This window comes from Schistocerca serialis, chromosome 6 (genome assembly GCF_023864345.2).
Source record: "Schistocerca serialis cubense isolate TAMUIC-IGC-003099 chromosome 6, iqSchSeri2.2, whole genome shotgun sequence".
NCBI lineage: Eukaryota > Metazoa > Arthropoda > Insecta > Orthoptera > Acrididae > Schistocerca > Schistocerca serialis.
This window is the reverse complement of record NC_064643.1, coordinates 525,661,499-525,949,856: the sequence shown is the minus strand read 5'-3', so window position 1 is coordinate 525,949,856 and position 288,358 is coordinate 525,661,499. Positions and strand designations below refer to the sequence as shown.

The 288,358-nt window shown below is 40.0% G+C and overlaps 3 protein-coding genes across 11 annotated transcripts in view; 1 reads left to right on the top strand and 2 right to left on the bottom strand.

The window, feature by feature from the left end:
• LOC126483953 (kelch-like protein diablo) overlaps positions 1 to 11,569 on the bottom strand; it is an 81,440-nt gene extending 69,871 nt beyond the window's left edge. For both annotated transcript variants that reach the window (XR_007587793.1, XM_050107242.1), the window contains exons 1-2: positions 11,340 to 11,569; positions 10,478 to 10,719 (exon numbers count right to left, since the gene is read on the bottom strand). Coding sequence is in view for 1 of the 2 variants with exons in the window: in XM_050107242.1 (XP_049963199.1) it covers positions 10,478 to 10,644 (167 nt within the window). In the remaining variant the exon portion in view is untranslated. The remainder of the gene's footprint in view (positions 1 to 10,477; positions 10,720 to 11,339) is intronic.
• Positions 11,570 to 11,893: 324 nt separating this feature from the next.
• LOC126483955 (calcium channel flower) lies at positions 11,894 to 80,935 on the top strand. Of its 3 annotated transcripts, none has more exons than XM_050107250.1 (7): positions 11,894 to 12,173; positions 12,257 to 12,377; positions 12,466 to 12,547; positions 42,627 to 42,752; positions 60,887 to 60,994; positions 71,277 to 71,387; positions 80,204 to 80,343. In XM_050107250.1, exons 1-6 carry the CDS (start codon positions 12,171 to 12,173, stop codon positions 71,383 to 71,385), a joined length of 549 nt encoding a protein of 182 aa, XP_049963207.1. In that variant the 5' UTR covers positions 11,894 to 12,170; the 3' UTR covers positions 71,386 to 71,387; positions 80,204 to 80,343. The 3 variants fall into 3 exon arrangements, with proteins under 3 accessions (XP_049963207.1, XP_049963206.1, XP_049963205.1); XM_050107249.1 differs by having other exon boundaries at positions 11,895 to 12,173; positions 71,277 to 71,412; positions 80,204 to 80,342; XM_050107248.1 differs by lacking the exon at positions 71,277 to 71,387 and having other exon boundaries at positions 11,900 to 12,173; positions 80,204 to 80,935.
• A 20,137-nt stretch (positions 80,936 to 101,072) lies between these two features.
• Positions 101,073 to 272,364, bottom strand: LOC126483954 (2',5'-phosphodiesterase 12-like). 6 transcript variants are annotated; one of them, XM_050107243.1, is made up of 9 exons: positions 271,266 to 272,364; positions 228,896 to 229,035; positions 213,430 to 213,589; positions 195,263 to 195,395; positions 172,899 to 173,054; positions 156,540 to 156,660; positions 148,864 to 149,015; positions 110,845 to 110,974; positions 101,104 to 102,232 (listed from the first exon to the last, which is right to left on the bottom strand). In XM_050107243.1, the coding sequence occupies exons 1-8, from the start codon at positions 271,970 to 271,972 to the stop codon at positions 110,867 to 110,869; spliced, it is 1,677 nt and encodes a 558-aa protein (XP_049963200.1). In that variant the 5' UTR covers positions 271,973 to 272,364; the 3' UTR covers positions 101,104 to 102,232; positions 110,845 to 110,866. The 6 variants fall into 6 exon arrangements, 5 of the variants coding, with proteins under 5 accessions (XP_049963201.1, XP_049963200.1, XP_049963202.1 ...); XM_050107245.1 differs by lacking the exon at positions 271,266 to 272,364 and adding an exon at positions 233,019 to 233,172 and having other exon boundaries at positions 101,112 to 102,232; XM_050107246.1 differs by having other exon boundaries at positions 101,120 to 102,232; positions 271,993 to 272,364.
• Positions 272,365 to 288,358: the final 15,994 nt, after the last annotated feature.

Sequence of the window (288,358 nt, the reverse complement as noted above, 5' to 3'; positions counted from 1 at the left end):
GATAGAAAAAAACTGTATGCAGTTTTGCATCAAAAGATTGTGTGTTGCAATGTTGTGAGGCACGTCCAAAACACTGCAACTAGAGGCTTTTCTTGAAGAAACAATGGAATACAAGCAATTGAGCCATACTGACAGACACACATTGGAGACACGTCAGAAGATTTAATGGAGGGACTGATTTTGAAAACTACCTTAGCAGCTGAAAGGAAATCTTGTATAAAATGAATTAATTATATAGATATTATATATAAAAACAAAGATGAGGTGACTTACCGAACAAAAGCGCTGGCAGGTCGATAGACACACAAACAAACACAAACATACACACAAAATTCAAGCTTTCGCAACAAACTGTTGCCTCATCAGGAAAGAGGGAAGGAGAGGGGAAGACGAAAGGAAGTGGGTTTTAAGGGAGAGGGTAAGGAGTCATTCCAATCCCGGGAGCGGAAAGACTTACCTTAGGGGGAAAAAAGGACAGGTATACACTCGCACACACGCACATATCCATCCACACATACAGACACAAGCAGACGAGGTCTTTAAATATGTCTGCTTGTGTCTGTATGTGTGGATGGATATGTGCGTGTGTGCGAGTGTATACCTGTCCTTTTTTCCCCCTAAGGTAAGTCTTTCCGCTCCCGGGATTGGAATGACTCCTTACCCTCTCCCTTAAAACCCACTTCCTTTCGTCTTCCCCTCTCCTTCCCTCTTTCCTGATGAGGCAACAGTTTGTTGCGAAAGCTTGAATTTTGTGTGTATGTTTGTGTTTGTTTGTGTGTCTATCGACCTGCCAGCGCTTTTGTTCGGTAAGTCACCTCATCTTTGTTTTTATATATAATTTTTCCCACGTGGAATGTTTCCTTCCATTATATTAATTATATAGATAGATATTGCTGAGAATTATTCATTTGATGTTCAAGATGCTGTGCAAGGATTTCATTGGGAGAATAGCTAGACCACACTACATCCATTTGTTGTCTATTTTGGTGGCAAAGAGTATCGAAGTATCACGATTAGTATAAGCAGCAACTGTCTCTGTCGTAATGCCATTGCTGTCCGTGCCTTTCAAATAACGTTAATAGCATATTTAAAGACAAAGACTGAAAACATTAAGAGCATTTATTTCTTTAGTGACAGTTTAGCAGCTCATTATAAGAATTTCAAAACTTTCATCAATACAAAAAGGATTTTGCCATCACTGCCAAATGGATTTTTTTTTTAACAAGCCATGGTAAATTGCCTTGTGAGGGCATTGTGGGAACAGCAAAAAGACTAGTATCTCATGCTAGTTTATGGGGGCCGTCAGATAACCAAATATTGACTCCATATGATTTGTTCAAATTCTGTGTGATAGTATTCCAGCCATAGTTTTTTATGTGCCAAAAGAAGAAATTGAAAAAATTTAGCCTGGCCAAGATACAAAGTTGCCAGGAGAGAGACAATTGCTGGAACAAGAGAAAATCATAAATTTTAGCCAATTAATTGTAATCAGACCAAAGTAAGCAGAGTTTCCAATGATGTCACAGCATTCACATTTATTGCCGTTGAAGCAGATGAAGAAATTCCAGCTGTATCAATTGCTAGTTTACAACCAAGATAGTAAGTTGCATATATGTATGACAATTTTTGGTGGGTTGGAAACGCATATGAAGTTTTACATGAACAACAAGATTTCATCAGCTTTATGCACCTAAATGGTTCTGCTTGTTCCTTATACTGGCCAACTGCTAGACACCAGCTGGATTCCTGAGCAACATATGTTCATGACTTTACACACACCATCACAATCTGTCTTTGACAAAACTGTAGAACTGTTTAATCAAAATTGGAACTGGCTTTTTAGTGTTTTTATCTTGCAAATTTGCTGCATTGGGTATTATACTTATTTTAATGGCATGTGTTACATTGATATTGGAAATTGATTTATATAGCTAATCGAATAAAAAGAGTAATTACAAGTAGTGTTGTGAGATTTAATGAGCAACATATTTAACTTTTCAATGTTCTCAAAATTCTAAAATAATAACTTTTGAAAGGTATTCTTACTCATCAAAATGCAAGATTCAGAAATTAAACAATATACTTTTGAAAGCTAATATGTTCTTTCCAGCTGTGGCAAATAAAAATAAAAAATTTATTAAAAAAAAAAAGGAGTAGGCACCCAATGTTAATTAAATTTGATACATATATAGACATTATGGGTGGGAATAACACTATGACGTTTTGGTGTGATTGGTTTATACGAAAACTAGCAGTGGTCGGTCAAACCTTGACTCTCAGAATTGCACGATGAATTTCTAGGCACTTTTGAGGCTTGCATTTATATTAGGTGTGGCTAAATCCCTACTTTTTGCCTTTATGTGATTCAGCATACAAAGTTATATATATATATTAAAGCAAATGACCAAATGTTTGCCAGAAATTTTAAAAAAATTAGTAAACTTGGCACATTTGCACCCTCATATGTGATGAGGAGGTGAGTAGCCTCTCTTTAAAAGCCCCTAAAAATTCAACCACTGAAGGTACTGAACTGAACTTTGGTACTTATACCCATCAAAGGTCATACAGATCCTTCACACCAAATTTCATTAAATCTGGATATGGTCGTTTGGGGACCTATGAATTTATACTTTGGGGAAAGGGCTATTCGAATCTTGTCACTTAGGCTAGGGCTAACTGCAAGCCCCAATTTAAAAAGTTTGTGTTCACTTACTGTACCCTCCTTGTACATACACGAAAGTGGGTTGATTACGAGAGCTCGACTTGGTGACCTGCTAACCAACTCTGCTTACTGAATACTCTAACTGCATGACCCTCCATACAAAATGAATTAGAACAACCCTAACTGAAAGACTTATGAATTACTTTGGTGCCATTCGTTATAATGCACTGCCAACATACATAAAGATGTTGCAAATGGAAAGTTCCTTTAAATCAGAGTTAAAATCATTTCTTCTCAAGAAATGTTTCTACAATGTAAGTGAATATGTTAGCCTACAGGATTACCAGGCCCTCATTCACTGTTAGATTCTTTTAATTCTGTTAACTGATGTCGAGGGGCACGAAAGGAAAGCAGCAGTTGAGAAGGGAGTGAGACAGGGTTGTAGCCTATCCCTGATGTTATTCAATCAGTAAAGGAAACAAAAGAAAAATTTGGAATATGAATTAAAATCCATAAAGAAGAAATAAAAACTTTGCAGTTTGCCAATGACATTGTAATTCTGTCAGAGACAGAAAAGGACCTGGAAGAGCAGTTGAATAGAATGGACAGTGTCTTGAAAGGAGGATAATGAGATGAACATTGTTGTTGTTGTTGTTGTTGTTGTTGTTATTGTGGTCTTCAGTCCTGAGACTGGTTTGATGCAGCTCTCCATGCTACTCTATCCTGGGCAAGCTTCTTCATCTCCCAGTACATACTGCAGCCTACATCCCTATGAATCTGCTTAGTGTATTCATCTCTTGGTCTCCCTCTATGACTTTTACCCTCCACTACTAAATTTGTGATCCCTTGATGCCTCAGAACATGTCCTGCCAACCGATCCCTTCTTCTAGTCAAGTTGTGCCACAAACTCCTCTTCTCCCCAATCCTGCTCAGTACCTCCTCATTAGTTATGTGATCCACCCATCTAATCTTCAGCATTCTTCTGTAGCACCACATTTCGAAAGCTTCTATTCTCTTCTTGTCCAAACTACTTATCATCCATGTTCCACTTCCATACATGGCTACACTCCATACAAATACTTTCAGAAACGACTTCCTGACACTTAAATCTATACTCGATGTTAACAAATTTCTCTTCTTCAGAAACGATTTCCTTGCCATTGCCAGTCTACGTTTTATATCCTCTCTATTTCGACCATCATCAGTTATTTTACTCCCTAAATAGCGAAACTCCTTTACTACTTTAAGTGTCTCATTTCCTAATCTAATCCCCTCAGCATCACTCGATTTAATTTGACTACATTCCATTATCCTCGTTTTGCTCTTGTTGATGTTCATCTTATATCCTCCTTTCAAGACACTGTCCATTCCGTTCAACTGCTCTTCCAAGTCCTTTGCTGTCTCTGACAGAATTACAATGTCATCGGTGAACCTCAAAGGTTTAATTTCTTCTCCATGGATTTTAATACCTACTCCGCATTTTTCTTTTGTTTCCATTACTGCTTGCTCAATATACAGATTAAACAACATCGGGGAGAGGCTACAACCCTGTCTTACTCCCTTCCCAACCACTGCTTCCCTTTCATGTCCCTCAACTCTTATAACTGCCATCTGGTTTCTGTACGAATTGTAAATAGCCTTTCGCTCCCTGTATTTTAGTCCTGCCACCTTTAGAATTTGAAAGAGAGTATTCCAGTCAACATTGTCAAAAGCTTTCTCTAAGTCTACAAATGCTAGAAACGTAGTTTTGCCTTTTCTTAATCTAGCTTCTAAAATAAGTCGTAGGGTCAGTATTGCCTCACGTGTTCCCATATTTCTAGGGAATCCAAACTGATCTTCCCCAAGGTCGGCTTCTACCAATTCTTCCATTCGTCTGTAAAGAATTCGCGTTAGTATTTTGCAGCCGTGACTTATTAAACTGATAGTTTGGTAATTTTCACATCTGTCAACGCCTGCTTTCTTTGGGATTGGAATTATTATATTCTTCTTGAAGTCTGGGGGTATTTCGCCTGTCTCATACATCTTGCTCACCAGATGGTAGAGTTTTGTCAGGACTGGCTCTCCCAAGGCTGTCAGTAGTTCTAATGGAATGTTGTCTACTCCCGGGGCCTTGCTTCGACTCAGGTCTTTCAGTGCTCTGTCGAACTCTTCACGCAGTATCGTATCTTCCATTTCATCTTCATCTACATCCTCTTCCATTTCCATAATATAGTCCTCAAGTACATCACCCTTTTATAGACCCTCTATATACTACTTCCACCTTTCTGCTTTCCATTCTTTGCTTAGAACTGGGTTTCCATCTGAGCTCTTGATATTCATACAAGTCGTTCTCTTTTCTCCAAACGTCTCTTTCATTTTCCTGTAGGCAGTATCTATCTTATCTCTAGTGAGATAAGCCTGTACATCCTTACATTTGTCCTCTAGCCATGCCTGCTTAGCCATTTTGCACTTCCTGTCGACCTCATTTTTGAGATGTTTTTATTCCTTTTTGCCTGCTTCATTTACTGCATTTTTGTATTTTCTCCTTTCGTAAGTTAAATTCAATATTTCTTCTGTCACCCAAGGATTTCTATTAGCCCTCGTCTTTTTACCTACTTGATCCTCTGCTGCTTTCACTACTTCATCCTGCAAAGCTACCCATTCTTCTTCTACTGTATTTCTTTCCCCCATTCTTGTCAATTGTTCCCCTATGCTCTCCCTGAAACTCTGTACAATCTCTGGCTTAGTCAGTTTATCCAGGTCCCATCTCCTTAAATTCCCACCTTTTTGCAGTTTCTTCAGTTTTAATCTACAGTTCATAACCAATAGATTGTGGTCAGAGTCCACATCTGCTCCTGGAAATGTCTTACAATTTAAAACCTGGTTCCAAAATCTCTGTCTTACTATTATATAATCTATCTGAAACCTGTCAGTATCTCCAGGCTTCTTCCATGTATACAACCTTCTTTTGTGATTCTTGAACCAAGTGTTAGCTATGATTAAGTTGTGCTCTGTGCAAAATTCCACCAAGCGGCTTCCTCTTTCATTTCTTACCCCCAATCCATATTCACCTACTACGTTTCCTTCTCTCCCTTTTCCTACTACCGAATTCCAGTCAGCCATGACTATTAAATTTTCGTCTCCCTTCAGTATCTGAATAATTTCTTTTATCTCATCACACATTTCTTCAATTTCTTCGTCATCTGCAGAGCTAGTTGGCAAATAGACTTGTACTACTGTCGTAGGCGTGGGCTTCGTGTCTGTCTTGGCCACAACAATGCGTTCGTTGTGCTGTTTGTAGTAGCTTACCCGCATTCCTATTGTTTTATTCATTATTAAACCTACTCCTGCAGGAGATGAACATCAACAAGAGCAAAATGAGTATAATGGAATGTAGTCAAATTAAATCAGATGATGCTGAGGGAATTAGTTTAGGAAATGAGACATTTAAGTAGTAAATGAGTTTTGTTATTTGAGTGCAAAACAACTGAAGATGGTTGAAGTTGAGAGGATATTAAATGTAGACTGGCAATGGCAAGGAAAGTGTTTCTGAAGAAGAGGAACTTGTTAACATTCATTACAGATTTAAATGTCACGAAGTCATTTCTGAAAGTATTTGTGTGCAGTGTAGCCATGTATGGAAGCGAAACATGGGTGATAAATAGTTTAGACAAGAAGAGAATAGAAGCTTTCGAAATGTGGTGCTACAGAAGAATGCTGAAGATTAGATGGGTAGATCACATAACTAATGAGGAGATAATAGAATTTGGGAGAAGAGGAATGTGTGGCACAACTTGTCTAGAAGATGGGATCGGTTGGTAGGAAATGTTCTGAGGCATCAAGGGATCACCAATTTAGTATTGGAGGGTAGCATGGAGGGTAAAAACAATAGAGGGAGACCAAGAGATGAATACACTAAGCAAATTCAGAAGGATGTAGGTTGCAGTAGGTACTTGGAGATGAAGAAGCTCGCACAGTATAGAGTAGCATGGAGGGCTGCATCAAACCAGTCTCTGGACTGGGACAACAACAGCAACTGATGTACCACTGGTGCTATGTTTCTCTTTGCAAAGAATGTTTCGGCTGTTGGTTTTCTGTTTCCTCTGTTTCAGATGCATTGTGATACACTTCCACTGAGAAGGGATTTGCTGCTAGCCTAACTGTGATGGTTATAGTGTCTCTAGGTTTTCATGTGCTCATGCTTTACACTTTAGCAGTGCTACATAATTTGCTCATAAGTTTTATTTTTCAATGGATGTTTTAAATTAAAGTTTCATGATTTACCTACATCACTGTTAACTTATTGCACATTTTGTAATTTTCTACAGCATTATGTAGTTTGTTCAAGTGTTTTCACTTTTTCAGTTTATTTACTTAGTGTGCACACTGCACTGACAATGCAGATGATGTATTTTGTGATTCAATTTCCAATCATCTACTGAGCAAGGTGGATACCACAATCTTAATGTACTGGACTCACATTTAGGAGAACTGGGGTTTATTTCTTGCCTGGCCAGTCTGACTTGGGTTTTCCATGGCTCCCCCTTGTTGCTAAGGTAAATGCTGGATGTTTCCTTCAATTAGGTCATAGCGATTTCCTGTCTTATCCTATTTTGTTAGTGTTAAGTTTCTAACATGTCTGACACTGCTGTACTACCATGATCTACGGACAACTAAATAAATACCTAAAATAAATCAAGAAAATGACCATTCACTTCATGACTGTTATCTATGTTTTCTGCAGGATATTATGACACTGCTTGAAACTGATGTTAGAGAACTGGAAAATGGGTAAGTTACATCTGTTGAACTGGGAAGAATAATAAAGGACCGTAAGTGCAAGCTAGAGAGTGGGAACCAAGACATGTTCTTAGGAAAGAAAATTCATGAAATTCTGGAAGTAACAGCGAAATCAAAGAGGCTGAGTTTTGAAAATATTGCACAATGTTTTTTGGCATGTTGCTTTGATTATTTGTGCCGAAACTATGGGTTTTCTGAGAACAATGTGTTCAATGAACAAGAAGTTTTTCACCTGCATTAGCAGTATGTTTCTTTACCAATAAATTGAATCTCAGGCTGGATGAAGGTCAGCTATATAATGAATTCTGTGATTTGCAGAGTGCGTATGCTAGACTTGATAGAAGTAAAGCAGATGACCAGAACTAAATAGATTTCATTACGCTTGGACCCCCTCTCCTATTTCCAACTGCTTAGGCTTAAATGATACATATTTTCAATTCCTATTAGTAAATCATTTGCTGAAAGAATCTTCAGTATGATGATGAACTAGCAGGCAGAAGAAAGAAATGTGATGTCCTTGGTCTTTGTGAAAAGAGAAGTTCAATTAAATGTATTTTTTCTCATTGTACGTAACTATTGTATTTTCCGAAAGAGAGGGGCACAGTGAAGGACTACTGAAAGTAGTAAAGAGCAACACAAAACAGGCAAACAAAAACACAAGACAGTGATCATGTCACTGTTGAACATTTTATTCATGATTCTCTCTCTCCCTCTCTCTCTCTCTCTTTTATCTGAACTTTGAACTGATTATTGCTTGTAAATATACATTATAAATTCAGTTCAAGTTTAAATAGCAAATCCATACATTACAAATAAGAATGAAGAAGAGGAGACTTTCTTTTTTATTATTGTGTTAACATAATATTAAAACTAAATTCCGGTATGTTTCGAAATTAAGGGTACAACAAATTGATTACATTAATGATAAATCTTGTAGTAAACTGCCTTCATTCCACACGACTGAAAAGTTGTTTAAGCCCATGGTTTCTTCCAAGACGGCATCCCTAAGCACACATACTGAGGAAAGTATAAGCATCAAGAATCTACTGGGTGGCACTAACGTCATAGAAAGAGTTGCATATGAGGGGTGGTTAAATTTTTAATTACCATCTGAAAAAATAAAGTACATAAACAATTTTTTGCTTGTTTGCAGGTGCCAGCCTGCAGTCCTGATACACATTTAAATCTTGCACTACTGTGCCATCTATCATACGTAGGTGCCACCCATTGGGTTCCGTAACTGTGAAAACCCATTCAAAAAGCCTACTAGATCAAGGCAGCACCTGTGTCAAGCCAATCCAGACTTTCATAACTGCGTAATCATCATGAGTGTGTGTGTGGTATATCGCTACAACCCCAAGAAAAGGAGTATAGCAACCAGTGGAAATGTGTGACTATCACTGCAAAAAAAAGCAGACCCAACCATCATCGGGTAATTTTCCTCATAGTGGGAGCCAGAGCTAAAAATTTAATAAAACATGGTGTCATTTCCACTTCTGCTGTATTTTTTCATTGTTTCACAACTTGTTTAGCTGCTTTTCATGCCATTATAAAGTGATTTTATGCAGCACAAAAATGGTGCTTTCTGTATTATCATGTCTCTAAATTTGTGTGGTCTATTCACTTTGGTTTACATATGCTTTCCTGTTGGTTTGACAGCTGCCATTTCATCACATATGGCCCATTTTTCTAATGCCAACATTTGAGAATGGCCCAGAAGGCAGAAACTAATTGTCAAGCAATAAAATAAGTAGAGTAAAAGTGAAACATGCCGTCTTCTTTTAATCATCAGGAAAGGAATTGCTGACTCTTTTTTGGTGGTGGTGGTGGGGGGGGGGGGGGGGGGGGGGGGGGTGTACTGACACGGTGCGTTGCTAACACACTATGCTTTTCAGTGGCAAACTGCCACAGGAGCATATTATTGAAATATCCTGTTGAGGTAATCGGAGGTTGTCAAAACAAAGTAGTGTCAGAAGTTGTCCAAGCAGGCATTTCCACTATATCTCAATGCCCCTGCTCATTCTGCACAGGACACATTCACACACGCTGATTCTTTGGACTATCAAATTTTTCCTCCCCATCCTCTGTATTTACCCAAAATGGCATCCACTGACCTCTTCCTCTTTCCACAGAAGAAAAAAATCATTGTGTAGCAGGCATTTATGGGGCAGTGATGCGATTTTTGATGTGAAACATTTCCTGAATAATCACAACGGAGGCATCAACAATCAGGGTATCTGATGAATCAATCACCACTGGCAAAGTCTGTCATAGTGACGGCTGAATATGTAGAAAAGGACTAACACACTTGTCAAGTTTCATGGTTGCTTTGTATTTTTTCAGGTGATAATTAAAACTTCAGACTACCCCTTGTAATATAGTATGAGGATACGACATAAATAATTGGTTCTCCCACCTCACTAGAAAACAGCAATAATAACTGTCAAAATTTTATGGAATAGCCTGATTCCGTTTAAATACATTAACCAAAGCCACTTTTCTTGTTGTGGTACGGTGTATTGAAAAAAACTGTTTCTCAGTTACAGTCCCCAAAATTGAATAATTTATCATCATCCTATTTCTTTTACCATTTGGATGTCAACATCAGCCTAGGCTTCGCTTCCAGCCAATTTATTACTACAACCCAATTTTCTGCTTTCACATTTCTTGGCTTCGTTAACTCATGACCAAATTGTCACCTTAAACCTAACCTAGACCTCAATATGTGCTACAAATCAGTCTGTCACTACAACCAAGATTGAGGGGGGATCCAATATGTAAGTTTACCCTACCATTCTCAAACCATTAATTCCTCCACAAACTAATAAAACAGACAAATGCTGCTTCTTTGAATTTGTAATCCTGTATGTCACTTAGAAAACTGGAACTTTCCCTGCTATTGCCCGGAGAACAACATATAATAAATTAATGAGGAAACAGTCCATCATTACCTTCCTAGCAAGACATGAAGCATCAAAGAATTAACTGTTTTAGTAAGAAATAACATTTTCAACCTTACTGTAAAGTACTACTAACCTGTGAGCAAAGATCTTTCGGGTGCCAACATTGAGAACCACATCACAGAGTTCACGGTGCCTTCGCAGTACATTTAACTCCGTCAGAGTAACTCTTGGATGTTTTTCCGAAGTATGTGCTAAGCGAGCAGGAGATGGTGGCCGTTCTCCTATCACCATTTCACCCATCCTGCTGCTGCGAGCTTGTTGGGCTAGATGGAGGCGCAAGGGCGGCTGGGCAGCCCAATCCCACGCAGAGTCAATCTACAACACCAACACACACAGATTTTTGGTGGTGTCAACATTCAATAAGGCAAATTTAATTTGCCCTTAAATACAACCCTAAACAAAACGTCAATTCAAAGTAATTACATTAATTACTTAATACTACATTGGCATTATTCACTTTATTATAGAAATAACTAGGGCCTGCACATGTGGTTTGATTTTGTGATTCTGTCATGTGCTTATATTACTGTTGCTACCAATACGAGAATCTATTGACAACCAACTTACCGTTACTGTTTCAAAAGTCTAATCGTTTCCTAGTACTGGCAACTGACAACAGTTGCACATGATCATTGCAAATGAAAAGTTTTCTCTCTGTTTCAGTGTTTAGCTTGACAAAGGGTGAATAAAAAGATGAATCTGTAGTCATTGCGACCATAGTTACCGTCAATGTGTTGTCAACAAAAATATAACAATAAAAATAAGTGACATAGTTACCGGATGTTGATTCCAGTCTAACATTTACAGTCTGACAAGACTCTCCAGTAATATCTTATGACCATTTGCAAACAATTCGGAGGTGCCAATTACATTAATCGTTATATTTAAAAGGAAGAATCACATCTGTTGATTCAGTTGGGGATAATTTAACTCACCTTTGATACGTGAGTTTTTACTGTTTCTCAAAATTATGCTCCACCACTGAAATATAACAAGCACTATCGCTTGTTACAGGGACTACAAGATTTGTGATGCCGTGCATTTTAATAACTGGTTACGTGACATATTAATTTATTTTCGTCTCAATCCAAATAAACTAGCACCAGTACCACCTCTGATTTGTTGACCCTTTCGTACGAATCTTGCACATATTCTATTATCTTTGCTATTTCGATATGCATATCCCAAAGACGTAATTCCTCCCAAAAAATAATTTCAACTAGTGAAAAGAGACTAATTCTGTATCATATTAGACCCTTCCTTCTTCTCTCCTATGTAATACCTTTCCTAAGATTCTGTTGTTGATTATCTGTCCTCGAGACCAAAATATACTTCATTTTTATTAAACTCTTGTAATCGTCCTAGCCGGTGCTTAGGCGGAATAAAATAAGCCTATTGTTATATTAGCTACTTTGTTTTTCGTCTTGCTTGTCGTTGCGTATCAGAAGATCTCGTGATATTGACTTGCCTATGCGGGGTTTGAAGTACGTGTGATAAGGCGTGATCTTTGATTTGCGAGTTGTGTCATATGACAGATTGTATAGTATTTGTCATATATTTTTAAAATACCGTCAATTGACAGCCTTTTTCTGACTCATTGAAATATTAAACACTGAAGCAAGTAATATCAAGTACAAGCTTGTTATATGGAAACGTCAACTGAGGAGTAATACGTGTCTAAGCCTCTGTATTTCGCTTCGTCGCTTGGCAATTGTTTGACCGTATCATCTGCTCCGCTGTAACTGACTACATTACAGCGCTGAGAGATGGTCCGTGTGATGTATTATATTCGGTTTTTAGAGAGAACGTGATTACTTGGCAGACCTTTCAGTAATTCTTATCCTTCTTTCAGTCTTTTGCAGAAAAAATTGGTGCCCTAATGCAGAGACCAGGTCAAGATCCTGTAGCTAAAGATGACATCCCGTGGTGGATGAAATATGCAGGCCGTGGATTAGGAACCGTGGGCAGTTTAGGTACTATTGTTATACTATATAGAAGCACATTGGCGGAAGTACGGCGTACCAAATATAACAAGTTTTTTGTGTGTAATTTTCTTTACAGTTGCCATTGGGCTGGGTGTCTGGAACTGTGTTGGCATTGTAATTGGCCAAGTTGACTGCCTTATTGGTGGAATGTGGCAAATGTAAGTCAGCAGTACTTTTCTTCAGCTTGTAGTTAATAGTCATACACCGTATTGTAACTATAAATTGTAGTTCATGTAGGCATAGTTGATTATTTTGTGAAAAACATCATGTTTGCCTTTGCCAAGGATGTCTTTTACGAAATTTTACATTACCGTGTATCTCATCTACAAGAAGTTAATCAGAGGTGACTGGTTTTCTGGTCTCGTCATTTGTTTGTGGGAGTTTAGTTCAGACATATTTTTATATGATAATTTTATGCTACCATTCAGATTTCATGTTGTTTTAAACATAATGCCTATTGAAAACTTAATGTGATTAGATTGAAATTAATATAAAATGGATAACAGCAGTTCCTGCAATAATACCAACAGAGAAATTTCACGGGATTCATACGTTTCATAGTATTTCCCAAGACACAAAATGAACATCTCAACTGTTTTGTTGCGTTGCTGTAGCGCCCAAGTGGGGTTCTAATATAAGTAACAAATATTTTAAATAAAGTCCACGCCACTTTTAGTTATTTGTTACTCTAGATCTGAGGGCTGGAAAACTCTTTGCATTGTCGTCGTACATAGCCCGATTTCATACTGTTTGTCACTGTAGCAGCTTTTCTGCTAGCAGCAAAATTTGTTCCTTGTAGCATAGAAGAATAGAGTATAGAAGATATTTTTGACAATCATTATTGCCTTTACAGTCATCAGTGGTATTTTCTGACTGCTGCTTTTCTCAAATGTGTGTTCTGACGGTAGATGTCCAGGTCTCTACAGGTCCCAATAAGTGTGCGCCACGTATTCTTCCCTTTGTGTCACATGTTACATTGTTCTTGTGCAACTCATTTATGAAGTTTGGTAGGAATGAGTGCATAAATGCCTGTGTGATCTGTAATTAGACTAATCTTGTCTACATGGTCTCTGCAGGAGCAATTTATTGGGAGGGGGGAGTGAGTTGTTGTATATTTCTAAATTCCTCACTTCATACTGGTTCTCAAAATTATAAATAGGCATTTGTAGGATAGTTGGCCTTTGTCTTAAAGTGTCAGGCAATTCAGGTTTTGCAGAGTTTCCATGATGTTCTTCCGTGAGTCAAACCAGAGATCATCTGCATTAACATTGAGAGAGAGAGAGAGAGAGAGAGAGAGAGAGAGAGAGAGAGAGAGAGAGTGTGTGTGTGTGTGTGTGTGTGTGTGTGTGTGTGTGTGTGTGTGTTGTCCATCTGTTGGAGGATTTTGTCCAATAGCTGAATAATATTTAACAGTGTAGCTTTAAATGTGCTGGTCTGCTGCTCAGTGCTGCCTGCTGTGTGGTGAGCACTAATCTATCATAATTCATATTGTTATTTCATTCCAGATTTTTGTTGTTCTCTTTTGATTATTTTATTTTAATGCAGCACAACATAAACTCAACATGCCCAGGGAATTAAGCTTTGTGGATTTAGTCAGTAAGTAACTGCTTCACATAGCAAGACTACATTACACATGTGCTCTCTCACATATAAGTTACAGAAATACACCATGAAGACTAAGTACTGTACTCCTGAAGATTTAATATATATTTCTGGTTCCTTCTTTCCTTACCCATTGGTGTAGGCTACTTTTATTTCGTAAATATATGTTTCGCACCTGTGCCAACAATCTTACTATGCTGATTGCAATATTTTAAGTGACTTTGCACCTGTTATTGCAGTTTAACACTAGTGAACCTCTCTGACCTAACTTAGATGAGTCACCAAAATAAGGACATACAGCTGGTGTTTGTCTGAAATCAGTCAGTTTGGTTGCTCTGACAAAAGTAATCTGTAGTGCAGTTAAAGTTTCAATGATATTGAAATGTGATAATTTGGATGTGAGATAGTGAAGCCAACAAATGTAAATGCCAAATAAAGGTTTTTTGGTAACAAATTGACCTGTATTGTTCAAGTGGTGAAGCAACATCACATGACCCAAACACCGTTGTATGTCTGCATTTTAGTCTCTCATCTTTTCTGTACGTAACAAAATTTAATAAAAATCTAAATCCACTCTGCTGGAAACTTGTTCATAAATTGCCCATGCATATGTGAAGGAACCTGATCTCACTGTAAGATAAATATTGTGAGCTTCTTTACCAAAGACTTTTTTAATCATGAATACCCAACTGGAAATTATTAAAACCTTGGCGAAGAGTTCTAGGGCTTCCAGCCGGGTGGCGGTGTCTTCAAACAGCGACGTTTCGACGAGTGACATACTCATCATCTTCTGGCGAAGTGCCAGCACTTCGCCAGAAGATGATGAGTATGTCACTCGTCGAAACGTCGCTGTTTGAAGACACCGCCACCCGGCTGGAAGCCCTAGAACTCTTCGCCAGCTGTATACGCCGGGAAAGCATACACTCACATTTATTAAAACCTTGTTTTATTTAAAGCCACAAAAATGAATATTCAAACTTTGCTTTTCTCTTTTTAATCAAATCAGATATTTATTAGTGGCCGAAGTAATCTCTCTTCTTTAATATTTTGTGCTATATTTTTTTCGAACTTGTAATAATATAAAATTGTTTCTTTTACTGCATAAATTTGTGCTGCCACATCAGGTATGCCATTTCTGTCCTAGTCACTTAAGAGTACATAATTATACATCTATTATTCAGCTCAGAAGCTAACCACAATAATTCAGGATGGATTAAGTGTTGTATTCCTGATGTACATTACCACAAACTACTATACAAACACAACTCTCCCCGACTCTATCTCTCCTTTAAACATATGAGAAGACTATAGACCAAGAGAATAAACACAGACCAACTCTCACATATTCAATGCATAAAATGAAACAACAGTTTGGTTCCCTAACAACAGTGTACTTCATTGTAAACTATAGGCATTGTGTTGGTTTGTTTTCATGTCACTGCCAGATACCACCACCTCCACAACCCACCAAGAGGTGGTGATTCACATCACAGACATGAGATGTGTCTCCAAATAATCAATTAACATATTACAACAAATAAATTAAGTTATTATATCAAAAACAATATTCAATCTCCTCATGTACCTTACATCTTCATCTGCATGACTACTCTGCAGTTCACACTTAACTGCCAGGCAGAGGGTTCAGCGAAGCACTTTCGCACTATTTCTCTACTGTTCCACACTTGAACATCACTGGGAAAAGACAAACACTTACATTTTTCTGTGCAAGCTCTGATTACTCTTATTTTAATACGATTTGGATCACTAGAGGGGTTCAAGTATCTTATGAAAGGGAAATGTATCTTTTGGCAAGAACAAGAAGGAATTCCTGCAGTACTTGTGCACAAAAAATACTCAAAAGTACTGAGAAAGGTTATTTAAAAAAATCAAAGAATATGCACATAATGTCAGAAATCAGTACTTCTGAAAACGGACTTAAGGCAGTATGGATTGTAGTGAAACAAGACACATGACAACCAGTCACAGAACAATGCAATGGCACTAGTGAACTGAATGGAAAGGCTATAATGAGTCACATGTGGCAATTGCATTTAATAAGCATTTCTTAAATAAAGCACAAAGCATAGGGACAAACAGTTAAAGAACAAAATAACAGCAGTATGTTGAAAATCTGACTTTAATAAAATTTAATCATATGAATGTATTACAATCTTCTTTTGAAATGAAGAAAATTATACATTTTCTCAGAAATAGCTCATCTAGTTTTGCTGTTTCCAATAGAGTACTAAAAATTCGTTCCCATGAAATAAGCCCGGTCTTACCTGAAATATATAATACATCACTAACTCAAGACACTTTTCCAGAGAGGCTGCTCTTTAAGAAAAAGGTGATAAGATGCCAATAATTATCAACTTGTTTCTCTGCTGACATCATTCTCCAAAATTTTTGAGAAGGTTATGTGTTCTAGAGTAATCTCTCACCTTAGCAACAATAGTATTCTTAGCAAATCACAGATTGGGTTTCAGAAGGATTGCTGTACTGAGAAAGCTTCTTACAGGTTCACTCACCAGATTTTACAAACATTAAACAAACTAGCACCAGTTGGTATTTTATGCGATCTCTCCAAGTCATTTGACAGTGTGAATCACAGTATTCTCCTAGATAAATTAACATTTTATGTGGTCGATGGTGTAGCCAACCAATGGATAATGTCCTATCTAACGAAAAGAATGCAGAAAGTTGTTCTTAGTAATTCAAGCAATATAGTCCAGGGACATAATTCTGACTGGGGATAAATCACGTATGAGGTTCCCCAAGGTTCAAGCTTAGATCCACTACTGTTCCTCATATATGTAAATGATTTTCTGTGTAGTATACAACAAGCAGAATTAGTTCTTTTTGCAGATGACACTATTGTTGTAGTCAGTCCAAGCATGCATAAAGAAACAGAATAAATGATAAAGTTCTTAAAAGTATCATTGACAGGTTTTCTGCAAATGGTCACCCTCAATTTTAAAAAGGACCAACATATTCAGTTCTGCACATCTAGGGATACAACACATATGATAAGTGCAACAAATGGTGAGGAAATAGTAAAAAGGGTTGAAACTTCAAAATTTTTGGTGGTCCATATTTATGAGAATTTAAATTGGAAGAATCACATTTTGGACCTCGAAAAACAACTTAGTGCTGCCACATTTGGACTTAATCATTGCAAATTTTGGGGAGAGACAAATCAGTAAGTTGGCACATTTTGCATATTTTCATTCAATAATGTCATGTGGAGTAATGTTCTGGGGTGACTCATCTCTAAGAAACAGTCTTGATTGCACAAAAACGTGCTGCAAGAATAATATGTGGTGCCCACCCACGATAATCTTTTAGACATCTGTTTAGCGATTTGGGCACTCTGACTGCTTCACAGTATATTTGTTTCCTCATGAAGTTTGTTGTAAATAATTCACTACAGTTCAACAGGAACAATGAGGTATACATTAAGGTTGTCTTTAGCACGAAAAGGGGTGCATAATGCTGCAATACAAAATGTATAATGCTTTGACCCTTTACCCAATGATATAAGATGCCTGACAGGCAGCAAAGTAAAATTTGATAACAAACTCAGAATACTTCTCGTTGACAACTCTCTCTCTGTTCTGTACAAAAATTTCTATTATTCTAATGTGTAAAAAATGGTTGGTAGGAATTAATAACCCACATCTGCATGTCTTGTTGGAGATGCCTTTGTTTTAATGATTGCCTATCGCATCCGTGACACGCTCTCCCCTATTTCATGATAATTGAAATGCCCTTCTTTGATGTCTTCTGTCAGTCCTATCCATGTAGAAATATTACAGAAGAGGATGGACAAACATAGTGTAGGCAGTCTCTTTAGTAGACCTGTTGCATCTTCTAAGTGTTTTGCAAATGAAACAGTCTTTTGTTTGCCTTCACCACTATTTATATGTGATCATTCCAATGTAAGTTATTTGTAATTGTAATTCCTTGGTATTTAGGTGAATTGACAGCCTTTAGATTAAATAATGGAAAATTCAGGGTGAAATAATGACAATATTATGAAAAGGATAGATTGCTGCTCACCATATAGTGCATATGTTGAGGCACAACAAAAAAAGACTGCTAACAAGTGAGCTTTCAGTCAAAAGGCCTTATTCTGAAGTAGGTGGCCTGGGCACCCAGAGATGGCGGTCATGTGTGAGAGAGTTGTGCTTTTTTTTTTTTTTTTTTTTTTTTTTTTTTTTTTTTTTTGCGCGTGCATGAGTGCACTTGTGTGCTTTAGAGGAAGACCTTTTTTGGCTGAAAGCTCCCTTGTTAGCAGTTGATTTGTTGTGCCTGTCTGCAACTTAACATCTCCACTGCATGGTGGATGACAATCTCTCCATTTTGTAATACTGCCAGCCTTTAGATTTGTGTGATTTATCATGTAACCAAATTTAATGGATTCCTTTTAGTGTTCTTGTAGACAACCTCACACTTTTCATTATTTAGAGTCAGTGGCGACTTTTTGCGCCATCCAGATATCTTGTGTAAATCGTTTTGCAATTGGTTTGATCTTCTGATGACTTTACTAGAGGGTAAATGACAGCATCATCTGCAAACAAACTAATATAGCTGCTCGGAGTGTCTCGTAAATAATTTATATAGATTAGAATAGCAGAGGACCTATAACACTTCCTTAGGGAACACCAGATATTACTTCTGTTTTACCAGTTACTTTCCATCAGTTACTATTTACTGTGACCTTCTTGATAGGAAATCAGAAATCCAGTCGCACAATTGACAGACTCAGTGCGCAAGCAATTTGGTTAAAAACTGCTTGTGAGAGACAGTATCAACAGCTCTTTGGAAATTTAGAAATATGGAATCAATTTGTGATACTGTGCTGATAGCACCCTTACCTTGTGAGAATAAAAAGCTAGTTATATTTCACAAGAACGATATTTTCTGAATACGTGCTAATTGTGTCAACAGATAATTTTCCTTGAAGTAACTCATAATGTTAGAGTCTAGTATGTGTTCCAAAATTCTACTGCAATTAGACACCAGTGATATAGATCTGTATAATTCATTGGACTACTCCTTTCTTTCTTAACCATTGGTGTGACCTGTGCAACTTTCCATTCTTTGTGGTACGGATCTTTCATTGAGCGAGCAGTTGCATGCGATACAGTACAGAGCTATTATATCACTGTACTCTATACAGTCTGAACCAGAGAACTTGTCTTTATTAAGTGATTAAAGTTTCTTTGCTACACAGATGATACTTACTTTGAAGCTACTTATGTTCGCAGCAGTTCTTCAGTTCTTGATTTGAATTCTGGAATATTTACTTTGTCTTCATTAGTGAAGGAATTTCGGAAAACTATATTTAGTAACTCTGCTGTAGTGGCACACTCGTCAATAACAGTAGCCATCACTATCGCGCAATGAAGGCATAGATTGTGTCTTTGTGCTAATATCCTTCACATTTGATCAGCATCTGGCATTGAAGTTTGCGCAAAATTTCGACCTTATGTTCTGCAACAGTGTTCTAATCTGTTTTGTGCGCCATGGGTGGTCAGTTCTGTCTATTATTAATTAATTTGTTATAAATGTCTCCATTGCTTTCAACACTATTTCTCTTCATTTAAACCACGTCTGATCTATGCTTACATAGTAAGTGCAGAAGGAATGGAGACTGTCTCTTAGTGAGGTGCCAAGCAGAATTTTTATCTTCTTTTTTAAATAATTGTATTTTGTGTTTATTTTTTGGTAGGTTTGGAGGTTATGGTATCATGTCTCGCTACAATGATCATGTGATCACTGATCCCTGCATCCGGCATAATGCTTCCTGTTTGCTTGGGGTTATTTGTTCCTAAGGGGTTGAGTATGTTTTCGAAACCATTTACAATTTGAGTAACGAATTGTTCAAAATGAGTTTTGAAGAAAGCGTTTAGTATGACTTTGGACAACTTTTATGGTTAACACTGACTGTAAACATGTAGTTTCACTAACACATCGAGGGTAGATTGACATCACCACCAAGTATAATCGTATGAGTGTAGTACCGATTTGAGAGGACTCAATTCTTCTTTCGACTGTTCAGCAACTGTATCAGCCAACTTGGAGGTCGGTAAAAGAAGCAAGTTATTAATTTATTCTGATTGTCAAGGATAATCGTACACGTGATGCCTGTTGTGTGTCCAACTTTTTGCACATGCATAAATTTCCAGCAACACAACTATGCATGCACATTTAAGCATTCATAATTTCTCTGAAATGGAGAATGTGTGTAAAGTGCATTACTGCCCACCTTTGGCGGGAATCCTTACGCTTTCTAGCAGACGACAGGCAGCTGGGACCCATGTGTGGTTGATTTTGTACTTTGTTGAGGTGATGCTGGGAAGAGATTTATGTGCAATAATGTCTGTTGACTACAGAGGAAGAATGCATTAATTTGTAGATTATTGCAGACAAAAAAAAAAGGTCATATGGAAAGCAGCTTCTAAAACTTATTTGAGCAAAGCCTGAGATGTGCTGTCCTGACAAAGTATTAAATAAAAATTCTATAGCCATATTACTGTAAAGAATAAGATACCACAAGTTTCAAACTAGGAAAACAGAGAAGAGTAAGGTAGAAATTTGTGAAAAGTATGTATGGAAACTGTTAATGAATATTCATGGTATGGTGACTTAATACCACATCATCTGAGGAACCTGATATCTGAACAAAAGAAATGATGAAGGTATGTGCAACTCCTGTACAAACTACTAGAAATAGAAATGAAGGACATTGATGATGCAAAAAGTACAAAATTGAAAAACACAACCTCTTCTGTTTTAAAGGATTCTGGTGTCTATGAAATTCTCAAATCTGTAGAGCGAGAGTATGTTAATCTGCATATTATCTTTTATGATTAAAGTTGTGTAAACAGATGATGCATTGAAAATTAATTAACATTTGCATAATGACTAAGAACCTCCCTTAAGTATTCTTCAGTTTCAGAATAATCACTGAAACACTTAGTTTGGAAATCTGGAATAAATAGTTCAGACTGGTATATAAGTTGCTGGTTGCTAGCTAATGAAATTTTATTGCCAGTCTTATAACTAATTACCCAAGCATAAAATCTGAAATCTCTGTGACCTCCTGAAATTTGCAAACAAAATGTTGTCACTTTGTACCGCTGTTATTTAGCTACTTCTTTATCTACAGTTGCTTTTGCGTGTCTGTGGTTTTTTCATCTCAGTAAACACAACACAAGCTCTCAGGCAAACAAAAGAATCCATGTAGACTGCTTGCGCAATCAGGTAATGTGTGGACATGAGAACGTTGTTGTGTACATGCATTCTTTCCCCAAATTTTGTGCATGGCTTTTTATTCTTGTGCATCTGTGACTGCACAAGACAAAAGAGGCCTCATGTGGACATCCCCTAAAAGCAACAAATGAGCGGTCACTAACTGTATTTAATCTTTCCTTTCTTATCATGAGGCACTTTGTAAAAAATTTGGCTGAGTTTATCACGGGATTTAACCAGCTTTCAGTAATGATTCGTACTTCAGTGTTTTCTTTTAATTCCTGGAGCTCTGTTTCTTGCCTGAAACAGCTTCAATTTACTTAGTCAACCCTGTACCCTTTGAGACTAAACCATTTTTGTACTTTCCTGATATTCTGTAATCTAAAAAACTGCCCAGTCCATTCCACACAGCCTCTGCTATCCATGTAGCTGCCTCCTGTGTGGGCCCGACCTATTAATTGGAATCTGATACCGTACCATCCTTTGGTGCAAATTGAGCAGTCTGCAGCCTAAAAGGTTGCAGAACTGCCTGACCCTCTGATTCAGACCCTCCATTGGCTCTGTACCAAAGTTTTGCAATCGGTCTTTCCAACAATAGATCAGATGATGAGCTTTGCCTCCATCTCGGAAACAAGACTGGCAGTCTTTATTGATTCTGATAACAACTGGAAACAAGGGCAAGTCTCTTCCGATCCGAAGCAGCACACATTACTTGTACTAACATGAGACAACCACCTGCAGTTGGTTGCACCCTGTGCTCTTGATGCCACCTGGAAGGACTTGTTTCACATGTGGCATGACGCCCCTCTCCCCCCCCCCCCCCCCCCTCCCCTGTGGTATACACACATAGTGCACACTGGACTTCTTCCCCTATTTGGTAGCCATATCCCTAAACAACCCCATTACACACACAACAATGCAGCTCCCAACTATCAGTAGTCCCATTCCCTGTGACTCTCAGATCCTGTAGGCTGAGAGGATTCCTCAAAAGCTCTTAAACCTGTTTCTCCCATGAACTGGGGAGGCCTGTGAATCTTCTGTCTCCCACCACCCGCTCCACCCTTCACCTCCATAACCCATCCTCTTGCCCAAACCAGGAAGTCTTTCGCTACCCGTAACCTTAGGACATCCTCCCAATCGCCCTTGGGTAATGGGTCAACCTCGGTGCAAGCAGTACCTGGGGCAGCCACAGTAACACATGGCACATGCTGGATGTCCCTCAAATCCAAACGTCTGCCACCTGTGGTGATGCCCATTGGCAACAGCCTGGAGCTGTGTGACTGAAGCCAGTGCAGCCTGGAGCTGTGAGCAAAGGATCAACAACTTGGCCTTTGTCCAAAAACAGCAGTCACAGTCCCTTCTCGTACTAAAGACAGCGGTACTCTACACTACTCTGTTGTTAAAATGTTACACTGTGCATAGTAAGCACACAAATGCAAAATAAGTTGCTCCTGTTTGGAGCTTGTAAAACAATTTGCAAACAAACACTATACTCACCTGTGCTATTGCAGGTACAGAAACAGCCACCTTGCTCAGTGCGTACGTCTCGTAGTGTAAATAGCTGAGAGCATAGTATTTTCTCCCCAGAAAAATGCTCTAAACAAATGATACATTACATTTTACCAATATTATTTTTAAGTGGATATCAGCTGCTTGGCCAAATAATTCAGTCCCATAGTTAAGAATGCATTTAACTATTCCATGAGATCCTATTGTTAATGTTTGACTAGTAACTGTCTTGGCAGACTGGCTAAGAAGGTACGAGTTTACCACATGCAAAATTAATGTGGTTTATCCACTGCTCAGATTTTGATTCACATACACATTAGAAACTTACAGATACCACATCATACTGCCGAGGTATCGCATGCACTATTTACATTGGTGTGGCGAGAACTGCCTGTTTTAAGTGCCAGTAATTTAGATCTGGTAACATCCACCTTGAGGCCTTGATTGTTACAGTATCTAGTTAATTCTTTTCTGCCATTAGTAGCAGAAGATTCTAGATCTTTACCCTCCCTACACTAGAATAAAATTGAGGTTCATCTACATAGCTTATAATATGGGAGTTAATGGGTTGTGCACTGTTGTTAATATATAGGGTACAGGACGTTCCAGCAGGAATGACCAATATCAGGGATATTTGAAGCAAAAAAACTTCGTATGGACACATGCCCTATTCCAAATGGTTTCAGAAATAGAAAATATTTAATGTACATATTATTTATTTTCAATATTATTCAATACACTGTGGGGTTTACACACATAAAACAGTTTAGTGAACATTACATCACACGTTTTACAAAGTTTCAGTTGTAAAATATGTATTTTTAACATATATCATTCTAAGAATTATTGTATACGTCACATTACAGCTGTTGTATAGTTCACAATAATGCTCAGACATCCTATCAACAACTTCAGTGCATTTGTATACTTTTGGGAGAGCATGTGTTGCGTGTCAGAGCGCCTCTGCACAATTCCTAGTGAGGGCAGCAGCATCCATGATGTTATATTGCATCTTGCATGTTCGCCTTTTGTTTGTACAGCTCGGACTTCATTCAGTACTGTAAACTAAAATTTAATAGTGTAAGGTCTGTTGACCTTGGTGACAGTGAATTGTACCACCATGACTAATCAAACGTTGGATGAGTGAGACTCATACATATACACCACTAGCCCAGATGCAAATGTGCATTAAATGTTTATGAAATAGGGCACGATATGTACACCGAAGGTAGCACAGGAAAAATACTATAGTGGTCAGGAGAGAGATCATGTGAATTGTTCAGAGCTGATGCAGTTATGCTAATGCATGTTTAGCCACACCTGAAATTGTATATCCAGAAACACATGCAAGTTTGGATGTGTGCAGGTTAAGAAACATTGTGGCAGTTCTGGAACATTGATTCAAGATTAATTCCTTATAGTTTTGTGTACAGTTTGATATTTACCTCATCTCCCCAACAATGTACAACAATGCCAGCGTGGCTGCATTGGCTACTCTCTCTTCTTGTTGACTTCTTCTCTGAAGAGGTCCATTTAAAAATGCAAGTCCTCAGTGCATCAGGATGTGGAGCTTAGGAGAATGCTTGACTTCCACATAGAATAACTTTTAACTAACACAATTCTGGGAGAGTGCAAGTACATATGTCTTCGTCACACCAACTCAAAAGACTGACACACACAGATTGGTGAAAAAACAAATTGAGGTACATAAAAAAATTAATAGTATACCGGTAGGTTTAAATTTTCTGTTAGCTTACTCAGATATAATCATACTTCCCTACAATATCTTTGCAACAAGGGAACGGTGTGAACAAGAATCATTACAAATATTTATTTATATATGTAGGCCATTTAAAGAATCTACACAACACCTAGGTATAAAATGAATATTGTAACACACACAAATTTTTTCCAATGACAAGTATTTTGGAACACAATAATTTAAAATGAGTCACTTCATGAATAATGAAAGAACAATAACAATATCTGAAGGCTTATGGCCTTTAAAAGTCACAGTAAATTGAAAGATTCAAAATCCAATGTCTGTGGACTAAGTGTGCTGCAATCAAAGTCCAAAAGGGATGTGAAAAAAGTTACTCCTGAGAGGATGAAAATAAGTTAAAGTCCCACAGGGACACACCAAAGTTTAAGTCTGGCATATTGCCAATGAAAAACAAAGACAGACATTACAAAGTTGGCAACCCAGTCTTTTTGGTGTAAAGGCCGTGAATGATTGTAGGTCCGTAGCTGGATGCTCCTGGAGCTTAAAGTCAATGTGGACGACATCGTCGTTTTAGGAGTGGCTCATGAGTGAGATCCTGATTGTGTGTGTGCTTTTGCAATCACCACGTGGCCCAGGAAACATGCTCGGAGCAAACTGCCAGAGCCTAGCCTGGGTGCCATGATACTGCATTTACTACTTTGTGATGTGGCCTATGGAGAAGGAAAGATTCACAGGGCCAGTAATCACTTCAGTGGTGCTTGGGTTACCCCTGCTGGTTGGGCAGAGTGTGGACGACCCTTGTCTATTATCTAAAGAGCTGTCCACTGTGAGGTATGTGCCCGCATAACTCTTCTGTGTTATGTTGGCTGATTAGGCACAACAGTTTGACACAGCTGGGTATGATGTATCTTGCTTAAAATGCATGTTACTGTTGTATCCCAGAATACTGAGCATTCCTCTTGGGGCACCTTACATGAGGAAGAGGATGGGGCCAAGGACTGAGCCCTGAAGTACATCTTGTATTACTGTTTCATTGGCGAATTTGTGTAAATAAACAATCACTCAGCCAAGTTTCATATGTGCTCCCTCAAGTGTTGGTGATTAGTTATATGATTTATTGTTCAAATATTTATACATTACTTTTATTGAGAAAAGAAAAGCAGTTATTATACATGAAATTAGCATTGATATTCATTTGTGGGTATTTGTTTCACCTATGTGAATTGCTGGCCCCCATAAGAGAGTAATTTCACTGTGGACAAGTATTTTCAAAGTTCCATGGGGAATGATTTTGTCATGGATGGTATGCATAAACTGTCAGCAGTGAGATCTAGCACATCCAGCAAGAGATCTAGATTTAGGGATTGTTCTCAAGTGTAAAACAATCAATGAACACAGTGCAATGAGTAAATCTGGCAGCATACGAAATGCAGTCATTTGCGTCAGGTATCATTGCTATGCCATGAAGTGGCATCAAACCAGACATAACATTAGCGTTCCCAGTGTACTCATCCATGCTTGATCATACATACAAGTTGGGCTTTCTGCCCACCAACTTGTGTGGTTCTTCGATGCACCGATTGCAATTGCGGCCCTGTCATTTACGTCTGCACAACCTGCAACATGTTTTGTTATTCAGGAGACATTTTTGCATGTTTCAGATCAGGAACAGTTGACATTAGCAATCAGCAACCAGAACCTGTGACTGATCACTTTTGTTTTGGACATTATTTTGCTTTCACATCAGCAGTGAACCTTCTTTGCTCCCAAATAGCTTTAGTTGCTTGTTACACCACACTGCCTGACTAAAAGCTTAAACAAGGTAATGTGCCATGAAAAATGTGGCGACAGAAACCCATCGGAGTTTTGTACACATTTATGTACTATCGTTGGCACTACTATGGTTACTGAAAATTCATTATTACAGATCGGGTAACAGCTGCCTTCGCCAGTGCAGCCAGCTCTGATAATGCAGAAAGTGCTAAATTTATAAAAGTTATTACAAGCTACCAATACGATAATGCAATGCTGGATTCAACTACTGTACTGACTGCGGCGTTAACAGCTACCAACGTCCTAGCCGAATACAACAGACAAATGCAGAGCTCACCCGAATACATGATGCGTCAGCGTGCTACCACCTTATACCAACATTCACTGATCATAGACGAAGAAATCGGTAGTCTGCGCACCATAATTGAGCCGAAGACCAAGCAGTTTCAGGCATTACAGCTATGATTGACCCTAACGAAAGTTCATGTTAATAACATTCTTCTGTTGCCCAATCTCATGATCACAGCCAATACCAAGCTGGCTCTACTAACATCTACTAGTATTATAGACATTTTGGATTTCAAGCTGTGAAGGTCGCGAAGCCATGCAGCTACCCAAACAACAATGGTGATCTGGATTATGTGCGAAAGATTGTCACACCTACAAACAGTGCCACCAGCAAAAGTAGCAGTACAGCACTTGCTCAGGTGACTGTCACTATGACCTCTGGTGTAAACTACAGCACCATGGTGGTTCCATATTTCTCACAAAATTTTTAGTTTGGTTTTCTTGACCGACTCTGGCTCAGAGGCCAGCACACTCCCTGCCTCGTGCAGCTGATGTGTAAAGAGTCTCTACATTCAGTGGCTCTAAACAACTCTGTTACCATCACTCATGGCTACAAAAATCTGATGACCATTACGGATTTTGCTTTCCAATGTGAGGGTACTTAAGTGATTGCTGACACCACTCAGCCCATCTTAAGTGTCAATTTCCTTTCATTTTGCCTTTTCTGTGGACCTGACAATTGCATGTGTAGTAAATGGGATTGACAGTCATGAAGTGATTTGAACTGAGTGTCCTTCTGCAGTTGCCACACTGGTAAGAGTCGACAATATAAGTACACAATTCTCTCAGGCACTAACATTTTGCATACTGGAGAGTTTTTGTCAGAGCCACAGAGCTGATGAAACACTGTGTTGTTAGTCACAATACCATGAACAACATACATAAGGCACCAGGACGAACTGTTTCACAGCACATCTGCAGGCTCACACTGGATTGCCTATTGACTAAAGCAACCTTTGAGGAAATGATAAGTCAGTAGTTGTACTTCATTCAGACAGTCCATGGACATCTCTTCTAAACTGTTCCATTAGTGTGGCAGCAGATGGGACCCTTGCAGATGGGATCACTGTGAATTGAATGCTAGAACTGTCCCAGACAGGAATCTCATACCTAATAACCAAGACTTCACATGTGCTTTGGCACTTGAAAATGTTTTCAACATTCTGGACTAATGCAAGACTAATAATTAAATTCTGGGCCTTTATGATATACCAAAAACAGTAGTGAATATGCCTTTTTGAATTCTTGTTCATGCCATTTCAGCCTCAAAACACTGCTCAAACTCAGCAGTGTTTCATTGCCAAAATTTTGCAGTGACTGACATTTTGTTGTGTATATTGGGTCAATATTCTGGTATTCTCATTCAACGCTCAGTTAAGAGATGAAAGTTCATGAAATATGACAGACTAAATAGCCATGGTGTTAAATAAACATAAATTTGCCACGGGCAAAAGTGAAGTGACCTTCCTCAGCCGTAGGGTCTTGGCTCACAATATCTACTTTTTAACAGGGAAATTATCTATTTTACATAACCTTTGAATGCCTAAGGACTTCAAACAGTATAGACGTTTCCTGGGCAGTGTAAATTTTTATCAGTCTTCTCCCCCCCCTGCGGGTTCGGGGGTAAGAATAGGCCCGCGGTATTCCTGCCTGTCGTAAGAGGCGACTAAAAGGAGTCTCAAACGTTTCGGCCTTCTGTGATGGTCCCCTCTTGGGTTTGACCCCCCTTTTTTTTCCAAATTTCCGTTGTTAGTGCGTGCCATTTGGGGAAGGACACCTTACGTGGTGTTTTTCTATTGGTCCCTCATGCTCCACCATCTTGCATGTTACCTATTGTTGTGTGGGGGGGGGGACTACGCCCAACATCTTCTGGGTTGTCTCCTTCTCGCCTTGTGCGCACTCTTCTTCTTCGCGCCTACAACATCTGTGGACCCTTTCAACACCTAAAATCCAGCACGGTAGCCAGTCCGTTGTGGTGGGGTCGTCATATACCCTCTTGGTGGTAGCCCCCTGACCACGCAGGGATCGCACTATGGATGCCAGAGCTGTTTCCTCCCCATGCATGCCAAGGAGTATGTGCCCATCTTGTCTGGGGCACGGGGACTCCGGGCAATGGGATATCGGCCAGGTACCCGTTGCTTTGGCTGGGTGGCGCCCTTGGGGAGAGCCCTCGTTCGGAGTAGGTGGCATCTGGGCGGATGTGGCGCAATGAAGCGCAATAAATCACACCAAGCTGGTGGTTGCTCGGCCACCAGCGTCTCTAAGCGTGGTAGAGTAGACTTTGATGCTGCACAATATGACCCTCAGTCGTTCCCCTCGTTGGCTGCGCCATGGGAAGGACGCCGATCTAGTGCCAAGCGGGAGCCTTACGTACCGCAATACCTTGTCTGCAGCAGGACTGATGGTGACTCCTTTCTTATGACGAAGCCTCTGTTTTTTGTGGAACACCTGGAGGATAAGTTTGGGGAAGTGGCGGGGTTGTCTAAAATGAGGAATGGGTCCATCCTCCTCAAGACGTCTTCCCCAGCCCAGTCACGAGCGTTGCTCTTGTGCGATAAGCTGGGTGACGTCCCTGTTACCGTCACTCCCCACAGTAGCTTAAATATGGTCCAGGGGATTATTTACCATCGTGACCTCTTGTTACAATCCGATGACGAGCTGAGAGCCGACTTGAACGACGTGGTGTACATTTTGTCCGTCGTGTACATAGAGGGCCCAAGGCTAACAGGGTGGCCACCGGTGCCTTTATCTTGGCCTTCAAGGGTGATGTCTTGCCCGAGAAGGTCAAGCTGATGGTTTACCGTTGCGACGTGAAGCCATACGTCCCTCCCCCGATGCGGTGCTTCCAGTGCTGGAAGTTTGGGCATATGTCCTCCTGTTGCCCATCCAGTGCTACATGTCGAGATTGCGGACGCCCCTCTCATCCCGATTCTCCATGTGCGCCTCCGCCTGTATGTGTCAACTGTGGGGAGCACCACTCTCCATGCTCGCCGGATTGCCCCGTTCTTCATAAGGAGCGGAAGATCATGGAATTTAAGACCCTGGACCGGCTTACTTATCGAGAGGCAAAACTGAAATATGAAAGGTTGTATCCTGCTTCCATTCGAACCTCTTATGCTGCAGCCACGTTATCGTCGCCCACGCGAGCGACGGTTGTCGCCTCATCTGTGCCTCCTTCAGTGGGCCCTTGGGGCCGTGTATCTCTGTCTGCCCCCCTCGTGTCTGGGGGCAGGCCTTCCTCTGTTGCCCCCTTAGCTGTTGGGGGCAAACCCTCTTCTGTCGCTCCCCCCACGCTTACTTCGGGAGTGACATCTGCTCCACAACCGGGAGGCTCGATTCCTCCCCCTCCTTCTCCGCCGGCGTTGCCTCCGCCAGTTCCTCTCTCGCGGAAGGGGTCCCTCCCTCGGGGCTCTCCCTTCCTCCATTTCTTCTCCTTCCCAGCCAGATGTCAGCCAGTGGCTGAAGGTTCTGCCACCTGATGGTCGTAGGGCTTCTGCGTCGTCGTCAGCCTCCGACGCTCCTTCAGAGAAGCTCTCCCAGCCCTCTCACCCTAAGGGCCGACGTGAGAAGAAGGAACGGCATGTGTCCAAGAAGAAGGACGTTCCGGCGGTTTCAGCACCACCTGCTGTACATAGTCCTGGCTCCAGGGATGAGGTGGAGATCCTCGCCTCTGCCGCGGATCTCGCCCTCACGGAACCCTTGGGGGCCTCTCCTATGGACTCAGCTGACTCTCCCCCGGTGGCGGCAGTTGGCTCTGAAGCGCTGTCTGCCTCTTAGTCGCATTCACGCCCTCCCAGTCCCTTCCTGCTTCCATTCTCCAATGGAACTGCGGCGGTTATTTCCGCCACCTGCCTGAGCTCCGGATGCTTCTGAGTGATTCCCCTGTTCTCTGCATTGCTCTGCAGGAAACTTGGTTTCCTGCACTGCGGACCCCCGCCCTTCGCGGTTATCGGGGATACTATAAGAACCGTGCTGCCTGTCAACGAGCGTCAGGTGGGGTTTGCCTCTTTGTTCACCACTCTGTCTGTAGCTCGCCAGTACCCCTTCAGACGCCTTTAGAGGCAGTTGCTGCCAGGGTTGAGCTCTCGCCGGCTATTACTGTTTGCTCTGTTTACATTCCTCCGGATGGGGAGCTCCCCCGCCATGTCTTGGCTGCGCTGCTGGCTCAACTCCCGCCACCATTCCTGCTTCTGGGCGATTTCAATGCCCACAACCCTCTATGGGGTGGGACTGTCTCTGATGACCGCGTTCGGGCAGAGGAGCATTTGTTGGCTCAGCTCGACCTTAGCCTCTTGAACACCGGTGCTCCCACGCATTTCAGTGTTGCCCATGGCTCGTTCTCGGCCATCGATCTCTCTCTTTGCAGCCCCGGACTTGTCCCATCCCTCCACTGGAGGGTGCACCCTGACCTGTGCGGTAGTGACCATTTTCCCATCTATTTGTCACTACCCCAGTGTCGTTCTTCTGGGCGCCTGCCCCGCTGGGCTCTCCACAGGGCAGACTGGCCGGCTTTTACTTCTGCTGCAGCCATTGAGTCTCCCCCACAGGGTGACATTGACGAGGTGGTCCGTGTTTTAACCACGTCCATCATTTCAGCGGCCGAGGCTGCCATCCCCCGATCTTCTGGCCTCCCTCGGAGGAAGGCTGTACCCTGGTGGTCGCCGGAGATTGCTGCGGCTATTCGCGACCGTCGGCGGGCTCTCCAGCGTCATAGGCGGCACCCGTCTCTCGAGACCCTCATCGCCTTTAAGAGGCTCCGTGCCTTGGCCCGTCGTCTTATTGCACGGCGTAAGCAGGAGTGCTGGGAGAGGTATGTCTCATCCTTGGGCTCCCATGTCTCCCCCTCACTCGTGTAGTCCCGGATCCGGCGGATTTATGGATACCAGACCTCTATGGGTGTCCCTGGGCTCTCCTTGGACAGCGCTGTCTGCACGGACGCTGCCGCCATTGCTGAACGGCTTACCGCGCACTTTGCTCAGAGCTCTGCGACTGCATCTTATCCCCCCGCCTTTCGCTCTCTAAAGGAGCGAGCCGAGCGGATGCCGTTCTCATTCCACACGCGTCGTTCTGAAACATAAAATGCACCTTTCAGCGAGAGGGAATTCCTCGCTGCCCTCGCCGATTCCCTGATACAGCACCAGGCCCAGACTGCTTCCACGCGCAGATGCTGAAGCATCTCTCCAGGGACTGCCAGAGACACATTCTTGCGATATTTAATCGCATTTGGAGCGAAGGCGTGTTCCCGTCGCAATGGCGAGAGGGTGTTATTGTCCCCATCTTGAAGCCCGGTGCGGACCCACTGGCGGTGGACAGCTATCGTCCCATTACCCTCACCAACGTTTTGTGCAAATTGCTCGAACGTATGGTGGGGCGGCGTTTGTGTTGGGTCCTTGAGTCGCGCGGTCTCCTCGCTCCATCCCAGGGTGGCTTCCGTCGGGGCCGGTCTGCAGTGGACAATTTGGTGCGGCTGGAATCTGCTGTCCGTACGGCCTTTGCCCGACGTCAGCATCTCGTTGCTGTATTTTTCGATCTGCGGAAGGCGTATGACACCACATGGAGGCATCACATCCTCGCCACGTTGCATGAGTGGGGTCTTCGTGGTCGGCTCCTTGCTTTTCTTCAAAGCTTTTTATTGCGCCGCTCTTTCCGGGTGCAAGTCGGTGCCACCTCTAGTTCATCTTCTATACAGGAAAATGGGGTCCCGCAGGGCTCAGTGTTGAGCGTCTCCTTATTTCTAGTGGCCATTAATGGTCTGGCTGCAGCAGTGGGGTCGTCGGTGTCTCCTTCTTTGTATGCCGACGACTTCTGCATCTCATTTAGCTCCACGACTACGGGAGTCGCCGACCGCAGGCTGCAAGTCGCCGTTCGCAAGGCAGCATCATGGGCTCTGACTCATGGTTTTCAGTTCTCTGCACCCAAGACTCGAGTTATGCACTTCTGCAGGCGTCGGGCGGTCCACCCTCATCCTGAACTTTACCTCGACAGCCACCTGCTTGAAGTGGTGGACACTTGCCGCTTCTTGGGACTCGTGTTTGATGCCCGGCTCACATGGGTTCCTCATGTTACTCAGCTGAAGCAAAAATGCTGGCGGCACCTCAACGCCCTCCGCTGCCTTAGCCACACGTCTTGGGGTGCAGATCGCTGCACGCTGCTGCGTTTGTACAGAGCCCTTGTGCAGTCCCGGCTTGATTATGGGAGCCTGGCCTATGGGTCTGCGTCACCCTCAGTGTTGAAGTTGTTAGACCCCATACACCACTGTGGGGTTCGGCTTGCCACTGGCGCTTTTCGCACTAGCCCCGTGGATAGTTTACTGGTGGAGGCCGGGGTTCCCCCACTGCGGATTCGCCACCATCGTCTGCTCGCCGACTATGCTGTCCACGTGCATTGCTCGCCAGGCCATCCCAATCGTCGCCTGCTTTTCCCTGCCATGGTCCTCCATCTGCCCGAACGGTGACCTAGGTCTGGGCTTTCCGTAGCTGTCCGCGTCCGGTCCCTGCTGTCGGAACTGGGGTCATTCCCTCTTCTGCCTCCCTTCCAGGTCCGTACACCTACGCCTCCCTGGTGTTTGTCCCGGCCGTCTGTCCGTCTGGATTTGGCACAGGGACCTAAGGACTCGGTTCTGCCTGTGGCCCTCCGTCGCCGTTTTCTTGCGCTCCTCGAATCATTTCCGGGCTGTGAGCCTGTCTACACTGATGGTTCCCTGGTTGATGGTCGCACTGCCTACGCTTTTGCTCACGCTGCCCATGTTGAGCAACACTCCTTGCCGGTTGGCTGCAGTATTTTTACTGCAGAGCTGGTGGCCATCTTGCGCGCTCTTGAGCAAATGCGTTTCTGCTCAGGTAGGTCCATCGTCATCTGCAGTGACTCCCTGAGCAGCCTTCAGGCCATCGACCGCTGCTATCCCTCTTCTCCTCTGGTGTCCTCTATTCAGGAGTCTGTTTCCGCCATTGCCCGTTCTGGTCGTTCGGTGGTCTTGGTTTGGACGCCAGGTCATGTTGGCATCCCGGGGAACGAACGTGTTGACAGGCTGGCCAAAGGGGCGATCGACGCCCCAGCTTTGGAGATCGGCCTCACAGCTCGCGACCTGCAGCTGGTGTTGCGCCGTAAGGTGCTTGGGGTGTGGTCTGTTGAGTGGCGTGGCATGACAGCCCCGAATAAACTGCGGGCTGTCAAGGAGACGACCGATGTGTGGCGCTCCTCCCTACGGTCTTCTCGCAGGGAGCCTGTTATCCTGTGTCGGCTCCGCATCGGCCATACATACCTGACGCACGGCCATCTTTTGCGTCAGGAGGATCCCCCCCTGTGTCGGTGTGGGTCCCGGCTGACGGTCGCCCACATTTTATTGGAGTGTCCCCGACTGCGCACCCTCCGGCAGTCTTTTAATCTCCCGGGCACTTTGCCTTTGGTTTTAAGCGACAGTGCCTCCGTGGCTGATGACGTTTTAAATTTTATCCGTGGTAGTCCTTTTTATTGTTCCATTTAGGGAGGTCCTGCTCCTTTCCCTTTGTGTGTCTCTTGTCCTCGAGTCTCTCGTATTTGGTTGCAGATTTTAGTGTGTAGTCGGTTGGTTGACTCTTTCCCTTTTTTGTTGTCGTGGTCAGTCAACCAGTCTCTGGTTATCTTCTTTTGTTCTGTTTCCTTTTGTCTGGTGTCTTCATGTCTGTAGTGTTCGTTACCACATTTGTGTTCTTTTAGGGCCTGGGGGGGAGTCTCCTTCCCCTTGGGGTTTTACCTGTTTCGTGCATTTCTGTCTCGCCTTTTTTTTTTGGAATGGGGGACTGATGACCTTAGCTGTTTAGTCCCCCTTAAACACCCCAACAACCAACCAACCAACCACAGTCTTCTCCCGGCAGCGACTTCTGTTCAAAAATGTGCAATGAACGCAATTTTTGGTCACAACACAAAAGGCAATCAAGTATTCGGGTGGAATCTGCAGAAATGGCTAAAGCTTTACATAATCTATAGCAGTGCTGCTCTCTCCCTCCCTGTACCATCTACACCAAAAAGTCAACAATCATTGGGAGCCATTAAGTTCCGATCCATCCCATCCCTGCCCAAGGGAGGGGGGAGGCGGGAGGAGGAGGAGGAGAGATACAATGTAGAAATAAATGCTCAGTCAATCAGCTTTGATGTGTGTTCCAAGAAACTTTTGGTTATCAATTGTTTGATTTATTATTTGGATGTTTATACATTGCTATTGTTTGCTCATTAAAAGTAATAATCAATATACGCAAAATTAGCAGTGATGTTTACATGTGGGTATTAAATTCACCCACAAACTGATAGTTTATCTTACCATGTAATTTGCAAATCAGTTTAACGCATCATTTATGATTCAACAGCTGTTTGACTAGAAGATGTATTGTTGGATCCCTGATAAGATATGATTCAGCTATTTTAGAAGTAACTTATGGTTCATTGAATTGAAAGCTTTTTTCAAGTCTAAAAATATCTATGCAGCCTGCATCCTCTGATCTTGTGCAGAGACTTAGCATTGTAACATTGTTTGTTGCTGTGTAACTATTAGTGGTTGTCACATGGTAGCTTTGCCAAGTGTGAACATTCTGTCTCATAATACCATTAAAGTCAATAGCGACACAAAGAAGTGCATAAAAAGCTAGCAGTAACTTATATTTGGTTTCTTTATCAAGACCAAATTGACAAAGCTACTCCAGTAAAATAATATTGCAAAATGAGTCACACCAACACAGTTCACAAATGTTTTAAAAGTATATAACTGTCTACAGCATTATCTTCCGCTTCACTTTCGGCTTGTCATGAATGTGGGGCTTCTCATAGTTAATCTGTTGCTGCAGCTCATTAGCCCTGTAGGATTCCACAAATTTACTCTACTTTTGATATTTGTTCTGGTATGTTTGATTGCAAACACGACTCTGCAAACTATCACTGTGTATTTACTGCTCAGGATTTCACAGATTTACTCCACTTTTGATATCACACGTATACTGGTATGTGTTATTACGTACACCGCGATATTCTGTAGCAGGCATCCATTCACAGTAATGTAAGCTAGTTTGCAGGAATTCCATAGCTGACAAGCAGCACAGGCACTGGCACTCAAGGAAATCTTTCCTTATGCTGCTGCTGCTGCCACCAGTATTTTTGGCCTGTATGTTTTTGGCCTGTATGTTTTTGGCCTGTATGTTTTTGGCCTGTATGTTTTTGGCCTGTATGTTTTTGGCCTGTATGTTTTTGGCCTGTATGTTTTTGGCCTGTATGTTTTTGGCCTGTATGTTTTTGGCCTGTATGTTTTTGGCCTGTATGTTTTTGGCCCTTACATCGTAACATACACTGAAGAGGCAAAGATACTGGTAGACCTGCTTAATATTGTGTAGGGCCCTCTCGAGCATGCAGAAGTGCCGCAATATGACGTGGCATGGACTCAACTATGTCCGAGGTAGTGCTGGAGGGAATTTACGCCACAAATCCTACAGGGCTGTCCATAAAACCATAAGAGTATGAGGGGGTGGAGATCTCTTCTGAACAGCATGCTGCAAGGCATCCTAGATAGGCCCAGTAATGTTAATGTCTGGGGAGTGTGGAGGCCAGCAGATGTGTTTAAACTCAGAAGAGTGTTCCAGGAGCCACTCTGTAGCAATTCTGGATGTGTGAGGTATCGCATCGTCCTGCTGGAATTGCAAGTCCGTTGGAATGCACAATGGACATGAATGGATGCAGGTGATCAGACAGGATGCTTATGTACGTGTCTCCTGTCAGTTGTATCTAGACTTATCAGGGGTCCTATATCACTACAGCTGCACATGCCCCACATCATTACAGAGTCTCCACTAGCTTGAACAGTCCCCTGCTGATGTGCATGGTCCATGGATTCATGTGGTCGTCTCGATACCCATACAGGTCCATCCTCTCAATACAATCTGAAACAAGACTCATCCGACCAGGCAACATGTTTCCAGTCATCAACAGCTCAATGTCAGTGTTGATGGAGCCCAGGCAAGGCATTATTAAGCTTTGTGTTACGCAGTCATCAAGGGTACATGAGTGGGCCTTCGGCTCTGAAAGCCCATATCATTGATATTTTGTTGAATGCTTCACACACCGACACTTGTTGATGGTCCTACATTGAAATCTGCAGCAGTTTGCAGGAGAGTTGCAATTCTGTCATATTGAATGACACTCTTCAGTCGTCGTTGGTCCTGTTTTGCAGGATCTTTTTCCAGCCGCAGCGATGTCTGAGATTTGATGTTTTACCGGATTCCTGATATTCACGGTACACTCGTGGAGTGGTTGTACGGGAAAATCCCCACCTCATTGCTAAATCTGAGACGCTGTGTCCCATTGCTCGTGCAATGACTATAACATGTTCAAACTCACTTAAATCTTGATAACCTGTCATTGTAGCAGCAGTAACTGATCTAACTGCGCCAGACACTTGTCATATAGGTTGCCAACTGCAGCACCTTATTCTGCCTGTTTACATCTCTCTGTGTTTGAATACGCATGCCTATACCAGTTTCTTTGGTGCTTCAGTGTATTTTCTTGTCGGACCACAATTGACTACCATTATTCCAAAAAACTGTACATGCCAATGCACCAAGTGCTTAAGAGTTGTTGCCAATCAGATTTGTCAGTCTCAAGCTTTTGACAACTTCCTCTGTCATCATGAGCTACAACAGACAAAATAGGTAGTCCTGGGCAGACATGGTATTCAATCTATTCTCCAATTACCCAAGAAAATTAAGGAGATTCTGTTCCCAGTAGAAGACAGCCTTGGTCTGAGTGTTCCTAGAATTTATGAAATACCTTTTGAATGTGGTAGCAGTTAACATTGGTCAGACAATATCAACAATTTCAGGACGCTGCACAGAACACCCGCATCACATCAAATATTGAGACTTGAACAGATCTCCTGTTGCTGATTACAACGTAATGAGCAAACATATAAGGGGTGTTCAAAAAGAAACGAGCCGGAGGCATAATTACAGAAACCAGTACCTGTATGTTAAAGTACTGACCTTGGCTGTTGAGAGACTTGTCCCACTGTGACACAAGGCAGTGAATGGCTGTCTCATAAAATTCCCGAGGCTGCAACGTTAACCAGTTCTGCACGTACAGCTGGACGTTGTCAGAGATGAATCGTTTGCCCCCTCAGAATCTTTTTTAAGGGGACAAAAAATGGTTTAATTACAGGGAGAGAAGTCCGGACTGTATGAAGGGTGGCCGAGAACCTCCCATTCGAATTTCTGCAGGAGGGCCATGACTGTTTTGGCCATATGAGGCTTTGCATTGTCGTGGAGCAGAATGACTCCACAGGTGAGATTGCCTGGTCGTTTTGACTTGATTGCTTGGTGAAGGGTGGTCAGGGTTTGCGAGTAATGCTGGGCATTCACTGTTGTCTCATGCTGCAGGAAGTGAATCAGAAGGGGGCCATCTTGGTCAAAGAACAACATCAGCATAACCTTTCCTGCATTCGTGTGGATGGCCTTGGCTTTTTTTTGTGGTGGTGACCGTGGATCCTTCCACTGGAGACTTTGTCAGTTTGATTCTGGTTCGAAGTGATGACACCATGACTCATCTCCAGCCACCACTTGTACGAGGAATGCATTCCCTTCCTGAGCACAGCGCTGCAGATGAGCAAGACAGTGGGCCATTTGAAATGCTTCCTGGTGTAATTGAGCACTTTGGCGCAACCTTTGGGCACACACTTTGCACATGTGCAGTGGTTCCTTCATGATGGTGTGAACACTTCAGACGCTCAATCCAACCACAGTGGCTATGGCTTTCACTGTCACTTGGCGGTCCTCGGCAGTGAGTGCATCCCCCAGCTGGATGATGTAATCGGTAATGCAGTGTGGTGCTCCAGACTGTGCATCTTCGGCTAATGACACCCGTGCTTCCCTGAAGCACTTGTGCCATGCCTTGACTCTTGCAAGGGACTTGCAGTGTTCACCGTACGCTTAAGACATTTGTCGATGAATGTCCATTCCTCCTACTCCTTCCGCTGTCAGAAAATAACACCTCTTTGCTCTTCTTTTGTCGCCGCCATGTCACCGCAATGCAACTGGCAGCGTTGGATGGTTGATGCCTGCTGCTGCTAGCAGCTCTGTATAGTCACATGAAATGGACGCATGCCTTCTAGCGACGGGCTGTGAACTTCCATGCTCTGCTTGGAACCACACCTCGTTACAAACGCCATGATATTACCCTCCTGTCACTGGTTTCCGCATTCCAGAGTCCGGCTCGTTCCTTTTTGAATGCTCCTTAATTGTTTGATGACAAAGACAGTTTATCCCATGCATCTAACTTCTGAGAATCTGACACCAAAAAAGCTGTGGAAATTGGAATGTGTAACAACTACTTTAACAGGAACAGTGGCTACACCCTTAGTGGTGCAGGAAAATGAACATGTGACACATAAAGGTGACCGCCTGACAAAATCAACATTGCTGCTACCAGTGTTCTTCACTTGCACATTGACATAATCTGTGGTAGCATATGAAAGTTCCATGATGTTTCAATGATATAATTCAACCAACTTGCTTAACTAATGGCTTACTATCTCCTGATAAGAACAGTGGAGGGGTGGGGGTGGAGTTGGAGAGCTAGCTGCAGCTCCAGGTGAAGCCACGCCCATGTGGACAAGCAGAAGCTAAACTAAGTCAAAACAGACATTAGGGCAGCTACGCAAGAAGTGTTCAGTGAATTCGAAAAGATCTTACTGTTGAGTTGTCAATCTCCTAAACAGTTTTTGGTCATACATGAAAACACTCTATGGAATGAAGCTGTATGACCAAACGTTCTCAATCTTTTACACCAGAATGGGAGTGACAAAATGAATTCCAAATGACTATACTCAGTCTTTTGAAAGTGCTTCACCAAATATGATAACACAGTTCCTACGTTAGACTTTCACAAAGGTGTGAAATTGCTAGATATAGAAATAGGTTAGATGGGATGTTCATTAGATTTTGTATTGAAAATGCAGAGAAGGTGGCCTATCATCTAGCATCAGTGCCATGTCACTGAAATAATGAAGCATGACTTGTAACTTTAAAAAGGTGCAAGTCATTCCAGTCAGTAAGGAGATTCCTAAAATGGATATGCTGTATTATAAACAGTTATCATTGACTTTGATTTCTTGGAGAATTATGTAACACATATTGTGGTTGTTTTGATAACTGAACAACTACTATGTAAGAATCATCATGGAATGCACTGGCTGTGTGAAACTCGGCCTGCTCTGTTTGTTCATGAGATCCAGAAAGCAGTAGGCCTTGGAGCTCAGCTTGGTGCTGTTTTTCATGACTCCCAGAAAGTCTCTATGGGATTGGCTCAAAGAATTACTGGTGGATGGAACTCACAATGTTGCTTATAAATGTTGCAAGCCTCATTGGAAGCAAATGTAGCTTCAGTAAGTAAGTTTACAATCTCGGCCGGCTGTTGGCACAACACAGCAGTGAGGTGGATTTTTGTAAGTATGGCCAGTGCTGAGCATTTAGCTAGCTAGCTGCAGGTAGAGGATGGGATTTTCTGATTGAGTTACGGTGCTCACTGTAGTCCCAGATTTGTGGCTATCTGTCAAAGGTGTTGGTTTGCAGTTGCAGAATATTACTCACAAGTATTAAATCCAAAAATACTAAAATTGGAGCCAATGGACATACATCTACATCTAAACTCTGCAAGCTGCCTTTCAGTGTGTGGTGGAGGGTACATTATGTACTGCTGTCACTTCCCCATTTTCTTGTCCCAGTTGGGTACTAAATTGTGCGTCTCGTCATTTGAGTTCAGTGCAGTGTTTGATATTTTACTCACTCTAGATTTTAACTGACATAGATTTTTATACACAGTCATCAAAAAAATGCTTCAGATTATACTAGTGGTAAGCAAATACTGTCATATTCATAAATAATGTGTCAAGGTGGAGATGGACTGAACACTGAAAACATTTCAACAGTTTTCATTTTGATTAATAGTAAAGCAAATTGATCAGAAATGAATGTACTCCACAGTCACATGAATCATGATATCAGTGTGTGTGTGTGTGTGTGTGTGTGTGTGTGTGTGTGTGTTACGCTGTGCCTATGTCCTTGTTATAAATGTATTTGTGTATAGGTATGTAAGATATTTCTGTGTCAAATTGAGTTGCAGGGAGTTTGATTGAGACTGATAACCAGTTAAATTGGCCATAATTCAAATTTTGCACCTGCTGCTACATAAAAACAAAATAAGAGGACAATGTAAACTCAGTAAATTGTCCTCTAGTTTAATATGACACACTTGTAGGTATACAGTGTATATTTTACATTTATTTTCATGTTGTGAATGATGCCACCATATTGTGGTTGTAGTAACAGATTTTGTGTAGTAGGAAAGTGACCAGTATTGGGGGTGCACTCACTTCAATATGTTTGGTTGTAAGTAGAATGATATATTACCAGTGATGATAATAAAAAAATGTAATCTCATGTAAAGTTGTAAAAGTGATGCTGAGGTATTAAGTACACGACACTACTGCACCTGGTGGATGTTTTTTTTCCCCAGTCTGCTGCAAGCAGGCAGTCTATTCACATGACAATGGTTAGCAAGTCTAGGTAGTTTTCAGCAGAACTTGAACGTAGTTTCTTGGCGGCAGTCCAGCTGTACTGTTTTGATAGTTCAAAATTTTATGAGCAATAGAATTTGAGCAGCCCTTGGGAACTTAGGTGATTCCAGGCTGCTTTAAAGTGATGGATGCACTCATAACTGGAGAACTTAATGTGGCATGTGTGTGTGTTCATTTAGTGATTAACTTTAATAGACAGTGGCTTGTGGAGTACAAATGAAGAGGTAGTGTAGCTTAATGAATATATTAGAACGTGAGCAGTATAGCGCAGTAGCATTGATGGTGGATGAGCATGCGATGTCGCTGAAGTAATTAGACTAGGCCAGTGCAATGTTGCAATGCGGGTTGGCTTGCTGAAACAGTGTAGCACTCTGCAGTGCTGCACCACCTAGTACAACAAGGGGCAACACAGGTTTCTACATTAACAATGGCAGTTGTTTCATTATACATGACTAGTACTCGTGCATGTGCACAAAAAGCGCGCTGAAGCTGACTACAAGTACTGGTCAGTTTTGTAATGGAATTATCGTGAATCCTGCAGCCCAACCATAGTGACACAGCTAGACACCACATGCACATGCCACCAGAGGTCACTGGCCCAAGGTCATGGCAGGACAACAGCTCTGTACCCACATTCCCCCTCCAGGTTTAGTGCCACGGCATGGCTGGCCACACAATCATCTCAAACAGCATAGCTGACTTCTGCCCAGTGGTGCAGAGAGTCGTTTCCTGTGCACACCAGCCACCGCCTACCACTGCCGGCTGGGCATCTCGGTCACAGCAGCACCTAATTTGCACACTTGGTGGGGCCCGTGCAGCTGGCTTACATGAGACCGCCAGTGTAATGTTGAACTGTGTCGGCAACACAGGGTGTGTGGGTAGCCAGCTCAGTGGAATTTTTAGTTGCCAGCTGGTCACTGATCCAGTGTATCAAGCAGTGTAGATGCATCCATCAAAGAACTTGTTACATTTGCAGCTGTCTTTCTCTGGAGCCACATGTGGTGCTTCCTCGCCTCCACTACTCACTTGCACCATCCTGGCTCGTAGCCATCCCATCGTGCACATGGGGGGTTGCTATAGTAGATAGTTTAATCTCTGTTAGTTATAAAGTTTGAGTAACATTGTGATTACATTTGTTTGTTGATATCTACTCACCTTTTGTCCTTTTTGTGGGTATCAGAGTGAGAATGAAGGCAACTGGACAAGTTCACAGTTTATTTGTCCAGAATGTGTTGTGAACTTTGAATGCTTTCATTTCATTTTTTGGCTATTACATAGGTTCATTTGACACTGGTAGCAGTCAGTATGTAATTTACAATGTACATATGCCTCTTTCCTCTATTCTTCATGTAATTTTCAATGTACACATAGTGAACGTAGATGGATTTATACACTAGGCATATATAAATGAACTGTTTTATTTGAACCTTTGTTCCAGGTTAGCTGGTTTCCTGGTTATTGTAGTTGAGGCTCCCTGTTGCTGCATGTTTCTGGATTTTGTTCAAAATATCAGTGACTGGGTAGAAAAGAGGCCATATTGGAATAGAGGAGCATTCTATTGCATGTGAGTATTATAGAATTATAGATAGTGCTAGTTCAACACATGTGGAAATGGAGAGGAGTCTCTCTCTCTCTCTCTCTCTCTCTCTCTCTCTCTCTCTCTCTCTCTCTCTGAGCTGGTACAGTCATCATAACAAATGCTGCACTGCATGAATACATCTGTGAATTTAAAACTGTTCATACTATGTATTTGTGGGCAGAAAAAGGAACAATGAATTGCAAAACAAAAGGTAGCATACTGCTGCTCAAAATGCAGTTGATAAAAACATCAAATTAACTAAGATCCATACTATTGGATAAAAAGTATCAAGACAGTTATTAGTGGACATTAATATGGAAATTGTTTACCCTTTGCTTTTGTGATGTCCAGAACATTGCTGGAGACATTTTCAACGAGGTGCGGGAATGGCAGCCCATTTTTCCCCAGAGAGCCGAAACCAGGGAAGGTTGTGATGATGGACACTGGGGTTTGATGTGAAATCAACTTTCTAACTTGCCAAAAGTGTTCCATTTGGTTCAGGCCAGGATCTTGGACAGTCAGTCCATTTCAGGAATGTTATTGTTCAATGTTAATGTTCAAACCCACATCCTGCCCCACAAATGCTGCACTCTGACAATGTGAATTGTCATACTGATACATAACAATCAATATCTCCAGACTGTTCTTCTACTGTATACAACACTGTAAAGTGTATTCATATCCTTCCACAGTCAGCATTTCCGTAGGCACCCTTACTGTAATACCACCTGCTCTGTACTTCACTGTTGGCACTACACTTAATAGCATGTAACATTCTCCAGGCATTTACCAAACCCAAACCCATCTATCAGATTGCCACAGGGTATAACTTGATTCCTCACTCCAAATCACTCAATTCTAATCACCCACTGTTGGCATTAATCTTTACACCACGTCAGTCATCACCTAGCATTGACTGCAGAAGTGTATGTCTTACAAGATGCTGCTCTTGACCATTGTACACTATTTGTTTCCACTCCCTGAGCACAGTCACTGTGCTAGCTGGACTGCTAGTAGCATTTTGGAACTTGAGTGAATCCTACTGCTGAAAATTAATATGATTTATTTATTTATTTAAACAATCGCCCTCCTCATTGCCCAATGTGCCCATCTGTACATGAGGTTTGTTTAGTCTTGGTTTCATTGTGGTTGTTCCTTCATGTGTCCAGTTCATAATCATGTCAACAACAGTCAGCCTTGGCAGCTTTGAAAAGGTGGGATTTGTTACTACTACCGAGTGAGGTCGCACAGTGATTGGCACACTGGACTTGCACTCAGGAGGACGATGGTTCAAATCCACGTCCTGCCATTCAGATTTAGATATCTCATGATCCCTAAATCACTCCAGGCAAATGCCAGGATGGCTCCTTCGGTGGGGTGTGGCCAATTTCCTTCCCCTTTCTTGACACATTTTGACCATGTGCTCAGTCTCTAGTGACCTCTGTGTGGATGGGACATTAAACCCAATCTTCCTTGATTTGTTACTAGTCCACGTCCAAAACTGCTCAGCTCTCTTGACTTATTGTGCTGTTATTGCTTCTATATTGACAACACACTGCTCCTTCCCTCCTTTTATATTGACAAGTCTTCCTTTTGTGACATCTAGTAATAAATTCCATGTTACATAGGGATAACTGAAAACATTTGATCAGTAGTGTAAATGTGAAGTTGGATGAAAGCCTCTCTTGCATATTGGAATAAAATAAAACTATATGAAAGGGAGCTGATTGTTGTATTTCTTGAAGTAATTCAATCTAGACATGGATCTCAACCATCGTTAACATGGATAAAGTAACATTATCACACTGCCTAACACAAAGATTTTCATGTAGTTGGCAGGGGACTGAGTTATTCATTTGACTGGTTTTCTGCTCTGTGTGAATGTCATTGCTGCTTCATTTCCTAGTGGGCCATTTCTTCATTTGTCAGTCCTCTGTACCTCGACCTTTCTTCAGATCAGTTTGGAGCTTATCTTTCCTGCTTCTCTGCTTCTCTCTTCTACTTCACATGTTCTTGAACAATGACATTTTTGAGCCCATCACTATATGCCCACTCCATTTTTCTGTGTTGCTTTTATTACTGTCAGTACTTGCTTGGATTATCTCATTCTTCTTAGCAATTTTATTTCTCACTTACGTATTTTTTCCATTCTTTGCCACATTCATATTAATCCTACCAGATTGTATGACACATTCTCAGGGAGGAAAATCAGGAGAACGATGGTTCAAACCCACATCCTGCCATTCAGATTTAGGTTTCCCATGATCACTAAATCGTTGGTTGGGGGAGGTTATAAAGGAGGGGCAGATCACTCCTACCCGATATTGTGTACAGAATTATTTTAAGATTGAAACTTCAATGGGATCATGTGGAGGCATTGTCCCAGAGTCCAACTCAGGCCCTCCTGCTGACCTTGGAGAGCTAATGATGAATACAGACATTCCACCACTTGTATACCTCAATGCTATTGACAACTTTGACCCTTTCAGACCCTCTGGTTACAATTGTGTACATTAACCTTTACTGTATCTTAGCTGCAACAGAAGTAGTTTTTCCCAATGGAAATCTGAGGTACACATTTATGACTGTTAACCTTTTCACCATGTGCAAATGCTGCCTACTGTTGGGTATCACTATGAAAATATAAGCAAGTCAGTGTAGCAGTGCATAGAGAGCTCATGACCACCAGAATGCATGAATGTGGTTGGTTCACTATATTCCACTGTGTAATTGAATATTGTTATTTTGCATGGGTCAAAATCATCTATTCACTCACTCAGTGACCGTACTGGCACCAAAATGGAATATAACAGAGAGAAGGCCGAAATACTGAATTCAATCTTCAGAAACTATTTCACCACTTAAGATCAAAACATGGTCCCCCTCTTTCAATCGTCGTATGAACATCTAAATGGCAGATACTGAGATAACCAATTGCAGACTAGAAAACCAACTACAATTGCTTAGTAGTGGAAAGATGTCAGGTCCAAATGAGATACCTGTAAGATTCTATAAAGATCGTAAGAAAGAACTTGCTCCCCTTCTGGCAGTAATTTAACAGAGATCGCTTGAGCAATGGAAGAAAGCGCAGGTCATTCCCATTTTTAAGAAGGGCCATAGGACAGACGCACACAATATTAGACGTGTATAGTTAATGTCAATCTGTTGTAGAATTATGGAACGTGTTTTATGCTCAAGAATTATGATGTTCTGGAGAATGAAAATCTCCTCTATAAAAATCAACATGGATTCCACAGTGAGATCCACAGTGCTGTAGACAACGGCACTCAGGTTGATGCTGCATTCTTTTACTTCAGGAAAGCATTTGAGACTATCCTGCACAGCCGTTTGATGAAGAAAATACAACTATCGGAGCAGATTTGTGACTAGATTCAAAACTTCCTTGCAGATAGAACTCAGCACATCGCTCTTAACTGAACAAAATCTACAGATGTAAAGGTAATTTCTGGAGAACCCCAAGGAAGTAAGGAAGTGTGATAGGACCGTTACTGTTTAAAGTATATATAAATCATGTAGATCAACTGGGAGAGTATCAGGGAGGCTTCAGGAAGACCCGATTCTGTGCTGAACAGCTCCTCAATCTTAAAACTGTGCTGGCACATTCCAAGATGAGAAACTGCAAGGTGGTTGTCACCTTTGTTGATTTCAGCTAGGCCTATGACTCCTTTGATACAGAAAGACTTAACAAAATACTCCAGGAACTAGGACTAGACAACAAAACCCGCAGACTTGTTCTAGAAACCTTGATAATCACCCATTCCAAGATCGAATTGAGAGGTGAGCTCTCAGAAAGCTTCAAGATAAAAACTGGAGTGAGGCAAAGGGATAGACTCTCCCCAACTTCTTTTTAACTGTGTCCTTGAAAAGATTGTGAGAGAATGGTACAAGGAAGTGACCAATGTGGGTGTTCAGAGTAGTGTCTACATGGGCTGTAAGAACAAAGGACTGATTGTAGATTGCCTGGCTTTTGCGGATGACATGGCACTGATTGCTGATTCTCTCAAAACGGCAACAATGCAGGTAAGTTGTCTCAGAAAACAGGCAGGCAGAGTGGGTTTTCAGGTGTCACTGGAGAAAACAGAATTCTTCACCAACATCAAAGAAGCTAACAGAGATGTTGCTAGACCAGGGAAGCATCAAAAGAACTGAGAAGTTTAAGCATCTCAGTGAATGGATTGAACACAAGTTATCAGAAAAAACTTCTTATCCATAAGAATCAACAAGTTGGAACTAGCCTATTGACTGACTATGAACAACTACAACAAAAAATGCCTGTCACGCAACCTGAAACTTAAGCACTACACATCATACATACGACCAGAAGCCCTGTACGCCATGGAATGTCTTTCTATGAGCTGGAGAGGTCTGATGGAGAAATTGGAAGTCATTGAGAGGAGAATCCTCAGGAAGTTCGTAGGCATGGTAGAAGAAGATAGGGAATTCAGAAAGCAACATAACTTGGAGCTCTACAAACATATCGAGAGGCTCTCTGATAGTGCAAGAAAAAGAAGGGTAGCTTTCTATAGCCATGTTGCAAGATTGCCTCCAAACAGATTGACCAACCATCTGTTCACCTTCTGGCAAAACAAGAAGGTTCGCACCACTTGGATGACAGAAACTGAAAAGGACATTAAAGAACTGGGAATAACTGATCCCCAGAAAAATCAGTCTGTGAGACGTACCCTGAAAGAAGCCCAAGGATTTCAGGAAAAGCCCCGAAGGAAAGGAACCCCCTGGACAGAAGAAAGGAAGGAGTTACATTGGCAGCGGATGCGACAATACTGGGCAAAGAGCAGACCCCAACAGTTCAACAAGTGTGGTCCAAAGTAGGCCCATTCAAAACGAGGAGGAGGAGAAGAAATGATGTAGTAGAAAGTGTCGGATGTTCTTTAAGGCTGTTCACAGATGATGCAGTTGTCTATAATAAAATAGCTATGCCAGAGGATAGTAATGATTTGCAGAATGTTCTCCAAAGAATTGATGAATGACTCAGACTCTGACAGTTGACACTGAGTGTAAATAAATGTAACATTGCGCATACAATGGAAAAGAAATCCACTACTTTCAGCTACGCTATTGATGGCAAACTGCGGAAAACAGTATCTGCCGTAAAATACACACATAAAAAAGTTTCGCATCACTCCAGTTCCCAGAACTCCTGAAGATAGACTTTGACTGTGGATATTGTATCACAGGCACAGTCTCTTTGAATGTTCAGAGATATCACTAAACCTTCCAAAGATGTAAACAACCATGCATGAACAGTGCCTATTAGATGGAGGGGGTCCAACAACCAATCAGTTCCAGTCATTCCAACAGGAAGGAGGTACACGGCTCATGTTGTTCGTAGTTCAACCATGCCTAGACGGTCAATACCACGATTCGATCGCATCCACATTGTTACTTTGTGCCAGGATTGGCTCTCAACAAAGCAAGTGTCCAGGTGTCTCGGAGTGAACCAAAATGATGTTCAGACATGGAGGAGAGACTCAACGATAGGAACTGTCGATGACATGCTTCGCTCAGGCCGTCCAAGGGCTACTACTGCAGTGGATGACAGCTACCTATGGATTATGGCTCAGAGGAACCCTGATGACAACAACGCCACCATGTTGAATGATGCTTTTCGTGCAGCCAAAGGACGTCGTATTAAGACTCAAACTGTGTGCAATAGGCTGCATGATGTGCAACTTCACTCCCCAACATCCACAGTGAGGTCCATCTTCGCAACCACGACACCATGCAGCATGGTACACATGGGCCCAACAACATGTCGAATGGACTGCTCAGGATTTGCATCACATTCTTTTCACCAATGAATGTTGCATATGCCTTCAGCCAGACAATCATTGGAGATTTGTTTGGAGGCAATCCGGTCAGGCTGAATGCCTTAGACACACTGTCCAGCGAGTGCAGCAAGGTGGAGGTTCCCAGATGTTTTGGGGTGTCATTATGTGGGGCCGACATCCGCCACAGGTGGTTATGGAAGGCATCGTAACGGCTGTATGATACATTCCTCCGACTGATGGTGCAACCATATTGGCAGCATATTGGCGAGACATTCATCTTGATGGACAACAATTCGCACCCCCATCATGCACATCTTGTGAATGACCTCCTACAGGATAACGACATCGCTTGACTACAGTGGCCAGTATGTTCTCCAGACATGAACCCTATTGCACATGCCTGGGACAGATTGAAAAGGGCTGTTTATGGACGACATGACCTACCAACCACTCTGAGGGATCTATGCCAAACCGCTGTTGAGGAGTGGAACAATTTGGATTGACAGTCCCTTGATGAACTTGTGGATAGTATGCCATGATGAATACAGGCATACATCAGTGCAAGAGGACATGCTACTGAGTATTAGAGGTACTGATGTGTACAGCAATCTGGACCACAAAGGTCTTGCTGTATGGTGGTACAACATGCAGTGTGTGGTTTTCACGAACAATAAAAAGGGCAGAAATTTTCTGTACAGGTTCCAGAACACTCAGAACCGAGGTGATTCAAAACATTTTTTTGGTGTGTGTGTGTGTGTGTGTGTGTGTGTGTGTGTGTGGGGGGGGGGGGGGGGGGTGGGGGGGAGTAACTATCCAGACCATATAAAATAGGTAGTGGGAAAAGCAGATGTCAGACTCAAATTCATAGGAAGACTCTTAAGGAAATGTAGCTCATCCATGAAAGAAGTGGCATATAAGGTACTTGTTTGACTGATTGAGTGTTGTTCATCTGTCTGGGATCCCTACCAGGTAGGGCTGATAGAAGAGACAAACAAGAGCCAACAAAGAGCGGCGTATTTTGTCACAGGATCGTTTAGCCAGTGTGAAAACACTACGGAGATGCTCAACAAACTCCATTGGCAAATGTTACAAGAGAAGTGTTGTGCGTTACGGAGACATTTACTACTGGAATTTTGAAAGCACTTCCCAGGAAGAGTCGGACAACATATTACTTCCCCCCCCCCCCCCCCCCCCCCTGCTCCCCCCCTTCCCACATACATCTTGCATAATGACCACAAGGAGAAAATTTGCGAAATTAGAGCCATTACAGAGGCTTACCGGCAGTCATTCTTCCCACATTCTATTTGTGAGTGGAACAGCATTGCATAGTTCAGTTTTTGATATAAAAAGTACCCTCTGCCACACACCATGAGTTAGCTTCAATGATAAATTTACTATTTATTACTATAGAGAATATATCATATTTAGGAAATTTAGTTCATAAAATGAAACCAAGTGTACAAATTATGTTTAGTAAACAAGTACATATCTTTGTAAAAAATCACGTAAGAGCATTACCACATAAATAAAAATTTTTTCTTTTCTCCAGAAAAGAATTCAGGTCTGAAAGGGTTAAGCATGCACCAGGGTTTCCATCCCATATTTTGGTAACTTTACTTTTCTGGTCACTAAGTTGTGAACAGGTATTTTGTCTGTTGTGATCTCATTCAGCTGCATCTGTCGTCACTCTATGGCTTCCTGTTCATGAAGACTGGTGTCAGTGTATTATTCCATGTCAGTTCAACCAGGGGCTCCCGATCATAGTCTCAGATTTAACTAAAATTCAGTACACTAATTCTACCGTGTGTGGAACACTCGTGTACAAATTATTAGTTTCCCCTGCCAATTAGCTCCAGAATTATGACTTTTGAAAGAAGTTGACGTGACCCGGAAATTGCAACCCGTATCTGGCAATCTATCTTCAGACCCAACTTCAGGTCTTAATAACTTTGAAACTATTCCAAACAGTCCAGTGAAATTTTTACAACCCAGTAACATCCATTTAGAGAACACACTCCATGAATCAAAATACCAACAACATATTTCTGAGGGAAAATAAAAAATTCCAAAATGTGATTAAATAAAGTAATACGTTAAAAAGTACATATTGTAGGTACCCTTTATGCCTAATACAATTCACTCAAAAAGGGTGTAAATTTTTTTGTGGTAAGCTTAATGTGGCCTAAACACACAGAACTCATCATGCCCATGTGTCACACAGTTACATGCACACGAAAATACAAAAATTTGAAAAATTACCTGAAAAACATAGATTTTCGAAGTATGGTAGCACAAAAGGGACAAGTGATATCCAAGCCAAATTTCAAACACTGCATAAGAAGACCTTAATATAATATGTGGCAAAATTTCAACTTGTTATTGCAAGGAATTTGTGTACAATAAAAGTTGACAGAGATGTATTGGTTACGTTCCTTTTAACACAATTTAGCAAGTAATAGTGATGATGCAGACAGCTTGTTTCAGATAAAGCTGCAGCAATTGTTCTGCCGGTTACAAATAATCCCATCCAGTACTAATTGCGAAATTTTTTTAGAGGGCCAGGATGTTAACCCGGCCGACTGGGAGCAGGAGAGGCACCACAAGAGATTTTAATTTCCACTGGCCTGAATATAGTTTGATGGAACCCATTACACCCATTACAATTAAAAATGTGAATTCCACAAAGTGAAATACAGAGACATATGATGGAAGAATGCTGTGTAAAGAGGCGTGGCACTGCACTTTGGCACACTGAAGACCAAATAACACATTCCCTTGAACATATGTGTTTTATGTATCAGACTCTTCAGAAAGATGTGCGCTACAAATGAAGAAAGTCGATTTTTTTAAATTTTTGGCGTCCTACCTCAAATGCTCTAGAGAGGGGGAGCGCCACTATCTGATGTGACCCGTGTTTGCTTTAAGTGATTTTGCTGTTTCCTCGTAGTTTGTTGCACGTCAAATGAAAACGAAACGGATTTCTGTGGCCGGGAGCCATCAAGTGAATTGAAATACATTCACACGATTACGGAAGGGGGTCTCGCATCGTCCCCTACGCTCCTCGGAGTAGGGGACCTCATCTTAGTCATCATCAAAATATGTTACTAGTTTCAGATTTTATTTTTTTCCACATTTCTGCCAGTCAAGCACTAATTGCCTTGCAGAACAATGAAGTTATTTTTGTCCATTTTTTAAAAGAAAATTGACTTTTATTAATTTTTTCTACTGAATCAGTCAATTTATTTGAAACAAAGTGTTTAATTCCGCACTATTGCTAGTTTCAACTGTTCATGTATTTCAAGTTCACAGTTTCATCTTCTAGCACGTATGGCATTATGCCATAATAAAGAACCAAACTTGAGATAATACAGTACTGGTACTCCAAGAAAATTTGCATCTGAATCTGGACATACAAATTTGCACTTTTAAGCTGAATTATGCATTTTAGTATGGTCCACAAAATTCCCGTGCTCTTGGAGTATCCTCTGATGTCTTGTTTCTTTTATGACATAATGTAAGATCTTTTAATGTTTTACACGTACGAACACACGGGCTTCATGCGCCATCGTAGCTGCGCAAGTGTGGTGACGCCTGTTATCTGGCGCTCTCTGGCAAGTACTGAAACAAATCTATTTCTAACAGGTTGCGGGAAAATATTCTGAATGGTTGTTTGAAAAGCTTTACTTTAAAAGTAAATTTCCTTTTATGCAAGATGAACTGTGTGCATGAATGTCCAATGAATTACGTAAGTCACAGAGCGTTTGACTCTCATTCAAAAATCATATCTTTGATGACGACCATTTAGAATATTTTCGAGCCCAGATCAGACATTTATGTCATTGTTAAAAATTTTACAGGCACATTTGTGTGATGTATCTTAAAGTGTAACACGTGCATAAAAGATCAACATTGTGTGTAAAAGCTTAGCTTCTCTTGCAGCTTATTAATCTTAGAGACCAGTATTACACATGAAAGATTTTCTTTTCTTGTAACGACACTATGTATTTTAATTTAAACCAATGCCTTTTCCTATTTGTGTGTTCGCACTACTTAACACTGATGTTGCTATTGGCTGACTACATCATGTGTCCTATGCTCTGAATATCCACTGTCATCGGCTGGTGAGATCACTTGACATGAGATACAACTGGCTTACAAAAGCGCATCACAGTCTCGATTTCAATCATTTGGAAAGTAACATGTGGTGTTCGGTGGAATTCGAATTTATATTTTCGTAATACGAAAATATGCAGTGTACATGTTGCTGCACATCAGATATCTTTACTCTGAGTTTTGTTTTCTAAAGTGCACAAAATTCTACACCGGTGTATAAAACCACAACCGTTGAAAGGATTGATAAGTTTTACAGTTCCGAGGAAAAGTATACTGTTACTTAACATGGAAAAGTGTATTTTCATCCAGGAGAAAGTGTGTGTGTGTGTGTGTGTGTGTGTGTGTGTGTGTGTGTTTATTTTTTTTATTTTTTACCGTGTATACACCCTGGTATTGCTTCATAGCTACTTCACTTCTCATGGTTAGTATGGAAAAAAAGCTGGTCGTGAGATGTTCTTCTGAACGCTTCAGTTTTCAGTGAAATTCTCTCTAGAGAGAGTCTTACATTTCTTTAGATAAGGTTACATTTCAGCGCAAACTCTCCCATTATGAGAGGAAACTGGGTTACACACTTTGGAGAAAAGTGGTGACATATTGGGAACACTTGTCAAAACTATATCGTTTATGGTTTTCATCCTTCACGCAATGAAAGAGCATAATCTGCATGCCACCACAAAGTAAGTGACGATAGTGATCTAAAAATATCTGCTGCTTAAGTAAAACCAAATTTGTTTGTTTAGTAAAGCGATGCACACATGTGGTACAGTAGGTATTATGAATGTGTACATATGAAGGAACGCTGAACTACTGATGGATATTGAAAGGGACATGTAACTGTTGGAAGAAATTATCAAAATTGGATCGGAAACTATTGAAGGAAAAGCTGTCTTAACATCTATGCAGATTTGTGGCAGCCATGAATTTGTAGAGAAGCTTCAAAGCCAAAAGGCCGCATGGAAAACAGTTCATTCATTGTCTTAATATGGAAACAAAGCAATTTATCTGGCATCCAAAAAGGGCATGAGTATTGGCTTTTGGGCCAAGCATAGAAGATTGTAAACTGTTTTCCTGCCGCCATGGTTAAAGTATACCATGTGTGGCAAAATGGTGCCATCCAAAATCGACAACTGTGGTGCACCATAGCCTGTAGATAAAAGGTGTGAATGAAGGATGCAGAGGCATCTGTGGGTGAATAGATGTGCAACTGTTGAGCAGCTGACCACCCAAAGGACTGAAGGAGCTAAAAACAATGTCTCCTCCATGATTGTTCAGTGAATGTTGCTGCATATGGGCTTCCGCAGCAGGCATCTGATTCCTGCACGCATACTGACTGTTGTTCTTCAGTGACAAAGGATGGAATTTGCATGCCAGTACTGCAAAGGGACATTATCTGAGTGACGACACATGACCTTTTCAGATGAATTACATTTTAAGATAGCTGTTAGTATGTACAGTGTAAAATGTCTGAAAGCAAGTTTTCTGAAGGTTCAAGGCCAGAAGAGGGAGTGTTATGCTCTGGGTAATGGTTTTTAGTGTTCCCTGGGTGATCATGCCATCCAGAAAGGCACAATGAATCAACAGAAGTATGCATCTATCCTTGGGGACCACGTCCATCCCTACATTGTTTCTTCCTTGGCACACTGGCACCTACCAGCAGGACAATGCAACATGCCACATAGCTTGCAGTGTACATGCAAAAGTATGAGTTTATCATACTCTCCTGGCTAGCAAACTCCCTAAATTTAAACTCGACCGAGAATCTGTGGAACCACCTCGATCGAGCTGTTTGTGCCATGGATCCTCGGCCAAAAAACATAGGGCAGCTGATCACAACACTGGAGTTGGCATGGCTCCACATCCCTGTCAGCACCTTCTGCAACTTACTGACTCTCTTCTTGCACCTCACAGTGCTACAATGAAAAAGGTTGTTACGAGGTGGCGGCTGTCCACTGGTTAGCATTCAGGCTCTGTAATTAATGGATCCCAGGATCTAGTCTCCCTAATCCTTTTTTTAGTTATATTTTTTCTGACAGTGGTCTTATTGTTTCATACATATGACATTTGAAAAGCAATATTATGAAAAAAAAGGTGTGTTGGCCTGAACTGTTATTGTTCCGTGTCATTTGGCTGTTTACTAATTTTAATTATTACAATAAATATTATTTTTAGCTGTAGACAAGCAAATGACCAAATACATAAACGTTCCATGAACATGCATATCTGTCATGATTTGCGAAATCCATTATACCTGCAGTCTGGTAAGGCACCCAGAACTGCTTAGTATCTGGATTCTTCAACTTACAATTCATTTGGCGTGAGATTTGCTTGCTGACTTTTCATCAGGGCTCTGATGACCATGATGTCGAGCACACCTTCAGCCCTCAGAGGAAAACGAAATCTTAAGACAGTCACCAGAACAAGCACAAATAGAACATGAAGTGACACACATGTTAGATATAGAAGAAAAATTTCAGCTAACATATATAGAATACAAAGACACAAATACAGACATAAGACCATTCTTGCATAGACCACCAAATAACCCACAAGTCGAAACAACAATAAAAATTATCAACACAATCATACACAACAAAATAAATGAAAATACAACTGTGGAAGAGTTACAACTGCTGATTTATATAGGAGCACTCACTACACTAAATATACACACTAGGCAGAGATCAGAACCAACCAACACACAGAAGAAACCCACAAAACCAACATGGCAACACAGGCTACAGATCAGAATAGAAAAACTGAGAAGAGACATCGGACAGCTAACACAATTTATAAGAAATGAAATATCAGACAAAAAACGAAAAAGGTTAGGTAAAATCTCACAACAAGAAGCAATAGAGCAATTAGATGAAAAGAAGCAGAAATTACAAGCATTGGCCAAACGACTTAGAAGATACAAAAAAAAGTGAAAATAGAAGGAAACAAAACCAAACATTCAACGCAAACCAAAAGAAATTTTACCAGACAATACACACACACATTAAAATAGACAATCCACCAAACATAACAGACTTGGAAAACTTCTGGAGCAACATATGGTCAAACCCGGTACAACATAACAGACACACACGGTGGATACAAGCAGAAACAGACTCATACAAGATGATACGACAAATGCCCGAAGTGATAATTTTGCAACATGAAGTCACCCGAGCAATTAATTCTACGCACAATTGGAAAGCCCCTGGAAGAGATAAAATAGCAAATTTCTGGCTAAAGAAGTTCACCTCAACACATTCACATCTAACTAAATTATTTAACAGTTACATTGCAGACTCGTACACCTTCCCTGATACACTTACACGTGGAATAACTTATCTGAAACCTAAAGATCAAGCAGACACAGCAAACCCAGCTAAATATCGCCCCATAACATGCCTACCAACAATATACAAAATATTAACCTCAGTCATTACACAAAAATTAATGACACATACAACACAGAACAAAATTATAAATGTAGAACAAAAAGGCTGTTGCAAAGGAGCACGAGGATGTAAAGAGCAACTGATAATAGATGTAGAGGTGACATACCAAGCTAAAACTAAACAAAGGTCGCTACACTACGCATACATTGATTACCAAAAAGCTTTTGATAGTGTACCCCACTCATAGTTACTACAAATATTGGAAATATACAAAGTAGATCCTAAATTGATACAGTTCCTAAACATAGTAATAAAAAACTGGAAAACCACACTTAATATCCAAACAAATTCAAATAATGTCACATCACAGCCAATACAGATTAAGCGTGGAATATACCAAGGAGACTCATTAAGTCCTTTCTGGTTCTGCCTTGCTCTGAACCCACTATCCAACATGCTAAATAATACAAATTATGGATACAATATTACTGGAACATACCAACACAAAATCACACATTTGCTATACATGGATGATCTAAAACTACTGGCAGCAACAAATCAACAACTCAACCAATTACTAAAGATAACAGAAGTATTCAGCAATGATATAAATATGGCTTTTGGAACAGACAAATGTAAGAAAAATTGCATAGTCAAGGGAAAACACACTAAACAAGAAGATTACATATTGGATAACCACAGCGACTGCATAGAAGCGATGGAAAAAAAGATGCCTACAAATATCTAGGATACAGACAAAAAATAGGAATAGATAATACAAATATTAAAGAAGAACTAAAAGAAAAATATAGACAAAAACTAACAAAAATACTGAAAAAAGAATTGACAGCAAGAAACAAGACAAAAGCTATAAACACTTACGCTATATCAATATTGACCTACTCGTTTGGAGTAGTGAAATGGAGTAACACAGACCTTGAAGCACTCAGTACACTTACACGATCACAATGCCACAAATACACAATACATCACATACATTCAGCAACAGAAAGAATCACATTAAGCAGAAAGAAAGGAGGAAGGGGATTTATCGACATAAAAAACCTACATTATGTACAGGTAGATAATTTAAGAAAATTCTTTCTAGAACGAGCAGAAACTAGCAAAATACACAAAGCAATCACTCATATGAATACATCGGCTACATCACTGCAATTTAATAACCACTTCTACAACCCTTTAGATCACATAACATCAACAGATACAAAGAAAGTAAATTGGAAAAAGAAAACACTACATGGCAAGCACCCGTATCATCTAACACAGCCACACATTGATCAAGACTCATCCAACACATGGCTAAGAAAAGGCAATATATACAGTGAGATAAAAGGATTCATGATTGCAATACAGGATCAAACAATAAACACCAGATATTACAGCAAGCATATTATTAAAGATCCCAATACCACAACAGGTAAATGCAGACTTTGCAAACAACAAATAGAAACAGTAGATCACATCACAAGCGGATGTTCAATACTAGCAAATACAGAATACCCCAGAAGACACGACAATGTAGCAAAAATAATACAACAACTTGCCATACAACATAAACTAATAAAACAACACATTCCCACATACAAGTATGCACCACAATGTACTGGATAATGATGAATACAAATTATACTGGAACAGAACCATTATAACAGATAAAACACCACCACATAACAAACCTGACATCATACTCACCAATAAAAAGAAGAAATTAACACAACTAATCAAAATATCCATACCCAATACAACAAATACACAGAAGAAAACAGGAGAAAAATTGAAAAATACATCCGACTGGCTGAGGAAGTCAAGGACATGTGGCATCAGGATAAAGTTGACATTGTATCAATTATACTATCAACTACAGGAGTCATGCCACACAATATCCACCAGTACATCAACGCAATACAGCTACATCCAAACATATATATACAACTACAGAAATCTGTAATTATTGATACATGTTCAATTACCCAAAAGTTCCTAAATGCAATGTAACATGTACCATACAGTTGAAAGGAAGTCACACTTGATCAAGGTCCGCGTCACTTTCCATTTTTGACCAGACATAACGTCTGAGAAAAGAAAGAATGAATAGTGTATGTGTGAATTTTTTGAAAATCACCATCACACAATCACCAGTGTTGAAAAAAAATATACATTTAAAATCCAAACAAAAGAGAGTGAAACTTGATCTAACAATTAGCCAATTATGGAGCTTGAACGCTAAACACCTGACTGTCGCCACCACAAGGTCAGTGTTGCAACACACAGATATTCGTGAGTGTTTCTCAAAATTGCCTAAGTAGTATGTCTTACTACTTGCACATTATGCTGTCCTAATAACTTCGAAAAGTGCACCAAGCTTGGAATAAATCTGTGACCCAAACTCCATCACTGGATGTACCTGCAAAATTATCATTGTACAGCACATAATTCAGGAAATATGATATTATAAACATTACCGTATTTACTCGATTCTAAGCCGCACTCGAATCTAAGCTGCACCTGAAAAATGAGACTCGAAATCAAGGGAAAAAAATGTTCCCGAATCTAAGCCGCACCTGAAATTTGAGACTCAAAATTCAAGGGTCGAGAAAAGTTTCAGACCGCACCTCCAAATCGAAGCAAAGTTGGTCCATTGTAGCATGAGACACAATTTAGGTCGAAAGGATGAAGATACAGCTACAGTAGTTTGGTTCGAGTCGTAAGCTTAACAGTTAAGATTTTACCAAGTAGCTGTTGCTATGTGTCAGGCGCTCCATCCTTATTTATACGGGTACCCTTCCTTTTTCACGTGCTTTGTCTGGTTTGAATCGATTGCTTATTTTGCTTTGATCTGATAAGTGCTGTTCTCGTTGTTATAGGTGTTTACGTCACTCTAAGCTGAAAATGTATTACTGCACTGTGTCATGCATTGTTTGTCGCATTCTGATAATGAGTGTTTACGACCTGTAGCCGCCCGCGGCATGGCTCGCTTTTGTGCGCGCTACTGCCGCTTACAATAAGAAAGAGAGGAATGTTCTCATAAGCGAAACAAAAGCAATAGACTGCTATTTGTTGTTACTTACTCTGCTGCTTTCTTTGATAATGATCAACAAGAACCAAATGATAGACTGCGTATGATAGATGATGTTCTGAACGAGAGTTTAGCGAACATTTTTGTCCGTTTGAAAATCTTTGCAGACGCCTCTTTAGTATGTTACATTTAGCACAGAAATTACACACATTTTAGATTTAAAAATCTAGTCAGTTGCCGTGCTTCATTTCAGACTGTATCACTATTCAGCATAAGAATAATATGAATATAAACATGACATGATATATATATTCTTCCACGTTCGCTGTTGTCTCACTCTAGTTTCGTAGTTTATTAGGCAGACAGGATTTAAATGAGATAGCAGCAAACACGAAAGAATACACGGCATAATGTTTACATTCTTCTACCTTTTCTTTCAATTTATTTGCTAATGCAGAAGTTTTGGTGCCAGTATTTATCTTCGTGCCTGCAAAGCATCCTTGTGTAGCGCTACATATATTTGACGGCAGAAGTTAGTTGTGGCGGCACCTACCAACATTTTTCAGAGGTTCCTCTTACTTTGCACTCGATTCTAAGCTGCAGGCTGTTTTTTGGATTACAAAAACCAGAAAAAAGTGTGGCTTAGATTCGAGTAAATACGGTAAGCCGAACGAAAATGAATCTACAGAGCAAAACTTGCTAGACGTATAGACGAAATATGTGAGCAAAATATGTGAAACATGTTAAATATGTGTGAAATATATTTGAATGTGCATATGTGAACAAAGCCATGGGGAAAAAAACTCATCCTAAACTCCTGGAATGATTTCAGTCAAAATTGGTACACATATTAACTACAGACTGGACAGAAGTACTGCAGGGGTAAGAACCAACAGCCCTCCTGTTGGTGTGAGTGTGATAACATGAACAGAGATGGGAGGGCAAAGAGGTGGACAGACAATGAGGAGGAAGGAGGAGAATGGTGGACAGACAGTGAGGAGGAGGATAGACACAGGGAGAGGAGGAGGTGGATAGAGACAAGAGGAGGGGGAGGAGGGCAGAGAGAGAGGGGGGAGGAGGAGATTTACTACTAAAAACTGGAATAAATACTTACCTGGGCAATGCTGGGTACTTGGCTAGTAATCTATATAATGAGCCAGACATTGTCAGCTACATTAAGATCAAAAGGTTGGAATGGGCAAGACATATATTCAAAGCTAACGGCAGACTGATTAGCAAGATACTCAGCACAGTGAGGTGGTGGTGGTGGTGGTGGTGGTGGTGGTGGTGGTGGTGGTGGTGGTGCCTATTTAAGTATCAAGGTCTTTTATACTACACATAAGTGATTGTTAAGTTCTCTTGTCAGAATTTGACTTAGATGCAACCTTAATGTTAGTTATACAACAGTAACAAGTTGAATCCTAAAAGTATTCGCAAGAGCAGTCTGGTTAAACCTGGGAATGGAACTGAAGACAAGACCTTTAGGCTGCAATTACAGGGGAAAGCTGTTGAAGGAAATGTTGACAACTTTTTTGTGCTAGTTGCTGCCGTATATCAGGTTGTCTGTAGGTTTGAGAAATAGTGGTCATGACTGTGAAAAGTGGGTCAAACTGGGAGTGTGTGCAAGAAGTGGAGCCTGAATTAGTTTTGTGAACAGCTATGTTACTGAGCAATACACACATTTCTCAGAAAGAAATTGTGAGTGATTGCTGAGTACCTTGAACTTAAAAAAATTATTTAAAGTTTTTTTATTTTCCATTTCTGTGCTTGCAGCATAGCATTGCCTGCAATCTTCTTGTGTCCTGGCTTGGGCAGCATCTTTGGCAGTGGACTAATATTCACGACGGGTGTGATATATGGCCTGATGGCACTAGGGAGAAAGTAAGTATCATGATTAGAATATTCTCTCTCTCTCTCTCTCTCTCTCTCTCTCTCTCTCTCTCTCTCTCTCTGTGCGTGTCTTCCATTGGGCTATGAGTAACAAAATTAAAGCGTGTTATTTCTTAGTTCACTGCACAATTATTTTTTATGTTAGAAAGGGTTGATTAATGTGTATCTGAGTGTTGGGAAAAAGTTTGTCTGAACATTGAGGGTTTGTTTATACTAACTGTGCGTGATCAGCTTACATAATTTATTTGTATCAGAAGCATCAGATTGTGAATTAAAATAAAATAGGAAGATTATGAGAATGGAAGTGACAAATATTTATAGCAATATTTACAAAACAAAGCGGATTAGAGAAACTAATTTAGCCCAGAAGCAAGTGACATCAGTTGGAATAACTCGGCTTCATTGGATGCAACATTAAAGACAGGCATGAATGCATTTTTTTTTTTTTTTCTGGGTGTCACCACAACAACACAGGTTACACAATACTGTTTCTTCCTCTTCTAGAAGATTTGCTTTGGATCTTGTTGTTCCTGTCAAGAGTCTAGAAATGCCTAAACAGACTGCACAGTTTTCATGATAGCCAAGGGCCACTCAGTGATGGTCTTTGAAGTTGATCACAATTCCACTTCAGGCTGAATTTCTGAGGAACCAATTTGTTGATTTTAGCCAATTGGTGCCATATAGTTGGTTCCGTCCAGATGTGGAGGACTTCATTCTGTGTTGGTAGACAGTTCTCTCCTGCTCCTGGACTGAGTCCAGCCAGGTGTTAGATTGTATCTGTGGGAGTAGGTTTCAGTCGGTGAAGAGTTTGTAGTTTTTGTTGAGTATAACATAAACTTGCTTAATGCATGTTAATGAGACACAGAAGCACATTCACCAAAGGTATAACAAAACTGCCAGTGGTGGTGTTTTTGCAACTGTGGTATATCGCCAATTTAAGCCTGTAATTTTTTGGAGGTTATTGTTTCTGCCCCTGACCATTTTAGTGTTGGTACAATTCTGCCTAGATATTGGACTCCAGTCCAAAGTAACACCAAAGTATTTCAGGTAGGGTTGGTGCTCTAGAAATGTACCTGGAGTCTTCTGGATGCATGTCTGTTGTAGAGCCAAAAGGTGTGAACATTGGTTTTTGTGGTGTTGGGCTTCAGTTTTTTCCAAACATAGTGTTGTTTGAGCCTCTCTAGGTCTTGATTGGTGCTCACTCCATCCTTCTCAAATGCAATGCCCTGGATGGCCATACCTCAATCTTCAGTGTAGATGAAGTTTGTGATGTCATTCAGTAGTGGATGGCCCTTGGTTTAAGTATTAAGACTTTTTAACATCAGTAGACTGCCTTTTTGTAAACGATTTTTCTGTCCCTGCCAGTTGCTTCTTCCCTCCTTCAATTGAAAACAACAGATCTAATTTATAATGCTACAAACCACATACCATGCAGCAGTGGAGTGGTTTGAGTGCCTCACTGATATAGAATACCTTATCATAGGTGCAACCACATTGGAGGGCTATTTGTGAAGAGGCAAGACTAACATATAGTTCTGTAGAGGATCCGCAGCATTTTCAGTAGTTGCAAAGACAAATGAATCATCCAGTTTGTCACCTTTGCCACGTTAGCCAACATGGCCTTGCTACGTTTTGCTACAAACAAGTGAAAACAACCATTATTTTTTGTGAGGACATGCAGCTCTACTGTATGGCTTAATAATGATAACTTCTTCAGTACGCTACTCAGGACGTACAATAGACCTGCAATCAAAACTTTGAGTAGAGACTACTCAGGAGGATATTGTCATCAAGAAAAGCAAAACTGGCATTCTGTGACTCAGTGTGGGATGTTACATTCCTTAATTGATTTAGTATGTTAGAGAATTTAAGAAGAGAATTGATATGTTGAAGTTAGACATAGTCGGAATTGAAACTTCCGTGAAAGGCAAAGGTCCCGAGTTCGAGTCTCGGTCGGGCACACAGTTTTAATCTGCCAGGAAGTTTCATATCAGCGCACACTCCGCTGCAGAGTGAAAATCTCATTCTGGATAGTGGGAATTATTGAAGTGTGGAGGCAGGAAGAACTCATGTGATCACGTGAGTACAGATTTATCAACACAAAATGAAATAGTGTTAATGCAGATGTAGTTCTAACAATGAATAAGAAAATAGGAATGCCGGAAAGCTACTATGACCAGCATACTGATAGTCAAGATAGTAGAAGTTTATACACCTGCTAGCTCCACATATGATAAAGAGACTGAAAGAATGTATGATGAGATGAAAGCAATTATTCAGATTGTTAAGGAGGAGAAAATTTTAATTTTGATGTGAGACTGGATTTCAAATGGAAGAGAAGAAAGGTGTGAAAGGAGAAGCCACTTGGTGCAGTTTTCAACAGAGCACAATTTAATCACAGCTGTAGCTTGGTATAAGAATTGTGAAAGAAAATGATAAATGTGCAAGAGATGTGCCGACACCAGAAGGTTTCAGATAGACTGCGTAATGATAACTGTTACTGAAACCAGATTTGGAACTGAAAGACATTTCCAGTGGTGGATGAGGGCTCTGATCATTTTATTTAGTGCATGGCTAATGTACAAGATTGTCAAAAGATACAGCAGATAAAAACAAATGAGAAACAAGGCAACTGACAAGGTTTAATGTATTTCACCACTGAATGTCCAATTCTTCAACCCAGTCAAACAGCATAGCACGAATTTTTCTTAACTGCTCTGATGTGCCTGAACCTGACAGTTCACTGACAATGTTATGTATAGTCTGATGTGAAGCTCGGAGTACTTGACCGCGAAAGGCAAAGGTCCCGAGTTCGAGTCTCGGTCCGGCACACAGTTTTAATCTGCCAGCAAGTTTCAGCTTTTTCCTCTTGTGGACTGCATCTTTGCACCTGTCTTGGACTGTTCATAGCACCTGAGATCATGATATGTAGGTGCACAGCTGTTATTGTTTCCCACTAACATTTCCATTCTTCAAGAGGCTTAAAATTTCTGGCAATCATATCAGAAGCATCACGCAGAGTAGGATGCCATTATTGTAGACTTTAAGATTTTAAAATGGCAGGTCCCTATGTGTGGGTAGATTGGGATTCCCAGACATCTAGTTGAATTATCTTGTAAGAGCAGTAGATCTACACAAATTAGATGGCATAATACTTGTTAACAGCAGGCATGAAGGAACTGAGGTAGATCTGATAATGCCATATACTATGCACAGTATTCAGTTGGTAGTCTACAAGCTCTGTATGGTGACTGGTCATTGAGAAAGATGCACGATATTCAGCACTTAAGTACACCACATCCTAGGCTGAAGAAGGCAGGTCAGTTGCTGAGGGACTGCCAGATGACTCACATAACTTACGGAGGATGTTGTTATGAGTCTTCAGTGACTGAGTTAGATTAGGAAGGTGGTGTCTGCAGGACAGTTTTTGGTCCAAGATGACACATGGATATTTTGGGTTCGAAATCTGATGGACTCTCCCTCTGAAACTTACATTCAGTTCTGCATTTGCCAGATAATTGTTCAAATGGAAACAGGATACCGCTGTTTTGTTCACACTGGGTTGGAGTCTCCAGATTATGAAAAAAGTCTCCAGCATAGACTAGTCCCTTGTCGGCATCTTTTCTTTCTATGTTGGTTCCTTATGTTCTGCAGCAAGTGGCAGGTCATTGACATAGCAAAATTTTCAGGTTGAAGTGGTAGGAAGATCAGATAAATATAGGTTGAAACAATAATTTGTGTTAAGACAATCCGTTGTTGAGCTTTCCCCTCTTTGATTATCTTGCTTCCAGTGATTATATGGAACTTCTGATCACTTAGCATGCTGTGTTAACAAATTGCTCCATCGTTTTGCAGTGTATAATTTGAAGTGGTTCATAGATTAGGCCTTCCATCGACTCAGTACTGGAGGCAGCAGTGAGAGCTTCATTTGGGATCCATCCTCTATGAAGAATGCAAGAGATAACTTGTGGTTGCAATACCTGTGGCCTAATCTGAAGCTTACCTAATAAATTGGAACACGATCTACGACAGCACTTTTTTTCTGTTACAGACCTACTTTTCACAGAGCTTGGAGCAGCAGCAACAGCAGCTTAGAAGGGCTATGGGGCAAAATTCTATCTTGTTGCTGGGTGTAACAGATTTAAAAATAGAAATTATCTTTGCCTCCTTAAACAGTAGGTAACCAGTCGGCATGATTAAAACTGAACAAATTGCAAAAAAGTTGTGCATTAAGGAGAGGGACATGGATAAACTGAAAGAACCAGAAATTGTTGAGTTTCAAAGACAGGTCTTGGTGACAATTGACTCATACTGGGGGAAAGTAATACAATAGGAATGTGTGGGTGGCTTCAAGAGATGAAGTTGTGAAGACATCATAGGATCAAATTGGCAAAAAGATAAAGCCTAGTAGAAATGTCTGAATAGAATAAGAGGTATTGTATTTAATTGACAAAATAGGAAAATATAAAATGCAGAAAATGAAATGAGAAAAAGGGGATGCAGACAAAAAAAAATCTGAGGTTGACAGCGCATGCAGAATGGTAAATTGGGAATGGCGAGAGGAGAAATGCAAAGCTGCAGAAGCATTCATGATCTTGAGAAAGATAGATGCCATCTACAGGAAAGTTGTAGACTTTTTGAAGAAAACAGAAGAATCTGTATGAGTTCATATGGCAAGCAATGAAGCAAAGCCTGCAAGATGGAAGAAAAATCTGAAGCTGCTATACAAAGGGAATGAACTCAAAGATAATGTGAACATGAGACTGGAATAAAGCACTGTGAGAAGAATTCGTCAGAGCTGTGAAAGGCCCAAGTATAAACAAGGCACTTACTGTAGGCAACATTGTCTGAAAATTGAGATCCCTGAGAGAATCAGCCATGACGAAGCTTCTCCACCTGGTGTAAATGATGTACAAGATATGCAGAATATCCTCAGACTTAATGAAGAGTATAATAATCCCAATTCCAAAGAAGGCAAGTTCTGACAGTTGTAAATGTTACTGAGCAATGAGTTCAGTAAGTTAGGGTTGCAAAATTCTGACATGAATTGTTTATGGAAGAATGGAAAGATTGATTAAAGCCAACCTGAGGGAATTTCAGTTTGGGTACTGGAGAAGAGTAGGTGCACATGAATTGGTATTGATCCTACAACTTATCTTAAAATATTTATTAAAGGAAGGCAAACCTATGTTCATGGCACTTGTAGATATAGAGAAAGGTTTTGACAATGTTGACAGGATTATACTCTTTGAAATTCTGAAGAAGACACGAGGAATAAAAAAAGGGAGTGAAAATTAATCTGCAACTTGTACAGAAACCAGACTACAGTTAGATTTGAAGAGAATAAAAAGAAAACTGTAGTTAAAAGAGTGAGACAGGGTTGTAGCCTATCCCCAATATTATTCAATTTGTACGCTGAGCAAGATGTGAAGGAAAGAGGAGAAATTTAAATAGGGAATTGGTACAAGCAGAAGAAATAAAAATATCCAGGTTTTCCAAGGACATTGTTATTCTGGCGGACTTGGAAGAAAAGTTAAAAATTTAATATTGTCTTGGAAAATATGTTATAGACTGATTATCAGTGAAAGTAAAACAAAGCTAACTGAATGTAGTCAAATTAAATCAGGTGATGTTGAAAGAATCTGATTAGAAAATGAGACCCTAAAAGTAATAGGACGACTTCTGCTTTTCGAGCAGCAAAAAAGAAAAAAAATTGAAAAATTGACAATAGCCAAATACAAACAGGCAGTAGCAAGGAAACCATAATTGAAAAAGAGAAATTTGTTGACGTTAAGTGTAAGTCTATATGTTACAAAGTCTTTCCTGAACTGGAGTGTAGCCTTGTGTGGGTGTGAAAGATGGATGACAAACAGTTCAGAAAGGAAGAGGATAAAGCTTTCAAAATGTTGTGCTACAGTAGAGTGCTGAAGATTAGGTAGATAGACTGAATATCTAATGAGGAGGATATGAATCAAAATGGCGATATAAGGAATTTGTGGCACAACTTGATCAAAAGAAGGGATCAGTTGATACTACACATCTAGAGACATCGGGGAATTATCAGTTTATGGAAGGAAGTGTGTGAGTAGTAAAAATTGTAGAGGAAGATGAAGGATTGGCTACAGTAACCAGGTTCAGTGTACGTTGCAGCGGCTATCCAGAGATGGCTAGGTTTGCACAGGAGTGTGGAGAGCTGCATCATACCATCTTTGGACTGAAGACCACAAAAACTTTAACAATTAATTAACTAATTAATTAATTACTGTTGTCCAAGAGGTATCTGATATCAAGGCCAGTGTCTAGCCTTTTGTTATGGTGTTAACACTGTTGGTCTGAGTTCAGTTGAAACAGATCATAGGAGGCAGAGAGACCTAAGAGGCCCTGAACACAGGTTTACAGATTTTCAAAACCATTCTTGATCAGTTGTGCGACATTTATTATTTGTGAAGTCGTACTTTTTCCCAAATAGGAACTGGCTGTTGAAAGAATAAGGAGCAGCTTTGTAGTGTGTATGGAGAGATACAGCTTCCAGGATCATCAGGTAACTTTCTTGGTTTGATGACCGTTATAACCTTGCTTTTCTCCAAGAGATTAGAGCACTTGGCAGTTGTCGAGTAGGTCTAGTATCCGTTATTTTACAAGAATGCATTCTGAACTGAAGTGGTCACAGGCATCAGTATTTTTTTCTTCTTGATTGTTAGTTGTTTGGGTGTCTAGTTTGGAAGATTTCTGCTCAGACACTACAGTCTGGAACCATGCGACCGCTACAGTCGCAGGTTCGAACCCTGCCTCGGGCATAGATGTGTGTGATGTCCTTAGGTTGGTTAGGTTTAATTAGTTCTAAGTTCTAGATGACTGATGATCTCAGAAGTTAAGTCCCATAGTGCTCAGAGCCATTTCTGCTCAGATGTGATTTCTCTCTGTGTGATAGCTGGTTATTTGATTGGTAGTGATAGGAACATACTCCAGAGTGTCAAAATTAACAGGCATAATGTCACAACATTGGTGACCCTAGCATTCATACTCCTGCTGCAGGTACCATCAGATGTAATGTATAATTTGACTATCTTTCATTCACTGGAGTGTTATGGCATATATTTAATGTTTTCTTACACAAGACTTTGATTCTTGTTGTTATGTTTTTATTTTGTGTGAGGTAGGGAGCGCCATGGCTGCGTGTTACAAACTGGCCATGGTTCCAACTGTTGTGTAGGCCAAAGGTGTTAAAGAGGATGAGCTTCATAGGTACTGCTCTCTTTTTTAACAGTGACATATTATTAATATTTTTTGTAATGGTTTGGAGAAGCTGACCCCAAAATAATGTCTTAAATTCACTCCACTAGGCATAATTTAATATAGAGGGAGAAGTATATTGTACATCAGTAGGAATAACTGGACCGCATTTTACACCATAGTAATGAAAAAGATAATTAAATTTTTGCCGAGTGAACTGCCTTTTTCTTGCATTGAGCCCACTCTTTAAAAGAAAATCTTTAGAAAGAGAACCATTATACAGAGTAAGGGTGAAAATCATGCGTGTCAGAAATATTGCCTATTGCATGGGGCTATTTTACAAAAAGTGAAAAAGACACAATTGATGGGCTGAATAGTTCCTGACAAATGTTTGTTCCAGTATGAAATTGCTACCCGTAGTTTAAACAAATTCACTGTTGTTTGCCATGCTTATTGTAAAAGGCTGCACAAATTACTGTAACAGCTCTGTGCTACTTACAATGACAAGAGAATGTCTGCATTCCCATAATTCAGTGTAGGCTATTCTAAGTGGAAAGGGTTTGGTGCCTTGTTCTTCACTGAAAACTAGGATGGAAAAAGTTTGAACAGACAGTGTATAAAAGTGTGCACAATAAATAGGAGACACAAATCACCTGATATTGCACCAACATACAAGTGGCAACTTTTGTTTGTGTGTCGACAGGGAGGGGGAGATTGGATTGCTGTGTGTGTGTGTGTGTGTGTGTGTGTGTGTGAGAGAGAGAGAGAGAGAGAGAGAGAGAGAGAGAGAGAGAGAGAGAGAGAGAGAGAGAGAGAGATGTAGATTGATGTTTCAGATTTAATTTGTGTCTTTAACTTTTTATGGATGTCAAGTAAAATACACAAATAACAGTAAACACATACTTAATTAATGTTTCCATAACACATCTTGCAGAATTAGTCACAGTTTCTACAGATAATATGGGGATTGTGCTACATTTTGCAACTATAGAGTCTTATTTGTTTCAAATGCATTTAACTTAATTTAAAAGTGTCATCAACGGTCACTGTAACAGTCGTGGTTTTGTTTAATAAGGTCACAAACATTTCTTATGTTTAAAATTCCTTTTGTCTCTTTACAAAACTATCAACCAGATTTATTTAAAATTAATATAAGACAGGCAATTTGTGTGTGACACTTATCCACCCAACCAGAGAACCAGATCATAAATTGCAAGGTCCGGAATTCAATTATCAGTTGCCCTAAGATATTTTTCTGTCACTTACCACTTCTTTCATCTGTGGCAGTCTTTGTTAATGTGAAAAATGTCAAATTGCACTGTGGTTCAGGGTCATTGTTGAAGTGTAGCCCCCTCCCTATCTCCCCATAACTCGCTGGGTCCATCAGTTCAAAGGTTAGAGGATAGGAAAGGCATAATAATGCCTCCAGGAGGACAATGCCACATAAATTATTGTGATGTGAAAACAAGCTTTACCTTTTAGTAATTCTGTGCATATGCTTTTTCTCTGCAACCTGTGGCATAGTCTGGAAGCAAAATTACTTTAGTACATGAATCAATAATGGTAAAAGCAGGCAGTGCTTTAATTGCATAGAAAGCAATATGAGGTTTCAATTGTCAGGGGATGATGTCTTAATCACTCCATTTTACATTAGCTGGCATTTGCACCAAAGATAAGAGGTAACAAATGCTAAGATTTTATAATAAAGGGTGCTTCTTAGTTGGTGAATTTTGTTTAACAGTTAAAAATTAATACAGTTATAGAAAGCCCTTGTAGACGGTAATTCATTTAGGAGTGAAAACAATTATCTGAAAAGTTCAGGCCTGCTCGTTCCTCAGACCTTAATCTCCTAGACTTAAAGTTGTGGGGGACACTTAAAGGAATTAGTCTACACCATGTCAATCAACAATGTGTGGACACTACAGGGTTGTCTTCAATGGGTACTAGCCGGTAAAACAGCAACTGGGTATACTTCAAAGGGTGCATCATTCCTTATGCCAGAGGGCAGAGGGGTGTATTGTCATGATTGGACAGCAAGTTGAACACCACCTGTAAACACATGTTTATCACAGAAAGTATGCATTTCTGGACCGATGTTGATTGGACGTTTTTCCTCAATCAGTACTACCGCCTCTGAGTATTAGTCACTTTTTTGAACACCCTGTATATTGTTAATTGTTTGGTCAATGAGGAGAGAGACCTGGTTCATTTGGAAAGGAATGGGAAATAAATTCACTTTGGCTTTACGAAATGACCTTTCCTCTCATTTGCCTTACCTGAAAGACAAATGCTGGATTATCCCTTTGAGAAAACAATGATCCATACACTGTGTTATCCTTGTTTCTAATTTGTCTTTATATGCTGCTGCCATCTTGTTAAATCGGGGTTGGTGGATGGGGATTTCAACCTTGCTCATCTCAAGTAGAGACCTGTACCATCGTGCATGGTCTTAACATGGAGTGATCATGCTCATCATTATGAATTCACTGTTGATCATGATTGCTGCAAAATGAGATAGAAGATAAAGCAGTCAGCATGGAAGCTGTTTTGAGAAACAATAGTTCTTCATTAGACATAGTCCTATTAAAAGTGGTAATATCTACCCTTGCCTTCCTCAGAGATGTGAACAGACTTATCCAACCAGTTTACATGGACTTCAAACCAAGGTGCAACTTGGAATTTTTCACATTAACAAATTGATAAGTGAAAGATAAAAATCCTGTCTGACTATTGATCAAGCCCCATATCTGTAGCTCAGTAGTTTGCACTTAACCACTAAGCCACGAAAATATGAAATATAGTGAACATTTTTCTTAGTTTTTAAAATATTCTTTGCATGCTTCTTTAGCTTAACATTATAAAATATCGCGTGTCACATGAAATAGGAAATATTTATATGTAAGACAGTTTTTGTGTTTAAAGTTGAGAAATAATCACAGTTCTTCTGTTTAACAAAGTTTGTATGTACACAATAACTCCAGAAGACCTATTTTGATTTTTTGGGGATATCAACTTAATATTCATGATATTACGTTGACAGAGGTTCTCGGCAAGACATGGCGGCAATGGCATCACCTCCAGCTTCAACTCCCCAAGTTGACCATAACACAACACTAATGGAAGATCCTGACATATGGCGCCCAACCTAGGCGTAATAACTCAGTTTCTTTATCACTGTAATGAACATCATTAATCTTTTTTGCATGTGCCCTGCATGTTACATTATTTTGGATCAGAAATCAAAATGCAAAAATATCTTCATTCTTCTTAGTATTCTCATGGCTAGTAATGCATTTCCTTTACAGCTGAACACCGCATGTTGATATCCTACAAAGTTAGATAGTACTAGAAAGTTGGTGAAATGCATAGTAGTCTTACCAATAAATATTATTGTAATGAATTTAGCACACTTTTGCATTTTATTCTTTCTAGATGCTGCACTGATGCAACAAAAGAATTTTTTAGTAAATTTAGAAATTGGTTTCATTTATAGTGTAAAATATTAATTTACAGATCAGTTATTAAAATGAAGTGGATTTTTTTATATGAATTGAATAATGATGGTTCTGAGACATATTTTGTAAGCTTCAAATTGCCATCACTGTTACATGCCATAGGGCCACACTTAGTTTCCAATTTAGATAGTATGCATAAGGAGTTAAGGGAGTAACAGTGTGAGTTAAGAGAAAAATTGATACTCAGTTCAATTTAATTGAAGACTAGTGTGATTTTGGGGAGTGTGCAAAACTTTCCTTTTACATGCGGGCAGTATTTTGTTAAAGACAGCCGTAAAGCTTAAGAATTTAAGGTAAAAGTGGTTTTCCATGCATTAGCTTACATTTCTCCCCTTCTTGGAGTGGTCAAGGATGATTTGCGACTGGAAATGGATTTTATAAAAGATACATTGTCATTTGGAATAGCTTATCAGTCAGCGCAGCCCACAATGAACTTTTCCACTGAACATCAGTGTTTCACTTGCCTTTTGACACCCTCAGATTCTAGTATTGCCAAATATTGTAACTCTGCTGGACATACAAAGAAATGCAATAGAACAGTTTTCCCCATGTCAACATAATTTTTGGATTCTGATAATAGCCCAAGGCAATAGTAAAGACTGCAAGAATCATTTACTATTTACTCATAGTGAATACAGCAGTGTGTGTAGCCATTATGTGTGGCAGTACATCAGACACAAAGCTTTCCTCTGTTAGAAATTGCCCAGAAGGAACATTCCAACCATTTGATGTGTAGTGATCTATCCTTGACACACATTATAGGCATTTTTATATTATTTACATCTATGCCATAAGTCATCTTACAGCATTTGGCAGAGGGTGTTTATTGTTTTACTACACTCCTTTTACATTTGTGAGATGTGCGGGATAAAAACTGAGTAGCCTCTGTGAGATTGAATATCAATAATATTTCTGCCATAGTCATTTTTTGAGATGTGTGTGGGAGGATTGTAGAATTTTAACAATAAATCTTTCCATGATGCACAACACATTTTCTGTAGTGTTTGTCAGTAGCCTGCTGATAAGCTTCATGGTACTCTCATTCTTAGTAAATGAACTAAGTTAAAAGGTTGCCATTTATTGTTAAAACTTGAAAAATATTTTTATTTGAAATGTGTACTGACAAATGTGTGGTGCACTATAGCAGCATACAATAAGTGTATTCATCCAGACATGCAGTAAGTACAGCTTCTGCAGGGATGCAGAAAAGTGTATAACCCCTTTTAGTGCTGTAAATTAATGCAAATGTTCATTCATCAAAGCAAAATGACAAACAACTTTGTTACTACATGGCTGTCTGCCAAGTAGGTAACACAAGGTATGAAAACATCAGAATCACCTGATGACATGACCGCTGAAACATACAGTGATGTTTAAAATAAGTGACTGAAACAACAAATAATGATTTTTGCCATCTAATCTCCCTCCATGACAAACAGACCATTATGAACAAAGTATTTGTCTTCTCTAAATCTCATGTGATTAGTGTCAGAGATTGATGTAGAATACTGAACAATTGGTCAAACAATATTAGTAGATAAGTGATCAGAGGTTTTGCTTGTACCATTATTAGCCCCTTTCTGAGCCATAGATAAATTTAATGGAGAGTAATGAAAGTAATTTTTCCTTCCAGTATTGTAATAATGGACACCAATTTTAAACTAATGGATAATTTACAACAAATAACATCGGTCATTTTAAAGAGAGTTTCACATTATGTATGAGGTTTGTCCTTTATTCAGGTATTACAATATGGTCTCCTTCAAAGTACTCGCCCTGAGAAGTGATACACTTCTGCCAACACCATTTCCACTGTTGATAATATTGCTGAAAGTCTTCAGTTGTGCATTTCGGGAACATGAAGAAGTCACACGGGGCTAAGTCGGGGGAATAAGGCGGGTGGTCTGTCACGGTGATTGTGCTTCAGGCCAAAAACTCGCGCACAATGAGCGACGTGTGAGTGGGCGGATTGTCGTGATGAGGGATCGACCTGCCCCCTTTTGCCAACTCCGGTCGAACTCGGGGCCACACGAGCTCTGAGACGTGTCAGAACTTCAACGTAAAAATTTCTGTTCACTCTCTGGCCGGGAGGGAAAAATTGCTTGTGAACAATGCCCCTAGAATCAAAGAAAACAATCAGTATTGTTTTCACATTGGACCTTGATTTTCGCGACCTTTTTGTTCTCAGTTCTCCTACTGTTTTCCATTCCTTGCTTTGAGATTTGAGCTCCACATCAAATTCATAAAACCAGGACTCGTCTCCAGTGATGACTCGGTTGAGAAAGTCCCCTTGTTCCTCTGCTTCCAACCAATCCTCACAGCACTCAACCCTCTTTGCTTCTGTTCTGACGTCAAGAGCTTCGGTATGATTTTCGCACACAATTTCTTCATTTCAAGTTTTTGTGTCAGGATTTCGTGAATGATTGTTTTGGGGATTGACAGCTCGTCAGCAATCATTCTGACTGTCAATCTATGGTCTGTAAGAACACAAGCCTGAATTCGTTCAACATTTGCATCAGAACTCAATTTCGATGGGCGTCCTGTGCAAGGGTCATCGTTCACTTCTTCTCGGCCATCCCGGAACCTTTTTAACCACTTTTTCACGGTTGGTTCCTTCAGAGAATTGTCTCCGTAAACCTGTTTCAAACACTCAAAAATCTCACGGCCATTCTTGCCTAGCTTTGCAAGAAACTTGATGTTGACACGCTGTTCCTCAATCAGAGATAGCTCCATGCCGACGGCAGGTGAAAAAGGGTAACGGTCAACAAGCTGCCGCATACTCCCACCTTCACGCAGAGTGCTCTGACTAGAACTGAGCATTGATGGGTTTGATTACAGCAGTAGTCCCACCTGGCGGTGACTGCAACTTGTAACATAAAGACATTATTCAACTTTTATACGTATTTTCCGGACAAACTTTGTAACTTGCTAAGTCAGTGTATTATTCATTATGATTCAGTTGTATAAGCTGTTTCTTGAAGACTCAACCCAGACGTATAATTCAGAGGGACTTTATTGAACGAAAACACACAGGAAGGCATGTAGGCCTCAGATCAAATTCACCTTGCAGATTAACACTGGGTCTGAGGCGGCAGCCAGCCTGGACATGGTTTTAGGCTGTCTTCTATATTCACAAAGATAGTCGGGGCTGGTTGCCACGTCCCACCCCAGACGCACATTGTGCATGCACTTTGAAAAATGATGTAACATTTAACCATGCAATTACACTAGATTCAGACAGAAGGGGTACATGGATTTCTCCTCATGGGGAGATGGCAGTTGCTTTAAAATGAGCTGGTGAGTAGTGATTCAATTGTAATAATAGTAGCTTATATTCAGGTGTGGTTGGTTCTCTGCAGAATTGGAAAAGTACCATACTAGTCCACATCTAACATTGGCTGAATAAAGAACATTGGAAAGAAAGAATTATCGAATGAAAATATGGAAAACACACTGCCTGTTGAACTTTGCTACTCACAAAATTCTGTAGTATGTTTTGTTCTTATAAGTAATCTCCTCACTTTTCAACAGTTATTATTCTGCAATACCAACTTGCAATTTGTGGTATAGTAATGTAACTTTTGTCTGGGATGGCGTCAGCAGCTCTCCCATCTAACACCTGTTGTGTGACAAAGATATGAATACCATTCTGGAGGCAGTTTCAGCATATCTTCTCTGTAAATGTGTGGTGTACTGTAGTATGAGCAAAAACAGATTAAATATATCTTTTGCCTTCTTAAATCATCTATGCTAAATGAAGAGCCTCTAGTGTGGAAAGAGTTCAGCATAGAAACATGCCCTGGACCAGAGCCCATAAAACAGAAATCGCCAAGGATTTTAACAGCAGCCTTGAAAGCTTGCATTCCTTTGCCTACAGGACTAAGCATGCTCTTTAAACATAACCAAGTTCCTGCAGTTTACATCTCTCAGGTAACACACAATCTAAATGTAACACCACTGACTACCAAACTGGCTGCTTCAATTCTCTTTATTGGCCTCCACTGTTATTAGACCTCACCTCGTTAGATTTTTGCCTGTAGAGATGGATAAAAAGAAGCTCTCTGAGAAGAAATAAACAAGAAGCTGGTTGCATTATGAATTGTACTACCATTTCAAAGTATGGATAGATTTTTAGTGAAGTGGTACATGTATTTTGGAGAATGCCAAAAAGTATATTGAAATCTATTGGATGGTGTTCAGAAAACTTAATGTATCGTAAATGTTTGTGTTTTTTGCATCACAGCTCGATCCATTGGAGATCTGAGGTTTCCAACTAAAAATATCCTGTCACTGGCTTTTGAAATATTATTTTCAACGTAGTTTTTTTGCTACAGTTTACTGATCACCATCTCGAAACTTTGAAGTTTTCCTAAATGAAATGGAGTTATTGCTAAATAAAGTAAACAAAATGGATTGAGAGTTGATAATCTGAGGCAACTTCACATATAGTAGAAAACAGAGGCCCTTTTGAACCGTGCAACATCCTATAATTTACTGGCTGAAGTAAAAGCTGCTACAGGAGTAACAGTAGCTTGCGAAACAGCTTTAGATCAATTTCTGCTCAAGAAAAGTTTACACAACACTTCACTAAAAAATTTCAGTGCAGGTTTTAGTGACCATCTTGCTAAAATATTAAGCTTAAAAATGAAAGGCATTATTATTAACATGTCTTAAAGAACTACAAGTAGAAGGTATAATAAGGATAATGTAAACTGCAACAGCTTATTACAGAAAGAAAAATGGTCACAAGTTTACAAAATTAATGGTATCAAAGAAAAATTCAACTCTTTCATAGATACATTAACCCATTTCTTTCAAATTGCCTTCCCACTGAGAATTGTAACCGTAAGGGTGAATTCTAGAGCAAAAAGCTGGATCACGAGGGGAATAAGGGTTCCATGCTGTAAGATAAGACTACTTTGTAATATGCGCAAACCAAAAATTCCTCATTTGAAATACACAAATACCATAAAAAGTACTCAAGAATTCTAAGAAAAGTAGTGAGAGGAGCAAAAAAATGCATAATGACAAATACATTTACAATTCAGCTAATAAACAGAAGGCTGTTGTTGTGTTATAAAAAAGAATCTGTTGAACACAGGCCATCCTGCAAAAATATAACACTGTCACAAAAAGTATAAGAGTGATAAACCCCTTAAAAATAGCAAACACTTTTAACAGTTTTTTTTAACAGGTGTTGCTGATAATATGATACTATCAAACTTGCATAAGAGCACCCAAGCCAATGAATACAAAATAAGTGCTTGTAGAGGATCAATGTACATAAGTTCTATCTGACAAGATGTAGTAGTTAATGTAATAAAAGAACCAAAAAATTCCACCTTTTCAGGCACTGATGGTGTCCCTGTAACAGTCTCATAGAGAGGAGTGCATCAAGTCTAATTGAAATACTTACACATTTACGTGACTGCTTACTTCACTTCAGGAAGTCACTTTCCCTGCTGTATTGAAAAGTCATTCCAGTACATAAAAAGGTGGAAAAGATAATATAAATAACTACAGACTCATCACAATTTCTTCCTGCATTTCAGAAGTATTAGAAAATGTTATGCATGACAAACTTATGAAATTTATAAATAAAAAAAATATCCTATGCAATGAAAAACATGGTTTCAGAAATAAGAAGTCAATGACAACTGCTATTTATGAGAGCATAAATTCCATATTAAGCCTAATAGAAAAGAAACAGGACTCAATAAGGGTATTCATTGACATGTCAAAAGCTTTTGACATGGTGGACCATAAGATTCTGCTGTCAGAGCTTGAAAAATGTTATTTGAGGTCTGTCCAAAATGGGATCAGTTCCTTCCTGAGCAATCATAATCAGGCAGTGTGCATCAAGCACACAAATATCCATCTAAACACTGTATCTGAACACTTGTCAGCCCATAAACAAATTACTTGGCAGCTGGGCACAGAATAATCAGCTAAAAACAAAAACAAACAAAAAAAACAAAAACAAAAAAAGTCCACAATGCTCCAAACAAGGACATGTTTATCCCATTGGCCTCTATCAACGATGAACTACTTAGTAACAGTATTGAAACCAAATTCCTTGGACTTAAGCTGCACAGTAATGTAAAGTGGAATAAGCACATTGAATACCTGAGCAAGACATGTTATCTTCTTTTCTCGCCAAAAATATGCTGTAGTCAGAAAACAGTAATGAATGCATATCATGGCTACTTCCATTTTTGTCCTAAATGTGGAGTCACTTTCTGGAGAAACTCTAAAATGGCTTATAGCACTTTCAAACTACAAAAAAAAAAGGGCTGCTTGGATGCAAACCTAGAGACTCTTGCAAACCTCTGTTTAAGATATGTGGTATTCCTCCATTACCGTGTGTACATTATTTGTCCTAGTCTAGTAGAAAGACAATAAAGGGCAGCCACTCAAGAAAAATGTCAATATCTGGCCTTAACTGCACAATATTTTCCTATAATACTTGAAGAAACTTGTTTTGAAAGCTTACAGGTGCCTCAAGTGTGCCAGTTTGTTGACAAACGCTGTACTGATCTGCTTGTCATATGAAAAGCAGTGTTTGTCCCATTCATGGCAGTGTGGAGACAAGCTCATTTCTTATGTAATCAGCAACATTGATACAATACCATGAATGAAGGGAGATGCACATACCCTTCATAGACAATTCTTGTTGTGGTTTACAGAATGATTTTTAGTGCACATTTGTTTGGAAGATGACTTGTAGGTAGAAAAATTGCAAAAATGTGAGGTGACATTAGGTGGACATACAAAACCTAAAATTCTTTGCTAGCGCATGGAGCAATACTGTTAATGTTCAGAAGTACCAAAATTATATCCAGCAACCACATGTGTGACATCTGAAACCCAAATAAATCTATATTTCTTATTACTAGGAAACTTCAATTGTTTTTAAGTGGGAAGTCTAAAAGACTCATTGTGACTGAAGCGGTTTCATTTCCCATGCTGTTAGTAACCTCTCTATTAGCAAGTTTGTCTTGGGAAGCTTTTCTGCTTGCAAGGAAAGCTTTCTACAGAAGGAGTTGATGACCGACGAAACATCTTGAAAAATCAAAACTATGTGGGAGACACACACACTTGATCTTGTCCTTACTGCTTTTAGTCAGTATTGTCTTTCCCCATTATAGTATGACTATGTATTTATGGTTATTCTTACGGCTTCAGTGTACTCTAACCTGAGTCACATTTCCCACCCATATGCAGTGATCCCAGGGAGGAATCTTATGACAAAGCTACCCTCCATTGAATTTTTTGAAATGTTTCTCAAATGAGTCTTTCATACTGCAGGAGTGTGAACACTGGAATGAAACTTCTTTACAGATAACAATTATGTTTCATACCATGATTTTAATCTTAAACAGGAATAAACCGATCTCTATTGTATCCTTTTTCTCAGTAGAGTTAGTGAAAGATTAGCAGTAGAGTATATGTGTGGTTTAAATAGCAGAAGAAGAGAGGTCCTAGCAAATCAAAGATGTGAGATGGGGCCTGACAGTTCGGTCACTAAAAGTAAATCTTGTGTCTGCAGATGATTGGACTGATTTGTTTTCATGTACCACGTTGTGCAAAATTGTTCGGGTTTTCACAGCCTTGTTTGCTTCTGTCTCAGGATTTTCAGCTGACATTAAACAAGTTTCCTGATGTTTCAGCAGCACAAGTGGGTGGCATCAGTAAAGCTTCACCCTCTACTGCTGGGTGAATCTTTGACTACACCAGCCACTCACATTATTGGAACATAAGGAAAATCGTTAAACAGATGTCAGCGGAAGATTCCAAAATAGAAACAAACAGGCAATACTTCACTTTGTACTTTCCTTGCTGTATACTTTCTGAAACAAATGTTGCCAAATTTCAAATTGTCTGTAAGTAACTAATGCACTATTTTACCAGCACATCAAAATGGTGCACTCCCTTGATTAATGCGGATACTTCAACATCTTAGAATCTCTTTACATAGCTAGCAAGAGAAATATTGTTTGACTGTGAGGAAGTCCTTTGCATGTATGTATCACTGACAACTGAACTTGTAAATGATAAACCTATTCCTAATACTGTTCTTCTCTTTGCTTTACTGTACATTTTTTCATTTCAGTTAAATTGAATCAATCAGTTATAGAATGTTATATTTTTGGTTGATTGCAATTTTTGTCACAATGCATGGCTACAGCTAAGTGAGTGCACTTTCTGCTTGCAGTAGAATATAAGGGTAATTTCTGATTTGCTGCCTTGGAAAAAATATGTATTAAAACATTGGTAAACTGTTGAGTCAGTTGCTTGGATCAGTCATTTTTAGCAGTATGCTGATCTCTGTATTATCAGCGACATAGTGCTTCTTTTTGAAGGGTTTTTACTTTGAAAATATAAAATGTTCTGAAGTATTTTCAGTGCAGTTGTGAAAAGGATCTCAAATGCCCTCTGAAAATTTTTTCAGGGCAACGGCAGAGGAGATGCGTAGTAATGCTGCCCAGCCAGACGGACTTCCAACGGGAACCCATTCCAACCTTGTTGATCATGCTCAGCCTACAGCTGTCAGCGATCCCCCAAAATCCTCATTAGTTGGCGTAGTATGACATATTGGTTCACTATTACCAATTCTTTTGCTGTGGAAACTACCTGTGTGAACTGAAAACATTGGTGACTGCCATTTATGTGATTGTGCTGGCTTAGTCAATTTACAGTGTTATGCCATTTTGGTCCCCTCAATGTACCAAAAATCATTTTAGTCATTTATGTGCTTTTGCATTTATTAGCATATTGTTTATAGCTAAAACTCGGTAGATCAGTGATAAAGAAAGAGTATGTTGCATTTGTTAAGATTTAGGCAAAATATGGACTAAGAAATCTTGATCACATTGTGTTTTGTTTGTGCTATTCTTGTATACACTGTCACTGTGATAATTTTTGGACTTGTGTGTGTGTGTGTGTGTATTGTTGAATATTATTAGCATTATTACATTTAGAAATGTTGTAATATTTCAGTGTGGTAGGGTTTTGAGTGTGATCAACAAGTGACCAGCGTAGTAAATAAACAAATGTTCTTAAGTTATACTCTTTTTAATCTTAGACTGAGAATTGTCACTGCACTTCATGCGGTGTTATCCACCAGATAAACCGAAATTAGGGTAAGTATTTATTTGCAATGGAAATGCCCATGTCCTCTTTTTTTTTTTTTAAAAAAAAAAGGGAAAATAAAATAAAAAGGGCAAGATTTCATTCCAATAGGACTTCCTTTAACTGCTATTATATGATTAAGTGCTATATTTTGTATTAATTAATATTTAGTGTGAATGTCATTTTTGTATTCATTTGTTTTTGTCTTTGACTCACTTTTTTCCTTTGTAAGACTGATGGACTACATGTTTTAATGATGATGTGCATTCGTGATTGCATTTTTGTTATTTTACTTGTAACAAACTTGTCATTTGGTGTACCCGCTCTTTGTAGAAGGTATCATTGTAAATCAGTAATCATAGTTGAAAAGGGTTAAGATACATAATCCATTTGCATTGAGTAACAAATATGGGAGTGATTTGGAGATGCTGATGTTACGCAATTATGGGTGTAGATAATTAGGCAGTGTGTGTATGTACCAGAATGTAATGTAAATAACTGTATGGCAGCTCCTGAGTTCTTCTTGGTTGTGTAAGTAATGTAAGAAAAAGTTTGATCAGAAGAGAATAAGAATATAAATAAATTCAGGAAATGGTGGTTTTGTTGTAAAATTTTAATTAGGAATGTTATTTATACTGTAATAAATTCATTGAATGAATGTAAGTATATATATGATAAATGTTATTCATGTGTTCCTTCAGCACATTTTTAAATGTACAGTTCTACCTAATAATGTCAGTTCAAATTTAGGCATTGAGATTGTCCTTTTTCCAACTACCAAAGCATTTTCTTCCTCTCTTTTGTTTTCAAACTAGGATTTGTTCAGAGACTGATCTGAAACTAAATCAAGGTCTAAGTTAGGATGGAAGATGATAGATTGGTTCTCAGTTGGCACAGCCCATGAAAGTGTATCATAAAAGTAGAGATTATCAATTTTGGCAGTACATTGTGTGCCACAAAATTATTTTTGTCATTATGGAAAAAATCTTGAACTTTTGTGGTTACATTCAGATCAGCATTGTGTACAATTACTTGAACTGTTACTACGGAACACCTCATCTGACAGTTGCTTTCTCACTGGTTACTTACAGCCCTTTTCTGAGGTTTAATGAGAATACATCATCTTGCAAGAAATATAACAGTATTGTGCCTATCTAGTATTTTACCAGAGGAGTGTCTTGAGTTCAGTTGCATTGCTTCATTGAGTAACATATTAAGGCAGGAAAATTTTGCCTTTGCCATTGCCATCTTTTTATAATGTTCCCTCGGTACTTATTTGTGCATTTTAATACAGTTCCTAGTTCTTTGCACAGCTACTAATCGCTCCCATGAGGTCTTTCATGTTCTGTCAGTGTCAGAAACATACATTAATATTTGGAAATACATTACAGTATGTTCTTGCTTGCATAATAATGAACAGTAATTTAATTATTTTATCCAACTATAAATCTTGCACAATGGTATGACAAATTTGAGAATTTCATGTTCATAAAGAATACTGACAATTTTTCTTCCCACACCACCATATGTTAATGGAACAAAAAGGGACAAAATGATACGGACACAGTGTGCATCCTCTACCACACACAGTATGACACCATGTGGGCTGCATATGTAGACAAATTAATTAATTAGTGTTAGTCATTGCAGTGGATGATATTTGTGTATGAATGAAGCATTAAAGAAAGTTACAGGACATATGCAGAAGTATTGTGGACAAACTTACTAACTTTGCTTTTGGCACAATGGGTTACCATTTAGGGCAATGATACACTGAGACGGCGAAGACCAAAGTTGTGGCTATTTAGGTTCAGCCAGTCATTTTAGACAGGCAGTGTGTAGTGAGCCATAGACATGCTTCCAACTGTGCTGAATTTCTATACAAATCATTTGTTTGTTGACATGGATGCTGATAAAGAGAAATATATACTAAAAATCTGGGAGAGACCTGGTTTGTGGCACTCCTCATCTGAAGTATACACCAAGAAAAATCACAGCACCACAGATAGTTTACAAAATGATAGTGAAAGATGATAAAAGTGTTGTAAAGCAGCTCAATTGTAGTCTAAATTTTCTGACCATATCATCTTCCGATGTATGCTTCACACTGTATATTCATAAATCTTCACAATCATGCAGATACTGCATGCAACATTACCTTGAAATTACTCCCATCTTCCTGGCCAGTAGGAAGCTATGAGAAATATGCAGCCCCTTGCAGTCAGTCTTCTAGGTAAGGCAATCAACTGTTGAAGGGATTACTGGTGATAATGCTACTGCGCTACTCGCTCTCTTCTATGAAATTATGGATATTGCATAATGTGCTGACAATAACTCTTGACAAAGATTCTCTTTAATGATGCTTACTTCAACTAGTACTCTTCATCTCCTATCCCTGTCCAATTTTCTGCAAAAGTTTTGATAAACTTTTCAGACATTCCAACAAAATTGAGAAATTTTCATGAAGTTCATAAAAGGGTGACAAAAATGCCATTCGTAGAATGGGATTGTAATGTATGATATACCCAATACACTTTTTTTTTTCTTTTTCATCTACAGTAATAGATATCAAACAATTGAGGCGTGGCCTATTGATTGCAGAGTGCATCATTAGCCACTACCATGACCAAGGCCAGCCACGGTACTCGTGTGGTGTGGGTGATTTTCTAGGAACTCATGATAACAGTTTTGTGATGAGCCTCATGTGTTTTGACGTTCTCTCTGTCATTAAATAGTGCTGTATTGAATCTTTCCATAAGGTTGTGGCACAAATCTATATGTAGACTGCCTATGTTACGCTGTAATTTTTCTGTTGGTATATGATTCCTCAGTTTGTGGGTCAATTGAGACTTCAGCATCAGTATCAATATCCAGAGAATTCAAGACAATTTGAAATCTGCTTGCAGCTTACTGGGGAATGAGGTACAAGCATTAATGAATGAAATTTTCGTGTACTTTTAACATGCTCCTCAAATATAATAAAACCAAACATTTCAATGTCAATGCATTGCAGTGCTGTGTATTCATGATCTGAGAGAGAGAACATAAAACAACTGCAAAAAAAGGTATCTGAATAGATTTGCATACAATATGTGTGCGGGCCAAGACTTTTGCAAATAACTTGACACTAATATCTTTTAACTTTGATTTATTTAACATATGTGCAAGCCGAAGTCAGCCAGTTTGTTAAATCAGTCTCCACAGAAACTTGATAGATATATCAATGTGTTAATGCAAAATTGATTTACATTGGAAAAAGTTCACAATTTGGCCACCAGGTGTAAATCTGGCACTGTGCACTGTTTGTAAGATAGTATGACATTTGACAAGCCATACATGAGTGAACAGTAAGGCTATTGACTAGAGACCATGTGCTTTCAGTGGAACTTGTTTTATGTGAACAGCTGCAATTAGAGTTGTGAATTGAGAGAGTATCCCCCATTGAAGGGTTTGAGGAGAGAGATGGTGGTGTTAAATGGTTTAAAGATGTTGTTGTTGTTGTTGTTGTTGTGGTCTTTAGTCCTGAGACTGGTTTGATGCAATTCTCCATGCTACTCTGTCCTGTGCAAGCTTCTTCATTAACCATACAGTAAAGCTGCATGCCCTTGGGAAAAATTACGGCTGTAGTTACCCCTTGCTTTCAACTGTTAGCAGTACCAGCACGGCAAGGCCGTTTTGGTTAGTGTTACAAGGCCAGATCAGTCAATCATCCAGACTGTTGCCCCTGCAACTACTGAAAAGGCTGCTGCCCCTCTTCAGGAACCACACGTTTGTCTGGCCTCCCAACAGATACCCCTCTGTGGCTGCACCTACGGTACGGCTATCTGTATCGTTGAGGCACGCAAGCCTCCCCACCAACGGCAAGGTCCATGGTTCATGGGGGGGTTTAAAGATGATGATAATGAAATTAAAAATAATTGGTTAGCTTGGTGTTGCACCTGGAAGAGGAATGTAGCCAATCCCTGTGTGATGAGGTGCTGTTGCTGTAAGTGATTATACAGCACATACCCTGGGTAGTATTAGTTGTCTTGCGTTGTTACAGGAATTGTCAATCCTATGGTCAACAATAAGGGAAGTTTTGTGGTCTATTTTATACTGGAGCCCATGCAACATCCAGATGGTGCAGCAACTGAAACTTCACGATCAGTGGCAACACTCTGAATTTGCTCTTTGGTTTCTGGGATGGATCAAAGTTGACATGAGGCCAGGCAGTGTTCTAGGGAGTCAATTTTATACTAAAGAGTGCAGTGAATACCCAGAACTGCCAAATTTGGGGTACTGTTAAATGTGTTTACACACAGAGCTATTGCACTCACTGTATGGACTGTGGTGCGGCTTCACAAGCACCTTTATTCTCAGTCTGTTCTTCTTTCAAGAGAATACAACCAGAGGGCCTGTCAGGTGTACCGTGATGGCTGCACGTTAATCAAGAAGACCTTGTACATGTGGTTCCTGCTTTGGAAGAGCACAACTGTATGGAAACGACCGTTTTCATGCAAGATACGGCAACACCTCATGTTACATGCCCAGTGAAAGATCTGCTTAAATGTGTATGGCCTGCAAGGTCACCTAATCCGAATCCATGTGACTTTTGGCTCTGGTGGTACATAAAAGAACAATTTTACCAAGGACATGTTTGGTCCCTGCCTGATCTGAAGATCAGTAAGCAGGAACATTTGCTCAGATTCCATCAGAACTGCTTCAAGCAACTGTTGCTCACATTATTTTTGGATGCAGCATCTTGTTGACGTCTCTGGTGCTCATACTGAACAAAATTGTGTAAGCAGCAGTTAATAATAAAACCAACAGTATGTCTTTATCACTTGTTTGGCCTTTTCTGCCCGCATCCGATTTCTAATCCATTACATATGGAAACATTTCTACACATCTTTCTTGTATTCACAGGACCTGACAATGCACCTGGCAATCAAAACTGGAATAAATTCTTTTCCCCTGTTAATCAGATCCGCATTAATGCATCAGCATTTCTAGCAAGTTTTGCAGCCCACACTGGATCTATGTGAATAGCTACATATTGAAGATAACCACCTAGTATTGTTACAATGTTCATCACTAATAAGTTCACTACTTCACAACAATTTTGCAATATTTATGACAGTACAAGTTGTTTAGTTTTTCTTTCATTGTAAAAACAAACTTTATTTCTGTTACAAACTGGTATTAGTACCACTTAAAATTTATATTTCTACATTTACTACAACTAACAATTTTATATTTGATTTTGCTTGACTAGTATTAGGATTCAACACTCACCCGCATGTTTTAGTCAGTACCTCATTAGAGTCCATCATGTAAAGTTTTAGCTTTCTTTGAATAGTTTTTATTTTATATATAAATTGAAAAGTTATATTATCTAAACAATGAAATACCAGCATGTTTTTACTTTGCATTATTCATTTTCATATTCATGGAAAACAATTTCAAAACAAAGCAAAAACTGCTCATTAGTATCCAGAGTTGTTAACCCTGAACATGACCATACATAAAATTATCAAAATTAGTGATGCATCCATGAGCATTCCACCAAGTGTTCCTGAGCCATTGTCAAGAGGTAAAAAATGGTTTGTTATGTGGTTGCTGGCCTTGCCTTTATATAGCTATAGTAGAGGCTTTTATGTGTCTGGTGCTCAGTCTGTTACTATATAAGGCAGTGTCTACAGCATCGGCTTTAACTTCATATTGTCCAGGTTTCACACTGTATTATGTTGCAAGCCATGAAGTCTGTGGAGAGTGTTATTAGACATTAGGTATTCTAATCTTTAGCTTATTTTATCATCCTATCACAGCCCTTTTGATGAGACAGGGATTTTCAAATGCAGTTTTTGATTTCTGTGGATAGTGTAGTCACAGGCACCGCTTTCCTTCAATCCAGCATTGTTCAGTCAGGTATGACATGATAGTGGCCACATCAGGAGTTCTGAGGCCCACATTATCTATTGCAGGTCTTGTGAGTTGACATATATTAGTTGGATCCCTCAAGACTGACTTGTTATATCTATTCAAGAGCCAGCAAATTTTTCCTCATCACTGAACCACAGAATGGCAAAAATGCAAGCTTTTTTCTCTTCTCCTCAGTGATGTTCTGCTTGTGGACACCTACTCAAATTGCTGGATATACTGTTGGTAGTTGTAGTTATTCTCATGGAAATCTATTTGTAAGTGGTTCAGTGTTCATGGCAAGTTTTTGGCATCAAAGAATGCTTGATCAACCAGTGTTTTTAGAACTGTGTGCTTTTTGTTGTGGGTGATATTTAGATATTCCAAGAACTCTCCCAGCTTCTCTCATTTGTGTGAACAGACAATGAATGGGTTGTTAAAATAGAGGGCAGGGCACCCTCCTCATCATTGTTGATGCTCCCTCTACACTTAACACCCGAAGGCTATGGGCACATGCTATTAAACACTACCTTTCCTGATGCCCGACTGACTCCAGAACTACAACCTCCTTCCTGGTCACCAAGCCCAAATATATTCTCAATGGACCTCACATGACAGCATCCTATGTTATCCTGTTCATGGGCCATCTAGAGAAACCTCTCCAAATCCCAAACTCCTCACCTGGTTCAGATTCATTGATGACATTCTGCATGATATCTGGATTGAGGGTGAGGACACCCTAGCCACATTCCTCCAGATATTTAACATTTTTTGCCCCATTCACTTCATCTTGTCCTCGTCAGCCTAACAAGTTATCTTCCTCACTGTCAACATACACTTCAGCTGACTGTGGTACGCATACAAGGGATTTTTAGATTACGCGATTCTCCATCCAGTCCAGATAATAGTTGCAGCAGACCCAGAAGTATCAGTGTAAGATCCAAAAAATGCCACACATAGGCGAGAGTGTTAAAATCCTCGTGGATAACTGCCAAAGCACTCACAACGAAGTGCCGGAGTTTGAAGCACTCCTAAAAAGCAGCAAAGCTCACGTAATACTAGGCTCAGAAAGTTAGTTAAAAACCCAAAGTTGATGCAGTGAGGATTTTGCAAAAATTTTAAGTATGTATCAAAAGGATGGGCTACTAGGAAATGGAATATTTGTTGCAGTAGAAAAGAAACTCAAATCCACTGAGATACAAATTAAATCTACATGCAAGATTCTTTGGGCAAGATTCAGTATCAGGTGTGGGCATAAAATTGTAATTGAACCCTGCCATATGTAGCCGAAAACTTGAAAAGAAAACCTCTGTTCCCTATCATATTGTAATTACCGGAAGATAATCATCCCACAATCAAATGGGATAAATTACGGTTTTATTAATTGTGGGCATGGCAAGACATCCTAAATGCCTGCTCTAAAAACTACCTAGAACACTACTTGTGATGGAAATACACGCGATCTAACGGCAACAAATGGACGTGATCTCTTTGAGCATGTCTGCATTGAAACTGCTATCTGTGACCACAAGACAGTTGTAGCAACAATGACTATCAAAGTACAAAGCGCAATTAAAATACTATTTACACATCCAGTAAAATAGATAAAGTAGCAATAGTGGCATACCTCAATGAGGAACACGCAGAGGAACTATGGCTCAATAAAATGAACAGTTGGCCATGCAGTAGATAGATACTGAGATATAACACATCATTTTAGGGAAAATGGGGTCACACTCTGTTCTTTTCAATAATGAAAGAGAACTGTGACATTTAAGAAACATTTTTGTTAGTAGTTAAGTTTCAGACAGCATATTGTTGGGAAAATGATTTATTATTATGTGCAGGTAATGCAAGGTACACAGGTGCTGTGAATCTGCAAGATGAGTCAATGAGTTTAGCATGTCCACCTGCTTGTTCTAAGATGTTGTGCCTTGGAGATGTGTTCCAACCATGGAAGAACAGCACTCACAATAACAAGAATAATAGTGGCACTGCAGAAGAAGAACAAATGAAGTTTTAAAACTGTCATTCTGTCATACATTCTCAGTCAGTTGCACTTGTCAAAATGTAATCTCATTACAGAAGATATCTGTATTTAAATAGTGATGGTACGACTTAACTCAATGTATAAAGAAGCTTAAGTAGAATGGTGTTGAAAGAAGAAATAGTGTTGGTCAATACATACAAACAGCTCTCTTCCAGCCTCTAGCATTGAAGACAATGCAAGGAAGAAGTCTGTTAGCATGAAAAGAACCATGCCTATCCAGATCTTACCAGCCAGTCCATTGACTTTATAAAACAGGTGACCATGGAGAATATATTATGCAACTAGTCTCTCTTGCATTTGTACATATCAAGAAAGTGTATGATTCCACTGACAGAAGATTCCTCATCAATGTGGTGAAAGAATTCGGCTTTGATCAACAAACTACAAACCTCAACCACGATCATGGACAAATACGAAGTCAGGTTGTGTGGAGAATTCTCCTAAAACTTTGAGGTAAAAACAGGAGTCAGGCACGAGGATGGACTATCATCTATGCTTTGGAGAAAGTGATTAGAGTGTAGAGAAAAACTGACACAAAAGGCATCAAACTGGGAAACCACAAAGATAACAACTATGTGAACAGCATGGAATTTGCAGATGACATTGCCTTGGCAACAGACACAGCAGAAAATGCTAAAATCCAAATAGAAATCCTAACTGTGCAAGCAGGAAAAATTAGTTTACTAATTTCTTTCCCAAAGACAGAATTTAAAACGAATATTAAAAATTGTCCGCAGAAAATAACCAACTTGGAAAGGACAGTGTAGAGATAAGAGCAAATAAGATGACCATTACATTACGGTCAAACCATAAATTAATGTCACTGGGGTCTAGTAAAAAGATTTGTTACTTTGATTGACACATATTGTCATGCAGTGCATTGCTTAGCTTAGTCAATCCCCACCACCACACACACGCACAAAAACCACACACTGGGGGAGTGTGCTGCTGGTGACTGGACTGCTGCTCAGCAGCCAGTCTCATTCTTTTACAGACAAACTCTGTATAAGAAGAAGGCATTAATACGGGACCAAAATTACACATTATAATACAATAGCGAGTCCTGAGGTTCTGTATGGTGCTGAAACACTAAAACTAGTGTGGAAATGTGGCATAGAAGAAAAAAATCAGGAAAATAGATAGAAGACTAGTTAGAAGCATATTTGGCCCAAGGACAACAGAAATAGTATGTAACACGCCACAACCAATAAAAATATCTATGTATATGTAGAGAAAATAAAAATACCGTGCACAAAAGAATGTTGTTCTTTGGACATGCAGCTAGAATGGATGTTGTGAGACTGACTAGGCAATTATAAATAATTTAATTATTATTATATTATATATTTATTATTATTATTTATTATATATTATTACAAAATTATAATGCTGAAAGGACAACCAACATGGATTACACAGACACTAAATGACTTCAAACAAGCAAACATCTGCATAATGAACACATGTAACAGGGAGTCTCCCTGTTCTGCATTCATAGGCAGCACACCGCACCCGGTACATGCGGCGCTCGGGGAACACAGCACAGCTATGACACCTGAAGACAGGTTTGTAACAGTCCGAAACTGGTCACGTGAAAATAAAGAAATTTACAACTGAAGCGGTATTTCAACCCCTCCCATAAATAAAATTATTTTACAAAAATACATTTTTAGTAATAGTGTGCACAATATGTGATCAAGCTCATTAAATCCTGTTTCATATGGACAACACTACCTTAATGATTAGTATGAAAAAAGTTTCAGCATTAGAATTTGGCCAGTAAGAAGAAAAGAAAGCGGAATGAGGCATGACAAGAACTTTACACCACTCCACCTAACATCCTCAGTTAAAATCCGAATATAACTGCAGTGGTGGCATTACATCACTGATGCTATGTCTGGTAACTGATGTTAATTTAGACAACTTCCTTGGTATGAGATTTTCACTCTGCAGTGGAGTGTGCGCTGATATGAAACTTCCTGGCAGATTAAAACTGTTTGCCGCACCGAGACGAACTCAGGACCTTTGCCTTTCGCGGGCAAGTCTTCTGCCATCTGAGCTACCCAAGCATGACCCAAGCCCCATCCTCACAGCTTTACTTCTGCCAGTACCTCATCTCCTACTTTCCAAACTTCACAGAAGCTCTCCTGCGAACCTTGCAGAACTAGCACTCCTGGAAGAAAGGATATTGCGGAGACATGGCTTAGCCACAGCCTGGGGGATGTTTCCAGAATGAAGTTTTCACTCTGCAGCAGTGTGTGCACTGATATGAAACTTCCTGGCAGATTAAAACTGTGTGCTGGACCGAGGCTCAAACTCTGGACCTTTGCCTTTCGTGGGCAAGTGCTCTGCCATCTGAGCTACCCAAGCAGGACTCTGTGAAGTTTGGAAAGTAGGAGACGAGGTACTGGTGGAAGTAAAGCTGTGAGGACGGGGCGTGGAATCAGTATATATGCTAAAGACTGCAGAGAGATTTGAAACTTGGGCAAAGTGCTTAGCAGAGTGGTATTCAGATAAGAGCAGAGTCAGTTATTAACATAATAAAGCATTTGGTGGCATTTGCCAACAGAATTAGAATGATTTCCTGTCAACTTACAAAAGGATGCAACATGTAATGAAGTACTCTTACAAGGGAACCTCCTCATCGCACCCCCCTCAGATTTAGTTATAATTTGGCACAGTGGATAGGCCTTGAAAAACTGAACACAGATCAATCGAGAAAACAGGAAGAAGTTGTGTGGAAGTATGAAAAAATAAGCAAAATATACAAACTGAGTAGTACATAGGCAACATCAACGATGATATGGGTGCAGGAGCGCCGTGGTTAGCGTGAGGAGGTGCGGAGCGAGAGGTCCTTGGTTCAAGTCTTCCCTCGAGCGAAAAATTTACATACTCTATTTTTGCAAAGTTATGATCTGTTCGTTCATTCATTGACGTCTCTGTTCACTGTAATAAGTTTAGTGTATGTGTTTTGCGACCGCACCACAAAACCGTGTGATTAGCAGGCGAAAGGACATGCCTCTCCAATGGGAACCGAAAACATTTGATCCAGGAAAATACGTCTGATATATTCTATATGACACTGGTGACGGCATGTGCGTCACATGACAGGAATATGTTGTCGACCCACCTAACTTGCACACTTGGCGAATAGGTAAAAAGATTCTTCTACCTTGCCCGATTTAGGTTTTCTTGTGGATGTGATAGTCACTCCCAAAAAAGTGATGAAAACATAAGAGTGTTTCACATAAACTGCAACAAATGAATGCAACAGTTTCACAGTCGCACAGTTTTCTCTGTGCTCTGTCAAAACATATGTTTTTAACGTTTTCAAATTTTTCCATATGTAGACCGTCATATGTCCAAGCAAATCCGAACATGTCCTGGAATTTTAGAGAGCGAAGTTGATTATGTGTGAGTGCCTGAACTCTGATAATTCTAAAAATAAAACTTTAAACTTTTCACTCAAGGGAAGATTTGAACCAAGGACCTCTTGTTCCGCAGCTCCTCACGCTAACCACAGGTCCATGGCGCTCCTGTGCTCATATCATCCTTGATGTGGCCTGTGTTGCCCATGGACTACTCAGTTTGTATATTTTGCTTATTTTTTCATAGTTCCACACAACTTCTTCCTGTTTTCTCGATTGATCTGTGTTCAGTTTTTCAAGGCCTATCCACTGTGCCAACTTATAACAAAATCTGAGGGGGGTGCGATGGGGAGGTTCCCTTGTTAGAAGAAGCTGAAGCATGGGTAGTAGACTTCTTTATTTGCAATATCAACCCTCAAATTGGTAGCTACACCATCCTCCTTTCACAAATTCATCCTCTTAGCAATATTGCATGAAGAAGTAGAACAATGTGTTCCGATGTGATCAGACAGTAATGACTCACGCCACATATCTACAAATAAGTTAAGCTGTGGGAGGTGCAAACGGACAGGACATGCAGCTGATATCTGTAATGCTCCCTGTTACAATCACTGTAAAGAGATTGGTCACACGAATGTTGACTGTCACAGTGGAGGATTCCAAAGCTGATAAAGAGTCCCCAGTAATATCCTGGACCTTGCAGTTGGCAAGATAGAGTTTAGCAACCATAGAGTGTCTGAGACGGTCATGGCATTTTCTCCCATCATTTTCATGTCATGATCCATCCTATCTCCTTTTTATCTTTCATATCGACTCCTGACCATGCTCCTGACGGAAGTAGTATTTGCCTCATAGGTGCCCTGTTGAAGAGATGTGGGGGTTTACCGCTTGATTCTCCTTCTTTACTGCTACAGCACATCTGCATGTTATTGAAACCGTCTAGTTGCACTTTAAACTACGGTGAGTGGGAGTGAGATATGTAGAAGGTACACCGATCAATGAGATAAGCATGATGAAAGTAGATGACGACATAACACAGAGATGATTACTGTGATTATGAAGTGCACTTACATTGGTGTTACTGTTGGTGAACGAACCCTTTTTCTTTTGTTGTAATATTGTGAAAGCACATTCTCACTGCCTTACGTAGCAAGTTACCAGTACAAAAAATGAGCAATGTAGAATGCCTGACCTGGCACACACCTGCCATCTTGTGGCAAGCCAGTAATATGGCAACGTGTCACATATTAGCCATTTCCTAACCCACTTTCCAGGCCTTGTGGTGTCTCCCGGTCCTTTTTCTTCCCTTCCAATGGAATCTGTGTCTTACTACAGTAAGTTCACCTTCCTGGCCATCATCATAAAATGTCCGTCCATCACAGCCCGCTACCTCTTTTATCACACACTTGGTCATTGTTGATACATGCCTCTAAATGCCTTCTGGCAGTTCCTGGCAGCATGCAACTTTTCACTCTGTGACGTGTCACATTTTGAATGAAACATTGTACTTTACACTTTGTGCATTGCTTGTAAGCTGCCTCCTCTTCTACTCTGAAGATATTTGATGACTTTGTGATGGTAATTGTGGTTTTGTAGCACTTATTCTTTTTTACAATGGATAATAAACTCTGCCATATACATATGGGTCCCTACTGCGAAGTTCAAAAGACTGTGAGATAATTGTGCCAGCTGGGCACACTGCATGCCTCATGTCTCAAGACTCTTGTCTCATGCCTCAACACAGTGATTAGGATTATACTATGGATTGCTTGGAACTGATGCCTTTAGGTGTTATGAAGCTTCCTATTGAAAACTTTGTATTTATTAAGTAAGATTTGATTCAAGTGTTATGAAGGTACTGTACGGAAGGTGGTGATCTAGAAATCTTTCATGCACATGTTTTGGAAAAGAATTATTCCCTTTTTTCATAGAATCTGTGAGAATAATATTTATGTTAAGTTTTGCAAGTGACATAATGCTACTTAGCTGTTATTGCATTGTGCACCTTTATTTTAAGGCAATTGAAGACAGCACATCTGTTGACATGATGAGCACTTCTGTATACTGCAATGAATATCAGTGTGTAATGGCAAGCCACCTTCCTTATGAGGTAACCCTCTCCTGCCCTATCCAGGCACCCAGTCTGTTATGCCTGCACTGAACTTCTACCTGTACTAATTTTCTGGCATGCTGTTCCATGTCTTCATTCTAGCTTACTTAAACATGTATTTTGTGTTCTTTCAAGCTCAGTAACCTTTTCTCTTTCCCTTTTCCTGTTCCTGACAGAGATCCACAGTTACAATATTTTCCTTTTCTTGGACTTCTCTGGACTCTATTTAAACAATTTGATTTCTAGCACAGTTAATTCTTCTTTAAGCTCCTCCTTTAACTTGCTTGTGGTTTCTTTTTGACTTTCCTCTAATTCATTCATAATTTTCTCTTGATTTTCCATTGTGATTTCTTTTATCACAGTGAGCAGTGCCATGATACCCAACTGACTGATACCTCAAGGCTGCTGGTGCCCAGTTTTACTGTTAAGTGAAGTCACTTCTATGTCTTTCCATTTGATTTTTGTATTGTTATTCAGGGTTTAGTCACATGCAGTTTCATTGTAATTCCATGTCTTTTGATTCCTCCTTACTCACATCCTCATAAACAGAATCTCTGAATCCTACACCATCATATTCCCCCTCTTTATAGAGCGGAACTCCCACAACATTATCTAGTGATTTCGATCTTTTACCGATGACTTCTTTATGACTGAAAATCGAAAGTACGAAACACAAGCCTAACTGTCTTCCTCTACACAGATTATTTTCACACACCAGATGGTCCAAAAGTTTCAACTACAGCAGCAAAGTCAAACTATGTGCTATAACAAGAATACATTCTTCGGTAATACGTGATTTAATTATCCGTGTACCTAACATTCCTTATTTAACATGAAAAGACATTGATTCTGAAGAATAATGTTAATAGAAAGAATTCAGCCAGTTACAACCTCTACATCTACATCTAAAAACATACTCCACAAGCCATCACACGTTCCACATCATTACGAAGTTTCGTATTCATGATCTATGGAACAAGTACTAATCTAATCTAATCTCTGCATAGTGGAGGGTACTCCGTACCACTACTACTAGTCATTTCCTCTCTGTTCCACTCACAAATAGAGTGAGGGAAAAGTGACTGTCTATATGGCTTTGTATGAGCCCAAATCTTTCTAACTTTATCTTCAAGGTCTGTACGCAAAATGTACACTGGCAGCAGTAGAATCATTCTGCAGTCAGTATCAAAGGATGATTCTCTAAATTTCCTCAACACTGCTCCTTGAAAAAAATGTTGCCTTCTCTCTAGTGATTCCCGTTCGAGTTCCCAAAGCATCTCCATAATACTTATGTGTTGTTCAAACCTACTGGAAACAAATCTAGCAGCCAGCCTATGAATTCCTTTGATGTCTTCCTTTAATCTGACCCAGTAATGATTCCGAGCACTCTAACAGTACTCAAAAATGGGTTGTGCTGGTGTCTTACATGTGGCCTCCTATACAGCCCTTCCCAACCACTGCTTCCCTTTGATGTCCCTCGACTCTTATAACTGCCATCTGGCTTCTATACAAATTGTAAATAGCCTTTCGCTCCCTGTATTTTACCCCTGCCACCTTTAGAATTTGAAAGAGAGTATTTCAGTCAACATTGTCAAAAGCTTTCTCTAAGTCTACAAATGCTAGAAACGTAGGTTTGCCTTTCCTTAATCTTTCTTTTAAGATAAGTCGTAAGGTCAGTATTGCCTCACGTGTTCCAACATTTCTACGGAATCCAAACTGATCTTCCCCGAGGTTGGCTTCTACCAGTTTTTCCATTCGTCTGTAAATAATTCATGTTAGTATTTTGCAGCAGTGACTTATTAAACTGATAGTTCGGTAATTTTCACATCTGCCAACACCTGCTTTCTTTGGGATTGGAATTATTATATTCTTCTTGAAGTCTGAGGGTATTTCGCCTGCCTCGTACATCCTGCTCACCAGATGGTAGAGTTTTGTCAGGACTGGCTCTCCCAAGGATGTCAGTAGTTCTAATGGAATGTTGTCTACTCCCGGGGCCTTGTTTCGACTCAGGTCTTTCAGTGCTCTGTCAAACTCTTCACGCAGTATTGTATCTCCCATTTCATCTTCATCTACATCCTCTTCCATTTCCATAATATTGTCCTCAAGTACATTGCCCTTGTATAGACCCTCTATATACTCCTTCCACCTTTCTGCTTTCCTCTCTTTGCTTAGAACTGGGTTTCCATCTGAGCTCTTGATATTCATACAAGTGGCTCTCTTTTCTCCAAAGGTCTCTTTCATTTTCCTGTAGGCTGTATCTATCTTACTCCTAGTGAGATAAGCCTCCACGTCCTTACATTTGTCCTCTAGCCATGCCTGCTTAGCCATATTGCACTTCCTATCGATATCATTTTTGAGATGTTTGTATTCCTTTTTGCCTGCTTCATTTACTGCATTTTTATATTTTCTCCTTTCATCAATTAAATTCAATATTTCTTCTGTTACCCAAGGATTTCTACTAGCCCTCGTCTTTTTACCTACTTGATCCTCTGCTGCCTTCACTACTTTATCCCTCAGAGCTACCCATTCGTATTCTACTGTATTTCTTTCCCCCATTCCTGTCAATTGTTCCCTTATGCTCTCCCTGAAACTCTGTACAACCTCTGGTTTAGTCAGTTTATCCAGGTCCCATCTCCTTAAATTCCCACCTTTTTGCAATTTCTTCAGTTTTAATCTACAGTTCATAACCAATAGACTGTGGTCAGAGTCCACATCTGCCCCTGGAAATGTCCTACAGTTTAAAACCTGGTTTCTAAATCTCTGTCTTACCATTATGTAATCTATCTGATACCTTCTAGTATCTCCAGGATTCTTCCATGTATACAACCTTCTTTTATGATTCTTGAACCAAGTGTTAGCTATGATTAAGTTATGCTCTGCGCAAAATTCTAACAGATGGCTTCCTCTTTCATTTCTTAGCCCCAATCCATATTCACCTACTATGTTTCCTTCTCTCCCTTTTCCTACTGTCGAATTCCAGTCACCCATGACTATTAAATTTTCGTCACCCTTCACTACCTGAATAATTTCTTTTATCTCATCATACATTTCACCAATTTCTTCGTCATCTGCAGAGCTAGTTGGCATATAAACTTGTACTACTGTAGTAGGCATGGGCTTTGTGTCTATCTTGGCCACAATAATGCGTTCACTATGCTGTTTGTAGTAGCTAACCCGCACTCCTATTTTTTTATTCATTATTAAACTTACTCCTGCATTACCCCTATTTGATTTTGTATTTATAACCCTGTATTCACCTGACCAGAAGTCTTGTTCCTCCTGCCACCGAACTTCACTAATTCCCACTATATCTAACTTTAACCTATCGATTTCCCTTTTTAAATTTTCTAACCTACCTACCCGATTAAGGGATCTGACATTCAACGCTCCGATCCGTAGAATGCCAGTTTTCTTTCTCCTGATAACGAAGTCCTCTTGAGTAGTCCCCGCCCGGAGATCCGAATGGGGGACTATTTTACCTCCGGAATATTTTACCCAAGAGGACGCCATCATCATTTAACCATACAGTAAAGCTGCACGCCCTCGGGAAAAGTTACAGCTGTAGTTTCCCCTTGCTTTCAGCCGTTCGCAGTACCACAACAGCAAGGCCGTTTTGGTTAATGTTACAAGGCCAGATCAGTCAATCATCCAGACTGTTGCCCCTGCAACTACTGAAAAGGCTGCTGCCCCTCTTCAGGAACCATACGTAGCAACATCACAGTAGCTAGTTTTATTTCTGTGTAGGCAATTGTAATAGCATGAAATTTGGATTGCAGAATGGTTTATTAAGGTTCCCGGCGCATAAGAGAGTGAAGGTGCTGTTTGTTAATGACTACACTGAAACTGAAATTATGTAATAATTACAAGTGTAGGAAGGCTAAAGTGGGACAAAAATTTACAAACACAAAGTCTGAATGCGAAAGAAATGCATAACAAAATTATTTTAAGTTAATTAGGAAAGCACTAAAATTACTTGCAACTAATGAAACCTAATAACGATTATTTACAGCAACACATCACATGAGATGTACTAACAGATGTCACTGTAATGCTGTCTGCCATCCAGTTTTGCGAAGTAAATATCCACAACTAATAATTGTTTTGTAACAAGAGGAACTTCAGAAAAGTTTTTAATAGTTTGATTAGCAAATGACAAACACCTTTGCAATGCCAATGTTATGAAAGTCATAAACAAATGAAATAATTGCAAACACACAAAATTATTGTAAAAGTTACTTTAGTCAAAACTGAGTATTCACTTTACTTTGCCACTATTTAGAATTACTTTTACTTTACACTGGCTGCATGCAGTAGGAGCGTTACAATGTACAAAGAAATTTAACTACCTATATATCTAGTTTCACGAAGTACTTGATTCAAGTTAACTGTAAATGTAATTAATTTTCTTCCACTGAAATAACTGTATAACTTTCATTGATGATTGTCTCGGTAATAATGATGAAAAGTTAGGACTCTACTCATGGTTAATGAACTGGAATAATCAGTAGCACTCTCAATATTTATAGTTCAACTGAAAAACACTGTATGTTCAAAGTACTGGAACTACTATGCCGGCAATCTGTGTACATAACTAAAAAGATAACTGGCTTTATCTTACAATGTGGTCAGTTGCATATGGTGTGACATAATACATTTTATAATGAGCATTATTGGCAATACGTTCTTCTATAACAACATGCAACTTTTAATCATTTTGGTCACAAACTATTCTTCTTCAATTACCAATTCTTGTTATACATTTTGTACTGTGCAAAGATATGTACTCGACTGACCATTTACAATGCATTTCCTTGCTTAAAACACCATTTTGAAAACACTCTCCATTACACATGTGAGCACCACCACTTTGTGTCCATACGTCTCCACAGAGAACTAGCGATGCACTCTATGCTACTGACTCTGCTTGCACTCATGTCCAATAACATTATAGTCAACTTTGAAAAAGATCTTTGAATTCTATATTACATGAACTTACCTGAGTTTGCCAGCATTCATACAACAAAGTTTTTACAATATTATTTTCCAATAGTTTCTCCATAATTATATTAGAGTTTTTAAGTAAAGAACATTGATGTATTTAAAACAGTACATACATACACTAGAAATTACTTTAAAGTTACAGAATTAGTTGACTGAGAAATTACGAGGCTTTGTATTAATATCTTACAGTGCAATTGGCATTTTTGTGACACATTTCTTTCTGCAACTGTTGGCTTGTACGCATTGATGGTGTGCTGAAACTGCGTAACTGCCTGTGTGTTGTAGTGTTGATTGACTCAAACTGCTGTAATCTATGATTCTGTCTATGACCTTCTCACACAAGACTTATTTTCTTGGTGAAGGCCCACTTTTTTAACCTCTCTGCACATGGACTCATCACACTACTGTTCACAACTGTTCTTCATTATTGCATTTCAAAGTTCACAGTTTTGACTCTTCTTCACCAAAACACAATCCTTTCATGGTAAACCAACTGTAAACTCCTGCTTACCTCCTTTTACAATAACTTACAGAGACTGGACATGGCTGGAGGATGATTAACAGAAAGAATACACTTTGTTGCATAATAAATTTCAGTATGTTGCCTAACATGAAAGTGTGTCTCTTTACTTTATAAACATAATGTTCCTCAAAATTTTAGGTGGAAAAATGTTGCTTTGAAAGGATAACAGTAAAGATCATTTCACTTCATTTACTGTCTTTTAGCAAGTAACCCACTTCCTAGCAAAGCCTAGACCCTAACATGCTTCTGTTAATCATCCACTGATTTCATAGGTAATTATGCACACCTTCTACAAATAAACTGAATCATTACTCACTATCACCCCACCAATCGATATAGTACTTCCATACTCATAATTTGTCACCTCAACAAACCATTAAAATAACTTTAGTGCTACACAACTACATGCAACCTCTTCACACTAAACCCAAATGATGATTCTCCCCTCATGTTCTGGCGCCAGACTGGAAGCACTTGCACATTGCTGAATGTAACAGCAAAACAATGCCCCTCCCAAAAAGAGGTGCTGCCCACTCTGAACATTCCAAATAACCAGCAATATGTTAGGGGTATGATTTGCAACATCTTACCCCTATCGATAACAAAAGCTCTGCATTCAGGCCCAGACCGGCTATTTGGAACTGACTACCTGCTGTGTCATTATCTATCAGCGTCACCATTTGATGCAGTATGGAGGGGCCTGGGGTCAGCAAACCACTCTTCCAGCCATTGTAGACTTTCTAGACCGTGGAACTGTTATGCTCTTTCAAGTAACTCCTCAGTTAGCATCACGAGGCTGAGTACAAACCATTACAGCCCTCTCACCAAGGAAAAATTCCTACCAGCTCCAGGAATCAAACCTGGGTTTTTTTGCACAGCAGCCACACACACTGACCACTGTGCTATGAAGATGGACAGAGGTAGACATTGCTTACAGCATGTACATTTAAATACTGGACTAAAGTATATGTGACTGCATTGTTTTTGTGAGTAAAAAAGTATGAAAATAACCTCTGATAATTTTTATTCAATGATGAATAATTTTTTGAAGCAAGCAACTGCTCCTGTTATTTATTCAATTACTTGAAAAAGAGTTGTCACTCATCTTCAAACTGCCAATAGGAGCCTGCAGTCTTTAGATGAAAAATAAAACAAAATGTTGAAAATGTGTGAAAGGAGGACAAATTTATTTGTTATATTTCTGTTAGAATCTCAGTGATTTATTTTCTTTGGTTGTCACAACTTTTTGCTCTGTGTATTTTCTTTGCGGTTCAGTATCTTTTTATTGTTATTGTACGTATCCATTCTCCCCATTATGTTGTGTGTATAACTGTGCATTAAATAAATATCCAAGTTCATCACATTCGATATATTATTTGTTATCTCATAAATAAGTAGTTCCAACACAAAATAATAAAATAAAGGCAATTATGCTACTGAATGAAATAAAATTTATTTAAAATACAGCTTGTTTGGTCTGACTTTAGACACCATGGTTTTACACTGGGAATTGTAGAGTGCCAGTTGTATGTATGAATGTAATTTCAAAGTATTTTATGTAATATACAGTCATAAAAACATTTAGACAAATACACAATTTTAAAGTTGTTATGAGATAAAAATGGAGCCAATAAAAAAGTAAACAGAACTAAAACAGTCCAATTATTACTCAGTTTAAAAATTACATGCCATCTGAACAATGTAGTAAAGGTTTTAAAAATCTGGTGTACAGCAGACACAAATGACCGAAATGTGATTAATTTGTTAGTTTTTGCAAATATTTCTGCATCCAGCAGGAAAGACAATGGTATAAAATCACTATCTTTACAGTGAGTGTGAACCTTTTCACGACAAAGGAAATATCAAATATTAAATGTTAGTAATACCCAAAATCGTAAATTAAGGATAAATTTCTCTCTTATACTGGGTTACTTTTCATCCTCTTGAACAGAACTGTTCTCTCCAATTCTTTGTCGGATGAAACTTCTGTTTGTTTCACATTTTGTTCATGTTTGTGTCTGTTGCGTATCTTTAGGGAATGCTAGTATTTATGGGAGATACTTTTCTTTATCAAAACAATGTGAACAACCTTTCTAATCTAACATTCATCTACCTCAGTATCATACCAGCCAGGCATTTGGTACCTGCCTGTTAATATGATTCTCTAGTACAAGGAAAGCACTACACATTATATCTTAAAAATAATATAAAATAAAATAAATTTCCATTTGCAACAAAAATACATAGCAAGAACAACATATGATTATTATTTTTTAAATTGCAAAAATTGTCTTAATACCGAGTGTTCCTTTGGTTTTGTTGATACAGGTACAACAAGTGAGCTTTATTGTTGTTGATCAGTCTTTGGATCCAAATTCTGAAGGTGGAACTACCATCAGCTGCCAAAAAGAAACATCATATAAGTCTCTTAATTCTCTACAGAGGTGAGTGTAAACAAATTAACAAAATTATCACAAAATGGTGTTTTTGTATGGCAGACACAAAATGTTAAGACTGAATAAAGAAAATCTGGAAAAATGAACATCCCTCTTCATCCTGCTAGGCACAAGAAATACAAAAATTCAAAAGGCCAGTAATTATGAGCTAATTTTTATCTGTGAGTCTGCTGGACATCACTTCATCTTCAAGGTAAGTGGCAGTTTGTCCACTAAAATCATCATTTATTTTCTGTCTAGTTCTTCCAATTACAGTAATACACCAACAGTTATGAAAAGAAGGATGCACATGATTTTTTGATAGATTTTATACTACATGTTCAGAACACTAAACTATACTCATGATTACAGAACTGCACACAATATCTGACAGTGACATATTAGTATAGTGAGAAGATCCTATATGCTAAACTTAGTCTCCCCACATCATGGCATTGTATTACAGATTGTCTTGGTACATTCTTCAGTAATTTCCATCAACATAGTTTGTGAATGTTTCCACAAAGCATCAGCACTAGTTGCTGGACGACAGTGGCCTAAAAAGTTGTTCCTGGCAAACTACGTCTGAGGTATGATATTCAATAGGTGACACATGAGGCAAACTAGCAGTCTAGGAAAGGCAATGGGACCATCATACTTTGAAAAATATTTATGCTTTCCTCACTACACACTGGCTGGATGTTACCCTGTTGGAATATGGCATATGAAGTTGATGAAGTAGAGGAAGTAACTTGGGCAATAAAATTACCGAAATGAGCTAACTACTCTTTAGGTTGCTCTCGATATGTAGGAACTGAGATGACATATAGTAGTCAGTGACACCCAAAATTGTCATATCTGACATGTATCACCCTACACAACAATGCAGGCCTGCAGGTTGTGGTCACCAATGTAGTATCCAATGCTTATGCAACCTTCATTGTAGGACATTATAAAGGGGGCTTATCTACAAACAGTACCTTTTTTAATTCAGTTAGGCAATGATGTTTTCCCACAGTAGTCTTCTGTACAACTTAAGCTGACAAAAGCATGCATGAGATGTTCAGCCACAAGCTCCAGCCTTGAGACAACAGTCGATAATACCATAAATCCATTGTGGACAAGATGATAAAGTCAAGATATAACAATACCAAAACACATTTTAAGGAGACTGGTCATTTTGTCTCAATCAAATCCATTCACTTGTAGAAATCATGCTTCTTACTTCAGAAAGGTATACTGGCACTTCTGCTTCACTACCTGGATTTAGTGAAACACTGATGTCTAGCCACATAAGAGAAGGATCTACATGTATAGCATATGTCTGTTGCATAATCAATTATTTCTGATATACAGTTCTATGCATTCTCCAAGTCTGGATTTATTTGGAGCACTCTTTCTGGCTGCTGTAATTTTTTTTATCCCTGGCAGTTATTATTTATCAATACTGCCCCATCTAGCACTGTTGCCAAATCTAGGAAAAATTATACGCTTAATAGTTTTGATTGGTTGGTAGCCATCATGCAAGGCAAATTTAAATACTATTAAAATTATATGTAGGTTTTTTTATAATCTAAAAAGTTAATGACATTTCCATTACAGATTATTCTTGAAGATTTAATAAACCCTCATGTTTTTCATTGATTGAAATAATTGTTTATACAGTAACTAGTTTCAAATCTCTGTATGTCAGTTACCAGTTAATGTATGGTATCCGGGAGCCATATCCCTTGAAAATTCAGCTGTACCAAAACACATTCAGCCTGTCAAGCAGTGACTCTTATCTTCTTATTATTTATGTTTTATGTTCAGTGAAATAATAAAACACATCAATAAGTGTGTTGCTCCCTTTTCAGTTGTTGACATAAAACAATGATATCGAAACATAAAACTGTAATGTGGACTTTGAGCTTACACCACACATAACGTTGTTACAGAAATATGATTTACAAAAGCTTGTGATGATGGAGCAGAGTCAAGAACCAACCAAATGTTGATTGGCTGCAGTTTCATCCAGAATTATCTTTAATGTAATCACACCTATAGTATTTAAACACATCCATAATGGTCAAGATAAACTGAATGTTCATGCAGGCTTAGACAACATATAGTGTTTTTCATTGTTTCTGTATATCTTACTGGGTTATGCATCAATCTACGCTGAATATGGGGGATAAGGAATGAAGAATTTGTTATTAATTGTTATACAGTCAGGATAGTTTTCAGCAAGCAGTGGAGTACTAGAGGATGATCAGTAGTTACAATGCAAATGGCATATTTTCTGAATATTCAATTTCATTGTGAACCATATGGTAAAATCTTCACTGTTATAGCAAAATCTGACATTGCACTACAAAAATTGCAATGGGAACTACATTAGTATGCTATATGAGAAAGAACTAGTATTTATTTAATTGGATAGATGATAAAATCTACTCACCAAGCAGCGGCAGAGTACACACATAAAAGACGGTTGTAAATGGCAAGCTTTCAGAGCCAGAAGGGTTGAAGAGGAAGGAAAAAAGGTGAAGGAAAAGGACTGTAGACTTCTAGGAAAAGGGGTAGATTTTGTGAAAGTCATCCAGAACCATGGGTTGGGGAGACTTACCATGCAGGATGAGAAGGAAAGACAGTTTGCTGGGGGTCTGCATTGGATGAGATTTGAAAACCTGAGAGCTTAACACTAGAACGGCGGAGTTTCTGACATTCCTAAAATGGCGGAAAGGGGTCATTTTGACCCCACATAAAATATTTTCATATTTGACTTAAACAAGTACTTAATCTATCTTAATCTATATTTTATTTCTAGTAATCACAACAATTCTTTACAATTACAAATAATAATTACTAATTTATTTGAACAACAATAATCATACAAATTTATTGTTGCTACTGCTAACAAGTTTCTTAACTATAGATTTTAATTTATTAACTATTCATACAACCTTCTAGACACATTTAGTATATTCAGTTCATTTTACTCTCACACGTGTTTTACAAACAGCTCTGTGTTACTTTTCACTCAAATGATGCACTTAGCACATGTGATTTCCATTTTATCTGCACACTTTCCACACATGGCTTTGTGACACTTTACACAGTTTTTGCTGGTCTTGTTGCCTTTGCAGAGGCTGATTTGGCACTTCCTCTGCTTTTTAAGTGATTTCACTCCCATATCCTCTTCCTTTGCCTGATGTTCTTGCTCTTTCGTTCCCTTGAGTTCATTTGCCAGTTGAAGTATGAATTTCTTCCTTTCCATTTTCTTGTTTGTTACTATGTTATAGATGACCCATGCATTTATTGCCACCATGTCCAGTATGTTGTAGAAGACATGCATTGGCCATCTCCTACATGCAACCTTCGTAGTATGTTTACAGGTAATTTGATCAACCACGTCCACCCCACACTTTGTTGCACTGTAGAACGTTATGGTTTCATGTTTTTTCTTTCCTTCCTTGCTTACTGCTATTTCAGCATGCAGCATACTCAGAAGAATGATATTTTTATTCTTCTTCCCTTGCTACACAGCCAAGGTGCAGTCTGTGTTGCCACTATTGTGCGGTACTGTGGTGGAGTGGACTTCAGCATTTTGCTTCCCTACTTCATCGGGGATTTCACGGTGTTCATTGCACCAACTAATCAAGTTTTCTTTTCTTTGAGTTTTTTAGCAAGTTGATGAGATGTAAAGAAGCTGTCTATGGTCACATTTCTTCCTTGATTTACAAATGGTTCCATGAGACGCAGAATGATGTATTCTCCAAGTGGTTGTTTCTTTCTATGTGTGTCCTCTTTGCTGAGGTATGGGAAAGCATTACATACATAATTCATCGTTACATCAACAGTCAACCAGAATTTGAGATCATATTTGTCTGGTTTGCTGGACATGAATTGAGTAAACCTGCATCTTGCATTGCTTGGTAACAGTTGCTCATCAATGGTTATATTTTCTCCAAGGTGGTAAGTGCAAATACTGTTTTCAATGAACTTTCCCCAAATTTCTGATACAAGAGCAAATTTTTTGGCTGCCAGGTGTTCAGCATGGTTTGATTTTTCATCAGAATGAAGAAATCTGAGAAGCTCCTGAAATCTGTCCTTGATGAAAGCAGGCCCCCAAGAGTGTGACCAGAGATCATCCACAGACATACCTTTAGTGCACAATACACCCCAAACATACATTATGGCTATCAGCTTCTCCAGTTCCTCAAGTGACACAGTCCAGTTGTTGTTTTTTCATACTTTTTGAGTATTTGTTTCTATGCATTTCTTCACGAGACGTAGCACTGCTTCATCATAAATAAGACGGAAGGCACTGATGACAGAGCTGTCTACTCGTTGGCAAGCATAAGCCATGGGACCTCCTCTCTCCTTCAGAAAATTCACAGCTGATTGCCTTACAGAAGATGAATAATTTCCAATCTCCCACATGGTTTCATCCCTTGCAATCATCATTGTAAACACTTCCAACTGTACCTGCTGTGGTGAAAGAGGTGATGATTTGACAAATATCAGCAACGGAATCCTCTTCCACTAACCGTCCCTCATTCACAGTGTCTTCATCTGAACTTGTGTCAGGTACATAATCATCATCTTCATCAGTGACATCAATTTCCAATGCAACTTTGGTATTCTCTAAGAGATGTAACACTTCTTCATCAGAAAGTCCATGCTAGCAATATGTGTTCGAAAATGTGTTTCACAGACAGAAACTGCCCAAGTGACACAACATAAGCTGTGGTGGACTAGAATGTGCACGAGCCAACTTGCAACAATGAGGAGCAACTGCTCTGCATTATTTCTCACTGTTGCGATTGTATCGTTGGATAATTTACTTATATTCAGAAGAAAAATTACAGTGGGGTCAAATTGACACCTTCCGCCATTGCAGGTATACTGAATAAAATGGCGATGAAAATTAAAATATATTGTAAATACTAAAATATCTTCAGAAAGAGGAGAAAAAATTAGAAAAAGTCATATAATTTCATTAAAGAAGTAAATAAACTGGATAGGACAATGAACAAAAAATGTATGACAGGGGTCATTTTTACTCCTTCCCCTGTTCTAGTGTTAAAGGTGGAAGACAGGGTAATATGCAGACAGAGATTACGGTTTAAACATCATGAATAAGTTAATAAGAGTAAAAAGTGCATTGTATGCAACAGAGATGGGAAGGGGATGGTGAAAAATAGACAGGAAAGACAATGAAAGATGTAGAAAACTAAAACGGAGTGAAGCAAAGAGTAGTTACGGTGAGGAAATGCTGAGACAGAAGAAATCAACCTAAATTTAGATCAGGGGGGTTGCGAGAACCTAGGACTTGTTGTGAGGTAAGTTCCCACCTGTGGAGTTTTGAGAAACTCATGTCTGGGGGAAAAATCCAGATGGCGCTTGTGGTGAAATAAGTGCTGAGGTCACAAATGTCATGTTGTAGAGCGTGCTCTGCAACAGGATATCACGAGCTGCCAGTATACACCCCCTGCCTATGCCCATTCATCCTAATTGATAATTTGGTGGTAGTCATGCCGATGTAGAATGCCAGACAGTGTCTCCATAATAGCTAATATATGACACGTGTTGTTTCACATGTGTTGTTAAGCTACTAGCACTGCTATCTATGCAGGATACCGACGAAGCAGTTACCCTTGTCAGTTCTACAAAATTTAGAATAAAACCATGTGTGGACATGAGCTCCTTCATCTTACAGGCAAATTTGTCATTTTTTCTCACATATATATTAAAATCAGATCAAACAACTTTTTTTTTTACATACCTTTTCAGTTTTGGGTAGGTGGAGTAAATTTTCAAGTTTGACCAGAAAATTGCAGGAGATTGAGTAACAGGGGTATGATATATGCTGAATATAAGCATGTTATAGTCCTTAAGTTCTATGCAGCAACTCTCAAATGTGCATTCTTCAATTAAATTATTGAAATTTTGCTTAATTTGGTATTTTACTGATGAATGAACCAGAATATATGAACCACCATACCCACTGTCTCTACAGAAGCTAGCTGCTACTTCATAATCTGGAAGTTTGTTCAATAAATTTATATTTTCATCTCTAAGTCAATGTTCACTTAAGCAAATAACCTTTACAGATCATTTTCAGGACAGCATCCCTACAGTAACAGTGTAACAAATTCCTCCAGTAGCAACAATTTGTTTGATCAAAAAACATTAATTATATATGAAAACCAGCACTTGCAGACATATATGAACTCCTACTGCCATGGATTATTGATTCATTAATGAAATAAACATAACCCTTAGCAAAAATGTGCAGCTTTAGAGGAAAAAGTCTCTGAAGTAATTCCACAATCACATGATCAGGACAGCAAAACCTCTTTTGAAATGAGACCCACTAATGCAGTAAACTGTAAAAAAAATAGACTTGGGTTTCTGATTTATGGTACATATTACTTTCTAGAGCCAATGTAAGATACAGTGAAGTATACGTTGTGTGTGGCACTGAACACAGTGAATGGACAAGAATAATACAAGTTACAGAACAGGCTAAGCACTCATTTATAATTGCTTAAATAATGCTGTTTCTTTGGTAGGGCACCAGGGGGCCAACCCAGGTGGCCTTTATAAGCATCCCTGTGGAATGTATGGATGACCGATCTCTGCCTGAATTTGAATGCTTCATGAGTGACATCACTCCTCCCTTCTAGGGATGGGAGAACCTCATACATATATACAGACATAAAACACTAGGCATGGAAAAACACATGGCAAATAAAAATTGAAGGGTACAGAAAAAATTCAGCACATGAAAAAAAATGCAGGGTACCGAAAAAATGATGGGTACGAAAAAAAGCACTGGTACCAAATTAAAAAGAGCTGGTACTGTGAAAAAAAAGCACTGATCTCACAAGGCACAGAGATTACTAGTCACAGAAAACACCAATGATGGCACTGACGCCCATTTCATTGCTCCACGATGGCGGCTGCTGCAGCATGCAGTGGGCAGGCATGGTCGTGTAGGGGTAGAAGTGATGAGGAGGCAGTGTGGCATGCTGTCCCCCCTCTTTTGAGACATTGCGGTTATGTAAACACTGTTTGGCCATCAACATCGGCATGCTTACTGCCAAATTATCAATTAGGATGAATGGGCATAGGCAGAGGGTGTTTACTGGCAACTCACAATATCCTGTTGCAGAGGATGCTGAACAACATGACATTCGTGTCCTCGGCACCTGTTTTACCACACGCGCCATCTGGATTCTTCCCCCAGACACTAGTTTTGAGAAACTCCGTAGTTGGGAACTAGCCCTACAACAAGTCCTTGGTTCTTGCCACCCACCTGGCCTTAATTTACATTAATTTCTTCCATCTCAGCAGTTCTTCACTGTAACTAATCTTTACTTCACTACATTTTAGTTTTCTGCATCTTTCATTGTCTTTCCTGTCTATTTTTCACCACCCCTTCCCACCTCTGTTACATACAATGCACTTAGCTTTTCACTCTTTTTAACTCATTCATGATGTTTAAGCAGTAATCTCTGTCTGCATATTACCCTGTCTTTCACCTTCAAGCTCTCAGGTTTTCACATCTCTTCTGATCCAGTGCCCAACAATCAATCTTTCCTTCTTATGGTATAGTAAGTCTCCCCTGACCCATGGTTCTGGCTAACTGTCCTGAAATCTATCCTTTTTCCTAGACCTCTACAGTCCTTTTCCTTCACCCTTCTTCCTTCCCCTTCAACCCTTCTGCCTGAAGAAGGAGCCACTGGCTCCGAAAGCTTGCCAATTACAACCAGCTTTTATGTGTGTACTCTGCCGCCACTTGGTCAGTGGATTTTTTTTATCTACCCAATTAAATAATTTTGTCAATAATTGTTTTTGTCATTTAGAACTAGTATTTAAGCATACAAGACTAACGCTGCTTACCATCATACTATTTACAGGTGCGGAACGAGTATATACTTGTTTTGGGACTACAGGATATATACACCATTTTATTACGAATCAAGTCAGAGTACTGAAACTGAAACAAACTGTTATATAAGGTCAGTACTCCATAAAACCCAAAACCATAATGGCAGACCACACAGGAAAATGACTCCAAGTCAATGGGAAAAAGTGTTCAAAGTACCGAAATGTATCCAAATTAGCAGCAAGGATACTGTGAAGTTCACACAAATCCTCTACAAAAGGATAACAACACACACATATATGCATTCAGCAGAAACAAAAGAAATGATGTCCCAGACACACAATGCAGTCCAACACTTCCAGCAACAGACAGTAGCAGCAGTAGGTACAAAGATTAAATGTGTCTCAGGGTACAGCAGTAGTCAGTGACAGAGCAACAACAGTATTAAAAAAACAGTACCTGCTTGTACGTAATAACAACAAGAAGTTGTTTTGGGTACAAACTGCAATTTACAGTGAATATACGATCACTGAAACTGGAATAGCCCATGAAAGTAATAAGGATTTGCAGCAAAAAGAGGATATGGGTACTAATTTTAAGAATGTAGCATAAGATTACATTCTCACTAGATACTTCCTTTTCAGAACCACAAATAATACAGTACTAATCACATATAAAATATAATAATATTACTTACTGTAAACATGATAAAGAACATTTCAAATCCAGCAGATATCAGCTATTAATGCTAAATGATCAGATGGAAAAACTACACTTGGTATTGCTTCATGTTCCTTGACTTCTTCTTCATGAGGTAAAGGCACAATCTACAAACAAAGAGGACTACATAACACATTTTGTATTCAGCTCTGATGAAACTAGCTGTACATGTAAGACTGGTTTAAAATAAAACATAATGACTTTTGTAAGGGAAAATACATGAACAGTGAAGGGTAGGATCAGTCTGATGAGCAAGGCCAGCTAAAAAAGAAGAAAAAATTGTAATATTTTACACAACATTTGTAATTTATACTTTTAATTTAATACAATTTAAAAAATAGCATTTAAGAGAAAACAGCAACAAAATGAGAGAGAATACATATGAATGATATCATAATATGCAACATTTTGTAAAGAAACAATATGGTCAAAACCAAAACTCTTGATCAACTGTGCCAAAAAAAGGGTTACAAGAATTTGGAACTCATGGTTTGATGACAAAAGAATAAAGCCAACTTTCTAATTAAATTGCCTGCTTTTGCTGAAGAAGGCCCAGAGGACCATCAACCTCCAGAAAGCCAACCAAAGGTCATAACATTGGTATAAGAGATGAAATTCTTGATAAAACTGAGCAAAATTCCTTGAAATGGAGACAGGATATATGAAAATGTCAAGAAGTTTAAGTACCTTTTTGGGGAACATTAAAAGAAATGGATTATAATAAGCTGCTCTTGGAGAATGAATCTCAAGATGAAATCAAACAATGAAAAGTCCAGGATGGAATAACAACAATATGGAAAGGATAGATTGTTACTCACCACATAGGGGGAGGTACTGAGTTGCAGACAGGCACAATGCAAAAGAATCCTAGAAATATTTTAGCTTCTTGACAAAGTCCTTCTTCAGAAGTACAAAATTCTTACACTTTCACACGAGAATAACTCACACACATGTCCTTTTGAAGAAGGGCTTCGTCCTAAAATGTTTATAATAAATAAATAAATAAATCACTCTGCCTGTTTGTGATTCAGCGCCTCTTCTGTGTGGTGAGTAGCAGTCTATCCTTTCTACATTGTTAAATATTATGTAAAGGATAGACTGCTGCTCACCATATAGTGGAGATGTTGAGTCACACAAAAAAGAGACGTTAAACAAGTAAGCTTTTCGGCAAAAAGCCTTCTCCTGAAAAAGGCAGAATACACACACACAAACGCGCGCGCTCGCGCGCGCACACACACACACACACACACACACACACACACACACACACACACACACACACACACACATATGACCACTACCTCTGACTGTCATGGCCAGACTGTGAGCAACTGCACATGATGGGAAAAGCAATCTGGGTGGTGGGGATAAGGAGGAGGCTAGGGCAGTGAGGGGGAGTAATAGCAGGAAAGAGTACAGTACTGTTTGTGGTTGCATACGGCAGGGATGAGGTAGGTTAGGGCCAGGAGGGTTACAAGAACATAGGATATATCGCAGGGAGGGTTCCCACCTTTGCAATTCAGAAAATCTGGTATTGTCAAGAAGAAACCAGATGGCACAGGCTGTGAAGCAGTCACCAAAATGAAGAATGTTGTGTTGGGCAGTGTGCTCAGCAACTGGGCAGTCCTGCTGCTTCATGGTCTTAGATGTCTGGGACAGGTCTTGCATATTACAGGGATATAAGCCATGAGGCGAGGGGTTAGGAGTAGGCGTTGGGCAGGATTGGACGAGGAAATTGTGTAGGTTCAGTGGGCAGTCGAATACCACTGTGGGAGGGGTGGGAAAGATAGAGGACAGGACATTCCTATTTCAGGGCACGATGAGAGGTAGTCAGAAACCTAGCAGGGAATGTGATTCAGTTGCTCCGATACTGGGTCATGAGGGAAATGTTCCTCTGTGGCTGGACAGCTAACTTTGGGAAGTTGTGTGTCACTGGAGAGATAAGGTATGGGAGATCTGTTCCTGTATAAGGTTGGGAGGGTAATTATGGTTTGGAAGGCCTCAGTGAGACCCTTGGTTATTTTTAGAGGGACTGCTTGTAACTACAAATGCAATGGCCATGGGTGGCTAGGTTGTACGGAATGGATTTCTTGGTATGTAATAGGTGGCTGCTGTTGAAGTTGGGGTATTGCTGGTGGTTCTTAAAAATGAAAAATATATGTATATATACAGGGATTGACAAAAAAAATCCACAGTAAGAAGCACATGATCTGGAATGCTCAAATAAGACACTGCAACACTAGGGTCAAAACAAGAGTGCTGCTTCTATGTCCGTGAATGCCTTTTCATGAACTGTTGTTTGAAAATACTACACCTAGAGGAAAATAACTGTAAGGAAAATCATTGCAAGTGCAGTCAGTAATGAAGATAGATGAAAACTTTGAAAAAGATAAGTCTTGAAGAATGTGAAGAGAATTTTGCTGGAGTTCATGGGGACAAAGAGGCAGATATTTCTCCACCACCAACACAGAATGAACAAAAAACCAGTTATTCAACTTCTTTCAAAAAAGAATGAGATGACTAAAGATTAAAGAAGGTCTAGAAAGATCAAGAAAAATCTACCAACCCTGACTCCCAAATGTTACAAAGATGTTCATTTAGGAACTGAAAACAAAATTTAGAAGGATTTCAAGCTAAATAATGTAATAAGCTGGGACACAAGAATAAAGGAAGCAGGCCAACAAACTCATAAAGGAGTACTGGAGACAGAGAAATCTCCAGTAAATGTAGTTTCAACAATGGTCCAAACAGTGAGAGAAAAATAAATTTGTGGGAAAGTTGGTGTTCTCATAAAATTAAGACTAAAAGAAACATGTAAGAAAATTTTTTATTTAAGCTACCTGACTCATTCACACACTATGTTCCATAAATCTCAACATGAGGAAGAAGGTTACAAAGAAAAGACAGGTCACCTAGATTCCAGGATGAGAGGGACCTGGGGAAGGAACTATTAATTCTTAAAGCTTGGATTATGTCTCTAGATAGGATTGTGTCTGTACTTTTGTGTGTGTCAACTGGCAGAACTAGCATTTTTCCTGAATGTAGGTACTGATCAGAGATTATGTTCTATAATTGTAAAATATAGACACTGGAGTAATGAAATTCACATGTCAGGTTCCAAATATTCTGATAAATTATGGAAGGAGCAGCTAATGAGGAACTCATTTTCTTTTTGAATATCTGGGGATTATCAAATTTCTGCCTGAAGTCTGCTGGTAACCTGTTAAAGCTTTTGGCATTATAATAGAAAATTCCATTTTCACCTCTAGATGGGAATGCATTGCCTCTATGGAAACTATTTTTACTTCTAGTGTTTGGATTGTGAACTGCATTATTAATCCTAAATTCACTCATATTATTAATCTCAAACACTATATGGGAGTGTAGATACTGGCATGTATGTGTAATAATCTTTAGATCTCTGAAGATACTTCAGCAAGGTGTTCTGTCATCAATTTTTACTTTTTTGTCGTTTCCTGTATTGCCCCAGATTATTGCAAAATCATGAGTGAAAGTACACAAAATGTGCTAGCAATCCCATCTGCAGATTGAAACAATGAGAGAGATTTCTAAGTCCAAATCAGGCAGAACCAAACTTTTGCTTAAATTACCCACATGCTAATGTCATCTCTGTTTGTTATTGTGGTAAACCAGCAGTTACCACACCCTTTCGCCATGCACCAGACTGCAGATCTGTATGCTGTGCCAGGTGCCTGAGAAACTCAGCACACTGCGTAAGTTATTTATATGCTGAACTAAGGCTCAGTAGCTGCAAATGTGGGGACCAACACCAGGGGCTCCACCATCAGCCTCCACTGCATCTACAATACCAGCTACAACTACCTATATGTAGGACAATGTTAGCCTCACAGGATCAGTCCAAGCCATGCTGTTAACTGTTAGCTATGTGCAGCTTTCGAGATCTGGACACTTTGTCATGCTACAGACTTTGTATTACCTCCGTGTGTAGTTCCATGTTACTGTACATTGTGCCATTGTGTGTGGTACTCAGTAAACCAATTCAAAATCCAATGTTCATTTGTGTTTTGTGCCACAATAGTTATCAATCTGAATGTCTAAGAACTTCACATGTTTAGTCTCATCCAGTATGTGCCTACTGATCTCTACTTATAATACCTAAAAGTAATTCTCTTGTGCGATTACATTGTAAGTGTCTTTGTAAGATTAAGGGTTAAGTTGTTGACCATAAGCCAGTTGTAAGCCCATTCTAGTATTCTCCTTCCTGTGTCTGGTAGAGATGTGTTAGGCCATCTATCAGTATATTATTACCAGTAAACATCACAGATTTTGAAGAATCCTCCAATGTCCCAGGTGAATCATTTATGAAAGCCAAGAACAGGAGCAGGCCAAGGACTGAACATTATGGAATACCATATTTGTTTTCCCAGATCAAATTTGCTACATAATTTTTAAAGATATGACTCCATCCAAGCAAGGGGAATGCCCTTAACAGCATACCATTTGAGTTCCCTAACATAAGTTTATGATCTACACAATCAAAGGCTTTAGAGAGATAGCACAGTAATTTTTTTGTTTAGTTTTACCAGAACCGAGTTCACAAAATCCTATATTACTTTCTTATTACAGGATGCTTTATGGAAGACATATGGAGCTGCTGTTTAAATATTATTAATGGAAAGATATTTCAATATTCTGTTGTAAGCTAACTTCCCCCCAACCCCCATCCCCTCATTTAAAAAAAAAAAAAGGGGGGGGGGGAGCAGATGGGTTTATAATTAGAGATTTCTTGCTTGTCTCCATTTGCATAAATGGGCATTACTTTTGCATGCATCTGTATTTCATGAAACTGATTACAACTAGGTATCTCAATGGAAGCACTATTAACTCGGCACAAGAATGTAGTACTTTGGTGAAAATGTTATCACAGCCAAAGGAGTTACTGCTTTTCAGTGACATAATGAATTTTGTGATCTCTCTAATGCATGATTTGGCAAAAATTACATTTGGTGACGGAATAGAAAATTAATTCCTTCTTCTGGAATGATCTAACAAAAATTACTTTATGAGTTTTACTGTACAATTATAATTAAAGTCATGAGAACAACAAGATATTTGCACTTAAAAATTTTGCAACTAGATAGAAGTTAGGAACATAGCAGAAGAGGCAGAAAAGGTTAGGACTCTCTTAATAACTTCTTTCGGATGGCAAAATATAATTTATGTTCAGAAAGCTCCAAAATACACAACCTGTAAGTTCTAAGGATACTACTAAACCACCACTTCACTGTCAGCATTCTCAGAAATTTTTGAGGTTATATATACAAGATGTATGAGTAAAGTAATGAGAACGATTTTTTGTCTACCAGAGTCTTTATTTTTTTCAAACAACAACACAGTCTCCTTCATAACAGTTCCCTTCAGCAACTATACACCAGCAGAGTCATTGTTCCCAGTCACTGTAGAAGCATTGAATGGCTTCAACTTGTAGGGCCTTTTAACATGTCAGTCACATTCTTTTGAATGTTCTCCAGAGTGCCAAAATGATGTCCTTTTAAGACATTTTTCAATTTCAAGAAAAGAAAAAAGTCACAAGGACTTCTATCAAGTGAATAGGGGGGCTGCAGAACAACAGGAATGCCTTTTGAGATCAAAAATTCCATGAGGGAAGTGCCTGTGTGACATTGGACGTTATCACAATGCTGCATACACTTGTCTGCAAAGTCCGGCCTCACTCGATTCACTCTTTTTCCTGAGCCTTTCAAGGACATCTTTGTAAAACACTTTGGTGACATTTTGTCCTGGAAGAACAAATTCTTTATTTAGCAAGCACATGTTTGATGTTTTCATTGGTTTTTGAAGTTGAAGGTCTCTCAGAGCGAGGTTCATCTTCAACGTGTTTTTGGCCTTCCAAAAATGATTTGTGCCAGTGACAAACTTATGCTCTTGATAAGAAATGTTCCTCAAAGGTCTGTTTCAACTTTTCAAAGATATGTTCATGGATTCCCCAAGCTTAACATTAAACTTGATGGCACCATATTACTGGAAGTTCTGTTGTTCCATTTCCCTAGTGCATAACAAAAAACATAACTTCAACTTCACTAATGGTGCTCTCAAAAGTCACCTGATAGCTGAACATCTGGAGGAGATGAACATATGGGTCTACATAAGTAGAACAACACAGTGTTGCCAGATTGCTTGCAGTGTTCTCAGTCTCATTACTTTTCTCACACATCTTGTTGGAGAGTATATACACATGTAGCATTGCATACAATATTAATAGTTTTCTATTATGACATATTTAGCAAAGGTTGAATCTGTATTTTGTAGTCTCCAGCTTTTCTCATATTCAAACAATGTAACTGCAACAGTTCTGCAGGACAGATATATACAATTTACCATCGAATTTACAGATGATCCTGTACATGCCATTATGTGACAAAGATTTGAATGTATCTTTACAGCTGAATAATATCCTAGTTAAGTTATTGCTACTCTAAAATGCAAGTGACAGTTTAGAGTAGAAAAAAACTGTTTTATTTATTTATTTTTTTTTCAAAATTATTAACAGAGTAGCGTTCTTTTTTACTACTGACTGATTCTTGCTGATCAGCATATAGAAAGGGTACAATTCTAAATAGCGTACATTTCATGTTGCTTTATTCTCTCTCTTTGTTTCATGTTACTTGATGAAAATCAGTTGCCATCTAACAATGGTCTAAGAAGCCAAAATTTTCATTATGTTCTGTAAGGTAACCAGAGAAGATTCAATAAATGTAACCAGATAACAGTGGACAAAAGGAGCGAAGTGTAAGTAATGTTTTGGCACCTTTGGATGCTGAAAGAACTGGATTTGACTGGGGGAGCCTGTTTATCACTGGGAATGTGATACAGAACATAAAAACTGAACATTGCTCTGGCTATGTAGGCACATGAGATGTATCAGTTTTTTGCTATAATTATTCACAAGTGCACAAACCAAATACTATGCACTATTTGAGCACTGAGCTAATGGTAGACTCATCTTTACATGCAATAATCATTAGGAGGGACAGATTTGGGTCAATTTACTTTATACTCCATTTGAGTAACAATGACAATTATGTACACAGGGGGCAACCAAACCACAATCTTTTGGCCAAAATTTAGCCTTTTTATGATAATGAAGAACACGAGCAGTTTTTCTTCTGATGAGAATGTGACATCTGATGAAAGTTTGTGTTCTTTTAGGGGAGAATTTGATTTAGAGTATATATCAAGAACAAGCCAAACAGGTATGGTAAAAAGTTTTTCATTCTTAGTGATTCTGCAATAGGCAATGTTTTGAACTGTGAACTAGTACAGGGGGGAAAAGGCTGACAATCCAGAAGTCATTCATTTGTGCAATATTTATCTACATAAGGGTCATACCCCCCCATGAACCATGGACCTTGCCGTTGGTGGGGAGGCTTGCGTGCCTCAGCGATACAGATGGCCGTACCGTAGGTGCAACCACAATGGAGGGGTATCTGTTGAGAGGCCTGACAAACACGTGGTTCCTGAAGAGGGGCAGCAGCCTTTTCAGTAGTTGCAGGGGCAACAGTCTGGATGATTGACTGATCTGGCCTTGTAACATTAACCAAAACAGCCTTGCTGTGCTGGTACTGCGAACGGCTGAAAGCAAGGGGAAACTACAACCGTAATTTTACCCAAGGACATGCAGCTTTACTGTATGATTAAATGATGATGGCGTCCTCTTGGGTAAAATATTCCGGAGGTAAAATAGTCCCCCATTCGGATCTCCGGGCGGGGACTACTCAAGAGGACGTCGTTATCAGGAGGAAGAAAATTGATATTCTACGGATCGGAGCGTTGAATGTCAGATCCCTTAATCATGCAGGTAGGTTAGAAAATTTAAACAGGGAAATGGATAAGTTAAAGTTAGATATAGTGGGAATTAGTCAAGTTCGGTGGCAGGAGGAACAAGACTTTTGGTCAGGTGATTACAGGGTTATAAATACAAAATCAAATAAGGGTAATGCAGGAGTAGGTTTAATAATGAATAAAAAAATAGGAGTGCGGGTTAGCTACTACAAACAGCATAGTGAACACATTATTGTGGCCAAGATAGACACAAAGCCCATGCCTACTACAGTAGTACAAGTTTATATGCCAACTAGCTCTGCAGATGATGAAGAAATTGATGAAATGTATGACAAGATAAAAGAAATTATTCAGGTAGTGAAGGGAGACGAAAATTTAATAGTCATGGGTGACTGGAATTCGACAGTAGGAAAAGGGAGAGAAGGAAACATAGTAGGTGAATATGGATTGGGGGGAAGAAATGAAAGAGGAAGCCGCCTTGTAGAATTTTGCACAGAGCATAACTTAATCATAGCTAACACTTGGTTCAAGAATTATGAAAGAAGGTTGTATACCTGGAAGAATCCTGGAGATACTAAAAGGTATCAGATAGATTACATAATGGTAAGACAGAGATTTAGGAACCAGGTTTTAAATTGTAAGACATTTCCAGGGGCAGATGTGGATTCTGACCACAATCTATTGGTTATGAACTGCAGATTGAAACTGAAGAAACTGCAAAAAGGCGGGAATTTAAGGAGATGGGACTTGGATAAACTGAAAGAACCAGAGGTTGTAGAGAGTTTCAGGGAGAGCATAAGGGAACAATTGACAGGAATGGGGGAAAGAAATACAGTAGAAGAAGAATGGGTAGCTCTGAGGGATGAAGTAGTGAAGGCAGCAGAGGATCAAGTAGGTAAAAAGACGAGGGCTAATAGAAATCCTTGGGCAACAGAAGAAATATTGAATTTAATTGATGAAAGGAGAAAATATAAAAATGCAGTAAATGAAGCAGGCAAAAAGGAATACAAACGTCTCAAAAATGAGATTGACAGGAAGTGCAAAATGGCTAAGCAGGGATGGCTAGAGTACAAATGTAAGGATGTAGAGGCTTGTCTCACTAGGGGTACGATAGATACTGCCTACAGGAAAATTAAAGAGACCTTTGGAGAGAAGAGAACCACTTGTATGAATATCAAGAGCTCAGATGGCAACCCAGTTCTAAACAAAGAAAGGAAGGCAGAAAGGTGGAAGGAGTATATAGAGGGTTTATACAAGGGCGATGTACTTGAGGACAATATTACGGAAATGGAAGAGGATGTAGATGAAGATGAAATGGGAGATAAGACACTGCGTGAAGAGTTTGACAGAGCACTGAAAGACCTGAGTCGAAACAAGGCCCCGGGAGTAGACAACATTCCATTAGAACTACTGATGACCTTGGGAGAGCCAGTCATGACAAAACTCTACCATCTGGTGAGCAAGATCTATGAGACAGGCGAAATACCCACAGACTTCAAGAAGAATATAATAATTCCAATCCCAAAAAAAGCAGGTGTTGACAGATGTGAAAATTACAGAACTATCAGTTTAATAAGTCACAGCTGCAAAATACTAACGCGAATTCTTTACAGACAAATGGAAAAACTGGTACAAGCGGACCTCGGGGAGGATCAGTTTGGATTCCGTAGAAATGTTGGAACACGTGAGGCAATACTAACCTTACGACTTATCTTAGAAGAAAGATTAAGAAAAGGCAAACCTATGTTTCTAGCTTTTGTAGACTTAGAGAAAGCTTTTGACAACGTTAACTGGAATACTCTCTTTCAAATTCTGAAGGTGGCAGGGATAAAATACAGGGAGCGAAAGGCTATTTACAATTTGTACAGAAACCAGATGGCAGTTATAAGAGTCGAGGGGCATGAAAGGGAAGCAGTGGTTGGGAAAGGAGTGAGACAGGGTTGTAGCCTCTCCCCGATGTTATTCAATCTGTATATTGAGCAAGCAGTAAAGGAAACAAAAGAAAAATTCGGAGTAGGTATTAAAATTCATGGAGAAGAAGTGAAACTTTGAGGTTTGCCAATGACATTGTAATTCTGTCAGAGACAGCAAAGGACTTGGAAGAGAAGTTGAATGGAATGGACAGTGTCTTGAAAGGAGGATATAAGATGAACATCAACAAAAGCAAAACGAGGATAATGGAATGTAGTCAAATTAAATTGGGTGATGCTAAGGGGATTAGATTAGGAAATGAGACACTTAAAGTAGTAAAGGAGTTTTGCTATTTAGGGAGTAAAATAACTGATGATGGTCGAAGTAGAGAGGATATAAAATGTAGATTGGCAATGGCAAGGAAATCGTTTCTGAAGAAGAGAAATTTGTTAACATCGAGTATAGATTTAAGAATCAGGAAGTCGTTTCTGAAAGTATTCGTATGGAGTGTAGCCATGTATGGAAGTGAAACATGGACGATAACCAGTTTGGACAAGAAGAGAATAGAAGCTTTCGAAATGTGGTGCTACAGAAGAATGCTGAAGATAAGGTGGGTAGATCACGTAACTAATGAGGAGGTATTGAATAGGATTGGGGAGAAGAGAAGTTTGTGGCACAACGTGACTAGAAGAAGGGATCGGTTGGTAGGACATGTTTTGAGGCATCATGGGATCACAAATTTAGCATTGGAGGGCAGCGTGGAGGGTAAAAATCGTAGAGGGAGACCAAGAGATCAATACACTAAGCAGATTCAGAAGGATGTAGGTTGCAGTAGGTACTGGGAGATGAAGAAGCTTGCACAGGATAGAGTAGCATGGAGAGCTGCATCAAACCAGTCTCAGGACTGAAGACCAGAACAACAACAAGGGTCATACAATATACATGGACTGGTTATATACTAGCATAAGTTCATTTGAAAGGTTGTTTGATGAGGGCACATGCTCTGTGATAGCACTTCACTGGAAAGCTACTACGGGTGTTTTCGTCCTGCACAAAACACAGCATGACAAGAAGTGTCATCAACACAATCCAAGGCTCATGTGGTAGAAAATCTGAAGCCTGATCTCGTACCGATTATAAAAGAAATAAAGTTGGTGTTGATTATGGAGATCAATTGGTAACCTCCTATTATTTTCAATGACGAACAATGAAATGATGGAAGACAGTATTTCTTATGTGTTTATGATATTTCTAGCCATTTCCCACATTCTCTGCAAGAAATTTAGGCATTTGTTTCACAAACAAACCAACCTATTTATATTTATGAATAACCTGGGAAAACAAATTCAAGAAAGCATATACAGATTTTATTGAAAATGAAAAACAGTGTTCTGCAGCAAACAGGCTAACTGCAAGGCATTTCCCCACTTGTGCCCCATCGATAACAAGCAAGCACTGTTTGTTCTTTGAGAGACGCATTCATTACTTGTAAACAAGTGAGAAAAGAGACCTGATGGTTGTGTGAAGAATGTACAGCAGGGTTGTGACTACCTAACTGTTTCAAGAAATATCATATAAAGGTAATTTTTGCTCAGTCAAAACAGTTACATAAATTCAATGAACTAGTTTTGTACATTTATTTTGTAATAAATTTTTATGTATTGGACTTACAAACTTTTTTCCCGTCCAAATCTCATAATTTTCAAAATCTAATTGTTCTGTAAATATGAGTTAACTCTAAAAGCACCTAAATAAATGTGGAGGTAAAGGATGATGGTATATATTTCAATAAAAAATTTTTGCTTTTCTCCTTCATAGTCTAAGCAGGAGCCATACAAAGAAGTTGGAAAATGCTGTCATTTACTGTCTAGAAAAGTCATCAGAAGATCAAAACCCATTGCAAAATGACAGGCATGATATATGAATGGCGCACAAACTGGCAATTCTCTATCAATAAGGAAAAGTGTGAGGTCATCCACATGAGCACAAAAAGAAATCCATTAAATTTCAATTACACAATAAATCACAAAAATTTAAAGGCTCTCAACTCAATTAAATATCTAGGAATTTCAATTACAAACTACTTGTTATGACCACATAGATAATATTGTGGGGAAGGCAAACCAAAGGCTACATTTTATTGGCAAAACACTTAGAAAATGCAATAGGTCTATTAAAGATACAGCATACAGTACACCTGTTCATCCAGTGCTGCTGTTGTGTATGGTATCTTACCAGACAGGATTGATGGAGGACATTGAGAAAGTTCAATGAAGGGCAGCTCACTTTATATTATCATGAAATGGGAGAGTGTGTCACAGATGTGATAAGTGAGATGGGATGGCAATCATTAAAACAAATGCATTTTTTTGTTATGGCGAAATCTTTTCAAAAAATTTCAATCATCAACTTCCTCCACATATTACTGCCACCAACCTACGTAGTGAGAAATGATCAGCATTCAAAAAATTTCAATCATCAACTTCCTCCACATATTACTGCCACCAACCTACATAGTGAGAAATGATCAGCAGAGTAAAATAAGAGAGATCAGAAATCACACAGAAAAATTTAAGTATTAATTTTTCCTGTGCACCGTTAGAGACTAGAACTGTAGAGAAATAGTCTGAATGTAATTTGATGAACCCTCTGCCAGGCATTTAAGTGTGAACTGCAGAGCAGTCATGTAGATGAAGATGTAGATGCAGAAAAGTGTATGACTTCCACGGGACTGCAGCAGTCACTGTGACCTAACCAGAATGCAATGTTACATCAGCACAAATTACAGAGAATGTAAAAGAAAAATCAAAATTTCAATCATTGCGCAAGTGGATGCACAAGTGAAAAGTTTCATGTCAAAAGGGAAAATGTTGGATCCTGTAAATACAACATTCTTCAGGTTATAGTTAAACATCTGTGATTCTGCCATCAAGTTGCTGAGATTTTATCACCAATACAAGCAAGCATCTCCAAATGCCAACAACATTAACATATGGCATCAGCAGTTTAAAGAAACAAAAGCTTTGTGCAAAAGAATAAGTATCAGCCAGTCAAGTGTATCAGCAAGAAATTTTGAAAGACTTCATCTTTATTTTCGACATAGTCCACTGAAATCAGTGTATAATGCCTGTATAAAGCCATAAATGCAACAAACAATGATCTGGCATGTTCTCAAAATTACCTGAAAATTAAACTGTGTGCATATGGATGAGAATATTAATTGGAAAATTCATATTTTGGATCTTCTGAAGCAACTAGGTTCAGCAGCTTTTGCAACCAGAATAATTGCCAATTTTGAGGATATAGAAATTAGTAAGCTAACATTTTTTGCATACTTTCACTCTCTAATGTCATACAGAATAATATTTTGGGGTAACTCAACACTTAGACAAAAAATATTCACTGCTCAAAAGAAAGTGGTTAGAATAATGTGTGGGGTTCATAGTTGCACATCTTGTAGGCATCTTTTTAAAAAATTGGGAATTCTTACAACAGCCTCACAGTACATTTACTCACTAATGAAATTTGCTCTCAACGACATGGACCAGCTTAAAAACAACAGTGACATTCATGATTATAATACCAGAAAAACGAAAGAGTTACACTATCCTTTACTCAACCTATCTTTGCCACAGAATGGGATAAAATATGCTGTTCTAAAATTTTTTGACAAATTACCAGATAAAATAAAAAGTCTGACAGATAGCAGTAATAGCTTCAAAAATAAATAAATCTATTATATAGTATATGCATGTTGTGCCATTTAAGGGAATGAGGTAAATAATAGAAATGAAGATTCTGTAACTTACCAAACGAAAGCGTTGGTACATTGATAGAAACAATAACAAACACAAGCACACACACAAATTTCAAGCTTTCGCAACTCACGATTGCTTCATCAGGAAAGAGGGAAGGAAAGGGAAAGACAAAAGGATGTGGGTTTTAAGGGAGAGGGTAAGGAAACATTCCAATCCCGGGAGCGGAAAGACTTACCTTGGGGGGAAAAAGGGACAGGTATACACTCGCACACACACACATATCCATCCGCACATAAAAGACACAAGCAGACCTAATACGTCTGTCTATCAACGTACCAACGCTTTCGTTCGGTAAGTTACAGAATCTTTGTTTTTATATATATATAATAGAGGGAAACATTCCACGTGGGAAAAATATATCCAAAAACAAAGATGATGTAACTTACCAAATGAAAGCGTTGGTATATGGATAGGGACACTAACAAACACAAACAAAATTCAAGCTTTCGCAACCCACGGTTGCTTCATCAGGAAAGAGGGAAGGAGAGGGAAAAACAAAAGGATGTGGGTTTTGAGGGAGAGGGTAAGGAGTCATTCCAATCCCGGGAGCGGAAAGACTTACCTCAGGGGGGAAAAGGGACAGGTATACACTCGCGCACACACACACACACACACACACACACACACACACACACACATATCCATCGCACATACACAGACACAAGCAGACATTTGTAAAGGCAAAGAGTTTGGGCAGAGATGTCAGTCGGGGCGGAAGTACAGAGGCAAAGATGTTGTTGAAAGACAGGTGAGGTATGAGCGGCGGCAACTTGAAATTAGCAGAGGTTGAGGCCTGGCGAATAACGAGAAGAGAGGATATACTGAAGGGCAAGTTCCTATCTCCGGAGTTCTGACAGGTTGGTGTTAGTGGGAAGTATCCAGATAATCCGGACGGTGTAACACTGTGCCAAGATGGGCTGGCCGTGCACCAAGGCATGTTTAGCCACAGGGTGATCCTCATTACCAACAAACACTGTCTGCCTGTGTCCATTCATGCGAATGGACAGTTTGTTGCTGGTCATTCCCAGATAGAAAGCTTCACAGTGTAGGCAGGTCAGTTGGTAAATCACGTGGGTACTTTCACACGTGGCTCTGCCTTTGATTGTGTACGCCTTCCGGATTACAGGACTGGAGTAGGTGGTGGTGGGAGGGTGCATGGGACAGGTTTTACACTGGGGGCAGTTACAAGGGTAGGAGCCAGAGGGTAGGGAAAGTAGTTTGGGGATTTCATAGGGATGAACTAAGAGGTTACGAAGGTTAGGTGGACGGCGGTAAGACACTCTTGGTGGAGTGGGGAGGATTTCATGAACGATGGATCTCATTTCAGGGCAGGATTTGAGGAATTCGTACCCCTGCTGGAGAGCCACATTCAGAGTCTCATCCAGTCCCGGAAAGTATCCTCTCACAAGTGGGGCACTTTTGTGGTTCTTCTGTGGGAGGTTCTGGGTTTGAGGGGATGAGGAAGTGGCTCTGGTTATTTGCTTCCGTACCAGGTCGGGAGGGTAGTTGCGGGATGTGAAAGCTGCTTTCAGGTTGTTGGTGTAATGGTTCAGGGATTCCGGACTGTAGCAGATTCGTTTGCCACGAAGACCTAGTCTGTAGGGAAGGGACCGTTTGATGTGGAATGGGTGGCAGCTGTCATAATGGAGGTACTGTTGCTTGTTTGGTGGGTTTGATGTGGATGGACGTGTGAAGCTGGCCATTGGACAGATGGAGGTCAACGTCAAGGAAAGTGGCATGGGATTTGGAGTAGGACCAGGTGAATCTGATGGAACCAATGGAGTTGAGGTTGGAGAGGAAATTCTAGAGTTCTTCTTCACTGTGAGTCCAGATCATGAAGATGTCATCAATAAATCTGTACCAAACTTTGGGTTGGCAGGCCTGGGTAACCAAGAAGGCTTCCTCTAAGCGACCCATGAATAGGTTGGCGTATGAGGGGGCCATCCTGGTACCCATGGCTGTTCCCTTTAATTGTTGGTATGTCTGGCCTTCAAAAGTGGCGAAGATGTGGGTCAGGATTAAGCTGGCTAAGATAATGAGGAAAGAGGTTTTAGGTAGGGTGGCAGGTGATCGGCGTGAAAGGAAGTGCTCCATCGCAGCAAGGCCCTGGACGTGCGGAATATTTGTGTATAAGGAAGTGGCATCAATGGTTACAAGGATGGTTTCCGGGGGTAACAGATTGGGTAAGGATTCCAGGCGTTCGAGAATGTGGTTGATGTCTTTGATGAAGGATGGGAGACTGCATGTAATGGGTTGAAGGTGTTGATCTACGTAGGCAGAGATACGTTCTGTGGGGGCTTGGTAACCAGCTACAATGGGGCGGCCGGGATGATTGGGTTTGTGAATTTTAGGAAGAAGGTAGAAGGTAGGGGTGCAGGGTGTCGGTGGTGTCAAGAGGTTGGTGAAGTCAGGTGAAAGGTTTTGTAGGGGGCCTAAGGTTCTGAGGATTCCTTGAAGCTCCGCCTGGATATTAGGAATGGGATTACCTTGGCAAACTTTGTAAGTGGTGTTGTCTGAATGCTGACGCAGTCCCTCAGCCACATACTCCCGATGATCATGTACCACGGTTGTGGAACCCTTGTCCGCCGGAAGAATGACGATGGATCGGTCAGCCTTCAGATCACGGATAGCTTGGGCTTCAGCAGTGGTGATGTTGAGAGTAGGATTAAGGTTTTTTAAGAAGGATTGAGAGGCAAAGCTGGAAGTCAGAAATTCCTGGATGGTTTGGAGAGGGTGATTTTGAGGAAGAGGAGGTGGGTCCCGCTGTGACAGAGGACGGAACTGTTCCAGGCAGGGTTCAATTTGGATAGTGTCTTGGGAAGTTGGATCATTAGCAGTAGGATTAGGATCATTTTTCTTCGTGGCAAAGTGATATATCCGGCAGAGAGTATGAGTGTAGGACAGCAAATCTTTGACGAGGGCTGTTTGGTTGAATCTGGGAGTGGGGCTGAAGGTGAGGCCTTTGGATAGGACAGAGGTTTCGGATTGGGAGAGAGGTTTGGAGGAAAGGTTAACTACTGAATTAGGGTGTTGTGGTTCCAGATTGTGTTGATTGGAATTTTGAGGTTTTGGAGGGAGTGGAGCTGGAAGTGGGAGATTGAGTAGATGGGAGAGATTGCGTTTGTGTGCAATGAGAGGAGGTTAAGGTTTGCTGGAAAGGTTGTGAAAGGTGAGTGAGTTGCCTTTCCGGAGGTGGGAAACCAGGAGATTGGATAGTTTTTTGAGGTGGAGGGTGGCATGAATTTGCGGTTGGCCTGTAGGAGGATGCTCTGAACAGCCGGTGTGGATGTGGGAGAGGAAAGATTGAGGACTTTTATTAAGGATAGGAGTTGACGGGTGTGTTCATTGGCTGAGTTGATGTGTAGGTGAAGGATTAGGTGGGTGAGGGCAATGGATTGTTCAGTTTGGAACTGGTATAGGGACTGATGGAAAGAAAGGTTGCAGCCAGAGATGGGAACTTTGAGTGTGAGGCCTTTGGGGGTAATGCCAAATGTCAGACAAGCCTGAGAAAATAAAATATGGGAGCATAATCTGGCTAGGACGAAGGCATGTTTGTGGAGGGAATGTAAATAAAACTTAATGGGGTCATTGTGGGGTTGTTGTGAGGGTGACATGGTATTAGAAGGTGGAAAGTGTATAACATGAGGCTGAAATGAAAATGAAAATAAAACTATATGGGGAGAGATAAAGGTGAACTAGAAAGCAACTGGAGATCTGGTGTGAAAAAAAGGCGAAAAAGTGTTGGTTAAAGCTGGGCTATGTTGATCCTGTGGTGAACTTGGGTTGGTAGACAACGATGTGCACAAAGGTTATGTGGTTTTGTCGCCGCCGAAACACGTTAAAGGGTGGAGAAATTCGGGAAAATTTCGAAAAACCTGCGTGTAAATGTATTAAAAGGAGTGGTTTTGTGGTGGCAGATTATGAAAATGAGGCTAACAATTATCTGACAAAGAAATAATGATGTTAAAACCTGTGGGAAGCGGCTAAAAATGATCAGTGATGTGGGAACAACGGAAATGGAAATAAAGCGAAAGTTATTAGAACTAGCCGAAATGGTTGTTTAATAGGTGAAAGGAACTGTTTCCGAACTAGAAACGGTGGATTTTATAGCAGCGGTAGTGTTGAAAGCGGAAAAAATTTTTTTGGTTATGGTTTGGAAGTGGGTTACGTATTATTGAGTATATATAGGCGGGATAAAATTGTATAGTAGATTACAGTAAAAAGGAGAAGGTGAATACAAAGTGAAACTACTGGCAAAAACAGAAAGAGAAAATAAGATGACAGAAAAGATTTCGCAATGCAACAGTGACAATAACAAACGTAATTGTTGGGTTCACATTAATGATATGGATATAATAGAGGGAAACATTCCACGTGGGAAAAATATATCTAAAAACAAAGATGATGTGACTTACCAAATGAAAGCGCTGGCAGGTCGATAGACACACAAACAAACACAAACATACACACAAAATTGAAGCTTTCGCAATCAACGGTTGCTTCATCAGGAAAGAGGGAAGGAGAGGGAAAGACAAAAGGATGTGGGTTTTAAGGGAGAGGGTAAGGAGTCATTCCAATCCCGGGAGCGGAAAGACTTACCTTAGGGGGAAAAAAGGACAGGTATACACACGCACACACACACACACACAGATATATCCATCCGCACATACACAGACACAAGCAGACATTTGTAAAGGCAAAGAGTTTGGGCAGAGATGTCAGTCGAGGCGGAAGTACAGAGGCAAATATGTTGTTGAAAGACAGGTGAGGCACGAGCAGCGGCAACTTGAAATTAGCGGAGGTTGAGGCCTGGCGGATAACGAGAAGAGAGGATATACTGAAGGGCAAGTTCCCATCTCCAGAGTTCTGACAGGTTGGTGTTAGTGGGAAGTATCCAGATAACCCGGACGGTGTAACACTGTGCCAAGATGTGCTGGCTGTGCACCAAGGCATGTTTAGCCATAGGGTGATCCTCATTACCAACAAACACTGTCTGCCTGTGTCCATTCATGCGAATGGACAGTTTGTTGCTGGTCATTCCCACATAGAAAGCTTCACAGTGTAGGCAGGTCAGTTGGTAAATCACGTGGGTGCTTTCACACGTGGCTCTGCCTTTGATCGTGTAGACCTTCCGGGTTACAGGACTGGAGTAGGTGGTGGTGGGAGGGTGCATGGGACAGGTTTTACAGCGGGGGCGGTTACAAGGGTAGGAGCCAGAGGGTAGGGAAGGTGGTTTGGAGATTTCATAGGGATGAACTAACAGGTTACAAAGGTTAGGTGAACGGCGGAAAGACACTCTTGGTGGAGTGGGGAGGATTTCATGAAGGATGGATCTCATGTCAGGGCAGAATTTGAGGAAGTCATATCCCTGCTGGAGAGCCACATTCAGAGTATGATCCAGTCCCGGAAAGTATCCTGTCACAAGAGGGGCACTTTTGTGGTTCTTCTGTGGGAGGTTCCGGGTTTGAGGGGATGAGGAAGTGGCTCTGGTTATTTGCTTCTGTACCAGGTCAGGAGGGTAGTTGCAGGATGCGAAAGCTGCTTTCAGGTTGTTGGTGTAATGGTTCAGGGAATCCGGACTGGAGCAGATTTGTTTGCCACGAAGACCTAGGTTGTAGGGAAGGGACTGTTTGATGTGGAATGGGTGGCAGCTGTTCCGCACGTCCAGGGCCTCGCTGCAATGGAGCACTTCCATTCACACCGATCACCTGCCACCCTACCTAAAACCTCTTTCCTCATTACCTTAGCCAGCTCCATCCTGACCCACAACTTCTTCACTTTTGGAGGCCAGACATGCCAACAATTAAAGGGAACAGCCATGGGTACCAGGATGGCCCCCCTCATACGCCAACCTATTCATGGGTCGCTTAGAGGAAGCCTTCTTGGTTACCCTGGCCTGCCAACCCAAAGTTTGGTACAGATTTATTGATGACATCTTCATGATCTGGACTCACAGTGAAGAAGAACTCTAGAATTTCCTCTCCAACCTCAAATCCTTTGGTTCCATCAGATTCACTGGTCCTACTCCAAATCCCATGCCACTTTCCTTGACGTTGACCTCCATCTGTCCAATGGCCAGCTTCACACGTCCGTCCACATCAAACCCACCAACAAGCAACAGTACCTCCATTATGACAGCTGCCACCCATTCCACATCAAACGGTCCCTTCCCTACAGCCTAGGTCTTCGTGGCAAACGAATCTGCTCCAGTCCGGAATCCCTGAACCATTACACCAACAAGCTGAAAGTAGCTTTCGCATCCTGCAACTACCCTCCCGACCTGGTACAGAAGCAAATAACCACATCCCCTCAGACCCAGAACCTCCCACAGAAGAACCACAAAAGTGCCCCACTTGTGACAGGATACTTTCCGGGACTGGATCAGACTCTGAATGTGGCTCACCAGCAGGGTTAGGAATTCCTCAAATCCTGCCCTGAAATGAGATCCATCCTTCGTGAAATCCTCCCCACTCCACCAAGAGTGTCTTTCCGCCGTCCACCTAACCTTCGTAACCTCTTAGTTCATCCCTATGAAATCCCCAAACTACTTTCCCTACCCTCTGGCTCCTACCCTTGTAACTGCCCCCGGTGTAAAACCTGTCCCATGCATCCTCCCACCACCACCTACTCCAGTCCTGTAACCCGGAAGGTGTACACGATCAAAGGCAGAGCCACGTGTGAAAGTACCCACGTGATTTACCAACTGACCTGCCTACACTGTGAAGCTTTCTATCTGGGAATGACCAGCAACAAACTGTCCAACCGCATGAATGGACACAGGCAGAGAGTGTTTGTTGGTAATGAGGATCAACCTGTGGCTAAACATGCCTTGGCGCACGGCCAGCCCATCTTGGAACGGTGTTACACCGTCCGGATTATCTGGATACTTCCCACTAACACCAACCTGTCAGAACTCCAGAGATGGGAACTTGCCCTTCAGTATATCCTCTCTTCTCGTTATCCACCAGGCCTCAACCTCCGCTAATTTCAAGTTGCCGCCGCTCATACCTCACCTGTCTTTCAACAACATCTTTGCCTCTGTACTTCCGCCTCGACTGACATCTCTGCCCAAACTCTTTGCCTTTACAAATGTCTGCTTGTGTCTGTGTATGTGCGGATGGATATGTGCGTGTGTGTGTGTGTGTGTGTGTGTGTGAGTGTATAACTGTCCCTTTTTCCCCCTAAGGTAAGTCTTTCCACTCCTGGGATTGGAATGACTCCTTACCCTCTCCTTTAAAACCCACATCCTTTTGTCTTTCCCTCTCCTTCCCTCTTTCCTGATGAAGCAACAATTGGTTGCGAAAGCTTGAATTTTGTGTGTATGTTTGTGTTTGTTTGTGTGTGTATCGACCTATTGGTATTTTGATTGGGACACTAACAAACACACACACACACACACACACACACAAAATTCAAGCTTTCGCAACCCACGGTTGTCTGCTTGTGTCTGTATATGTGCGGATGGATATGTGTGTGTGTGTGTGTGTGTGTGTGTGTGTGTGTGCGAGTGTATACCTGTCCCTTTTCCCCCCTGAGGTAAGTCTTTCCGCTCTCGGGATTGGAATGACTCCTTACCCTCTCCCTCAAAACCCACATCCTTTTGTTTTTCCCTCTCCTTCCCTCTTTCCTGATGAAGCAACCGTGGATTGCGAAAGCTTGAATTTTGTTTGTGTGTTTGTGTTTGTTAGTGTCCCTATCCATATACCAACGCTTTCATTTGGTAAGTTACATCATCTTTGTTTTTAGATATATTTTTCCCACGTGGAATGTTTCCCTCTATTATATATAACAACAAGTTCTGAACTTTCTTTTTCATTCCTGAACTTTTCGAAGTATCTTTATGCATTAAATAGTTATACCCATTTGTAAAAGCTATATTCATTTTCAATCAGCCTGCCTATGAAGTTCTGCAAAAGGACAAAGAGGCACGTATCACAAGCACATAACCCAACACATCAGTACAGCATTAATGTTGTAGCTCAGAAAAACATCAGGACAGAAACACATATTTCTTTGGGACATTATACAGCAAAGCCACTGAAGTAAGGAGTATTTAAAATGTTTATGTCAGCATGCACTGACTTACCAATAATATCAAACAGCAGTATCCAAAAGCATTCTCCATCTAGCATAACCAAGATTGATTTACAGACTAAACACATTTGATCAAAACACCAAACAATTTCTCAGTAAATAGAAACCCTTGAAAACTTGGAAAATACAAGACGATTATAATTAGAGTTCTGATTTAAAAATACTCTAAAAAAAGAACCGCTGCTCAAAATGATGCCAAATTTGAACAAAATATTATCGTGTGTGTGTGGTTTGAGGTTTTCGGGTGCTAAACAGCATGGTCATCAGTGCCCAAATGCATAGAAACAGGAACACATGCGATGAAGGGATGAAGACGGACAGCGAACAAGGAGAACGGCTAAAAGACACAGACCTGATGCAGTTCCAAATCCTCGCATACAGAGGCAAAACAAGAGGAGAAGAAACGCACTAAAAAAGGAAAGGAAACACAAGGAAAAGAGAACAGAAATTGAAGTGAAACAAGTACGTAATCATGACTGGTGGACCTCTAACCTAAAACTTGGGTGAGCCAGTCACCCAGCAGCACATTAAAATCCTCTCCCTAAAATCCGAGGCAACAAATTGGACAGGACACAAAACCGTAAGACCTTAACCACAGTCATTGTGTTGTCTTGCAAAATAGAGGGCAAATCCGGTGGCAAGGAAACAACCGCCCTCTGGTCAGAGAATAAAAGACAGTCAAGTAAAATGTGGCAGACAGTAATCTGGACGCCACAAGCACTGCAGATTGGGGGGTCCTCCCGCCGGAGTAAAAAACCATGCGTTAAGGGACTGTGCCCGATGCGGAGGCAAGTGAGGAGAACCTCATCCCGCCTGCATGACTGGTAGGACGTACGCCATGGCCATGTGGTGGCCTTGACAAGGCGCAGCTTATTTTCACCGACTGCCAGCCACTCCTCTTCCCATTGACGCATAACATGAAAACGCAAAAGGGAGGTAACAGCATGGAGGGGGACGGCACATTCAACAACGTGAGGGAGGGAACATGCATCTTTGGCAGCCACATCTGCCAGTTCGTATCCTCTAATACCCACGTGCCCCGGCACCCAGCAGAAAGAAACTTCCTTCTCCTGCCGTTGCAGGTGGAGTAGGGCATCATGGATGTTCTGGACAATCGTATCCGCTGGGTACAAGTGTTGCATGGTCTGAAGGGCACTCAGGGAGTCAGAACAGATGAGAAACTTAAGACTGGGAACACATCTCATTTGCTCCAATGCCCGCAAGATCGCAAACAATTCGGCATCAAAGATGGTAAACGCTGCAGGAACCCGTAACTTGATGACTCAATCAGGAAAAACAACAGCACAGCCAACAGAGTCCCCCTGTTTAGAGCCATCTGTAAATACTGGTACATGGTTGGGATGCTGGTTTAAAATATCATAAAATAAGAAGGTAAAACCAAACGCAGAAGTGCAGCTCCTCCGTAAGTCTAAAAGGACACTGGGCCACTGGAGCAACCAGGGAGACAGGCAGGTAAAACCCTGGAGTTGGGGTGCCACACGCTCCACACCAACGGACTCAAGCAAATGCTTGGCACAAATCCCAAATGGTCTCGTTGCCCTGGGACGACTGGAAAAAGAGACATTCCATAGGCGGTCGGGCAACGGTAGGGTACGCAGGGGAGGTAGGGCAGGCAAAGAACTGACACACCCGTCGCACCATGAGGAGTTTCCACTGGATGGCGAGCGGCGGTTCCCCTGCCTCAGCATATAGGCTGGGGATGGGACTGGTACGGAAGGCACCAGTGGCCAGCCTGATACCCTCATGGTGAATCTTCAGATACGAAGGCCTCGCTGACCCATACACGGTGCACCCATAGTTAAGACGCGACCGGACGAAAGCCCTGTAAAACTGCAGCAGGTGTGCCCGATCTCCTCCCCAGGAACGATGGCTCAGACACTTCAAAATATTCAGTGCCTTCAGAGCTCGCACCTTGAGGTCTTTAAGGTGCGGCAACCACGACAACTTGTAATCAAAAGTGAGGCCCAGGATCCTCACAGTGTCGCTAAAAGGAAGAATGGTGTCCCTCAGACGCAATTCAGGGGAGGTAAAAAGACGTCAAGAACGATTAAAATGAACACACACACATTTGTCTACAGAAAAGGTAAAACCCGTCTTTGCAGTCCATGCCTCTAATCACTTTATTGTAAGCTACAACTGCCAACTAGCAGTGACAAGACCGGAGGAAGAACAGAAAACAGCAAAATCGTCCACAAACAAGGAGCACTGGGCAGGACTCCGGATAGTGGATGTGATACTGTTAATGGCGATGGCAAAGAGGGTGACACTTAAAACGCTTCCCTGAGGAACACCATTCTCCTGCACGTACAAATCAGATAGCACATTACCAACCCGATATCGAAAGAGGTGATGAGAAAGAAAGGACCAAATGAAGAAGGGGAGATGGCCACGAAAGACCCACTGATGGAGTTGATTGAGGATGAGGCGGCACCAAGTAGTGTTGTACGCCTTATCAATGTCAAAGAATACACCTAGGCAATGCTGGTTACGTAGGAAGGCCTGCTGGATGGCCGCCTCAAGCAGGGTCAAGCTGTCTATAGTTGAACGACATCTCCGAAAGCCACACTAAGAGTGGCTAAGAAGCTGCCTGGTCTCGAGCAGCCAAACCGGGCGACGACTGACCATGTGTTCCAACGTATTCCCGACACAGCTCGTCAAAGCAATACTCCGATAACTACTGGGATGCATTTGGTCCTTCCCCAGTTTGAGGAGGGGAATCAAAATTGCCTCCCTCCATGAGTCAGGGAAAATGCCGGATAACCATATCATATTAAAACAATTCAGGGGAACTTCCTTGGATGGCAGCAACAAGTGCTGCAGCATGCTGCACTGGATTTGATCATGACCAGGCGCAGTATCATGAGCCACAGACAGCGCCGAATCCAGTTCCCACATTGTGAAGGGGCAGTTGTAGGGTTCAGAATTTGGAGACCGGAAGTCCAAGTGACCCCTCTCGATGGCAGTGCGGTAGCGTCAGAAATCTGGATCACAGTTAATAGTGGCTGAAGATTCCACAAAATGCATGGCCAGTGTCTGGGCAATGTCTTTCGGCGCCGTGAGGAGACATGCCTGATGCAGCAATGCTGTGACAGGTAGTTGGCTGCTTTTCCCGGAAATCCTCCTGATGGCTTCCCATACTTTCGTAGAACTAGTGGAGCGGGAGATGGAGTTCAAGAACGATTTCCATGACCGTCGTTTGCTCTCTTTAATCACTCGCCACGCCTTGGCCCTTGCCACCCAACAGACCGCAAGACTGTCAGCTGAGGGACGGCACTTGAAGCGGCACAGAGCTGGATGGTGGGCTCGGATGGCTGAGTGGCACTCAGTGGTCCACCAAGGGACAGGACGCCTCTTGGGATGACCTGAGGACCGTGGCATCGACAATTCAGCAGCATGGGAGATCACGGCTGTAACATGGTCGACCCATTCGTGGATGCTGGCACGGTGTTCCAAAACAGCCAGATGGCTGAAAAGTGTCCAGTCAACTCTGCAGAGGTGCCACCTGGGCGGCACTGGTAATGCCACAGCCTCATCCAGGAGGCGAATCCAAAGGGGGAAGTGGTCACTAGAATGGAGGTCAGCAGCAACCTCCCACAGAGCAGAATCCGCGAGCGCTGGAGAGCAAAAGGAAAGGTCAATAGCTGACAACGACCCAGAAGCAGTACAGAAATGAGTGGGAGCACCAGAGTTGAGGATGCACAGTTCTTTGGATGTCATGAGGCTTTCCAGAACGCGACCCCTGGCGCAATTAGTCGTAGAGCCCCCAGAGACATTATGAGCATTGAAGTCCCCCAGAAGGAGAAATGGGCGGGGGAGTTGGCTAATAAGGTCTGTGAGAGCCTCAGAGTCTATTGCATCCTGAGGCGGTAAGTAAACGGAACAGATTGTGAGCCTCTGCCCCACAAGAGGTCAACTGCAACTGCTTGCAAGTCCGTAACAAGAGGGAGCTCAGATGAGTGGTGCATGTCACGGACAAAAATCACAACACCACCCTTTGCCCTTTCCCCCATCAGATCATCTTTATGATACATGGTATAGCCCCATAAAGAAGGAGCATTAGTGGCCCGAAAATGTGTCTCTTGGAGACATAAGAACAAGGGGCACTCTCATACAAGGAGTTGTAATTCGGCCACATGTGTCCTGAACCCATTCAGGTTCCACTATAATATGGCAGCCAGTGATCCGGGTGGCTGAACTTTCACCCTGCCTCTGTGCTTTGGAGGAGAGCCCGTACTCCACTATAATATGGGAGCCAGTGATCAGGGTGGTTGAACTTTCACCCTGCCTCTGTGCTTTGGAGGAGAGCCCATACTGGCCGGAGATTTATTCCTGGGGCGAGAAGATCGCCCCCGGTCAACATCAATGTCCATTAGCTCCGATGGCGACCCAAGGGAGATGTCAGACAGTATGATGGCCTCGTCATCGAACTGACCCTGACTATTCTCGTCAGGTGGCAAAAGCTTCACCTTCGGCGTCTTTGTCTTGGGGGGGCTTAGAATGCAGAACCTTGTCAACGGTTGGAGCTTTACTCACTTGGGCAGAAGGCGCCATATGGGGAGGGGCAGGAAGTACCCCAATGTCAGCAACCACGGCCTTGTCCGACGTTGTGGGGAGAGCTGCAGGTTGCAAAACAGCCGCAGCAACACAAGGGCACTGGCAAACGCAGGTATTAGTGCTGACACTAGCAACCTCCGTTTGTGTAGCAACAGTGGCCAACTGTACCGGTTTCTGCAGAGCGGAAGCAAAAGATGTTGTAAACACGGGAGGCTGCATGGCCTTAAAGAGCTTCTTGGCCTCACCATAGGGGATGCCCTTAGATGTTTTGATCTCCTGTATCTTCCATTCCTCGAGATAGATGGGGCAGACCCGGCTCCAGACAGGGTGACTCCCAGAGCAATTCACGCACTTCACAGGCGATGAACAATCGGCTCCTTCATGGGCAGGCTGACCACATTTACCACAAGTGGCTATCCCATTGCACTCCAACATAGTATGCCCAAAGCGCTGACATTTAAAACAGCGCATTGGGTTGGGAAAGTATGGCCGTACTGGCAAACATAAGAAACCCACTTTAACATGCTCTGGGAGTCTCAGGCAACTGAACGTGAGAATAAATGAGTCGGATTTGACTAGGTCCCCATCGACCTGTTTCATAATATGCTGGACGTCAACAATACCTTCGTCAGCCCACTCAGATTTCAACTCGTCTTTGGGGATATCCCTCAAGTCCCTACATGTCACAACACCCTTACTATAGTTCAAAGTGGAGTGGAGTTCGGTCTCGATGGCGTACCCTCCAAGACAGGTTGCTTTCCGAAGAGAAGCGACTTGACAGGAACTAGAAGTCTCAACTAACAGAGTCCCATTGCGCAGTTGCTTCACAGACTTCAGTGTTCCTGCAATTCCCACAAGACCCTTGTGGATGTAAAAGGGAGAAACCCTCTCAAAGCTACCCTCCTTCCGTTTGACAATCAAAAGCACATTCTGGTTATCAGCATGTGCTCTGTTACGACAGTCTGATAAATCTCTAGTAACACCAGGCGCTGGAGGACCCGCAGCACGAAGTCGCTTTTTCGATGGGGTGTGTTTTCCTACCAGTGGCCCACCCAATCCACTGGTAAGGGGAAACGTAGAGGTCGAAGGGTCCATTGCGGTCCCATGAGCAGCTAGGGAACTAAAGGTCTGCTCAGACAGAGCCCCGCGTGCCTGAGTAAGCCTTGTACAACTGGGGTGCGGCAGGTGCCCCAGAGGTTGCCCACTTGCGACTGTTCCACCACAACAGCCATGCATCTTATAGGCGCGCAGCACACCGTAAGATTGAGGGTTTTTTATAGAGGTTGACCTTCCCTCGTAATCCAGGCGGTCAAGCCAAGATTACCATTCCCCGCAGCACACAACATTCCACCGCCGCGCCATACGGTGGTCGCTGAATCATGTTCGGGGGTTACGGTAACAGGAGACTGGCGGTGCTGACCAGTCCCCAGCTCAGAACCCCGGGGTCGCCAAGCCCGTACTCAGCAAATGAATGCTGAGCCCATGGGGGCAAAATATTATCAAACAAGGACAAAAAATGTTGTGAAAACAAAACAAAATTTAACGAACATTTTCCACTAGATGGCACAGTAAGTATCTTAATGTAAATTGATTCAGTTACAAATGACAAATCAATCCTAGTATGGCAGCTATGGTGTGAGTTGCTCATTAAACCAACCATACTGCGCAATCTACATGACTGCACCAGTTTGGCATTCAACAGTAGTGAAGTGATCCCATCTGCCGCAACAAGGTTGTACCACATTAAATGAGAGAAAGCAGTTTTTAATTGTCCTGTGGCCAAAAACTACATAAAAAAGCAACTGAGATGGCATGAGACATGTTCAATATGTTGTCCACCATTTTCTGCCACAAGTCAAAATTGAGACAGATTGTGTTCCACAAACAATGGAGAAATATGGAAGAGAGTGTCACAAACATGATACAGGATTTGGGGTGGACAACATTATAACAAATATGTTTCTCATTGCGACAGGATCTTCTCACAAAAATTTCAATCAGCAACTTCCTCCCCCCAATGCAAAAATATTTTGTTGACGCCAACCTACATAGGTAGAAACTACCATCATAATGAAATATGGAAAATCAGAGCTCCCATGGAAAGATATAGGTGTTCATTTTCCCTGAGTGCTTTTGAGAGTGGAATAATAGAGAATTATTGTGAAGGTGGTTCAATAAACCATCTGCGAGGCCCTTGAGTGTGATTTGCAGAGTATCCATGTAGAGGTAAATGAGATGTAGGTGAAATAGGAGAGTCTCAGGGAGTCACGTTCAAAATGCATTACAGAATTTGTGCCTTCACATTTGTAATTGGAGCGCTGAACACAGCATTTTTAAGATAACCCCACAGCCAAAGTCACACGGATTAAGATCAGGTGAACTGGATGGCCAGGCTGCAGAGAAAAGCTGGTTGAAAATTCTGGCATTTCCCCAATGCCTCTGCAAAAAATGCTTCCCTGGCTGTCAAGTGTGCACAGGAGTGTCACCTTGCATAAAAATTATCCTAAGTAAACATCCTTGCTGTTTAAGGGTTGAAACAATGATAAAAAAATTAATAATAATAATAATCATCTCTAATTCTGTGTACTGGCATGTCTACAGATATGGAAATGGGCTTCGTCTGCCCACAGAATGTTCCCTGGTCATTTGCTGTTCACTTCCATATGACAGCGAAATTCTAGAGCAAATGTTTCTTTTACTGGCAAATCAACATGAAGCAACTCCTGAACATGGGTAATTTTGTATGGACAGCAATGCATGATATTTTGTAGAATTTTACACACAGCACACCCAGGCATGTCCAAAGTTTGGGCAACTACACACGCACTGTACGATTGCACACCACCACCTGAACCCTCCTGCAATGCTGTGGCCACATCATCTACTGACGTCTGATCAATTATTTTTCTTTCTCTACCACCTTGCACTTCAAAAGAACTTGTCTTTTCGAATTTCTTACTCATTTCCTCCAGATTCATGGTAGACATTGGACTTGTGCCCTTTTTCATATTCTTGAGTGTATGGAGCTTCTGCAGAGCTACTGGTGAACAGTCACAGTCCTTGTAAAACAGCTTTACCAGCAGTGCATGATCCTGCATTGGGACGGTCAAGATGAGTTGCTCAGATGCAAACTAAAGAACAGCTCTGTACTCCGCATCTTTTATTTTGCATATTCTGCCACTTACAGTGCTATCTAATGGCAAAAGTCTTTTTCCCCATAATGTTACCTCCTTCTTAAATAATATACTGTTCCAATTTGACATCATTCTGAGCAGTGGTGCTTTTTTTACAGTGTTTTGAAACTAGAACATTAATTATAATCAGCCAGAACTTTATAATCAGGCCAACGGCCTTGCTGCAGTGGTAACACTGGTTCCTGTCAGATCACCAAAGTTAAGCGCTGTCGGGCTGGGCTAGCACTTGGATGAGTTACCATCCGGTCTGCCAAGCGCAGTTGGCAAGCGGGGTGCACTTAACCTCTGTGAGGCAAGCTGAGGAGCTACTTGATTGAGAAGTAGTGACTCCGGTCTTGGAAACTGACATATGGCTGGGAGAGCAGTGTGCTGACTACATGCCCCTCCATATCTGCATCCAGTGATGCTTGTGGGCTGAGGATGACAAGGCAGCCAGTTGGTACCGTTGGGCCTTCATGGCCTGTTTGGGAGGAGTTTAGTTTAGTTTTAGTACTTTATAATCAACAGCACTCCAAACTAAAGTGAACTGTATATTGTATTGCTATTCTCAAACATTCTGAAAGGTAGACTTTTGCACGACTTTTGACTTTAGTGCTGAAACAGTCAGCTGTAAATGGCAGATGTATCAGCTCTTCTCAGAATTTTTACAAATAATATTTCTAAGACTTATGTATTCACTGGCATCAAAATTTATAAACACAGAAGGCACAAATGCAACAGTTTTACAAACTTGATGGCACCAATGAATGAACAACCCTTATAAGAACTCTTTCACCCGATACTGCAGACCACATAGGATTAACAGTGGACAGTTTGTCTTGATGTGATGGGGGGTTGAACAGTGAGCAGAGGGAGGGAGGGATAAGGGGCAACAATAATAATCAATTATTGGTAATATAATGGAAATTGATAGATAAAAAATCTACTAACCAAGCGGTGACAGGGGAACACACACACACACACACACACACACACACACACAAAACACACAAAAAGCATTTAACCTTTACAAGCTTTCAGAGCCAGTGGCTCCTCCTTCTGGCAGAAGAGTTGAAGGGGAAGGAAGATGGTGAATGAAAAGTGCTGGAGAGGTTTAGGGAAAGAGGTACAGTTCGGAAAAGTCACCCAGAACCCCAGGTCAGAGGAAACGTGCTGGGTCGGATGAGAAGGAAAGACCAATTGTTGGGGACTGTACTGGACGAGATTTGAAAACTTGAGCACTTAAAGGTGGAAGATAGGGTAATATGCAAGGCAGAGATTACTACTAAAACATCGTGCATGAGTTAATAAGAGTGAAAAGCTAAGTGCATTTTTTTATAACACAGATGGGAGGCAAGACAGTGAAAAATAGAAAAGTCAGAAAATGGGAGGTGTAGAAAACTAAAATGGAGTGAAGAAAGGAGAAGTTACTGTGAAGAAATGCTGGTACAGAAGGAAGTAATGTAAATAAAGGCCAGGTGGGTGGCAAGAACCAAGAACATGTTGTAGTGCTAGTTCCCACTTGCAGGGTTCTGAGAAACTGGTGTCTGGGGGAAGAATCCAGATGGCGCGTGTCGTGAAAGGTGCTGAGGTCATGAATGTCATGTTGTACAGCATCCTCTGCAACAGGATATTGTGTGTTGCATGTACACACACTCTGTCTATGTCAATTCATTTTGAATGATAACTGGGTTGTAATCATGCAGATGTAAAATGCTGAACTGTGTTTACATAACAGCTGTTATATGACATGTAGTTTCACAGGTGGCTCTCCTTTTGATAGTATATGTTTTGTCAGTTACAGGGCTAGAATAGGTGGTGGTAGGAGGGTCATAGGTCAAGTCTTGCAGTGGGGATGGTCACAGGGGTAGGAGCCACAGGGTAGGGAGGTGGGTGCAGAAGGAGCAGAGGATCTGACAAGAATATTGCGGGAATTGGGAGGGTGACAAAAAGCTATTCTGGCTGTGGTGTGCAAAATCTCAGACAGACTGGATCTCATTTCAGGGCATGATTTTAGAAAGTCATGGCCTTGTCGAAGTAGCTGATTGATACATTCTAGACCAGAATAATACTGGGTGACAAGTGCTGTGCTCCAAAGTTGTTTTTTGGATGTGATCAGCCAGGAAATCTGCTTTTGAACTAGGCTGTTGGGATAATTATGCCTAGTGAAGGCTGAAGTGAGAGTGGTGGTGTATTGCTGGAAAGAATCTTATCTGAAGAAATATGTTTGCCTTGAGGCAAACATCACTTATCACCTAGTATAATCCTGGTCTTGAATGTATCAATCAGCTACAAGACTGTGACTTCCTAAAATCATGCCCTGAAATGAGATCCATTCTGTGTGAGATTTTTCCCACCACACCCAGAATAGCTTTTCGTTGCCATCCCAATCTCTGAAATATCCTTGCCAGACCCTATGCTCCTTCTGCACTCATCTCCCTACCCTGCTGCTCCTACCCCTGTAACTGTCCCCAGTGCAAGACTTGCCCTATGCACCCTCCTACCACCACCTATTCCAGCCCTGTAACTGGCAAAACATATACTGTCAAAGGGAGAGCCACTTGTGAAACTACATGTCATATACCAGCTGTTATGTAAACATTGTTCAGACTATTAGAAGGAAGGTCAGCACTCTGTGGAGTCGCCAACCAATTGTTCAGACTTTTACATCGGCGTGACTACCACCCAGTTATCGGTCAGGATGAATGGGGATAGGCAGAGTGTGTACACAGGCAACACACAATATCCTGTTGCAGAGCATGATGTACAGCATGACATTTGTGACATCAGTGCCTGTTTCACCACATGCGCCATCTGGATTCTTCCTCCAGACACGTTTCTCAGAACTCCGCAGGTGGGAAATAGCACTACAACATGTCCTTTGTTCTCACTACCCACCTGGCCTTAATTTATGTTAATTCCTTTCATCTCATCATTTCCTCACAGTAACTACTCCTTTCTTCACTCCATTTTAGTTTTCTGCTTCCATTTTCTGACTTTTCTATTTTTCACCATCCTGCCTCCCATCCGTGTTACATACAATGCACTTAGCTTTTCACTCTTGTTAACTCATGCGAGATGTTTTAGTAGTAATTTCCATCTTGAATATTACTCTGTCTTCCACCTTTAAGCTCTCAGGTTTTCAAATCCTGTCCAGTGCAGTCCCAAACAATCACTCTTTCCTTCTCATCCTGTCCATTAAGTCTCCCCTGACCCAGGGTTCTGGGTGGCAAGAGGACAGGTGTGGGGTTGGGACCACAGCAGGAGAGATGAGGCACCTTTTGAGCAAGGTGATACATCTCCACAGATATAGGCACAGATTCTATAATAGGTTGCAAAATAATATAAAGCAACTCCTTGGAAGACTTTTTAAAGGCAAATTGAAACAGTTGTTATTGAAAAAGTTTATACTCGCTCAAGGATTTCTGAGCTCCACCGTCGACAATTCTAGTTGTCTAAATTAAGTCATCAGCTGTTAGTGTTTTATTTTACAATTACACATTTGACATTATCCCATTTTCAAGCATCTGCAAAATATAATACAGCATAATAAGAACAGTATAAATGACATGCATGTTATATTGTTATCCCTGCCTGATGTAAACCTGTGAACCTATATGTCAAAATCTTGTAAATATACGAATGTCAACAAGCTACAGAAATTGGCTGTAAATACTGTTATTCCCACTTTACATTGTTCTCATTATGTTGTATTATGTTTTGTAGGTACTTGAAAATGGCACAATACCAAAATTGCAATCGTAATCAAAAAACTAACAGCTGAAAGTAAGATGACTTCATTTGAAAATTTTGTAGGAGATGTGGACCCATATTACAAGAAATTAATTCTAGCTTTGTATACCTCAGTATATTAATGGGTAAATGTTTATATAACAGTATATAATGTGCTACTTGGTGTATATATTATTTATATGTATGACATGATATTTTAGTAAATGTGTAGAAACTGGTGACGTTCACTACTGTAAAGCCATTATGGACAAATAAAGATTGCTATAGTATAATAATAATAATAATTATTATTATAAAGATTGCTATAGTATAATAATAATAATAATAATAATTATTATTATTATTATAACACAATACCCCACCAGAGGGCAGTGAAATGTGGAGGAGGGAGCTAGATAGACGGAGACCAGTAAGAAAACAGGAGGTTAGAGCAGGCCTGTTCAGGAGATGGCTACGTGAGCTCGAGCACTCATGGTCACTTGCTGCCTGAGCAGTGAACACTCACAGTACAATGTGACTGTCGGACATCATTATGTAAGCAAGGGAACTGCAGACTTTGTATTGTCTTCAGAGTAGTGACAGTATGTTAAGGTCTCCATGGTTTGAAATGCAAGCATGTATTTTTAATGGCAAAGTGTTTAAAGTGGAGAGTAACTGTTTTAAAATAGATGAAAAGTAGCATTGTGACCAGGTTGGGAACTTCAAAGTCAGGGTCAGACACACAAAAATCAATTCATAAAGCACCAGTGCAGGATGCCTAACTAAAGTTAGAACTCATAGTCTGGATTCAGCTGCCAGAGGCAGTGGTCATATGTGTGTCAGTTGCATTTGCATGAGTGTGTGTATGTTGTCTATTTTCGATAAAGGCCTTGTTGGCCAAAAGCTCTCTTTCTGACAGTCTTTTTATTGTGCCCACCTGTGGCTTAGCATCTCGGCTATATGGTGAGTTGCAACTATCGTTTTCATAACATTGTTAAAGTTAGAACTTAAAGATCTGCAGTGTGGCAGCAAGTTGAGTAATAAGTTTCAAAATAAAATATGTTTTGTAGACCTGTAAAAAATTTTCCTCAACATAAATTTCCACAACATCATAAGTTTGCAGCTATGATTATATATATGTCTGGACCTACATGTCTGTGTGAGCAACTTTTCTCTGCAGGCAAGAGAATGAAATCTAACCACAGAAACTCACTGACAGACTTCAATTTAAAAGCTTATCTTTCACTTAGCACTGCTCAGAAACTGTTAACAGACATTGATGCTTTAAAAGCAAAATAAGTAGTACTCATTGACATGCATTGTTTCTATGTTTAATGTGTGAATAAAATAGTCATGAAATACATTTTGACTTTGATTTAAACTTTGACCGAAAAAGACATTCATCATAAGGCTGCACCAATCACAACAAACATCATGTTTTGTACTAGGCTGTCCCAATTCTTTGCCTCATCAATTAAATGAAATGTGAGTTTCATTTCATTGTCATTTATCATCACTGCAACAGTTTTAGGAAATAAATTTTGTATTAAATTCATTAATTAGGCATCATGGAACAATACATCTCCACTGGCAGCTGTAAAATAAATTTGTTGACAACGTTTCTCATGCTGAGCTGCCTTGTTCCAGTTCTTCCTTCCCTTCCCTCCTATCCCCTCCCATTATTCACTGTGAGCCAACTATTTGCTCACTGCTGCTTTGTTCCAATTCTTTCTCACGTCCCCTCCCCTGCCCTTTCCAAATCATGAGCCAAATGGTTGTTATTTCTGAGGCATGAGCACAAGCCAGCTTGCACAACGAGATGGGTTGGAGGACCTATGACGAGAATAGGGATTTACAAAGCATAGAGGTATGTGTACACTAACAAATACATTATAAAAGGATTAGAACAAATATGAATATATGATGAAAATGAGAAAAATTATTTGCCCTGGCAGTGAATGGCTGGCTTTTAGGTAAAAAATGCACCCTTTTGAGAATGATGGACTTTGTTTTTGCAATGAGTAAATCCTAACTCTGAAGTGTGATCCTGTAAGATTTGGAAAATACCCATCTACAGCAAGCCATCATCTAAAAGAATGAGGGAGAATTATTTAATATTACACAGATACTACAATTAGCTTCACAAAAATATAATAAAACATTTAACTAAGATGGAGACTTCAAAAAAGGCTACCTGCAAATATACAGCCTTATTTATTACATAAAAATACTGAAAAACTATTTGCAGGCTTAAGATGCATACACATTTTAATAAATAGTCTTGACAATTCTCTTATTTCAATGTTAAATTACGAAGTGGAACTAAGTCCTCTTAGGATTAACACAACATAAAATCATCAGCATTTCACTATGGTGCTTTAGGAGCTGCCAAGATACTGGACTCATATTCATGAAGACAGCAGTTCAGACTCTGTCTGGCTACCAAGATTTTGGTTTTCTATTGTTTCTTTCAATTACTTAAGCCAAATTTTGAGATAGTTTCTTTGAAAAGGACACAATCAATTTCCCTCCTCCATTTTCAACGATCTCATTGTTGATGTGGTGCTAAGCCCTAATCTTCCTTTCTTCCTTCCTTGCTTCAAGACAGGACCAAAAACTTATTAATATATTCACATTTTGGAAGAAAAATTCTGAACTACAAAAATTACTTTTTGTACAATTATACCACCTTTAATTGTTTAGATCAAAGACATTTGAAAATTCATAGGAATTTCATTAAATTATGAAGTGATTGTGATGTTTCATTAAGGAATTTCATGTATTAGGAAAATATAACAATTAGAATGTAATAATTTCTCATTACATACATTCTTTATTGAAGAATCTTGTACACTGGGTGCTCCACAGCTTGTATGTATTTGATAAAGGACATCTTGTTGTACACTACAAGCTGCACTTAACAGTATTTACTTGTTTTCTTACTGCAACAGAAGTGTCTGATATGGCCCAGAAGAATGGCTGAGTCAATTGACACTGCACTTCACACACAAGTGACAGAAGAAAATGTATAGTTATTGTGTCTACACATATGTTAAAGAGATGGTCAGTTTCACCGTGTTTAGCATTTTACAGTTATGTAATAAGTTCAGGAAATAATCTGTATACTGCAGAGATTTGCACCATTTACAATAAAAATAAAGATTTTACACCTAACAGGTGCATCTATTGATGAAGGCATGCACAATTTATGTCACTGATAATCAACTATATGCCCGAATATTGGTCTGACAAATAAACACTTTTGGTGCAGGTTATGGTGAACAACAAAATGTCATTTGTAATGCATGCTTCAGATCAACAAATAATTCGCAAATTTCACTATCTTTTTATGTATGGCACAGCATGTTCTACAAATAAGAGGTTCAAAAAATATTTAAAATGACAATTACTGTGATTTCTTTAAATCAGCTCCTAGACTGTGAATTCCACAAGAGCCGAATATTATCACAAAAAATGATAAAGATTACAGCATTTTCACTACGGGTTTCCAGACCTAAATTGAATATAACTTAGAAAGTGTCCAAAGCATAAAGATTTTCTGAGAGGATTGTGATGCCAACCTCTGAATTATTATATACATTTTGAAATACAAGGTAAAGAGATGAAACCTCTTCTTTAAAAAATTCCATGGGGCTACATAATAACTAACAAATCTAGTCTGGAAACTGTCTCAATTTCCATACACAATCGAACACTGTCTTCAAACAAGTTCAGTATCAAGCATGTCAAGATCAGTACATTGTTACTGTTATCTTCAATAGCTGGCAACTGTTGTACTGGCTGTTATCCAGTCAGCTGCACTTTCAAATACGCACATCACTAGTAATGCCATCATGTTTCCCTGAGCCACCACCATGGCATGAGGGCAATTCTACAAGCAATTATGGTGCTGTGAATTAGATGCGAGCATCTCCTCTCCAGAGCTCCAGCAGCAGATGTACTTAAGTTTGAACATTCATACACTGACTCCTTTTTGTGTGTTTCCCTGTTGAATAACATTTATGGACTTTCATTGTCACCAATGTCTTAACAGACATTGTACTGAAGAGTCACAGATTTATAAATGTCTTGTATCTGTATATCTTTCTACATTTAAATTATGTTGCCCCTACAGCAACAAAAATTATGTATTACTTTTAACATTTGATATCATATGTAAAATAAATTAATATCTGAATTCTCTGTTCATGAATGGTATCTGTTCATCCCTCCTGTATCCACAAACAAACCACATATTGTGCAAAGGAAGTCATAACTGCAACAACTGAAGTTATTTATTACATTGTTAGCTATTTAAAAGTTCTAAACTGGCTATCACAAAGTATAATGGTGCACAAACAATCACCCATTAAAAAGTCATTTTATTCTGAATTTAAATTCTATCTGCTAAAAGTAGGCTACGTTACAGTAAAATGTGATAAAACTATACCTGTAGCAAGGATAAACCAATGGGAAACAAGTGCAGACACAGGATAAACAGAGCACTAAGATGAAATGCAAAAGACTGGAAATGAGTTCTTGCTACCTCTCTCATGTGTTTTACAGTAACAGGCATTATTAATTTATTCCTTTAACTTATGTCTCGGGGAACTGTACTTACATTATTAAAGAAGCATTTGCACATGTATCTTTAAAGAAATGAAAAATTTGTGGAAAACAAGAAGAGGAAGACTAAAGATTTTAGAAGACTTACTATAATGTCATCTTGCTCAGAAGATTCTATGGAATATTTTTATCATTTTCTTTCTATATCACCACAAGGTTATTAAGAAAAAAATTTAGCCTTTCACAACATGTTAGGACTTCACTACCATTCATACATGATCTTACCTGCAAAATCTGTAAAGCGTCTTTCTGGTGAAATATATAATCTAAACAACCAATGAAGTCATGGGTATAATTTGTGAAGTCTGGAGTCCCATAAGCACTTCCAAAATTGAAATTGTGTGATAAATTTATGCCTTTTATGTCTTTATTTTCTTCTGTAAAATAATGAAATGTGTTATTACTGAATAAATATTGAATATGAGAAATAATTTCTGATTACAGACATCAGAGCATGTATAATGAAAATTGACATTGGCTTACTGTAACCACAGTTACCAATTAGACATCAAGTTTGAAATTTTTTTATAATAATCTCTACCTACCAAATAACAGTTTCAAAGGATTATGTTGCTGGGCTTTTAATAAGCAGTTTGTAACTCAATTGCACAAAAATTATTATGACTTTTCACGCACACAAAGTACTCCTTTCAAAAATAACCTCATATATGTCTGCAGACTGTGAGTCATTAATGCTATCTGGTCTTCTCATACAAAGTGTAGTTACTTATAGATATGCACAGTTCCCAGAAGTCTATATATTTCTGACTGAAAATGAAAGGGAGATTCAAATTTGATGTATGACCAGAAATGAACTAATTACAAACAGTATTTATAATCATTAAGCATCTAGTAATAAGGACTACCTTGTATTAGAAGTGAATGCAGGAGATAGGGAATTATATGTAATCACACTGTGAGACCATTTGTTTTTGTTTGAATGTCTCAAATTTATGTTCCACAGTAGGTAAAACATGTATTCCTCACAAAATACTATGATTTCACTTCTTATTCCCATTGAAATACCAAAGAAAATTTAACTGTTGAGGTGATAATAGGGGACAATTTGACAGCTGAGAGGGAAAAGACACCTACATCTAGACTCCGAAAGCTAACTTATGTTGTGTGACAGAGGGCACTTCCATTACCAGTCTTTTCTGTCCTTCCCTGTTCCATTCAGGAACAGCATGTGAGAAAAATGATTATCAGTAAAGCTCTGTATGTCCTCTTTCATTCCTGTTTTTTTTTCCCCATTGTGGTCATTCCATGAGATGTAAATGGGAGGAAGTAACATGTTGCTTGACTGTTCCTGGAACACATGCTCGCAAAATTTCAAAAATAAACCTGTCATGTACGTTTTCCCTCTTGAAGCTTATGACACTGGAGTTTGCTGACCATCTCTGTAATGCTCTTGCACCAAATCAATGATCTCTTAATGAAATGTGTCATTTTTCACTGAATAATCTCTCTCTCTCTCTCTTCTATTTATCCCACTTCATAAAGCTCCCAGATGACTAATGAACAATAGCCAAGAATTGGTTGAATGAGTTTATTGTAATCTACTTTTTTTGTGGATGAATTACACTTCCTTATGATTCTCCCAACGAATTATTCTCCCAATGAACCTCAGCCTGACATCTTCTTTACCTACTACTTGTTTTATGTGATCATTCCACTTTACGTCACTTCAAATGGTTACTCCTAAATATTTTAAGATAGTTACTGTTTCCGTAATTTGTCATCAATTACCTCTTCACCTATGCAAAACATGCCATTTATTTACATTTAGGGTTAACTGTCAGTCCCTGCGCCAATCATTGTTACAGTCCTCTAACTGTGCAGCCTTCCTGTGACAAACAGCATCATTCGTGGATAGTCTCATGGTACGTCCAAACTCTCCCAGTCATTCAATATAATGTCAAACATTTCTCTGTGATGTGGTGCATGCTTACTCATTTTTTATATTAACAACTGGTAATTTATGTCACTCATTCAGCAGGATACAAGCATCATTCATGGGAGTTTGATATGAACAGTTGTCACAAAATGTGCTATATTACACATTTTCCTATGGTAATATTAAATTTAACATTTAGTAATTTAAAGATGTGGGATCTAATTCCCTTACTACCCCGTATTCAAGATTTATAGATATTCTGTGTTTTTTCTTTTTATTCATGATACAATTATTAGACATTCTAATCATATCTAATGGTTTAATATATGATTCACTTATTACTATCTACAGAGTGTTACAAAAAGGTACGGCTAAACTTTCAGGAACCATTCCTCACACACAAATAAAGAAAAGATGTTATGTGGACATGTGCCCGGAAACGCTTAATTTCCATGTTAGAGCTCATTTTAGTTTGGGCCCCATGTTCTTCCACCTACGCTCAATGGAGCAAGTTATCATAATTTCATACGGGATACTCTACCTGTGCTGCTAGAATATGTGCCTTTACAAGTATGACACAACATGTGGTTCATGCACGCTGGAGCTCCTGCACATTTCAGTCGAAGTGCTCGTACGCTTCTCAACAACAGATTCTGTGACCGATGGATTGGTAGAGGCGGACCAATTCCATGGCCTCCACGCTCTCCTGACCTCAACCCTCTTGACTTTCATTTATGGGGGCATTTGAAAGCTCTTGTCTACGCAACCCCGGTACCAAATGTAGAGACTCTTCGTGCTCGTATTGTGGACGGCTGTGATACAATACGCCATTCTCCAGGGCTGCATCAGCGCATCAGGGATTCCATGCGACGGAGGGTGGATGCATGTATCCTCACTAACGGAGGACATTTTGAACATTTCCTGTAACAAAGTGTTTGAAGTCACGCTGGTACGTTCTGTTGCTGTATGTTTCCATTCCATGATTAATGTGATTTGAAGAGAAGTAATAAAATGAGCTCTAACATGGAAAGTAAGCATTTCCGGACACATGTCCACATAACATATTTTCTTTCTTTGTGTGTGAGGAATGTTTCCTGAAAGTTTGGCCATACCTTTTTGTAACACCCTGTATATCAAAAGTATATAGGGTGGCTCTCGATGGACAAATAAAACACAAAAAAAGTAACATATGTCACCTGTCTGACTCTTCCACCAACAAGCCCTGCCATATTGATCCCATTCTAGAAGCCTAACAATCTCCAATGCTTACTCAAATCCTTAGACCCATCATGAAACTTTCCACTGAATCCATCTCCCTTCTCGTCTCAATGACCAACTGCACACACGCCTTCTACAATCTTCCCAAAATCCATAAAACTAACAATGCTGGGCATAACATTGTAGCTGGTTACTGTGCTCCTACTGAAAGAATATCCACCTCATACTAATTGCTAATAAAAATATGAACCACGTTCTTCTTCAACACTTGACCATCTCCAACCCATTACCACTTGGATCCTTACTTGTCACCATTGATGCCACGTACCTGTACACCAATATTACCCATGTCCACTGTCTTGTTGCTGCCGAACACTATCTATCTCTACCAACCTCCTTCAGACTCCAAATCTACCACCTGATTCCTTATACATCATACAAATTACATCTTCACACCTAACTACTTCTCCTTTGAGTGGAAGATGTATACGCAAATCTGTGGTATGGCTAAGGCCACCTACATGGCACCCTCCTATTCCACCCACTGTCTGGTTCAGGTACACTGATGTTATTTTCATGATCTGAGCCCTTGGCCAACACACATTGTCCTCATTTCTCCCCATCTAAAATACCATATCTTTCATTTGCTTTCTCTGATCCTCCTCTGTCCATGTTACCTGTGCAAAAAAAGATCTCCACCCCTCTTGATTGCTCCATCCCTACATCTGTCCAGATCAAGATCACTGTCCATCAAGAGTATGAGCATTTTGGTAGCTGTCATCCTTCCACTCAAAAAAATTGCTCCCACATAGTCTGGTCAACCTTGGACCCTTATCTGCGATGAGGAGAAAAAATTCTGGTCCATTTCTATGACACTCTACTTCCTGCCCCTTACCAGATGGGACATATCTCAGTGGAAGGCCCGGTTGCAAGGCCTGCCTGAGTCATCCACCCACCCCATCCAACTCCAGTCCTGTCACAAGCTGTTCCCATTCCATTACAGGAAGGGCCCCCTTTGAAACCAGCGATGTCATATACCAGCTCTGCTCGAATTTATGCACAGCATTTTATGTGGGCATGACCATGAATCACTCTCCACCAGAATGAATGGCCACCACCAAATTGTGACCAAGAGCATAGATGACCACCTACTGGCCCAACACACTGCTGAGCACAACATGCTCTATAACAATAGTTGCTTCATAACCCATGCCTTCTCGATCCCCCCGCCCCTTCCCCGAACCCTCCTCCCCCTCCCCACCAGCTTTTTTGATCTATGCAGATGTGAGTTATCCTTGCAACCCACTCTTCATTAATGAAATCCTCCAGGCCCAACTCTTCACTAACCCTCTGCACCCATTCCATCTTCTCAACTGTCTCTCTTTCCTCGCTCTGTCATCCCCTTCAAGTCTACTTCCCCACATCATTGTCATCATCATTGTGCACTGCACAAACTCACCAGCTCCAATGCCAATGTGTAACATTCCTGTCCCATGCATCTAGTGCCTCTCCCTACCGCACGCCTATCTTGCACACATGCTGTCTTCCTCTGAGCTGTCAATCACCCTTCCCCAACCTTCCTACCCACTCTCCACCTATTTTCTCCCTCTCATCACCAGATACAGCCCCACACCCCACAGTACCAGAGATCAGAAACAGAGTGAGTATGAGTCTAGTGTTAAGGGTTGCACACACCAGAAATCAAGGAACCACTTTTAAGTCAGTGATATAGCAGCTTCCTGCATTCCTAATACAATTATGTGAGTATGATGGCTCTGAAAACAGCAGCACTACAGTTTCTTCCTACTTGTCGACTTATTCTCTCTAACTAAAGTATGTTGGAGTGCAAGATTAGTCAAGACTTAAAACGGAAGTTGAGTGCATGAACTTCCTATTGTAAAGTAGCACTGACAAGTCAAAAATGAGTGACTGTCAGGATCAGATGGCCTCTAATGAAGCTGTGTTTTATGAGACTGTGGAAGGCATAAGACATATATTAAGTGGTATAGTGTATACAATTGCAAATGTGCTCATAAGAGGAATGTGCTCATATGAGGAAGAGTGAAGTTCAATGCTATAACCCACAGTTTAAATGAAATATTAACAAAGCTCATCTGATGCCAACAAAATAGTTCTACTCTTGTTTATTCAACCTCCACTATGAGAAAACATACTGTGCTGCATTAAACAAAAATAGGGCACAGAACATCACTGTCTTTTTCAAAAACTACTGTAAATTTATTTTAGTAATTTACAGAATAGACTTCGTCCTTATGTCCTGCTTTCTAGTACTGTTGTCATGGACTCAGTAATATGTCAAAAATGCTTCATGCAAATGCAATTCTTAGACATTCTCTGGATATAGATTAATTATTAAAATAAATTTACAGCAATTTTCAAAAAAGTTTTGTCCCTCGAAAGGGATATTTTGTCTGGTGTTTTGGTAGATACCTGAAATTTTGTTTTTGCAATGTGTAGTTCGAGTCAGCCCAAACAAATACTGCTCATTATGTCTTTCATGTGACATCCAGCATTGACAAAAAGCTTTGGTTTGTTTCCCCATTACAAAAAATAAATAAATATTACATTAAATTTAAAGTGAAATTTTATGTGCCCATCTAGTCCTAAGTCAGTTTAGGGCAATATTTGTTTTGTCAGTACATATTAACAGGAACAATAAAACATGATAAAACACCAACAGTGACTCTCATGCCACCCTCGCCCATGTTGACGGCTACCGCCACTCAGCAGCACTACTCAGTCACTGTTGTAGTACTGATTATTCATTATGGTTTCATGTTCCCATTAATACATATTAATAAAACAATATCACTCTAGACTAATTTGGGACTGCTCTATCGAAATTCAATGTGAGTTTTCACTTTAAAAATATTTTCTTTTGTAATGAGAAACAAATAGACACTTTCCACTGATGCTGGGCTTCACATGAAAGATACGGTGACCAGTATTTGTTTGGGCTGACTTCAGCTCTACATTGCAAAAGTGAAATTACAAATACCTGCTGAAACACCAGAGAAAACATGACTGACAACTTAAGAGGGACACCCACCCTCATACCTATGCCTACACCTATACCTTTACGTACATACATAAATACTGTCGGTGGGGTTGTGTGTGTTCTTGTGCTAGAAAAAGAGCAAGGGCTTGAAAGCTAGTGTGAGTACTTCTTCTGTTATGTGTGTCTATGCTCCGCACATCAGTCCCAAAGCTGCACCTAACAGCTCTATCCTGACTGCACCATACCCCTGCACACTACCACCGGCAGCACGGCATCTACCTCCACCCCTAACCTACTATAACTACCTCCCCCCATACCATGTCTCCTCCTCATACCCATTATGTCTCCTACTTACCCCCACCAAGAAGAAGAGATTAGTTGAAAAGCTTATAGCTTATAAGTCTTTTTGATTGTGCCTCCTCTATTTGGTCAATATCTTTTTTATTTACATGCAAATGCAGCAACAGTGGTGGAGTCCTCAGTTATACTAGTGATCCAGTGTATTTGCTCTCCTTTCTACACTGGTATAGTCCACTAATACCCGAAAACAGACCAAGTAATGAGTTTTCAATTAAATGAGCAGCAGTGGAGATGGGTGAGTCGAGTCTCTGAGAGTATGGAGACTGCAAGTTTAGAGATGTCATTGTAGGACCCACTGGCAAGTATAAAGTAAGTACACAAGTATACAGAGCTCATTTCTGATCTTTACAGAGTCTCTGCAGAACTACAGTCCTGGCATTGTGTATTCAGATGGCTAAATGTAGAGCATTCTGTCTCTCTCTCTCATCTCCTCCCCCCCCCCCCCCCCCCCCCCCCCCCCCCCCCCCCGCCTCAAGGATTTGTCTAAAAGGCAGTGAAGTTCTCATCCTTTTTGGTGTGCCTGTTGATGACTCGATGCCTCATCTATTCGGTGAGTTGTTACCTCCATTCCTAAATTATTTACTTTCTGCAGTGACTTTCCATACTATATCAATGTACTATTTGTTGCACCATGTAAGGGCGTGACTGCTTCCGATCTTGGTCTATGCCTTTAACTTGAGACAAGTCTTGCCACAATTGATCAATTCAGTGAGTATAGGTGGCCTGACACAAAAGGAATGGGAAATGCAGCAAATTTGTGCACTTACCAAATTTATTCAATTAGTGATGATTATTTTCAAAGTAGGACCCAATTTGACCAAACACACATCTGCATACATACCTCCTATTGCTCAAAATACTTCCACATTTTTTTTATGGTTTTTGCTTGGAAATGACACTGACCATGTGTGCGATAGTTTTTTTTCCTACATCTGAAAGACTGTGTCCTAAAGCTTAGCCTACTTTTAAAATTACTTTAAATGTGCCTGTCTGCTGTTCATCACTTCCTCTATGTGGTAAGTAGCAATATATCCTATTCCTTATTCAAAATTTTCCATCATCTAATTCATATTGTTATTGTTATTCAATCATGGATTTTCCATTGTTAGATTTTATATTGACAGGCACGAAACGTAGTTAAGTTTTTAAAAATATTTCTTAATCTTGGAGAGGAGGCATATCTCTCCTAGTTCTTGAGTAAATAGAGTTTACTGGTGCCAGAGATCAAGAGGTAAAGAACAACTGTCATTGCTGTCTTCATCAATAACAATAAACACAGCACTATCCTGTACACACACACACACACACACACACACACACACACACACACACAAATTACAAATCAGCATTCATCCAAATATTTGATACCCATGACTGGTATTCATGACACGAATGAATGATGTTTACCTTCTGACCAGCAAGGATGATTTTCCGCTATAGACTGGTTAACCATCAGTTCATACACACAGCTGTCAGGTGTGCTGTTGAAATCCCCACACAAAATTGTAGCAATTTTCTTTTCTGGCATCTGTCAAAAGAGGAATGAAAACAGTTCTGTTATTAATAAAAATAACTTTATTAATAATACTGATCCTTTGACTGCTGCTGATATGTTAAAATGCAGTGCCATACCTTTCTCTAGGGCTGTTGATGTCTTAATGTGTGCTAGCCTGCCTCTCTTACAGTACTAAGTAATCCTGCTTGGTCTCTGAGTGTTATGTAATTTTTTGTTTCTAGTGTTTAGAGGTGCCACTCGTACCTGCGTGCTGTTGACATCTTAACATGCACAGCCATACCTGCCACATTCATCCTGTAGCTCTTCAGAGTTTATATTGTTTGGTTGGAATGTCTATGAACAGTTGCTGTTTTTTTTATTAAAATTTGTGATGACTCTTCTACAGAATTTTGAAGTAACTGTCCTGTACTGTGGACGTCAGCAAGTATACTACACCATTCTATTAGTCCTATAACAGATTTAGTTCATATTTCTTCACATTACAAAGAGCCAGAAAGAGATGGTGACATTCTTGGGAAAGTAGTGTGCTTTATTCTCACATCAGGCTGAGGAAAAAGCAATTTTCACCTACCTATGCATCCATTTGACAATTTGACTTCAGTACACAAGTGTCAACAAGGTAATGGTCATCTTTCATGATATACCCAATACAAGACTTTACAATATTTATAGTAAAAGAATTTAATTTTATTCATGCTTACTTACTTAGTTATTGGTCAGTGGTACAGTCCTTGTAAAACCTCAGCCTGTTTGTCACTTGCCTCCATTCTTCTCTGTCCATCACTTTCCTTCTGCAGTTCCTGACTCCTATTGCTTTGGGATCCTCCTCCATATCTCCAGCCCACCTTTTCCAGGGTCTTCTTCTTCTTCTCCGTCTTCCTTTGGGTTTTTCTATAAACACTTCCTCAAAACTTTGAATTTCTGGCATTCTGTGAACACGTCCAACCCAGGTTAATCTTCCTCGCTTGATTTTCACTGCAATATTCATTTGTCCAAAACACATCTGTACTTCTGCAATTGTCCTTATTCTCCAGCTTCCTTCCTCTTTTACCACCCCAAATATCTTTCTCAAAATCTTCCTTTGCCATCTCAAAAACCAACCATCCTCTTTTGTGGTCATCACCGAGCCTTCCCATCCATACATTACTATAGATCTTTGGTACTCTTTCCCATTTATTTCCATTAAAGTCTCTCCTCTATCACCACCAGGATCTCCCATTATCATATACTTGTTTTTACTTATATTAACTTCAGAGTCCTAAATTCTGTACTGCTCCTTCCAATGCTGCTTAATCATCCTTTCCTTGCAATTAATGGTTCGTCATCACAGCATATGCCACCACATGGTACAGCCAAGTTAAATATTGTTCCTCCTCGGTTTGTTGACATTTGCCGTCTCTCGTTCTCAGTTAAAGAGTACCACACTGATCACGTCTCCTGCTGGAGCCCCCTCCCCACGTGGAACTCTCCTGACAAATCTTGCTCTATCCCGACCTTGCATATTGTTGCTTTCATGGAAATTTTGGCCAATCTACCAACTTTAGCAGGATTTTAAAAGGCTTCACGCTGTGGAGAATCTTATTCTTGTCTAGGCTCTTATATGCTTGCTTAAAATTAATGTACAACTGATGCAGTTGCTTGCCATATTCAAAGAATTTCTCTAACACTTGTCTCAAAAAATCTGGTCTATTATGGATCTATGTCTCCTAAATCTAGCCTGAGAATCCCCCAGTATGTTTTCACACCTGGTAAAGAGTAATACCATGGTAATTGGTGCACTCTGCCTTATAATCTTTTTTACATAATGGGCAGATTATTTCCATGCTCCAATGCTTAGGAATTTCTTCCTTTATCCATAGTTCCTTTATTAAATCATTAACAGCTGTTTCCATCTTCTTTCACCTAAATTTTAATAATTCAGCCTCTATGCCATCTTCTTCAGCTGCTTCATTATTCTTTAAGCTTTTAATTACATTCTTCACTTCTTCTACGTCTGGTGGTTTGACTTCCTGCTCCTCCACTTCTGATTCTAATTTCAACTCCAACTTCAGTTCCTCTTCCTCCTCCTTTGTTTCCTTTCTAGTTTCCTCACCCCTTTCTACCAAGTAACTCAGCAAAATACCCCTGCCATCTTCCCAAAGCTTTGATTTTATCTCCAATTAGGTTTCCGTATTTGTTCTGGTAGAAGACTGTTCTTGGTTGGAATCCACTCTTCATTTCTCTAGACCTTTCATAGAACTTTTGTATCTCATTATTATCCCTTATTTTATCCAACTGCACTGCCTTCCTCCTTTCATACTGCCTTTTCTTCATCCTACATAACTTATCTGCTCTTCTCCTCTTCCTCCGCCGGTACTGTTTACCTTTGCAGCATTCTTTGTCTCACTTCATTTCTCTTGGATTACCAGTGAACATTCCTCATCAAAAAAGTGAGCAATCCTCATCAAACCACTTCACTGCCCTTCTCAGTGCTTTTTCTGAGGCCACACTAACAGCTGTTTTCAGTAGCCCACCATTTAGTTTCCACGTCCCCTTCCTTCCATGTGCTCTTCTTATCTTGATAATCTCTTCTAATTTCTTCTTGTATTCTCCCTACCTTTTTTTTCATTTGGTGACTTTCTATATCATGTTTCACTTTTCCCCTACTTGTTTTGTTTCTCACCATATCTATCTTCTGTCTATATCTGATCCGCACCAAGTAATGATCTGTGTCTTTGTCTGCCCCTCTACAGCTAACGATTTTCATAATGTCTGACGCATGCCATTTATCTATAATTACATGTATATCTGGTTTCTTGTAACCATCTGTTGATGACCATGTGCACTTCTTAATATCTGTTCTTGGATGCTATGTGCGTTTTTTTATCAACTTCTTGCCATTGGCAAAGTATGTTAGTCTCAGTCCATTATCACTACTGACTTCATGTAAGCTGTCTTTTCCTATTATGTTTCTATACACTTCTTCTTTACCTGTTTTCGCATTCAGATCTCCACTGATCATTTTTGTATCATGCCTTTGAACTTTGCTAATTTCCTCCTTCAGTTTTGAGGAAAATGCATCCTTCTCATCTTCATCTGATTCCTCCGTAGGGGCATAGGCACACATCATCGGTACACTGAGCATTATACATAACTCAATGAAGGTAAATATAGCGAAGATGCTGAGCTGTGATAGGCACAATAAAAAGATTCACACAATCATAGCTTTTGCCCATTAAGGCCTTTGTCAGCAGTAGACACACACACACACACACACACACGCACGCACGCACGCAAGCGCAACTTGCACACACATCTGCAGTCCCAGAGAGCTGAAACTACACTGCTCTCTGAGACTGCAGATGTGTGTGCAAGTTGCGCTTGCACGCGTGTGTGTGTGTGTGTGTGTGTGTGTGTGTGTGTGTGTGTGTGAGTATGTGTGTCTACTGCTGACAAAGGCCTTAATGGCTGAAAGCTATGATTGTGTGAATCTTTTTATTGTGTCTATCACGGCTCAGCATCTCCGCTATATGGTGAGTAGCAACTTTCCTTCTTTCGTATTGTTACATTCCATCCTGGATTTTCCATTGTTTGAAGGTAAATATAATTACTTTCAAAGCAATCAGCAACAGATTGTGTTCTTTTAGAGTTGGGCAAAATTTTTCAATGTTATGATGATGTGTGCCTATGCCCCATTGAGAAATCAGAATTTTATTCACACACAATGGCAAATATGCAATAATTTGAATTCTTGATAGGCAAAGCGGGAAGTATGCGATCTAACAAACTTTATTACTTAATTGCTGTTATTCCATGGCCTGTCCAGAGATGTATTTTTGAACAGTTCAGTTTTCAAAAAATTATGCTCTGACAACTTGTTCCTTTTGAGAACGCTTTACTTCATTGGCAGTGCTTGCCTGTACCAGAAGAGAAATTTTATTCAAATTGGGAAAATTGTTTGTAAAGCTCTTAAGGTGTCCCGTAATGTTTTTTATCAATAACAAAAACTTTTGATTAAGGCAGGCTTATAACAGTTGAAAGGCTTTTTATCTTTTAAACAATTCATTTCACACAAACAGAAAGTTTTCTTTTATCAACAACTGGCATACAAGCCCATATATGCGTTTCAGGCTTTGTACATACTGAACAACTACAGGTTTATAGAAACAGATGCAACACTTCTCAACTGCAGAAGGAACTGAACTGAAGAGAAACCCAATCTACATAAACTGTTTACTAAGCTGAATAATGCAAGAAAGCACAGATATTTACTGCCTGCAACACCACAGACATGCTCAAGATGAAGAAAAGACTGAAAGACAAAACACTGGTTAAGAAAACAAACAACAAACAGCATTTTATTGATTAAAACTCATGTGTGGATGGGTTATGCTGTTGAACGCTTTGACAGGCTACTGAGTTCAGTTTGATGAGTGAATATGACTGTGGAATGGTAAAAAAAGTTCATTTTGAACATTCTGAACTTCTGTGTCTTAGTTTCTCATACTCTTCATTGGATGGTAACTGGATGAGATATGTCAATAGCAGGGTTTCTTCTATTTCTGGTACGAGAATATGAAGAAACTTAGGCAATACAATGGAGAAAAGCTGACAGAAGAATATAAGCTGACTACAAAAGTCCTTTACTGTGCATTGGATCCATTTCCAAATATTTTGTAATGAAATACACCAAGGAAAATGTGCTAATGCATAGGTGCACAGGTTAATTAAAACAAAAAGTGGGCCAAGAAATCTGACTGAAGTCTGTTTCATATGGAAGATACAGGTCATGGACATAAACAGTAAATGGATACTTGGAATTTCTGATTTGAATTATTACTGCACTGAGAAATTCACACAGCAACAATAACAACTACTACTACTGGCCTCCAAATAGCCTTCCAAAAGACCAAGAACATGTGCTCATAGCATCCTACACAAAAACATATCACAAAATATGGTCACATTGAGAGAATGCCATACTTCAAGCACTTAGGCAAAATCCTTGAAACTACAGGGGGAGAGAAAATGGCACAGAAAATTAAGATGCAAAAACTCAGAAAAAGTACAGTAAAATCCATAACAAAAGATGTTTGTTCATACACATAAAGAATGAGCACTATAACATAGTCATCAAGTCTGAAGTCCTGTATGCTAGTGCACTGCTTATACTCGACAGAAAGGGTTGCCTGAAAGATATCCTAAAAGAAGAATTAAAAATTTTAAGATGCTCAGTGCCATAAGAAAAGAAGATGGATACAGACCACAACCTTGAAAAACAATTAAAAAACTTCCAAATCTTGCGGCAGACGTAATAAAAACAAGACTGAAATTTTATGGGCATTTCCAACAACACCACCCACTCACAAAATTGTGACATAAATAGAAAAATTCAAAACTGTACCCTGGAACCAGAAGGCCAGAAAGAATTTAGGAAAGGTTCATGCAACTCCATCAGACATTTTTGACAGAAACTTACGCAGACAAAAAAATTATTAGCAAATGGGAAGTACTGACAGAGAATGAAGTCACTACCAGACCAGGAAAAAAGTGGATGAAGAAAGAAAAAGAATCAACAAAGAAATAATTAGTTGCTTGGAAGCTTCAAAGATTGAAACTTAATAGTTATGGGTGATCTGATAGGGTCTAATAATAATTGTTGTTATCTTAATTATTAAAGTAACTACCTCTAGTCATTAAGAACTGCAGTGTCTATGCAATCCTTTCTTCAGGCTGTGTTGCTCTTCAGTGATTATTGTCATACTTCTTAATCTCATCCCAACAGCAATACTTTTGAATCTCTTCCCAACAGCAATGTGAAGTGAGCAAAAAGTGTGATTGACATACTTAAAAGATTTTGGAGTCATGCTACGGAAAACTGGGGCTGCAATTCAAGTATATGTACACTACCTCCAAACATTTTATGCTTCCATAAAAATTCAAACAAATATTTTTCTTTTCCTACAATTTGTCAGAAGCAACATTCTTGTCACCAAAAATAATCCTACCTGAATATCATAGTTTTGCATAATGGCTATAACCAGTGTTGTACTGATTGAAAGCTATGTGTTGATTACAATGCAAAAAATTGAACTCGTTATTAAATGAGTTAGTGATTTTATTAATTCATTTCTTCTCTGCAGGCCTTACTTAAATGTTCCACTTAAGTCTCACTTTGGCTTACTCAGCAACATCCCATGTTCTCTTATTTCTACATTACTGGAACCTGCATATTGTTTTTTCTCACATTTGTTATTTACTACACTTCAGGTTGTTCCCATAACACTATTGGATTCATTTATTGCATCAGCGTATTACTTTGCTTGTTGATTTTTTTTTATATTCCCTATAAATTTTTCAGCAGGTTTTGTATGTTATTAGAGAGTACTTAAGTTTGGTGACCCTGAACAGCATGTATAGAACCTTCATATCTTTCATTCATTTGATCTTTTTGGAGGAAATTTAAGTTTCTGCTAATTGTCATCTTAAAATTTTTCTCATTTGAAATGCCTACTTAAAGCAGTGGTTAAATATTTCGTGCAAATATTTGCACTTTTCACTACATAATCTGATTTGTACAACTGTTGGATGTCTATTATAATCAATTTTTCTTTTCTAACTCTTGTAAGTTATAACTATTTGGCAAACTTTCTTAAGTTTTGACTGAAATTTCTTAGGAACAATTTACTGTGATTGTGCACACACAGTTATTTGATAAACTTCAAATAACCGTTCCAACAAACAGATGTCTTAGCTCTGAAGTCTACTCGTGTATGAATAATTGTGCTACTCGATTAACAGAAAAAGTTGGACATTTTGGGTCCTTCAACATTTCTACTGTAAATTATATACAAGCACAAAAATTAAGCATAATAGCCAGAATCCCACAAATAATTAGAAAAGGATGAGGAAGCCTGCTTAGACAACTCAGATGCAGATAGTCAGTCTACCTTCCATGCTTAAGAAGTTATTTGCAACTTAATACATTCTTCATGGAGGTGTGTTCTGTCTATGCAACTAAATGAAAGGCAGTTTGCTTTTCGTCATATGTGTTTTGCTTCTTTTATTTGTGAAGCATCTTCAGTGGCCTGTAATACATGCCTATTTTATACACATAATAAATGTATTATGTAGTAGTTACAATATGTTACTATATTACACTTTGTCACGTTTTTCTCTTCTTTTTCAGCTTCAAAACAACTTTTGTAGCATAAATACTATGATGTTAAATCATAGTTTGTTGTTATTTATGATTTCCAGTGTTGTTAGTCCATATGTGTGGCCCTGGAGATGCGTTCATTTGGTCCTCATGCTCCAGCTTGCTGATTTCCGACATTAAAATTCTACAACTTTGTCCACAAATTTTTTCTACACTTACCTTTTGCTTATTGCACATGGTCTCCTTCAAAATACTCTCCTCCTCAATTGATACTCTGCTCCCAATGCCTTTTCCGCTCTCAGGAGCAGTCTTGGTATGCCTCTTTTTGGATCACACAAAGTGCCGTCTGCGAATTTTCTTTTATCTCGTATGTGGTCACAAATCTTCATCCTTTCAACGAGGTCTTCAACTTTGGAAATAAAGGAAAGTCCACAGGGGCCAAGTCCAGAGAGTATGGAGGACGAGGCAGCACAGTGATTTCATTTTTCGTGCAATTGCCACGCACCAACTGGGATGAATGTGTGTGTGTGTGTGTGTGTGTGTGTGTGTGTGTGTGTGTGCGTGTGTGGGCGTGCAAGTGTGTTATCATGATCCAAGAGCCATGAATTGTCTCACCACTTTTCAGGCCATTTCCTTTTCGCATTTTCTCACAGGTGTCACAACACATCCCACTACTACCATTGATTAACAGTCTGTCCCTGTGGCACGAACTCATGATGAACTAATCCTTCAAAGTCAAACAAAACTATCAGTGTGGCATTGACATTTGAGCTGACCTGACACTTTTTTTTCCCCCCCTCTCTGACAACCTTTCCCGACCCATTGCAAAGACCGAACCTTGGTCTCAACATCATAATCGTAGACGCATGTCTCATCACTCATCACCATTTATGATTCTCTTAAGGAACATCTCATTCCTCATTCACATTTGCACAATCCAAAAGCTCTTCACAGACAGTGAGATTAAGGTCTATCTGCTCTTGACTCTTGAGCAGTGGGACGAACTTGGTGGCAACACGATGCATTCCAAGATGCCGTGTCAGGATTTCACGACATGATCCAACTGAAATATTATATTCTTCTGCAATCTCTTGGACAGTCAGTCTTCAATTGACACGTACAATTTCATTGACATCCCTAACATGAGCATTGTTGGTAGACATCGAAGGGCGTCCTAAACAAGGGTGATCTTTAACTTCTGTCTGGCCATTTTTAAACCATTTGAATCAGTCATAACAGTCATAACACTGAGGACGGCTTAAGTACTCATGACCATAGACTTCTTGCATCATTTGGTATGCTTCTATAAAGGTCTTCTTGAGTTTCATGAAAATTGAATACAGACGTTGTCTTTGTAACTTATTTAAATCACTTGACCCATAAAAGAAACTTTTTGTATCCTGTTCTGTAGATATGGCTTAAACCACTCATACGCTATTCCATTTATACCACAGAATTATAATTTCTGTAACATAATGTCCTGGTTCACACAATCAAATGCTTTGGACAAGTCACAGAAAATTCCTATCGGTCACATTTTACTATTTAAAGACTCTATTGTGTGGACAGTGTAATTGTATATTGCTGTCTCAGTGGAACAGCATTTCTGAAATCCAAACTGTGATTTACTAAGTATCCCATTACTGTTGAGATGGCTAACCACTCTTGAGTACATTATTTTCTCAAAGATTTTTGAAAATGCTGTAAACAAGGATACAATAATTATTGACATCTGTGGTGTCCCCCTTTTTGTAGAGAGCAGACAATGTCATATTTTAACCTGTCTGGGAAACTACATTGAGTTAGAGATGCATTACATATGTGACTCAGAACATCAACTGTAATTGTTCCACATTCTTTTAATATCTCATTAGGGGTGTCATCTACTCCAACAGAACATTTATTTTTCAAAGATTTAATAATTTTACTTATTTCACAAGAGGTTGTTAGGTGAAACTTAATCTGACTAAAATTTTTCAAAACTGACTCTTCCATGTACTGCCTGGCTTTTTCTGTTGTGTCACCAATTTTTTCTCCTACACTTAAGAAATGGTTGTTAAATACGTTAGCTACTTGTGTACTGTTGTTTAGGATGGTCTCATTCTCTTTAATGGTAATACTACCTGCCCCAGTGGTTACTTTTCCTGTCTCCCTTCTAACAACATACCATACTGATTTGATTTTATTGCCAGAGTTGTTAATTTCTTCTCTATCATACATATTTCTTGATTTCCTTACAACTTTTCTCAGTGTGTTACCATAATTTTTATAGTGTGAAACTACTTCTGGATCTTTACTAGTTCTTGCTGTCTCATACAGTTTTCTCTTTCTTTCTGAAGACACTTTAATACCTGTAGTAATCCAAGGTTTCTTTGAAAAGTGTGTGGTGTTCCATTTAGTAATTTTCTTTGGGAAACAATGCTCAATAAGGGATATAAATTTATCAAGAAATGTGTTGCTTTTATCGTTAGCATTTGGCTCATTATATACATTTCCCCAATTAACATTTCTTAAACTTTCTGTGAAGTGCTCCATAGATAATGGGTTGAGCAACCTCACACTTTTACTTAATGGTCTCTGAACTGTACACCCTGTTAGGTTTTGTAAGTTAATCAGTTGTGCATCATGTACGATTTACCACAGGAAAATTATGTGTTTGTTTTACATCCTCTTTCTGTACAAATACATTATCTATTAGAGTGCTACTGTCTTGAGCTATATCTGTAGGGAAATTGACCACTGATTCTAAGTTATATGTAGTTAATAACACTTCCAGTTCACTTTTCCTATCAGAATTACTTAGAAAGTTTACACTGAAATCACCACAGATTAATAACTACTTCTTTTTGTCTGACATACAGCATAATAAGGAGTCAAACTTTTTAAAGAATACCTCCCAGTCTCCTAATGAGGACCTGTACACTGTTGTTAATATCAATATTACATTATCTAGCAGAAGTTCACATGCACAAACCTCAAACTGCTGATCAACACAAAATTTGCTTGCTTCTACAGTTTTGTATTTATACCCTTGTTTTATGAAAATGGAAACTCCTTCTTTATCCATCCTAGATCTACATGTGTAAGATGCTAAATTATACCCATTTATGCTGACACTATCCATCCCCACAGTTACATGGTGTTCAGACAGACAGAGCATAACAATCTCATTTTTATTTTTGAGATCATCCAAATGCACTAATAGCTCATCTATTTTATTTTTTATTCCCCTGATATTTTGATGAAGTAAGTTGATACTGCCCTTAGCTTTGCCCGTATTTACTGTACATGAAGTTTCTTTTATTCTATTTATAATGATTGTTGTCTGTCTGGACTTTGGCTTTAACCTAAAAAACCTGTCTGCCTGGATCCATTAACCACAGGGATCACCCCTTGTGTGATCGTGGCCCGCCTAACAGTTTCTGCTAACAGAGAAGGCTACTTATTCTTCCCCTTCATATTCAGGTGCAGGTCATGTGCAGTGTATCTCCACCTACCAATAGCATTAACTGGAACAACACTTACGTGACATTTTGCCAGTGTCTGGTGCATCCTGTTCAGCTCCGTGTTAACATGCCTTACAGCAGTTTTTACCCAGGGCTGATCATGGCGCTGAAAGACCTCCACGAAACCCACATTTGTGTGCCCAGTTTCTGCTCCTATTTTATCCAGGTCATTCCTAATACTGTATCTTGGATTCATATGCAGGCTGTTTCCTGCTCTGCCAACTATAATTACCTGATCTTCCTTCTCAAAGTTCCTGCACAGCTGACCTAAGTTTTCTGTCACCTGGCTGAGGCTAGCACTTGGTTTCACAAAACTTGTGAGCTGGTACCCTGCACCTAATTTCTCCTGAAGCTGCTGGCCCACACCCCTCCCATGACTGCTGCCTATAAGCAGAATTCTTTTTTTCCTATTCTGGTTTGATCTCAAGCTGTCTTTTTTATTTAAGCTAATATTTTGCTTCAACCTACTTTCAACTACATCTGGTTGAGGCCCTTCCTCCACTTCAGATAGCAAGCCAAACTGATTTACTATTTGAATTTCTGGAGTTTTTTCAAGTGTTTCCCTTTTTTGCCCTTTGCTTGCTACCTTTTCCAACTTCCCCGTTTCTTTTTCCTCCCTTAAACTACGTAATTCCAAGTTCGCGTTATCTAATTCAGCTTTAAGGGCACAAATTTTTGCCTCCTGTTCAGCGTTTTTTTTGTCCTTTCTACATAACCTACACTGGCATGGAAGAGCCTCATTTTCTACCCTCGTTTCCTTGCTGCTGCATTCACCCCAAGGAAACCATAACTTACAGTCTACACAGAACAACCCCTCTTTCAAATTTCTATGGCAACAACCCCATTTGTTACACATGGTTTGATAGACAAACTTAACACAATAGCGGAGATGGGCCGCAATCTTGTGTGCAAGTTAACAAAGAGTTAAATTGGCACCTAATGAAACAGGGCTGCTAGCAAGTAATTCAAAAACTGTCCATGTAACTATTAACAGATTAATAATTTCTTGAGTTAATATGTTGGGGAATTTATACAGAACAGCAGATTTTATGATTATGTTTGCAAGGCGTGCTGCTCTGGTAGCTCAGTATATGGTGGCAGCCTGAAAATAAGACACTGAACACATGTAACTGAATTAAATGATGCTGACTCAGCTCTTAAGAGGACATGTAGCATCCATGTTTGTAGCAATAGTGCCATGAATTTGAAAATGTTATACACTGAAAAAATTTGTAATTTTAAAGGGGCACATAAACATAATTACTGAAAGTTGTAACATCTTGTAAGTGGTTAAATACAAGGTCAATATTGAAAGTTGTGGGCAACCCATTTTTAAAATCCCAATTCCAACAGTGTAACATAAATGACTGTGGGATCATAATCTACAGACTTTGCACCATATGATGCCATATTGTGATTGTGATGTCATCAGTGACTATAATGTCACCACAGGCAGTGCTTTCCAAAATGGCTGACATCATGGATAGTGGGCAACAGACGGATTCCATATTCCAAGATTTCCGGAAAGCACCCAGCACAGTGACTCACTGCAGTCTGTTGAAGGACTGAGCACACGGATTAGGTTCCCCGATATGTGAGTGGCTTGAAGGCTTTTTAACTAATAGAACTTAGTATGTTGTCCTCAGTGGCAAGTGTTCATCAGAGTATCATCAGGGAAGTGTGACAGGACAGCTCTTATTCTCTATATACATAAATGATTTCACAGACAGGGTGAACAGCAATTTATGGCTGTCATTTTCTATATACATAAATGATCTGGTGGACAGGGTAAGCGGCAATCTGTGGCTGTTTGCTGATGCGGCTGTGGTTTACAGGAAGATGTTGCTAGTGTGTGACAGTAGGAGGATACAAGACGACTTAGACAGAATTTCTAATTGGTCCAATGAATGGCAGCTTCCTCTAAATGTAGAAAACTTTAAGTTTACATGGAGTAGTAGAAACAATCTTCTAATGTTCGAATACATCATTACTAGTGCGCTGCTCGATACAGTCACATCAGTTAAATAACTAGGTGTAACAGTGTGAAGCAATATGAAACAGAATGAGCTTGCCAGGTTAGTAGTAGAGAAGGCAAATGCTCCACTTTATTCTATTGGGAGGATTGGAAAAGTGTAGCTCATCCATAACAGACACAGTGCATAGAACTTTAGTATGACCCACCTTGAGTACTGCTCCAGTGTTTGAGATCCCCATTGGATCAGATTAAAGGAAGATATCGAAGTAATTCAGTTTGGTCGATCAGCATGTAACTACTATGGCAATAGTCAAATGGGAATCCCTGGAGAGAATGTGACACTCTTTTTTGGGCACTATTGTGGATATTTAGACAAGTGGCATTTGAGGCTGACTGCAGATCGATTCTACTGCTGCACCACACATTTCATGCAAGGACCATGAAGATACAATGTGAGAAATTAGGGCTCATATGGAGGCTTATAGACTGTCATTTTTCCTTGCTCTATCTGTGAGTGGAATAGGAGAGGAAATGGCTAGTAATGGTATGTAGTTCCCTCCACAATGCACCGTACAGTGGCTTATGGAGTATGTGTGTGAGTGTAGATGTAGATCAATGTTTCATTTTCACAAAGTGCTCTCACTGAATGCCTTGTTAAACAGGGAAAATGTGCTGCTGAAATTCACCTCAAACTTCAGAATGCCTGGAGATGTCTGCATGGCCACCAACAGTGTTAGGAGATGGGTTACACATTTAAAAGATGCAACATGAGCGTCCAAGATGGTTTTGTAGCAGTTGACCTCTAACTGCCTCCATGGAATGCAACAAGAAAAGAGATGTGAGGTCATTTGAGAAGACAGGCATGTCACAGTGAAAGAAATCGCTGCAGAAATTGCAGTAGGACACAGAGCAGTGCCAGAAATGATTCAAGGCTTATGTTATCAAAAAGTTTGTGCCCACTGGGGCCCATACTTATTAAGCGAAGAAAACAAACTTCAACAAAACCATCACTCAACACCTTCTTCATATATTACAAAATTAAGTTAATGAATTTTTGCTGAGTATTGTGAAGGCAATGAAAGCAGGTTTCATCATTATGAGACTGAAACAAATGCCAGAGTATGAAATGGCACTGCTTAGATTCAGCACCAAAGAAGAAACCAAAGACTATGCTGCCTGTCAAAAAAGTTATGGGCACTGTCTTCTGGGATGCAGGAATGCACAAGGTTGCATTCTGATTGATTTTCTTGAACCAAGACAAACCATAAATACTGCCTGCTACATCAAGACACTTTTGGAGCTCTGGTGTGTATTGTGCGATAAACGCCCAGTGAACAAGGTCACCTTGCAACAGAACCCACATTTCCAGAATGAGATTTTCACTCTGCAGTGGAGTATGCGCTGATATGAAACTTCCTGGCAGATTAAAACTGTGTGCCCGACCAAGATTCGAACTCGGGACCTTTGCCTTTCACGGGCAAGTGCTCTACCATCTGAGCTACCAAAGCACGACTCACGCCCGGTCCTCACAGCTCTACTTCTGCCAGTATCTCATCTCCTACCTTCCAAACTTTACAGAAGCTCTCCTGCGAACCATGCAGAGCACTTGCCCGCGAAAGGAAAAGGTCCCGAGTTCGAGTCTCGGTCAGGCACACAGTTTTAATCTGCCAGGAAGTTTCAGAACCCACATTAATACTCTGCAAACCACCGTTATGTGCACGGCAGAGGGTGCATCCTACTGTACTGGTTATTAGGGTCTCATCCTGTTCCATTCACATATGAACCATGGGAAGAATCATTATCTTAATGACTTTGTGTGCAGTAATTATTCTAATCTTATCCTCATGATCCCTGTGTGAGTGATACATAGGGTGTTGTGGTATACTTTAGAGTAACCATTTAAAGCTGGTTCTTGAATGACTGTTAATAGACTTTCTCGAAATAGTTAACATCTGTCTTTAAGAGTCTGCCATTTCAGTTCTATCAATATCTCTGTGACACCTTCCTATGGATTAAAAACACTTGTGACCATTCATGCTGCCCTTCTCTGTATATGTTCAATATCTCCATTAGTCCTTTCTGGTACGGGTCCCACACACTTGAGCAATATTCTAGGATGGTTTGCAAGAGTGATTTGTAAGCATCTCTTTTGTAGACTGACTGCACTTTCCCAGTATTCTACCAATGAACCGAAGTCTACCACCTGCTTTATCCACAACTGAACCTATGTGTGATTATTCCATTTTATATCCCTACAAAGTAACACACTCAGGTATTTATAGGAGTTTGCCAATTCCAACAGTGGCTCACTGATATTATAGTCATAGGATATTACGTTTTTTCATTTTGTGAAGTGCTAAAAAATTTACATTTCTTAACATTTAGAACAAGTTGCCAATCTCTGCAACACATTGAAATCTTATCAAGACCTGAAAGAATATTTATGCACATTCTTTCAGTTAGTACTTCATTACAGATAGCTGCATCATCTGCGAAACGCCTGATTTTACAGTTAATATTGTCTGCAAGGTCATCAATATACAACATGAATAGAAAGGGTCACAACACACTTCCCAAGGGCACACCCGAGGTTACTTCTACATCTGATGATGACTCTCCATCCAAGATAACATGCTGCGTCCTCCCTACCAAAAAGCCCTCAATCCAATCACAAATTTCTCTTGATACCCCACATGATCATACTTTTAACAATAAGTCTAGGTGCAGTACTAATTCAAATGCTTTTCGGAAAATCAAGAAACACTGCATCTACCTGCTTGCCTTGGTCCAAAGCTTTCAGTATGTCATGTGAGAAAAGTGAGAGTTGGGATTCACATGATCAATGTTTTCGAAAATTATGCTGGTTGGCACTGAGCAGGAAATTCTGTTCAAGAAATCTCATTATGTCTGAAAACAAGTGTCCTCTGCATATAAATGACAGCAGGTGAAATCCCAGCAACAAAAGTGGAAAAGGCAGGGATTTCTGAAACTAATTAGAACATTATTTTCCTGGCAATTTGTAGAAAAGGGAGAAGACAGGAAACGGGCAGAAGATACAGCAAAGAATAGGAAGTCACTCAGAATCCTGTATCAAGTGAAATTATTATTGTAGAACTTTAAGAATATGGAAGAAATCTTAGCTGAATCAAAATTAATCCCTGCATTGCACACTGTCTTTCAGCCAGAGTTGGGAGTAATTTTTACTTCTCTCCAGCAGCTGTGATCCCATCACTGATCACTGATTTCTGCCTGTTTACATTTCACTTAATGAATGACATCCGTATCAATTTTGAAAACCAGCAATTAAACTGTAGACGATAAGTTTACCAAGGTCAAATGCACTGTGTGTCACTAAATATGAAGATGTTGAAATGTGAACATGAGGAAATATGGGTCCCAGGTTATGTGGTTACTGTAAAGATTTTGGACCAAGTCTTGATCCTTTGGGGCAATCAATATTTTCTTACACCAAGCTGGAAATGCCAGAGCTCGTTTTTGGTTGTGCTTTGAGAGAAGGAAGACTGTTTATCAGTTCTGAAGCAAAGCTTTTTTTCATTTGGATATGGACACTTCTGTTAAAAGTATTTTAAGCATATGTACTTAAAGGAGAAAATACATTTCTAATAATTACCTTCTTTGAAATATCTCCCACAACAGACTGGAGATATGCAAGAGCAACAGAAGCTTGCAGAGCACGAAAATAATCAGGTTCCGGCCAGGAGCGTAAATGTGTGTTAGCAATTATCACACAATTATCCTCCTCTTCAAGAGATACCAACACAGCTATCTGCAAAAAAGGAAAGCAAGTTATCTTTTCATCCTTTCATTTAAAACCACACATCAGAAAACAACAAATTATAGCATACCAAAAAATAGACAATCTAAGATCCTTTGAATCAAAATGAAAAATATTTATCACTTCATAACTTCATGAATTTAAACATACATGTAGAACAACTCAGAGAACTCTGAAATATAAAACTACAAGGGAAACTAAACTGAAACTTTATAAAATAATGGTGGTTTCAGTAGTGTTATATGAAAGAGACATGGGTACTCTTGAAAAAAAGAGAGTGAAAATTATGTCAGTTGAGATGAAATTTCTCAGGCAGTTAAAGGCTGCACACTGATGGACCAAATATGAAGCACAGAAATAAGGCAAGAGCTACAGATTTTTTATTTGGAAACCAAAATTAAAAAGTATGAAGTCAGCTAGTGTAACCATTTAGAAATAAGGCAGCAAGATTGTCTACCTAGAATTGTCATGAGCTACAGGCCCACTGGATAATGAAGTGTCAGATGACTATGGACAAGATGGTTTCTGGAACAGGTTGTGCAGCCTACTCTGTAAAGTGGTGATGGTAGTGATGGTGGTGGTGGTGTATAGAACTATACACAGCAAATGGAATGTGTTAGAAAGGAACACCATTGCAATATCTTTAAAAGAAACTAGGTGTATGCTTTTTACACTATTAGCCTAATACATCAATGACAGACATAAAAAGAAATCTATGAACAGACATATTAAGCTACTCTCCATCCAGTCAAGACAAAGATAGCTGTATGATACTCAAAGAAATGCCCCTCACAGATAAGACTATTCAAATTCTAGTGATAAACCACTGAAGCATTCATAAGAAAATTCCGAAGCTTGAAGTGCCCATAAAAAGCAATGGAGGTCACTCTTTCCATCTCCTGGCGAAGTGCCAGTGTATGACAGTCTCTCTCTTTAATAAATAATCATTGGCAGTAGCCACGCAAATCTCATAATGCCCACCACCGATACCTACAGTAGGAGACGGGTTGGGATAGACAGACACTTTACCAGAAGATGGAAAGAGAAAGTAGCCTTCCTGAAATATCACACTTGCACTACAATCTTATGTGGCAAGAAACCTATGAAAATTTTATTGCATTGACACATCAAGAAAACCTTCACAGGCAATATTAAATGCTTTCACTGAAAACTACTCAGAACAGATATTTGGAAGCCTACTCATTAACATATATTTCTAATGACAAGAACAGATCTGAAGTCTCTGAATGTCTGCAGTGAAACTGACATTAGTGACTATGAGAGACTGAAAATTGTTATCAAAATAGGAATGGCAGCTAAAACAAACAGAAAGATAAACATGTTCAATAAAGAAGACTAAGAGGTAGTAGTGTCATGGAAAAACTCTAAACCTTTAGATCCGGGCACAAGTACATAGAGGAACTGCAGCTCAAAACAGTTGACCATGCACAGGGCAGATATGTACCTAGTAGAACAGTTTCTAATGGGAGGCACCTTCTGTGATATGCAGTCTCTGCAAAGAAACCTCTAAGGCACAACCTGTTCCAAAAACCATCTTGTCCATAGGTGCAGAATAGGTATAATACGAAGGATAGGGCTATAGATGAGAGAGGTACTGAATGACAACAACTACTGTAGCAGATTCTTATCAACAGACCTCCCACCATTCACAAAGAAATTCTGGTCCTATGCACAGGTTGTCAGTCGCACCAACATAACAGTTCACATAGGTATGGATGATACAGGAACTGAAATTGAATGTAGCAAGGCTAAAGCAGAAGTGGTAAACTTCATTTTCAAATATCTCTTTGCAAAGGTAGATACAGGAGTGCTACTCCAGTTTGATTCTTGCACCATTGCAAAGTTGAATGATACAGGTACTGTATTGTGAAATCATATTTTCAGCTTTTGACTGTAATTATTATTTATTTTCTGCTACTGTCCAGTTTTGGTTGTAATGGCATTTTCAAATGGTAGCTCCAAAAAATGGACCACAATTACATACAGCAATGGCAAGGAAAAGACAAATAAATAAAAAAAAAATGAAATTATATGGTGTGATAATTACTCCAGTACAAGGTCTGTTCAAAAAACTCTACTAAATCTGGAACTTTTGGTGCGTGTAAATGGTGCGTTGGAGCGAAATGCAGTTGGCATCCCTGCACACACCTGTGTATAGTGTGTAACTGCAGGAAGTATCATTGTTGTATGTCTGTTACTGTTCAGTGCTGTATTGAGTAGAAAGTTGCGTCACATTGTTTGTGAATTTCAAGATGGCAGAGTTAGAGGACCAATGCATCTGCATTAAATTTTGCACGGAATTCAAGAAAACCTTAACAGAGATACACCAAATGACGCAGAAAGTGTACAGTGATGACTGCTTAAGCCATACTCAGTGTTATGAATGGTTCACATGGCATAAAAATGGCCGGATGGAAATTAAGGATGACCCTCGTTCAAGATGCTCTTCGGCATCCACCGACAACGCTCATGTCAGGAACATCAACAAAATTGTGCATGCCACTTGAAGACTGACAGAGATTGCACAATAATGTAATATTTCAGTTGGATCATGTCTTGAGTACTCTTGAGAGGCCGGGGGGGGGGGGGGGGGGGGTAACTATGGCGTCGGCAAGAGTGGTCTGCGGGAGCCGTACCATGGTCAGCTCGACAGCGTCGTCGGGGAGCTGTGTGGGTAGATGTCGTGAAGGAAGGTTTGGCCACCGAACCTGGAAGTCGTTGAAGGGAGCCGGGCGTCGTACTGGGCATGCTGGTCGTGCGGCGACAGGTAGGCCGGCGGTTTGCGGATGGAACGGAGCAACAACGATGACGTCTCCGCTGGGCGTGGCAAACACACGAAGCATGTTCAGGTCGATGTCGGGCGGTAGGGAAACACATGTCACCAGGTGGCGGGGAATGGTGGAGGTTGTGTCATGAGCATTGGATGAAGAGAAACACACAACGAAAACAATGTATAATCGTGCAGTATTGTTGAGATGTTGTGGATTATGGCAGGGGGGACAGGCACAAACACCTCGAGCAAGGGCACGTTCAAGTTGGGGGGGCGTGAGAAACCTCAACAGGGCGAGGCAGGCGACGGTGGAGAGGTTGAAGGGACCGATGAAGGACCCGGCGGCAAGGGCATGATCGTAGGTAAGCTTGACGTGGGGAGCATGTGGTCACTCGACGGAGTGCGTGAGACCGGAGTAGAGGGTGAGGTCGAAGGAGAGCTCGATGACTGGAGCTGGAAGTCACTCGACCGAGTGTGTAAGTCCAACATGGAGGGAGTGGTCGGAGCATCGTGAGCCACGACAGTGAGTGGCGTGGTCGTGGCCTGAAGGGGGGAAGAAGAAGGCTTGACATGAGCAGGCTTAAGTCTGTTGAGAGAGACTGTAACAGCTGAATCATTCATCTGGATGTCATAGGTGTTGGCTGAGCGCTGGAGAACTCGGTACGGGCCAGTATATGGACGTTGGAAGGGAGCACAGACAGTGTCATCTCGGAGCATGCCGTACTTGCAATTGTCCAGAGATTTCGGGACGTGAACCTTAGGGCGTGAGTGACTGGTGGGCGGAGGTATATGGAGGTTGATGAAGTGGCGTCTGACGCGGTCCACGAAGGAAGGTAAGTCAGACTGAGGGAGAGACGCAGAAGGGCTCACAAGTCCCATGACTCGACGAAAGCTCGAGCAACAGTTTCTGCTGTAATATTGGGCAGGGGGACAGCCTCGACCCAGCATGTCGTTTGGTCGATAGATGAGAGAACATTATGAAAGCCGTTAGAGGGGGGGAAAGGGCCGACAATGTCAATATGAACATGCTGGAAACGCCCAGGAGGGATCAAAAAGGTTCCGAGGGGGGTGAAGTGTGCTTGTGTAGTTTGCAGCGTTGGCACGTGACGCAGGAGCGTGCCCATTGCTGGCAGTCCTTGTTGACATTTCTCCACACAAAGCGCTCCACTAGGAGGCAGGCGGACGCACGAACACCGGGGTGGGCTAAATTATGCAATGCTTTGAAGACAGCTCGACGGAGCTTGGTTGGGATGAGGGGGCGTAACGTGCCCGTACTGTCGTTGAACCACATCTCACCAGAAATGCCAGGGAAGGTGGTGCGGATGAAGTGTAGTGAAGAGGTAGAGTGTTTCCTCGTCGTCGGGTTGGAGGTTAGGCAGTTCAGAGAGGTCTAGCAGCGTATGGACAGCGTCGACTCATGAAAGGAAATCAGCAACTATATCGTCGGCACCCTTTATGTGTCTGACATCGGTGGTGAACTGAGATATTAAGTCCATATATCTGACGTGGCGAGGAGGCGGGTCAGCTGCTGGGTTTATAATGGCTGCAGCCAGGGGTTTGTGGTCTGTTAAAACATAGAAAGGGTGTCCCTCAAGGTCAGTCTTAAAATGCTTGATCACTTTGTAGACCGCGAGCAACTCCCTGTCAAATGCTGAATATTTCTGTTGTGCATTGGTGAGCTTGCACGAGAAGAACTGCAGAGGCGAAGTATGGCCATCGATTGTCTGGCTAAGGACAGCGCCGATGGCAGTATCGCTCGCATCTGTGATAATGAAAAGCTGCACATTGGGATGAGGATGCACGATGGTGCAGGCCTCGGAAAGAAGATTTTTGAGGGCAGTGAAAGAGTCGGTCATAGCAGGGGTCCATGGAACGGGCCGAGATCCAGAAGTGTTGGTGCCTGCCAAGGCATCCGTCAGTGGAGCCTGAATCTCTGCAGCCCAAGGTAGATAACGGCAAAAATTATTAACTGTCCCCAGAAAGTGCCGGAGCTCTTTGAATGATGAAGGTCTGGGTAGGTTTAGTATTGTTTATACTTTCCCAGGGAACAGTAAAATGCCATAGGCAGAGACCCAAAAACCAAGAAAAGTGATAGCGGGTTGATGTAGCTGCAATTTGTCCTGGTTGATCTCGATGCCTGCTGCCGCAAGAGTGTTCATAACAGTTAGCACATGTCGAATGTTGTCCTCGACGGAGGAGCTGAACACAAGAATGTCATCAAGATATGCAAAGCAGAATTTTAGGTCAAATAGCATTTCGTTGATGAAGCGTTGCCAGGTTTGGGTTGCATTTTTCAGAGCAAAGGGCATGAATTGAAACTGAAATAACCCAATTGGGGTGGTGATTGCTGTCTTCTCGATGTCTTCAGGTGCCATGGGGATCTGGTGGTAAGCCCATTTGCAATCAATGACAGAGAACGTGGTTGCACCTGCGAGGGAAAGTCGACAATGTTGGGTATGGGGTAGGTGTCCATAATTGTTTGTGCATTTAGTCGACGGTAGTCCCCGCACATGCACCAGGACCCGTCTTTCTTGGGTGTCATATGTATGGGCGTAGACCAGCTGCTGGCAGAGGGTTCAATGACGCCGGAGCCTAGTAGTTCAGAAATTTGATTTTTACGATGAGAGAGGCGCTCGGGACAAAGTCGACGTTGTTTGCTGGAGATCGGGGGATCTGGTGTGAGGCGAAGCTTGTGAACCATGCCATTGGTGACGACGGAAATGTTGCCGGTGGTACGGGAGGCGGTTTGTTTACAATGTGTGGCGTGCGGGGCAGGCGAGGCGTGGTCGTGGTGTTCGGAGCCACTCGGCGTATCCAACGGAGGCCGAGGCGGCAAAGTGTCCCAGGAGTCAACGCGACAAGATGGCCGCCGGCCCGAAGCAGTGGCATCGTGGTCAGGTGAGCTCGGTAGAGCTGGTGAGCCGTTAATGAGTCCACTGTACGAGAGCACGGCCTGTGGCAGCACGGACGCGGGCGAAACACTTGGCATGAGTGCACTGTTTGTGTTGTCAGTGGCGGTCGCACGGCGGCGCGCAGGAGCCGAAGTTGCATAGTTTGAGGTGCTGTCCGCGAGGGACAGGGTAAAAGCCATCAGTTCAGGAACATGTGATGCTCGTCGCGCATGCACACTTGTGTCCGGTTGACTGTCAAACACTGCCATGTTAGGAGGGTGTGGAGCTGCGAAGTTGTCAGTACATGTTACGGCAATCTTGATAGCACAGTTGCGAGGGGTAGCAGGAGTTAAACACACGGAGGCTCCATTGCTGGGACTGCAAGCAGATTTGGCGCACTTACTGATCTTGCTTTGTCCTCGCTGTAGTGTCTGTAATTCCTTTGTTGCATCGGAGAGCTGGAGCTGAGTTTTGTGGAGCCGGAGGGAGAGCTCAAAGTTTTCCTTGCATAGGCGAGCGACGTTTTCAAGCTCGACAAGGCACTTTTGCGTTGTTTCTTGTAATGTCATTGACAGAGACGAGCATGTACGGATGAGATGAGCCCGGACCAATGTGTCACAGGGGAGGGGAAGATGGGGGGGGGGGTTGCTCGATGGAGCACAGGAGAAGTGAGTCTTGGACAGGTGATGAAACACGGTGTTTCGCACTAGGTCCAGTGAAAGTTTGTGGTGTCGCAAGAAGTCAATGCCTAGTATAGGTTCATCAATTTTGCACACTAAAAAAGTCCACTCGAGTTTGCGGTTTGCAGAGAATGAGATGATGTGGGAAGTTGAACCCGAGCATTGTAGTTTAGTTGAATTCATGGCCTGCAGTGAAGTATGATGAGAGCGGATATTCGACGACGCTAAGGATGTAGGCAGCAGCGAAACATCAGCACCTGTGTGCACTAGGAAAAGGTATCTCGACGAAATGTCTTTAATGTAAATTCGTTCGCAAATATCAGGTCGTTCCCAGACAGAATGGAGCACTGGGGGGTGCCTGTCATGTTGTGCGCAGGAGGCGGCACCCGGACCTACCTGCGATTGGCGTTTGGGAAGTAGCAGGGTGGTCTGCAGTTCCGTGCCACCTCACCAAACTGTGTGTGGATGTAACAGTTCGGGTTGTGTGGTTGCATTTCCTGCGGAACATTCGTTGCCAGTAGCAGTGGCCGAGGTTCGGTGTCCGCAGCAGGCTCGGTTGCAGGAGGGGGCGTGACCATGGGCGGAGCTGGTGACTGCTTCCTGGAGCGAGCGGAACGGTTGGCACAATGCGGCCCTGGCCACGTTCGGACGCAGGATGATGAGCCAGAACCTGAGACTTGTCAGGTAGGCAGCGGCTGGCAAAATAGAGCAGTGATGCATCGTGTAGCGTGTCAGCAATTGTCATTCTTTGCTCGACAGGTTCGGGAGACCTCTGAGCCAGAACAAAGCAGATGTGAGGAGATAGTTTATCTGACCAGATGGCGAGGAGAGCTGTGTCAGAGAGTAGATCAGTGCTGACCAGGGCACGTAGCTATCTCCAGAGCTGGGAAGGTTTGTCGTTGCCTAGTTGCTCAACGTGGAGCACTTGCTGTATTGCTGCCTCAGTTGAGCGTGCAAGCCGACGTAGAACTGTCTTTTTGGCTAGAGTGTACCAGGTAGATGAGTCCGGGGTGTCGACCAGGTCAGCAATCAAGTCCTCCTGGTCATGTAGGTGGGTGATGAGGCACAGAAACCTGGCTGACTCGTCAAGTTTGTAATGGACGAACACTTCGTTCGCAATTTTGAACCAGGTTGTAGCTCTGTCGGGATTAAAAGGCGGCAGCGTCGGTAAGCGTTGTAGAATGTTCGGAAGAACAGGTTGAGTTGAGTTCATCGGGGCACTGCCTGAAATGAGCTGTTGTTGCTGTAGTATTCCAGGAGAGTGTGTCTCCAGGGGATGTGGCAACGACGGCTGTTCGGGTGGCAGCGTGAAGGTGACACATTGTGGTTGAGCGCGATCCGTTGCGACACGGAAGGCCGATACGGGTGAGACACCGTAATGTGTCGATTGCGGTTGTGGAAGCTCAACATGATGCGGGTGTGTTCGGATTGACGCATTGTGCAGAAGATCGACGTGGATGAGGCACCGAGAGGCATTGTGTTGCAGTCCTGGCGGGTGTACATCGCCTGCAATACGATGCATGTCGATCACAAAATCCGGTGTTAGGTGCTGAGCCGAAGTCATTGTTGGAATGCTGTGTCGATGTAATACACGTGAAAATAACCGGCGTGGAGGTCGCGGACACAGTAAAACGGCGAAAATGGAAGACGTTACAACTCGGGGTCACCAGTGAGGGGAATTACTGGATAGATTGCGCCAATAATCATTCATTTAGCAGTAGTTCATTTATTCATCACTTTATACAAGCAAGGCTCACAAAGAACTGACTATGGCGGAAGAGGCCAAAGATAATCTTAGCTTAGTTCAAACATGGATGCATCAATGTTGGTGTCGATTTCATCGGTGCCACACCGTAATAGTAGTTAGGGTAGTTATAAGCAGTGACTTTAGTGGCACATAACAAGATCCAAATACTTGAACAATCATACAGAGGAGAGTCATTTGATTAATGTGTTGGTTAGTAGGTTACCATACTATGTGAAAAAGGAAATACGGTATCAGTGGTGAATGAGGGCAAGTGATTTGTTAACATTTACTGAAAGTCTTTACTTGAGGAGCTACTTGATTGAGAAGCAGTGGCTTTGGTAATGAAAACTGACAACAGCTCGGAGAGTGGTGTGCTGACCACTTGCTCCTCCGTATCTGCAGCCAGAGACGTCAATCAGCTGAGGACAACATGGTGTTCGGCGGGAGGTCAGTTCACTGAAAGTCTTGATAGGTTAAACAAAGAATGAGCAGAATACACCCAAGGAGGAAACTGCCAATCAGATAATAATCATGGAAACCATCATCCACCTAGGTTCCACAGAAAAAATGAAAGTAAATACTGTAAATTAAGGAATCAAAATAAGAATAAGAGAAACAATCAAAAGAGTAATCAGAAACAGACATTCAATTCTAATACTATAAACAATGTCTGTCCCAATATGCTGAATGGCCTATCATTTTTGCATGTATAGTTGAGAAACAAGGGACATTTTGGGATATGAACCAGGCTTCAGGAAGTAACGATGGAACAGTAAGACCTCACATAAAGAAGACAGCAGCCCTACACGGTCGACAACTACACATGAGTAATTACATGAAGAAGAAGAAGAAGAAGAAGAAGAAATAAAATCTAAGAATGAATGAGATAAACCATTAGTAATGGGTGGTACTTTTTGGAAAGAAAGTTGATATTCACTTAGGTTCTGTGAGAGAAATATCATTAATCTCACAAGAATTGCCATCAGTATTGAGGAAAAAGTATCCTTGCCCCATACTACCAGTAACAGGAGTGTTTGCCATTGGTATTACCTGTCATGAAGGTAAATAAATAAAATAAGAAATGCAACTACCTATTGCAATTAATATGTTGACCTCTTACCAAACACTGTTGGTATACTCTGATTAAAATTACTTTGTGACTGACATTTCAGTGAGTCGATTGGTAGGCACCAGGCACCAGTCAATCTTCTTTCTTGAGTTGTACATGCTCACTGTGTTGCCAGTTTTAACGGTACACTCACAGTCTTGCCTAGCACGGCTGGCTGCATGCCAGCAATACTGCCACACCACTACACTGAGTATAGTGCCTAATTTAAACCTAGATGTCCTGTTTGCCTTAGAGTGTTAGCTGATAACTGAGAATTATTAGATTTTTACCAGAAAAGAGTTTTATGAGGAGGAGATAATATGGTATCAAGTGTAACCTTCTAAAATAATTTCTTAGAATTTAAAGATCAATCCCTGGTGAAGCATCTTCATTTAGTGATTTCTACTAATATTATTGTGGTAGATGAAATGGAACAAGGGAAAGGTGAGTTACTGTGTAGCATTAAATTGAAAGTAAGAGAGTCCGTCTGTATTGTCCAAAGAACAGAAATTTCAGTTAAGAAGATATTCTAAATAAAAACGTGTTTTCAGAGAAAACCTGGAATAATTAAAGAGCATGTTTATAGGTTTAAAATAAAAGACAACAAACCATTCTTTTGTAAGCTCTATTCAGTACTGATGAATCTTCAGATTGTTGTAAGGGAAGAGATACAAAAGATGATGGACAGTTACATAAATGTGTACAATAATCCGTTGTTAATAGCTAAGAAACCCGCACGAGGTATTCATTTAGTTTTGGATGCATGAACACTTAAAAATCATAGAAATTTAATAGGATAGGCCCGTGAATATAGAAGAGTTGTTATCTAGGTTTGGGAAGGACGAATTCTTTATTTCAATGGGTTTAACAGCCACAGATTGGCAAGTCACATTACACGAGCAATTACGACCATAAATGGCTTTCTTATTTGGCAGTAAATCATTTCAGTTTAAGGTACTGCCAGTCGCTTTGAACATTTCAGTGGTAGTTTTCATTTGTGCTTTAGATGAATTACTGGAAGGGACTTAGTAAAAGAACTAATAATTAATGTAGATGATTTACTGCTAGTCTCTGAGACTTGGAGGACCATTATGAATGACTGACACATACCCTAAGTTGATTAGAAGAAAAAGGAATAACAACAATATTTTCCAAGCCATGTTTTTGGTGACACGACCTGATGATGAAAGGATACAAGATGACCTGATGATGAAAGGATACAAGACAACCTGATGATGAAAGGATACAAGTTATAAAAGACTGTCCTGAACAAAAAAATTTAAAAATATTGCGATCATTTTTAGTTTCTCTCTCTCTCATTTCAGGGCATGACACTAGATAATCAAAGTACTGACAAAGGATATGGTTCAGCTGCTCCAGTACAGGGTGATAATGGGTGATGTGGAGGGTGCTGCTTTGTAACTATCTCTTGGTGGTGTTGTGGAGGAATGAGGATACAGAATTTTAGCCCTGAGTCCCCAGCATAAAAAATAATCAATGAAACTGGACTAGGCAGAGGTTTTTGGGAGGTTAGGAAGGTTTCCCCTACATCACCCATAAAAAGATTGGCATAGTAGGGTGCCACGCGGGTGTCCATGGTTGTTGTTGTTGTTGTTGTTGTTGTGGTCTTCAGTCCAGAGACTGGTTTGATGCAGCTACTTATCCTGTGCAAGCTTCTTCATCTACCAGTACTTACTGCAACCTACATCCTTCTGAATCTGCTTAGTGTATTCATCTCTTGGTCTCCCTCTACGATTTTTACTCTCCACGCTGCCCTCCAATGCTAAATTTGTGATCCCTTGATGCCTCAGAACATGTCCTACCAACTGATCCCTTCTTCTTGTCAAGTTGTGCCACAAACTCCTCTTCTCCCCAATTCTATTCAGTACCTCCTCATTAGTTATGTGATCTACCCATCTAATCTTCAGCATTCGTCTGTAGCACCACATTTCAAAAGCTTCTATTCTCTTCTTGTCCAAACTATTTATCGTCCATGTTCCACTTCCATACTTGGCTACATTCCATACAAATACTTTCAGAAACGACTTTCTGACACTTAAATCTATACTCGATGTTAACAAATTTCTCTTCTTCAGAAACGCTTTCCTTGCCGTTGCCAGTCTACATTTTATATCCTTTCCACTTCGATCATCATCAGTTATTTTGCTCCCCAAATAGCAAAACTCATCTACTGCTTTAAGTGTCTCATTTCCTAATCTTATTCCCTCAGCATCACCAGACTTAATTCAACTACATTCCATTATCCTCATTTTGCTTTTGTTGATGTTCATCTTATATCCTCCTTTCAAGACACTATCCATTCCATTCAGCTGCTCTTCCAAGTCCTTTGCTGTCTCTGACAGAATTACAATGACATCGGCGAACCTCAAGAAAGAGAAAGAAAACAGGCATTCTACGGATCGGAGCGTGGAATGTCAGATCCCTTAATCAGGCAGGTAGGTTAGAAAATTTAAAATGGGAAATGGATAGGTTAAAGTTAGATATAGTGGGAGTTAGTGAAGTTCGGTGGCAGGAGGAACAAGACTTTTGGTCAGGTGAATACAGGGTTATAAAGACAAAATCAAATAAGGGTAATGTAGGAGTAGGTTTAATAATGAATAAAAAAATAGGATTGCTGGCAAGCTACTACAAACAGCATAGTGTCCATGGTAGTGCCATGGATTTGTTTATGCAAGATGTCCCAGGAGGAATGATCAATATTCAAGGATATGACAGAAAAAACTTTAGGGCCCATGTTTACTAGACTTTTTTGTTTCGACTGATGGTTCCCGTTACATCCCTGAATATTGACCATTCCTCTTAGGACACCCTGTATACCATCCATTAAGGGAGAACTAGCTGTGTGTCACGATGTAGCAGGTACAGTGAATGATGAAAGAGGATCACGTGGGAGAGGTGGGTCATGGTTGGATGGTGCTATGAACCAGAAGAGGCAAGGTTCAGCGTTAGGATTAGGTTGGCTTTGGTTGGAGGCATTGTTGGCAAATAAATGTTTCCACTGTAGATATTGGGAGAAGGAGGGTACGTCTTTGACAAGTCCAACATGGTCAAACTTGGGTATAGGGCTGAAGGTGAGGCCTTTGGATAGGACTGAAACTTCCATAGGGCTGAGATTTCTGGTGGAAAGTTCAACAACAGTGTTTTGGGTTTGTTTGGGTTCTGGATATCATGGAGTATTAGGAGTGAGATTCGGGGGAATGGCAAATTGAATAGGTCAGCGAGGCAGGGTCTGGGTGCTACGAGGAATTTCACTGTGGGTAGGATAGGTGCTGATGTCAGGTGATACCCTACTCCCACCTTGGAGCACAACTACTCATCCCCCATCACATGCAGCCCTGACAGGAAGACTGATTCTTGATTTCGTAATATTTCTGTGACTGCCTGTTGTTTTGACTCACTGGATATAGAAGATTCTAATTTCAGATCAACATTCCAGTTGTTCCCTATCAGATTGTGTTGTCAGATTGAGAATTTGTATTGGATAGTTCACACCTATAACATTTTGTTTTCTGCTTCCAATGATTTTTCTTTGGAAATTTGTGGTAAGGTCTTATGGGACCAAACTGCTGAGGTAATCGATCCATAAGCTTACACACTATTTAATCTAACTTAAACTAACTTACACTAAGGATCACACACACACACACACACACACACACACACACACACACACACACACACACTCATGCTCAAGGGAGGGCTCGAACCTCCGACGGGGGGGGGGGGGGCAGGGGGGGGGGGGGGGGAGCCGCGCGGGCCATGACAAGACGCCCTAGACCACGCAGCTACCCCGTGTAGCTCCAATTATTGAAAGAATGTTTGTGCTTAACCAAAAGAGTTTAGTTTGTTTCCTGATTACCAAGATTTGTCATTATTAAGCTGAATTGTTGGCTGGTTAGTTGATTTGGGGAGGGGACCCAATAGTGAGGTCATCGGTCCTGTGATCTAAGATGGCAGAAACTAAGGGAAGAACAATACAAACAGCACAGTCCTGTTGATGGGAAGGGGAAACATGTAAACAAAGAAGCTAAAACTAAAGGAATGTCGGGGCAGCAGGAAAAGTAAAGAAGATGGGGGGGGGGGGGGGGTGATGGCGAGAGCAAGGGGTGCCCCAGAGGCACTATGCATGATGAAAAGCCCAACAGGGACAACAGCAAGGGAAGAAGACACAAGAAAAAGCACAATAAATCAGACAAAATGTAGGAAAATTGGGGGGGGGGGGGGGGGCAGACCGTTGTGGAGGCAAGGCTGAAGGTCTCCCACAGCAATGCCCACACTTACTGGGGGGTTCCTATTCCTAAAGATAATTCATGTACTTAAATCTGGAAGGACAAACCACTTTTGCAAAGAAAACCCGAGGACGGGCTTAACCCCCCCCCCCCCCTCCCCCCCTCTCCTCCAAGAGCAAATTCGCAACTGGGCAAAAAGGAATTTGATGTAAGCTACAAACCCACTCCCAGTGGGATCACAGAGAATTGGGGGAGGTTATCTATGACCCCCACCCCTCCTTCTGCACCAGACAATCAGGCAGCTCATTACTCGATATAGTCACATAGCTGTAAAGCCAAAGGAAATCAACCAAACAAGCAGCACGGCCAAGATCAGAAAGATGGTCGCGGCTGGCAGAAATCAAAGGGTGCCAGGAAAAACACAGAGTGATAGCTTGAAGGCCATTCATTGAGTCTGTACATAACAAAGCTCATGTGAGAGATGACTAATGAAGCAGAGGGCCCAATAGATAGCCATCAGTTCAACTGTGAACACCCCATACATGGCAGGCAAGAGATGGTATTCCATACCAAAAGAAGATGTGAAGCCATATCCCACATGACTAGCAGATTTAGAGCTATCAGTCTGAAAAACAATAGCATCTTGAAACTCCCGTAAGAGTGGGTGGAACAAACAACTGAACACTATTAGAGTGGGGCAGAGGAACTACCCCAGATTGGGGGTGGGGGGAGGGGGTGTCTCAGGAGAGAATGTGGGAAACAGGACAAAGAGGGATGATGGAAACCACAGCGGAAAGAAGTGATGTGGAGCTCACCTGAGGGAGGGCAGCGGGGGGTCAATGACCCAAAGCAGTGGAAAGAATAGACGAGGAAGGGTGTACAGGAATGAGAGGGTTAGCAATGGTATAGGAAACCAGGAGCTCAGATCGCCGAACCAAAAGGAGAGGGGAAGGATTCCAGCATTAACCAAAAGACTATCAACCGAGCTAGTGCAAAAAGTGCAGGTGGCCAAATGGATACCATGATGATGGACTGGCTCCAAGAGGAGCAGTGTGGAAGGGGCACCTGAGCCATAAACTTGACAACTATAGTCCAGATAGGACATAACTGACACCTGATAAAGGCAGAGAAGAGTTAAACATCTGCACCACAGGAGGTGTGGGCAAGGAAGAAAAGGACACTGAGTCTACTGAAACAGTCTATCTTCAGAAGGCAGATATGGGACAACCAAGTCAGCTTGTTTCAAAAAGGAGACCCAGAACCGGAACTGGGGGACCACAGTTAGGCATTGGGCATCAAGTTAGAGCTCTGGATCAGGATGGGCTATAGTACGGTGGCAGAAATGCACCACCCTGATGTAATGGGAGAGAATGAAAGCCATGTGAGAGTACCAATGTCGAAGTGTGCTGGATGGCACACTGGACCTGTTGCTCTACAGAGGCCACTGAGTGGGAACTAGTGCAGATACAGGAATCATCCACATGCAGAACAGGGGTGACCAACTATCTGACAGAGGCCACAAGTCCAATAAGAGGAATGAGGAAGAGGAGGACAATTAATATGGAGCCCTGTGGAATGCCATTCTCTTGGGTCTGGGGAGAGCTGGTAATAGTGCCAACCTGAACAGACAATGACCAGTGAGACAGGAACAGTTGAATAAAAATTGGGAGGGGAACCCAAAGACCCGACTCGTGGAGTGTAAGTAAAATGTGATGGCACCAAGCCATGTCGTATGCCTTATGAAGGTTGAAGGAAACTTCTACAAGATGGTGGTACTGAGGAAAGGTATGCTGAACTGTGGTTTCCAGTTGAAGCAGATGATCAATTGGAGACCATCCCTCCCGAAAGCCACACTGGTAAGGAGATAACACATCCTGCGATTCGAGGACCCAAATGAGCTGACAAACCACCATCTGTTCAAATAACTTGCAGTGGGGACAGGTCAGACAGGTCAGACTGATCAGCCAAAAACTTTTGACGAACAATGAATATGAGCTTAAGGAAAAACCACAACAATGTCCCTCCATGGAGAGGGGAAAACGACTTGAAGCCAAATATGGTTGAACATCTGGAAGAGATATTGATGTTTTGGAGGACTGAGATGCTGAAGCAATTGGTTATGGATGGAATGAAGGCCAGGGGCTGAATTGTGGGATGAGGAGAGGGCCAGAAGACATTCCCATTCAGTAAAAGGTTCATTGTGGGAATCTGCCTGATAAGGGATAAAACATAAGTGGGGAGCTTCAGCCTGCTGTTTCTGGATCAGTAAGGTAGCTGGATATGCGACTGATGCCAATGCTGTCACAAAATTGGTCACAAAACGTTCCGCCAGAACCAATGGATCCACACAAAGGCCACTTGGTAGGGCAAAGCCCGAGGTGGAAAACTGCTGTTGGCAATTTTGGAGGGTGCTGAGCATAGCCAACACCCGTAAGAAAGGGACAGAGGAACCAAGGGAAGAGACAAAGCATTCCCAACACACTTGCTTACTGTATTTGGTTAGAGTAATGGGCTTTGGCACGAAGGCATTTAAAGGTAATAAGACATTTCCAGGGGCAGATGTGGACTCTGACCATAATCTATTGGTTATGACCTGTAGATTAAAACTGAAGAAACTGCAAAAAGGTGGGAATTTAAGGAGATGGGACCTGGATAAACTGAAAGAACCAGAGGTTGTACAGGGTTTCAGGGAGAGCATAAGGGAACAATTGACAGGAATGGGGGAAAGAAATACAGTAGATGAAGAATGGGTAGCTTTGAGGGATGAAGTAGCGAAGGCAGCAGAGGATCAAGTAGGTAAAAAGACGAGGGCTAGTAGAAATCCTTGGGTAACAGAAGAAATATTGAATTTAATTGATGAAAGGAGAAAATATAAAAATGCAGTAAATGAAGCAGGCAAAAAGGAATACAAACGTCTCAAAAATGAGATCGACAGGAAGTGCAAAATGGCTAAGCAGGGATGGCTAGAGGACAAATGTAAGGATGTAGAGGCCTATCTCACTAGGGGTAAGATAGATACTGCCTACAGGAAAATTAAAGAGACCTTTGGAGATAAGAGAACGACTTGTATGAATATCAAGAGCTCAGATGGAAACCCAGTTCTAAGCAAAGAAGGGAAAGCAGAAAGGTGGAAGGAGTATATAGAGGGTCTATACAAGGGCGATGTACTTGAGGACAATATTATGGAAATGGAAGAGGATGTAGATGAAGATGAAATGGGAGATATGATACTGCGTGAAGAGTTTGACAGAGCACTGAAAGAACTGAGTCGAAACAAGGCCCCCGGAGTAGACAACATTCCATTGGAACTACTGACGGCCTTGGGAGAGCCAGTCCTGACAAAACTCTACCATCTGGTGAGCAAGATGTATGAAACAGGCGAAATACCCTCAGACTTCAAGAACAATATAATAATTCCAATCCCAAAGAAAGCAGGTGTTGACAGATGTGAAAATTACCAAACTATCAGTTTAAATAAGTCACAGCTGCAAAATACTAACACGAATTCTTTACAGACAAATGGAAAAACTGGTAGAAGCCAACCTCAGGGAAGATCAGTTTGGATTCCGTAGAAACACTGGAACACGTGAGGCAATTCTGACCTTACGACTTATCTTAGAAGAAAGATTAAGGAAAGGCAAACCTACGTTTCTAGCATTTGTAGACTTAGAGAAAGCTTTTGACAATGTTGACTGGAATACTCTCTTTCAAATTCTAAAGGTGGCAGGGGTAAAATACAGGGAGCGAAAGGCTATTTACAATTTGTACAGAAACCAGATGGCAGTTATAAGAGTCGAGGGGCATGAAAGGGAAGCAGTGGTTGGGAAGGGAGTAAGACAGGTTGTAGCCTCTCCCCGATGTTGTTCAATCTGTATATTGAGCAAGCAGTAAAGGAAACAAAAGAAAAATTCGGAGTAGGTATTAAAATTCATGGAGAAGAAATAAAAACTTTGAGGTTCGCCGATGATATTGTAATTCTGTCAGAGACAGCAAAGGACTTGGAAGAGCAGTTGAATGGAATGGACAGTGTCTTGAAAGGAGGATATAAGATGAACATCAACAAAAGCAAAACAAGGATAATGGAATGTAGTCTAATTAAGTCGGGTGATGCTGAGGGAATTAGATTAGGAAATGAGGCACTTAAAGTAGTAAAGGAGTTTTGCTATTAGGGGAGCAAAATAACTGATGATGGTCGAAGTAGAGAGGATATAAAATGTAGGCTGGCAATGGCAAGGAAAGCGTTTCTGAAGAACAGAAATTTGTTAACATCGAGTATAGATTTAAGTGTCAGGAAGTCATTTCTGAAAGTATTCGTATGGAGTGTAGCCATGTATGGAAGTGAAACATGGACGATAAATAGTTTGGACAAGAAGAGAATAGAAGCTTTCGAAATGTGGTGCTACAGAAGAATGCTGAAGATTAGATGGGTAGATCACATAACTAATGAGGAAGTATTGAATAGGATTGGGGAGAAGAGAAGTTTGTGGCACAACTTGACCAGAAGAAGGGATCGGCTGGTAGGACATGTTCTGAGGCATCAAGGGATCACCAATTTAGTATTGGAGGGCAGCGTGGAGGGTAAAAATCATAGAGGGAGACCAAGAGATGAATATACTAAGCAGATTCAGAAGGATGTAGGTTGCAGTAGGTACTGGGAGATGAAAAAGCTTGCACAGGATAGAGTAGCATGGAGAGCTGCATGAAACCAGTCTCAGGACTCAAGACCACAACAACAACAACAACAACAACAACAAGACCAGTGGAGAACAGGTGCCACTTAAGATGTTGCAAGATGTGACAGCATCATGGATGTTGATGGCAATGGCTGCACTCCACCATGGGACAGGCTGGTGGCAAGTGGGGCTGCTGCACACTGGCTCTGGTAGTCCTGCATCACACGCCTAGCCCGTACACCTGCCACCACTCCCTCCCGCACTCCCAGCAAGCAAACATGCTGCCTCCCTCCACGCCACTAGCTAGCCATCCCTTGCTCCTCTTCCTGACTCCCAACTCTCTCTCCATTTACCCACCCACCTAACACACCCCCACCCCACCCTGTCTACCACCCACACTTCAGTCACAGCAATGTCCATCCAGTCCACACTGTATAGCAAGTTTTCTCTTTCATGTGTTCTATCGACAACTCAACTTCTGCTTATAGCTTCCACGGAAGATATATAAGGAGCCATGCAATGAATGTCCCTTGTTTATTAAACTTATTGAAACAAATAGTAGCTGGATCTGGGGTGGTGGTACAAATGAAGCATTTAATAATATTAATTTGACATCATCCTAAAATGAATCAAGATTTTAACCGGCAAAAAGAACACAATCCAGAATAGGACGACCAGTGATCAATAACATTTTCTGGCTGAAGTATTAATAAACATGAGATGTATTACTCAGCTACTGAGAAAGAATGGTTATCTAGATTTTTTTGCAGACTCTAATATGAGGCTCAAAAATAGAAATATGTAGGCTTTGTCTTTCTTAATGAAAAGCTATACATTGGACTAATGAGATAGATATTATTTTTACAAGAATTTAAGTTGGAGATGGTACAAATCAAAGCTTCACTTAATGTATTGCCTAATGCACTTTCTAGATTACCATTGGGTATAGATAATAAAAACTGAACTGCAGGATGTGAAACCATATTTGGAGCACATTTTATTGCAATAAGTTACTTTAATAATCATGTAAGATAGTCAGCACAAAAATAAAAGATGGCGTGTGATATGATGGATACTTTGGTTCTACTGCAATATCTTGTAATCAAGGGTCATTATTGGAAAGTGATAAACATATATGGCTGTTGTTGGGTTGGGTTGTTTTTGGGGAAGGAGACCAGACAGCAAGGTCATCAGTCTCATCATATTAGGGAAGGATGGGGAAGGAAGTCGGCCGTGCCCTTTCAAAGGAACCATCCCGCCATTTGCCTGGAGCGATTTAGGGAAATCACGGAAAACCTAAATCAGGATGACCAGATGTGGGATTGAACCGTCATCCTCCTGAATGCGAGTCCAGTGTGCTAACCACTGTGCCACCTCGCTCGGTGCGGGAATGGGGAGCAGATAAGGAGAGGTGCACAGAGGGGGGAAAAAACAGTGGGTGTGTTGGCAGAGTGCTGCACAATGTTGGTGAGGGGACAAACTGCAAGGAGGTGACAGGACAGAGGGGATGGAAACTGCTGGTTGGAGGGCAGGGGTATAGTAGGTTACCATATGTTGAGGCTAGGATGATTTCAGTAGTGGAAAAGTGTTATAAGGGTAACTCCCATCTGTGCAGTTCAGAAAAGCTGATGGTGGAGGGAAGGATCAAGATGGCCTGGGTCATGAAGTAGCCATTAAAATTGAGCATGTTAGGTACAGTTACATGTTGCATCACAGAGTGGTCCACTTTGATCTTGGCACAGTTTGGTGGTGGCCACTCATCCTAAGGGACAGCTGGATGGTAGTCATACTAATATAAAAAACTGTGCAATGACTGCAAGAGAGCGGGTATATGACATGGCTGCTTTCACCAGCGGCCCAGACTCTGATGGGATAAGGTAAGTCTGTGACAGGATGGGAATAGGAAGTGCTAGGTGCATGGATTAGACAGGTCTTGTGCCTGGGTCTTCCACAAGTTTATGATCCCTGTGGCAAGGGGGTAAGAATTGTGAGTGGTGAAAGGATGAACACAAGCAGGCACACATCAAGTGACATGTGATGGCCTGCTTGTGTGAATATGTGTGTGTTTTCTTTTCTGAAGTAGGCTTTTGCTGAAAGCCCAATGTGTAAGAGTCTTTTCATTGTGCCTGTCTGCAACTCAACATATCATCTTTATGGTTAGTAGTAATCTATCCTTTCATAATATTGTTGACATTCCAACCCAGACTTTCCACTGTTCAATATTAAAATTTGTTGCTCTAGTCAGCATGGATGTGTGTCAATCTATTTAGATGAATTTTTTTCCAGAGTAAATCTAACCAAATATGAAAAATTTGAAGGCTGACCAATTTTTTATTTTATTTTATTTATTTTATTTTTTTGGGGGGTGGGGGGTAAAACAAGGGACAATGCTGGATCCCAAAGAAGCACTAAGGAACAGTCAGCCTAACACATCTTTGATGATACTGCTGCCACAGTATACAGGAAGGCCAAGGAGATTTCAGATCTCATGAGGCATTCAGTCACACTTCAGAATGCTACTGACAATATACCTGCAGATGAAGAGAAGGCAACGGAGTTCAGGGACCACTGAATGAAGTGGTTTTTCAACACTATACACTGTGTTGATGTAGGAGATAATAGAAGTGTGGTTTCTAACACATTACAGTGAATCGTGGAATTGTTTGATATAGTAGAAATGCTGCTGACATGCTGCTCTACACAAAAGGAGACTAGTGGACAATGGCTGTTGAGAAGGGTAGTGTTAAGGGCAGATCCAGTCGTGAAAACAATCCACTACAGTATTGATGTATCCAAATAAATGAACCTAAACGGAACAGAACCTGTAATACTAACAGCAGCATTAGTAGCTGGGTAATTTGTTAAGGTGTTTTACAATGGTTATGCAGTGTTAGAAAGTAGTTGTAGTATTAAAATTTTTGCAGTATTAGCATTTTATGTAATGTTTGTAAGTACAAGGAATAAATAAATAAAATTATTATTATCCACATAAATATGAGTTGTATGGCCTATGTTAACCATCCAGACAATACACTGTAGTTGTAAAGAATAAATGAGTAATGGTTGCAGTTTCTTCTCACTTTCGGCTGTTTGCTGTAGTAACACAGCAAGGTCATATTTGTAGTAAGAAGGCTAAATCACTCAACCAACTGGGCTGTTATCACTGTGACTACTGAAAATATGATGTCCTTCTGTGGGAACCATATGTTACTCTCGTCTCTCCATAGATATCCCTCTGGATATGTTGCATTTATTGTATGGCTATGTGTATCATTGAGGCAAGCAAGCCACCAAACTGCAGTAAGGTCCTTTGTTCACATGACAAATGCTTCCTTAGACATCATGAGTAATCCACAGTGCTTAGGTAGAACTAGAGCCGATGCACGGATGATTTTGATAGTGTTTTCTGGTATGCCTGAAGCAGTGAATATCACTGCTTTCTTCTTCATAGGTTCACTGTTGATATACTTGCATGTAGAATCTTTCAAAATTTGAACAACCTTCTTGTCATAATCCTGGTGCGGCATGATGATTATGGCATTTTATCCTCATAAGCAGGAAGCACCACAATGCTGATACCACCTCACAGCTCCCGGAGTGTAGTTCTACCACTCTTCAAAATATATATTGTGGTTAGCTTACAACAACTTTATCCGCTCCCTTTGTTGTGAGTGATCTAGTCACTTATTATACTACACTCTTGGCATTCTGAAAATTTTAGACAGCTGCCCAGTAATTTCATTGTGAAGATATCAATGTGTTTTGCAAGAGAGGGTGTTGACTACACCTGCAACTCACACTCTTGTGAATAGCCCACAATGTGTTCTCTATATATTTTCCTGTCACAGAACTGAAAATTATACGAGCAAGAGGTGAAGGACTAATAATTTTTAGAGATGGCGACAACTCTCAGTATCAGACAGTTTCTCTTACCAGTACCATGTTTCTTGGCACCTGACAAAAATGAGGCAACAGTTACAGGAGTTTCAATGGAGAACAACAGGAAGTAAATATAATTCAATATCTGGTTGGTTTCCTTCTTGAAGCAAATACACTAACCTGTAACGAAGTTGCTGCTTTCAAAAAACGAGGTATTTTTTCAACTTCTGGTTTCATGAGAGTCCACAAGTTACGTAACCGTGGATTAATTTGTAATTCATGAGCAAGTGTAATTCCATGCTGCTCCTTCAACCTAGAATATAAACATTTTACTATAGTCTGGTCAAGAATGTTCAACCAAATCAACGCAAGCAAAAGACAGTATAAAAATAAACAAAACAGGGATATACTGATGAGAGTTGGCATGCAACAATGTAATGGAGCAGTTCTAGGTTACAAATGATGTTTCAGCATCTCTCACATATTTACTATGAGATATGAATTGGAGATTCCAGAAAGATATTTATACAATTGCTTTAAATCATGACACAGAAGGCATTCTTTTACACTGAACAGTAGTGTTCTGGAGCACTAAGTTCATATTCTACACTGAGGGAGGTGGCATAGTGACTATGACACAACTGCATTGTACTGGGGTACAGATGGCAGTCTACAGATTTTGATTTATATCTTACTTAGTTTTTCAAGATCACAGCAGGTGAATGAAATTATCGTTTCTTATCAAGTTCATGAGTGATCCCTTGTTATACCCCAGTTCATTCAAGTAATTGATACATCTCTAGTGAGCCAGATATTGAAGATATGTTAGTCTCTTTTTTTCTTTTAAAATAAAATTAATAATTCCAGCCCAATCTAAGCAAAACAGCTCCAGATCATCACATTTTCACTAGAAATATCATTTGTGACTTGTGAGTACCTAGCATGCATTACAATGCCACTCAAAAAAGTGTTTGTGTTTAAATATTGTTTATTGTAGTGCTTTTGTTTTTCCACCTACTACACACACATTTAAACCATAAGGGTTACGTAAGAGTGAGAATGCCACATTCACGTGTCCATGTGAAGCATGGGTTTGTCACATTTAGTCCACACATTTGTAGCGATTCTCCCTGTGCCAGGCTGATGGTAAATGCAAATGCAAGTTGCACCAAAAACTGCAAATGTTTGGATTTGAATAGCATATCTGTCAGAATAACTGTGGTGCATGGCAATAGTACACCTTCTCCTGTGGATCTCCATTTAAAATTGTAGCTTTGAAGATACTGTTCATCATCTTTTTTTATTGACAGCCTGGTACCATTGCAAAGTTGTGCTGGATTTATATTCTGGAGAAGAATGATAGGCACACCAATTTTAAATAGTAAAATGTGTGGCAGCATGCCTGCCAAATCAAGTGGATTTAAGAATGAAGTCGAATAATTGACAATATTGTCTTGATTCAGTACATTATTGATGCTAATATAGCATGTGTACTTAGTCACTGACAATTTTTGTAATTCTGTGCAATATTAAGGAAAACTTCGAATAGATATACCTATGGTAGTTTTGATTTTACAGAAGTATGTTGGCAATGTCATACACTGTGTGGGTTTATTAACTGGCTTTTTCCCCATTCAGCTGAGGCATCATGTTGGCATCGTAAATGCATACTGTCTCCAAAGCAAATTTTTACAGGTATTATTGTAAAATGGTTGATTTGAGACATGCATTAAGTTCATCACCAGCTGTCGAACACAGAATAACTGGTAGAGTTTGTCAAAAATCACCATGGGTGCACCACTGAGGAGCTGTTTATTTTCTCCCAAATCTTTGAGTGTATGATGATGAACTTCCAATGTTTTTCATGCACTATAGTACATTTGTCCCATATAATGAGTTAACATGACAAGTAGTTTACTCCTACCAGAATTTTTGTTGATATTGTATGGTGGTGTCTCAGTGATTTGCGTATTCAATGGCAATTCCAGTTCTGAATGCACTGTTTGACCATCATTAAAAGAGTTGCTGCAATTCCAGATTATGCAACAGCCAGTGCAGTATTTTTCCATAATTGTATGGTTGTCAAAATAAGTGAAGTAAGACAAATTTTTTCCTGTGCCTCTGAGCACATTTAGGAAATACAATCTGCCATTTTGGCTTGTATTGCACACCTAACTCTGTCATATGCAAAGCATTTTTTGAAAAAGTTTACCTAACTCATTAAGGTGTGTTTCTTGTTGTTAATCACGCTCAGAAATGCCATTTGTACATTGATTCGGTGTAGCCGTTACCAACTGTACCAGTGCTTTATTAGCGATTACACAACTCATGTCCTTAATCAAAACCCTTGCCTCATTATACATGTTCAGTGTGAACTGTATGTCTAGTTTTTGATTCTCAGCACATATACAATGTAGCATATCTTCATTCAAGTAGTATTTGTATTTTTCCCAAAGATCTTTTGGAATAGATGGGAAGTGTGATGTCAGTATGACTGCAAATAATGTGTGGTTGAGTAGTATTTGATGCATCAGTGAGTGAAGTGTCCCAATGTGCATCATTTTCAAGAAGACTTAATTTTTGTCAAGGTTCATGATAAGTGGCACACACTTGACCATTCACTGTTCTCAATTCTTGGAAGGATGTCTGTTCATGTATGTTGGTAGACAGTAATTGCAAGTAAAAGCCATGCTGCACTGTCTAAGTGGACAGAGTACAGATGGGTTATTGCGATGATCGAGTATAAATCTCAATGTTCTGTGACAATTTTACCTGGTTTGCAATGCTGAAACTTGTTTGCTGATGCATGTGTAACTTCAGAGTAAGTAACAGTAAATATATAGGTGCACAACGCAAAAAATGCAATTAACATTGCTGGCGGTGGCGATAATGCTCTTGCTCATCCATTTTCAGTTGCGAAGTACAGATGTTGTCTATTTTCATGGTGCACTGCTAAAGGAACAACTACTGAAGTCATTCATGGATTGAAAACAGATAAAATGTTCCATCTAGGTTGATTTTTATGACAAATGCTATTGCATTTCTTACTCCAACAACTACCATAGTGCTTCATTTGTTGACATATCTGCAAATTTATTTGATCAACTTCACCAAATTGCAAATCTCAACATTGATGCGAGCTTGGAATGGTTCTGAGAGAAACAATGAATACAATACAACCCAGTGGTTATCAACTTCATTATTGTTTTGTACTTTTAATGTGATGAATTTGTCACCAGATTCAGTGAGGGGGCATGTTGAGTGCACCCTGGGAGGGGAGGGGGGGGGGGGGCAATTAATGAACCTAAAAAAAAACACAGAGAGTGAGGGTTATATATCAAGGCAACAGTATCCAAAAGAAATTAAAAAGTTGTAAATTTTGAAAATAAAAAGTTAAACTACAAATCCCATATCATGAAATTCATTATTGTTATTTTTAAGTTTCTTCATTCCTTTATATCTCAGTTTAATACTTCCATAATCAAAAAACTGAAAATCCCAACCAGTAATTAATTATAATATCTGTCTGGCAAAATAATTTTAAATGTATTATCAACCTCCATACAAAATTTCTCTCCATATCTAGTTTTCAAATAATTACAACCTGTAACGTGTTTCATTTACATGCAGCTCACAAATTTTTTGAAAAAATTCTAACAGCCAATGTTGTTGAGCTGATAGAGTAGAACTTTCCTTTCAATAGAAAAAAAATTTAATGGGAGAAAAAGATATATTCATTACGAAAATTTTTAATCCTATAAATAAGGATGGATATGACTAATGTGTCGGGCAAATTTAAATTTGATATTTTTATTGAGAGAAATAACAAACCAAGAGAGAAACAAGTGAAATGTGGTATCTGCAAATATTATTTTAAACCATCTTCAATTATAGAAAATCTGAGAAGTATGAAATGTAATGCTTATGGAGAAGAAGAGACATTTGAGGAAACTGACACAAAAATATGAGAAGAAATAGAAAAGTCAAATTCTCTCATTTTTTATAATTGTAAAAAAATAGCAAATTATCAACTTAAAGATTATCATATAACAATAAATAATATCCCAAAAATATTAAAAGATTATACTTGTGTATTAAAAGATTATACTTGTGGTTATACATTTTTTTTTAAATTCATCACTCAATAACCAAAAAATCTAAATGTTAAAATATAAGAAACATAGAATGCAATTAAAAGCAACTGAGAAATTTATTCCATTGTTATAATGAAATACCTAATACATATTTTATTTTTACATAGAAGATACAGAAAACTTATTTTAATATCCATACAGTACTGTATTATAATCTTCTAGAACCATTCTTATTATACTGAAATGAGAATTCTTTCTTAATGTTTTCATTTATGAAATTTTTAGTATCAACATCTCTAGTTATCTGGTTGTACTCTAATTGTGTCTTTTCTTTCACTTCACTCTCAATTAATCTTATGAAGTTTTACTTCATCTGAACCATATTTTCATTAGTAAAATTAATATCTATATTATCTAACTGGTCATCCAGTAGTATTTCATAAGATTTTTGTAAACCTGTAACATATTAATTGTTACTCATATTTAATAATATAATTAATTCAGATACACCTTAGCTACAGCTCATTTTCCTGTAATTTCTTCTATCTTATCAGGATCTAATTCAATATCCAATATTTCTTTAACTGTTTTGATATACATCTCACTAGTTTCAAAATAATGAGGGCTGATTTCCAGCTTTATCTTAATGAACTCTTTCACATTATTTTTAAACAACATGTTGCTCTTACATCCAAAATTTGACACTTCATAGACTTCTAAAATCTTATATCCTTTTTCTACAGCTATCTTTATTCCATCTGTTGTCCAATTTCCAATGATACTTCTTTCATCATAATTGTAATTACATTTATTTATTTTCTCTTCTACTCATCTGATACACAAAGGAAACAACAGCTTTTCATTTTTACCAGTCTTTAGCTGTACTGGTAAAACTGGATGATACAATCCTCAAGGTGCCAATACTTGACAGTTTATAAAATTATACCACTTTTTAGTATAAAATCTTGGTCAGGATGATAATCATAACACTGCACAGTAGGGTAGAGACTAATATTATTCTTGTACCAACATCATTTGCTTTAGCTCTTAATTTTACTGTATTTGTACATCCTCCATAAAAGGCATCTTTTTTATTTAATGGTTTGACAACTTTAGGTAACTGTTTCAATTTCTTTAGCTTTTTGTACACTGCTGAGTAAGCCAATCATGTTCCCACATCTCCACTAAATTATATCCAGCATTTAACATTTCAGTACTTCTTGTTAAAATCTTTTGATGTAGGTCATCCACTGATTCTTTAGTTTTGTTGTTAACTGTCTCACCTTTAAAACATATTTTTACAACCATACCAGAAACAACCATGATACTGATAAACAGTATTGATTTCTTTATCAAAACCATCTACTTTCGCTCTGGCTATACTTACTTCTCCACCATTAAGAAAGTGTGGAATATTATTATTGATTAAACTGTTTAACCAAGCAATAGACTCTTTACTACAATAATGATTAATTTCTTTTCTCATATTGAACACACAATTTTCTTTACCTTATTGACTATGCTATTTGAGAAATATTTCTCTTTCTTTTGGTTTCATAGGTTCAACACAATAATGTTCGACATCTGGAATAGATCCTATGTAATTTTCATTCTCTTGTGTATCAAACAAATGTGGGAAATAACCTTTCTTTAACTCCTTGAAATGGAATATTTTTGTGGAGCTACTGAAGGGGCCTTGTACAAAATTAATGCTATCTATAATTTTTAAGAAACTATATGGCTTTATAGTATTTTTAATACAGTGCTTTAAAATGAATTGTGAATCATCACCATCAGCAAAAAGAACTATGGAAATATAATTCCTGTTTTCTTTAGGTATATAATTCTTGTTTTCTTCAGGTATATCCACCTACAGGATTCATCATTTGTCTTAAATTTATGAATAGTATTATTATTAAAACTGTGGGCTATAATGAGATTTGGAATATGTATTCCCATTTCTTGTTGAGCTTCATAACCAAATAGTATTCTGTATAGGCACAAGGAACTCTCATTGGTGTTCCTTTTTCACAATATTTGAACTGTTTACCTGTAACTATTTTATGGTATTCCCAGCTTTGGAAAACATAATAATCCTTGAATTCTCCATTAATACAACAACCATCTTTAATACAATTTTGACATCCTTTGACTGCAAATTCTTCATTACATAACTTTTCACAAATATCACCTTTTTGCAATTTTTATTCCATGAAACATTTATGACTTAATTTTTATCGCTGTTTACAGTTTCTACACACTTCAAAGCCAAATTTATGTTCTTTAAATCTCAAACAAACGCAGTTACATTCTCTACATTTATATGCAATATCACAAACTTCTTCATGATTGTATAAGCATTCTTTATTATAACAGTATCTATTATAGTTTTCACAATATATCTTATTTTCCTCAGTACTGCTTTCTGTACCACTGCACAGTATACAAACATTCTCTCTATTTTACATTTCTTGTTGTCACATGGTTTGTTACATTTATTACAGAAATCTAATGATCCTACGAAAGCTCTCATACTGTTAACTATATGATGATGGTTTTGATTTTTATACAGAGATATTTTTACTGTGTTCTCATGGCCACAACAGACAACAAAATTGAAATTTTCAACATAAATACCATTTATCTGCTGCTCAACATTTATAACATAGATTTGAGTAAAACCTTCTTTGTCATATTCTCCTAATTGGTTACATTACATGTTGGTTAACTCTTTTGTAATTTATCTCCTACTCTCAACTTCTTAATTTCATTCTCAGCTGGTTCTCTGTCTAAGATGTTATTTGTGTGATATGTTAAAACCACAATTATAGCTCTAGGGCAACACAGATTACCATCGTTATTAATTTTTGTGATGTATCTTTAAGTCTTTTTGTCATCAGCTAAATTTATTTATTTATTTATTTTATCTTTGCTGCCTCTCAGAATTGCTAATACCTGAATATTAAATGTAGTGTTTTCTACATAAATAGTCTCATCAGATGATTATATATATCTGATTTTATTGCACAAAACTTGTACAGATTCTTGAGTACTATCAGATACTTTATATACTATAGAGATTGGATAAAACATTTTTGTATTTGAAGCTATTAAATTTAACTTGTATCATTTTCTGAAGTTAGCTACTTGTACCACACAATTAAGTGCTTTTGTTACATAATCAGTTTCGTCATTGATGGTGTTGATTTCTCTAATATCATTAGAGACAAGTTTATAGGTCAGGGACCATGTCCTGAACTTTCACTGAATTTAGATCTAATTTCTTTAACTCAAATAATTCTTCTTTTGATGGTTTATCCTCTTTGTTGCTCAGATAGTTTACAACTGAATGGACATATCTGATCAAGTCTATTTTTTTCTTGCATCAATGGTCAAGTTTTTCAAAATGTCAATTCAAATTTGTAAAAGTAATTTATATTAGGTACTCTTTTTGGTCTTTATTTAATCTTTTGGAATGATTCTTGATGAAACTGAAATTACTGCAACACAACTGATTTACCGGTAACTACGGTATTTCTGATTTCTTTAATTTGCTATGGCCTCTAATGCCAAGAGTTTTTGCTAAAACTTTGAGCTCAACTACTTTCATGGTATTGAGCAGAACAAGTATACATGAATTTTGTTAGTAATTAAATTAATTACACCATCTTTTCTTAAGCTGCTGTATCCCCTTAAATTATTTCTCTTCAGTATCATGAAGCCTGCTCCATTTTATTCTCTTTTATTAAAGAAATTTTTTTTGTTAGATTTGTGTAAAACTAAATTCTCTTAATAACTACAATTTAGAATATAGAAAGCTAATTTGTTGCTTGAAACTTAACACATTATTTAACATTAATTATATCTGTCTTGTCTCTTTGTTTATTATAATCATAAAGGCAAATCTTACCTCTACTTGAAAGCTTATCCTTAGATGTTTAACTTAAGTAAAAACAATTTAAATCTTTAAATTATTGATAACCAATACAGTTTACAGCTTCTTTGTTGTACATCATTTTCCACTGATGATGATAATTTAGAATAGTCATCACATGAAATTAATTTTAAATGTTTCTTATAATTATTCGATGCAAAATATTGGTCACATACACAAGGCACTTTAATGTATCTATTTCTTTGATGGTTTCCACTATATTCTTTACATATGCTTATCCTTTGTACATTTGTGTGAATGAAACTTATCAATCAACTTTTCTAATTCAGAGATTTTCAACTATTTGGTTTCCATTTACATAGAACAACAATTTATTAGATTTAAGTAAAGTTTGTATTAGCTCCAATTTAATTTTGTTATGAATATATTACTATCATTTACTGACTTCCCTTCATCATAATAGATTTCATTAAAGATTTGAAATATAATAATAATGAATATTAATGATACTGCATACATCAACAATACAAGAATTTTTTCAATGTACATGAATCAATCAAGCAACATGAAACCATTCATTGCATATTAAATTTCATTAAGCTAGTAAAATTTTATCCATATAAATGGAGTCAATCATAGATCTTGTTGTCAACAACAAGCTTACATACAATGGGAAACAAGTATATACGATAACTGATGAAAAGAATAATCCTTGGTTTAAAGTTAAAGATGTTGCAGAAATATTGGATTATAAAGACAGTGACTATGCAATTAGAAAACATGTTGACAGAAAATGTACAAAATATTTGAAAATTTCAACCCCGAGGCTGTCTCAGAATTAAAATTAGAGACGAACATATGGAACATTTAATGGACTCGATTGACAATGCTTTAGAAATAGTACAAGAAAGAAACAGAGAAATAAATCACTTATCACCTCATGTTGTACCTGAAAAATTTGATGAAAATTTAAAAAATATTCATTCTTTTAAAATTATTTGGTGATAACCATCAGTATAATTATTATGCCATTAGAGTACAAAGAGAAAATTTGCAAATGGAATTCCATAGAATGGAAGATAGACACTCAAATTGCGAAGGAATGCTAAGAGGTAATTATAACCCTAATTCCATAAATTTATATGAAAGAATGAAAAAAAGATCAAGAGGTTGGGGAGGGGGGTGGGAGGGGGAGAGAGGTAGGAAGGGGAGGTGTTGCAGAGGGAGAGGGAGAGAAGAGGGATTGGGGAGAGGAGAAGAGTTGGGGAGGGGGAGAGGAGAAGGGTTGGGGATGGGGAGAGGGGAGGAGGATGGGAGGGGAGAGAGCAATATTTACAATATTGTTGCTTTTGTCTCCTACCATCAGTCTATCACATGCTGTGAGTACTCAATTTGCTGTCCAACTAGCTCATATTCAACAAAGAATGGATTAACACCAAATGTGATGAACGTCTGACAGTTTGCTCTTTGTGTAGTTCACATGACTTGAGGTGTTCAATGTGAACTCAGACCATCCCTGCTCTGTTCATATGACCTTCACCTCAGCAGAAACAATGGCCCAGGCATTTGCAAAATTATTGTTAAAGTAGATCTTCCCGGTTGGGATAACAGAGCATGGTTTATACCCGATGCTTCTGAAGATTTCTGTATTACTGGTATGTCCTCTACAAGTTAGCACCACTCCATCCTTATATCAATCAGGAGTTGTAACAGCTGATCTGCACTTTTAAGGATGAACAGCAAAAGCTAATAACACAAGACTCCAAAATAGTCACCATTAACATACTTCTTGAGCATCCATTGCATGGCAGCTATCAACAGGTACATCATGACAAAAATGCTCTTCGGCATCAATCAAGAACAATGGTGGGTCTTTTGCAAGTACTGACACTTGTAGCAATTTCTGCACGGCCTACTCATTTCCTGCTAGCTAGAGCCAGCAGCCTGATAGGATATGCCAGACTGCCTTCACAGTTAGGTACCTGCCACCATTGTTTTTATTTAAATAAAAGTTACACCAACCAGACTACATCAGGCAACACAATGCATCACCAAAATCAGCTGCATCTTCACCATAAAGCAGAACTGACTGGTTTTTTAAACAATCTACCAGCGTTTTTTCCTTTTTTTCTTTTTTAAACAAAGACTTCTGTCACTGACTGTCCAACTACACCATCTACCACCATCAGTAACCAGCACATACTCCACGAGAGTGACTCAAAAACTGTGACCAACACCCATGTACTCAGACTTTGGAGACTTGTCCTCAGTGCCATCTCCCCTGGAGCAGTCTGATGCATTTGATGCATGAGCTTCCACACTGTCGCATTGATAAAAGCGAGACTTTTAAATCTCAAAGAGTTAAGCTATCAGAACACTATAGTGCTTTCAGGTGCACAGCTGAGTAGTTGTTTCCATTTCATACAGAATACGTCAACAGTTGATTGATTCATCTTCTTCAGATGCTGCAAGCTATGTTTTAATGCTTACTTGCTGCAGGTTGGAGTATAGGCAGACAGTACACATTAAAACATAGATCCCGAAGAATATGACTGGATCGGTTGTCAACGTATTGTGCATACACGAAATCAACAAATCTGTTGCACACATGAAAGCTCACCATGCTGAGACAACCTAAGAGGTCATACCATGAAGATTCCTGTCATGGCCACTGATGTATTTCTGCCATGGGATAACTTCCACTGCATAAGTTGTTCTTTACACTATGAGCCAAATATAGAAGAGATTTGATGTCACAGTTGAATGACAATGATACAGGATCACAAGGTGAAGCTACTCTCTGTGACCTAAAGATTTCAATGAGCTTTGGCATACTATTTGAGAAATGTTAGAACATAATTTCAGTTGCAAGGTATAAGTCAATACACTTCCATTAACTCTAAGACTGTAGTGTGACAAGATAATGAAACTTCCAGACTGTACTGTACTTCCCACCTAAGTGAATATACGTGGAACAATGTTGTAGTATTTAAACATATTTTAAAGAATATTTTATGATAATTTAACTGTTTTCAATTGTATAATGCAATACTGTATAATACATGAATGTTTCTTTATCTGTTTCCTGTCACGAGCACGAGTGACAACACACCAGCTGCAGAATCTTCATTGCAGCAACCAAAGGTGCTAAGCCCGAAATTGCAACTCACATGACAGACAGAGATTACAAGAAGATCCTACTGTTTACTGTTGCCAACCTCTGATTCCCATAAATGAGAAATTTCCATTATAGAAAGCAAAAGAAATGAAAGATTTTATGTATGTGTAATGTAACTGTCACATTTTAATTTTTACTGGGGTTTGAGCCTTCATGAAGTATCACACACTGAAATTACCTGCTTTATTGTATATGTATATGTAAATCTTCAATGACAGTAAAGTACATTGCACAGACAGTTATCTGACTGCAATGAAGATACATATTAAAGTAATGATGTGATTGTACACTGAATAATTCACTCATATCACGTTTTCAATCTACAGAACATATTTGAAGTACTGAGAAGAAAAGAAAAAATTATAATTATTTATGAGTTGCTCAATAAGGGCAATTAATATTTTTGCAGTTGACAACACAAATTTATTCTCTGAGAGGGTTGTGAGGAGGTGGGGAGTACAGACTGTAATCTATGCAACCATTTTATAGAAATATGCCATGCTTCATATTACAACTGAAGAACCTGAAAAATAAAAGGCAAGGGATTTATACTCTATCCTGAACCAGGAATATTAATGTGGCTTACACTCTGGAGGAAGATACAATTCTGAGCATGTTCTAATTAATACGTAAAATTCTTTGCATCAAGATTAACATTGCACAACATAGTGACTTCAATTCTGGAGTGATCACATGATACAAGGTCAACATTTCAAACAAGGTCCACTTTCATGTGCTTAGGTTTGAATCTCGCTTACTGTAATTTTTGAAACTCTTTAGCAGGAGAATGAAAGCTGTCACAGAATCTATTTATTGTCATTCTGCAATTTTTTTTTTGGGGGGGGGGGGGGGGGGGGGGGGGGGGGGGTGCGGCATATGACACAGGTAAGAAATTTTGCTTATTATTGGATTCATGGGCTCAGTAGACAGACACGGCAATGCAAGAATTCAAGTAAATGGCCAAATAAGCTAGCTGACTGGCACGGTGAAAGTTATTTGACCAAAGTGCACAATCCTGTACCAGCTATGTGACCTTTTTTTCCTGTTGCCATGTTAAGAATATCATTCCTGTGCTGTAAAACACACTTCTTTAAACATACCAAAAACTGTACGACTGAGTAGACATATTGGTTGTGGGCCTGGTACACTTACTTTTGGGTGTTCTAACAATTCCACCTGATTAGAAATGGATCATGCATCATGACCTTTAACCTGTTATATATAAGCATAGTGACCTAAACCATTTACAAACGAGCTATTTTGAGTGGTCCCTGACAAGTACACAGAAACATGGCTAAATTGTCCTGCCAAGATGGCTGATTGCAGTGGCAAACCGTGTTTACAGACTTCTCTTGCTGCTTAGATGTAAATTTCATTGTATCAGGGGACCCGTGAAAAACTTGGCACTTTTATAGTTTTAAATAATGACAGTATTTGAAATAAGTGTAGTCATCGGGATAGGGGTAGCTGTGGGAGAGAAGACATCTTTAAAAATGACTGAAAAATGTGAAACAATAATCATGAATTTATAATACATCCTTGTATATACATTCCCATGTCTCTCTCTCTCTCTCTCTCTCTCTCTCCCCCCCCCCCCCCCCCCTCTCTCTCTCTCTCTCTCTCTCTCTCTGGCAAATTGTAATCATGATCTTGAGCAAGCATTTTTGTTATTTTAGTAAGTAAGAGTTTGTTTTGGGCCACATACTGTGTGGGAAATTTTGTTTCTTTTATGCAATCATGAGAACGAAAGTGGAAGAAGTGCATCTCTCGTGTCAATTGGGGAGATGAACACCTCGATTCCTGCACTTTGAGATACCTGTTTACTGCAACAGTTATTCGATGAAAACTAAGTCCCATCTCGGAGATTTTCTGTGGACCACAGAACCTCGCCATGCAAGACAATGGTCATGTAGTCACTTGTCAAGGAAGACTCATAGAAAACAGACAGAGCTAAATGATAAAGGCACATATATATTGTGAGCTTCGTTAAAGTCGTATGCTACAGTAAAATCTTACATGGAATGTATATAACTGAGGTAAAATACATGTGTGATTTATTTATTTATTTTTATTTATTTATTTATTTATTCTTTGACAAAGTACATTGTATGGATCAAGACATATTTTCACTTCATGCACCAACAGGTACATAGTATTTACTGTCTACTGTTTAACAAAAATATAATTTATTACAAAATTATTCTAGGGCTATTTCATACTAAATTAGGTTTTGTTCAATTTTTCTTTTGATACAATAATAGTATTGCAATTGTTTTGAGCTGTAGTGCACATAAATTCATTTACACTGTAATAACAGTTTTCTGTTAGAAAATTTTTGAGACATTTTTTGAAAATATTTTTATTGTTTATTTCTCTCAAGAATGAAAGGAGTTTTTCAAGGGCTTTTGGTCCAGCATATGATGGCTTTTTGTTTTGTGTAGGCTCATGGAAGAGGTTCCGTTTTCTTGTGTCATGGTTGTGTTGTGTGTTGTTATCTCTAGTATCGGGAGAATATTTGAATTTTGTCCAACAGAGAAAAAAAAAAAAAAAGTCTCTTGCCTCAAGATAGTCCAGTTAAACTGTTAAGAGAGATAAAGGGTGACAATTACCGAACTATATGGGTAGGGTGGGGTGGGGTGGGGTGGGGTGGGGTGGGGGCGGGGCGGGGCGGGGGGGGGGGGGGGGGGGCAGGAAGAAACATAAATGACATGTTCAATATCCCTGCCACCATTGGCTATGATGTGGTTCAGAGGAATAGCAAAATTCTGCATGACCCACAGAAGTGTGGGAATATCAATGCTGTCGAGGAACTCCTAAATGGCTGTTTTCAGCTCCGCAATGGTTTTGTGGTTATTGCTGTGCACTGTGTCTTTGATATAGTCTCACAAAAAGGACATGTATGTGATCAGATCTGAATAAAATGGAAGCCAATCGAGGCCCATGCCAGTGACTTTTGGGTACCCCAGAGCCAGAATCCGGTTCCCAAAGTGCTCCTGCAGGACATCAAACAATCTCCTGCTTCGGTAGGGTCAAGTTCTGTCTTGAATGAACCACATCTTGTCGAAATTGTGGATAGTTTGGATAATGGTGATGAAACCATCTCCCAAAACCTTTACATACCATTCGACAGTCACCATGCCATTGAGGAATATTGCACCTATTATTCTGTGACCGGACTTTGCACAACACAGAGTCACCTGTTGAGGGTGAAGACATGTCTTGAACACGAAATGTGGATTCTCAGTCCCGCAAATGAGCCAATTTTGCTTATTGATGATCCCATCCAAATGGGCTTTGTCACTAAACCATACACATAAATGTATACTAATTCTGCGGCCAACCATGCAGTTTGAAAGTCCTAACGCAAATCGTTCAGAAGTTATGATGATTTTATTTAATATCTTTCAATAATTGTCATCTTTAAGTAACAGTGACCACAAAAGCTTGTAACCTATATAGACCACCTCCATAAGATGCCTGAACAATGACAGGTGCCTTACATTCCAAATTTTCAACAAAATTCTTTACATAGCACTAAAGCACTCAGTGTACATGATACTGATGTAAGAATGTAATCTACATGTACTTTTTGTTTTTCATTTTCTTTAAAGGATACAAAAATGTTAGTTGATTTAGTTACCCTTGAAAAGGCTACATGACTTAAGACAAGATTCATTAAATACAATCCTGCACTTTGAAGCATTTGCACCTGCCAACTAGTTTATAGTGATCGCAAAATGCAGTTTTAATAGCCAACTGCCTTCTTGTCAATTGGAAAGGCATGCTTGGAGCAGAGGGTGTTAAGTTTATCCACAGTATTACAATAGTTTTCCTTGTTTTAATCAACTGAGCATGAATTGTAAAGAGGGGGCTTGTGCAAAACTTCTGCACTTTTATAGCTGTAAATAATGACAGTATTTGAAATAAGTTAGTGAGATATGGGTAGTTGGTGACAATGGCAAATATGTTCATCATTCCAGAAAGTATATTTGTTTAAAAAAGTCAGCTTGTACTATGAGCAGGGATAATGGTCATAGTTATTATCTATGACAAAACTGTATACAAATTATCCAGTTAATAAGTATTTCAAAACAAATAAAATGGTATTTGCTACAAGATAATATGAAAAGGGAATCTCTTATTCATGACTGATAAGTTAGTTTTGTAAAACATAAGTATGAAGCTGGGCACTTTCTTCCATAACAATTTTCCATAAATAGCACGTTTTAGCATAAATCAGTACGCAATGTCAGAAGCCAGTTAAAAAACATTTCTAATGATATCTCATTCATTCCTTTACAATTAGGATAGAGACTTGATTACATGTATTGTGTGTGTGTGTGTGTGTGTGTGTGTGTGTATATGTGTGTGTGTGTGTGTGTGTGTGTGTGTGTGTTTAAACTAATAGAGTATTCTGCAACAAATATATTAAGGCACCTATCAGTTCCCTTGAGAGCGTCATAGGAGGGAACTAGAGAGTACAGATTACCCCCATTCATGACGTGGACAATAAAACATATCTCCATAGATGGTGTGTTATAACTGACATTCAGCTATTGCAAAAGTTTAGAAGACGTTCTCTGTTGAGAAATAGCTGCAGAGTAGTTAGTTTTTATCTAAAAGTCAAGAAAACATTACTAAATGTTGCTCACAATTCATTTTCAACACAAATTAAATTCTGTGTTTACTTATGGAGTTCATGTTCCTAGGCTGAAGGGAATCCTTCATAATTATATGGCAATAAAAATTATATTTGATGTAAACTCCAGCCACACACATATAACCTGATCCAAGTTCTGTGACAGGTAGAGATGCATATCGAGTTCAATGTGTTTGCCTTAATGACATGCTTGCAATAAAATCATAAATTTGAATTACAATACAGCGACAGTATATAACAATTTTTGCACATGAAGTTTGAAAGAGAACACAATCTGCAGACTTGTACACTAGGTCTAATACATCACACTGCACTGGACAGAGTCCGTCTCCGTAGAGTAGCGGTAGCGTTACCAACTACCATGCAAGGGGGCCTGGGTTTGATTCCTGGACTGGGTATTCTGTGTCCTTCATTATCATTTTCATCATAATTGACACGCAAGTCGCCGCAATTGGCGTCAACTAAAAAGACTTGCAAATACGGTGGACTAACCTTGAAAGGAAATATCCCGGCCAATAAATGCCATACGATCATTTCATTTCACTGGACAGCTAAAGAATCTAATTTATTCTCACTAATAAACAACTCGGCACATAAGGAAATTAGTATAAATCACGGATATATTTGTCGTTACTCAGAAGAAACACTCTTCAGCCAAAATGAATAATCATGCAAAGAAATTCTACTTACAGATGAGAGCAGACCCCAGCACAAAGGAAATTCTCTCTCTCTGCTAACAAGAAGAGATCCCCAGGGGAGTGGTCAATTTTTTGAAACTGCCTGCATGGTATTGTATGTTAGAGTCCCAGGCATCATACTCTGCAGCCATTCTCTCGTGCATCCTTGTTTGCTAGCACTCAACAATTTTCTAGCAATCAACAAAAAGAAATTTTGTAATCGCTTTGGATTCACAACAGCTTTAAACCATGCAACAATTACAAAATTGGTATCTGTGCTGAAAGTTGTGGTTGTAATTCCATCAGATGTACTAATCCTCTCCCATGTCATTTTAATTGTTATTTCAACTTTTTTTATTTGCAGTTATTTTTTATTCCTTTTATTCTTTTTTCATTTGCAAATCTCTGCCTATGTGATTTGAATTATTTTCACATATTTGCTTTGATTCATTTTCTGCTTTTGCTTCATTTTATGTGTTTGTCTATGTTACAGCAACCATTATTCCTTTCACTCATTTCCCTTGAATTTCATTTATTTATGAAAACTCTTTTCATTTAAATATATATCTGCATTATTTTGCCCATGGTGTGAATAGAATTTGTTTTAAATATTTGTATGATGATAACCGTCTGAAAAGATAGACATCAAGCAATGAAAAATAAATTTCTAACATTACTGCAAGGCAAATGTAAATAGATTATTTAGTCTTCTTTTTTAAACAGTAGACTGGTGTTTCCATAAATTTAAATATTATGATAGACACATAAAAATAATTAAAATCACATGGACAAAGATTCCAAATGAAAAAAAAAAAGAATAAGGCAAAGTAAAAAAATGAGGGTAAACAAAACATTTATTTGATGATTAAAATGGTGCAGCAAAGGATTAGAAGTGCAAAATATTATTCAGGGCTTTAAAAAAGTATTCTATATTTTGAGAGGTGGTGATATGGATCAAAACAAGACAAAAATACTTAGTAAACGTGGGCTCTAAAACATATATCTTAAGAGCTATGAGCACCTCTTTTCCTCCACCTCCACTACTGTGAAACATCTTTCTTTTACCACACAAGTGCTCACAACTCTTAAGGTATGTATTTTCCCATGTTTACTGAACCTTTTTGCTTTGTTTTGGCCCATACTACCACCTCTCACAATACAGAATACTTTTTTTAACTCTTTGGATTAAAACCAATTGACTGAATAAAAATAAAAAGTCACAGTCATAAAAAAAGGAGATTTCAGCCAAGAGGGTTGAAACTAACAAATTTCAACACACAAACCAAATAAATTAACTACTATATTATGGTGCCATTTTGTTATTGTTATTTTTAAGGCTGCTATGAACCATAATGAATTATGAAATTAAAGAACCATAATGAATTATGAAATTATGTTTTGGGATTATTTGTAAAAGAGGACCCACCAGAGTGAACAGCTGCAGAGCATGATGCCAGGGACCGTAGCCTACACCGCCCGACAGGTGGCTTCAACATGGCGATGTAACCACTGCAGACCTCTCCTTGTAAGTACAATTTTTTTAGCTTTATTTGATGAAACTCAAAATAACAAGCAGGGAATTTTAACGGTGTCTTTTTATAAATTTTCCCACAAATAGAACAGGATCAATAAATGAGATGCTAAATATTTTTAAACACGAGAATAAAGAGCCTGGCATTTGTGCCAAAAAGTTCAAATGATCATTACATTAAACGAAACAGTGAATCTGACTTAAGTAAAAGTAACTATAAACACAACCAGAAAAAAAATCCAAGTAATGAAGATGTTATGAATCTAACATTAGAATTGTACCTAATAATTATTGAGTTCATGCCTCACGTACCGAAATTTAGATTTGTCATAAAAACATGCCAAGCCTTCTGTTATCTTGGTTCCTTTAACTTTGAAAGTTCCATTGTATCTGGTTGAAAGAAGCGGAAGCAAATGATCTTGATACACACTTTTGTCAACTTCCTGCAGACACATGATGTCAACATTGTAACCTTAAAAACCAAGCATGTAATTAACAATAAAAATTAACAAAGCACATTAAGAAAGTATATAAATGACCCTGACTATAATATGTTGAGACACAAAACATTAAAAACTTGTTTCTAAGTTATGGATTCAAAACAAAGAGTTTCTGAAGTTCTTAACGTGGTTACAGAGAAGGTAAATGCTTAACTATGCCAATGCTAAAATTAGGTTAATGGCAACCTAGAATCAGTAGAAAATCACGACTTATGTGGGGATAATCAGATTTTCTATTAGTCTCTTTGCTGTAATTCATATATCTTTTTGCCTCTCTTCACTTACTACTTTTGCACTTTTTTATTTCCTTGTATGTTCTCTGGTAGCAGGTGAATATTATGTACTTGAGTCAGTGTTAGTTGATCCCTGAGAGCTTCACTAGGCTCAGCATGACAGCTTCATGGATTTGCCTCTGCCAATAATGTAAAGCAATTTTGTAAATATCTCTACAGCAATGCCTCAATGTTGTCACAGTTATTTAGAAGGCTACTATTTTTGCCTGCAGCCGTTAGCCCTTTGCAGGTGATGAAAGCGGGCAACAGTTCTGTGAGCTGTCAGGGATCAACTTGTGATGACTCAACTATGGCTCTCCCACTTCTGGTTAGTCTTGCATCTTTCAGCAAATAGGTTTCACAGACCTTCCTAGACATTTTTGTGGGATTACAGTTTAATTCCTACTGAAACAGTTTCCAAATATGTGTAGTTATGATGAAGTAATGACTGTAGGGTAGATGAAAATATAACTCCCATTCCTTAAATGAATTCAATCAACTGGAGATATTAGTAAATTTATACTGAGAGAGTAGCTATGGGAAATGGATAGCAAGACCACTGGAACACTAGAGGAGGAGTTAGAAAATAGGTGTAAATGGAAGGGCAACTCCATTAATAGATCAGAACATCACAAAAATATGTCACAGATAGGCACAACAGAAAGCCTGTCAGTAAATGAACATTTCGCCAACAAGGCTTTCATCATAGATTGACCCCCCCCCCCCACCACACACACACGCACGCGCGCACACACGTGCACATGCAGTCTCTGGCTCCTGAGGCCACACTGCAAGCAGCAGGAGCGGCAGCACATGATGGGAGATGCAACTGGGTGAAGGAGATAAGGAAGAGGCTGGGGCAGGGAGGGGGAGAGATGCAGGTTAGGGGAGGGGGACAGTAAAGTGCTGCTTGTGGGTGCATACAGGGATGAGGAGGAGAGGGGATATGGAATTCATGTGCAGTCAGAAGGTTAGACGGAGAGCGGAGGACTGTTAGTGGAAAAGGGGAGAGGTAAAAAGATTGTGGGTGCATTGATAGAATAGAGGACTGTGTAGTGCTGGAATGGGAACAGCTGTCTGTCCACATGAATGGCCACCGCAAACAGTGACCAAGAAACAGCTGGATCACCCCATTGCTGAGCATGTTGCCCAACACAATGTTCTGCTGTTCAATGACTGCTTCACAGCCAGTGCCATATGAATCCTTCCCATCAATGCCAGCATTTCTGAACTGCGCACGTCGCAACTCTCCCTGAAACATATCCTATGTTCCCGTAACCCTCCAGGCTTCAATCTTTGTTAATCTTTGTCCTTACCCTCTAGCCCCTTCCCTGTTCCCATTCTGGCACAATACAGTCTTCTATTCTGCCAACACATCCACAGAAGTTTTACCTCTCTCCTTTTCCGCTAACCCTTTCTTGACCTTCATCAACCTCCTGACTGCACGTAGCTGCCCAACCTTTATCTCCATTTCATCCCTGCATGTTCCCACAAGCAGCACTTTACTGCCCATCCCTATCCTGCTATCCCTCCTCCTTCTCCCTGCCCCAGCTACCTCCTCCTTACCTTTACCAACCGGCTGGGTCTCCCATCATGCACTACTGTTCCTGCCACTTGCAGTGTAGCCTCAGCAGCCAGAGACTTCGGTCTCGAGCGCATGTGTGCGTGTGTTTTTTCTATCTCCAACGAAGGCCTTGATGGCTGAAAGCTCATTTCCTGACAGTCTTTTTGTTGTGCATATCTGTGACTCAGCGTGAGTGTGAACTTCTAAGGGACCAAACTGCTGAGGTCATCGGTCTATCTGCAACTCAGCATCTCTGCTATATGGTGAGTAGCAAATATCCTTTCCAGAATATTGTTACATTCCATCCTGGGATTTTCCATTGTTGAATTTTTACCACTTCTTCATTTGTAAAAATATTTAATTTGGTATCTAGATGCTGCAAGAAGAAATTTGTGTTGCTAGTTATGTTATACATATAACCAAATTTATAAAAATTTATAAGTAACTGCACCCAATTTCTTTAGGAGCTTAGTATGTTTCTTTTGTTACATTTCAATATAGTCTGAGGCCAAAATATGAGCAAATGTGCAGGACAGGAGAAGAGGCTGGGGCAGGGAGGAGGGGGGGATGAGAGGGTCGGGATGGGAAAGAGGGGAGGTTAGGCAACTGGGAAGGAGGGCGGGAAGGATGGAAAAGGTCAGAAGTAGAGAAGGGGAAAAAGATTGTGAGTGCCTTGGTGGAATAGAAGATTGTGTATGGCTGGAGTGGGAGCAGGGAAGGTGATAGGTGTGTGAAGGACAGGGACTAAGGCAGGTTGAGGCCAGGGGGGTTATGGGAATTGACGATATACTGCAGGGAGAGAACTCCCATCTGTGCACAGCCTTATATTCCACCAATGCACTCACAGTCTTTTTACCCCTCTTCTACTTCTGTCCTATTCCCCCTCGCCTCCCAACCTCCCAATTACACCTAGCTGCCCCATCATGTCCACACCACATCACTGTCTGCTCCCACAAGCAGCACTTTACTGTCCTCCACTGCTAATGGCTTACTATGACATGAATCCCGCATTAATAAAGGAAAATTTTGTCTGCTATCAGTGGAAACTAATAGCACCAACTGCCAGTTTTCTTCCCTTTCAGAAAATGGAAAAAGTTTTCCTTTTCTTTTGGGATTGGGCATGATACTTTAAGGAGTAACATTTTATTTTTCTTTTGTCTTTGTTCTGTGGCACCATTAGACACTCAAATACTTTAGCTACAATGTACATCCTATTCTTTAATTTCATTGAATATTTGAGTAAAAATGCATTCAATGGAGAGCAACCACTCATGATGCTTGTTCAATTTCAGAGTCGTCAAATTAGCAAACTGCTGATATGCATTACACAACTTCTTCAGGCATAATGAAACCAGTAAGAAGCAGGCAAAAACAAATAAAGCTCAGAATTACAGTGTTTCAGTGCCGCCTTCACCATTTTGCTCATTTGACACCAAAGTAAAAGAATGGTTGGAACACAAGACGGAGCTCGAGTAGTGCTTCTCTGCATACAGCATTCATGTTGGACCTCACTGTTCATTTCTCTTATCTTGCATTGGAGTAAAAATCTTTAGACTGTACAGAAAATTTCTTCCTTAAGCAGAGTCACAAACTATGACCTTTGCTGATCTATTGAATAAATTAAATGAATATTATTGATCTCAGATATACATGACTGCTGCTCACTACAAATTTTTCAGAAAACATAGACAACCAAACTAGTCCTATCATGAGTTGATAGTAAAACTTAAAGGTGTGGCTACAAATTTCAAATTTAATTGTATTTGTGGAGCATTATTTCAGGAAAAAAGTGCTTCATGATGCCATTGTCCAAAATATAACAGACAACAGAATGAGAGCAGAAATCTTAATGCATTGCAATCATTGTCTGCGTGAAATCTTACAAGTGACTGAAGCTCAATAAGGAGATTTCGTGAAGTTAGATTTTCACACTGTGTGCGCCAAGTGTTCTCCATTGATCTGCAACTTGCAAAGAGTTCATGCTGCTCAACACCATAAGCATAAAGAATTCTCAGTGTCGCTGGGCCAGCACATCAGCTTTCGCATGCCAAAGTTATGTGCTTAATGCTTCATAATGCACAACTGCAACCATCACATTTTCCACCAAGCACAATGCTGATGTCATAAAATCAGACACACTCTGCAAGTGTGCTTATTGGAGAACCATACAGTGAATTCACTTCCATGTAGACCTCAACTGGAGAAAATGTAAATAAATATGATTTCACAGTCTGAATTCAACTCAATCTAACAAGCACAAAAATCACACAAAGCTCATCTCTGAATGTGTCTCGCAAAACTTCAGTATCAAATAGCCAAATCAACTCTCCCCAAACAGACTAAAACCAAACTGTGTACTCAACCAAGATGCAAAGGGTAACCATCTCTCAGGAAAGAGCACCAACACCCAAATTCAAAGGAATCATCTCAAACTGATCATTACTGTACAAACTTCCAATCAAAATGTGAAATTTCAGCTACACACAGGTGCTTTAGTTGCTTTGTATAATCAGCAAATATTTATACATTTAAGATACCCAAACCTTCAGCAATAAAATCTGAATCTCACAACTTTTAAAGGTGACATAATCTGTGTTTTCAGGATGCATAAACTACAAACGAAACACAAAAATACGATCAATGTAATGACATTCTCTGTAGCTCAGTCATATCTGGAATGGTCACATTTGATTCATTCGGTCTGGGAATTTAAGGTAATGTACATGCACTCAGTTACTAGACGTCATATGAGCATTAAAAAATTATGTGATGAATATCATTTGCTCAATGGCATGCTAGGTTATGGGCAGGATTTCCGATCCCCTATTACACTTAAAGATAATGTCAAACCTAAATTTGAAAAGAAGCAGCAACTGAACTGAAAGGATTGGAATAAATCTGAATCCTGCAACCCATTTCATCAAGCCAATGAGCATCTCCTCCGATAATCACTGGGAAAACAAGTGAGAAAATTAGGATCTCTGCAGATTTCAAAGCCACTGTAAATGGTCAAACACTGATAGTCTCATTCCCACTACCACATACTGAAGAAAAGATTTAGCAGACGCTTACCTGCAACATCCTCTTAATGATGAAACAAGGAAATTCATGGTAATTAATACACATGAAGGCTCACATCAGTGTCAATGCCTTCCCCTTTGAAAGTACCTCATCTCTTTCTCTGTTCCAACATTTATTTGAACAAGTGATGACAAAGATTCTGTTATGCTCTAATTATTTGGACAATATAATAGTGTCCAGAAAGGCACCAGAAGAACACCTCAGTGATTTATAATGCCTTTTTTAGGTTTTAAGAGATGCAGGATCGAAATGAAATCTGCCAAAATGCTCATTAACACAGAAATTGAATATCTGGGACATACTGATGCTCAGGGTGCATATCCCATTACCAAACATTTCAAGGCTGTCTGAAAATTACCTTCTCCTAACAATGTCCAGGAACTGCAAGCAGTTCTTGCACAGATTAATCGTTATGTAAGCTTTATCCTGGATCACCTCAAATGTAAAAATGTTCCTTTAAAACTTACTTCAGAATCTGAATAATCACTTCAGAAATTACAGGGTGCTTTGAAGTTTCCTAGCAGATTAAAACTGTGTGCCAAACCATGACTCAAACTCTGAACCTTTGCCTTTCACACCAACTGCTGTAGCAAATGAGTTACCCAAGCATGACTCACAACCCAGCCTCAGAGTTTTGCTTCCACCACTATCTCAACTACTAGCTTCCAAACTTCATAGAAGTTCTCCTGGAAAACTTGCGGGACTAGAACTCCTGGAAGAACAGGTATATTCTAAAGGATGTTTTGTATAGCCAAAGTTATCCAATACATTTCAATCCAAGCAAAGCAGTAGCATTGGAAGTCATTGCTACTTCATATGGAATTAATGCAGCTTTATCACACAAGATTGGGAATATCGAGTATGCCATTGCATTAAAGTCATAAATTTTGAACAAGGCTAAATTACAGCACAAAAAGAAGTGTTGGCAATCATTTATGAAGTTACAAAGGGTCATTAGAATCTGCATGGCAGAAGACTTTTTCCTCGTGACTGATCACAAATGTTTAACTGTATTTTTCCATTCGGCAACCAGATCAAATGGTTCAAAAGCTACAACATTGGTCACTACTTCTTCCTAATTAAATACACTCCTGGAAATTGAAATAAGAACACCGTGAATTCATTGTCCCAGGAAGGGGAAACTTTATTGACACATTCCTGGGGTCAGATACATCACATGATCACACTGACAGAACCACAGGCACATAGACACAGGCAACAGAGCATGCACAATGTCGGCACTAGTACATCTACATCTACATCTACACTGATACTCCGCAAGCCACCCAACGGTGTGTGGCGGAGGGCACTTTACGTGCCACTGTCATTACCTCCCTTTCCTGTTCCAGTCGCGTATGGTTCGCGGGAAGAACGACTGTCTGAAAGCCTCCGTGCGCGCTCTAATCTCTCTAATTTTACATTCGTGATCTCCTCGGGAGGTATAAGTAGGGGGAAGCAATATATTCGATACCTCATCCAGAAACGCACCCTCTCGAAACCTGGCGAGCAAGCTACACCGCGAAGCAGAGCGCCTCTCTTGCAGAGTCTGCCACTTGAGTTTATTAAACATCTCCGTAACGCTATCACGGTTACCAAATAACCCGGTGACGAAACGCGCCGCTCTTCTTTGGATCTTCTCTATCTCCTCCGTCAACCCGACCTGGTACGGATCCCACACTGATGAGCAATACTCAAGTATAGGTCGAACGAGTGTTTTGTAAGCCACCTCCTTTGTTGATGGACTACATTTTCTAAGCACTCTCCCAATGAATCTCAACCTGGTACCCGCCTTACCAACAATTAATTTTATATGATCATTCCACTTCAAATCGTTCCGTACGCACACTCCCAGATATTTTACAGAAGTAACTGCTACCAGTGTTTGTCCCGCTATCATATAATCATACAATAAAGGATCCTTCTTTCTATGTATTCGCAATACATTACATTTGTCAATGTTAAGGGTCAGTTGCCACTCCCTGCACCAAGTGCCTATCCGCTGCAGATCTTCCTGTATTTCGCTACAATTTTCTAATGCAGCAACTTCTCTGTATACTACAGCATCATCCGCGAAAAGCCGCATGGAACTTCCGACACTATCTACTAGGTCATTTATATATATTGTGAAAAGCAATGGTCCCATAACACTCCCCTGTGGCACGCCAGAGGTTACTTTAACGTCTGTAGACGTTACAGTGTATATCCACCTTTCGCAGCAATGCAGGCTGCTATTCTCCCATGGAGACGATCGTAGAGATGCTGGATGTAGTCCTGTGGAACGGCTTGCCATGCCATTTCCACCTGGCGCCTCAGTTGGACCAGCGTTCGTGCTGGACGTGCAGACCGCGTGAGACGACGCTTCATCCAGTCCCAAACATGCTAAATGGGGGACAGATCCGGAGATCTTGCTGGCCAGGGTAGTTGACTTACACCTTCTAGAGCACGTTGGGTGGCACGGGATACATGCGGACGTGCATTGTCCTGTTGGAACAGCAAGTTCCCTTGCCGGCCTAGGAATGGTAGAACGATGGATTCGATGACGGTTTGGATGTACCGTGCACTATTCAGTGTCCCCTCGACGATCACCAGTGGTGTACGGCCAGTGTAGGAGATCGCTCCCCACACCATGATGCCGGGTGTTGGCCCTGTGTGCCTCGGTCGTATGCAGTCCTGATTGTGGCGCTCACCTGCACGGCGCCAAACATGCATACAACCATCATTGGCACCAAGGCAGAAGCGACTCTCATCGCTGAAGACGACACGTCTCCATTCCTCCCTCCATTCACGCCTGTCGCGACACCACTGGAGGCGGGCTGCACGATGTTGGGGCGTGAGCGGAAGACGGCCTAACGGTGTGCGGGACCGTAGCCCAGCTTCATGGAGACTGTTGCGAATGGTCCTCGCCGATACCCCAGGAGCAACAGTGTCCCTAATTTGCTGGGAAGTGGCGGTGCGGTCCCCTACGGCACTGCGTAGGATCCTACGGTCTTGGCGTGCATCCGTGCGTCGCTGCGGTCCAGTCCCAGGTCGACGGGCACGTGCACCTTCCCCCGACCACTGGCGATAACATCGATGTACTGTGGAGACCTCACGCCCCACGTGTTGAGCAATTCGGCGGTACGTCCACCCGGCCTCCCGCATGCCCACTATACGCCCTCGCTCAAAGTCCGTCAACTGCACATACGGTTCACGTCCATGCTGTCGCGGCATGCTACCAGTGTTAAAGACTGCGATGGAGCTCCGTATGCCACGGCAAACTGGCTGACACTGACGGCGGTGGTGCACAAATGCTGCGCAGCTAGCGCCATTCGACGGCCAACACCGCGGTTCCTGGTGTGTCCGCTGTGCCGTGCGTGTGATCATTGCTTGTACAGCCCTCTCGCAGTGTCCGGAGCAAGTATGGTGGGTCTGACACACCGGTGTCAATGTGTTCTTTTTTCCATTTCCAGGAGTGTATGATATTATTTACCGGCCCACTTCAAAGCAAGCAAACACATATACTCATTCTTGCTTTCTATTCGGCAATAATCTGGAATTCAATGCATCAGAAGTACCTTGTTTTCAAATATATCAGTCTGAATCAGAAGCCCTACAAGCTTTTCTCACTGATCATTGGTGAATCACTAAAGCTACAGAAAATGATCTATCATTACATTTTGCTCAAAAATTACATTCAGTTGGATTGGCCTCATAATATGAATTATATCTTGGAAAGAATGGGTTGATGATATTGTGGACAATGAAATAGTTTTTATATTTAAAAAAAATGATGTAAATCTGTTACATATAATGGATGAATAAACTAGTGTAATAATTCCTGAAGCATTACAATGTAATATTTTATATGTCTTACACAGAGGACAGCTTGGGTATGGTCAAAACAAAATATCTAGCACACCAACATTGCAATTGGCACAGAATGGACAAACAAATCAAATTGATGATTTCAGACTACCACACTTACATGGAAAAACGGATACCATTTCAACGACAATTTTTCAGTTGGACACAATCTGGTGGTTCTGGTCAAAACATTCATATCGATTGTGCTGGTCTCTTCTGGAACACACAATTCATAATCATTGTCATTTTTGGTAAATATCCTTGTCATCCCCATGATTTCAACAACCAGTGCTGGCACTATCAGAGCACTCACTTTTGTTTTCTGTCTAAGTTTTGCTTCAAGTCACTATTTCACACAGTGGTCTTCAGCTATTGACCATGGAGTTTGACTGACTGTCAATAAAATGGAATTCAGCCTATCAGAATGGCTCCATTCTCTTCTTAGTCAAATTGCAAAGCAGAGCACTTTGTATGCACTTTTAAGTGTCAGAGGACAAAACTCCATGCTCTGCACACAAGAGAAAATGCTTTATTATTATATGTCAGTACTTATTGCACAATGCCAATCAGAGAGAAATCCCTCGCAGAATTGTTGCATGGTCATCATCATCTAACTTTAATGCATTTACTGCATCACTGGAGCACTACTTCAGAGGTAAGTTTCACAACGGTATCTCACAAAATGACAAAGTCTTCTACTGAGTGTTCAACAAGCCACATAACTGGAAGCCAGGAATTGTCATTCAGATGATTGGTTGAGCAAACTCTACAATTCTGGGCATAACAGAACGTAGCAACAACACCAAAACCAACTTCAATTTTATGAATATGTTAACCATGCCATAGATTTTAATTTTTCAGAGCTGTTGCTAGAAAATCAGTCTGCTGCCTGTGCACAGCCATTGCCAATGCCACAGGTCCAATCACACAAGTTACCCAAAGATGCAAAGTCCATAGAACACAATCCCTGCTACCCACCCCACTGTGCTGCAGCTTTCTACACAGCAATTGTCTTAGCCACCAAGGCAGCATCCATCTCTGCTATCAGGTAAACCCTTTTTATAGATATCAAGTCATCATCACCATCAGTGCCTTCTTTATCAGCACTAATGCTTCCATCTCCCATAACTGTGGATGTGCATAATATTCCCGGTTTTTCAGCAGATGTTTCCAGAAATTCGCAAGATGAATGTTCAGCCACATGTTAGATGATGCCATCTGCCATAGTCACTCATCCACTGTCATCACTTTCACTACAGCACAGTCATCCACATCAACACATCAGCAGTGTTTACACTGACTACACATGACTCTGCTTGTGTGCTACTCTGGAGTCAGGCCTATATGGCAACTCCAGCTGGCAGTCAGATATCACCTTGCTCACTGTGGAACCTCCATCACTTGTTGCAAGACTGCTGAATGGCACTACATCTGGAGATAGAGGTTGCTGCTGATGGCCCTGCCCTCAACACAGCAACAGAACAAGCAATATTCATCTGCACCTCTTTGTAAGCTGGAAGAAGACATGACAAATCTCCGAAGACTGCTATCAATGCCTGTGCCACAATCATCAGTTAATATAACTGACTAGTCAGCGTACCAAGCACAGTATGCAATTAGATACACAACTGCAAAAGCAAAAGAGGAAGTTTTGTAATTTCAATTACTTGCCTTTGAAGCCTAGCTACATGTAAATACTATAAATGAAAGTGTGTGAACTTAACCCATGCAACTTTACATCTCTGTGTTTGTAGTATAACAGTCTACCTTAAATATATATGCACAGACATAAAAAACCTTTCACACCTAGTTAGACTAGCAACTAGTACTCCAAACAGCAGATTGATTTCATATGGAAAGAAAAAAAAAAATTAAATTTTAGTCTGTTGTACGAAGTTGGTTGGTTGATGTGGGGAGATGGGACCGAACAAAGAGGTCATCAGTCCCAGTCGATTAGTGAAGGATGGGGAAGTAAGTCAGCCATTCCCCTTCAAAGGAACCATCCTGGCATTTTCCTGAAGTGATTTCGGGAAATCACAGAAAACCTAAATCAGGATGGCTGGACAAGGCTTTGAATTGCAATCCTCCCGAATGCAAGTCCAGTTTGTTACCACTACACCACCTCACTTGGTTTACAAGATATAAAGTTGGTAGTAAACTGCAGAGAAAATGTCCTAGAACTGATACAGATCCCAGCACCATATGTGAATCCTTCAACAACATTTCAGTAAATTATAATAAATGAGTGACCGCTCACCACTAAGTACAACACCTAGTATGATAGGTTTTAAACGGTGTGAAAAACTTAACGTCCCTAAAAATTTATACACTTACTGGAATGGGAAGAGGTTCACACTAAAGTAATAATGGTCTGTAATCGTGCTACACAACCCTCTTATTCAGTCAGTCTCTTGATGAGGGTTGATTTCCAGCTTCATAAAAAGGTTAAACAAGATGAAATGGAGAACTATAATTCTATGTCATTGTTGCCAATTTTCTCACTAGTATTTGGATGAGCTATGTGTGATTAGAAAGAAAATTATGATTCATATCACAGCATTGTTCTACACTGTCAACATGCATTTACAGGAGGCTGCAGCACATCCCATGCAACAGGATAAATGAACTGGACACAAAAGTCAGTACTGTCTTGGATGCAAATCAAAGATGTTGTGGCTTCACATAGCTTCACTGTAGACTATGAGCTGCTTCTCCACAAAATTACTAAGTGGGGATTTTAAAATAAAGTCTCTTTATTGCATGTATTCGTCTTTAGCAAACAGAAAGCAAAGAATACTTGTACATGACAGTGGCAATAAATCCCTTTCTGGCTGGTGTAACATAACTGACCAAGAGTAATAACGAAGTTCAAAGGATTGCATTTCAATACAAATTTATTAAACATTGAAATTTTTTGTTCATAATGTAAACAAGTTTTAGTTACTAGTTTCCGATATGAGAAGGGACATTCAATTTTGCATAAATTAATGAAGATTTAAGATGGGAGTCACTACTGTTGTACACAAGTGGAATGTTAATTTAGTTTTAATAAAAACTTAAATACTATAATAACAATTATTCAAAAAATTAATAATGCAGAATTTAAACTGGAACACTGTAATTTATGAAACTATTTCATGTTGTGTCTTTTTATTTCAGGAAGTTAACATGTGAGAACTGCCAAAGGTTTCAGCATAAAAAGAAAGAATGCCAGAGAGAGAGAGAGAGAGAGAGAGAGAGAGAGAGGGAGGGAGGGAGGGAGGGAGGAAGAATGAAACCAGAACATCTGTAGTGATCAAACATGGACAGTAGTGAACATCATTCTTGAAATCATAAATATAAGTACCCTTTGTAAAAGTACCTTTTCCTTCTCAAATTACTAATATTTGTGGAACTCCTCAGTTGAGGGAAACACAGCTTTTGTTAAAACTTTAATTTTTCGTCTTCATTGACAGCAAGAAAGCTACACTGGAAAAGCACAAAATTAGGATTCCACAAGTTTCAATATTAGGATCATGACTATTTTTGTGTTATATAAAAAAGCTGTCTGAGAAGGAGACAGAGATGGTGCATAAAATGTTTGCAGCTTTACTCTGAATTCCCACACCACTGAGACTATGAGGATTCAAGACCTATAATAGGTATTGATTCCGAATAGTCTTATTCTCACTGGTGCAGAAATACAGAGTAAAGTTGTGAGCATTTAGTGATGAATGTATGTGTTTATGGATAGGAATGTAGATAGTGTGACATGTGGAAATTTGGGTCAGTTTGGGAGGTGTGTATGGATAGCCTAAGTTGTCAATGCGACTACTCACAATAAGCAGGAAATCTGGGTTCGAATCCCGGTCTGACAAAAATTTTCACGTCACCAATAAGCAATACATCTAGACCTATAGACCTAACAAAGCTGAAACCAATTTACTGAATTCAGTGGATTTATTTTAAATTCATTTAATATATGGCACTGCAGAAGGATGTTCAAAATTCAGTATTAAGCAGATACTTCGAGAACTGAGGATATGGAACAAAAATAATTTGAAACTCAACTTTGCAAAAACAGAATTGTTCATTTGACCACAAAACAATCTGTGCAATATAGAAATGAAATAACCTTTATGAGCAAAAATCTGGATACTGCAAGCAGTGACAAAATGTTTATGAGTAATCAAATACACAGCATACTGGCACAATTGAACATTCTCATTTATGTCATAGACATCTCAAATGAATCGCTGATTTACTTATAAAAAATTATATTATGCATATTTTGATTCCCTCTTTAGGTATAGAATAATATTATGGTGGTCTGAGAAGCATGATATTTACAAGTAAAATCTGGAAGCAGAAATTTGACCAAAATCTAAAAGATACTGAATCAGACCTGAAAAACTACCTCAAAAGCAAATGCTATTATAGTGTAGAATACTTCTTAAGCATTAACCATGCAAAATTTTGTCTGTAAGTACCTGTAAATATCCACAAATTTACTTGTGGTTTTTTTTATGTTGTCTTACACGTCATTTATATCACACTCTTTGATTGTGTGCTGTACATAATGTGACACTAAAAAGTGGAGCTGACCTGACTAACCTAAAATCAAATGCAATTCAAAAGTGGTATAGGACTGTCATGCTCTATATCATTTCTTGATCGTTCAATAAACCAGAGTTAGATTCTTTTTTGTTCCAAGTGATTTGTTCATTCTTAAGTCCATTTCACATTTGGTTCCTTTTGAAAGAAGGCTTTAAGGACCAAAATCATGTTATTCTAATGGCATTTTTGGATCATACCTGAAATTTCCCACTGAGGAGATATTCTTAAGATTTTGTTCTATCTACACACCAACATTGCCTGTTATTAATTTGTAGTATGATTTGCAGAGATTTGTCAGTTTTTGTAACTCTTCACAGATTATAAAAAGAAGAAGGGAAGTATGAAGACATACAGCAAAGGTAATATAGAGAAAGGTAGCTTTTTTATAGATCTCTTTCAGAACAGATGTTCAACACATGGAGACCAGAAGAAAAATTACATTCCCTTGGGGTCTAAAATTATTAGGCATGTTGTTGTTGTCTTCAGTCCAAAGACTGGTTTGATGCATCTCTGCATGCTACCCTATCTTGTGCAAGTGTCTTCATCTCTCAGTAACTACTGCAGCCTACATCCGTCTGAATCTGCTTAGTGTATTCATCTCTTGGCCTCCCTCTATGATTTTTACTCTCCACACTTCCCTCCAATACTAAATTGGTGATCCCTTGATTCTTCAGAACGTGCCCTACCAACCAATCCCGTATTCTTGTCAAGTTATGCTGCAAATTCCTCTTCTCCCCAATTCTATTCAGTATTATTGGGCATACAGTGTCTTAAAACTGATGCCATATTTACTCATAAGTGACATTTAATCTATCTTAAAACAAAAGAATCATAAAAATGCTGCTGAGATGAAGAGTAACTGAAATTCGTGAAATTAACAGACACAGTAAAGCTGATAAGAGTATACACAGAAAGGTATGTGTACATACACTATCAGATCAAAAGTATCCGGACACTCCCATGCAATGTGGAACTGACCATTAGATCTCAAGAGAGACAGAGCTACCAATACAAAAAGAAGTGCGGAGTATTGTGTTGTCAGTAGAGAAGCCGTAAAGTATCCAGACACTCCCATGTAATGTGGAACTGACCATTAGATCTCATGAGAGACAGAGCTACCAATAGAAAAAGAAGTGCAGAGTATTGTGTTGTCAGTAGAGAAGCCGTATCAGCAGAATTGGTCAGTCAGGAAAGTGCAGTGACTTTGAATGTGGACCTGACATTGGATGTCAACTGAATAACAAATTCATTAGGGACATCTCAACACTTCTAAAGCTACCTAAGTGATATGTTTATGAAATAGAAGTGTGAAGAAACAACTACTGCAAAGCCACAACTAGGCAGACTTCATGTACTGATGGACAGGGGCCATTGAGCATTGCACAGAGTTAGCTGAAGAAATCACTCTTAAGTCTTTAAGTGCTAACCAGCAGTCCACCTGGCACAATCACTATGCGTCACGACTTGAAAATGAAATACAGTATATCTTTGACTATCTGATAGAAGGATTTTGGTTTGGCAAATGCTGGAGAACGTTACCAGCCTTCACGAGTAGTATCAAAAGTTCATGGTACGGGGGCATTTTTGCTCATTAAGGAGTGTTCCCTCATTGTGCTTAAGAAAATTGTAAATGTGGAATCTAATTTTGTCCATTATAAATGGTCTTTGTGAGAGCCTGTGACTGAAAACACAGTGTTTGTTTATAAATAAGTTTTCTGCTGCCAATCACAATTTTCTTTTTTTATCTTTTTCACAAAATACATTCAGACACCTCATTGAGTGTGTCTCCAGCAGAGTTCAAACTGTTATAAAGTGAGGGGTGGACACACCCCATGTTAAAGTCCACTAATGTGTGTTCAGGTACTTTTGATTAGATAGGGTATTTTATCACTACATATATTTTACCTCTGTTGATTACATACCTATAATTTCCTTTTGTAATAACTGTTTCCTGTAGTTTATGTTCAGAGCATGAGGAGGACAATATGGAAATCGTTCTTTACGAAGCTTAGGTGTACCAGCACAGAAGTCAGCCAGTATGTTATAGGTCATTATTCTGAAACTGTTAAGAACTTGACTACAGAATTTGCAAATAACACAGACATAAAAATATACTAAGTAATAACCACATGGCGGAAAGGTAAATGCATGATATTATGCCACAAAATCTTACAAAATAAATAGCATATTAGTAGCAAATATTACAACATTTTAACAAACTCTTACAGAAAATAAAAAGCAGGCAACAAACTACAATAGCACTGAGTAATGTTTATTATCAGTTACTTGGAGCTTTGTACTGACATTATCTGGTGATGATAAACATTTTCATTAGTAGAATGGCTTGTTTAGTGCCTGTGCGTCAAGGAAATTTCTTTAATTTTATTTTTAAATTTTATTAGCATCTGATCTTCATACCATTCAGCCAACACCATATTATGCTGGTAGCCAATCTCATGTTTCTACTTCCACAACATGCAGCTGTTAATAGCTATAGCTGTAGACTATTCTTTTCTTAAAATGCCAATTCATTTTGTAATTTACTTTTTTTTTTTAATGGTGCACAGATAGTGGTTATAGTAGTGTGAAATTGATGTTTCTATTACCTCAGTCTGTTGTATAAAGCTATTTGTCGATTCCATACTGCTCACACAAAACTATTTTGTCATTAAAATCCTCTTCTTATGTTGTGATGTATGAACAAGTTGGGAAGTCTGTAAAGTCTATCCTGCTGAGATGACTAGGGAAGTTTCTATGATGGAAATACATTCTTATCAGTGATGTCTATCAAACGTTCAATACGATATTACAGTACTGGCAGCTTGTCTGCCAACATGTTTATTCTCAATCTTGTTTCCATGTGCTTTGAAATCCAAACTAAGTAAGTGCCCAATGTGCATTGTGTCATTTGTGAGATGGCCTGCACACTCATTTAATTGCAGGCTTTGGTGCGTGGAATCCAGTGAATGCTGCAGCCTATCCACCTTCTGCATTATTGTCCCTCTATGTTAACAGGGTGTTGATATCTAATAATACACTTAATGAATCTGATGTGATCAAAATCTTTTTCAGTCCACTGTTCTGACAAACTCTAGCTTGAAACTTCCTGCAAGATTACAACTGTGTGCCGGACTGAGACTCGAACTCGAGATTTTTGGAAGATGAGGTACTGCCGGTAGAAGAGCTGCGAGGATAGGTCATGAGTCTTGCTTGGGTAACTCAGTTGGTAGAGCCCTTGCCCATGAAAAGTAAAGGTCCCAAGTTCAAGTTCTCGATCCGGCACACAGTTTTAATCTACCAGGAAGTTTTACATCAGCACACACTCTGCCGCAGAGTGTAAATTTCATACTGGAAACTCTAGCTTGTGCAATGGCCGCTGCCTCTGCGGTATACAATAAGTTGTTCTGGAACAGTGTTTATGATCCTTCTGCTTGGAGATGATGATAAAAGAAAGTGGTATCCACACAGGGTCGATCAGTTATTTTCGACTACTAAGTAAATATTTAATCACATCTGACCACTGAATTTGCACAGTTGTCTTAGATAAATAGTAAATATTTAACATTTCTCTTTTGAGGAGCAGGAGGATGTTGCCCTTACTGAGTAGTGGGAAATAAGGAATTCTGAAATTCTAGTTAGTCCGGTGAACTGACTAGTAAATAAGCATTCCTGTGAAGTAATTGTTACTAAAGGAAGGAAATGATACACTTACTCCATTAATGAGTTTTTTTAGTAGGACTGATTGATTAGCATGTTATTAAAAATATCAAATAATGGAAGTGTTATGTAAAATCTGACTTTCTTACATCTTCAATCCAATAATGTGATTAATGTAAATGCGTTGTAAATTGATTTTCTGTTTTATGGTGCATGCCAACAAACAGTCTAATAAGAATTATCACCTCAGTGCAATGTGCATTTGCATGTTTGTAATAAGTCTCTAAAATGAAAATATGTTTCAGATTTTTTTACTTATTTCACATTCTTGAGAACCATTTAACTTAGGATCTGTCAAAACGACATTAGAATCTCATGTTTTGAATAAAAATGTAATGTGTTTTCTTGTTTTATGGCATGTTCTATGTCTTTAACAATCTCCTTACTATGGACCTACTTCTTAAGTAATAGAACCCAGTACGTTGTCCTCGATGGTGAGTGTTTATCAGAGGTGAGGGTATCATCTGGAGTGCCCCAGGGAAGTGTGGTAGGGCCACTGTTGTTTTCTATCTACATAAATGATCTTTTGGATAGGGTAGATAGCAATGTGCGGCTGTTTGCTGATGATGCTGTGGTGTATGGGAAGGTGTCGTCATTGAGTGACTGTAAGAGGATACAAGATGACTTGGACAGGATTTGTGATTGGTGTAAAGAATGGCAGCTAACTCTAAATATAGATAAATGTAAATTAATGAAGATGAAAAGGAAAAAGAATCCTGTAATGTTTGAATACTCCATTAGTAGTGTAGCGCTTGAGACAGTCACGTCGATTAAATATTTGGGCGTAACATTGCAGAGCAATATGAAGTGGGACAAGCATGTAATGGCAGTTGTGGGGAAGGCGGATAGTCGTCTTTGGTTCATTGGTAGAATTTTGGGAAGATGTGGTTCATCTGTAAAGGAGACCCCTTATAAAACACTAATACGACCCATTCTTGAGTACTGCTCGAGTGTTTGGGATCCCTATCAGGTCGGATTGAGGGAGGACATAGAAGCAATTCAGAGGCGGGCTGCTAGATTTGTTACTGGTAGGTTTGTTCATCACGCAAGTGTTATGGAAATGCTTCAGGAACTTGGGTGGGAGTCTCTAGAGGAAAGGAGGCATTCTTTTCGTGAATCATTACTGAGGAAATTTAGAAGCAGCATTTGAGGCTGACTGCAGTACAATTTCACTGCCGCCAACTTACATTTCGCGGAAAGACCACAAAGATAAGATAAGAGATATTAGGCCTCTTACAGAGGCATATAGGCAGTCATTTTTCCCTCATTCTGTTTGGGATTGGAACAGGGAGAGAAGATGCTAGTTGTGGTACAAGGTACCCTCCGCCACGCACCATATGGTGTATTGCAGAGTATGTATGTAGATGTAGAACAAGAAGTATATGCAATGTAATTTAAACTTAAGTAGCTCCTGTAGCTTATTTAATTTCTGTACACATGAGGGGTCTCCAAGTATTAGATTTTCTGCAACATAAATTTATATGCCAGGAACTGGTGTCAAATAACAAGAGGCATGTCTGCTACTTCAAAGACCACAACCCAATAGAGTTTTTGCACAAGCAACATAGCCATAAAATGCCAGTTGTGTTTCAAAGATTAGGCCCACAATCACACAGTTGAGGCTTCTGACCATATTATAACATACTGGTTACAATCATCCATTACTTCAGAGGTCTGTCACTATGGCATCACCGCTTTCCCACATGGTGCTGTGGGTTCAATCAGCAGGCACAGGAGACAGGAATCTGTCAAAGGTAAGTGCAGCTACAGTGAGGTACATGGATTTCAGGAAAACTTTTTCACTATTACATCAAGCTAGAGCTTATACAGATGTTCGCCCTCATCTGGTGGCTGCAGTGTGGTGTTGAGCCAGGGTGCCTTTGCATCTGGTGCAGTGGAGGTTACTGTGCCTGAAGGTAGTCTACTACTAAGGCAGTGCACTGACAAAGTGCAGTGGTGGTGACAGCTGGCATGTAAGTAGCAACTGTGAGGCAGGGGCGCAATGGTTAGCACAGCCTGTGGCAAGCTGCCAATTGCTTTCTGTGTTCACTGGATTCCATGGGCAGTCTGGTGATGTCAAACCTTGATCCCCAAGGAGCACAGCCAACAGCTGCCTAGCGGAGACTGTCTGATCGGACACATAGTTCTGCTGCACTCTGGCACTGAATCTGTCACTGCCCAGTGGTCACTGTGCCTGCCTTTTTGTAGCACCCCTGCGCCAAGTTTTTTGTTGCTTGGCAGTGACGGAATGCACAGCTGACTGCATGCTTTATCAGCGCATCATGTAGACATGTTAACACATGATGATGTAACAATGGTGGTGGTTACCATGTCATGTGTGTCATCATCACCCATATGCCTTTGGATGTTAAATGGATCGCCATGCCTCAAATTCCTCTGCATCATGGAATTCCATCTTCAGAGAAATTTGGTCCCTGGATTTTTCATGGTGCTGCTCCGATGAAACCTAGCTGTGAAGGTGCTAGAACAGACACTCAGTTATATTTAGGAATGACAAGAGTCTATATTCAATGGCTGGTTCCAAAAGCTACATACATGTGCTGTGAAAAAGACACTAAATTAGCTTACACATTTATACACTTGGTCTCCAATTGTTACTGTTGTTGATACTCTTAAGCTCATTTTAACTATTTAAACTTCCCTGTGACATCACTGGTTGATATTAGTCAGTAAAACACTGACAGTCATGGCATTAGTGTCAAATTCACTCGACTGTAACAGCAGTGCCAGTATATGGTCATGGGGATAATGTTAATTTGACTGCATTTGTGGGATTTCTTCTTCATCTACAACCTTGAAATCTGCACACCATATTTTTGAGGATATCAGCAGCTATTTGCATGCTTCCATAAGTATTAGCATTCACCAGTACAGAAGCACTCAGACACTGAATTATATAGAGAGGGACATGTGATAGTAACCCAATCAGTAATAACTTTGAAGAGACTGGATCTGCCCTCAAGAAGAAACCAACAGGACGACCAAGAAGTGTGCATTCTCACATGAACATTGATATTGTAAACGAGCCTGTCTTACGGATCCCACGGCATTCAATTCATAAAAAAGCAGCAGCGGTTGGAATGTCCTGGGAGTGTGTTCACAGAATTCTTCATCTTAATTTAAAATTTCACCCATACAAACTACGAATGGTGCAACAATTGAAGGACAACACTTACTAGTTACGATTAGTATTTTGTCAACAAATGATAACAAAATAAACAATGACGATGAATTTCTAAACAAGTTTTGGATGTCAGATAAGGCACATTTTCATCTCACAGGTTATGTGAATAAACAGAACTACTGTTACTGGGCAAATACAAATCCTAATGACGTTCATGAGCGCCCTTTACATGCTAGAAAAGTGACAGTATGCTGCGATGTTTCCATCATATGGGAAGATCGGACCATATTGTTTCGCAAATTAATAGCGAAACACAATAACCGCCAATGTCGATCGTTATGTGGAAATGTTACAGACTTTCATTACACCTGCATTGAACAATTTTCCAAATGCTCAAGAAGCCTGGTTTCCACAGGACGGAGCATGGTAACAAATGGCATATGTGCAAGAATTTTTTGGCAACCAGGTGATCTCACGATTCAGTAACATTCCCTGGCCCCCTAGATCGCCAGATTTAACCGCTTGTGATATTTTTCCTGTGGGGCTACCTCAAGAGCAAAGCATACACAACTCGATCAAGAACCCTGAATGAGTTAAAACAGAGAATTTGGGATGCAATTCACAGTATCCCAGCTGAGATGTTGCAATGGTCCATGAGGAATCGCAACAGCTGATTTCACTAATGTATTCGTACTGGAGGATGCCATCTAAAGGACGTACTTTTAAAAAAATGATAAATGCCATCAATGTTTCATAAATGGCAGAGTTGTAAGGTTTCAATTACGATGAAAGCAATTTCTTTACTTCATCACCTCTAGTTTTATTGGATTGTGGAAATGATCCTGTTTTTCTGTGTCATCCTATACTTAGCACTTTATCACTTATTTCCTCCCCATATTACACGATTTTCTTAGTTCTCTCATTCTCACAATTTTGGTCTCTTCCTAGATTATTACATGTTAGACTTTTTTCAGCACTTATCCAAGATAGAAACATAAAGGAAGAAAAAGCTCTGCATACATTTCAGGCACTCTGTGGATGTTACCTCACACATGTAGAGAATTCAGAAAGTAAGTCACACATGTCGTCCTACGCTAAGGCCATTGTGCAGCAAGAGAGTTGCAGTGTCTGAAGAGTTGTGGCAACACGCTCTCTGCAGACTTCACACAACTTGTGGCAAGGCAGGCAAGCTAGCTGCCTGTGAAATTCTGCTGCCAGGGCCAATACGGTACAATACGTAAGATACGGAAAAGAGCCATCGTGGTACAACAACCAAGTTAGAAAACTGCTGTGAAAGCAAAGGGAACTTCACAGCAAACATAAACATAGCCAAAGCCTTGCAGACAAACAAAAATTATGCAAAGCGAAATGTAGTGTGAGGAGGGCTATGCGAGAGGCGTTCAATGAGTTCGAAAGTACAGTTCTATGTACTGACTTGGCAGAAAATCCTAAGAAATTTTGGTCCTATGTAAAAGCAGTAGGTGGATCAAAACAAAATGTCCAGACACTCTGTCACCAAAATGGTACTGAAACAGAGGATGACAGACTAAAGGCCGAAATACTAAATGTCTTTTTCCAAAGCTGTTTCACAGAGGAAGACTGCACTGTAGTTCCTTCTCTAGATTGTCGCACAGATGAAAAAATGGTAGATATCGAAATAGATGACAGAGGGATAGAAAAACAATTAAAATCGCTCAAAAGAGGAAAGGCCACTGGATCTGATGGGATACCAGTTCGAATTTACACAGAGTACACAAAGGAACTTGCCCCCCTTCTTGCAGCGGTGTACTGTAGGTCTCTAGAAGAGCATAGCATTCCAAAGGATTGGAAAAGGGCACAGGTCATCCCCGTTTTCAAGAAGGGACGTCAAACAGATGTGCAGAACTATAGACCTATATCTCTAACGTCAATCAGTTGTAGAATTTTGGAACACGTATTATGTTCGAGTATAATGACTTTTCTGGAGACTAGAAATCTACTCTGTAGGAATCAGCATGGGTTTCGAAAAAGACGATCGTGTGAAACCCAGCTCGCACTATTTGCCCACGAGACTCAGAGGGCCATAGACACGGGTTCCAGGTAGATGCCGTGTTTCTTGACTTCCGCAAGGCATTCAATACAGTTCCCCACAGTCATTTAATGAACAAAGTAAGAGCATATGGACTATCGGACCAATTGTGTGATTGGATTGAAGAGTTCCTAGATAACAGAATGCAGCATGTCATTCTCAATGGAGAGAAGTCTTCCAAAGTAAGAGTGATTTCAGGTGTGCCGCAGGGGAGTGTCGTAGGACTGTTGCTATTAACAATATATGTAAATGACCTTGTGGATAACATCGGAAGTTCACTGAGGCTTTTTGCGGATGATGCTGTAGCATATCGAGAGGTTGTAACAATGGAAAATTGCACCGAAATGCAGGAGGATCTGCAACGAAATGACGCATGGTGCAGGGAATGGCAATTGAATCTCAATGTAGAGAAGTGTAATGTGCTGCGAATACATAGAAAGAAAGATCCTTTATCATTTAGCTACAGTATATCAGGTCAGTAACTGGAAGCAGTTAATTCCATAAATTATCCGGGAGTAGGCATTAGGAGTGATTTAAAATGGAATGATCATATAAAGTTGATCGTCGGTAAAGCAGATGCCAGACTGAGATTCATTGGAAGAATCCTAAGCAAATGCAATCCGAAAACAAAGGAAGTAGGTTACAGTACACTTGTTCGCCCACTGCTTGAATATTGCTCACCAGTGTGGGATCCGTACCAGATAGGGTTGATAGAGGAGATAGAGAAGATCGAACGGAGAGCAGCGCGCTTCGTTACAGGATCATTTAGTAATCACGAAAGTGTTACGGAGAAGATTGATAAACTCCAGTGGATGACTCTGCAGGAGAGATGCTCAGTAGCTTGGTACGGGCTTTTGTTGAAGTTTCGAGAACATACCTTCACTGAGGAGTCAAGCAGTATATTGCTTCCTCCTACGTATATCTCGAGAAGAGACCACGAGGATAAAATCAGAGAGATTAGAGCCCACACAGAGGCATACCGACAATCTTTCTTTCCACGAACAATACGAGACTGGAATAGAAGGGAGAACCGATAGAGGTACTCAAAGTACCCTCTGCCATACACCGTCAGGTGGCTTGCAGAGTATGGATGTAGATGTAGACCCCAGTCCGCTGCACTGGCAAGCTAAATTACATCACACCAAGGTCTCTCACTGCACTGCCTTGGTTCCCTACATGACCGAAGGTGGGGCCTGGTCATAACAACATTGGGCAGAGCCCCTGTAAATACTCACCGTCCAGACCTAGTTATATCTTGTCTTTAACTTTTACTGGTACCAAGATATACTCCATGCCAGCCGATGGTACCATCTGGGTCAACCAACTTTGTTTATGTCTGGCCATTTCATCCCTTAGTTGCTAGTCTGCGAGCCACTGCTAGATCTGATGATCACAGGGCTTGAGCTGGGGCCACCAATGGTGCGTCACCTCCAGGGCGGCTATATCCAATCTCTGAGTACCAGAAGTTAGTCTTTGGTTCGTGGCCTGCACCCCACACACCAGACTGATTTCTGGAGCAGCCGGTATCCAGTGTACATGCACCCACTGAACACTTGGCATCAGTCCTGCACCTGCAAGGAAGCACACTGATGCTGCCACTTCACTGAGACCGTGATCCTACCTGGTGACCATGCCCTGTTATGGCCAAGTACACCACCTTGTGCTACACTGAGATATCTACTGCTGCCTGTACATCAATGCAAGGCATTGTGTTGCCTCCTTCAGCCACTGTACCAGTGTCTTATTAAATAAATAAAGTATTTTCAACTGAGCTTTACTGTTCCACGACTGCTGTGTTGTTGATGTTATACAAGTAATCGTCCTGCACATGGCATTCTGGGTTAAGGGACATCATCCTAGCACCCAGGATTTGCACTATCCACCCCTATACATAAGTGTCAGAGGAGAGCCAGTGACAATGAGTAATGTCATAGCTCAGCGTTCAGTATCATCATCTCAACTGGGTGAGTGTGCACAAATTGTGTTTTGAATTATTTGCATTTGAGTGGTTGACAATGGTGAAACAATTGGTTTGGAGAGTCAGTTTGGAGGTTCAATTTGTGAAAGTGGACTCGAGCAGTAATTTGAATGAATTTAAGGAGCATACTAAAGAGTGCCACCATCAGGTTTGCACCCAGATGGGTTTGTGGGCAGTGTAATTTCTTGGGGCACAGAGCTTCAAGTGCTCAGTCTTCAGCAGTGAACTGATTTAAATGTAGAATGCTTGGGCATTACGCCACAGAATGTGCATAGTTAGCAGGCAGGCATAACAACTAGAAGTATTTGTAGTCAATACTACTGTAACCATCATATTCTTAAATATTTCCCTGTGACAGTTTTCCTATGACTTTACAAGGAGCAAACCAGGGGAAGAAGAGGTTACAACTATGGAGCTAGTTCAGACCATACTAAAAGAAGTAACTCAAATGCGGGCAGATACCATGGACTTGCAGCAGCAGGAGGATACTGCAGTTGAGGATGGATTCTTGTCCAGTATGTTAGTACCTATCCTAGATACAACTACCACTACCCTAGAGTCTCCTTTTTCAAGTAAAGCAGGGGAGGATGGGGTAGCATTTATGGACAAGTTGTTGATAGCTGCACAGCTGGATGGCTGGTCAGAAGAGTAATTGTAGCATATGGCCAAATTACTTTTTGTGTGAGATGCGAAAATGTGTGTTATGAGAAGTGAGAAATGCTCAAGACACTGTAAATTCTGTAGAAAGGCCCATTAAAGGGTTAATTATAGGAGGAATACTGGTAGTAGATATTAAACGGAGCAGTTGAGCAGTATATCAGTAAGACAAGGTGAGTCAATTGAGAGTTTCATAGGCACAATTAGTAAGCTTAATGTGAATGTATATGAACTGACAAACATTATGTATTGAGGAAGATATGGCCTGAGTTTTTGAAAGACTTAGCAAGAGCAATAGCATTGGCAACAGCACTACATGAGATAGAGGCAGTGACCCGAGTCCACTACAAAAGGCGGATTATTTTTGCTGATGTCAAACATTACTGATGTGATTGATCAGGCCACAAATGGTGAGATTGCTATCAGCTGCAGTGTAGGAAATGTGGAAAACTGGGGCATCTGGATGGTTGAAGACAAAATGTGGGGCATAATAGAAAGGCACAGAATAGGAATTACAACAGCAATGGGGGCTCCCGGACCACTGAGCGGTGCTCCCAGCTATGTGTGCAGAGGTAGGATTTCGCTGAACTGGCTTAGTGGATGGAAGGAAACCCAAGTTTTTATTCAACACAGGTGCACAAAGGTCTGTGGAAAGTTTGAGTCTCATAGGAAAGAGGTGATTATGATAACCACAATGTAAGTTATATGGGGTTGGGGGGGTAGGGATGGGCATTCACTGGGAGCAGCAGCAGCATTGAGTTTTCCGCTAGTGGCAAAGCATTTCTGAGGATGCATGGAAATTTTGCCTTGTACAGGCCATGGTTACTGTACAATCTTAGGGTGTACGAGTCAGTATTATTAAGGAAAGTACCAGTCCTTTGGGAATACCAGTGAAATTTGTACCAAAACCAGTAAGGATGGAACCAATGCTTATAATGTTTGCTGTGATTGCAGACACCTTAATAGTCGTATGGTTACAGTGCTTATCCAATCCAAAATATAATGGTGATTTTAGACCATTTGGGTCAGTGCAGATACTTTTTCACCATGGATCTGTGGAGTGGCTACAATCAATTACAAGTAGCACTACATGATGAGCTGGAAATGGCATTTATGGTTCCTTCAGGACACTAACAAAATTATCGTTGCCATTTAGATTAAAGGATGCACCAGCCACATTTCAATGTTTGTTATGTGGAGTTTTCTGAGGGTAAAAACTTTAACAGTGTATGGTGTATTTGTCTTTGCAAGGAATGTAGAAGAACATGTGCTGCAATTAAGAGAGGTGTTTAATAGGTTATGAGTAGTGCATTTAACTTTCAGTACAGAGAAATCCCACTTTGCACTATATTAAGTACAGTGTTTAAGCCATGTGATTACTCATGATAGAGTTCATACAGATCAAATTACTGAAGGCCATACAGGATTTTCCAGTGCCACATTTAGAGAAGGAGTTACAGTCATTCATGAGTTTAGCATATTATTATAGAAGCTTTGTCCCAGAATTTGCAGATGATTCACTCACTTATGAAAAAAGCGGTGAAATTTCATTGGACATCAGACTGCAAAGAGGTGCTCAAAAACAAAATGAATTGTTGACAATTAGCCCACTGTTCGCTTTTACAAATTATGTGAAGAAATTTGTATTGTCTTGTAATGCATGCAATCATGAGCTTGGCTGTGTATTAAGTCAAGAAGTGACCTGAGCAGAGCAATCGGTAGCCTATGCAACACGTCAGATGAATAAAGTGGAAATGGAGTATTACACTATCGAGAAGGAAATGATACATCTCACATATGGCTTATATGGTATACACTTCTGGGTTATCTGCACGGTAGAAAATTTAAGGTAATAATGGATGATGCACCATTAAAGTGGTTACTGGGGCTGAAAGATTCATCAACTAAATTAATGTGCTGGGCACTGAAGCTTAGTGAATTTGATTTTGAGAGAACCAATTTACCTGGCAAGGATCACGGGAAGGCACGTGGCTCCCGTAGGAAGATCTGCATGTTATGTAGAGTAGGTCACACCATCAAAGAGTGTCAGAAAGTGCAAGCAGCTGATGAGCACTTTAAACTATATGCAACACAGCCACGGGTCATTGTGCACAATATGCAAGAAAATGAAACTCGGCCCTTGTGTTCTGGTTCCAGTCATGATGCGGTGTGAGGAAGTATTGAGACAGGCACATGATCATGTGTTATCAAGCCACAAGAGATTGAAGAAACACAGAACTACGCATGGTCAAACTGTTCTGATGATGTACCTGCAAACAGGATGTGGAACAATATGTGAAGAACAGTTTATTGTATGCACAACAGTTTGAACTAAGCCATCAGCATATTCCACTGAAAAGATAAGAGGCTAATAAGCAATTTGAATCAATTAGAATGGTTGGCCCTTTTGCACAAATGCTGGAGGGAATCATTACAGATAACTTTTTGCAATTGATGGGAATGCCATTGACCCCAAATCAGCAAGCAAACACTGTGGTTTATCCAATGGTAAATAATTTGGTCTTTAAGTTCAGTGTTCCAGAGACATTAATTGTGGATAAGGGTATCAATTTTATGTCAGAACTGATAAACAGTTTTGTCATTTACTGCATATTCGTAAGTAATGCACAAGTGCATGCACTCACAAGAGAATGGAAGAACAGAATGAGTTCATTGGAAATAGGGAAGGTATTAAGTTGTTATGTGAATAGTCACAATAATGACTGAGATACCCTATGGCCATGTTGTTGAATTAAATAATTTTAAGGTTCACAAAAGTAAAGATCTATCATCATACATGATAGCATAAGGCCAAAAAGTGAAATCACCATTTGAGGTAGTCACACCTAAAATAGGCAGGAATGGAGAAGGGGTGTGAAATTTCATAAGAGCTTTATGAGAAATATGGAAGCACTTAGAAAAGAAAACCAATATAAAAGCCCTTGAACATCAGAAAAGAAGGGGGCAGTAGAATGAGACCTTTACTCAAATATCATGTAGGACAATGGGAGTTGTTAATAATCTCAGAGAGAGCAAAAAATTTGCTTGAAATGCAATCAGTGGTTATAAGTTTTAGATGAACTTCAGTCTTGTAGTGTGTTAATTGCTATTTGGGTTAGTGAAGTAATTTGGGAGTATGTTCTGTTTTGTGATAAACTGTGAAAATGGTGTTTGTTTATTGTGTATTGATTATGGTCCACATTTTGGTATGTTCAACAGTGGTGGACATAAATGCTAGATATGAGTGCCAAGCGCTTTACTTGTATCCTGTAAAATGGGGGGCTTTGGGTAAATTCATTCATATTACTATGAAGGAAATTTTGCTCACCACACTAGACATGAAAAAGCCACGAGTTGTTATCAGCAGACTAGCTACAGCGATTTCTGAGAGTTCACATTACAGTATGCCCTTCGATGGCAGTCCCAACTGTGACAGGGATGTGTGAGATAAAGTTGTTTCTAGGGGGAGACAGATCCAGAAGGGTACTCACGGGACATCCTCGCAACACATCCTTCTCTTGCAAAAGGCAAGACCTCACTGCGTATACTCAGTATATGCCCCAGTTTTCGTTATCACCACTTGCTATTAGCAGGGATGTTCAAAGGAAACAGAACTGCTGCACAGTGGGATACTACTGAATGGTACAAAGTTCAACATCTCATGACTGATGTTTTGGTTTCTAGCATCAATAACAGGGACTATGGCTCCAGACCTAACATATCCACTACTGTATTTGCCAGATAATCTTTTTGAAGCACTACCCACTAGGAATTTGAGCTTGACCTTCCTGGGTAATACCTTAAATTACACCTTACTCAGTTCTCTTGACAAGCTCATAGCCATAAAGGAGTGTCACATTAGCATAGAACTATGTACCAGTGTATTCAGCAGTATCACTGGAGATACCAGCACAAGACCTTTTTTTGAGTCATCAGTCTTTTGACTGGTTTGATGCAGCCAGCCACGAATTCCTCTCTTGTGCCAACTTCTTCACTTCAGAGTAGCACTTTCAGACTACATCCATAGTTATTTGTTGCATAGCCTATATCAAAATTTGTCTTCCTCTACAGGCTTTAACCTCTACAGCTTCCTCTAGAACCGTGGAAGTCATTCCCTGGTCTTAACATGTCATATCATCCTGTCCGTTCTTCTTGTCAATGTTTTTCATACGTTCCTTTCTTTGCCAATTCTGAGGAAAACCTTCTTATTCCTTACTTTAACAGTCTACCTAATTTTCAACATTCTTCTGTAGCACTACACCTCAAATAATTCAATTTTCTTCGATCCAGGTTTTCCTACAGTCCACAATTCACTACCGTATAATCTGTGCTCCTCACATTAAGGCCTATGTTTGCTACTAGCAGACTTCTTTTGACCAGGAATGCCCTCTTTGCCTGTGCCAGTCTGCTTTTTATGCCCTTCTTGATTTGTCTGTCATTGATTATTTTGCTACAAAAGTAGCCAAATTCCTTAACCTTGTCTACTTTGTGATCACCAATTTTGATGTTAGCTTTCTCCTACTCTCATTTCATTCACCTTTCTTCAGTTTACTCTCAATCCATAATCTGTACTCATGAGATTCTTTATTACATTCAACAGTTCTTTTAATTCTTCATCACTTTCACTGAGATAGCAATATCATCAGTGAATCTTATCACTGATATCCTGTCACCATGAATTTTAAGCCCAGTGTCATTGCTTCTTCAACATATTGACTGAACAGTAGGCACAAAAAACTTCATTCCTGTCTTACCCCTTTTTAATCTATACAGTTTGTTCTAGGTCTTCCAATCTTACTATCCCCTCTTGATTCTTGTACATACTGTACATTACTTGGTCTTTGCCTATAGCATACTTCTATTTTTCTCATAATTTTGAACATCTTGCACAATTTAACATTGACAAATGCTTTTTCCATATCAACAAGTCCTATGAACGTGTTTTGATCTTTCTTCAGTCTTGCTTCCATTATCAAGCACAACAGCAGGATTGCCTCTCTGGTGAATTTACCTTTCTGAACACCAAACTGATCATCATGTAACAGTTCCTCAATTTTCTTTTCCATTCTTATGTACATTATTCTTGTGAGCAACTTGGATGCACGAGTTATTAAGCTGATTGTGCAACGGTTCTCAAACTTGGCTACTCATGCTAGCTTCTGAACTGAATGGATGATAGTTTACCATATATCTGATGGTTATGTTACAAGTCTCATAGATTCTAAACATCTTGCGAGCCTCATAAGTTCTACACATCAACTTGAATAATTGTTTGGATGCCACTTCCTCCAATGAGCATATGGAATGGTATCTATCACTTCTTCCTTATTTAAGCTGAAGTCTTCCAAAGGCTCTTAAATTCTGACTATTACTGGATCCCATCTCTCTTCCATATCAACTCCAATTTCTTCTTCTATTGCATCATCAGGCAATTCCTCCACCTGTAGAGGCTTTCAATTTACTCTTTCCATCTATCCACTCTCTCTTCTGAATTTAACAGTGTAATTCTCATTGCACTTTGCTACACTACATGAAGATTGTTTTGATTTCTGTATATGCCAAGTCAGTCCTTCTGACAATCATTTCTGTTTTGAATTCACATTTTTCCTGCAGTCATCTTGCCTTGGCTTCCCTGAACTTCCCATTTATTTAATTCCTAATTGATTTATACTGCTGTATTCCTTTATTTACCTGAAAGTTTTTGTACTTCCTTGTTTGGTCAATCAACTGATGTATTTCATTTGTCATCCAAAGTTTCTTAGCAGTTATCTCCCTAGTACCCATGTTTGCATTTCCAACACCTGTGATTGCTCTTTTTGCAGACATCCACTCCTCTTCAACTGAACTACCTACTGTACTTACTGCAGTATCCACATCTTTAGCTCCTCTTCAACTGAGCTACCTACTGTGATATTTCTTGCTGCAATACCCACATCTTTATCTAACTTCAAACGTATCTCATTATTCCTTTAGTACTTTAGTGTTGCACTTCCTTCCATACTGATTCTTCCATGTAATTCTCTTTAACTCCAGCCTACTCTTCATCGTAACTAATTGTGATCTGAGTCTGTTTTTGCTCCTGGGTATGCCTTACAATCCAATATCTGATTTTGGAATCTGTGTCGGACCACAATTAACCCAAATGGAAATTCTGATTATCATATTTTCATCTCCCTTCACATACTGACTCACCCATTCAATATCCTCATATATCTTATCTATCTCTCCACCTTCTGCTTGTGGTACTGGTGCTGTACCTGAACAATTGCTGTCAGCTTGGATTGCTGTTGAATCTGACAGAGCAACCCCATCACTTAACTGTTCACAGTAACTCTTCTCCGCCTTACCTTCCCATTCATAACAAATCCTACTCCCGTTACAGCAGTTTTTCTGCTGCTGTTGACATTACTCGAATCCATCTGACCAGAAATCCTTATCTTCGTTCCATATCACTTTAAAGCCCCATTATATCTAAGACAGATTTTGCATGCTCCTTTTCAGATTTTCTAGCTTCTCTACCACCCTCAAATTTCTGACATTCCACACTCTGACTCAGAGTATTACTTTTTCATTGGTTATTCCGTCTTTTCCTCATAGTCACCTCCCTCTTGGCAGTCCCCTCTCGGAGAAGTGAATGGGGGACTAATCCAAAATCTTTTGCCAATTACAGTCCGCATGTCCTGCAGATACAAATTATATCTTTAATGCAACGGTTTCCATTACCTTCGCTGCATCTCCATGTCATTAATCATTTCCAATTCCTCCACCTTTTATGGACAATTTTGCACCTCAAGGGCAAGAGAGTGCCCTAGACCTCTGTCCACTCCCCCCTCCCTCTTTGATAAGGTCGTTGGCAAAATGAAGGTGACTTCTTATGCGAGAAGTCTTCAGTCACCACTGCTGATGAATTTCATTCAAAATTGAAACAGTGGCTGGATTCGAACCAGGGACCAAGGATATATTGACTACTCATCAAAAATACTACCCTGAGACCATGGGCTAAGGATCATAGTGACCAGAATTTCATCTTTAGGTATCATCTTAATCCTGGTCCTCACCTGAGCAGTGTATGTCTATCTATGGTGGAAAACCCCACGCTGCCGAACTATCAGTCCCTCACATACTGACTGAGTCAGTAAGACATTAGTAGCAGAGAATGTACCAGCCTCTATAGACAGAGTTGCAGAGTGTATTAAGGATAAAAGGCAACAAGTGTGGGAGTTTTAAATAAGAGTATAAATTAATGCAAACAGTATTATGTTATTTTCTGTGATTTGCCGATTTAGTAGTCTGGGATTTTCTGGACAAAATCTTTTCTAATGGGAGGAGGAAGGTTGCAGCTACTCTGCTCTGTGCAGGCTTCACAACTTGTGTTGAGGCAGGCAAGCTACCTTCCTGTGAAATTCTGCTCTCAGGGGCAGAATATTGCTGAAGCAGCATGGTGCAAGACCAAGTCTGCCACAACGGTGAGCTAAATTACCTCATCCTGCAGCCTGACACTGCACTGCCTTGGTCCCCAACATGACCAAAGGTAGGGCCCACCCATAATAAAGTTAGGCAGAGCCACTATAGATACTTGCTGCTCAGACCTAGCAGTATCTCGTATTCAACTACTACCAATGCCGAGACATCCGCAACACCAGCTGATGGTCACATGGGCTAACAGCTATGTTTACACCTAGCCACTTCATCCATTACCTTCTGACATGCGAGCCATTGCTGGACCTGACTGTTTTAGCCACTACTGGAGTCACCTCCAGGGCAACTCCATCTGGTCTTTGGGCACCTTCAAGTATTCCTCCCAACTTACTGACTGCTGGAGCAGCTGGCAATCTAGCACACATCCACATGCTGCTTGGAAAATGCCTGACATCATTCCTGGATCAGCAAGGCAGCATACAGACACCATCAATTTGCTGAGCTGGCACTCCAGGCTGGCAGTCACGCACTGTCAGGGCCAAGTAAGCTGTCTTGTTCCTGTGCTGAGGTAGACACTGCTGCCTGTGGATCAACAGATGCCATGAAGTCAATGCCTTCGACCACGGTAAAAGTGTCTAATTAAATGAAGAATATATTATTTGACTGAGCTCGATTCTATGACTGCTGAGTTACTGGTGTTACAGAACCCATTGTGCTGCACACACCATCCTGCATTAAGAGATGGGCACCCTGGCAATTAAGGACGGTCCACATCATCCACCCCACCACAGCAGAGTGCACATTTCGGGCTTCCTACACAGAGTTCTGCTGCAGTACAGAGTTAGTACTTCGAAGTTAAGATATGTGAGAGAGTACCAGTCTTTGAGCAATGCGTCTAAACTGCACATAGATTCACTGTATAGTTCCAGCAGTATATGGACCAAATTCAATGTTGTATTCCACTGAAGTGAAATGGTGCCAACAATTTTATCAAGGCTGCAGACATAGGTAATGTTGAATGGGAAGGAAGGCCTCTGACATCAACATCAGCCACAGATTATAATGTCTGATGTCCAGACATCAAGCTGAAAGAACATGGGGGAGGGAGGAGAATTTTCCAACATTGAGGACATTCACAGAGCAGTTCTTGAATAGTTATTTGATCAAGGAGTGGATTTTTGTAGTTGAAGACAGAGACACGGGGGAAACAGTGTCACATATCTGTGTCATTTTGAAGTGCAGTGCAGCATCCAGTAATTTACTTGGCGGCCATAATAATGAGTAACTTACTTTTTGAAGCCCCCTCTGTCTGCTAGAGATCCCTGGAGGACTCAGACCTATATTTAGTATAACAACTTCATCTTTCCCAGATTTAGTCCAAATTCATCTACATTTCTTTGCAACCTTGCTTACCTTGTTTTAGCCAAGCACTTTCACTACACTGCCCAGCACAATGCCCTTTTTGTAGACACATCCAGCACACCACATCATGGAACCTGATATATGGTATATGACCTGGTATGTTACACTGAGTGCAAATATCAAGTTTCATGGGTTCATTCCTCGGATAATTTTCTGTAACTACAATCACAACTATTCTCATTGTAAGTGCTTGCAGTACATCAGCACAAGGAAAGCGGACAGATACAAAACAGGAACATAAGAAACAAAGTACCCATGAGAAGATACAGTACGCACACACTGCCATTTACCTGCCAACGGCTGCAGGTGCTGCCTCTGGCTTCACCTACCACCTGCAGGATCCCGAGACCTGTTGATCCAACACCCTGACTGTAAAGGTAACTGCATCTGCTAAGCTTTCTAGTACCATTTATAATGATCTCAGAAGGCTACAAACTGTCTACATTTGCACCATTCCACTTCTGTCGAAAAAGTAATGTACTCAAGAGTAGCCGGACAGTTGGGTAGTGGGAACAATTTACTTAACATATAGAAGGGTTGCTTGACTGTGAATGCTATTTTTACAGTCACTCACAAAATAGTACAAGCTTTAAATAATAGTATATCACCTGTTGGTATTTTGCGTGATCTTTCCAAGCCATTTAATTGTGTAGATCACGATGCTCTCTAAGAAAAACTCAAACTGTATGGAACTGATAGTATTACACCCAGCTGGTTTCAATCATACTTAACAAATAGAACATGAAGAGTTTTGCTGAATGTCTCAGACAGTGTCGGAAAGGTAGAGCTGGTCGTTGTGGCCGAGTGGTTCTAGGCGCTTCAATCTGGAAACGTGCAACCGCTACAGTCGCAGGTTTGAATTCTGCCTAGGGCATGGATGTGTGTGATGTCCTTAGTTTAGTTACATTTAAGTAGTTCTAAGTTCTAGGGGACTGATGACCTCAGATGTTAGGTCCCAAAGAGCTCAGAGCCATTTGAAAGGTAGAAAATTTTAGTGACTTGGGGGGGGGGGGGGGGGGGGGGGGTGGAGGGGATCACAAAGGGTTCAATTTTGGGTCCACTCCTATTATTTTTTATACATGAGAATGACCTTCCACTTGAAAATTGGTACTTTTTGCAGATTACAATAAATTTCATAGAGAGAAAGCAACAAAAGAGTTGGTAAATGCCATTTTCCAAAGAATTATTAAATGGTTTACTGAAGGTTTTCTGAAAATGGACCCTACTTAAATTCTGAAAACACACTACATTCAGTTCTACACAACAAAAACATTCATACCAAAAACTGATGTAGCACATGAGCAGAAATCAGTAAATAAGGTAGAATTCTCCAAACTTTTGGGTGTACATAACTGATGAAAACTTGAACTGGAAGAAGAAGCTTCTCAAACAATTAAATTCAGTTACTTTTGCTCTCTGTTCAGTCACTAATCTTCGAAACAAATGTATCAACCTCCTGACATATTTTGCATATTTCCAATATTGTCACACAGAATAATTGTCGGGGTGCATCATTACTCAGAAAGAAAGTATTGATTGCACAAAAGTGAGCAGTAGGATAAATATGTGGTTTTCACTCACAGACATCATGCAGGTACCTCTTCAAGCAGCTAGGCATTTTAACAGTGCCACCTCAATACAAATACATTCACTAATTAAATTCATCGTAACTAATCCATCACAATTTGAGAAGAACATGATGTACATACTTACAATGACCTTTATTATCCATTAGTAAGGCTATCAGTGGCACAAAAAGGGTTCAATATGCAGCAACAAAATTTTTTAATCAGTAGCCCAACAACATAAAATATCTGACATATTTAAGACCTGCTTTGCTACCCCTAATATAAAATCATTTCTCCTGGACAACTTCTTCTGTTCCATTAATGAATTTCTACTGGTAGCCAGTAATAGTAATACTGATAGTAATAATAACAATAGACATAGTCCATATCAATTCAGGCAGGCTAGGAAAAAATCTTACCTTCATAGTCTCGGATGTTATTGAATTTAGCATAAGTTAAAAAGAAGGACTAAGTAAGGAACATGTATTTTTTTTTTGTTTTCTCTAAAAAAATTCTGCTCCAAGATACAGCCCTCCAAAGATGACATGACAATGCGCATACCATTTTGAAGATGTGAATTTTGGAAAAAATTTTAAAATGCCATATCTCTGGAACAACTCTAGATTTTTTTTATTATTATTATTTGAAAGATAATTGCTTTATGGTTACAAAGAAATCCTCCATTTGGACTTATCTGTCAAAGTTATTATACTATAGCATTCTGAACTTTTTAAATTATGGAATTTTTTTTTCAAAAATGCCGATTCATAAAATTTTGATTTTTTCTGTTGATTATACCATATAATTCTACAACCCCTGAAAAGGAGAGCTTCCACTTTTAGGCTGAACAGCTTTTATAAACAACTGAAATTTTTGCCATACATAAAACCTGTTTTGTTACCACATTATCACATAACAGGCTCATAAAAATCAAAACCTAGCCTTATTTAACATATTTTAGTTTTGAAAGATGAGTAAGAGACTAATTTTTCAAGCATTTTAAATGGTTCCAAAATGCATGTGAAAGGTCCAAAGACTTGAAGGTTTCAATTTGTACAACTTCTGTGCACTCTGTTTTGTACTGAAATTAGCCAGTCAATGAACTAAAAATGTGTTCCACAGCTTCAGTATCTTCCTTTGATATAGAGTGATGCCTTCTTGTTGAACTGGAGTGCTTACAATCTTCCAAAACATTGTGAACAGGAAGTGAGCACTGACTGCGTTACTGCTGTCCTGGAAACCTGCAGCTGGTCCATGTGGTAGCATAAAGTTCACTACAATTTCATTTAACTCATAACTGGTGTCTATAATCTCTGCAATCCACTAGTCACAGTCATACACACATGCCACAAACATCCCCCTTCTCAGGTTGTGAATCTGAATATTATCCTGCCGTTTCTGAGATGTTGGCCAAACAAACTAAATTTCTTCTGTCTTGCTCTTTAAAGTGTGTGCAATATGAGTTTGCCCATCACTCTGAGTGTAAAAATGTGTCTTCTGAATTCCTTTCACAGGAGTAATTTGTTTGGACCATTCTTCTTTTTTCTGCTCACAGAATTCTTTGATTTTCTCTTTGGACAAAAGAATGAGGGCTGTAGATGTGTAAGATTTCACGACTCTCATAATATCCTCAGCATTCTGAGTTGAAGCAGTATTTGATCTGGAAAGATTAGGTTTTGTGGCATGGTGCTTCAGCAGGTCTCCTACACCATCACAAGGCCCCTTCCCGTGACCAGTAGCACTGGATACCCAGTCAGTTGGCACAAGCGACTTACTCAATTCAAACAGCTGGTAACGATTTTTAAAATGACTAGGATCACCATCAGAAATAATGATGATCTTCTCTGTCCCTGTTTGCAGTTGAAGAATTTGGTGCATTGCTAGCAAAGCATGTGCTGAGTCATGTCCTGTGTCATCACTTATAACTGCAACACTTGTGGTCTTGTTTTGAAAATATGTCACTCCTGTAAAAACTGAAACCTGGTCATTATGGTCATTACTTCAATGATACCCTTGTACCTCTTGTGGGAGAATTACAGACCAGTTCTCAACCAAATTACAGTGAAGCACTAAACATAGTTCTTCAGCCTGTACACACCCTTTCGCTTCTACAATGTGTTGTTGCAATTTCTTCAGGTGCTGGTGTGTCACTGCCTGCACTGACCATTTACCAAGTTCATCAATGAAATATTTTCCTCCCATGTCACATATGTAATTTCTGCAGAGTTATGTGCTATGTCTTTTCATATTATATCTCCCTTTATTAAAACATAATAAGCATATTGTTCATCATATTTACTAAATAGTTCATAGATGGTACCAAACATCAGTCAGATGCATGGTTATTACAATTTGGCTATTCCGCTATAGATATAGAGGGTGCTAACCTCTTTCTGCCTTACAGCCGATTTTCCTCATAAATGCGAAACAATGCCAATGCCAATAAAATTTAAAAAGGACGACTGATAGCTGAAATCTATTATTTACATGTCAATATAACAGTCGCTGCATGCAACAGCCTTCTGAATGGAAGGTAACCTGATCAAGGTATAATATGTCGTGCTCCACTAAGTTCTTCAAAGTTACCACACAAAGTTCAAAATTTGTGCAGTACACATATAAACAGGCATCTCTAGGTGGGTGTGGAACTACCCACTTAGGTCATAGTGCATAAAATTTTATCTTCCAATGTGTAAAGTTGTATAGTTGCTCTTATAAACTGCAAAAGTTTCTTTAATACTGCAAGTCATGTACCTCTTCACTTTCACAACTTTTTGACCTTCAACTGTTACAGTTATAGTGCCCCCCCCCCCCCCCCCACACACACACACACACACACTCTGGCGAGAACAGTCCCATTCATCTTTCACATAAAATGACTGCACTATTTGAACTTGAGCTGCTTCTACAGGATGACCATAATAGGGATCTGGACTTCCAAAGACTCCTTCTACAGACCTCATATTTCTTGATTTGTCAATCATGTACTTTGATACTGATGGAAAGTGATTCAAAATTGTTTTCTTTGAAAATGTCTCTGGAGTAATAGTGCAAACTTGCATCTTTTCACTGTAGGATGCACAATATTCAACAGCTGAACTGATATTTGTGAAAAATTCCTGGCAAGAGGTGCAAGAGTGCTTTGGTTCATTTTCTTCTGAAGATGGAATTTCTACTTTGAAAAGTGTGGTCAGTTTTGCTGTAGTGTATTCATCCATAGATTATGTCAAGTACTTTCCACAACAGATTGTGGAAGTGCAGTGTTTAGTGATAGTGCTCATGAACCATGTGAAAAGCAAAAGGATCTTGTAAATAAGCCAGAACAAAAAAATTTGTTGACGCAGAAAAATAAGAAATCCGACGTAAATTTAGTAAACAAACATCTGCCGACCTTATGTAGTCCCAATGGATTATCAGTTTGTGTGATAAAGAAAGAGGAAATAAACAGCGCAGTTATGCCTACATTTGGTAGCTCCAAAACAATTACAAAAATCGAAATATATTCAGACAACCAAGGGTGAAACATAGCTACTGACTTTCGTAATAAAAGCAATGTGAACTTAACTTCCATGGTGAAACCAGGTGCGAAATTCTGCACAGCAACTGCAATAAGCCACGAAAAAATTCCCACATTAAGCAACAAAGACTATGCCATTTTCCTGGCGGGAACAAACGATGTCGCAAGAAACGAAAAACAAGATCTGTTGCTTTCACTAAAAATGCGACTGTATGAACTAAGATGTACTAACATCATTGTATTTTCAGTACCACATCGTCATGACCTAGCGGAATGGTCCTGCGTTAACAAAGAAGTGGAAAGTGCAAATAGTAGACAAAACAGATATGCAGACGATTTGAAAATGTGACTTTCATTGATATAAGCAAACTAGGAAGGAGAGTCCATACTAGACATGGTTTCCACCTAAATAGATTAGGAAAAAATTTCGTAAATGCAAAAATAATAGAAATAGTAAACACCAAAACAAAAGTAAGTTGTTACACTTCAAACGTTGTGACACTTCAAATGTAATTTCCCTCAAGGACAAGACCCACAAACTACTTGGTGAATCTGAAAATGAAGCATCACCACTACAAGACAAGTGTGATGTTCTGACATCACAAGAAAACACCCCAAGTGCTAGCAGTTCACAAGGAAGCATATCAATAACAACAGAGCCAACACCTGAAGTATCAGAAACAGCTACACCATCATCATCATCAACAACAACAACACAAATGACAGCATCAATGACACCGGGAGCTACACCAGCAGCAGCAGCAAGCAACTCACCATATCCCAGTGAACAACCTACAAGGTGCAGAACAACCTGTCCTTCTGGAGGATTTTTTGGTACCTCGCCAGGGCAAGGAACAGAGTATGACACCACAAAACGTAAATACAAATGTAACCAGTTCTCATCCTCATCACCCACAGATTCTAAGCTTAAACATTCAGTGTCTTAGAAATAAATCATTAGAACTTGAGGTAGCTATGAACAGTGCAAATATTGACTGCATGAGCATTGTGGAGCATTGGTCCAGAAGTTTTGAACTAAGTAGCATTAATATTCATCCGTTTAAGTTGGCAAGCCAATATTGTAGAAAAAATACCAAAAATGGAGGTGTATGTATATTTACCAAACCAAGTATCAGCTATAAAAGAAGGTGTGAAGTAGAATCATTGAGCATGGAAAATCATTTTGAAGCAGCAGCTGTGCAGTTGAATGAAATACAGGGAAAAGTCATAGTCACAGCAATATACAGACCACCTACTGGTGATGCAGACATATTCTTTAACCAATTAGAAATACTGCTTAACACTCTGTTCACTGATAGAGCCACTGTAGTTGTGTGTGGTGACTTCAATATTAATCTTATGAGTGAAAGTAGGCTAAAAAACCAGTTCCTAAATCTGTTATGTAGTTTCAACCTGCTTCCACACATACACACACCCACAAGAATAACAAATAATACAGTCAGTCTTATTGATAATATATTTTCAAATGTAGGACGCACAGAAGTTGAAGTAACAAATACTGATTTGGGATTATCAGACCACAATGCTCTTGTCCTCAAAATTCCTTCAAGGCCACTGAAAGAGAGAGAGAAAAAAAAACACACTTCATGTATAAAAGAAATTTTTCTACAGAAACCTGTGTAGAATTCATAAATATGCTAACTAATGAGGCTTGGGCAGAAGTACTATCCCTAACAAATACAAATGATGCATATAACACATTTTCTTCCATTTTCATGGGATATTTTGAAATGTGTTTTCAAAAAAAGCTGTCAAAAATCAGGTCACATGGCAATACAAAGCCAAGTTCTTGGATCACAGCTGGCATCAAAACTTCCCGTGGAACTCTAAAGAGACTAATTTCTAAAATGAAAACATCCACAGACCCAGAATTCATAGAATATGTCAGGAATTACAAGAGGGTATATAGAAAAGTAATTGCTAAAGCAAAATTCATGAGTAATGATAGTTTTATAAGACAGTCTGAAAACAAATCAAAAGCCATATGGGGTATTGTGAAGACTGAAATGGGGAAGAGTTGTGAAAACCAGGACATTAGCCTCAAAAATTTGAAAAATGTCAATATTAATAAACAAGATTTGCCAAATTATATTAACAATTATTTCATACATGCAACAACTTCATTAAGCTTAAAATTTACAAACGAAGAAAAACCTGAATATCCAAAAACAGCTTGTAGGATGAGGGTAGAGCTAACAAATGAGGGTGAAGTGTTGAAAGTGATACAAAGCTTGAAACCCAAAATGTCGGCTGGCATAGATGAGGTGCCTGTGTCAATCACAACAAGAACAGCACCACAAATCGCAAAGCCCTTTGCACACATAGCCAATTTGTCATTCAGTGAAGGAGCTTTTCCAGAAAGGCTGAAAATTTCAAAAGTGAAGCCATTATTTAAAAATGGCGACAAGTATAAGGTAAAAAACTATCGCCCAGTATCTCTCCTCCCAGCACTTTCAAAAATATTAGAAAAACTGATGAAGCACCGAATCAACAAATATCTAAATGACCATAATTTACTAAACAGAAATCAGCATGGCTTCCAAGCACGTAAAAATACCGAAACAGCAGTAATGTGCTACACTGAACAAATAATCAAAAATCTAGAAAAAGATTATAGTGTAGTAGGAGTAAATTTAGACCTCTCCAAAGCTTTTGACACTGTGAATCAGGACATTCTTTTAGAAAAGTTGGAAGCGTTGGGTATACATGGGATAGGAAAAAATGGTTTGAATCATACCTAAAAAACAGAACACAGGTTGTAGGACTGACATCAACTTACTCCAACCACAAAATTAATTCAGTATCAGAGGCAAAAAATGTAGAAATAGGAGTACCACAAGGGAGCATCCTAGGGCCCATATTGTTTCTTGTCTATACAAATGATTTTCAAACCTCAGATGATGCAGCCAACGCAATAGTATTTCCAGATGATACTAGTGTGATAATAAGAGCACCAAAGCAATTGCTACCAACAACTTCTGATAAAGTACTAAATTACATCTACTCTTGGTTCAATGCAAACAGGTTGACATTAAATATGTCAAAATGTAAATCTCCATCTGGTGTGGGGTGAAAAAGCCTTAGACAGAGTGACATCCACAAATTGCTGAGGATTCATGTGGATGAAAACTTAAATTTTAATGACCACGTAATAAAACTTGCACAGAAACTTAATTCAGCCTGTTTTGCCCTCAGAATTATTGCAAAAGTTTGTACCTCAGAGGGCACCAGAATGGTATATTTCAGCTATTTTCAATCTCTTGCCACATACGGAATAATATTTTGGGGTTCCACAACAGGGTGCCTAAAACAAATTTTTTTGTTGCAGAAGAGGGCCATCCGAATAATAACTCACAGTCATCCACAGACACACTGCAAACCCATATTCAAAAATCTTGGAATACTTACTATACCATCATTATACATATACAAATGTGTATTGTATGTCAGGATCCACATTGCAGATTTTCAGACAAATGCCGACTTTCATAACTACAATACCCGTAAAGCGCAGCACTCCATACTCAGCGAACAAAAAGAACGAATACACAAAGGCATGTGAGCCATATCGGTGCAAAACTGTACAACGCACTGCCAATCAACATCAAGCAGTTAGAAGATGATAACAAATTTAAAACAGAATTTAAAAAGTTTCTGGTAGAACAATGTTTTTATTCTGTAAATGACTATGTAGGTCAATAAATTTTTTTCTGATGATATTTATAAAGGCAAAATGGAAAATACTCTATCTGTACCTAATCATTCACTACATTTATATACTTAAAGGACAGCTGTTGTGTGATGTAAATATATACTTAAGCAGTGTTGTGTATATAAGGACTTGCCGTTTAGGGGGGGACAAAACTACAGCCTTATGAAAAACAGACTATGCATTTAAAATAACAATCAGGGATGTATATAGGCTATATTAATTTCGTGTATTATTATTAACTTCATTCTATTATTTTGTTTTGTACTTTTTTACGTATATATTGCTTGTGTCCCATTTCTTTGAAATGGCTTACATGTACCCTTGACAACATCCATAAAATATTTATTGTCAATGAATGGATAAATAAAATAAATAGGCCTAAATAAAATAAATAGTAATTTGTCTGCACTTGCTTGATGGATAGAGCTTATGACTCAACTTTACTGACCATGGTTTCTTAACAGGACTAACACCTCCCTCTGTAGTTGACTGATTCAGGGTATTTAATTCTCCCTCTATTGATGCAAAATTTGCACCATCCGCACCATGGGAGGCTTCACCTTTTTCAGATACTATGATTGTTGTTATTCTGTCAAAACATTTAGAACACAAGAAATCGTCACTGGAAACATCTTCACTTTGAAACAGAGTCTTCGAATGAGAACACTTATTCCCAACCAGAACAAAGTCTGTTTTTTGTTTGTCTTATATATCACTCTTTCATGGATATGCAAATAGTCAGTACACTTCCCTCTCTTGTGGCCCCAGTCAGAAGACATTTCAAACAGTCCTTTTCACAAAACACACTGGTGTCAACTGGCAAATTCCTCACAGAAACACAGAACTCACTTGACTGTTTCAGATTTCTTAGAAGCCTCTTCAGAAAACAAATTATCACTGAACAACTACAATACAGAAACCTGTAATGAACAACCACAAGAAAGAAACTGACAAGAAACTACAGCAAAGTGTAAGAAATATCTGCAACAATGAAAGTGAAAAGAAATAACTGCAACAAAGAAAGTGATAAGAAATAACTGCACAAAGACAATAGAATTAAACATTGTAACAAAGAATTAGTAAGAAACAACTTCAGTGAAGACATACATTACCCTTGAAAGGTAAAAAAATGATTTTTTAAAATACAATCTGTCCAACTTAAAAGTGGAAGCTCTCCTTTACAGAGAATATAGTACTACATGGTACTAATCAACAGAATAAGAATCTAACTTTCGAGATTGGCATTTCTGGAAAAAAAAATTATCTAATTTATAACAAAAATTCAAAAGGCGACAGTAAAAGAACTTTGACAGATATGTCCAAACGGAGGATATCATTGTAATCATAAAGCAATTATATTTCAAATAAAAAAATTCTAACAAAATATGTAGAACTGTTACAGACACACAGCATTTTATTTTTTTATTTTTTTAAATTCACATCTTCAAAATGATGTTTGCAGTGTCATCTTTGGAGGGTCTGTATCTTGGGGCAGGAATTTTTTGGAGAAAACAAACCAATACGTGTTTCTTACTTACTCCTGAATTTTAACATATGCTAAACTCAATAACATCCGAAACTATGAAGGTAACACCCCCACCTCTAGTGATAAAGATTATGCCAATAATAACAAGCAATTGAAAATAAGCAATTGAATGAGTAGAGCTAAAAATAATAATGAGTTCATTAAGGTTAACATTAATTATTTATATATATCCTGTAAACCAACCCATTCCACATCATTCAGATAAAATAATCACTCAAATGATCTATGGAACATGTAACTAACTAACTAACTAACCAACTAACCATCATCAGTTGTAATGGGCCATTACAACTGTGTGTTACAGGGAAACTCTTCATTGCTACATCCAGCCGCAGCGGATATAGGTGCACATCTTTTTCCAGTAGCACAGCCTGCTTTTTTCATATCCAGTGTAGAGTAGGTAGTCATGCCTGAAGGAAATGTATGCTGCTTGACACAGCATTGCAGTAACTGTCAGCTAGTGCATACATTGTGATCACAAAGCAGAGGCAGCATACTTAGCACAGCCACTGGTAATGGCTCGGACTATCTGCCTGATTCTGTGGGCAGTCCAGAGGTGTTGAACCTTTAGCTCTGAGGAGTGTGCCCAGTTGCTGACTAGTAGAGGCTGTCTGACCTGACCCAGGTCTGGTGACCTCTGTCACTTAAATCTTTGCTGCTTGGTGGGTCACCAAGCCTGCTACTTGTAGTGTCCCTACACACGGTTGTTCTGCTATCTGTTGGCAATAGTACACACAGCTGATTTACAGAACGCTATGTCAGTGTGTTGTTGCAGGAGTTTTGCCACACGTCAGTGTAACATGGGGGACAGGTATCAGCTTGGAATGTGCCAGCAGCTGCCCGCCTTTGGGGCAGTCAGTGTATCACTATGTCCCAAAACTCCTCCATGGTACAGTATTTCATCAACATCATGCCAATATGACCTGTTAACTATATCTGCAGGATAATATTCAGCACAGAATAACAAGTAAACGTTGAGCATAGGCATATTTTGTGTCCAGTTTGTTTTACACTCTAAGAAGGAAAAGGGGACAATGCACCACCAAGGAAGTATCCAAATGGGACAGAAATTGGCAGATGTGCTTTGTACAGACAAACAAATGATCACAATTTCAAAATATTGGATGATTTATTCAGGAGAAAGAGCTTCAGAAACTGAGGAAGTCAATATTACATTGGTCCACCTCTGGCCCTTATGCAAGCAGCTTTTTGGCTTGGTGTTGTTTGATAGAGTTGGATGTCCTGAGGGATGTCAAGGCCACAGCAAGCCTTCCTGCACACAATGCAGAATACCAACTGAAGAACCTCAATAAATGAAATTAAAGCTTCTTTGTATGGTCACTTTTTCCCCAGTCATAAAAGTGAGATGTGTCAGCGAATGATATAGGGCCTACTATGTTTCAGTCGTAAACAACTTGAGATGATTAAACATGAACCCTTACTGTGACACTGGCATATTATAATCTTATGCATTGTGTGAAACTCCAAGATTCAATTAAATTTCCAATAACCATTATTTTATGAACATATTACTTTATTCAGACCTGACATAATTTTGACATCTATCCCCATTTTCAATTGGCTAAATTTATGATTCTTCTGCAGCACCCCCCCCCCCCCCCCTTTTTTTTTTTTTTTTTTTGGCTAAATGTCAGCTGCAGCTATGTGATATGTGATGTACATACGTCTGCAACAGAGAAACTTTTGAAGCAGCTGGACATGAAAAGGCAGTTTATAGAAGAGTGACTGTGTTGTAAACACAAGGTTAGAAATTTTTTTATTAAATTGTCTTTAAGTATCAGTTCCCCAAGTACAAAAATGGTTCTCTTTTAGCACAACAGAAGTTAGCACCAGCACTCTGTCAGAGGCAGTATGCTCTTCCCTACAGTTTACCATGAGCCTTTGGAGCATAGTGCAATTTGGCATTTTTTCAAATTATACAAATACTTTCCAACAGTTAAAGAAATAATAAGTGATTGAAACAGTGCAGTAAGTCCCACAAAAAATAACTAGTGTAGTTCCCTGAGATGAATAAACTCATTACTAAGACTTTTACATACATATAAACTTACCATTCATTCATTTAATAATGAATAAAAAAATAGGAACACAGGAAAGCTACTATAAACAGCAGAGTGAACACATTGTAGTAGCCAAGATAGACACAAAGCCCACGCCTACCACAATAGTAAAAGTTTATATGCCAACTAGCTGATAAAGAGATTGAAGAAACGTATGATGCAATAAAAGAAATTATTCAGATAGTGAAGGGTGATGAAAATACAATAATAAATTTCCTTTACTTTATGTCTGTGGCCACAAATTTTTTGTCATCAGACTACCGGGTTCGGCCTATAATGGCCATCTTCAAATCTGCAGTAAAATATGGAAACATAAATACGCTGGCAGATTGTCTACAGCTTTTTTTTTTAAAAAAAAAAAAAAAAAAAAAAAAAAAAAAAAAAAAAAAAGTGTGTTGACATACACTCCTGGAAATTGAAATAAGAACACCGTGAATTCATTGTCCCAGGAAGGGGAAACTTTATTGACACATTCCTGGGGTCAGATACATCACATGATCACACTGACAGAACCACAGGCACATAGACACAGGCAACAGAGCATGCACAATGTCGGCACTAGTACAGTGTATATCCACCTTTCGCAGCAATGCAGGCTGCTATTCTCCCATGGAGATGATCGTAGAGATGCTGGATGTAGTCCTGTGGAACGGCTTGCCATGCCATTTCCACCTGGCGCCTCAGTTGGACCAGCGTTCGTGCTGGACGTGCAGACCGCGTGAGACGACGCTTCATCCAGTCCCAAACATGCTCAATGGGGGACAGATCCGGAGATCTTGCTGGCCAGGGTAGTTGACTTATACCTTCTAGAGCACGTTGGGTGGCACGGGATACATGCGGACGTGCATTGTCCTGTTGAAACAGCATGTTCCCTTGCCGCTCTAGGAATGGTAGAACGATGGGTTCGATGACGGTTTGGATGTACCGTGCACTATTCAGTGTCCCCTCGACGATCACCAGTGGTGTACGGCCAGTGTAGGAGATCGATCCCCACACCATGATGCCGGGTGTTGGCCCTGTGTGCCTTGGTCGTATGCAGTCCTGATTGTGGCGCTCACCTGCACGGCGCCAAACACGCATACGACCATCATTGGCACCAAGGCAGAAGCGACTCTCATCGCTGAAGAGGACACGTCTCCATTCCTCCCTCCATTCACGCCTGTCGCGACACCACTGGAGGCGGGCTGCACGATGTTGGGGTGTGAGCGGAAGACGGCCTAACGGTGTGCGGGATCGTAGCCCAGCTTCATGGAGACGGTTGCGAATGGTCCTCGCCGATACCCCAGGAGCAACAGTGTCCCTAATTTGCTGGGAAGTGGCGGTGCGGTCCCCTACGGCACTGCGTAGGATCCTACGGTCTTGGCGTGCATCCGTGCGTCGCTGCGGTCCGGTCCCAGGTCGACGGGCACGTGCACCTTCCGCCGACCACTGGCAACAACATCGATGTACTGCGGAGACCTCACGCCCCACGTGTTGAGCAATTCGGCGGTACGTCCACCCGGCCTCCCGCATGCCCACTATACGCCCTCGCTCAAAGTCCGTCAACTGCACATACGGTTCACGTCCACGCTGTCGCGGCATGCTACCAGTGTTAAAGACTGCGATGGAGCTCCGTATGCCACGGCAAACTGGCTGACACTGACGGCGGCGGTGCACAAATGCTGCGCAGCTAGCGCCATTCGACGGCCAACACCGCGGTTCCTGGTGTGTCCGCTGTGCCGTGCGTGTGATCATTGCTTGTACAGCCCTCTCGCAGTGTCCGGAGCAAGTATGATGGGTCTGACACACCGGTGTCAATGTGTTCTTTTTTCCATTTCCAGGAGTGTATATGTATATTTGTGCCCTTTAAGTATGAAGAGGCGTACCTGTTCCATAAAAACATGTCCTAATGTACTGCAGCCATAGTGGCATCGTCAAACATTAAACACAAAATTAGCATCAGCATCGTAAGATATATATAAATAACAGCATATGCAATAGTCATCTTGTGAGCAGCACTACTGTTCAAAACAAATTCCATACAGTAGCCACAAGATGTTTGTGTTGCAAGTGAACCAGATGTCACTACTGTAGGCATACACATATTCTTCAATAATTAATTGAACAAATTAAAATAAATGAGGATACAACTGGTAAAGTCTGTAATGGGTTTTTAAGCTATAAGAGGCATCAAAGTAATAAAAAGTGATTAAATAAAACACGACAGAAGTTAGACAGTTAAAATGAGGAAGAGTTAAGAGATGGTAACTGACATATGCTCAAGTGCCAATATTATAAATAATGACATATATAACAAACAGCTCTATATGAGGAATTCTGCCTTATGCAAGGCATCTTTTTTCTGTTTTGTTTCACCCAGACATGTTTCAGCACTTTTTTTGCTATTTTCAGTGGGTTATGACTATGGAATATGCTGTTATTTATATATATTTGACGATGCTGGTGCTAGTTTTCTGAATAACTTTTGACGATGCCACTATGGCTGTAGTACATTAGGATATGTTTTTGTAGAACAGGTATGCCCCTTCATACTTAAATGGCACAAAATAGAGGGAAACATTCCACATGGGAAAAATATATCTAAAAACAAAGATGATATGACTTACCAAAAGAAAGCGCTGGCATGTCGATAGACACACAAACATACACACAAAATTCAAGCTTTCACAACCAATGGTTGCTTCATCAGGAAAGAGGGACGGAGAGGGAAAGACGAAAGGATTTGGGTTTTAAGGGAGACGGTAAGGAGTCATTCCAATCCCGGGAGCGGAAAGTGTATACTTGTCTTTTTTTCCCCCTAAGGTAAGTCTTTCCACTCCCGGGATTGGAATGACTCCTTACCGTCTCCCTTAAAACCCACTTCCTTTCGTCTTCCCCTCTCCTTCCCTCTTTCCTGACGAAGCAACCGTAGGTTGCGAAAGCTTGAATTTTGTGTGTATGTTTGTGTGTCTATCGACATGCCAGTGCTTTCGTTTGGTAAGTCACATAATCTTTGTTTTTTTTATATATATATATATATATATATATATATATATATATATATATATATATATATATATAGAGTTATAATAGAGGGAAACATTCCACGTAGGAAATATATATCTAAAAACAAAGATGATGTGACTTACCAAATGAAAGTGCTGGCAGGTCGACAGACACACAAACAAACACAAACATACACACAAAATTCAAGCTTTCGCAACAAACTGTTGCCTCATCAGGAAAGAGGGAAGGAGAGGGAAAGACGAAAGGATGTGGGTTTTAAGGGAGAGGGTAAGGAGTCATTCCAATCCCGGGAGCGGAAAGACTTACCTTAGGGGGAAAAAAGGACGGGTATACACTCGCACACACACACATATCCATCCACACATATACAGACACAAGCAGACATATTTAAAGACAAAGAGTTTGGGCAGAGATGCCAGTCGAGGCAGAAGTGCAGAGGCAAAGATGTTGTTGAATGACAGGTGAGGTATGAGTGGCGGCAACTTGAAATTAGCGGAGATTGAGGCCTGGTGGATAACGGGAAGAGAGGATATATTGAAGAGCAAGTTCCCATCTCCGGAGTTCGGATAGGTTGGTGTTAGTGGGAAGTATCCAGATAACCCGGACGGTGTAACACTGTGCCAAGATGTGCTGGCCGTGCACCAAGGCATGTTTAGCCACAGGGTGATCCTCATTACCAACAAACACTGTCTGCCTGTGTCCATTCATGCGAATGGACAGTTTGTTGCTGGTCATTCCCACATAGAATGCGTCACAGTGTAGGCAGGTCAGTTGGTAGATCACGTGGGTGCTTTCACACGTGGCTCTGCCTTTGATCGTGTACACCTTCCGGGTTACAGGACTGGAGTAGGTGGTGGTGGGAGGGTGCATGGGACAGGTTTTACACCGGGGGCGGTTACAAGGGTAGGAGCCAGAGGGTAGGGAAGGTGGTTTGGGGATTTCATAGGGATGAACTAAGAGGTTACGAAGGTTAGGTGGACGGCGGAAAGACACTCTTGGTGGAGTGGGGAGGATTTCATGAAGGATGGATCTCATTTCTGGGCAGGATTTTAGGAAGTCGTATCCCTGCTGGAGAGCCACATTCAGAATCTGATCCAGTCCCGGAAAGTATCCTGTCACAAGTGGGGCACTTTTGTGGTTCTTCTGTGGGAGGTTCTGGGTTTGAGAGGATGAGGAAGTTGCTCTGGTTATTTGCTTCTGTACCAGGTCGGGAGGGTAGTTGCGGGATGCGAAAGCTGTTGTCAGGTTGTTGGTGTAATGCTTAAGGGATTCCGGACTGGAGCAGATTCGTTTGCCACGAAGACCTAGGCTGTAGGGAAGGGACCGTTTGATGTGGAATGGGTGGCAGCTGTCGTAATGGAGGTACTGTTGCTTGTTGGTGGGTTTGATGTGGACGGACGTGTGAAGTTGGCCATTGGACAGGTGGAGATCAACATCAAGGAAAGTGGCATGGGATTTGGAGTAGGACCAGGTGAATCTGATGGAACCAAAGGAGTTGAGGTTGGAGAGGAAATTCTGGAGTTCTTCTTCACTGTGAGTCCAGATCATGAAGATGTCATCAATAAATCTGTACGAAACTTTGGGTTGGCAGGCCTGGGTAACCAAGAAGGCTTCCTCTAAGCGACCCATGAATAGGTTGGCGTACGAAGGGGCCATCCTGGTACCCATGGCTGTTCCCTTTAATTGCTGGTATGTCTGGCCTTCAAAAGTGAAGAAGTTGTGGGTCAGGATGAAGCTGGCTAAGGTAATGAGGAAAGAGGTTTTAGGTAGGGTGGCAGGTGATCGGCGTGAAAGGAAGTGCTCCATCGCAGCAAGGCCCTGGACGTGCGGGATATTTGTGTATAAGGAAGTGGCATCAATGGTTACAAGGATGGTTTCTGGGGGTAACGGATTGGGTAAGGATTCCAGGCGTTCGAGAAAGTGGTTGGTGTCTTTGATGAAGGATGGGAGACTGCACGTAATGGGTTGAAGGTGTTGATCTACGTAGGCAGAGATACGTTCTGTGGGGGCTTGGTAACCAGCTACAATGGGACGGCCAGGATGATTGGGTTTGTGAATTTTAGGAAGAAGGTAGAAGGTAGGGGTGCGGGGTGTCGGTGGGGTCAGGAGGTTGATGGAGTCAGGTGAAAGGTTTTGTAGGGGGCCTAAGGTTCTGAGGATTCCCTGAAGCTCCGCCTGGACATCAGGAATGGGATTACCTTGGCAAACTTTGTATGTGGTGTTGTCTGAAAGCTGACGCAGTCCCTCAGCCACATACTCCCGACGATCAAGTACCACGGTCGTGGAACCCTTGTCCGCCGGAAGAATGATGATGGACCGGTCAGCCTTCAGATCACGGATAGCCTGGGCTTCAGCAGTGGTGATGTTGGGAGTAGGATTAAGGTTTTTTAAGAAGGATCAGTTGTGACAGGATACTTTCCGGGACTGGATCAGATTCTGAATGTGGCTCTCCAGCAGGGATACGACTTCCTAAAATCCTGCCCAGAAATGAGATCCATCCTTCATGAAATCCTCCCCACTCCACCAAGAGTGTCTTTCCGCCGTCCACCTAACCTTCGTAACCTCTTAGTTCATCCCTATGAAATCCCCAAACCACCTTCCCTACCCTCTGGCTCCTACCCTTGTAACCGCCCCCGGTGTAAAACCTGTCCCATGCACCCTCCCACCACCACCTACTCCAGTCCTGTAACCCGGAAGGTGTACACGATCAAAGGCAGAGCCACGTGTGAAAGCACCCACGTGATCTACCAACTGACCTGCCTACACTGTGACGCATTCTATGTGGGAATGACCAGCAACAAACTGTCCATTCGCATGAATGGACACAGGCAGACAGTGTTTGTTGGTAATGAGGATCACCCTGTGGCTAAACATGCCTTGGTGCACGGCCAGCACATCTTGGCACAGTGTTACACCGTCCGGGTTATCTGGATACTTCCCACTAACACCAACCTATCCGAACTCCGGAGATGGGAACTTGCTCTTCAATATATCCTCTCTTCCCGTTATCCACCAGGCCTCAATCTCCGCTAATTTCAAGTTGCCGCCACTCATACCTCACCTGTCATTCAACAACATCTTTGCCTCTGCACTTCTGCCTCGACTGGCATCTCTGCCCAAACTCTTTGTCTTTAAATATGTCTGCTTGTGTCTGTATATGTGTGGATGGATATGTGTGTGTGTGCGAGTGTATACCCGTCCTTTTTTCCCCCTAAGGTAAGTCTTTCCGCTCCCGGGATTGGAATGACTCCTTACCCTCTCCCTTAAAACCCACATCCTTTCGTCTTTCCCTCTCCTTCCCTCTTTCCTGATGAGGCAACAGTTTGTTGCGAAAGCTTGAATTTTGTGTGTATGTTTGTGTTTGTTTGTGTGTCTGTCGACCTGCCAGCACTTTCATTTGGTAAGTCACATCATCTTTGTTTTTTTATATATATATATATATATATATATATATATATATATATATATATATATATATATATATATATATAAGCTGTAGACAATCTGCTATGTTTTCCCATATTTTGCTGCAGATCTGAGGATTGTCATTATAGACAGAAAGTGGTAGTCTGATGATAAAAAATTTGTGAACACAGACGTAAAGTAAAGGAAATTTATTCTATATTCGAGTCACTGTTTTATTCAGGGCCATGTCGCAGCTTGTGAAAATTTAATAGCAGGAAAAGGAAGAGAAGGAAACATAGTAGGTGAATATGGAATGGAGGTAAGGAATAACAGAGGAAGCTGGCTGGCTGATAGAATTTTGCACACAGTATAACTTATTAATAGCTGACACTTGGTTTAAGAATGACGAAAGAAGGTTGTAGACATGGAAGAGACCTGGAGACACTGGAAGGTTTCAGATAGATTAAATATAATCGTAAGAAAGAGATTTAGGAACCAGGTTATAAACTGTAAGACATTTCCAGGGTCAGATGTAAACTCTGGCCACAATTTATTGTTTATGAACTGTAGATTAAAACTGGAGAAACTGCAAGAAAACATAGGAATTTAAGGAGATGGGACCTGGATAACTGAAAGAACCAGAGGTTGTAGAGTGTTTCAGAGAGGGCGTTGGGGAACGATTGACAAGAACAGGAGAAAGAACTACAGTAAAAGAAAAGCAGGCAGCTTTGAGAGAGGAAATAGTGAAGGCAACAGAGGATCAAGCAGGTAAAAAGACAAGGGCTAGTAGAAATCCTTGGGTAACAGAAGAGATATTGAATTTAATTGACGAAAGGAGAAAATATAAAAATGCGGTAAATGAAGCAGGGACGGCTAGAGGACAAATGTAAGGATGTAGAGGCATATATTACTAGGGGTATGGTAGATACAGCTTACAGGAAAAATTCAACACGCAAGTTGGTGGAAGGAGTATATAGAAGGTTAGAAGGTCTATACGAGGGTGATGTACTTGAGGGAAGTATTATCGAAGTGGAAAAGGACGGAGATGAAGACGAAAGGGGAGATATGATACTGCGTGAAGAATTTGACAGAGCACTGAAAGACCTACATAAAAACATGGTCCCAGGAGTAGATACCATTCAATTAGAACTACTGATAGCTTTGGGAGAGCCAGCCATGACAAAATTCTTTCATCTGGTGAGCAAGATGTACGAGACAGGCGAAATACTCTCAGACTTCAAGAAGAACATAGTACTTCCAATCCCAAAGAAAGCAGGTGTTGACAGGTGTGAAAATTACCGAACTATCAGTTTAATAAGTCACGGCAGCAAAATACTAACATGAATTCTTCACAGATGAATGGAATAACTGGTAGAAGCCAACCTCGGGGAAGATCAATTTGGATTCCGTAGAAATGTTGGAACAAGTGAGGCAATATTAACCCTACGACTTACCTTAGAAGATAGATTCAGGAAAGGCAAACATACATTTCCAGCATTTGTGGACTTAGAGAAAGCTTTTGATAATGTTGACTGGAATGCTCTCTTTTAAATTCTGAAGGTGGCAGGTGTAAAATATAGAGAGCAAAGGACTATTTATGTACAATTTGTTCAGAAACCAGATGGTAGGTATACGAGTCGAGGGGCATGAAAGGGAAGCAGTGGTTGAGAAAGGAGTGATACAGGATTGTATGTTATTCAATCTGTATACTGAGCAAGCAGTAAAGAAAACAAAAGAAAAATTTAGAGCAAGAATTAAAATTCATGGAGAACAAATAAAAACTTTGAGGTTTACTGATGACATTGCAATTCTGTCAGAGACAGCAAAGGACCTGGAAGAGCAGTTGAACTGTCCTGAAAGGAGGATGTAAGATGAACATCAACAAAAGCATAACAAGGGTAATGGAAAGTAGTTGAATTAAATCAGGTGATGCTGAGGGTATTAGATTAGGAAATGAGACACTTAAAGCAGTAGATGAGTTTTGCTATTTGGGGAGCAAAATAACTGACGATGGTCAAAGTAGAGAGGATATAAAATGTAGACTGGCAATGGCAAGGAAAGTGTTTCTGAAAAGGAGAAATTTGTTAACTTCGAGCCAGCCAGGATGGCCGAGCGGTTCTAGGCGCTACAGTCCGGAACCGCGCGACCACTACGGTCGCAGGTTCGAATCCTGCCTCAGGTATGGATGTGTATGATATCCTTAGGTTAGTTAGGTTCAAGTAGTTCTAAGTTCTAGGGGATTGATGACCTCAGAAGTTAACTCACATAGTGCTCAGAGCCATTTGTTAACTTCGAGTGTAGATTTAAGTGTCAGGAAGTCTTTTCTGTAAAGTATTTGTATGGAGTGTAGCCATGTATGGAAGTGAAACTTGGATGATAAATAGTTTAGACAAGAAGAGAATAGAAGCTTTCGAAATGTGGTGCTACAGGAAAATGCTGATGATTAGATGGGTAGATCACATAGCTAATGAGGAGGTACTGAATAGAATTGGGGAGAAGAGGAATTTGTGGCACAACGTGACTAGAAGAAGGGATCGGTTGGTAGGACATGTTCTGAGGCATCAGGACATAACCAATTTAGTATTGGAGGGACGCATGGAGGGTAAAAATCATAAATGAATTCACTACGCAGATTCAGAAGGATGTAGGTTGCAATAGTTACTCGGAGATGAAGAATCTTGCACAGGATAGAGTAGCATGGAGAGCTGCATCAAACCAGTCTCTGGACTAAAGATCAAGTGTGAGGTCATCTACATGAGTGCTAAAAGGAATTCGTTAAACTCTGGTTACATGATAAATCAGTCAAATCTAAATGCCTTAAATTCAACTAAATACCTAGGAATTACAATTATGAACAACTTAAATTGGAAGGAACGCACAGAAAATTTTGTGGGGAATGCTAACCAAAGACTGCGTTTTATTGACAGGACACTTAGAAAATGTAACAGATCTACTAAGGAGACTGCCTACACTATGCTTGTCCATTCTCTTTTAGTATAATGCTGTGCGGGGTGGGATCCTTAGCATACAGGACTGATGGAGTACATCGAAAAAGTTCGAAGAAGGGCAGCATGTTTTGTATTCTCGCGAAATATGGGAGAGAGTGTCACTGATACAGAATTTGGGCTGGACATCATTAAAAGAAAGGTGTTTTTCGTTGCAACGGGATCTTCTCATGAAATTCCAATCACCAACTTTCTCCTCCGAATGCAAAAATATTTTGTTGACACCGACCTACATAGGGAAAAACTATCACCATGATAAAATAAGGGAAATCAGAGCTCGTACGGAAAGATATAGGTGTCTGTTCTTTCCACACGCTATACAAGATTGAAATCATAGTGAATTGTGAAGGTGGTTTGATGAACCCTCTGCCAGGCACTGAAATGTGATTTGCAGAGTATCCTGCAGGTGTAGATCAAATGTACCATGTAAGAGTCAAGTATCTACATCTATACTCTGTGAACCACTGTAAAGTGCATGGAAGATGGTATGGCTGACTGTAACAGTTACTGGGCTTGTTTTCATTTTCATTTACATATGGAGCATGTGACAAGTGCAATTTAACACTGCTAATTTGTCTTAATTTCCAGAACAATTATTGAATTTTCTGAATGACTGTCTGATGAATCTATAGACATACAGAAGCTTTTGAGCTGAAATTATTTTATGGTTATATAAAAATAGTGCAAAAAACTGGCTGGGGAGGCAGTCTTCTACATGAAGAAAATAGCTTCACAAAGAGGTGAACCAGGGATCATATGACTAATGATAAAGGCTTTGTCATTATCATACACTGAAAAGTAAGCTGCTTAAATACGTAGACACACACAGAACAGATAAACATGTTTTTACAAGGATAGGACAGTTGGTTGGCCATGGCATTGCTGAGGGAATCATCCCAGCATTTCACTCATTAAAGGAAACCTACATCAAAATGACCAGACACCATCCAACCAAATAGATAATGTAAGTTTACTGAACAACATACATAACATACATCATGGTGGCAGATTACCTTATCATTCACAGGAAGTGTCAATTCATCCTTACTCTCACCTAAAATTTAGTATGTAGAAAGCTTTCCTCAATAAGTCTGCGAAACAATGAGCTTTTAGTGTGCAAGGTATTTCAATTGCTACAGAGGGCTTTCTTCCTCCACATCTTTTCCTAAATACAAAAAAGGAACAGGAAGAAGAAGAAGAAGAAGAACACAAAACTGGAAACGACAAAAAGTGAACAAATTGCTGAAAGGAGGAGGACTGAGGTTTAATGTGGTGAGGACAAGAAGGGGCACTTGAGACTGGGTGCAAGCTTGGAATGGACAAAGATGAGGAAGGGAATTGGGTGTACCCTTTTCAAGGAATCATGCTGCTATTTTTTTTTCAGTTGGTTGCAAGAAACATGGGAAAACCCATAACTTGATGGGTAGGCTAAAACAGAACTCTGATGCTCCCAAAACTACTCAAATGGCTTGAACACTGGCACCTCATTCGGTAAAAAAATGTAACTAAACTGAGTTGTTTCATGACCTCAAGAATATTTCTTCTAATTTAAATTCTCATTAACACCACGCATAGTCAAAAATTTTGACTGTTCCACCTTAGTCTTCAATCCATCTCCATATAGTAAGTTTTATCATCGCTTTTCACAACAAAAAAGTGTAGAAGAAAGATGAAATACTTGAGGAGGAGACAAAATAAACATTGCTTATAAACTAAAGTGGGGCATAGCATGCATCAACACTGCATTACACAAAAAATAATTGAACTAAACAACAGCTGAATGTATTAAACTAGAGTGGGTCACCTTTCAACCTAATTTAGGCCTTCAGCTCGATACATATCAGTCTGTTACCATAACCAAGATATCAGGGGAGGGGGGTGGGTCCAGTATCACACTACCCCATTCCACTGATAGGTACCCAACACTGTAGATCGGCCTGTCTTGTACAGCTGCCAGGATACAATCTTTTGATATAGCTATGATAGCCCCTAATTTTACTGTCGCGAGAGATGCAAAATACATACCTTCCAGGAGCTGCTCCTGTTTGTGTGAATATATGACGGTCTTCGAATGGAAACTTTTTTGGACCTTCTTTCACACATTTCTTCGACACTGTTTCCACCTTTGGTCCTTTCACATCGCCGTTTCCAGGAATACAGATGAGCTTCAGTATACAACCAACATCTTCGGTCGTAGGTGTATAGGAATAACCATTTCCTATTAATTCGAAGTCACCCTGTTTTTTCCTGTACCACAGAAAGTCGCAATCGCCCACATTCGTATATGAAGTCTTAAAAGTAAATGGGGAAATCGGAAAACCAACTATTATGACTCTTGGAAGGATTATTTCATCTACGCATGGGCCATTCAACACGATATTATATCGAACACTGCCAATACGCAAATGCATTTCGTCGCCCACCCAAAACGGCAAGTCCATACATAAACAATCAGCGGATACTGGACAATCGTTACTATAGAATTTAGCAGATATGGATTCAACGTCTACATCTCCTAGTGTGCCTCCTGCGTCTTTTAACTCCTTTACTTTGTTGGTGATACAAATGACAATTTTATTCAACAAATAATCGGCGGTTGCAGTCAATTTTGCAACAACACTGCAATAATCGTCTATCTTACATGACTCACTCTGGAACTGGAAACACACAAGCAGGTATTTGTCCTCCTTAATACGGCTGAAAAATACATTCGGGTTTTCGTTGTCTGTCATTTCGAGTTAAAGTATCTTACCTTATAAAACGATTTTCGGTTTAGATCTGAGATAAAATGTTACCAAATTATATTCATGTTTCATCCGCATCACTTTCATCAGTATCACGCACAGGTGTTCTCGTAAGAATTCAACGATCTCACACAACATAATAAAAACACCCAATACTGTATGTCACTTTATCTATATTGACGTTCCGCGTTACCATGGCAACGACGACGAACAAATTGTTACTTTGCTGTTCGTGTCGCAGTTATTGATAATTTCATCTATTTATGAGCGGAACTTCCCCCAGAATGAAGAGAATGCTAACAACATACAATTGTATCTCAGTACAGATAACATTTTGGTATCTATATTAAGGTGCGTCCACACGATGCCTTTTCAGCTGTGTTCAGCTTTGCGCATGCGCGTAAGTTTCCAACAGCGCATCTACGCATGCGCTTTTGTGCATGGAAATGGAGCCCGTGCGTACAGGTGCATTGCTACCCGCCTTCGGTGAGATTCCTTGCCCTTTTTTAGCAGACGACAGGTAGCTGAGGAGCATGTGTCTGTGTGTTGTGGTTCTGTTGTGATGCGAATTATGGGCAGTAATGTCTGCTGACTCTGAAGGAAGCACTAAATCCTGCCCGAATAGGCCATGGCTCAATGGTACTGGCCGGCCGCCGTGTCGTCCTCAGCTCACAGCACGCCTCTCAACTGGCTGTATTTCAATTTACGATATCGGAGCTGGCGCTTCTCAATTAAGTAACTCCCCAGTTTGCCTCGCAAGGGTTTGAGTGCACCCGGTTTGCTAACAGCGCTCGGCAGACTGGACGGTCATCCACCCAACTGCTAGCCCAGCCCAACAGCGTTTAACTTCGGTGATCCGACGGGAATCGGTGTTACCACTGCGACAGGGCCGTTGGCCCAAAGTGTGCACGCATAAGTTTATAGATGATAACAGACGGAGAAGAAACTCGTCTGGAGAGCCCCTTCTGAAGATTTAAATAAAAATTCGAGATCAGTCGCCCTGACCGTCAAATACTACATAAATGGTCTCCGATTATATACTTGTAAAGAACACGATACCGTAAGTTAAGAAGTAAAAAAAAAAAAAACAAAGAAGAATAAGCCAAACATTTATGAAAACTGTAGGCATAAATGGAAACTGTGGAAGAATATTCATGCTATGTCGACTGAAAAGCAGAACAACTGGGGATCCTGACATTTGAACAAAAGAAGTTATGGGGTTGTTTAGTTCCTCAAAAAGCTATTAAAAACTGAAATGAAGTACACTGATGATGCAAAACACACAAAATTGAAAAATACAACGTTCGCTCTAGTTGATTCTGCCGTCTATAAAATTTCCAAATTTGTCGTGTGCGTGGCTGTTGATCAAGTATATCATTTTTCATGATTAACGTTGTGCAAACAAATGACGTACAAATCACACGGTGAAAGTTAATTAGCCTTCACGTCACGATTAAGAACCTCCCTTCAATATTTCCAAGTTTCAGGAGTAATCACTAAAATGCTTTGTTTTGAAAAGAGGAATAAATAGTTCAAACTGGCAAATTTTATTGCCAGCCTTATCGCTGCTGTTTCCCAATCAGAAAACCAAAATCTCGCTGTGACGTGTTTTGAAATTTGCTGACAGAATGTTTTCATCACTTCCTATTTCTCGTACTTCTGTTATTTGGATACATTCATTACCTACACTACCTTTTTGTGTTTCCTTTTTCTGTTGTCTTTTCATCACAATGAATGCAACAGAAGCTCCCACGCAAAGAAGGGAATTCGTGACAGGCTGCTTGCACAATGAGGGAACGTGTGGACAGAGAACGTCCATGCCTACATGCGTTCTTTCTACAAATTTTTGTGCATGCCCTTTTATTCCCATGCGTCTGCGATAGCGCACGACGAAAGAGGCATCGTGTGTACATACGTTTAACAAATACAAATTGCATAATTGCGTCTAATGCGTGTACGTATCTTTGCCAATGACTCTTTGCCTTTGGGCTAATGTCAGAGATCACTTGCCATTGTACAAATAAATAAATAAATAAATCGAGAGATAAGTCTTCCCCTATACATCTCAAACAACAAGAATTGGGTCGCATTAATAAAAACGACAAAATTCTGCAGAGAAGATTCTCAGAGCAAAAGAACATTCTCTGAGAATGTTCTCAATTTCGTATGAATAAAACGTAGACCATATGGTCTATGGAATAAAAAATTCGAAGCATTTACTCTGACGAGTGAGTTCCTTCTCTCTAAATTTCCATCCTTGAGAAGGTTCACTGCGTGTCGTCTGCCATGTCTGGAACACAACACGAGCGTCATGTTACATTTCACGAAACTCGCCCAAACATGTAAACTATTCACGGTACAAACACGGAATTGGCATCAGTATGTTCTGGAAGAGTTGTACTACGTTTCGAGTTTAATTTTATGTACAGCAACAAATTACTAAGACTATTACGTAAACCACGAAAATCATTTTTTTGTGATGTTACCGAATTTTCGACATGCAGGAAACTTTTTGCTATCGAAGTTAGGTGAAGACGTTACGCAAACGAAATTTTAAGGCAAAATGGCATTTTTATCTACTCGAAACCGGAGCTCCTACTTTCTTGCAAATGAAGCAGCTCCGATTAGTTGTCTTTGCTGCGTGATTTGAAGTTTCGAATCAAGCCTCATTACAGTTCCAATAACAAATGGTTCAAATGGCTCTGAGCACTATGGAACTCAACATCCGAGGTCAACAGTCCCCTAGAACTTAGAACTATTTTTAATTATTTATTTATTTTATTATCCATCTTTAGCATAAAAAATGCAATTGATGTCGTCATTTGTGTACATATACAGTTTACATAACTAACAGAAATGGTATAATATATTGTAGATCATAATTGTCTAAAATTTTGTCCTTGATGCTGCACAAGGTATTTGCATTATATTTACATGTATAAGTTTAATCTAAGTGAAACTATATTAGTACCGGTACTTGATCATCTTTAGTGCACATTATAAACTCTTCTATTGTATAAAAAGCTTTTTCTCTAAGTCATTTCTTTGTGACACTTTTAAACTCATTCAGTGACACATTATGTGCCTCTATTGGCAACATGTTAAATAGTTTTACTCCCATGTACCTGTAACTATCTTGAGTTTTCTTTAGTCTAGAAACTGGGATGTCAATTTGCTGTATTGATGCTCCACAGCGTGCTTCTCTGCCGAGCACTGCTTCTTCCCCGCGTTCATCTAATTCGAGTGGCCAGTCTTTTCGAGGTTTCACTCCTCACAGCCCTCGCAGTTGAAGTGCCAACCACTCGGATTCTACCATTGTGTTACCATCTTCGTGTGACAGCTCTTTGTCACGCCGTTCAATCCACGCTGGCTCCTCGTTGCCTTCGGTCATGCTCCTTCGTCCGTCAGCTGATTGCCCGAGGTTGTCGCCTGCGCAGTCCAGTGTACCTGCCACCCCCCTCTTCGCAGATGCTTCCCCCTGCCATGGCTTTCCCACACCTCCCTACCATTGCTCGTACAGGTGCCACCCAAGAATTCACAACACATGTACACCCTGATGACATACATAAACCATCTGTTGTCGTAGATGGCGATACGGTGTGTGTGGTACTCATGTGTGACAATGTTGAGGGAGGAAGTGCAGAAACTCGTGTGGTGCGCCGCTTTAAATTGAGCACAAGTGCTGCGTGTGGCAATTTACATGCCTTTGTTAGGCCTTCTGGCAAGATGATTCTCCGCCGGCCTGCTGACGAAGTGCTACACCTCCACTCCAGGACGGGACGTCGTCTTCAGCCACCGGCGTCGCTTGCACACTTCGCCGTCGACGTACCGGGTTTCACCCCCCAGCAGTCTCCTACCAGTCGACCGCCTCCGCCTGACGCGGAAGAACTGTACGTTACCTTCCTAACTTCTCACTCCCCCCCCCCCCCCCATTCACAAGGACTTACTCCATACTGCGCACGGGGGGGGGGGGGGGGCTATGTGGCGTAGAGCGCCATAAATATCGATATTTGTTCAGTGTATAAGTGTGCTATCTTTGAGGAGAGGGCTTTGGGAGGATGTTGGCTGGTAACAGCAGTTAGCCTCTGGACTTTTATCTGTGTAGAAGCGAAGTGCTAATAAATCTGTATCTGAGAGAATTCTAGTTGTTTACCTACAACTCAGTGTGCGATTTGTGCTTTTACCAGTGGGGGGGGGGGATGTCTTAGGGGGTTAGTATAATTATATATGTTACTAGCTTGGACTGTGGCGTTACCCATGGTTAAACAGTTATTTATTAATAGATGTTAATGCCGAAACTCACTATTCACGCGTATGCACTATCAGAAAAGCCACTTTGTGAGATGTTTTAGTAAACCGAACAAATTTAGATCTCTCCTGAGTTGATCAGGAACCATCATGTCTCAGTTTTTCAAAAAGATGGACAAGAGAACTGGACTTTCAAGAAAAGCTTGAAAAGCATTAAATGAGGAAGCAACCCAACGTACACGAAGAATACGGCCTAGTTTTAATAGCTGCAAGGATAATTCTTGTGAAACACTTTGTAGTAGTCTCTGAGTTTTGGGAATTCGAGAAAACACAGAATATAAGGAATCTAAAAAAAACGTGTATATGGTATACATCTGCTACATCATTCATAACATCGTGGACAGATAATTTCATTTTGTGGTTCATACAATGAACGACAGTTAAATCCTTATGTAAATGACTATGCAGTAGAGCGGCTACGCCTTTGTAAGGTCCAAGCATTGTTGAGCCACCATCTGTTACGATACCTACAAGGTGATTTTTTAGTTCATCATTTGTAATGCCATACTTTTCAAGAGCTGCTAACAGCGTGCTGAAAATGCATTCTCCTGTCTCACTTTCTAACTCAACAATGTAAAAAAAATAATCGCAAGAAACTCTCTCAAAGGACAAACATATATATATTATTAAACAAGTTTTATTGGAAACCATTGTACTTTCGTCCATCATGATACAAGCTCGCAAGTAAACGGATGATGCACCTTAGATGAAAGCAACAATGACAACATGATAATGATGATTTAGTTCTAAATGTTTTGAAATGCTTAACTACTACATGCATGGAGAGCTGCATCAAATCAGTCTCTGGACTGAAGACAACAACAATAACTACTAGATAACGCTTTTTCAAAATTAATAAGCAAAGATATTAATAATAAGACTGTATTAAAAACTTTCAGTGTTCGGCTCCACAAATTTAAATTATATGTAAAGTTTTACTCCAGTGCGTGGGAAATAAACACCCCAGGCTGGGATGCATAAACTAAAACCAGAGGAGGGGATGGTCTGATGCAGAGAGGGGGAAATCCCCCCCAACCCCCCCTGCAAATCGCACACTGCTACAACTATATCCTATTCCCTCCCTACTTAAACCTAACTAACCTAAGGACATCACACACATCCATGCCCGAGCAGGATTCGAACCTGCGACCATAGCGGTCGCGCGGTTCCAGACTGAAGCGCCTAGAGCCACTCGGCCACATCGGCTGGCTTCCAATAACAGCTTCCGTTAAGTCATTCGCTTTTGCGGTGCCTTTAACTGAAGGCGTGGGCTACTGCTTTGTCTCTGGTGCCTGAAATTTGGTATTCTCGGCACAATCTTGACACTGTAGCTCTCAGAATGTTGAATTCCCTAGCGACTTTCGAAATTGAATGTCCTGTGCGACTAGCTCCGACTATCACTCCACTTTCAAAGTCTCTTCATTTCTGTTGTGTGGCCATAATCATGTGGGAAACCTCACTATATGAATCACCTGACAAAGAAAGCTCGCCATCGCACCCTCCTCAGATTTATTGGTAAGATGGCCCATCACAAACTGAACACAGATCAAGCATGAAAATAGGAAAGAGGTATACTGAACTGTAAAAAAAAGAAAAGAAAAGAACAGTGAAAGGCCCAAGCTTAACAAGTGCAACATCGATCTGAATGGAATAGCAACGTTGTCGTGGTGAAGTGCTCACAGTGTTGGACAAGAAAGTGTATGAGCCAGGTTCAAAACTCCCTCATGCCATTTATTTTTTATTTTTTTTTTCACAGCATTATAAACTACCCGTATGGTCACTTAAATGTTTGCTCCCTTTATGTAGTTCTAGCTGTTTCATACTATACATTGGTTGTAGAATATGAGTCATGTGGTAAGAATTTATTACCATCCTAAGTAAGTGAGATGAATAGTGAGAGCAGGCAAGATACCAAATCTCACAGAAATGAAAACAAGTAAATGGGCTGTGAACTACGTTACAAGGAATTCAAGAGTAAAAACTTCCAAAACTTCAGAAACGTTAAATGCACATCTTTCGACAGAGCACATAGAAACTGTGCGATTGTGAAACTGTTGCATTCATTTGAAGCAGCTCATGTGACACACAATTATGTTTTCATCATTTCCTTGTGAATGATTACATTCTCGTTCATACGAACACCAAAATCGGGCATTTGCTCACCGAGCCTACAAATTAGGTGTGTCGATAAGAGATTCCCATCGTATGACACACGTACCATCACTAATGCCATGGATGATACACCAGACATGTTTCTTGGTGGAGCATTCGGTTGACTTGTCGCCTTGTCATTGAAATAAAACAACCCCTTGTTTTAATTCCTTTTTCGATACCCTAATGAAACGCCCTCCGAAGAGGAAATTTATTGAAAGTTTCGTAGTTAAAATTGTATGTAGTATACCTGCACAAAATAAGTGTTTTCGTATAATACATTAAATTTCATAAAATCTATTATTATACTTGTTTACTTGTATGTCATGTTCGTCTAATATATGCTAGCATTATTTTGCATTCACTAATTAAGCCATAAATAAGAAAAAATAGTTTGGCATTGTTGTTTTTCACTGTTTTGTATAATGTTATATATATCTTATACAAAAATCTTTTATATTGTTTATGACAGATTGGGCATAAAATACGAAAGGTTTTCTGTTTAGCTATTCATAGTAACTTTGAGATTTTAATTGTTAATTTTGTAATTTTACGCTATAGTTTTGTTAACTTCATTGTTAAGAACATATAAATAGGGGGATCAGAAGAATCAGAGGAGGCTCACTTGGATGCAGTTCACAGGTGTGACCACTATGTCGCACATCATTGTAATAATCTAATTGTTGTACTATGAGTTTGGTGATTATGTAGCCTGTTATGTGGATTGGGTCCCGCCAAAAAGAAGTTGCGCAGCTTGTCATTAATAAACCCCTATAAAACGACCTGGGTTACTTCATGGAATTCAAGTAACTAGATCCAGTTTGCAGATGAAGTGGACTGGTGGACGACTTCAGCAGCAGCAGCAGCAGCAGCAGCAGCAACAGAAGGAAGCAGATTACTCAGAGTTACACCAAACTAAGATATGTATAAGAATGCATTAAACTTTATATGTCACTGTAGAACTAATTACTAAAGTGTAATGTTTGGACGCTGTTCTAGCAGTAAACATATGCATTTATCACAAAGTTATCTTTGAGTGCTGGAGGCCAGTGTGATCAGTAGCAGAGACACCTCCGTGATAACACATTCTTGATGCCATTAGAACAGAAGTATAACAATAAACTTTTCAAATTCTCTGTTTAATCAAACAATCTTTCAGTGATCAATTTTGTTGTAAATTTTGCTAAAACGCCAGTCTCCCTTGCCAAATTCGTTACATCATCAAATCTTTGAGGTCCCCATTCGAAAGTCACTTCCTTTTGGCTGGTAATAGAGTAGTTGTGCAGAATCGACTTTCAATTCAGGTCGCTTCCTTACATCTCGCTATTACAAATGGATATTACACCAGGACACAGACACAGATTTGAATACAGCAAACCATAGAGGAAAAAAATGAAATGAGCATATGGCATCATGGGCCGGGAGGCGCCTTCTCAGGGAAGTTCGGCCTCCAAGTGCATGTCTTATTTCATTCAACCCCACATTGGGTGACTTGCGCGCCTGTGAAATCTCTAACCTGGCCGGGAATCGAACCCGGGCCCACTTACATGGGAGGCGAGCACGTTACCACCCGGCTAAGCAGGCGGACAAGAAAAACAAATTTGACATGAGGAAGCTTTGAACAGGAATCGTTTGTCTAGCAATCTAACACTATGACTACTTCACCATGAGGCCGTGGCTGTTCTAGACTGCTCTATGTTGCACTTCTTGAGCCTGCACCATTCCCTGTTTCCATTTTGCTTCTTTTTTCGTAGTTCAGTACACCTTCTTCCTGTTTTCATGCTTTAGCTGTGTTCAGTTTTTGATGGGCTGTACATTGGGCTCTCTTACCACCAGATCTGAGGAGGGTTCAATGAGGAGTTTCCCTTGTGAGTACAAATGACAGCACCTCCAATGCATTGCCCTTTTATACCTTGTGTACCCGACACTACCACCATCTGTATACGTGCATATCGCTATCCAATGACTTTTGTTACCTCACTGTAAAGCGGTGCTATGCTTGAACTTCAGTCTTTATGTTTATCAGATGAATGACTGAAGTGGCATTTTTAACGGGCATATTTTCAGCTGTTTCTGTAATTACCTAACAGCCTCTCACTACTTTAATGCACTGCAGGAATGCGTTATGAAGTTATACAGGGTGAGGCAACTAAGACAGGCCGCAAGAAAAATATCCAGAATGAATCAATATCTCGAGGTGCCGTTTTCGCCAAGTTACAGCGGACAATATGGCAAATTTCCTGACGTTCGGAAGTAATTTTTATCGTTTATAGTAACCGAATTACCACACCAACTTTGTTTTTTCCTAAAGGAACTACTTGTACATACTTTCTCTGTGACACCTGAAAGAAGGTTCTAAGACAGTGGTAGTCAAACTGCGGTCTGTGGACTGCATACGGTCCCAATCAAGTGTTTGGCCACCCGCGGTTCTCAGCGGTATTTTATAATAATATGGATCTGGTAACTAACAGCCAAATCCAGAGATGTCATTTACCGTGAAGAGTTTATTCAGAGTGAAGTTTTCTTGCTCAGTAACAAACAAAAATAGAGATCCAGAAATTTTTAAGGTGTGCTTAATTTTAATTCCTGTCGATGAATTTGGCCTCAAGCTAATAGTAAATAGAGTTGGCGGCTTACCTCTACATCTACATCTACATGACTGCTCTGCAATTCACATTTAAGTGCTTGGCAGAGGGTTCGTCGAACCACAATCATACTATCTCTCTACCATTCCACTCCCGAACAGCGCGCCGATAAAACGAACACCTAAACCTTTCTGTTCGAGCTCTGATTTCTCTTATTTTATTTTGATGATCATTCCTACCTATGTAGGTTGGGCTCAACAAAATATTTTCACATTCGGAAGAGAAAGTTGGTGACTGAAATTTCGTAAATAGATCTCGCAGCGATGAAAAACGTCTTTGCTGTAATGACTTCCATCCCAATTCGCGTATCATATCTGCCACACTCTCTCCCCTACTACGTGATAATACAAAACGAGCTGCCCTTTTTTGCACCCTTTCGATGTCCTCCGTCAATCCCACCTGGTAAGGATCACACACCGCGCAGCAATATTCTAACAGAGGACGAACGAGTGTAGTGTAAGCTGTCTCTTTAGTGGACTTGTTGCATCTTGTAAGTGTCCTGCCAATGAAACGCAACCTTTGGCTCGTCTTCCCCACAATATTATCTATGTGGTCTTTCCAATTTTAACACCCAGGTACTTAGTTGCATTGACAGCCTTGAGAATTGTACTATTTATCGAGTAATAGAATTCCAACGGATTTCGTTTGGAACTCATGTGGAGCACCTCACACTTTTCGGTATTTAGCGTCAACTGCCACCTGCCACACCATACAGCAATCTTTTCTAAATCGCTTTGCAACTGATACTGGTCATCGGATGACCTTACTAGACGGTAAATTACAGCATCATCTGCGAACAACCTAAGAGAACTGCTCAGATTGTCACCCAGGTCATTTATATAGATCAGGAACAGCAGAGGTCCCAGGACGCCTCCCTGGGGAACACCTGATATCACTTCAGTTTTACTCGATGATTTGCCATCTATTACTATGAACTGCGGCCTTCCTGACAGGAAATCACGAATCCAGTCGCACAACTGAGACGATACCCCATAGGCCCGCAGCTTGATTAGAAGTTGCTTGTGAGGAACGGTGTCAAAAGCTTTCCGGAAATCTAGAAATATGGATCAACTTGAGATCCCCTGTCGATAGTGGCCATTACTTCGTGTGAATAAAGAGCTAGCTGCGTTGCACAAGAACGATGTTTTCTGAAACCATGCTGATTACGTATCAATAGCCAACATATCGAGGGAAGGGCAGAAGGGTAAGCAGTGTGGCAACTGAGGGGTCCGAGGCTGAGATAGGTGGAATGTTTTATTGTTTGTCTTTCAGTACAGACAACGATTCACACCGATCAGCTGCTGTGGTCTAAATTTCACACAGAAGTAACATGGATTCGTAAAAGCGCATCTTCAAATGTGGTACACGTTGCGCAGAGAGGAATATGAAATGAAATTAAGGCTGTTGTAATACAACGCAATGAGTAGATGACAAATGACAATCAAAACGTTTGATAAACATTTGTGGTGGGGTCTCACATTGCATAATGCATTTAAATACAATGGCCATTATTAATTATCCACTCACAAAAACAACAATAATAACAACAACAACAAGAAATTAGAGTGCAATAACACTGGGTCATTGAGGATCGCAGCAATCGTAAATGGAGAATACTCGACACGAAGGGATCCGAATAGTGCCTACTTTTAACGATCTGTACTTGGAGCTGGTGGCCAACTTATCACATCTGGACTATAGCTAATATATTGTGGCTCATAACATACTAATTTATGTAAGTTACCAATAAATGTTATGATCCATACATACATGGACTGAGGTGCTGCCGCATAGTGTCAGTGTTGGTTCTTGAGCAAGAAAGTTTGACAACCACCGTTCTTGATTAAATTGTAACGAGATAACAGCACTGCGAACCACTGTCCCGCCATCAGGAGAAGAGGTTCCACAAACGTTTCTCCCATTATAACAAATGTAAGAAAACGCGTAACTCCGCTATGGATCTTATGTTTACCTGTGTGTTTGAAGCCCATCAGTCTGCATTCTGCTGTTGTAGCCAACAGATAACCTGCTTGAAATGTCTTTGAGACATTCACAAAGTACACAACAGTAAAAGAAGTGAATCTCATTTATGAAGAATGTCTCCAAACTATTAGAGCAGCTGTGCGATTGTATGGTATCCAGATCGAGGCAAGCTTTCATGATCTGTCTTTACAGACATTAGAAAAGTTCTAGAAAATTGTGGTATGCAGAATAAAACACGCCAAGGAAAACGGAAAGCAACTGATGAAAGAAATGAAACTTATACATTAGCAGCAGTAACAAACAACGCAAATGTACTAAGAGGCATCTCGGAAGTTCGAGAGGGATGAACCAAACGAGTGTCCTGTGAACACTACAATTCATTGCATTACATCCTACTCACATTTCGCTGCAGCTACAGCTTTATGCCAGTGACTTTCAAAATTGGTTACAGTTCTGTGAATGTTATCTACCAAAAGTACAAAGGGATGTGGCATATTTACGCAAAATTTTGCTTAAGGAGGAAGCATAGTTTACAAACGATGGGCAAATCAACCTTCGCAGTATGCACTATCGTCAGTTGAAAATCCACGCTGACTTAAAGAACTGGCCTACCAACATTTGGTGAGTGTTTTTCAAGACACACGTCATGGGTTCCAGTGTTATTGATCTGAATCCACGTATCTCGAGTTCATAAGACATACTGCTGCAGCAGTTATTGTAAGACATCCAGCTGGACAATGGGAAATCAGTGAAGTAACATTATGTCAAACGCCCCTCCCCTTCCGCACGTGTAATGACAGATCCCACTTAAGAGAACATTTGAAGGGCAATAGAACGGTCGTTCAGGAAATGTAGAAAGATCTGCACACTCACCAAACTTAACACATCTATACTTTTATCCATGAGGGAAATTAAAACAAGAGGTCTATTAGGAAACACCGATGACTCCTGAAAGAATGAAATGCCTTTAAGAAGATGAGCGTCCACTAAAAACGTGCAAATGCGTGCATGCAAATACATTTGAACTCTGTAACTATAGTATTAATATAGTAGGAGAGCCATTTACAGAAGTGGAGCCACGCAGAGAAAATTTTGTAGCCAATGATTTCGGAAAATGTCGGTAGTAGTTTAGTTTTATGTCGATATACGTCATCGCAGTGGTTAAAAATGTTACAAACATATCATCTGGAGATCTATACTACTTATTATTTATAGAACAAGGCAGGATCACAGTCACATATTAAACAGGTCACAAATGCAATATCTGAAAAATGTGTCGTCTTCGGTCACCCCACATAATGTATCGAATTGAGACTGGAATGACACCGTAGCATTGGTCAACTATGCACCGGTGTAATCTACGCAAGATTCCGCCTGGCTAAAGACACAACGCGCGCCCTTTCTTCTTTCAAAATCTGTCCAGGTTTTGAATAGAGTTAGTCCACTGTGCTGCGGGACAATGTTTTGCGGCCCTGCTATCTTAATACGATTTGATCGAGCCCCATACGTGTTACGACGTTGAAGCTCTTTTACAAGGGAATCTATCCACTACGCCCCCTTCTTATTTAGTGGTAACAGAGCCCAGTGGACAGCCCATCGAAAACTGAGCACACATCAAGCATAAAAGCAGGAAGAAGGTGTACTGGACTGAGAGAAAAAAATCAAAATAGAAACAGTGAACGGTACAAGAACAACAAGTGCAATGCAGGGGATCAAGGAGTAGAAATGGCGTCGTCGTTAAATGGTTACAGTGTTATTTGCTCATCCAAAATCATCCTGCAGACACTTATTTAAAGAGCTAGACCTAGCGAGGTGGCCCAGTGGTTAGACACTGGACTCGCATTCGGGAGGACGACGGTTCAATCCCGCGTCCGGCCATCCTGATTTAGGTTTTCCGTTATTTCCCTAAATCACTCCAGGCAAATGCCGGGATGGTTCCTCTGAAAGGGCACGGCCAACTTCCTTCCCCATCCTTCCCTAATCCGATGAGACCGATGACCACGCTGTCTGGTCTCCTTCCCCAAACCAACCAACCAACCAAAGAGCTAGAGATCTTCACTGTAGCTTCACAATATACAGGGTGGTTCATTGATAGCGATCGGGCCAAATACCTCACGAAATAAGCATCAAACGAAAAAACTAAAAGGAACGAAACTCGTCAAGCTTAAAGGGGGAAACCAGATGGCGCTATGGTTGGCCCGCTAGATGGCGCTGCCATAGGTCAAACGGATATCAAGTGCGTTTTTTTAAATAGGAACCCCCATTTTTTATTACATATTCGTGTAGCACGTAAAGAAATATTTTAGTTGGACCACTTTTTTCGCTTTGTGATAGATGGCGCTGTAATAGTCACAAACGTATAAGTACGTGGTATCACTTAACATTCCGCCAGTGCGGACGGTATTTCCTTCGTAATACATTACCTGTGTTAAAATGGACCGTTTACCAATTGAGGAAAAGGTCGATATCGTCTTGATGTATGGCTATTGTGATCAAAATGCCCAACGGGCATGTGCTACGTTTGCTGTTCGGTATGCCGGACGACATCATCCAAGTGTCCGGACCGTTCGCCAGCTAGTTACGTTATTTAAGGAAACAGGATGTGTTCAGCCACATGTGAAACGTCAGCCATGACCTGCAACAAATGATGACACCCAGTAGGTGTTTTAGCTGCTGTCGCAGCTAATCCGCACGTCAGTAGCAGACAAATTGCGCGAGAATCGGCAATCTCAAAAACGTTAGTGTTGACAATTCTACATCAACATCGATTGCACCCGTACCATATTTCTATGCACCAGGAATTGCATGGCGACGACTTTGAACGTAGAGTACAGATCTGCCACTGGGCACAAAAGAAATTATGGGACAATGACAGATTTTTTGCACGCGTTCTATTTAGCAACGAAGCGACGAAGCGCCATTCACCAACAGTTATAACGTAAACCGGCATAATATGCACTATTGGGCAATGGAAAATCCACGATGGCTACAACAAGTGGAACATCAGCGACCTTGGTGAGTTAATGTATGGTGCGGCATTATGGGAGGAAGGTTAATTGGTCACCATTTTATCGATGACAATCTAAATGGTGATTTCCTAGATAATGTTCTACCGATGTTACTACAAGATGTTTCACTACATGACAGAATGGCGATGTACTTCCAACATGATGGATGTCCGCCACATAGCTCACGTGCAGTTGAAGCGGTATTAAATAGCATATTTCGTGGGAGGTGGATTGGTCGTCGAAGCATCATATAGTGGCCCGCACGTTCACCGGATCTGACGTCCCCAGATTTCTTCCGTGGGGAAAGTTGAGGGATATTTGCCATCGTGATCCACCGACAACGACTGATAACATACATCAGCGCATTGCCAATGCATGTGCGAACATTACGGAAGGCTAACTGCTCGCTGTTGAGAGGATTGTCGTTACACATATTGCCAAATGCATTGAGGTTGACGGACATAATTTTGAGCATTTATTGCATTAATGTGGTATTTACTGGTAATCACGCTGTAACAGCATGTGTTCTCACAAATGGTAAGTTCACAAAGGTACATGTATCACACTGGAACAACCGAAATAAAATGTTCAAACGTACCTATGTTCTGTATTTTAATTTAAAAAACCTACCTGTTACCAACTGTTCGCCTAAATTTGTGAGCCATATGTTTGTGACTATTACAGTGCAATCTATTACAAAGCAAAAAAAGTGGCCCAACTAAAACATTCATATTTCTTTGCATACTACACGAATATGTAATAAAAATGGGGGTTCCTATTAAAAAAACGCAGTTGATACCCATTTGACCAATGGCAGCCCCATCTAGCGGGCCAACCTTAGCGCCATCTGGTTTCCCCGTTCAAGGTAGACGAGTTTCGTTTGACGCCCTTCATTTATATCATCCTGAGTCCATCTCCTATCCAACCTTTTTCTTCTACCAGTAATAAGAATAGTATCTGATGTAGAACATTCCGGACTGAGAACACTGTCAATATGGGCAGCACTAGAAGTTGAACATGATGACTCATTAGACTGCCTAGGACCTATCTGTAAAATGATACATCAACTTTCTAGAAACCAAAAATAATATTTATATAGTTACAGATAAGTAACTTAGAAAATTATAATGAAAATCTTCAATTCATAATATTACCTCTTGGATATCAATTTCCCCCTCACAATATTTTGTAACTTTTGCTTCTGCAACAGATCTCAGTTGGTTGCCTCTTAGATGATTTATATCACTTTCACACTTTTCACTTAAATCTTCATCTGACCACCATGGGTCATCAAGAGGATTTACGTATAAATGAGCATCAGAAAAATCAATCTCCTCTTCCACTAATGCTATAATTTAATCGGCAGTCAACCTAAAATCCAAGTGCTTTTCTGTTATTTCAATGCACCTATCTGATCCCACTGTTCCAAAAATGAAACACTCAGATATTATGCATTATAACCCATTGTTGAAAACAGATATTAACAAATAACACACACACACACACACACACACACACAATATCATTCTTGTAAATACAAGACACTATAATAGACTATAATATCGTAATGCACTGCCAAATATAGTAAAACTTACTGCCCTTTCCTTGTTGTCATTTTTCCATAAACAGCAATTACTAGAGTACCAACAGTGTTGCTATGCAGATCCTCACAGAACAACTGGCAAATTTGTGTGAAAGCAAAGAGCATGTAGAAGGCCAGCAGTGTGACAAACTTACCAAAAACCAAAATCCCTGTCCACACAAAAAGATTACAAACTTTTGTTCCAAAAAATGGTACAGTGGGATAAAAGCAATCAATGTAAAAGTAAAAGATGATGCTCCCAAAGATAATCGAGAGAAAAAGTATAAATCACAGAATAATAACATGTTGGGAATAAGAATATATAAACAGCTGCATAAAAAGATAAATTAGGATCAAATCTCTGAAACAAGATTGAGACACAATTCTATTTAATAATCTCAACTCACCTACCAAATTTAATGAAGGAGAAGCAGCAATATTTGATGATCTCAAAAGTAGTAAGAAACAGATAATATAAACATTGGTATTAATAGTAAAAATGACACCAGACTTGTAAACAGGAAATAAATCTATCCCCCACGATTAAAACTTCAAGGATGCAAACGCTTTCCATCATCGGTCCCCAACACCGATATTTCAATAAACTAATCCCTGAAATGATTAAAATAATAATTATATCACTATCAAATGTAATAAATATTAATTTTATTAAATTAAGACACCCAATATCAATAAC

Bases quoted from the DNA above. Each gene is read 5' to 3' on its own strand.
- LOC126483955 (XM_050107248.1), top strand. The intron at 12,378-12,465 runs GTACTATTGTTA...TTTTCTTTACAG, and splicing joins AGGAACCGTGGGCAGTTTAG to TTGCCATTGGGCTGGGTGTC. The intron at 12,548-42,626 runs GTAAGTCAGCAG...CCTTTGTTCCAG, and splicing joins ATTGGTGGAATGTGGCAAAT to GTTAGCTGGTTTCCTGGTTA.
- LOC126483954 (XM_050107243.1), bottom strand. From the start codon at position 271,972: ATGACAGACAACGAAAACCCGAATGTATTTTTCAGCCGTATTAAGGAG. The intron at 149,016-156,539 runs GTAAACATCATT...ATTATTTTACAG, and splicing joins TCATCCTTGCTGGTCAGAAG to AAGAAAATAAAGACATAAAA. The intron at 110,975-148,863 runs GTAAGATCATGT...CTTTGTTTGTAG, and splicing joins ACGCTTTACAGATTTTGCAG to ATTGTGCCTTTACCTCATGA.